Source organism: Centroberyx affinis, unplaced genomic scaffold, assembly GCF_046629955.1.
Source record: "Centroberyx affinis isolate AG114_WGS23_722 - 3 ecotype Tasmania unplaced genomic scaffold, CSIRO-AGI_Caff_v1 ptg003894l_1, whole genome shotgun sequence".
In the NCBI taxonomy this organism is placed as follows: Eukaryota; Metazoa; Chordata; class Actinopteri; order Beryciformes; family Berycidae; genus Centroberyx; species Centroberyx affinis.
Window position 1 is genome coordinate 276,529 of NW_027281733.1, and position 247,823 is coordinate 524,351.

Sequence of the window (247,823 nt, forward strand, 5' to 3'; positions counted from 1 at the left end):
AACTCTAACAAAATACAACAGATTTTTCATTATGTTTACTCTCCCCGTTTCTCTTTCTCACAGTGCATTTTGTGGGAGTGTGTGTGTGTGTGTGCATGTGAAAGTGGTCATTCAGTTGTGATTATGGGCAGTTATCTACACAATGACAATGGGAGAGTAATGCTGTTGACGCATAACTGAGATAAGGGAAACATCACAAAGAAGATGCCCTTCTTTTATCAGACCGTAATCTCATCAAGCTGTGATGAATAGAAAAGTGACTGGCATTTGACATTTCAAATACATCACTTAAATCTCACATTTCCTCAGCTGTGGCCGATCATTGCTTTTGGAGAACATAGCGAGATGTCAACTGCAACTGCAGTGCAAATGGCAAATTCACAGTGAGGTGACATCATGCTTTTAAAGTACCTGAACAAAATTGCAATGAGAGGACTCAAAATGTAAAAGTCTAAAAATCATCTTGCTATATTTCTCCATCCCAGGTATTGATGCTGTTGTATTTCATTGTTGTCTCTGCTGCACACTTACCATTGTTTACAAGTATTTAAATTCCTTTGCATGTCAATACTGCTATTGAATGCTACTGTGCAATGCTACCGATTTCTACAGTATCTCAGCTAACCAGCCAAAAGACACAAAGAAAGGGACAGAGCGACGCTATGTGCTTTCTCTTCCTCTATTCACACTCGGATCCCTGAGGCTCCTCGGTGGCCTCTATTGTCATCCTAGGCCGGTCGGATCGCGCATTTTATCCCCACAAGGACGAATAGGCCTCAGTTCTGACACAAGAAAGGATACAAAGAGTCCGAGGAGAACTGCAGATAGGAGCCAAGCTGTTACATCTCTATTGATTTGGTTCCCGGAGCAGCAGGGGACAAGTCGAGAACGCTGCTCGGCTGATGCATATTTAGCTAATTTTTCCCTTGAACAAGTCTTGACTCTCTCCCTGGATGTTTGAGGATCGGCTCGCGCCCTGCTGTGCTTCTGCGTCACACAGAGAAGAGGCTTTAAGATCTTCACGCCGTGCAGAGTCCTCACCTGGGATCCTAAAATATTCATTCTCCTGCTGTAAATGCAAACCTGCTGGCTTTATAGACATACGGAAACGAGGGGAATCGACAGTGGCTACGTTTACATGCACAGAGTAACCCAGCTATTTGTCATTCTCCGCTTGAGGTCTTATTCGGGTTAAGCTGTGCACATGAACCTTTGATACCTTTGCAATTGACTCTCCCTGTTGCCGTGAATAATCCAGTTAACAGAATATTCATATCCACATACAGAACGGTCCGCCAGCAAAAAAAGTATGAAAAGCTCCAGGCAGCAGCTTCCCTATTTGACTGAGCAGAAGGTTACAGAGGAAAGAAACAGTGACCCCAGTAGACCTTGTAAGTGGAGTCCTCATATATGACATCAGCCTTGCCCAAATATGGCGTTACGGTTCCAAAGCCATTTCTCTATGGGGAAAATGAATAGGTTTTTCACATAACTGTCCTTGTCACAATTTGGATGTTTTTACATACGTATATTTATCTCTCTGATGGCACTGGGTCCATTGATTTCTGTAACCGTTTTCAAGTCAAAGCAGTAATTTTGCTACCAACAAATCCATATTTGGACATGCTGATGTCAGACTTACCAGGTCTATAGTAACAGTAATACTTAGGGATGGGACGATATGCTTATCTCACGATACGATCCGTTACGCTATATGGGGTTCACGATTCAATACAACCACGATACGATGTAATAAATAAAAGTTCAGTGACAACAAAGTCTGACTGTGCAGAATTATGTTTATTTCTGAGCCACAAATCTTTCTATCAGTGGCTTGCTCGACTGTAAACAACAATTTTAAAATGTCAAAAGACAAAGTGCAAATAATATAATTTGGATGGAGAGCTTGTGAAATTGTGATGGGCAAGCCGTCTCATTTGTGATTACTACAGCAGAATAAAATGGAGCTAATATCGCGATTAATTTTTCTGCCCCACGATACGTATCGTCACATTTTTCTATTGCGATATATTGAATTTCAATATATTGTCCCATCCCTAGTAGGCTAATACTAAGTACTGCTCTCTGCCATGTTTTTTGTTGACACCATAATGCTGCGTGCATCTGAGTTTGCGCAGACAGTGAAAACCAAAAGCAGTACAGTAAGATGTTTCCATGCCACATTAACCTGTTTAATATGGGAGTTAACAAGGTTACTTGGGTTAAGAACGAACTTCTCCATGCATGTTAATGTAGCCGCTCAGGCCAGCCGTATTGGAAGTGGTGATGACAACAGCAGACCATTCTGTGGTGCACTGCTTCAACCTTAACCTGCCTAATTAAGCCGTGTTAGGATAAAATGAGGGTCCACACACACACACACACACACACACATACACACATACAGTCCAAACACAAGGGGTTCGTCTGCCCTTGGCTGATGTTATATATCTCTAATTGCTTTCTCCCTGCGGTGTGGGATAACACCTGAGGGTACAGTGCAAAACTGATGCTGTTATTCCATTAAGACGATGAGTAGTGTAAATTACATGCACTCCTATTAAAAAAAATCTGTTTGACCTCTCTGAGTTGCCGTCTGTGTCCTTGCTTGCGCGGATCAGTGTAGGTGTTAATCTCAGTAATTAATCACAGTAGTTAAGCGTAATTCCTATTTAATGATGCGCCAGGGAGGGAGGGAAACTTCCCAACGTCCCTAATGATGCGAACGAAGCGTTCCTCTGATGCGTCCTTCATTATCACCTATCCTGCTGAGATGCATCGAGCTCTGACTGGAGGGATGGAAGGGAGATCAGCAGAGAGAAAAACAGAAAATCACTCTTCCCCCTGACCCCCTGGAAGAGAGAGAGAGAGAGAAGGAGAGAGAGAGAGAGAGAGAGAATCTAGACTAGTCTAGTTTCCCCTCTCCTTTCCATTCGTCCTGCTGGTTTCTGCACCCAGTCAGCACAGTTGGAAATATCAGAGCTTGTTTTCCTCCCTTCAGAAGAAGCCATTTGCTGCCAGTCATTCTTGTACAGTATGAAAAACAGAGAGAATCCATCAGAGTAAACATGAAGCTTTAATTTGTTTTTCTCAAAGTTTCTGTTTTATCCTCATTTCGTTGTGTTTTCATATCAGTGAGTGTATTATGTAACGCTCTGCTCCCTGTCAATCACCTGACACCCACAGGAAGAAATGAAAGTGTCCTCCAGGAAAGAATCCCTCAAAAACATGTCGCCTTACACACTTTACTGTCACATCCATGTCTTTTTATTTAGGGCGTCTTTGTAAGCCGGGACAGCAGTTCATTTCAAGCTGGGTTTAACACTGTAAAGTTTGTATTTTGAAAACAGCAAAAATACAAAAAGGTCATATATGTGAAAAAATCTAATTACATATGGCATGTATTGCAAAATGATTTAATGAAATGTAAATTAGAAATGGACAGTGGTAAATGGGCTATAACTCAAAATGACACCTGTATTGTCCTTTAAATTAAATCCAGTCCCTTAACTGAGAGATAACAAAACCAAGTGCAGCTGAGATGGAGAGGGGAATGGTTGATGTAAAAAATAAAAGCTATTTTTTTATAGTTCACAATTTATGATTTAAAAATATCTTATAAGTACAAAACCCTCAGTCCTAATGTATTGTATGTCTGAACTCACAGACTATTGAAAGGCATTAGCTATCTGGAATTAGTATGAATTTATTCTGGATGTAGAGTATGATGAAGTGGGAAACTGAGAGCTCTGCTATATACGGTAGACAGTAAGAGAGCAGAGAAATTTACACCATGAATATGGAAAGCCATATGCTGCACAACTCCAGCTTCTTCCGCCTTATTATGAAAGCATTAGTAACACAGGCCTAATAGCTACAGTCACGTCATGCAGAGCGTACTCAACCTTATGGGACAAAGTGCTGAGTGCTCAAAAGCACCGTCTTAATTGGTGTCCCAGGGGAGCCGCTGCTGGTCAGCATTTCAGGACTATGGATGACTCTCCAGGCCACTTCAGAGGCGAGAGGCTACACAAATCGGGATCTTCTGATGAATCCCTGTGCAATTTACATTCATCTGACAAAACTTCAGCATTTGTTTTCCTGTTGAAAACCTATTGCCATCCCCAGTGGTCACATGGATAAAATATGTTCAGCTTCAGTCCCAGTGAGCTGCTTTTAATCCATAACAGTGACAGTAACACTTCCCCACTCTTCTGCTCATTTGGCCAAATACTGACAAGGCTTTTAGGCGTATCATCTAAGCACACACACACACACCTGTGTAAATATAGTACACATTCACATGTGTGCAGGCACATAGAGGTAAACTTGTAGGTACGCACACACACTCAATGCACTCACTTACACACACTCAGCTGTGAGTGTGTGTACCTGTATGAATGTGAAGCAGGATGTTGCTGGACGAAAGCATCAAACTCAGTCTTTATAAATAAAAGTAAAAAAGAAAATCCCATCAATAACGTCTGAGATTCCTCTGGCAGTGAATGAGACGCAGGACGGCATTCTGGCAGAGTCTATGAATGAAGTTCTCCCTGCTGCCGGGGCCGCATGGATACGGTTGCCTTGGCAACAAATGCACACTAATGGAAACAGGGGGAAGCCTCTCCATCATGGCCTGTTAAATGTAGGTACTCCAAACTCAACATGTAATAAAAAAACAGCCATCAGACCCAAAAGGAGGGATGAGAAGTCTATCAGAATAAATTTTCACTGAGGTGTAACGATAAATATTAGTCTACTGGGCTTAAATTTACTCATCTGTGCTCAAATGGTTTCCAATTGGCCAGGTGGAAAATAAAGAGGGACATTTATTCAACTTGGCAACAAGTTTTAGGACATCTGGAGTCATGGCGGAAACATTTGCAAAGCCATTTAGCGCTAAAAAAAAAGAAGAAATTCAAACAGCAAAATTAAAGTGCACATTGTCCTGCATCAGTTCCACTACAGCCAGTGATTTGTCTATACAAAGCATGGACAGCTGGATGATTGTGTATGATTAGATGTGCACACTTCATGATGTATACTGATTATCTGGTGAGTTGAAATAGGCTTTCCAGCATCGATAAATGAGAGAGTACTTATGTTAAAGCCTGAGTCAGACCCAGATTGGATGTGTTTTTCCACTCGTGGAGACTTCCATAGGTTAACAGGCACTTCTATTCTAATGAGGACTCAAAAGCCAATAGCTGATGAGGAGTCATCATCATCACGGCGAAGGGCTTTCAAAGGGGTTGTGATGAAGTAAAGAGAATTTGGTTCCACTTTGACATCCATGTAAAAAGTGAGTTATAAGGGCATTCTTTAGGATTATATTGCACTGAAAATGCCTTATGACCATGCTTATAAGAACACATAATGCCTCGTATTGAGCATAAGTAGAAGCATGTTATGAATGTGGTATTTATATTGCTTTTAATGTTGCAATGTTTTAGGACTCATCACTCAATATCATCACTTTACCTGAAGACGATGAAAACGTGATTCTTAATGGTTTATTTTAGATGTTTTTATTATTATGCGGTTATAATAACTTACGATGCAATAATAACTTACGATGCTGCATGGATCATTTTAGTACTATGAGCTCTTATCATACTTTGATGTGAGTTTGTAGCATGCTGTGACTCATATTGAAATGCAAGTTATTATAATACATTATAACCCTTAGCAGACAGCATGGTTTTAAGGGATTGTGAGCGCATAATAATTCCTTATGAATGCCCTTATAATGCACTATAGATGTGGTAACCAAGACTCTCTGTGTGTCTAACAGCATGAAGCAATGTGAAAACAGGTTATACTTTAGGGCCTTAGGTGGCCTGGCAAAAATGAAAATGTGTCACTAAGCACAGTGAGAATTTATGATGATTCTTTCTATCCCTGGATCTGTTTTAGATATGCCGGGTTCATAAATTGGACATGGTGGAGGTGTAATAAAGAACTGAAGGCATGGCAGATTGGCAGAGCGTTTATTTCTCTGCAATGTTCCTGGCTGAGAGTCGCTGACGCTGACGCAGACTGAGCGACTTACCAGAGCCGGTCCCTGTCCTAATGGTTCAGACCAAGTGCACACACACACACACACACACACACACACACACACACAGACCTTCACACATATTCATAAACACAAGCTCAGTGTACACATATTCAGATTTTCTGACAGGACTCATCACTCATCTTATCTTTTCTCTCTTTCACACACACTCACACAAACACACTCATTTGTATGCACATATTCATGCACACACACACACTCACACACACTTAAATGCATGCTCCAAAGTTCCCCAATAATGATGATTCATTGTGGCGTACCAAGGGTGATTCTGTCCCATAATCGTGACCTCATCAGACAGCGACCGTGACGGCTTCTTCTTCACTTTCCTTACCTTTCCATATAGGCATGACCTGCATTCTCAGTCCCGCACAACAGGGCTGCTGGGTAATTTGTTGTGACAAAGCAGCGGCTGTGAAACGTGACTCCCATGCCAGTCTACAAAGCTGTCATGGCAGGTCAGCGGGGTTTTTAAAAAAGCACAGAGCCGCCCGGGGAGATTTATGGGAGGAGAAGCAGTCAAGGTTGATTCTCTGTTGCTCCTGTCATCTTCTGTTGTATTTATCACCTGAACGGCAAACAGCGATTTACTGATCTCTGTTCAGGGAATTACATCCGTGTCTGAATGAACCGATTATTTCATCAACGTCGCGTTTGATTTAATGTGAAATAAAATATATAACCTCCTCTGGGGAAAGTTCCTTGTCATTTTCTCAGGCAGAAAACTTCTAAATTCAAAGAATGTTGGGTCTTAACAAAATAAAAGCCTCATGCCTTCGGCCGCCACTCTCTTGCGAATCCTGAACTTTACGTGACTGCGATGACTCTCTTTCTCTCCATTACAACTTCAAGGATCGTTTCTCCCACCTCGCCGATTTCCCGTTCCCCTCTCCGCACACTTCAACCAATCCGAAGGCTCCGTTCTGACTCATCGGGGGTCATGCTGCCATGACAGCCGGCTGCAGGGACTTCAGCCTCCCGTTAGTCATTAGCCATCGGAATTAAATCAGATATTACCACTTTTCGCTGTAATTGTCTGATAAGGAACCCCGCAGACCCTTTTCCCAGGGAAGTTTCAACTCTTCAGATGAACTTTAACGACCAAAACCAGGAACATTTTATAATGAGGTCATACAATTAAACATGGATAGAAAAAAAAAAAAAGTTATAAGCTGTTGTGGTTGGTTAGAGGAGTAAAGAAAAAAAGCCAGAGTTTTAAGTTAATGGGTACTAGACCTGCAGGTCATTAGAGATTAGTCTGCAATGAGCAACTGTGAGTGTGAGTGTGTGTGTACGTGTGTGTGTGTGTGTGTGTACTATTCCCTGAGGAGCTTAAAATTTGAATGACTTGCTTCAACAACAGAACCCCTAATCGCTCCCTGTTCTGCCAGCAATACAATTAGAAGTGAAAGGTTGAATGGTCACACACACACACACACACACACACGCGCAAAGACGTACTTTCAGAGCACCTGACAATATTCACCAACAGCTCAGAGGCTTCACATCGCCTCACACCCGGACAGTCCTGCGGGTCTGATATATTAGCCAGCAGTGCGCAGCAGACCACAGCAGCAAGACATTTCCTCAGGCAAGCCCAGAGCTCAATGGCACCTGGGAATTTTTGCAAAAGTTATGAGATTGCGGCGAGCTTGCCGAGCTTCATGAAATATCCACTCTTTCACCCGCTGAGCGCTCCTGCGGGAGTCTCATCACGCAGGGGGGGGACCTGCTTTCCAGAGAGGCCACATCACTTAATGAAGTTTTTTAAAGTGCCGAAGGTGGCTTTCACACCTACATCGTTTGGTGCGAACTTTACAAACCTTTTCCCATCATTTTGACAGGTGTGAGCGAGTCATGCGGACTCGGGTGCGGACCAAAAAATGTGTGTGTGTGTGTGTGTGTGTGTATGCATCTGTGTGTCCATCTGTATTAGTGCATGCATTCAGGCATGTACAGCAAATTTTCCAGTGCTAATAAGTGTTAATTGGACTCCTATAAACCCTGGCTGTTTAACACTTTCAGAGTTTAATTAATACTCGTCTGATTTGATTTGTCTATCAATCACAAAAATGTATAAGAGGATTTGGACTTAGAAATATCCGGGACATGTATTGCACATTCAGTCCCTTTCTTTAAAGAACTGCAATGCAATGTTACTATTTTGCCAGAGTAACATAGACAACCATTCCCCCAAAACCCAGCTCAATCGCTACTTCCTGGCCACTCCCCTTCAATGTGATTGGTTGATTTTTTTTTTCCTGGGTGGTAACTTCCTATAGCAGTTTAGTCAGTGGTTTCAGACAGGCTGGAGCACTGTTACAGCACAGACAGGGGAGACTGTCAAGAGCAATTAACACTGACAATTTTACTGTGTGCATATGTACGTCTTTGTCCCAAGTTCCAAAGACTCTTACAGCTTTAATTCTCCCTTGTGATCCTCCAATATTTGACTGATGGGATTTTAATGGTCGGTTGCCGGTGACAGACGCGGTGGGATCCTAAGGCTGGATTCCTAATGAGGGCCTCCCTGCCTCTCAACCACCGCCTTAACTAGCACCGCATCAACACAAGGGCCAGCCTGCTGACCCACAGGTAGCTATTAGACAGGTCATTACTGCGTGTCTGGCATTGTTCTCGCCACTACAGAAGGCGCAGGTGATTACATGGATGCTACTCCGCAGAGGGCGGGTTTGGACTCAGGTGTTTTCAGGTGATGAGCCACGTCAAGTTTGATTAGCGCGAATCCTGACTACGGTAAGCCAAAACATAATTAACTATTTAACAGCTTTCGGTGGGGCAATGAGGATAATAAACTCCATATAGAACTCGATCTGCATTATGCATGAGCAAGAGGTTAAGTTCTCTCGGGTTCTGGCCAATCAAAAGTGTAGCCGCGTTGCACCGAGAAACGAGTTCCGCAAACACGACAAAGCAAGACGAACATGTGAGCCGGCACTGTAATGATCGATACTTTGAAGGACATGCACTTACCAGAAAGTGGAAGGTACAGAGAACAAAGCAACAGTCTGACAGACAGTGATAAATCAATTCGGAAGGGAGGTTGTGGTGGAAAAAAGTAGGAATACATTATGTCCCCGTGCTCAGCATCTGCGGAAAACAGAAAGCACCGCATCAAAAATGTATAAGGTGTTTTGTTCCGTCCGGGAGGTTAAATAAAATCAGACTCCGAAAAACGGGAGTCAGGAATAATGCAATGCGTCATCTCTTCTCTCAGACCCATCTCCATTACTGCGGTGTTTATGAGAATACAATATCCTGAGCCTCCTGTTGAGTTGAGGAATAGCGCTTTCATCGGTATCATCAATAACAGATGGTACAAACAGATGAGGCACTTATTCACGTAAAGGGTATTTGCGATACCTGGGTATACAGCTCGACAATAGGTTTTGTTATTATTGCCCTTTAATAAAGGGTTCCACTTTGAAGTTAGGTGCTTTTCTATTTCGACATGCAACAACGTCATGAAGCCAAAAGAAGGCTGAATGGTTTATATAATGTAGTAATCTACTGGTACATGCATTTTTCCACACGCCTCACAAGTTTGGCCTGCATTCTCATTTTATCTTGAGTTTTTCTCTCTCAAAAAGCTGGTGAAGGGGAAAATCGATACAAGCTCATATATTAGATCTAAGAGCTACACCCCAAACTCATAAATCCATACGTAGGTGTTATATATCTGCTGCTGAAATACCAAGCAAAGGAACATATTTCACCAAAAGTCTACTTTAGGCACTCTCTCCTGTGTGAAATACCCAGCGTGTACAGAGTTATCTTGAGTGGGAGACCAGTAAATTGTTTAATTCCCGATGCAGTATTTAGTGTGGTTGGCTTGTGTATTAGATGAGAGATTTTAGATGCACTCTCCTCTCACTGGCTAAGTATCAGATTCAGAGAGCTGTCAGCAATCAGTCCCCTGGCAGAGTCATTGTCACAGATCAAACTGCTATCAAAATGACAGAAGCGCAGACACAATCAGTACACACCTGCATAGCGCCACATCATTTCTCCTCTCCCTGGACTAAGAAAGGGATGATGAAAAAGGTTAAGGAGCAATAGAGGAAGAATTGATCATCTAAATGGGGGGGAAGTGACACATCCGAATCTAAGCTCCGAGGGACACGGACACTTAGAAGATGAGTCAGAATGAAAGGAGAAAGAGGGAATGAAGAGGGTGAAGAGTGTGTGTGTGTGTGTGTGTGTGTGTGTGTGTGTGTGTGTGTGTGTGTGTGTGTGTAGGGAGAGGGAAGACAGGAAACTTGTAGATACACTGTCTGTCATCTCTGATTTACATCTGCAAAAAGTTTTAGTTTTCCTCTTCGCATTTTATTTCTATCCGATTCCCTCTGATGTCACTCCCATATTTTAACAAGGCCTGCCGAGGTGAGGAGGAATGCACTCTGGAGTTGTTCTCCGGGAGGTTTCACCTTTCAAAAAAATTCACCTCACATTCAAACTAGTATAAATCAAACTCCAAAGCTCCCGTGTGTGCGGGCCTTGCCTCGGCCGCCCCTCGATCCCTTACGTCCCGTCCTTGGAGCAAAAAGGCTAGCAGTTGTCGAGCCTAAACTCACAGGAAGGACATGGGTAGATTTTGCTGTTTCATGTTTGTCTTATCAGCTGCCTCCTTTGAATCGCAAGCAGCAGGCGCTATGCAATGGGGTATAACGTCTCATTAAGAACACACTGAGACTCCTTTCTTTCCTTTTTGCTCGCCGTCTGAAATTAGCATAACGCCCATTACAACTGGTCAGATGTAAAAGGGAAAAAAAACTTGGCTTGGTAGGGGAATACATTCTTTGGATCTCCCGTCATTGGCAGATTCTTATTGAGGATGGCATGGGCATGAGAGCACAGCTATGTAAATGGCGGTTGGTGAGGAAAGGCAGACTGGCTTTGAAACCTTTCCATGGTCTGTACTCGTGTTTGAATAGTTCAGTTTACCATTGCTGCTTTGACTGGAGAGACATGTTCAATTGTAACCCCAAAAAATTGTGATCGAATAACACAAGGCACTAAGTTACTGATGCCATTACATCGTTGACAATCCCTTCTCATACAGTCACCCATAAGCAACGCCAAGCTGCTTTCTTTTGATCTAACCCAAACTGACATTTTGCTTATTGGCCATCAAGGCTCGAGCCTGATGTTATTATATTTGGCTCAGAATGCGTGCCTTTTAAAAAAAATACTCGTAGTGTTACAGCACATTCCCTTAAAAGAGCAACCTTGTGTTTGTTACGAGAAGCTTTTGTTCTGTCTTAAGTGGAACTGACAGGGGCAATTTTATGGAGCAAAACATATGCGTTTTCATCACTCCCCATAAACTCGACACAGAACTCTGTTCCAGCAACACTTAACGGTTTAAAATGTGTAATCCTTGCTCACTCATATAGCAAGGATTACAGAAAAGTCATCCATGGTTTTTATGACTTATAATGAAAAACAATATTAAACACCACAACCTCACATATCAGGGCTGTGAATAATAAGCTACCAATAATAATACAGTGTTCAGGAGTGTTATTTGTCTTTTAAGAGGATTTTAACATTAGTATAGTTCATGTCTGCTACAATTAGGGCCTACAGTAATTAACTGGATCCCAAATTGATAGTGGGTTGCCATTACTTCTGTTGTTTTGTTGTTTTTCCAAAAATATGAAAAATCTAACATATTTAAAATCCGTAAGTTGCAAATACATAGGCAAACAGTAGACTTAAATGTAGTATGTTGAAAACCTAACATGATAATGCAAATGATCTAAAGCTGTCAAGTGAAAATCTTGTAACTTTTCAGAAACTAAGAAAAACTGCGTTTTGTTTTTAGATTAATGAAAATACACTTTTTTTTTTTTTAGAGGTTTGAAAGGGTTTCATAAGCCGTAACAGATATTGGACAATTGGAGATATGAGGTTTTCACCAGACAGCGACGATTTTTCTGTTATGAATGAAACAAAGCGTGAATGAAACATCCTCTAGTTAACCACTTCCTTCAGACAAATACACTTTATTGGATTTTTTTTTGTTTTTGTTTTTGTTTTTTAAACAGCCAGCCTATTACAGAGGTTCAGTCAGACCAAAACATTTAAAATTTTTTCAATTTCAAACATCTGTTGCGGTGGCACACACATCCATTGTCTTATTCTTAGGCAGGTACTAGACTGAGTAGCAAACAGCTAAAAGCATGAAGTAAAAACAAAGTCTGCACACTGATAGGCTCCCTTCAAACTTATTTCAGTCAGGAACACTTTAGTCACTAGATAAAACCATTAATTGCAACTAAAGGTAATACAGTTATGATTGGCGGATATGGCCCTGCTGTAGCAGCTCCCTGCTTACCCAGCAAGCATGCTGAAGGTATAGCAGGGGCGCCATGCAAATCCCCCCATGGAAGAATACAGAGCAGAGCCGGAGCAGCAACAATCAGCAGTGTTGATACTTAAGAGCCACCGTGGGCTCAACTGCATAGACTATAACAGGTGGAGGCTGGGGAGGTGGAGGTAAAGCTTTACCAAGCAGCAGAGTGTGCAGCAGGAATCAGTGTAGGAGGAGGCCATTTAAATAGACCGCCTTGTTATGAGAATGGATTATGATTGGTGTGCGTGGTAATCAGCTGGTAGATGACTAGCAACGCGTGACGTCCGTGTCCTGCATGAACTAACACAATGCTTCATTTCAGTCAGGAACACTTTAGTCACTAGATAAAACCATTAATTGCAACTAAAGGTAATACAGTTATGATTGGCGGATATGGCCCTGCTGTAGCAGCTCCCTGCTTACCCAGCAAGCATGCTGAAGGTATAGCAGGGGCGCCATGCAAATCCCCCAAACCACAGAACCATATGCCAAACATAACTGGTGCAGACGATTCTTAGTAAGTTACCAGCTGATCAATAATAGAAAGATCAATGTGTAGCAACAAGCTTGTTGCAGACCTCAAGCAGTGGCACCAGACGATGCTGTTGCTGACCTCTGCTAAGTTGTAAGTCAGATTTACAGAGAAGAGATACAAGCATGCATCCTGAAAGAGGCCATCCTACAGTTATGTGAAATATCTATGTGTAGCAGCAAGCCTGCTGCAGACCTCAGAAATTCATTATATTAAAGAACAAGGATGCAAGATACACCTTGAAAGAGGTCGTACTACGGTTATGTGAAATATCTAGCTATGTGAGCAGCAAGCCTGCTGCAGACCTCAGCTATCACCTACTGCTTCTTGGGAGGGATGCAAGCATGCATCCCGTGTGAGGTCATACTACCTAAATCAGAGCAGTGAAACCCAGCCAACCACCTTATGCAGCATCTCTTATGTCATATGCAATTTATTGATGACAGCAATAGTATCAATTAGGCTATATGCACTCATGCTTTGAGCTGAGACAATATCAAGAGTCCAGTCGAATATAAGGGAGAGATTCTTTAAGGAGCACAAAAAATCCCCCAAAACAAAATTGCTTCTCACTAAAATGAGCTGCATTGAACTATTTCTGACCCATGTAAAGCAACAAGCAATTGTAGTACAAGCTTACAATCCCAGCTAAGCAGCAGCATGTCAGCATTATGCTTAAATACACAGCAACACTGAATCGAAAATGGAGCTCAGCCAGCCAGCCATAATGATGCATGCTTGTACCATGATAAGAGCAAATATTCAATGCAAATACTCAGCTTAGGTGAAGTGGAGCAATGGGAACTACAACTCCCGGCATCCTTATCGGCGTCATGACGTCATTGCTTGCGATGAAATTCCATGGGAATGCCCTGGTCCGCGGTGGGGTCTAATGGCCGTTGACGCTGGCAGGAAAAGACCGGTTTCCAGGCTTGAAGCGGACATTCACGACGGAGTGAGAGCTGATATTATGACCGGCCGTCGGCTCGTAATCAGAGTTCGGACTCTCGCTCCTTTGCGAGAGTCGCGGCGGGATGAGTCGCGCAAACGCCATTCTTTCCTGGACAATGCCTTCTTGAAGCGGTATTACAAGACTGTATTTTGCGAGATAGGAGCTCCGACAGCGGGTTTGGAGGCCGATGGTGCTGCCTCCTGAGATTCTTCATCTGACGAAAATGAGACATCTTGAGCCCGAGAAATCAGCGCGACCAGCGGCAACTTTTAGCAGGTAGGAGCAGCAGCATGACCAGTAACAGCAGCAGTAGCATAAAGCTTTACCAAGCAGCAGAGTGTGCAGCAGGAATCAGTGTAGGAGGAGGCCATTTAAATAGACCGCCTTGTTATGAGAATGGATTATGATTGGTGTGCGTGGTAATCAGCTGGTAGATGACTAGCAACGCGTGACGTCCGTGTCCTGCATGAACTAACGCAATGCTTCATTTACTCCAATGATAAAAAAACAAGTGACGTTTCAAACTAAGAGGTCTAGTCTAACTTTTTAATCGTTGGTGCTTTAAAGAAGTACTGAAGGGAAACTATGAATGTGCAAAGGTTTTTTTTTTTAACTTTATGATGTCGAATATCACCTGAAATTACACCTCTACTACGTTTAGCTATGCACACACTCTTTAGATACGAGTCTTTAGATATAAATGCATGCTCAATGCAGGCACTGGCTCATCATAATGACAAAGTTACTCAATATAGATTGCAGCTAATAAATTATAGTGAAACCTACCTGTCCAAAAGAAAAAGAGCCACATCTGCATTGCTCATATTCATCCTTCTCATCTTGGAAAGACAATGCCGTTCATCGTAGTTTTGGCTCAGACGGACATTTTCCTTTTTAGCATGCTTTATCATGCTTTACCAGTGATTTATCGGTTTCTTTTTCCTTGAAGTTTCCTGTAGATGCCGCTCTTTTCTTTATCGCTGCTCATGCCAACTACTCGGTTCTTCTTCTGTTTATTCCAAACAAACTGCTGTTGCTGCTGCAGGAAAAAACCTACTGATCTCTGGGTGTTTCAAACAACAAGTGTAGCAACGATGAATCATGTTGAATCACTACTGTGTCATGTTAAGGGTCAAGTGGCGATAGAGTACTAAATCAGACCTTTATTTCTATGAAAATGTAATGGATTATTACTTTAAAGAGGCCTCATTCAGCCTGGAAGCTTAAATCACTGTCCATCTTCAACTGAACATGACAATGGCCTTGGTGTGAACTCCAATCTCATGTGAAGATGGAAGCCAAAAAAGCTTGTCTTCATTTCGCCAAGTGCTTCTCACTAAGCCCCCACACAGACACCAAGCTGAGCCGAGATCTCCGAGCAATCACACTCTAAAAATTGAAAGCTATCGAACGCATTGTCTGCTCTTTTCATGTGCGCTTATATGAGTCAAGGAACTATTTCAGATTCCCTCTGTCTAAGGACTTAAAGACGAGCAGACGAACCGCGGGGAAGGCTCATTGGAGAATCCCAAAAGAATCCCAAAACCCCAATAATTGGAAAAAACGTAGACCTCTGAAAGAGACAATCACTGAGCAAATTGAAAAAGCTGACACATACTCTGCGAACAGAGCGAGAGAAATTGAGTAAAAATCAAAAGTGGCAGTCCCAGACAAATTGAGTGATCTTATGGAACCATTTAATGTACATCCAGAGCGGTGTATTCTTTTCCCTCATGAAATCTTTCAGAGTGGTTTTCCTTATGATTGGTATTGTTGTATTGATGGAATGAGCTGAAGAGAAGCATCGCACTTTTGAGCAACTCAAAGAGCCAAATTTAGTTGATTTAATCCATTACATTCGGGTTGCTACGGTGATGCCTCTAGGGTATCCTGGGAATCTGATAAAAGAAAGGCAAGTGACATGGGTAGCACAGAGTGGGGGAGAGACAGCTGAGTGATTGCCCCTATCAGACTAATCTGACGTAACCTAAGATTTTTCTGGCAAGCTCTTTCACATGCATGCATCCCCAAGAGAACCAATGCGGGTGCAGTCTGTGCTAAATGTGGCCCCGCTCACTCCCTTGGCTCCTCTGAGCCCCTATACCTCCCATCCACTGATCTCAGACCAAGATCTTGAAGGCTCTCAGCCAGACAGACAAATAGGACTTGAAAAGAGAAACCGAGTGACAGATGGGGACAGACAAAGCCTGGCGTTTGTTCCCCGTCCCTCTGGACAGTGTTTGGAGGCTTTGGACCAAGCGATATGATTTCTTTCAACAACAAAATCTCCCTCTCCCTCCCCACGCCCACACTCCTCTTTCTCTCTGTAGTTTTGTTCCCATGGTTCTTTAGTTTGAATTTTTTTTTTTGGCACTAATTGTAGGAGGTCTATCCATGGGGCGGCTCTCCTGCTGAGCAGGTGACATGGGTGCGTGACAACCTTGGCAACCTGGCCCACTCCGCCAGTGACTCAGCTGTCAAACTGAAACACTAATGACACTCTTGGGTGGAGGGGTAGGGGGGGAAACAAAATGGTTGCGATAAAGAGATATGGAGGGAAGGAAAGCCGAGAAACGCAATCAGCTCAACTTCTATTCAAAAGGATGTGAAGTGGTTCTCTCATTGTCAGAAGGCTAATACTTGATAGCAGGAATTGGATCAGAATGAGTCACAGTCTGACATTGTGCTACCATGTAAATTAGACATTGCTAAAGTTTTTCTTAACCATGATCAAAGTCTTTCCCTAACCTTAACCAAGTTGTTTTAGTTGCCTAAACTTAACCATAACCATAACCAAGTTGTTTTAGTTGCCTAAACGTAACCATACCCTTAACCTAACCTTAACCAAGTTGTTTTAGTTGCTTAACCATAACCTTAACCAAACCTTAACCAAGTTGTTTTAGTTGCTTAACCATAACCTTAACCAAGTTGTTTTAGTTGCTTAACCATAACCTTAACCATAACCTTAACCAAGTTGTTTTAGTTGCTTAACCATAACCTTAACCTAACCTTAACCAAGTTGTTTTAGTTGCCTAAACTTAACCATAACCCTAACCTTAACCAAAGTTGTTTTAGTTGCCTAGACTTAACCGTTTCACCTTAAGGTCAAAACACCGTGTCCAATTTGCGTTATTGTCACAGAATCCAATTCATGGTAGAGGAATGTATTGTGTCATGTAATCTGTGTTTCAGACTTCATGCTCATTTCACAAACTTTTATGAGATCACATTGCGTCAAAATGTCCTTGAGCAAGACACTGAACCCTTACCTCCTCCCTTGTTGTAGGGAGATAAGAGGAAAACAGTGTCAGCTTAATGCCTAAAGTGTAAATGTAATAATTCAACAGGGGAGCCTAATTAGGTTGTCGACATTGCTGAAAACCTCTTACTTCCTCTGGCATTTATCCAGCTAAGAGCAACTTATTATTCATCATCTTTCCAGTCAGCAGGTGACTTCAGGGGATGGGATTTGTTGCCCAGAGTAAAATGTCTGGCCACACTGACCTGCTGTGCTCCCTCCATGCTTATACATTCCTTAGCTGCCAGTACCATCCATCTCTCTCTGTCTCAACATACCCAAATACTGCACATGTTCGTGTGTGTAGTGTTTATCCTTCATATGCCTCAGTCATAGGCTTGTAACTCTCGCTACTCCTTGGAACATCCAATTATCTGTGAAGTTATGGTGCCTTCCCCTTGAATTTCTCCTTGCGCTCTCTCTCTCCCTCTCTCTCCCTCTGAATCATCATACAAGGTATCTAGGGTTGTCTTAAAGGTCATCATAGTTGTGTGACGGCTACATGACCCATTCCCGACCCTCACAGCTGGACATAGACATAACACTGTCTGCTAAAAATACCCCTGTTAAGTTGTGATGAGTGTGTGAGTGTGTGTGTATGTCTGTGTGTGTGTGAGTGTGTGCCTGTGTATGTCAGAGGGGAGTTTATATATTCTTCTCCTTCCTGAACTTCCCTCCTACTTGGGACACCCTGAATCTATTTCCATCTTTCATCTCTCCTTTCTCTCTCCTTGTCTCCACTCCTCAGTTCATTATTGGCATTATCACTTTTAAACACTTCCCGATGTCCTAATCAATAGTAATAAGATAAGTCATAATAATAGAGTTATCTGTGATCTTAATCCATTGGCTCTAACTCAATAGAAGGTCACAAAGTTTGGTTTAGTATAGTTTAGTTTAAGGTTAGTTGCACAGTGATAAAACATCCAAAGAAAAGAGACCCAAAAAGAAGAACACTAAGTTTGAGCAGGTGAGATAAAAACAAAACTAGAGGCTTATAAATAAGAAAACAACAGAAAATCGATGAGAGCTGGCAACTGCCCCGGCAACCCAGCTCACCCACAGAGCATGGATCCATGTCTTTGCAAGGTCAATAGTACATGCCTGTGAAGTCGGGGAGTTGTATTTCAGAGGCGAGCAGGCGGTCCAAGTTTTTTTTTTTATTTCTTTAAATTTAGAGAGTTGCAGGGAAATGGTGAAAGGGAGAAACAAGCAGTAAGGTCATGCCAGTTTTCCACCCTGCATTTAAGAGCAAATTGGTTCTGGCGGCAGGTGTCTCAGCACCAAACTGTCTAAAACAATGATTTTGTGTGCAGGACCATCAGTTTGCTCAGGTTGATTTGAAAAGATTGTTGTACCGAGTTATGCAGCAAATGCTGCACAAGCCAAACAGTATTCATCCCTTCTCATATATTTCATGCTGACAACTTGTGGAAACTTCATGCACAAAAGAGTACTGTTTGTGTAGCCTAAGGAGGATTCAAAAATATTTTCATTGACAATCTACCAAGGTAATTATTTTCTTTCCTTCATTTTTTTTTTTTTAAATATGAGCTGTCTGTGTGAATGTCCTGTATAGAAGCATAATCATAGACCAATACACTGCGGAGTAAATCTGGCACACAGTGAAGTCAGCTGTGGGACTGAAGCTGTAGTTCTTGCTGCTTACTAAGCTCCCATGCTGGCTTTCTCTCGTCAATATAATAGACTGGGTAGATTCATTTAGAGGTATAAAAGCTCCTGGTGGGAGGAACAGAGCGATCAGAGCAATATGATTCTTTTCCTTCTGTTCTCTCAAGGGAGCTGAAGTAAGACAATTTGTTAATTAGGCAAGAAAATGACAGGCAGTGGCATATGGTACAAAATTGACAATATTGCACCGTAAGCCATTGCCTTAAAGTCATTATTGGCTTTATAAAACAGTTACCAACACCTATTCCCTTATGAAAAAGTAGCATACTTTAAGTTTACTTTATAAAGTATACTTAAGTAGAAAAAGTATTCCAACTTTGGGGAACACAAAGTTAGTATACTTACATAGTTACTTTACCCTAAGTATACTTATAATATCATTAAAAGTATTTTGCAAGATTTTAAGTATACTATTCTCAAGTGTACCTTTTCCAAGTACAACAAAAAGTATACAGTACTTACTCATTAAAAATAAATAAATAAATAAGTAGACTACTTTTTGCTAAGGGTTATTTTGATTTTAAAGGTTTACCTAAACACAGACTCAGCTCCCAGCTAATGGTTACCTAGCCCCTTTATTACACTGGTATTCAGGATAACATGCAGTTGCTACTCATAGGACTGCATTGTATCACAACACTATGTCACATTTTAAGAGCAAGTATGCACTACACACAGCCTGGCAGCCTACATATATTATTATTATTTCTTGAAACGTTGGTGGTACAAAGTAACTATTATTCATCCTGCTTGAGGTGTTTTTATAGTAATCTAACTGGGCATATTGATATGAGGACGTGCATAATTGCTTCTCGGTACCTCAAAAGCCATGTTTAGAGCCACCTGTTTCATACTGTATGCTATTAGAAGCGATGCTCATTGAACCATTACTAAACCATGTCTCTCAACATGACAGGGTTAAAGCGAGGCGAGAGCACACGTGAGGCTAAATGTGGAAAATCAAACTGAGTGCCACCCAAACAGCACATTTATGACTCAAGGGCAAAAGCCGCGGTGATTTGCTCTTAATTAGAAACTGTTTTAAGGAGCGACAGAGCAAGAAGAGTGAGGGTCTGTGAAAGGTCTACTATGAGCCAGGAGGTGAAACAGAGAATGGATGAAAGAGAGGAGAAGGTGGAGGCTAGGCAATGACCGTGAGGGATTAAGTGTAAAGTGTCAGAGGGACGTATTGACGGGAGGCCGGGAGACAAAAGAGAGATAAAGCGGAAAAGGAGAGAGGGGTGGGAGGATTAGAAGAGGCTCGCAATTCAATGTAGACCAACAGGGTTAAGCCCAGTGTCAACTACACACTGTATGTCATTGCCTGTCTTGTAGACTCTAAGATAAAGCAGTCATAACCAAAACCAAAGTGGGATATCAGACCTTTTGGCACATTCACTACATCTACCTTAAACATTATACTTGCAAATACCCATAAATCTGGTCTCCGAATGCACATACATTCACTCATACAGGCAAACACATTCTTTCTCAGCTTAGTATAAACCCTGAGATAACTAGAAGAGCTGGTGCACTTTGTAATAATAGCTGTTTTATTAACACGTTTTGAAATCCTGGCTTTCCTGAACTCTTCAGAAGCTTTCTCACCTTGAATGTTCTTTCTGTTTTGTTGTATTTCTCAGATGTTTGATTCAAAGTCAGACCTTTCATTGCAGTTTTCATTCTTAAAGGGGAAATATACTTTTTTGAAACTGTACAACTTTTTCATTTATCGTTACAGCCTATGAACACCCCCCACATGTCATCAAAGAGGGACAAACTCCGAGAAGTTTTTAGTCCAGATGAAGGGTTTCTTTTTTATGTCGAAGCCAGACTATATTTAACGTGATGTCCCCTGCTGCTGAAGGAGAGAAGCACCTTTAATTAAGGTTTTTGCTATCTTGGTTCCACAGACAGACCACCATTAGAGCAGCAGATTGCAGCACCAATCACCGCTAATGAGAGACGACCCGCCGGTAATTTTTCCATAACATTTCCTCAAATAAATTCTGGTCAAAACAAAATTACCAACACACTTCAATCACTCATCCCCCCGGGCTTGAATTTTGAACGACTCGTGGCCAGAAGTATGTTTATTATTAATTATGCATACATCACTTTCCGCATAATTGTCAATTAGATGTGCAAGCTAGTGCGGTTTATCTAGAAATCAATATGCAAAAAACACCCCGATCTCTGCTGCTGGTGTGCAATGCTGTTTACGGAGCTGCCGGGTTTTGCTCTTCCTGGCCTTGACTGTTCCTGCTGGCCCTCCAGAGCTGGGGTCAACTTTGAAAACTTGTGCTTACAAGCCACAACCGGCAAAATCCTACTCAGAATGCCTTGATATCCTTTCTACCCCTCTCCTGAGCTTATCTTCTTAACCTTTATTTATCCAGGGAAAGTCCACTGAGCATGCTTGCTGTTTTCCAGCGGTAACCTGTTCAAGTATTCTGTCATCACACAGCCATCTTGGTAGGAAAATAACAGGTGATTGTAAAAAATTAACAGGTGATTATAACCAAATGACAGCCACAGCCAATGAACTGTCTATATTGTAAGGCACCATATTGATAGGAAATGCATGTGACTCATGCCAGTTACACACATTCACACCTGGGAGCTGCCCAGTACAACCACAGTTTTCTACTGCTGGCCATTGAACAGCTTCACTGGAGCAGATGGGTTTTGGGAGTCTTGCTCAGGAGCACCATGACAGAGGATGTTGAAGGAGGAGAGAGTGTCACTCATTCACTTTCCACATTTTCCCAGCCGGTCCTGGCATTTGAACCGGGAACCTTACCTTCAAGCTTCAAGCCTGCTTTCCTAACCTCTGGGCTTCTTTTTTTATCCATGATCATTGCAGGGTCAAAGGAGTATTTGGCTTCATTTGTTGTAAGGCAATTGGCTCTGACACTCCTTAATATCAGTTGCTTATAATGCTGGTGATCTAGGGATTTAGGCTGATTCTACTGTTGCCCTCATTATAAATCACTCTGAATAGGAGTGTCAACTGAACGCCTAAAATGTAAATGTAAAAAGAAAAGCCTCTGCAGGTTGGGGAGGAGAGTTGTGTTTTGCTTCAGCTACAATGTGTTTAGATTTTCTTTCAACATTTCCCCAGTGAACCAAATCCACCCAGCGAGAGAGGAAGAAAGCCCATAGCAAGAGTGTAGATGAAGAAAAATGTTTATACCATCTAGCCGGTGCAGACTTTTAATATTTGATCTCCATCTACATAAACTCGTTATGTAGGCAGTAAGTGGTGTGCTAAACTCCTCTGCTTCCTCATTAGGAGCTGTTGCATATAGATGTGAAGACATGTCTGAAGGAGCATAATGTATGTACTTTGTCAGAGCCAAAATGCATGTGACAGAGACTGCCTCCAGTTATTTATGAAAAAAAAAATAGAATCAAACTTGACAAAAGAATACCATAATCTGCAAAACCAAAACAGTAGTTTAGAATTAGACTTTATAACAATGCTGAAAGATTTATCTGTCCTTGGTGTTCTCTCTCAAAAGTACTTGGGCTGTTTACACATGAGCTATACTCACATTAATTCTTTAAGAGTTTGAATTGTAGATGGAAAATAAGCTTTTGGCAACTTTAATAATTCATAGTATTCAAAAGTCTGTTTTACCTCAATTATTGGCTTTATTTCAAATAATACAAACGTGAATACACTTTTTATAGCCTAAAATTTATTTAAAACTCACACTTAGCTTCAATCAATTACAAAGACAGAATTGGAACCGCAGTGTTTCAATAGGAGGCAACATGCTGCAATTGCAATTTGGGTCAGTTTTGGTGTTGGTCTTGGCCTTGACTTGAACCTGTATATTCCCAGACTTGGTTTGTCTTCAACTCAACTCTTTCTGCGTCAGCACAATCAGTTTTCACTTTTCAACTTTTTGGCTTGGTCCAGCTTAAACATTTCTTGAACATTTCTTGTCGTATTTCTCTGACTTTTCATCACAAATTTAATTTTGAAGGGAATGGATTTTGTGCAAATCTTGAATTTATTAGTGATGCATAGTATGGGAACTCTCTGCCTCTCTGGTCTATTTTTCATTTTCTCCCTCTCTCTCTCTCTCTCTTGCAAGCTGCAGGTGTGGGAGCATAGCTGTAATTACTGATTGAAAGTCAGTTTGCTGAAACACTGCCCAAACAGCCATACTGCTCTCTGCCCTTTTCACGACAACCCCCCACTTCACCCGTCAGCTATCAGCGAATGATTCATCTCCCTAATGTATGATTCCACCCTTCCCACTTGGTATTTTCAAATCCTGGCTTAACATGACATTTCAAAGGAATTGTTATAGCTAATGTTGTATTTTTTGCAGTACACATTTTCTCATCTTTAACTCTGTTTCTACCATATGGATCATTCAAGGGAGAACCTTGGTTGCCACTTCATTATTATTCCTCAAATTATAGCTTTATTGTTTGGTGAAACTTTATGTAGAGTGTTCATTCTGATAAATGAGGGCAGCACATTTCTGAGAAATGACTTAATATTGAATGTCTCGCCTATTTGCTGAGTAGTAAATTAACAATGGTGTGGAAGTGTTAAAATACACTATTGTTTAATTCTGCTAGCTTTCACTCCATTAACTTTTAGTGATGTATTAGCCTTTATTGTCTATGTTCTGTCTGGGTTCTATTGTGCTACTGCCTGTTAAAAGTCCCATGGCAGTAAAACTTTCCATCCATAGAAGTGTTTCTTTTATGGTTCATCAGGATTAACAGTGTCAGACTGATGTGTGTTGTGACGCCCCCTGCATTAAAGTTTCCATGTCTGATGGAGTCATTCAGTATTTCAATATCATCTGTGTAAAATTTACCAACACTACATTCAAAATGCTTGTTCAAAATGATTACATATTTCCTTTAATAAAGCACAATATATATTTCCTAAGAGTACTGTGTTTATTATAACCACTTTTTTGATTGAAAATAAGCCATTTTGAGACATCCCTAAGTATGTTCATTCTACTTCTAATAGAAATAATACAGTTAAAATCTACAAATAACATAACACTTGAATAAATACTGTATTGCCTTAGTTGTCTCCTTTCTCTCATAATATAATTTATCATAATTAATGCATTTTTAATTATAATAAAGATTAAATACAATTGTGTCCCTAAATCTCATGATTTTCAGGAAGTGACAGGACACAGGATTTAGGTGCCATATTGAACCAATATGTTTTCCTGCAGGTCAAATGTATTATCTTTCTGATAGAATGTTAAACTGATGGAAAATGGATACTTGAAAAAATAGACACTTTGTCCAAAAGGTTCCCATTTGGAGGAATGACTCAGTGATATTAATTATGGTTAAACTAATGACCATGATTATGGTTTGAGAAACACCTCAACTGCCTACCCTTCACCCCTACCACTTTGTTCCTTTTAGTGGAAGACTGCCATTGCTCAACTGACCAATGAGTGATAATTGGTTCATTTTGTATACACTCTAAGAATTGTACCAACAGTTGGCTTTTAACCACAAGGGAACCACTATTAGGCCTATATAGAAGCTAATTTCAGGGTGTTATATGACCACCTTCATGTTTTACAGAGCACTCGTGGAACTAAATGGTTTATTCTTCCAGTTATTCGAAAAACATTGAACTATACGTGATAGTCACATCGTATAAACAACTATGCATTGCGCGTTCTTTTTGACTGCTAATGTGAAACCGGTGTAAGTTCAAGCGGTTCTCCAAAAAAGTGGTGACTCCACCATTTTATCCTCAAATAATACTTGACCCATCATTTGTAGTGTACTGAGTGTTGTCAGGAGGTGTTAGCGCAGATATTGAAAACTACTAGGTAGACACAATACACTTGACCTTTAATGACACTCATTATTCACAACAACTTGCAAATAAAGTTTATCTAATTCCACTTATTCATAAATTTATTTTACATTACCTTCTGTCTTTCTTTTGCAGTTTTCTCTTCCCACCACTTCAGTAGTGTCATTATTTAATTAATGTCCTTGCGAAGCGTGTCACTGTGTCTGTAATCCTGTATCCATTCCAGCACTAATTATCTTAATGGGCTTCTCCAGCCAGCGTCACCACATGTTTTTCAGAAAACATTTTCGAACACATCTGGCTTAGGGCCGCATGGCTGAGACTTGGTTAAGGGATGAAGAGAGGACACTGTGTGTGAGCTGTCTTGGATCGGCGCATCAGCTAAATCCTTCAAATGTATTAAAAGTGTTATTCCTTGTTATATTTACAGTTTGATTTTGAAGTAGCATGTAAATAGAATACGTATGACACCAGCTGAACAATTTTACCAGGGAAGTCAAGTTTTGAAAGCAGTTGCTGATCCTCCTGTGCCCGTATGAGTCATCAGGCACGGGGTGAATGGAATGTCAAATGAGCCACCAGGAGCCCTTAAAGTGAGATTCCACTCAATTTAACAATTCATATGCTTTTTCTTATGGCCTAGCACAAACCAGAATCATAATCTGACACACCCCGCTCTATAAGCAATGAATGGGAGTTTATGGTCTCATACAAAATACACTAAAACTTAATGATTCATTCCATTTGGTAGATTCTTACCTCCAAAGCACCTGAGTACATAGACTTTGAGTATTGGCTTCCCCAAAGAGAATCTCCTAGCAGGGTTAGTTCCTCTGTTCACCCACTGAGGGACATGTGACTGAATTTTTACATCCAAAGAGCGTCATAATACAGTAGTGCTATCATCTCTGAAGTATGAAAATGTACTTATCTTCAGAAAAATCACTTGGGACGCATTCACAGCCACTTTTATCATCTTTTTTCCAATGTATTCCCTATGGAGCTGCATTTCACTCTGACATATTCTGTCTCATTTCCAGCAACGGGAGACGGTCGCGAATGTTCCCATTTACAAGCCGTGCTGTCCCAAGGCAGAGCGCGCTTCAAGGAGTGATTTAGGCCGACAGGAGTGACCACAAGTAAACGAATGAGGTGACTGACAGACTTCAGGCTGTCTGCCTCGAGTCGAACACATGCAGACGCGGCGCACAAGTCCGCATCTGTGAGCGTCTGGCAGACACAGGTGAGGAACACATTCACTCACAGCGGTGTTTCTGGAACTATTCACATGTCCTGGAGGATTCCTCCATCCGTCACAGCAGGGGGGGAGCCAGGGAAGAGTCTGGCCTCCGCCGAGCTCTGGAAGGACATCTGCGTGCCATCATGATTAATTGGATCTTTCAAATGAAGAAAAAAACCAAGCAAAAAAACGCATTTAATCCCATTTTTGAATTCTTTGGAGCAACCCAAACACTTGCAGTTGCACAGTCAGGTCGCATCATTTTGTGGTGTGAATGGATTTTTACTATGAACGCAAATAGCACTCAAACTTATGCTCTTTATATCTGAATATTTAAAACAGACTTATATGGTTCAACTGTAGAGCTGCACTCACAGGCGATGGCTTTGCTCAGTAAAGGATATAATTTTATAATATTTAGTCATTTATTCATTCATGGATAGGGATTTGGTGGATATGTTGAGCTACAGCCACTGCTGAATACAGATTCTCTTCATTTTGCCTGTTTCTTGTATTTGGTGCATCTGCACTCTGAACTCAAGGGCCTGGGAATGTGACCGGGTCCCTCTGAAGGAAAAAGCGAGGGCTGTTTTTACACCGCCTGATAAACCCAAATAAACAAAGAAAACATATATATCAGCTTTTGTAGTACCGCAATATAATTTACCAGTGTCAGACACAAAGGAGAGGATGTGGATTTACTGCAGACATGGGGAAACGGAGGCTACTGCCAGCAGAACATTTTGCTCCAATAGACTTTGTGCGTGAGGCTGCGACATCTGGAGAAGGTTAGTGAAGATTACGGCCCGACTTGATTCACCCCTTTGCCGATAAGCAGTTGATTCAATCAGAGCGGAACGTAAAGAGGGAAGCAATATTTTTGTACATCAAAATACTCTACTGTCAAATTCAGATTTTGAACAGATTCACAGACAGATTCACAGACACCCGCCACCAGTCAGGTTCCTGACATTTTGATTGGAACTTCATTTTGATATAGTCGAAAGTCATTTTTTGGTTGGAACCTTTTTTATTTGCCATTTTGGTTGGTTTGATTTGGATGTCATTTTTGAGAGTTGGAGCTTTTATATTTTGCAGCCTGTCATTTTTGTTGGTTCTTTTTGATTGAAACCTAAAGTATCAGGTGCTGTAGGATGTCATTTTGTTTGGTACTTTTTTTTATAAGTACTGACATTTTTAAGCACAAACCATAACAAACTTGACATAGGAGCTCTGACATGACTGAAAAAGTGAAAATAAAGAACAAACTCAAGGAGGAATCTGCAGTAAATTAAAATTTACTCTTACTTCACTCTTAATGGTTTCCACTTATTTGAAACAATTTGCCAAATTTCCCATATAAACTGCTATTTTTGAAGCTAAACAAAATGTCAAAGAATGAAAGAATGCTGGAATTGGTGGTTTCTTCATTGCATTTTTTAATATTGTGAAAATACTAATTACATATATTTTAATTAATAACATTTTTTGACACCTGAATTTTGTAAATAATTTTGATGCATTTGACGACCAAGCATTTGTAATTTATAACAGATACATTACAGAAGTATTAAAATATTGGGAGACTCAACATTGAATCAATAGATCAACATAATACACCTCTAACCTCTTAACATTTCTATTTTCATGTTGATGTCTTTTCTTTCAAAAGAGCAACAGAATTCATCAAGGTTCCGGAATTTTCAAACCCAGACATTGAGGTTTCCAATAAAACTGCTTGCCTGCAAATAAAAATCATGACTCTATTTAGAGATATTAGAGGTGCACTCAGGACATCCATATTAGTGAAGAGAACAGCAGCGGTACAGAAAAATAACAAACTGGACGGCCCAATTCGAAGTGGGTCAAAAGACGCAAGAATGTGGGTTGGGTTGGACTCCAAACCTAACAGCCTAATCGTTACTGCACCAATAATCACAGTCAGTCTTTAACGGGGAGAGGCCAGTGCTCCAGTGGCAAAACTACCAATCATTCAGAAGGAATGCCCTAATTATTTTGGGGGAAAGCAAAAGGCCTCCAGTAATGAATTCCTGCTCCCTGCCTCCATAGAGCTGGCCCTTTGTTCCAGCTTCCCCATGGGCCAGTAAATGTCAGGTCTGTGATCCCGTGCTTCTATGTGACAACTGTTTAACTCACTAACAAGGACCAGTCCGGACGTTTTAATTGTTCTCTCGGCAAAGACTTGTCTCGTAAAGTAGTGGAAGTGGCCCTTCAGACACATACGCAGCCTCCGAACGGTGTACTTGTCTCTTGTAAATGTCAGCTAGGATAAAAAACTCCCCGTGTCTCGATGAACTTTGTGGAACATCTCCGTGGATGTCTCATTCGTTTACGTACCTTTTGCCGTCCCTGCTTCATCCTTCACCACCTTTCCAGGAAACATCACTCTCCTGTCCGTTGCACTCTCCTTCCCCTCTTTTTTCCCCTCTCGCACTTCCCATCCTTGTCTCTCACTCCTTATCTCTCCGTCCCGACATTTGCAGACATTTGTCTTTCATTCTCTGCTATGACAAGGGGAGGTAGAGCGATCGGAGCCATCTGACAGCAGGTGGTTTTCTCACTGTGTCTCGTTAGGTTTGGACCCACTTTGCTCGACAGGCAGCGAGTCCTCGGTGCATTGCTCACTTCAGACTCTCTGCTAGACTCTGACATTAAGTCCTAGACTGGAGTGTGTCTTCCATCGACTTTAGCTTTACCCAATTCTACTTGTCAGTGTAAATCATCATTCATTCATCATTCAACTGGAAAAAAAAGTCTTCATGCATCAGGACCCTTTAGTATTTTGTTGATTTTGAGCTGGAGTCTATCCCAGCACACATTGGACAGAAGGCAGTGAAACACCCTGGACAGGTGGCTGGTCCATCTCAGTTTTATTAGTAGTAATAGCACTACTAGTAATAGCAGCTGCATTAGTGCTATGTTGGTGGAAATGCATAAATGTATGGACTTTTCACCTTGGAACCAGAGTTGGCCATCTCTTGCCTCGAGGGTCAAATCTTTGACGATTGATGCTAATTCCTCTCGAAGCTCTATGATCTTTCCATTTCCCGCAGCTCCAGCTGGCTTTCCACATGCGGATCCATCACCGTTGCATCACCATCTCTAAACCCGCTGTCCTTTGGACGCCCAGGAGCATTCCACATGCAGAGCACACCTGGAACCAATGGCAAAATCCGCAGAGGAATTTGATTTGAATCTTGACTCGATTTTTGGCCACGGTTAGACAAGTGCCAGCCAGTCTCCAAGGAACACTGGTAAATGTTTTGTCCTTCAAGGGGACCGACTGTCCTTCATAGAGGGAAAAACACTGCTGTGCTGTCATAACAACATCGTCGTCGGCTGTATAACCTAGGTGACGACAGGACACACTCGGTCAACACCCATTTGTATTGCAGTGAAATGAACAGCAGTCACCAGTGTACCGTGCTCCTAGTCAATAACCTTTCATAAACACAGATAGATATGAATATGCTAGGAAGACTGCCGGGGCTGTGTGAGAAAGCTTCATAGTCAAGGTAAAAATTTCACAATAGAACTTTTACTTTGTTTTATTATTTAGATACTGCTCAATAAAACAGGGAATTTGTAGACAATCACAAATGATTGATGATGTGAATGACTGATTTGTAGAAAATGTTTTTTTCTAGTGCTATATAAGCCATAATGAAGTTTAATAGCACCCTGGTATCTCCTAGCAACCACATCTGCTGACATCATGGAGGTCACTGGAGAATTGGCTGTGCATAAATAATGGCTAAATATATAACAGCAAGGCTAAAAAGAGATACAGTATGTGAAAAAGATTGTTGTGGTGTGGGTGTAGGTAAGTTCAGCAAAGTCATAAGTAAAAGTGAATGGTCCAATAAGGTAGATTTGTTTCCAAAAGTGGGATACTGTAACACAGGAAACTTTCTTTAGCCCCCTTCCTGCCCCTCTGGTCCAAGTCTCTACTCCAAAACACAACAAGTTGTAGCTTGAGAAGAGTATGGGGAAAAATGGGGGAAAATGTTATTGTGTTGACTCCCAAAGCATTTGGTGATAAATCAGTACAGCTGATGCCCATTTGCATGACTTGCTTGTCTAATCCAAAGAGGTCTGATGATCACAGCTCTTCCCATGCACAGCATAGCCCCTCCCTCCACTAAGAGTGAGGGCTGTAGCAAATCTTCATATGCAAATTAGAGTATGACATAATTTTTGACAGATTTTTTGAGCTGCCAATACGTTCCTTGGAAAACAGTTGGCAACACTAGACACTGGATTTCTGGTATTGTTAGTTAGCTAAGTAGCCAGGAGGCAAAGCAATCGATGCTAACCTGCAATATTAACATGCAATTACTAGCCTCTACGAACACTAATGTAGCTAATCTATTACTACTATAGATATGTTAGCTAGTGTGCAAATCAGATCTGTTTACACAAGACAGTAACTGACTAGACACTACACTAGAGTAGCTATCTAACAAGCTGGCATTATCTAAACACAAAATCAGTCAGATCAGTGGGGAAATTATTAATTCAAATTCAAAAACAGCACAGAAATGAACCATGTCTATCCAATTTTGTTGAGACTGCCAATCAGCTGTTCACAGCCGCTGTTGCCCAATAGCTGAGGACCTCCAATATGGCTGCCAGAGGGTTTGTTACTTCACCTGGAAGCTTTCCATGTCTCACCTCTGACTGATCAACATGAATTTGCCTCCTGATGACCACAGCGCTGTGGTGATAAAGATTTGGGCCTATGCAGCTTGGAAATTTGAATTTGTTTTTCAATTTAGCGGGACTGTGGTTACTGTGACGGAGCCATATTACCATCGCCTTATTCTCAGTGACAGCCCAGGTGACACCCAGTGAAGATCATCATGTTAATTAAGCGTTACATATCTAGCTGCCACTCTGATTATCCAGGTGTGTGTGCAAATTCAATGAAATGCATATAAATCTGTCAGAACAGCAGAGAAAGCGTGGAAGTTCAGAGGCTGTTGTAAAATGCCGTACTTGAACTGCTAAAAATGGACAATAATTTCATTTTCCATCTTTTATCCTTGGGAACAGAAAGTAACAAAAAAACAAACAGGTTTTACTTTCCTACTGTGTTCCATCATCCACTTTGCCTAAGTGCCTCTACACAGTAGCCAGTAGATTAGATGTACTGCGCTTCCAGCATCAGGCTTTATCCTCCATACAGCCAGCACAGAATACCACTGAAGGGAAATAATTACATGTGGATGGGTGCTGTCATGCTTTCATGTATGATGGTCGATAATGTGCGCGCTTGTTTGCAGGACAATAAGTGGAACATAATGGTTCACTTCCATCTAGACATTAGTCAAAACAAAAGGGGTACAGGAGAGATCGGAGAAAGGAGAGAAGAATCCATCATATGTGCATCCGACGGCTGCCTCCTCAATCCATCATCCGTCAAGAATGATAACGTAGTGGGGTGAGTTCACTGTAGCGTCCTTAGATTCTTCTGGACTTCCACATAGTGTGTGTATGTGTGTGTGTGTGTGTGTGTGTGTGTGTGTGTGTCCAACCCTAGAACGAAAACACTACACTGAGAATGACCAGGAAATGTGTGAGAAATTAGATGTAGGGTCTATAATTTACCTATAATCATCTTCTCCATCATTGTCCTCTCGCAGCAGAATGTGTTCCTTCTCTGGGCGCAATAATTCATCGGCAATTCATTTCAAATTACATCTGAATTGATATTCACTAGCTGGAACATCTCTGCACTTTCTGGGAGGGAGGTGAACCTTAGTCCGCTGTAATTTCCTCTCATATTACTGAAATAGGATGAGATGGCATCAAGTCTCTCTCACTCCACTCTGTTCTGGGCGTCCAAGTTGAAGTTCCTTATTTGTCCCAGCTTTTGATGGAAATGACTTGGAATTTTGTCTGCTGTCAACTTGGAGAGGTTTAGTGACTCTAGGCTAAATTCAGATGATTGTTTATTCACCTCTTTAGACCACTGACTCGAGCAAAAAAATCACACCAAGCATGTTTGGAGTGGTTTAGTGCACCAAATAACCAAACCGAGACCATCTGAAAATGCTGATTTTGGTCCTCTTCCAAGCAAACTGTGGTGCGGTTCGTTAGAAGTGAGAATGCAATCCAAACTAACCCCTAAATGCAATGGATTATGGGTATAAGGAGGCAGACATCGACATCTGATGGCCAGCAGTTCCTCATGCTTGGAAAGCCTAGCATAACAAAAATGAACCAAGGGCAAACCGCAGTCTGGACAGATGCTCATATTTAGTTATTTCTTCATCTGTTCTTAACTGGTATGAACACCACAGAAGGTAAATTATGGCAAAGAGCCCAGACAAGTTGCAGGGAACGAAATCGGATTTGTTTTGACCGCAGTCTAGTGGATGGAATTTATTTTAGCTAGATAGAGAACAGACTTCTTTGTAAGTCTTTCTGAGGTTTTAGACCCTTATGAATTTCAGTGTCCATAAGATTATGTAACAGTCAGTGCTTCAGCCTCTCTCTTATTAGCTATGTACAGAAATGTGCTTCAGAGTAATCCAAATAATATCAATAATGTCAAACTGTGATTAAAACCAACTGTTGTCACCCGAAAATTCCTGACCGGGATTTCTGAAAAGGTTTAGTGTGTTTGAAAGTGGATCAGTCTCGAAACTGCAGTTGAGGAAAGGAAGGGTTTTATCCATTTTCAGAAAAATAGCTACTTGAAATTCATATAAAATATAGATGATTCTTTCTTCAAAAGTCTAAGTATTTGGATGGCTGTGTTCTGACTGTTCTGAGTTCAAAAATGTGTTTTTCTTTCATGTCTGCAGTCATTTTCTAAGGGTAGTTGGATAGTGGATTTCTCATTTTGGAATGAACCTCTTCAAATACAATAAACAGAAAAGTTTAGACAACATGCTGAGGTATGAAATCATGAAATTAAGTTCAAGTAGAAAATAAATGTTATAGTTGGATTGGCTACATTTCACTCTCAGGTTACAGGAGTTTTTTGGCAACAAATATTGATTTAGCGTGGAGAGGAATCAATGAACAGCTTAGGGAATCCCATAAAACACAAAACAAACAGTGATTTGTACCTTTTGGACATGAATCAAATAAATGGAGAGTTAAGCGTTTGGCTGAGCTGAGGGTTTGTCTTTACAGATGGTGGCTGGAGGATTTAACCATGGCTCAGTTTAGAGATGGGCAGCAGAACAGATGAGCTGGGCCATAATAAATCTATCATGAACATCTCTCTCTCTTCCAAAACTAAAGACATTGTTGCCACATGACCTCCAAGAAAAAAGAAATGGGAACATCAATCATACAGATTTCGCTAAAATAAAGAGACCATACAGTCAAAATAACCAATAACACGCCCATCAATCATAAGGTCCTGCTTTCATCTGCCAGAGAAACACTTAAGGCAAAAGAATGAACCTGTCATGAAATAATTGCTACAAGGCAAATGTATTAATCTACAACCTTCGAGCCATACTGCCAACAAATGAAAGATGAATGCATCAATTAATAGAATTTGTTCCGAATTTTCTGTTAGGCTACTCCAACTGCAAGAGAGCGGAGTTCTATTTCCAAGGACGTGACACAAGCTAGAGAGAAGTACACAGAATATGATGCAACTTAACTTGGAAACACTTTACTTGAATTGTTGGTTATAACACATTATGTCATCATACACACATTATAAGCACATTATACTAATTACATAAGAAAATCATCATAATGCATTGTCCATGTGTGAGCAAGTTATGAGTCATTGATGAGTTATAAGTAATAGGCTTGGGCAATATCCAAAATTTTATATTGCAGTGCTGTCCCTCCAAAATATCACGATATACGATATTATCGCAGTTTTTTTTTTTTTTTATTATTTCTTGTAAATTAAATCGAATTTATTAACAATAATAATTATTATTATTATGATTAATAGGCTAGAAATTTGATCTTACTGTTCAAGCATAAGCAATGGCCATTTGGTGTAATTTGTGAATTCCTGTCATTTCGATATTCGATACCACTGAAAATATCTCAATATTTGATATTAACGAATATCGGCCCAAGCCTAATAAGTAATGTATTTACCACTGGGGCCTATTTATTTATGTGTTTAGAATACATCATAGGCACAGTAGAATTACATCATAGAGGAATCAGAAATGCATTATGAATGTGGTAAACCCAGGCTGTTATAAGTAATGTATTTAGCACTGGAACTATTTATTTTGTTTACAAGACATTAAATGTAATATGAGCTGTGAAATTCTTGTCGGTGTGCCACAGTGTCTTATAAGTAATTCATGACATCAACGTTCAAAAGTTCAAAGTTTTTTTTCTCTCTGTTTCCTCTTGTGCATTATTGCTGTTTGGAAAAGGAACAAGGCAAGACATTCAGTCAGATTTCCCTCAGTACAAGTAGAAATGAAATACAGTATATTTACAGCATATTTGCTACCACTGTACAACATTTCCCTGTTGACTGCATTGAGTCACTACCTAGAAAACAATGAAATGTCAATGATCAAGCCAATTTGGCATTTTGCATTCAATGAAAAAAATTGCTAACTTTGACCTATCATTGGACGCATTCTTGAAAAGGTTTGTTCTCTCCGTAACTGTTTTGTTAAATTGCGATGAGTGCTGCCCAAAAGACTAGCTGATTGATTAGTGAGAGTGATTGTCATGGTGCTTGGCACTCTGGGCTGATTGGTTTCACTTGGTCAGAGTCTTGTTTGTTCTGACTCACAGAGGCTGCCGGTCCCAGATAAGACCCTTAGGACTTAGGACCATAGATTTCAGTTGCAATACTGCTTATTCCTCCGCATTCGCTATTGATCACAGTGGCTCCGCTGATTGAGAGATGGATAGAAACAAGGAGGGGAGGTGGTCGAGCTAAACGTTAGAGAAGATTGAGGGTTTAGGAGTGATTGGTGGCAGGGTGGCGGAGTAAGATAAAGACAGAAGAGCCGGGGAACATGAAAGTGGGTGCTGTAGAGGAAGAAGGGAAGGGAGAAAAGAGGGGAGAGCTGCCTCAATCTAAAGCCACTTCACCCCTAACATCTGCTGTCATCACAGCACCAAGATAATTACCCACAAGGCATGACCGGCTTCTCTAAAATTATATAGTATGCACCTTTAATTTTCAGCGCGGCTGTCCTTTGAGCGACCCGATTCTGACTGTGTTTATCAAACAGGCCGGTATGAAAGTCAAGCCCTCGTTCCACTTTGTGCCCTTTCGATCGAGATGAGGCCAGACAGCGTTGCCGTATCAAAGCACTTACGCGCAGACCGCCGGCGCTCATTTGGCCTCCGCTTTGATCAGCATGACCCAGGGATTTGACACTCATTAGCCTTACTGCTGAGTTGAGCCCACAGGACCGACACATTGTCGTTAGCCGACGTCCACATCTACAGATATTCTCTCTCGCACCGTCTCTCTCCCTCTCTCTCAATCGCCATGACATACGCTTCAGAGAATACACACGAGCGCACAGCGGCTGCTTCTCATCACGTACCATTACGCAGCTAATAGCAACGGCTGACTCAGAATGTCCCGCTGTGCTTTGTTGTGCTAATGATCAAGTCCAATTTCAGAGAATTTTCGGCCCAAATTGACGGCCGAGAGGAGAGGCTTGTGACATTTCAGGGGCTTGATCCTTACGCTGCTTGAAACTTGACTGGACGTGATGTTTGCCACAGCGAATCCCACCGGCCTGGTCATGATGTGGATGGATGATTAAAGAGCAGGTGGAGCCAAACTGCAGTTCAAATGGTTTCCTTTCTGCCTCTGTAGCCAAACACAGAGCTGAGCTGCTATAACAAAAATACAAGTAATAATGTCTTCATGCCTAGGAAAAGTGTTGCTACCTGAAATTCTATTTAAGCACTATTTTGAAAACAAAGATGATTATTATCTTTGAAAGCTATTTTGTAAGCAAGATTCTCAAGATGACCCTTAACTTTGATTGAAACCAGTAATGGGCTTTTACTTTCATGCCAGCAATCATTTTGAAAGAGCAGGTGTGTTTTTTTTAATGATGTGAATCTCAATTTGGAAAGAAAAACACTTTGAATTCTATGAGGAGAGAAGGTTAAGCGCTGTTTTTATTCTTTAATTAAATGAAGTTGTTGGGGTTTTGATTATAACATGCTAGCTGACTTGTTCCTCTGAGCGTCACACTGTTTCCATCTACAGCAACACATTCAGCCTCAGATCAGTCAGGTTTTCAGGACACCTGGTGATGCTTTTGTTCTGTAAATAGAGCTTCGAAGATATAGAAAACAAAGGCATCAAGAGGCCAGTTCAACTCAATTGAACTCCATAACACTTTACAGCACTTGAGAAAATAATTTCTGCTGTTTATTTTGAGCTGTATCTAATTATTAAATTATTAAAGACAATAGAAGTTTTATTATTGTGAAGATTTAACTTTAAGGAGTAACTAAACCCCAAACCCAAGTCTTTGGTGAAGCCTGACACCTAATGGCGAAAAGTAGGTTACTGAACTGGCCATCTGCTATTGGCTAGTCTTTGTGCCGGGTGATGTCACCCTATAGAGTCCAACAGGTGATGACTGGTGATCTCCTGGCACTAAAGACCAGCCAATAGCAGAAGGACAGTTCTTTTCCCCATTAGGTGTCAGGCTTCACCAAAGATTTGGGTTTGGGGTTCAGTTACTCTTTAAGGATGGATCTTCACACCTTAGCTGTGAATTTTCACATAACTCCCACAATCACTAAATGCATTGTTGTGCAACAACTCTAATAATTATACAGACTGACCATCTTTTAACAAGGTATTTTCTTTTTCTGCAAAGACAAAGTAAAAGTTTTTGTTTTGGTAAACTACTCACTATCCAGAGCTGCAGAAATGCTGCTCTTTTAGGGCAACTGCAGTTCAGATATGCATCTCACTTAACTGATCAATTAGACCAATCAGTGTCACAGAGTTTCCTATATCTCTCAATCCTGCTCATGGGATTTATTGTTCAGGCTGAATATTGTAAATACACTGAATAGCCTCAATCATGTACTGTAGCGATACCTGAAGTGTTACGCCTCATTGGCAGCCACAGCCAGTGTCAGAATGATCGCAGCAGATATCATCAGTGTCTATTCAACTTGTTAGCCTCTGTTAGAGTGTCAGCACCCTCTCTATCTGTCACCCTTGGGTCAGCTGACCTCAAGCACTGGTTGAGAAAACCCATTAATTTGACCTGGTGTCAAGCGACAAAGGCAGCTGCTACAAGCTACAAGCTAAATCACTGTCATGTGAAAACCTCATAACTCCAGTTTTGGTTATTTTCATGTCTTAACTTCAGTTGAAGGATTACATGGCTCTCTGTAGGTTCGAGAAATCCTACCATCCTTGGGCTGATGAAAACCTTTCAAACCCTGTTAAATATTAAAATCAAAAATGCATGGTGGTGAAGCTGAAATCAAGGCTGTTTTTCTTAGATCCTGAAAAGTTGATATTTCAATATACAAGGTCGTCACCCAACAGCGAGCATACAGCGAGGCTGAGGACACACTAGAGGATTATCGGGAAAAGGTTAGATTCATGATAATAATGCAAACTTTGTGAACTCCTGTCCTACAATGAAAGTAAGTTACTAGCCTATAGCTAACATTATATTTTTTTTCCGATAAAGCCTATTCACCTCCAACTCTCACTGCAAAGTGCACAGCCCACGCTGACTGGGTCTCTCATACCAAATTCTCTTTCTGTGTTTCTTCTTTGTTTTTTGTTTTTTCAGTGCATATTGACGCACGCTGCTTTAATGTGCATATTAATGCACACTGGATCACATGGGTTCCTGTGAGATTAAAGGTCCTGACTATGTTATATCAGGAGTCAGCAGGATAATCTCAGTTATAATGTTAAGTGTGTGATATGCCGTCTTTGCCTAATCATCTAGTGTGAATATACGTACAACTGAGAGCATAAAAAAACGCTATGTTTATAAAACATTAGGTGTGTGATGCAATACGTTTTCAAAATCGGTAAGGATTTTGAAAAGTCTTCTTCTCTGTACCCAGCCTACGGTCTTTAACAAGAGTCATTACTGCGTTCTGGTGCCCATATCCCTCCATTTGTGGTTTGTTACCCCTCATGAGCATCTTGTCATGTCTCATTATCCTAGCTGTAGGAAGGAGCTGCAGGTTTAACAACCCGCAGAGAACAACAGAGTGACAATTGGCCGTGATGGACGTGATGGAGACCGACAGGACGGACGTGGACAACAAGAGCGATGCGGGACAGCACAGTCAACGCTCCTTTGTCAGCGCTCGTTTCCAGCGCTCGCCCCCCCCCGCCTCCTGTGTAATTGCAGAGGTGTAATTGCTCAGGTCGTCACTCCCGCACCTGCATTTGTCAACCATGGTGAAGGAACCTGGCAATGACTCATCCAAATAGGGATGGAGGAGGAGGAGAGGAGAGGAGAGGAGATGAAGGGAAGAAAACAGATAATGAATTGGGTTTGGGGTGGAGAGAGGAAACGAGAGATAGCGATGTGGGCGGGTAAGAGGGAACACAAGGGACCCGGGAAGGAATGGAGGGGGCGCCGCCGCCGGAAGCCAAATTACGCCCCGACGCCGAGCCTGGAGACACGCGAGGGGGTCCATTAGCCGTAATCCCACGGCCCGGTCCAGATACACGCCGAAAAACAATCCCGCCGCTTTGATGATTGCAAAGAATGGGGAATAAAAAGGACATGAAAACAGAGTCTAATTGCGCTGCTATTTTCTGCTCCCTCTCATCCATCGACTGGAAGGGAATACTTCTATCGATCGGAGTGGACACTGGCACAGATAGGGAAGGAGCATCAAACTTTCATTTTAGAGGGCCTTTTCTGCATTTCTTTTCTACATACACAAGCTCTAGACAAGAGTAGCGCAAGTGGTACTTTGCCAAATTGGAGATTTACCTCCATCATTGTAGAGCAAAGGAATAATTGGCATTCCTATACACGATTAGAGACGGCACCCTCAATTGGTTTTCCCTCATCAGTGGGGGGGTTTGGCTGCTTTCAGTGCTATTTCAGTCTGATTATCTCTTCCCCCACCATTGCAGCCCGGCGAGGAAATCACTTTGGTTATGCTTGAGATATGCCGTTTATATAATTTCTACAATTTTCCCTTTCTTCCTTTTCCGACAGACATAACAAGTTCAGAAATTCTGCATGAAGCCATCAGTTGAAAAAAAAAACCCCAACCTTCCATTTTTAACTGCAAGCCGCTTGCTTCCCATCTGCTTGCCGTTTGTATCTTTGACAGTTTTGTTTTTTTTCTGTCTGCTTCGTGTCTTCTTTGTTTTTCTGCTCGTCACTACTCTCTATTCTCTGCCTTCTGAGACAGATGGTTGCTCTTCTTTCACAGCACACACACACAGACTAAGAGATATGTCAAAGCAAGCACATAAGCACAGATGAGCAATTGCATAACGTTCCTGCACAGTACATACAGTATATAAATAAACCCACACAGTTTGCAACAAAGCACGTACTTACACTAACCTTAGTTTACACCATAAAAGCTTCCTGCCATCTAGTGACTTTTCCCCAGTATGTAGACATCAGTCACCAATTACATGGCATTAATGTTTTTTGTTTGTTTTGTTAATTTTTTTGGATGAGAATGCTTCACCGACTATGTGTTAGCACTTTCAAAAGAAAACAAAAATCGGAAAAAAATAAAAGCTATTTTCTGCTTGAGCACTTATGCTAATTTACTTGATGACTTGGTGTTGACTTTAACTCAGTGCTATGAAACACAAGTCCCTCTAAGATTGGTTGTAAACGTAGAAGAACATAAATTAGGTGCTGAAACAAGCACAACATCCAAGTCCAAATGGCAAACAGTTTTCCCTCTGCAGTGAGAATCCACGGCTGGTTAGTTGGCACGCTGACAGCCACTCAGATACCAAGGAGCAGCTTTATTGCCTTTATTGCTAAGAAAACCACTATTGTGCTTTGTGTTAGTATTAGTTAGTGTGTGTGTGTGTGTATGTGTGTGTGTGTGTGTGTGTGTGTGTGTGTTCCAAAAGCAAACAATGGAACAATCTATGACAGAGTGACTTTAAATTCTTATCTTTTCTAAGCCATTTGAAGTCAGACTTCAAATGGCTTAGAAAAGATTAAGAATTTAAAGTCCACTCTGTCCATACGATTGATTCAATTGTCTCTGCTTTTGGAACACACACACACACACACACACACACAAAAACAGATACACAGATACATATACTTTCACATAGTAATGTGCCACTCTTTTAGCCCAGACATAATGGCCCTCATTCATCAAGCTACCAAGGAAAAGAGCACAGAATCTACCGTGGAAATGATCCTACGACACTTGCTACGTCTGATTCATGAAACTTTCTCACTCCAAAGTTATATCGTCGATTGATAAATCAGACACGACCGCTGACTGAGCATTAATGTCCTCTAGTAGCAGAGTAAATGGAGTGAAGTGCACAGCTTCCAAACATCCGATTATGCTCCGTGCCTCCATAAAGAAAACCCAAAAACCTTCTCAATAAACTGGACGTCATCTACCACACTGCCATCCGCTTTGTCACCGGTGCCCCTTTCAACACTCATCACTGTAACCTGTATTCTCTAGTCAACTGGCCATCACTCCATACCAGGCATCAAATCCACTGGTATCAGTTCATTTATAAAACTATCACTGGCAAAACCCCCCCATACCTCCGCTCACTACTCAGTATCTCCATCAGTAACAACAATTTACGTTCTGGCAAATTCATTATTATGGTCATTCCTACTCCGCACCTCCTTCGGCCGTCACTCATTCCAGTTTGCCGCTCCTAGTGACTGGAATAAGTTGCAAAAGATGCTAAAACTCTACACCTTCATTCCGTTACCCTCCTTTAATAACTCATTACAAGCGATAGTTTCTGATCACTGCACCTGCTTTTGAATTTGCTTCTTCTGGACCATAGTACATAGATTTTTGTTGTTGTAGATACTGTATATATTGTGATGTCTTAAATCTGACTAATGTTGTTATGTACTTGCTGTATTTATGTGTTAATGTCTTGCACCGACTTGCCTTCTGTTTCAGGTGGTCATTGTAAATGAGAAATGGATCTCAATTGACTTATCTGGTTAAATAAAGGTTAAAAAAAAAAAAAAAGAAGAGCCTATGCGTCTTCTGAAACTTGCAAAATATTCACCATACGAATTGAATATTATATTTCAAAATGTGGCAAGAACAATTAATATAACCCCTCTGCTTCTCTTTCTCTACATCTCCTCCTTTGTGATTGGTACAGATTTAATAAGGGAAATCAAGAAGGGATAATGGGTTTTACCTGGATTCACCCCATGAGTGTACTTAATGAAAAGAGTAAGCGTCCCTAATGTTTTGTACATTCATGAGATCTCAAACACAAGACAATTATGGAAGGACTGAGAGAGGAGGGGAGGGGGGGGGGGGGGGGGGGCTAGGAGAACAGAGTGAAGTCGTACATCACTGTGACCTGATTAGCGTTGATCAGCATTTAATGATCCTTTAAACAGACTTGTTTAGTGGAGGGATGAGAGGACAGCGGGGGGGGGGGGGGGAACAAAGGGAATATAAAAAAAAGAAAAAGAGCTGAGTGAGCCGGGAGAGAGATGGAGAAACAGACGAGGAAAAGAAATATAGAGAAAAAGAGGGGAACACACGCTGCTTGACGCGGAAACGAATGTAAATTTAATCGCGTTTGTCTTGCCTCAACATTAATTAGAGCCGCTGGTTTTAACGCTGCCATGCAACCTCTAATAGGCTAGGAATAGGGAGGTAAGTGAGGTAATGAGGGAGAAAGCGCACATAGCTAATAATCAACCAGAAGAAACGGTTATGGGTGTTTTATTGACCTGGTAAGTCATTCATAATAGTTGGCATAAACAGCAGTATGAGCCAGCTCAGTATAGGCACAACAAGTGGAAAAACACATACTTTTCTGCACCCACATAACGCTGTTTGTTTGTGCATCACTTCACGATGTATTTTATGATCTGTAAGTGTTTTCCTCCTATAGCCATGCCCACGTGTTTTTTTTTCAAGAACAGTCACCTTGCCATGGAGGCACAGAACAGAGAGAAAGGCACAAAGAACGGAGAGGTGGAAAATAAACAGCAGCACTGGATTGAATGCAGTGCAAGGAAAGCAGCAGTGCAGCAGCACATAGATTGGAGGTCATAAGAAGAGTGGTGGAATCCTGGTCAGATCCTAAGTAAAAGTTCTGCAGTTTACTTAAGTAAAAGTATAGAAGTATTAGCAGTAAAATGTACTTAAGTATCAAAAGTAAAAGTCCTCATTCTTTCAGAGTGTTAAATTATTTAAGCATTAACCTGTCAGAAGTATTTTAATGATGTCGGTCTAACTGCTCCATATACTGTTGGGGAGTTTAAACTCTAACAATGCATCATATTTTATGACTTTATTGTATGTTTATTGCATGTAAAACCTTATTCCTTATAGTAACCTTATAGTAAAGTGCCAGTACCTGAGTAAATGTGCTTGGTTACTTTCCACCTCTGCATAACAACTTCAACACCACAGCCAGTTGAATAAGATATGTTTCTCAATAGCAGCCTGCACACGCAGCACTCGTACCACTGTGTCCACATCAAGGAAAAGCTGTCGCTCAGCGACAGGCGACAGGAACAAAGCCAGCTGCTTTATTTTAAACCCATCCTTTGTTCAGAAGTCCTCCCTTTCCCTTTCATACTTGAGCAGGTTTTCGCCTGAGCGACATCCAATCGCATACATAAATGCAGGGTGGGAACGCCAGCGAAAGGGAGAAGCGCGAGGTGGAAACATTGAGCACGAGTCTCATTCTTCTCCTGGTCTTTCTGAGCCAGGAGCTCTGGACCGTTCCTGTCTGAATAGATGGTGATTGTTGGAGGGCGACCTCAGCTGAACTAACCATTGATTCAACGATGCTTACATGCCCTCTTCTGCTCTCGGTCCACACCTCGCTCAAGTGATACACTGCACACTTTGCTTTTTGTGGGGATAATGACATGTGCGGCAGCTTTGATTACCATGTAGTGAACGCACTGAGGATAATTCCTTGGCAGAAGGTACCTGTTATGCTTGATGACGGGTTATTAAATTCATATTTCTGTTTAGGAAAACAGGTAGGAGACTGGAATGATTCTTAGTTTCTAATATTAAAGGTCCCATATTATGAAAAACACGTTTTTCCTTGCCCATACACATATACTTTAGTCATCCCTCAACCTAACAACCCCCAGAATGTGAGAAGTGAATGCCTCTGCATTGTTGCTGTAGCCTCCTTCCTGGGAAAACATGTGCTTCTACAAGCCATTTTGATTTGGCTCCCCTTGTGACGTCCCAAGGGGAGCGATTTGCATACGCCGACCTCCAAGGTGGATAACCACTCCCACTCCTCTCTGCTCTCTGTGCGCTGTCGCCGCCATTGTTTTTCTTCGCTACTACAGCTTAGAAGATGTCAAAAGCAAGAGCAAAACATGCTAAATGTTGCGTTGTTGGCTTCAAGGCTGAACACAAAGCTCTACACTGCCTCCCAGCATCGGAAGATAAAAATCATTTTTTACAATAACGTTCTGACTACAGTAAACTAAGTCCAAATTTGCATGTTTGTGCTAACCGCTTTACCTCGGACTGCTTCTTAACGAGTGTCAATACAAAGCAGGATTTACATCAACACTGCTCCTGGAAGATGGAAGATGGATTTATCCCAACTGGATGTGGCCCAACAGCAAATGTGCAATCGGTAAGTGTCACCACTTTGTGATAATATTTACAGTTGGGTGCAGTCAGCTGGGCTTGAGAACATGTCGATGTTTGCTAACGTGTGTAAAGTTATGTTCCATTTGCTTGTTTGCGACATTGTTTTCATGTTTGTTTTTTAACACAGTCTATGGTGCTTTGTTGCTAAATCAGTTGCCTTCTCTGGAGAGATGTGTCCGCTAACGTAGCTTGAGAATGAGAAATGAATACGGTAGTTTATGGTGTTTCAGTTCGATTAGCATCGGGTAGCGAATTAGCTCCAGTCCCGATGGGACGGGGTTTGATGCGGGCCTGTGAATACGAGGAAGCCTGTTGGCCACAACGACAACAGTTAGCAATCGTCTAGTTAACCAGGTCCCGAAAGGACAAAGCTACTATGATCCAGGCTAGGGGCTAGTGCCATTAGCAGCGTGCTAATCTAGCGTTAGCGTTAGCATTAGCGTTAGCTAAGGTTAGCTCCTCTGGCTCACTTTGCGGACACATCTCCTTACTAGACAGCCGCACCTAACGTGGCAAAACTCGAACAGTACTTTGTTTATCGGGGACTCTGGTCACCGCAAACATTTCACTTCTAACGCCAAAAGAATGGAAGGGAGTTACTGGCTGATGACATGTAATATTTCACGTTCTGTCTTTGCACCTAGTCTGGTAACTCTAGTCTTGTAATCAGCTGGGTTGTGGCAAAAAATAACTAGAAAACCTGAACAACGAGACTACAATAAATGCTACCTTTCTCGAGGTTGTAATGTCCTATTTTTCTTGAGACTGTGTTTAGAATCAACTACATAGTAATTATTGAGGCTGTAGTTTGTGGTAATTGTGATTGCAGTATATTGTAAGGTGTAGGTATTACTCATGATGCAATATCCTAAAAGATATTTGAGATTTTGATTGCATTAAACATTGCTATTCCCTGCTATGGGACCAGCACATCTCAGACAGTCATTAAATAAATACACAAATGTTATAACAAAGTATAAATAATTTATGAATCAAAATTGCACATTTTGCTACTCGCCAGTGTCAGGCCACACTATGCAATGTATATTCTTTTGTAATGGAACAACTGATGACTTCTGTGTTTCTGTTACTCCACAGATTACGTCGATGAGTTGATGGACCTCATCTTTGATCAAGTCTTCCAGGACCCTGCACCTTATGTGAGCCAGTTTTTGAAGATCCCCGTCCCAGAAGACCCGTGCGCCCAGTCTGACAGGCCAGCCAAGGAGGACGTCATTGCAGCCACGTGTCTCGGTTCAATCAAGAGGCAGTCTGAACCCGACGCAGCTGGCAGCATCAGGGAGCTCACAACATTTGCACAGCACCACACACACTGGTATCAATACTCTGACCCTGCGACCTAGAAAGCCCCAGCACTAGCTGACAAAGGATCTGTAGGCTAGACACAGGGTACACACACTGTCAATATATTTCATTTGAATACTTAGTCTCTTCTTTTGTTGTTTTGGTTATCTGGCATGAGGTCAGGTTGTAGTTGAGTGTTTTCCACGAATACATAACAGATAACTAAAAACATCAAATTATAAATCAGTTTTGTGATTGATACACCCTGTGTACACTCACAGATGTAGATTTTGTAACATAACAGCAGCCCATTATGGTCCTGCATAAGCAGTATGTTATGTTTCTACATGTGCCTTTTTTATGCCTTTTCTATAATAAAATAATTTTATTCTGTATGAACAGTCAGTGTTGTGGTTACTTATTGGTTTCACATTTAATTGACATGGGTGTGTAAAGGGAAAAATGTATATAATCCCACACACAGTGTCTACACTTCCATGGTGTTTTATTACATTTCAATGACTGAAATGTAATAAAGCACCATGCGAGTGTAGACAGTGTGTGGGATTATATTACTTTTTCAGTAACTTTTGTCCTATGCCCCTGTCACTATAAGACTTTTAGGTGTGCTAAAGTTTTTTCTACATGGATGTGTAATAAAGTATAACAACACAGTTATTTTACTCAAATTTATTGTCATGTAAAGTATTATCCAAAGTCACATGTTCAAACCAATTCATGCACAGAATGCATAAAAGAAACTTACTGCTCTCTACCTCTAAGCTGTAAGGGCCCATAGTCTGCTTTATAAATGTTCATTGCATTCTGTAGTGAGAACACATTCAAACATACAGGCTCCAGACCAGGATGATCAACATGCATGTAGGTGGATCCTGAAGCTGCTTCATTCTTCTGGTAACCTAAGGAATGAGAAAGGGTAACTGTTATTGAATTTTGAAAGCTTTATATGAACATTACACTGACAATTACGTTTATCTATATTATATGTTTATTAGCACAGACAATTTAGAGTAGATGTGAGTACTGCACAAGCTAATGTACAGGATAAACAAAGGTGTCAACTCTAAAAGAGGTAAAATGTTATGTACAGGGGGAATGACCAGCAGGCCTCCATGAGATGCAATGTTTGAATATTTCAGCTATAGTTCTAAACCTGTTGAGCTAGCGTTATAGCTGAATAACACTGGCATAAATTACGACAGTCATATTTCCAAATGGTAGATAGCATGGGACATAACCATATGTTTGCCGGTGTCGTGACAATATTTGTATCCACAGCAGATGAGTACTTCTTTTGCGTCTTCACATCAATTTGATGTAATTGAACGTAATAACTACATAATGTCTGGTGTGGATTTGTTTCCTATCGCTAGCCAGTACAACGGCTATTGTAAGACATTTCATGGAATAACATTACAGCAGCTACCCAAGTAGCCAGCTAAAAGCTACCGACACCTACTGTGTTGACAAGCTTACTAGACAGCCTCAAACCACCAGCACCGGTGAATGTCAGGCTAAAAACGAATCAAACAAACCATACGGTATAGTTACAGTGCGAGACACTCCGGCAGGTAACGTTAGATATCGTTTTTATGGAACACAAATTTGTCCGCTACGGCTATCCAGAAACATAGCCGCCGCAACCACATACACAAGCACAGTGAGAAAGTACGAAAACAGTGAAATTTCAACCTACCGTTCAGAGACATCCTGCTGTAACCGTGTCTGTAAAACTTCGGTAGTTGCATCCTCTTGTTCGGTTGACAGATTCCGCCTCAAATATTTAGGTTTTACATGTCGAGTTTTCTTCTACAAGCAGCTGCCATGTTGGTCTTGGAGTTTTTCCGCGTCTGCACCCCCTCACCCAGCTGATGAGGCGGCCAATCAGAGCAGCGCCTCATTATCCTGGCATCCCCGCCACTCAGAACAGCGCATAGTTAATGAGGGGAGAAACAGAGAGGATGGAGAGGCCCCATAGAGCCTGGATTTGTGTGTTTTTTGCAACAGAATTCATAACCTTATTTTAAAGACCACTGAGAAATGTTTTAAACAGCTAAAAAGAGCATAATATGGGACCTTTAAAGATGGCGGGGGTGGGTGATTTTTGGATAAACAAAAGGGTCCTCGTGGAAAAAAGAGAGATCCAACATACTCCAAAACTCTGTTAAAAAGACTTTCTGGCTTTGACAGCAGTGGCGTGCACAGACTCTAGGGCCAGGGGTCAAATCCTGTGAAAGGACAATCTCTGAGCTGTCATGGCTCAATTGAGTAAGGTGCCAACTGTGTAAACTGCAACATTTTCAGTTTGAAAACTTGCCCCACTCCCAGTCTTTTTCACCGTAAACTAAGAAAGCAGAAATGCCATGAAAATTATCTTCAAGAGGGCACTTTTAAAAACTCATTTCTGGTGAGTTTTGTACAGTGGCAGGTAGACTTCTCATTGAGATTAATATGTACTCCAACCTAAAAATTATAGCTATAAAATAAAAATCCAATATGAAATGAAACAACTTTGAAATATGAAACAGGACTCTACCAAAGTAGTTTCTTTGTTTAGCAAGATAGTTTCATTTCCATTTTGCAGCAACTAAGAAAGTTTCCATACAAGATAAGAAAGCACTCGATCCATATTTATAATTCTGGATGATGTCACATTTATACATACAAAATAACTAGTGTTGGTATTCAGTAACTGAAATGTTGATCTTCATCCACAAGTTGCACTGTTCTATCAATAAGAGTCAATGCTCATCTGTTTTTGTCCTTAAGCTTTTGCCCTTAAGTGAAACTGCACTAGGCAATTTAAAAATGACTTTACTGACAGTTTTCCGTTTTAAAAATTTGGCCAATATTCAGCAGAAGCAATCATATAGTTAATGGTGTGAAAATGACACAAGTGAAATAGATGAAGGCCTAGGTTTAAAATGTAATGTTTGCTTCTCAAAGCAGTTCGGCATCTCTCACCGCTTTGGCAGTTTTTGCAGCCGAAGGAACTACAGACATTTTATCCGCACAGGTTGGATAAGAGAAGGTTTCCCACACATCAAAAGTCAGTATGTAGAACGTGATCTAAAGTGATGCGGCTTCACCGGTTGTGTTTTCTGTTCCGTGGAAACACTGGCATGATGTACTGAAAATAAGTCGAGATGCATTGTAAATCCGTACCTGTAACTCTGCGATATAAACATCGAACAAAAAGTTCGGAAATTTGTGTTTGGTAGATTATTTCTCTGTTGTAACAATGCTTCTTGGCAATACATTTTATACCGTTGGAAAGCCTGTTTATTTCCCTTTTAAATGGTGCCCCATTTGTAAGGAACATGCATTTGTGGGATGAGCAGCACAGCTGAGTATGTGGGTTGCGCTCATGAAAAATTTGCCAAATCTTCTCTGCCAATGCCAAACAGCTTATTATGCTGTTGCTATTGACTCTTGTTTTGAGCTTCCGGTACCCCCAGGTGCTGACAATCAGGTACCTGATTGGCACCTGATTGGCAGCACCTGTGAGCATGGGCCCTGCTACAGTGGTCAATTGGTGTCTGCTCCAAGAATCGGCATGCCACGTTTGTCTGATCTCGATAAGGCCTGTGCGATAGGGCAACTTTGAATTTGAATTTGTCTATTGAGTGAATGATACGCTGCTCGTTCACGCTGCTCGTTCACGCTGCTCGTGCTGGAGTGTGGTGGTTGCCACCTGTTGCCTCTCCTCTGGTGAAGCCCTGGTTGATTTGGGTGCCGGTCATTGTGGTTGCCTTCGTGAAACTCCGGTACCTACGTGATTCTGCCGGCTGGCCGGTCGCTAAACTCTCTGTAGCCGGCAGCTCAGGGGGGAAGTTTGCACTTTCCATCTGTGCTGCTGACTCTGGTTGTTGCCCGTGTCATCTTGCTGGCTAGCTGCTCCTCACCTGGTGGTCGACTACACTGGGGGTAAGTTTCCAATTGTCTCCTGTGTGGTCAACTTAGCTGCGGTAGCTGGTTGCAGTGGCTCCACAGATCGGTGTCCCATTTGCTATCCGGGTTAGCCGCTGGGAGGTTGGGTGCTCTACAGCAATTCCTTGCTTGTTGTGTGTGTGGACGTGTGTGTGGACGTGTGTGTGTGTGACGAGTCGGCCGTACTGGCGTGTGTGTAACGAGTCGGCCTTACATGCGCAGCTTGCTGTATTTTAAATAAAAACTTCCAATAACTAACTTGCAGTGGCAGCTATTTTTTATTTTAATTTTATTTTTTCCCTTACTATACTGCATTTCCTGATTTCTGGTTTTGTTTTTGCCGCCTGGCGCTGTGATTGGTCAACGTCAGCTGTTTACACCGGCTGCTCAGAATACCCGGGCCGGAGTAGTCTTCTTAGCTGGAACTGGATTACCTTATTAATTACTTAATTCTGGATTCTCTGCTTTTACCTGTTTTCACCTTGTCTCCTGTCACTTGTTACCTGGCACCTGTATTTTTCTGCAATACGCAAGTTTTGTTTTTTTTTTTTGTTTTTTTTGTCTACTGACTTCTCAAACAGAACAATACTGCAGTCCTACCTTTTTAGACATCTTAGTGGAGTGGCTACTGGATACTATCACTTAAACTACATTCAGCATGGCACAGTGTGTCTCCTGTGATCTTACCATCTCTAAGCTGAAAGCGGACATTTCTCGCCTGAGAGACGAACTTGAGGAGAAGGATAAGTTGATCCTGGGGTTTTCCACCGTTGCAGCAACCCAGTCAAAACATCTTTCCATCCTGGGCCCAGCTAGCAGCAATGCTCCGATAGAGTCCCGCCAGCCTCACTCTCCGGTCTGTGGGAATAATGATACAACTCTTCCGTGGTCAGGCTCAATGGCAGCTGGTGGTGACCTAGCCTCTGCATCCGTTCTACACCTGAGAGAGGACATCTGGCCAAGCCTCGGTGCAAAACCAAAGTTTCAATCCTGCTCCACTCCATCCATGCCTGGGCCTTGGAGCCTAGTGAAGGGCAGAGGGTCCCGTGGCTCTTTCGCTGCTCGTCCCCGCACCTCTGGAGTCTTGAGACTTGAAAACAAGTTCCAGGCTTTGGAAAACTTAGGCTGTCCACCTTCTCCGACTCCAAATGGATGCTCGTCCTCTGGCCCAGGTGCCACTCTGGATGTCCGCCCCTCACCGGCAGCTGCAGTGAGGGCTTCCCCGTCAACGGTATCCACCAAGCCCGCAACAAGTGTCCGCTCACACCGAAGGAAGCCGGGGCGACACCTAACCCCCACGGTTCCCCCCTCTGGACCCATACTGGCGCTTGCCCCTACGTCATCTGAACCGGACAGGCCTCCAAACAACACTCCCCGGAGACGCCGCCCCCCCGCTGTTCTGGTGGTCGGATCATCCATCGTTCGTCATGTATCGCTTTCTAAAGCAAAAACCCTCTGCTTCCCAGGAGCCAGAGTTCAGGACATCACCAATGCCATTCCAAAATGTACCCAAGATCATCCCTCCATCTCTACAGTCGTCGCACACGTCGGATTAAACGATATAAAATCACAACAATCCGAGAAACTCAAAGATGACTTCCTTCGCCTTATAGATGTGCTACAAGCGACAGGCAAACAATATGTCATCTCCGGCCCTTTCTCCCCCCCATGCTTTGGTGATGTTAAATTCAGCCGCCTACGCCAGCTCCATATCTGGCTGAAAGCTTACCGCAATGCCAAAAACGTAATTTATGTGGACAATTTCACTTCTTTTCATAATAGAACTGAGCTTTTTAAATCTGACCGCCTTCACCCAAATTACAGGGGGTCTTCTCTGCTTGCTATGAACATTGATCTTGCTGTACAATCTCTCAAGTGGGAACCAGCCACCTCTGTGCCTGATAACTCTGTGTCTCATCCCCCCTCTGATTGATATCAATTAAGTCCAAGCCTCCCAGTTTGTCAGGTTTTGGTACCCGCTCAGGCCTTCTCCCTCCAGTCTAGGCTTGGGCTGTCACTTATTTCTAATCTGATCCCTTTATTCCCCAAGGTTGAACAATATATTATTCCTTCGATCATTCCTACTCGAATCACTGTTAGAGACCCTATTCATTTTTCAAATCGTTCTGTTACTGCCTCTAATTTAATTACAATCCCCCTCCAACAGCCTTGTATTGCTACTTCTGATCCCACTCCAAACACTCCATTTAACCCACTTACCTTTAAGAACAGACACGGCCTAGGGATAATTCATTTAAATATTAGAAGTTTACTTCAGAAGTTAGATCATGTAAATATATTAGTTCTGCAGACTGATCCTGATATCTTGGTACTGAGTGAAACTTGGCTGAAAAAGAGTGTCAATGACCTGGATGTAGCTTTAAAGAACTACAATTTATATAGAATAGACAGAATTGGAAGGGGAGGTGGGGTGGTTATATATGTTAAATCAGGTTTCTCTGTAACAATTCTAAATGCTGTGACCATACCAAAATGTTTTGAATTTCTTGCTCTAAAGATTCAGTTAGGGCCTAATACAGTAATTGTGGTAGGGGTCTATAGACCCCCATCTGCTGATACAAACTCCATTGACAAAATAGCAGATCTACTCTCTCAGTATTCCGGTGTCGAATTCATTGTTGTGGGTGATTTTAATCTGAACTGGCTGAATAATACATCTGATTATCTCAAGGAGGTTAGTAGTAACCTCAACCTATCCCAGCTAATTACAGAACCCACTAGGCCAAATTTGAAAGATGACTCTAGGTCTACCCTAATTGACCTCATCTTTTCCAATAGGATTGATAAAATTATTGCCTGTGGTGTCTTTGAGCTAGGAATTAGTGATCATTGCCCTATAGCATGTATTAGAAATACTCGGCTAAAGAAAACAAAATCTCACACGGTTACAAAGAGAAATCTATGACATTTTAGTGACCAAGCCTTTTTAACTGATGTTTTCCATAGCGACATACATTATACATCTGAAATCCCAGATGTTGAAATGGCACTGGATTTTTTCACAAAAACCCTTATTTCAGTCATTAACAAACATGCACCATTCAAAAAGCTTAGAATAAAAGACAGATTAACCCCTTGGTTTTCACCCGAATTATCAGCTTTATTTAAGGAAAGGAACAGAGCCTGGTCACTTGCCAGACACTCTGGGGATCCATCCCATTGGTCATCATTTAGACAGCTTAGAAATAAATGCACATCATCTGTGAGAAATGCCAAATCTAATTATTACTTAGACTTAATTACTAGCTCCTATTCAAACCCTGCAAAATTTTGGAGAGCAGTAAACTCAAACAGAAATAAAACCACTATTTCCCTACCTGCACATATTAAATGTGGCGACTCTGTGATTTCAGAACAGAAAGAGGTCTGCCAAGCTCTAAATAGGCACTTTGCAGATGCTGGGCATTTATTTGAGAAGGATTACACAGGGCCCCCTCTCATTAATATTAATAACGATTGTGCATGTAGCATGAACCATGTCTCTCAGTTTAACTTTCAGCCGTTCTCTGCTAGTGATGTATTTGAAGCATTACAAGCCATTGATACCAGGAGTTCAACAGGAGAAGATAAATTGGATCCTTTTTTTCTAAGAGTGTCCGCTCCACTTATTACTGAGCAATTAACACATATATTTAATCTTTCTATCACAACAGGAATATTTCCTAGTGTTTGGAAATCAGCCCATGTAACTCCATTACATAAAGGAGGTGATAGAAATGATCTAGATAATTACAGACCAATCTCCAAATTATCTTGTCTAGCAAAAATCCTGGAATCTTTGGTAAATAACCAACTCAAGGCATTTCTTTCAAGTCACTCTGTATTAAGTACGCACCAATCTGGATTTAGAGCTAACCACAGCACTATTTCAGCTATTACATTAGTTACAAATAATATAGTTTCCGCTCTAGACAATAAGAAACACTGTGCTGCCCTTTTTATAGATCTGTCAAAAGCTTTTGATACAGTTGATCATCCTTTGCTCTTGCAAAGGTTATGCAGTATTGGCTTTGATGGAAAGGCTTGTGATTGGTTTCAGAGTTATTTGTTTGAGAGACTTCAGTGTGTAAAGTCGGGAAGTGTCCAGTCCGAGTTCTTGCCAGTAACAAAAGGTGTTCCACAAGGTTCAATTTTGGGTCCTGTCCTCTTCACCATTTATATAAATGATATTGTCTCTTCATTGAGTGGCTGTCAGGTCCATCTTTATGCTGATGACACCATTGTATATTGTATTGCTGATTCTGTACAACTAGCCATTGAGAACCTGCAGCTTTCCTTTAATGCTCTGCAAGATGCTCTTATCAATCTTAAACTGGTACTTAATGCAAATAAAACAAAATTCATGCTGTTTACTAGAGCCAGAAATATTGATCACAATTGTATGCATATATCCACTGTGAATGGATCTAACATTGCGAGAGTTACTGAATATAAATATCTTGGCATCTGGCTTGATGAGAAATTTACTTTTAAATACCATATAGACAATCTTGTCAGCAAACTGCGTCAAAAAATTGGCTTCTTTTACAGAAACAGAACCGGCTTCCCTATGAATAGCAGAAAGAGGATTGTTGAGGCAGTCTTCCTATCAGTGTTGGATTATGGGGATGTAATTTACAGAAATGCTGCTCTTTCCACCCTTAAACCCCTAGACACGGTTTATCATTCTGCCCTCAGATTTATTACTGGTGATAGCTATGGTACTCACCATTGTACTCTCTACAATAAGGTGGGTTGGTCTTCTCTGGCAGAGAGGCGTAATAAACATTGGTATTTGTTTATATATAAAGCCCTCGTTGGAAAGCTACCACCCTACATTTCAATGTTGTTGGACTGGAACCTTGGACCCTATCAAACTCGCTCAAATGACTTGCTTATGCTTAAGGTCCCCCAAGCACGGTCTAAATTTGGACAATCAGCCTTTTATTTTAGTGCTCCAAATTCCTGGAATGATCTTCAACACACACTAAAAACCAATACTCTACTAACCTATGGACAATTTAAAACCATGATCACAAACCTCCCTGCCTCAATGTGTAACTGTTTTAATTGATTTTCTTTATTGTCATCTATGTCTTGTCCTATTTATTTAATACTTTGAACTTGTTTGTAACTCGACATCATTGTAAATGAGGGCAACCTCAATGGTTATTCGAGTTTAAATAAAGGTTTGAAATGAAATGAAATGAAACTTCAAGCTGGTGTTCCACAAAAGCAAGTTGCGGCATTATTTGGAGTGAGCCATAGTACCATCTCCAAACTGAAGGCCAAGTTCCATGAAACGGGGGATGTCAGAGACAGACCGTGAAGTGGGCGTCCCAAGAAGACGACACCCCAAGAAGACCGGTTCCTCACCCTTTCAGCACTTAAGAACCGTAGGCTGTCTTCTACAGATTTGCAGTCAAGGTTTGCAGGACGATATGGCACACGGCTCTCGGCCCAGACGATCCGGAACAGACTGCACGCAGCCAATCTCCGGGCTCATGGGGCTGCCAGGAGGCCTGCCATGACTGCCCTTCACCGTCAGGCCCATTTGCGCTGGTGTCGGCAACACCTGCACTGGAACCTGAACATGTGGAGGAACGGTTATGTTCAGCGATGAGTCCAGATTCTGCCTACGGAAGTTGGATCGTAGGGTCAAAGTGTGGAGAAGACGGGAGAACGCTATGCTGATTGCTGCACCGATAGAGTAACACCTTTTGGTGGAGGCAGTGTGATGGTGTGGGACGGCATCTCCATCACTGGAAAAATTAGGCTTGTCATCATTGGAGGCAATCTCAATGCAGAGAGATATCGAGATGAGAATCTGCAACCAGTGGCGATCCCATATCTCCACAGTCTGGAACCGAACTCCATCCTCCAAGATGACAACGCTCGCCCCCACAGAGCGGGGTTTATCAGAGACTACCTCCAGAATTTGGGAGTAGAGAGAATGGAATGGCCTGCCAACAGTCCTGACCTCAACCCAATTGAACACTTATGGGATCAGCTTGGGCGTGCTGTTCGTGCTAGAGTGACCAACACAACCACGTTGGCTGACTTGCGACAAATCCTGGTTGAGGAGTGGAATGCCATCCCACAGCAGTGTGTGACCAGGCTGGTGACCAGCATGAGGAGGAGGTGCCGGGCTGTTGTGGCTGTGTATGGTTCTTCCACAAACTACTGAGGCTCCTGACTGTTTGTTAAATGTATAAATTGTAAAATTGCCAATATGTCTTGTTTCTTCCTTGTTACTGATAGACTTCAATCATCCAATCCACCAAACAACACCAAACAAGAGTCAATAGCAACAGCAGAATAAGCTGTTTGGCATTGGCAGAGAAGATTTGGCAAATTTTACATGAGCGCAACCCACATACTCAGCTGTGCTGCTCATCCCACAAATGCATGTTCCTTACAAATGAGGCACCATTTAAAAGGGAAATAAACAGGCTTTCCAACGGTATAAAATGTATTGCCAAGAAGCATTGTTACAACAGAGAAATAATCTACCAAACACAAATTTCCGAACTTTTTGTTCGATGTTTATATTGAAATAAACCCAGTGACTTTTTGAAAACAGAAACCAGAATAAGGACCCGCCATCTGCCTTCACACCACTTCACTGCGTTCACCAACAGTTTCTGACCCCTTCCTTACCTTCCTCTCTTTTTCTAACCAGACCCATAAGTAGGAGTGAGAGGAGAGAATGACTGGGGAAACTTTCTGGGATGAAGTTCAGCAGGTCACCACGGACGCCACATTCCTCTCCCCGTGTTTGATGTTAGAGGCTTACAACTCGCTGATGTTTGTCTGACAGTAAATCCCTCTGTGTGTGTGTGTGAGTGTGCAGGTATGGGAGTCTGCAGCAAGACAACGCTTTCCTCTGCAGTGATGGATGGGTATGTATGTGGGAGGGCAGGTCCTTTGAGCGGGGAAACAGGAGTTCCCAGAGAGGACAGCGGAGGGAAAAGCACACTGTACTCTCATAAACCAGTCAGTACATCTGACAGAGACAGAGAGAGAGAAAGAAAGGAAAGAAGATTCAAGACATGAATTTTTGATGGAGGAACGTATACGAGGAACGCATACAGCTCCGACTCTGTGGACGGACATGAGGAATTTGAAAGGTAAATGGGGACGAGAAAAAAGAAGAGACTGACGATGACTGACACAAAAAACACTGTCAAAATGTTAAAAGTACAAGTCATTAACGAGTCCGTTTTCAGCATGAATTGATCCGTCAGCCTGTCAAGCTAAATATCTCATCTCCGGCTTTTAATGCGGCAGTTAAACCGGAACCAATGGATGAATGGCTGCTAATTAACTTCCGCAGAGAAAAAATCTTTAGTCCGATTATCGCACATCAAAGCCTCGAACTTCGTGACGTCGCTTCACCTTTAAAACACAGCATCAGTATTTGGCCCTGAGCATTAGACACATTCACATTCTTCTCCCTCTCTCTCTCTCTCTGTCCACACACCCACACACACAAGCACACACATACACAGAGGCACACTGGTAATTAATGCCCAGCCTACGTTAGCAATTAGTGACATAATCCATGTTACTATGGTAATAGCTGTTATTAGCTGCGTGTCGGTGGGGTCACTGAGCTCCTCTCATCGGACAAGACTTGTATTAATTGTCATGAATCATATAATTGCATATTAATTCAGGGTTTTTTTTTTCTCCCCCGGGTCATTATACTTATTTCGAAAAAGATGAGTGTTGCTTTTTACAGGCCTGTGGGAGCTGCAGCAGAAATGAGGAGATCTCCTGGCCTCTCCAATGTGGAGGTCAGACATGGAAGAAGAAATAAAGCAAGCAGCGATGGGAAGGACCTTGGTTCAAGACCCCAATTTCTGCTGTTAGAGGAACGACCTTTAGGAGCTGACTGTCCGTTTTCTAGCTGCGAGTAAGCCAGAGTTACTTGTGCTGTGGGCTGGCGATATTTAAGGATATACAGTATATAAGGACATTTCCTTTTTCCTATTTTCTAATTGAAGTGAATTAAGTTATGTATGCACTCAAGAGCTGGAGAATATCATCTTTAGGCATTTTTCATAAAGAAAAGTGGGAGATTTTGCCTTAAGATGCCAGAAGAACCATTACTGCCTTATTAAAATGCCGTGGCAGCAACGACCCCAAATGACTCTCATACTTTGACTGTATGTTAAGCCAAAGAACAGTTTTTCTAATTTGAAATCAAAGAACACAAATATAAAATATCATGTTGGCACATTTGAATGGCTCCCTAATGTGTTAATCATGGCATGCTACAGGGGAATGAGTCATCATTTGCTTTTCATGTTGTGGCTGTGGAAATTGCTACATATTATTAGATTTGCCAATCATACAAATATTTTTTTCTTTCTTTACTCCAAGTGCAGAAATAAAGCTGATGAAGTGGCTTTCCCTGTTGGAGTGTTCTGTTGATCAAAGTGCAATAAGGCTTCAGCGCTGCTTTACCCCATACGTCAGAGGTGAAGTACTTTGATTAGCTCCATATAGACTAAAATAAAAGTTTTGCAAAATGTGTGAAACACTGAGGAAAACAAACATCCGTGGGTTGGAACTATTAGTGGCAAGGTGATAGTTAACGTTAATTAGTTCATTTTGTGTGTGTGTGTGTGTGTGATGATCAAAAGCCCCTACAAAAACATACTGACACAAATTTGGAGAAGGAATTTGAATTTGATAAGCCTTAAATCAAAGACAGCATTGCCCTCAATTTGTTTATTGACATCTCTCAATTTTCTTTTAAGTGATTTAATTTAATATGCCATCAAACGGTTGCCCAAAATTAAAATATTGCCCACATTCATTAAAATGTGTCCTCATTTGTTCTACTTTCTTCTCAGTCAACATGTTGCTCATCGGAAACGACGCAGTTTGAAACTTTCAGTGCCTTGTAGAAAACTTTTCTCTCAATACGATATGTTAATAATTGTTTTTGAAAAGTGGGCTATATTTGAAAACACTCTGCAAGAGCGGATGTAAGACAATAATGTGACAAGCTGTCGGCATTAACTCTCAACAGACTTCCTGGAAAGAGCTGAAGGTGTATTGTTGAAGTCGTGTTGTCAGGTTTATCAGAGAGACAGGTAGGCAGCAACCAGACAGTGTCATGTTTTCCTGCGGAATAAATACTACTTCAGAAAAAACAATCTTAAAGGAAATTATATTTAATAGGATGACTCATCTCAGGTCCATTCAATTTCTTGCAGTAGCAGGATGGTCTCAGATAATAATAGGAAGACTGGTTTCTGGCAGAATGGTGGCTTTGCATCCTGATGATCCTTTACATTACGGTTTACTAAATGCTTAGTTAACTAGTGAATAACCATTAACTAAAACAACATGTTAATTACTTATTAAGTATGCTTCAGTCATGGTCAACTGATATACTGGTTAAAATGTAAGTATTTCATAATAAACAGTGTTAATTAGCAGTTATATTAAATATTTGTTAACACTAGTTATTCATTGACTCTGCAGCAGCCATGGATAAGTATAATAAATAGGTAACAAGGGAACATAGTGGTGTTTATTGTGTCATCACTTGCATCATCTTGCTTCATCATTAATTACTAAAACGCTAATGACGAATTAAGTACTTGGCAAGTAGTTTATGAACAAACCAATCTTAAGTAATTAAGTTTTAGTCATACATAATTATGCATGTATTTATAATCTGCATATTAATTAAGCATACATTACTGAAGCCTCACCATTATGTACTACACTTTGTACCCCCCATAAGTATTGGAAAATCCTCCTGTCTTATTCATATTAATAACTTATCACATAACATGTTAACACATGGTTAGTTAATGCTTAATCACTGGTTAATTAAGCATTAATTGTTGTTAATTTACCCCGTTAAAAGGAGAAAACACTGCCGATGGTGTGTTAACCTGCCAAGTAGATCCATGTGTTTAGAAAATATTTAACAGTTATGAAAGTATATATGGAATCATTCTGAATTGATGCGGAAGTATAAAGGGGAGCCCACCCTGAAAAACTAGAACAGCCCAATGACAAGCCTCCTGACACAAAGTTGGAGCTGGTTCCTATTTTCTCTGTGCTATATCATTTCCTGCTGTCACAATTGATTCCGACTGAAGACCCATTCCACCATCACACACTTTGACTACCAATTACCTGCCTCCTCTCCCACTCAGATGCAACGGGGAACAGGAAATTGACAGAATGCGGAAGGAGAACGGCTCAGCTATTTTCAGCTATCGGCTTCCTGGTTCCCATGCCAGAACACAATGCCCATCAGGATTGGTTGAGAGTGTGAGGGAGTTTTGGGCTTTCAAATTGCATATACTTTACAGAGAGGTATCCTATATGACCCTATGTGACCTCATTCTCTCAGAGAGAGGTATCCTATATGACCCTATATGACCTCATTCTCTCAGACTGGATTGGGCTGGACATGCAGTAGCGCTAAAGTTTAGAAGGTCTGATTTCACATGTTGGAATTTCATAACACAGCATCTCAGGCATCTTGTTTTCTATTGGCTGACTCTCAACCTTGTATAGATATGAATATTTTCAAAAGAACATACAGCATAAAATAGTTAGAAATGGGGGAAGTATTTATTCAAATGTGCAAATCTTTGACCTTTGACCTGCTTTGCGATCCCATTGGCCTGTAGAGGATTACATTATAAGCACGCAGTAAGTTATTTCGAATATTCAGAATTCAAATGTGGTTTTATTTTTTTGAACAGTTTTTCCACAGCGCTGGCTCTATTGCTTTCCATTATTTAAAAATAAGGTATGAATCGATTTGCATAAAAAGTGTTCCCTTGTTTTCTAGTTAATGTGTCCACTGGCAGGACCGGCTACATTCTTTTAAAAATAGCTCCTCCAGTGATTGGTGGAGCCACAGTGTGCACAGGGGTTACAACTTAACAAGGGAGGGCATTTGAAAATTCATAAAATACTTGTGACATTTAATGAGAAAAACGAGGGGGCCAAAAACATTTTGGGCATTTCAGCCTTTTCCCATTTTATTTGTTGTCATATGTTCATGCATGAATGTGACTTCAGTCCCCTGTGGGCCACTGTAGGTGAACTGTGGGAGATCACTTGCCAACTTGGTGACTTTGTTGTTAGATTTACTGACTTTCCAGTCTCCCTGGTGACTTTATTTCTCATAAGTGACTAGCAATAAATCCAGTGGCTTTTTCAGACCAGGAGGAACATGTTAATGCGTTCTCTCATTTAGCAACAAATTGGTACGACTGATGCCGACTTGCGCTACTTGCTTGTCTAAGCCAATGAGGTGTGATGGTCACAGCACTTCCCATACACAGTGTAGCTCCCTCCCTCCCTATTAATATGCAAATCAGTTTGGGACGTCATCTAGCTACTTTTGAGATGCTAATTTCCTTGTAAAAGAGTTGGCAACACTGCAGGGATTCTTTCCAGGGTGTTCTGGGTGAGAAAAACGGAGCGGCATTTGATCAGAAAACTAAGATATCATAAAAAAACTTGACAATGGAGGGTTGGAAGATGGAACGGTTGGGAGGAAAACAGCACTATTCTCTTCTGTAAGGTCTGCTGCCAGTGTGGTATATTATGATTTAAAATAAAACACATCCTCATGGTACAAATTGACTTATTTACCAATATGCAATGTAAATGTATTATTTAGTAAGTTCAGTAAAATGGACCAAAGTGCCCAAAAAAATCAGTTCAAGATGGTAAAAAAAGCCTTCGGAAAAACAAAATCTATTAATAATATCTTACCCTGGTGTGCATGCAGGTGTGCAGCGTGTGTCAAGTATTACCGTCAATTAAAGTACACTTTATTTTTAAATTTTCCTCACAGTGAGTTCACCCTCTACCCACCAATCACAGTAAGGCCCCCTGATTCTTCTTCTTGAGCTGCGGGGTGTCAGCCTTTAAACCGCCCACCTCATTAGAGCCAGCTCTTCTCCAGCATCACACATGTACAGCTCTATGACGGCTCCGCAGGTGCACGTGGAGCACGGGTGTCCTTGGTGGATAATGACGACAATTCATCTCTAGCTGTTGCGGTGCAGCTGAGTACATCTGGGCTCTTCTGAGTTCTCAGGATGAGTGTGTGTAGGAAGGTCACATCCCTCAATGGGACATCCTCATCAGTCGGTTAATTGGCCCCAACCAATTAGAAAGCCTCCTGTGTGTCACGACCAGTGGGTCACCCTAATATAACAGCTCCAGGCAGGGATGGGTACAGTTGTGCTGGGAAAAGCCTACAAACAAAACACACACTTCACGCAGCTTCTACTGCCATCTCAGGCAGAAAAGATATTTGCATATTCACATAATTGCCCGCTTCTATATCTATAGGCTGGAAATCCAATCCAGTTATCGTCAGTTCAAGTCGTTAGAGAGCACAGAAATTGTTTAGAGCTTTGAGAATAAGTTGAAGCTATTGCCAAGTATAAAGACGTGACGGCAGAATGCTAATGAGGCCTTAATGTGTTTGGAGTCAGAGGAGAGTTACAGCAGCGTTTTTCAACCCAGTCCCCAAGGACCGCCTGTGCTGCAGCTTTTAGCTCCGACTCCGCTCCTGCACACCGGATTCAATTAAGGGCCACACATTCTCATGACACCTTAATTGAATCCGGTGTGCAAGAGTGGAGTTGGAGCTAAAAGTTGCAGGACGGTGGGGGTTCCTTGAGGACTGGGTTGAAAAAGGAGTTAAAGGACTTGAGACCTCCAAGCCCGTCCCACAGTGCAACACACACACAGCGTCTCCATGTCACTTAAACACACTAGATTGTGAACTGGCTGTGAATGTCAACACACTTGTGCCTGTGGATCATACATCAGAGGGAGTCTTAGTGATGACAATTCTAGTGATGAAAATGTTGTTGTAAGTAGCATTACTGAAATATTGGTAACACTTTACAATAAGGGTACATTAATTAAAGGTTAGTTAATGCTTATTAAGCATTAACTAACCCCACATTAACGTCTGCTAACATCATAGGTAATGATAGTGATGGGCGCAACATGTAGCTAGCTAACATTATCATAACGGTGATTGTTGTTATTAGACAGCTGTTCAGGCTGGAGTGTACCCAGAGCAGACAGTGTATTTGTCTCTTGTCAAGAGAGCCTCTTGTTAGATGCCAGTATAGGCACTGTCACTTTTTAACATTAACAACGGGATGGGTCTGAAGGATTCAAAGAAAACTAAACAGTCTTCATGAAGCTCTGCTATTGGCCGTGTTGGTCAATTTACCTTTTATATGAGAAGAGGATCGGCAGAAAAAAAACAACACCAACTGTGGATAACTAAAAGGTCTATCATCTTACATTAGACAATATGTGTGCTAAGCTAATATGTGTGCATGTGCATAGGACAGAGATATCTACAAGAGACACAACATAATTTTGGTGGTACTCCTAAGGTAAGGTAAGGTAAGTTGACCAATGAGCCAATTTCCCAAAAAGTTGGTGTAGTCCTTTAAGTCTGTGTGACATTCAGCCTGCGTTGTCGAGCAGTGTTCAAACTAGTACATTGCTGGGTTTCTGGGGGGTTAGGTCATTGCTGAGACAATATGAGTAGAGTATTATTCATAAACCAAGGATAAGGGCTTTCATATGCTGTAGATTTGAAAAATGAACAATAACATATAGGTGATCTCCCATTGTTTTGCTTTCGTATGCTGTAGATTTGAAAAATAAACAGTAATATATAGGTGATCTTCCATTGTTTTGTTCAGGGAAAGAGTGTGTAGTGTGTGAGAGTGTGCATCATATTCTGTTGCAGAGTTGGTCTGTCATGTCATGATATATATACAGTATATATACAGTATATATCTCACCAACTCTGATGAGGTGAATCTACTTCTGCACAAAACACTTACATGCTTGCAGCTACATGTATTGTGCTTTCATTGATTAGACACTTCCATAGCAGCGTTCTCTCTCTTTTTCTCACTCCTTCTCTCATGCGTGTGTCTGACACACACACACAAGCATACTGGTGCACTGATAGCAAGATGGAGCTTGTCAGTGTGGAAAATGACTAATTACAGCCAGCTATCTGAGGCTTTGATTATACTCACTTGAGCAGAGATGGTGCGCGTCAAACAAATGTGCATCATTCACTTTCACCAGCAATAGTCTTTTTTTCTCAAATTTTTAATCCAGGGGAAAGTAACAACTAAGCATTTTAATTGCATACACAGAATGCAGAGTGCAATGCCAGAGGCTGAAATTTTAGTGCCTGGGGAGTTCATCAGCATTGTGTTAAAATGTAAAATCTTTCTGAGATTAATTGAGAGTGATGGAGAGAGAGAGAGAAAGAAGGACAAGGGATGGTGCAGTACACTGACAATTTGTTGATGATATGCATCAGAGTATTACGTTCTCAAGTAGTGTGTCAGGATTTACATATACATACAGTATATTGCCACTTTGTATACACATGAATGTGCACCTACATACACATACAAAAACACAACCACTCACACCCATATGTAGTGAAACTCTTGGTAATACAAAAATACATTTTGGGGATTACATCTATAATTAGCATAAGCGCTCTCTTCTAAAGCCAGGGATACATTTAATCTTGTCGACAATCAGGAAAGCTTTCAAGTCAAACTGAAAGGTTGTGGGGAAAGCTTGTTGGAACACAATCAGCTCAGCTCCTTTCACCGTTAATTTCCTGAGAGCAGTCTCTCTCTCTCTCTGTCTCTGTCTCTCTCTCACTCTCTCTCTCTCTCTCTCTCTCTCTCTCTGTGTGTTTTTGGTTTGTGAATATCTTGTTTGTTTTGTTTTTTGTTTTTGCTGACCGAAGGGTTGGATGTTTGTACATTGTTTAATAAAGGTCTTGTTAAAACTCAAACTCTCTCTCTCTCTCTCTCTCTCTCTCTCTCTCTCTCTCTCTCTCTCTCTCTCTCTCTCTCTCTCTCTCTTTTCATTCATTTTGCACACAGGTGGTTTTTCTCACCTGGGCTCCTTTTGTATTTTGGTCACTCGTTGTGAACTTGACTGTGTCCAAAGTGGGAGGAAAGGCACAGTAGTTTTAGTCGTGGTTTATTCTACATGAAAGGCTTACTGATTGGCTTAGATTACCTACAAACCTGTAAGTGGGTCAGCCAATAAAATATTAGATAATAAGCAATTACACTTTCTCACCTGAAATGCCAATCTCTATCCCCCCAAAACCTTCCACACTTTTAGTGGAGATTGTGGAGGCGGCCGCATTCTCTATAGTTATCATGGTGATCACATATCATCATCATATCAAGGACATATCATAGTTATCATGGTGGATTCCCCCCTCCCGCAGCCAAACTGTCCCTGTGGTTCACTGCCAACTTCTGCCCTCAGTGGCTTATTTAAGATGCCGTACATTTGCTTGTGGCGATTCTTCACCTCCCGCACAAGGACATCAGTTTCCTCTTGGGAGAAGCTTTTGTGTCTCTTTTTGTCCATCACCAAATTGTCAGAGCACTGTGGCAGAGAGTGCACTGCCTTTAAAAGGAAGATAAAAAGGGGATTTGATTGGAGCCAGGCCCACCACACCTGCTGATAATGTATTCCTCCTACTCCAACCCCGTTTCTAACTGCGCTGATGGCCAGGTGCCCACTGCACATTTGGCCATGAAATTCCCAAAAATCAGTCGCCATGCCCTGTGCGCTCACACCGTGCGTCTTTGATTGATGAAAATAGAGCCCTATATTTCTAAAGATTGAGTCAAGAACATGCTGATACTACTACTTTCACTAGCCACTGTGGCCAGGTCTGGAAACATGACGAAAGTGTAGTCGTAGTACCAGTATGTTGTTGGATTGAATCTTTGCTCATTTGTTTTTCCTAAGTCCCGGGGACTTAGGAAAAGCAAATGTGTGTCTCAGAGATCTCAACCTGAACTGAGAGTGCTTAATTTGAAATTACAATTAAAAGTTAAATTCAATAAAAATCACATTCAATTTGAAGCAATTGCATTCCACTTCTAATTGTGCCTTTCAAATTCATTTTTGAATGAATTTCCTCAAAACTGAATGACACTGAATTCAACGATTCAATGTGAGTACGACAATTATGCAATTCAAATAGTCTATGTTGGCACTAATCTCATTCCATATTCTCTTATTCTCCCCCTCTCTCTCAATTTCTTTCTCCAAAAATATCTCCATCAGCTTCTCCTTGGCACAGCACAATTATATAAAGGTCCAAAGCCAATATCATCCAATCATTCATGTATTCAAGTGAAAGTGGAGGAGGAGGCTTTCCACAGTGGAGTGAATAATAATTATGAGTTAAGTTCCTGCTGACAGAGGGAACAGACTCTGACACCTTCCTGACTCTCTCTCCAAACAAAGCCATCATCCCAACTGCTCCGCTTTGATTAACACTGACAAGCCGGTTGTGCCGCACATCTTAACTCCGTGTAACGACAGGTATTTGGCTCTTCTTCAACACAAAGTCTCTTTTACTTGTCTATTCCATAAATTATCTACTGGAGACCTCTTTGACAGCTGGGTCAGTGGGGGGGGGGGGCATTTAAATAGATGGAGGTGCTCTTTTTAATACGGACCCTCGGCCTAGGAGATGACTATAGACTAAGTGGAAACACGGAGGGAATGGTAATGACGTGACACTCGATACAACATTGGCAGATGGGGAGAGAGACGGCGGCCCACGCACGCAAACAAACACAAACTTGTAGACATCAGCATGCGCAGAGTGACATTAAGTTAATCTTTGATTTTTAGCGCTTAGGGTGTGGAGCGGGTGTCAGCTCATGAATTTTTCCCAAGGAGAATTGGTTAAAAAAGTCCATTCACACAGTCACTCAAGGGCACTGTGACTCCTTACTCACTCGGACCCGGAATATCACAAACCTCAGTTACCACACCGTAATTGATTCCACATTTCAATCAAAAAAAAAAAAAAAAGTCATCACTCCCACTATTAACTCTCTGATCATCTGAGAAGGGAGACAAGCGCCGTGCATCCATCTCATTTGCATGGCTTTCAAGCTTCATGAGAGTTTATTCTTTTTAATGAGCTTTGATGCGTAAAAATTCAGACTCACGCATGTCAAAACAAGCCAAGAATCTGAGAATTATGTAAATCCCATATTATATTTTTTTGCCTTTAAACATATGGTGATTGCACAAGCTCCAACGACATAGATTAAGGATGATTTGTCATAATACATCAAGTTGTGTTTTCCTCACTGAGCAATGCAGAGATCATTGAAACTGTTGTGCCGCTGCAGATAAATGACATGGTCGGTTCAATGATTGACTAAATGTCAAGGTCATTAGCGAGCAAGCAGCCAATATCCATCCTCCATATCGATAATTGCATATCATCGTCATGCAACTGTAATTTGCAAGACTAATTACCCCTATTCTTACAAGTTAGCACTGATGAATGACTTTATTGAATGTGAAGCCTGGTGACAGCATATTGATGTGGCCCAGGCTTGACCCAGGCTTGTGTCAATCACTGAGCCAGTCATGTATCATATATTGAAATGGATGTAATGAGATGCAAAATTTGGTCTAAATGGAGTTCAGGTTCATGCCCCAAGTCATCAGCGGCACTGCTGTTGTGTTAGTTGAAAGGATGAAAAAGCTCTAATTTGAATGAAAATAATGTATCTGCATCCATATACAGTAATTGCTGCATACTTGGACTTATGGTCAAAAGTGATGGAAAACAGGGCAAGTCTAATAACCTCGCCATTATGCAAAAACATGAGTGGGAGTGTATTTTGCTAAATTCTCGGGCATTTGCTTCTGTTTGCCTATTGAGTGTTTTCTTCATGCAAACACAAGCCCTCACATTAGCGCTTGTGTGTGCAAATGCAAACACACGCACGCACACACACACACACACACACACACACACACGTACGTGCACTCTTCAACACCTAGGAAGGAGAATGTGCCAGAAGCAAATCGACGGACAAACCATTTCCCATCATATGCATGGAATCCATTTGGAATAAGAACAGAAGAACAAATAATGGAGTGAATGTAGCGGCAGTTTGTTTCTCTTGTCTGGCTTCGGTAAACATTAGTTAACGCGTCCACACAAACGCAGTACTGCACTAAGAGCTGTGCGTACGGCTCCTACACAAATTGCTGGTGTAGGAACTCGCATCACGTCGTCGAGAATCTGAACAATCTGTCTGATGTTCTCCGTAGACGATTCAGCTCATAACCACCGTTTGACCCCCCCATCACCGTGATACAGGCGAGATTTCACCGTGCGCACCTCCCCCTGCTTCCTCCCTACAGGGCAACACCCGCATACTAACCGCACCATTCCTGCAAGATTACACCACTGTATGCTTTTTTCTGATCACGCTTAACCGTCTGTATCCACCGCTGAATGGCTAATAAGCTGTCTGTGTAGATACATTACTTATTCCTATTACACGATTATACCGTCACTACCGCATGCCGTCCGCAGCACTGGCTTTTTTTCATACGGTCATGTTAAATTATGAGGCTCGATGAATATTTCTACATTTCCTCATGTTAATTCTGATCACCGGCGCTGTCAGCGGGGGAGGAAAAGGTGGCGCATAATTGTAACAGTGTGATGATAAACAGTAATATGTCTGCAGTATATGTCTTGTTTCTCTCCACATCGATCCTAAAAATAACTAGGATGCTATAATAGCAATAATATGAGTGATGAAGTAATTGGGAGATATGAGGAAAGAAGGATAGGGACGTAAACCAAACTCAAAGGAGGAGGCCAGTTTTCGCTATATTCTTGGTATAATATTATAAATCTCCTCCAAAAAAAATAATAATAACACTGCCTTCACACTGTTTTGTTCAGCAACTGGTTTCCTCAAACCCTCTGAAGATTTAATTTCCATTCATCCTGAACCTCCTCATCCTACCTACAAGAACAACTAAGTACTTTTGGGCTTTGAAGCTCCACAGTTATGGATGCATGCCAGAAGATGTGAATTCATTTTTCTCCCCATTATTGTTATTATTATTAGAATAACAGTATAAGAATCAGCGCTCCAGCACAAATGGTAATTAAATGATATGCTCAAGGTTTCTTCCTTGGCTTTTCACAAGAGACAGATGTACAATGGAAAGCTGAAAAGAAAACCCAGATGGTTTGGGCTTTTTGCTGTCAGATTCTGCTCAATGTGTAATTACTTGAAAGATGCCTGAATGGGTGAGATTATACATTTGGAACTTTTTGGTAAACAGCAGGGGGAAGAAAAAGCTACTTTGCAGTGGCAGCCTCACCTGCTTTAGCAAACACCTGTCAGCTAGGTGTTGGCATTCAAACATTCAACAGCTGCTTTTCCACCACAGGGCTTGCAGGTTTAGAGGCTTGTCCACATGTTAGGACAACATCAAGAGCACTTCTCATTTACTTGAGACTGTAACCTATCTGACTAATCACAGCTCTAGGCAACAAGATCAAACAGCATCACAGTAATGCTGCAAGGTGGCAAACTGAGAGACATAAATAATGCATACAGTAAGCCCAGGTTGAAACCAGGCCAATGTTTAGCCACTAATACTGACTGGCAGGGATGTTCTCTCAGTAGGAGGCCCAGGTCTTAGAGTGCAATCACACCTACACTTTGTTCCTCTGGTTTGAACCACAGCGGAAACATTTACTTTGCTGCATTTTTGTATTTGGCTCACTCAGGCTCACACTGCCTGATTACAAAGAAACCAGGAAACCAAATCTGACTCCAGTCCCTGTAACTTTAGCTCAGCACAGGGGCGGAGCTAGGAATTCTGAGCCCTATACACAGGAGGCGACTCTGGACCCCCGCCCCATTTTCCTCTGGCCCCCGCACTACCATTAGTCCATCTATGACAAAACCTGCCTACCCATCCACAAGTCAAACACACCTCCACACATTCATTTACTGTGAAATTATCAGACACATCCCTAATTGAAATGACAGGTTTTGGGCACTAGGGAGGACAATTTTGTTTTAGTCTGTATAGGAAGAGCTTTGTTTTGGATAACACAACAATTGCTGCATCATATTTACAGTCGGTAAATGGCATTGTTCTTATCTGCTCAAATGAACTGAACTACAGGAGTAAATGCTCCAGAGTTTGAATAACCCACTCCAAACATGCTTGGTGTAAATGAGCTCTTAGTCCCTCTCTGATAGGGAGTGAAGGATGGAAACCAACAGGGTGGGAAGATGTCAAAGTAGAAATCTGAATGCCACTCAACTCAATCCCTCCAGGATTTCATTGAGTTTTCCCTATTATTGCAGCCAAAAATACTTGACTGTGTTTTTCTGAGAAATAAGCAAATTGCTGTATAATCTGCAAATATTTGCAATAATATGTGAAAACTGCTGAAATTTGCAAGTCAAAGAGCAAAGCTATGCTTATTGTGGTCCTAATCATTATTGGAAAATCTGCAACTAAATGTTAATTATGCAAATAATCGTCCGATCATATAATTGCAAACTCACGGAGGAAGTGTCTAAGTATGCATTCACCAGAAAACTGAATATACATGGAGCAGTTATTAGTCATGGGCCAAACTTTTCTTCAGTGTTGAATTTCATTTGATTCTAAGGTGATACATTAACCACACAGCTGCTCCTCCCTTTTTTAGATATAAGTTATAATATGTTTTCTGATTAGAAATATTGATCTAACATCCAGTGGCCTGTTTTGGACCTGGACTGCTGGAATGGAGCCTGTCAGCGGATGTTATTAGTATTCATTACCACTTGTTCCATCTGAACCTGAATGAATGATTTAGTTGGAGAGAGAACAATGGAAACATCTGTGATTCCACACTGCTGAGGCTTACTTTATGTGTCTTGCATTTACATTTCATAGGTTTTGACAATTAGCAACATTAACCCTTGTTTTTGTATCCCAAAGAGTGGCTCATTGCAGCGGCGTACGCAGAAATATTTCTTTTGGGCCAGACCTGTGAACGAGGCCTAGGTAGTTTTCTGCAGAATACATTTGCCACATGCACTCAGTGCTCCTTAGCTATTATATGAGATTACTATTTCCCTGACAGCAATTCAGTCATCCTCCACTCTATTTAAACTCTTCTGCATTATGGTGGTACAAAAAACACAATCATGTTGTTTACGGAGAGCACAGGGTTCAGTTCACTTAAGGCCGAACCAACAATGTAACACCACAACGTGATCTCACACAAATACGTGAAATGAACACGATCTCTAAAACGGCGATTTACGTGCTGTGGACACATACTATCGAAAAATAACGTTTCTCCACCACGAAATGAATTACGTACCCCCGCAACGAATTGAAATACGTTCCCAAAGGTTGGTTAATGGTTACATTTAGGCAAGTAAAACGACTTTGGGTAAATTTTGGCAAGTAAAACAAGTTTGGTTAAGGTTATGGTAAAGTTTAGGCAAGTAAACCAACTTGGTTAAAGAGTAACTAAACCCCACCCAATTCTGTGGTGAAGCCTGACACCTAATGGTGAAAACTAGGGTACTGAACTGGCCATCTGCTATTGGCTGGTCTTTGTGCCAGGTGATATCACCACCTGTTGTACTCTATAGAAGGTGACCTCACCTGGCTCAAAGACCAGCCAATAGCAGATGGCCAAACTTGCCTCTCTTGTTGGGGTGGTGGCGTGTGGCAGTCAACTCGGTTTTCCGTTGTGTTAAGCTAGCCGTCCTCACTTGTTTCGCACCTAGTTGTAACATCTCAAACTATCGAATTCGGAATGCACTTCCCGAAACAGACAACCACGAAGGCGCAGGGTAGTGTAACCCAAGTTAACAACACGGAAGTGCCTTAGCCAATCAGAACGCAGGTCCGCAGCACCGTAGGCAGGCTAGACAGCATGCGCTAGTCAGACGCTGGGTGACACTGTAGGGAGCATGGGAGAGGACCTGCTGCTGAACGGTAGAGATGTAACTCAGATAAAACAGTAAAAACACAATATAACGTTGTCAAATCAGAACGGTAACATCCTGAAGTTTGTTGTAAGCTCGTAGATGTGTGTGTGTGTGTGTGTGTGTGTCAGAGGGAGAGAGAGAGAGAGAGAGAGAGAGGCCCTGCTCACTGAAACCTGCCGAGTGACACAGAGGAACTCCCGAATTGGTGAGTCGCGGTAAAAATAAATAAATAAATGCTGCGCCAGGAGGTGCTAGGTTAGATAGCGAATTCAAGTGAATAGGCCTAGAGCTAACAGAATTAGCATTAAGTGATGAACAGTGCAGTTAATACTGTTGTAGAGCTCAACTAAAGTAAAGCTGTTTGACAACTCAACTGGAAAGAATATAAAAACGTGACATATAGAGTGTTTAATTGCGCAATGTTTTCTCTGGCTGGTAAAGCTACTGAACTGTTTAATACTGAAGCAACATAGTCATGTTTTGTCAGGTATTTATTTCATTGGTATAGTGAATCTGATTGAAAAAGAACAGAAGACATAACAATATTGCAACAAGTTTACACTGCATAGTTAGTAATTAATGTAACATTGTTTTGCTTCAATATAAAAAATATATACAATGTTAAGTTAAAATAGAAATTTAGTTTCACTTTACTCAGGAATTCATTTACTGTAAAGGTTATTTAAAATATGTTAATTGTACAGTTTACATTATATGTACATATTTTGTTGAAGTTAAAGGAATTAACAATTCCTGACAAATCAGAAAGACATTTGAAAGGGAATTGATTAATGAACAATTCTGGCCATGTCAATGACTGCAGGTCAGGTTTTTTGAGTTGATTTGAAGTTGATGGCGAGCCAACCCAGACGAGACCTCTAGATCCCTGGATTGAAGGTTCCTGACTTGAAGAGCCCAGAGCCAAGAACTGCCGACCTTACCCCTCTCCTGCCATGGCGGTAGGGTAAACATCATAAACTGCACAAGGCCAGCACCACTCTTACACTCAACTTCCAGCACCACTTCCACAACCCCAAATCCCAGACTCTGACTTTACCCTTTTTTTTTACTTGACTTGGAAAAGACACTTACCTTCTTCATTCTTCTTCAAACACATTCCCTGTGCCTGCGGAAGGACTGAGTACAGTACAGTAGCGATTTTTTTTTTTTTTTGACCACACCAAAGGGAACAGCCCCCTACAGTGACATTCCAAAGTTTTAACTGGCTTCAATACAATAATGACACATACAGAAAACAAATCCAATTCATGATCTTAAACAAGCACGTCCTGTACAGGCCCACGGAGCATGTGTTCAGTTCAGTTCAATTCAATTAAATACATTTAAGCACTTCTACGCAGTTATCAGTTGAATTGGGATGCCAAATCTTAAATACCACAAGGTTATGACGTCACCCACCGTTAGAGTCTGTAGGGCAGCAGAAGACCAGTTACTGTTTACAAATCCTCGCCCACTAACAGGCCAAATCGTGGAATTTTAAGTTTCACTTTCGTTTTCACAACAGGAGACTGTTGGATAGGCTACAATGCTACTGGTCTACTGGTCTCTGCTTCGCCAAATGACTGACAGGATGCGATGTGCACATCAGGCGCATTAGAGATTAGTATTTCTATATGTAGCAGATTGAAAAGTATGTTTAATGTGAATATGCAATGTAATGCAGAAACAATGTGCAGTGATTGTTTTGGTTTAGTATGTTTATCTTTACTATCTAATATAGGCTACCTTAACTTCTTTCTCTTTATTGAGATTGGGTGCTGTACCTTGGAGCTCCACCAGGGAGAGCATGCTCCACTAGGAGATGCACGCTGCTCTTTTCCTTCATTCATTACACATGACTTGAAGAGATCCCGTGTCTGTGAATTTCTCAATACATCACAATATCTATCCCCTTTCATGTATGAAACCTTTCTTAAACATGTTCATAGTGATGTGGTTGGTGAAACACGTTACAAACGTATTCAGGAACTGTTTTTATTTAAATATGTTGATGATTTCACTGAGTTATTCGTTATTTTACTGACCAAGTTTACCGAACCTAGCTAACTTGAGAAATGCTAACGACACTAGCTTGCAATGTAGCAACAACGAAGGGAAAGAGAAATGTAGAACTTAGGTTGTTGTTATTGTGTATATGGACTGATTTTGTATTTGTTTATTGCTGGAAATCGATTCATTACACATGACTTGAAGAGAGCCTGTGTCTGTGAATTTCTTCACACAATATATCCCCAATATATCCCCTCTTCCTGGCTTTTACATATACACAACACAACAACATACACACCAACTTTTTATGTTGTGGCGGTGCTTTACTATGTATGGGAAACACTGCATCTCTTAGCCAAAGATGCCCTCTAGAGGCCATCTGACGAAGCTCTGATGACTGACTGCCTGACCTGAATAGGCTGCATGATGCCCTCGGCTGCACCTTGGGAAAAATATGAATAAAAAAATCCCCTCATTTGATTGGGTAGGCCTGGCATCAATCAGGATAGGCTAGGCCTATCTGTGGGTCACGGCTAAAAGGTATCCGCATTTTGTTGAGGAAACGTGTCTCTTGCTTGAGTTGGTCTGTGTCTCTGTAGTAGAGTAGCTGTCTGACGTTGATGTCGCTGTAGGCGATCGCACGGAAGATCATAATAAAAAGTATAGAGGCACTCTGATTAGGTGAAAAAAATTAAAAAGTCTTTCTTGACTTCATGGCTGAACAAAAAAATTAAAAAGGTAAAGTAAGCTTCTATCTTCGGATCTTAGATCTTCGGCGGGTCTTATTTTTGTTTATTGCCCATTCCGAAGAGCACCTGTCATACATGTTTGTCCATTGGAAACACAGAAGAACCCACGCAACGCACTTTCTCTTTTGTTGTGTTAATAATATAAATCACTTTACTAGCAAGGGTGGAAGTTGGTAGTCGTTTAAACTAAAATCATTGTCCATTAGGCTGCCTCCTCTGTCAATCAATTGCAGTCTACTTGAGGGAGAACTGCAAAAATCAAACCTAGGTTGATGGAGACTTTGTTTCAATTCAAGAAGGCAAAATTACCAATATTAACATAATCTTGAATCTACCGGACGTATAAATGGCGTTGTTTTGAAACAGTATCGCACAATAATCATCCACATAAAGTTTATTGCTGTAGTGGATCCAGTAATTCCCGCGGATCCCCTCCCACAGTGTAAATATATTGTACCTGGTAAAAGGTGGACAAAGAAGCTTATGGAAATTGATCGTGATTAATTCTATCCCTGCTGTGCTCCCGGTCAGCTTGTAAAAATGGCACAAGATGGTCAAATGTAGGATAAAAGTAATAAGACTGCACTGTTACTAAACCATGAGTTAGTTTCCATCAGTGATCTAAATGGTAAATGTTTTAATCAAAATTTAGATTAGCAGTGTTTGAGTATGTATAAATGTTTGTGTGTGCGTGAATAAACACAATGAAACAGATAATAATAATAATAATACAATTTATTTATAAAGCACTTTTCAAAACTAAAGTTACAAAGTGCTTCTCAACAAGGAACAAGTGCAAAGAAGAAAATATTAAAATTAAGCTGAAGGTACTGATAAAATAAGCATGGCAAAGAAATATAAAAACAAATAAATCACTGAAGGTACTGATAAAATAAGCATAGCAGAGAGATAAAAAAAAAAAAAGGCAAACAAATGATATTAAATAAAATAAATGACAAATGACAGTAAACAACACAAAATCTTAAAGGAAATTTTAAAAAAAAATGCAATAATGAACAAGGCAAATTTGGCTAAAATCAGACTACGATTAAAGGTAAGATTTCCAATAAAAGTATGTTTTTAGGAGTGATTTAAAAGATGATACTGATACAGATCTGAAGTTGCATCAGTTTGGCCTCTTATTTTTTTTTTGACTTGTCGGGTAGTCGGTTACATAACCTTCGTCTAACTAGCTAGTAGCGTACACCTTAAACAAACGAGATGTAATCCCACTTCCGCTCTAAAACGGAAAAGAGATTACAAAATGACCAACAGCCCAGCACCCTGGTTCCTGAGAAACATAAGGTGAATACTGGCAGAATTTCCATTTACAGCCATTATGGCGTCATAATCATGATGGAATGCCAGATAGCCAATATTGCTTCAGTTCCATTACTTCCCAGACAGAGAGAAACAGACAGAGGAGAGGATGGCGCATCGAGAGAAAAATAAGAATAGCTATGTCCTACAGTTTGATGAGGCCAAGATGAGACCTCAGGAAACTTCCATCAAGGAGTATGTGGAGTTGAGAGCAGCTGAAATTAATTTCTTTGTGCAGAAGATGCCAGAGCTGGAGTACTTACCTGCCACAGCTAAGCACCTTGAGAGAGAGAGACAGATGGAGGAGAGGATGGCACGGCAAAAGAAAAAGGAAAGACAGGTGCAGGAGATGACCCAGCTAAAGGAAGATGAAAGGCACCTTGATAGAGAGAGACAGATGGAGGAGAGGATGGCACAGCTAGAGAAAAAGCTGCTGGAGACAGACAGACAGGTGGTGGAGAAGATGCCACGGCTAGAGAAAAAGCTGCTGGAGACAGACAGACAGGTGGAGGAGAAAATGGCTCAGCTAGAGGAAGAGAAAAGGCTTCTGGACAGAGAAAGACAGGTGCAGAAGATGACCCAGCTAAAGAAAGATGAAAGGCACCTTAATAGAGAGAGACAGATGGAGGAGATGATGGCAGAGCTAGAGAAGAACCTGCTGGAGACAGACAGACAGGCGGTGGGGAAGATGCTACGGCTAGAGAAAAAGCTGCTGGAGACAGACAGACAGGTGGAGGAGAAGATGGCTCAGCTAGAGGAAGAGAAGGGGCTTCTGGACAGAGAAAGACAGGTGCAGAAGATGACCCAGCTAAAGAAAGATGAAAGGCACCGGAATAGAGAGAGACAGATGGAGGAGATGATGGCAGAGCTAGAGAAGAACCTGCTGGAGACAGAGAGACAGGTGGAGGAGAAGATGGCTCAGCTAGAGGAAGAGAAAAGGCTTCTGGACAGAGAGAGACAGATGCAGGAGATCACACAGCTAAAGGAAGATGAAAGGCACCTTAATAGACAGAGACAGATGGAGGAGAGGATGGCACAGCTAGAGAAGAAGCTGCTAGAGAGAGACACACAGACTCTGGAGGAGAAGATGGCTCAGCTAGAGGCAGAGAGAAGGCCTCTGGACAGAGAAAGACAGGTGCAGAAGATGACCCAGCTAAAGGAAGATGAAAGGCAGCTTAATAGAGAGAGACAGATGGAGGAGAAGATGGCTCAGCTGGAGAAAAGGCTGCTAGAGACAGACAGACAGGCGGAGGAGAAGATGGCTCAGCTAGAGAAAAGGCTGCTGGAGACAGACAGACAGGCGGAGGAGAAGATGGCTCAGCTAGAGAAAAGGCTGCTGGAGACAGACAGACAGGTGGAGGAGGAGAAGATGGCTCAGCTAGAGAAAAGGCTGCTGGAGACAGACAGACAGGCGGAGGAGAAGATGGCTCAGCTAGAGAAAAGGCTGCTGGAGACAGACAGACAGGTGGAGGAGAAGATGGCTCAGCTAGAGGAAGAGAAAATGCTTGTGGACAGAGAAAGACAGGTGCAGAAAATGACCCAGCTAAAGGAAGATGAAAGGCAGCTTAATAGAGAGAGACAGATGGAGGAGAAGATGGCTCAGCTAGAGAAAAGGCTGCTGGAGACAGACAGACAGGCGGAGGAGGAGAAGATGGCTCAGCTAGAGAAAAGGCTGCTGGAGACAGACAGACTGGCGGAGGAGAAGATGGCTCAGCTAGAGAAAAGGCTGCTGGAGACAGACAGACTGGCGGAGGAGAAGATGGCTCAGCTAGAGAAAAGGCTGCTGGAGACAGACAGACAGGCGGAGGAGGAGAAGATGGCTCAGCTAGAGAAAAGGCTGCTGGAGACAGACAGACAGGTGGAGGAGGAGAAGATGGCTCAGCTAGAGAAAAGGCTGCTGGAGACAGACAGACAGGCGGAGGAGAAGATGGCTCAGCTAGAGAAAAGGCTGCTGGAGACAGACAGACAGGCGGAGGAGAAGATGGCTCAGCTAGAGAAAAGGCTGCTGGAGACAGACAGACAGGTGGAGGAGGAGAAGATGGCTCAGCTAGAGAAGAACCTGCTGGAGACAGACAGACAGGCGGAGGAGGAGAAGATGGCTCAGCTAGAGAAAAGGCTGCTGGAGACAGACAGACAGGCGGAGGAGAAGATGGCTCAGCTAGAGAAAAGGCTGCTGGAGACAGACAGACAGGCGGAGGAGAAGATGGCTCAGCTAGAGAAAAGGCTGCTGGAGACAGACAGACAGGTGGAGGAGAAGATGGCTCAGCTAGAGGAAGAGAAAATGCTTGTGGACAGAGAAAGACAGGTGCAGAAAATGACCCAGCTAAAGGAAGATGAAAGGCAGCTTAATAGAGAGAGACAGATGGAGGAGAAGATGGCTCAGCTAGAGAAAAGGCTGCTGGAGACAGACAGACAGGCGGAGGAGGAGAAGATGGCTCAGCTAGAGAAAAGGCTGCTGGAGACAGACAGACTGGCGGAGGAGAAGATGGCTCAGCTAGAGAAAAGGCTGCTGGAGACAGACAGACTGGCGGAGGAGAAGATGGCTCAGCTAGAGAAAAGGCTGCTGGAGACAGACAGACAGGTGGAGGAGGAGAAGATGGCTCAGCTAGAGAAAAGGCTGCTGGAGACAGACAGACTGGCGGAGGAGAAGATGGCTCAGCTAGAGGAAGAGAAAAGGCTCCTGGAGAGAGAAAGACAGGTGGAGAAGTCGAGTCAGCTGAAGAAAGACAAAAAGCACCTTGAGAGAGAGAGACAGATGGAGGAGAAGATGGCTCAGCTAGAGCAAAGGTTGCTGGAGACAGACAGACAGGTAGAAGAGAAGATGGCACAGCTAGAGGAGGAGAAAAGGCTCCTGGAGAGAGAAAGACAGGTGGAGAAGTCGAGTCAGCTGAAGGAAGACAAAAAGCAGCTTGAGAGAGAGAGACAGATGGAGGAGAGGATGGCACAGCTTGAGAAAAAGCTGCTGGAGAGAGACAGACAGGTGGAAGAGAAGATGGCTCAGCTAGAGGAAGAGAAAAGGCATGTGAAGAGAGACAGGCAGATGGAAGAGAAGGCTGCACAGCTGGAGAAACAACTAGAGCTCCTGGAGAAAGAAAGACAGGTGGAGAAGATGGCACAGATCAAGGGCGAGAAAAAGCTTCTTGAGAGAGAAAGACAGGTTGAGGAGAAGACGGAACAGTCAAAGAAAAAGAGAAAACGGCTGTTTGGCTTCTTGAAAAAGTGGAGAGCAGGCACGGCAGGACAAACGGGTGAAGGAGCGTCTTGCCCTTCCAGTGCAGACTCTGACCTGTCCAGTGCAGACAGTGACCTGACTGATGAAGGAGCACCTGGCCCTCCCAGTGCAGACAGTGTCCTGAAAACTGGTGAAGGAGCGCCTGGCCCTCCCAGTCTAGACATAGACCTGAAAACTGATGAAGGAGCGCCTGGCCCTCCCAGTCTAGACATAGACCTGAAAACTGATGGAGCGCCTGGCCCTCCCAGTCTAGACATAGACCTGAAAACTGATGAAGGAGCGCCTGGCCCTCCCAGTGACGCGCAAGCTTATGACAGCCTGTGGGACTCTTACAGTGAAGACGACCTATCCAATGCAGACACTGGCCTGAAAACTGGTGAGGGAGCCCCTGGCCTTCCCAGTACACACACTGATGTGAAAACTGACGACAGCCCGGCGGAGGTACCCAGTGAAGACGATGACCTGGATGAACTGAAAACTGGTGATGGATCGTCTGGCCCTCCCAGCGCACACATTGATTTGAACTGGTGAAGGAGCGTCTGGCCCTCCCAGCGCACACATTGATTTGAACTGGTGAAGGAGCGTCTGGCCCTCCCAGGACACACATTGATTTGAACTGGTGAAGGAGCGTCTGGCCCTCCCAGCACACACCCTGATTTGAACTGGTGAAGGAGCGTCTGGCCCTCCCAGCACACACATTGATTTGAACTGGTGAAGGTGCGTCTGGCCCTCCCAGCACACACACTGATTTGAACTGGTGAAGGAGCGTCTGGCCCTCCCAGCATACACACTGACTTAAACTGGTGAAGGAGCGTCTGGCCCTCCCAGGACACACACTGACTTAAACTGGTGAAGGAGCGTCTGGCCCACCCAGCATACACACTGACTTAAACTGGTGAAGGAGCGTCTGGCCCAACAGTGCAAGTTAAGTACTTAAATAAAAGAAGCAAAATTTTGATGCTGTCAATAAATGTCAATGTCCATGGAGAGCTGTGTCTTTGTCTTTTAATGGACTAGAGATATATGCTAACTGAAAATCACACCACTGCCATTTGTCAGTGGCATGAAGTCATGGCACTTCATGTTCAATATTAATTAGCATAGATTCTACAGATAATAACCAAAATCGCTCAAATGCATTTCGACCACACAATGAACTGCATCTAGGAGTTAGTTGCAAACCAAACTGCTTACAAGCGAACATTTTTGATAGTTATGATTTTCATGTTTTAAAGCTACACTATTTACACGATTTTCCGACCACTAGAGGGCAACAGAAACCGCAACACATTTTGTAAACACACACAGCAAAGCCCTTAAGGAGGACAAACCGTGCATAAAGGCTAATGGCTAACATAAACCTACATACGGTCTCGCTTTGCCAGATTTTTCTCCCGCTGAAGGTTACATGTCCCACAGTGACAAGTGAAGAGGCAGGTAGCAGGTTTACTACTTGAACAAGTTTACTCGCTCGCTTCATCGATTCTGCCATTACCAGAATTTTTGGGGGGCTTTTTTACATGGCTGAACAAAGATTCAAAATTAAAAAGGTAAAGTAAGCCTCTACCTTCGGATCTTGGATCTTCGGAGGGATCTTATTTTTGTTGAGCACCTGTCATACATGTTTGCCCATTGGAACCACAGAAGAACTTACAACAGCTCTTTCTCTTTTGTTGTGTTAATAATACAAATCACTTACTAACCAGGGTGGAAGTAACTAATTACATTTACTCCCATTACTGCAATTGAGTAGCTTTTTTATGTACTTGTACTTTTAGAGTGGCCTATTTTTAAGTCGGTAATTTTACTTTTACTTAACTAAGTTTTTGCTGAAGTATTGTAGCTACATTTTTTGCAGCTGTCACCTCTTTGCAGTCAACAGAGCGTAGCATCATTACCCTACCTGTGGCTTCCCCCGGCTCATTGTAAAAACAATTATTTTGACAGCTGTTATTGTTAGATTTATACTGTGGTACACCATATGCATAGCTTTGGGAATATGCTGCATGGATAAATTAGATTAGTGCTGTGTTAATGTGATTTGAAGAATCACCTATTAAAGATGTACTGTCACAATTACATCAACTTTTCAGCACGTATCCAGAATATCAAATGAAAAAGTATGGGTACAGCAAGGTTTTTTTTTTTAATAAATGCCTGCACTTAAACTATAACATTTTATCATTGTTAGAAATAAAGTGCACATGCAAGCAGCTTACTGAGCCACTTGAGAACCCAGAATTCAAACACTTTCACTGCACCCACACTTGCAGATTCCCATGCAAACCACGCATGTCTCTACCATCAGGGAGCAAATCCTAAATATCTCATTTGCATTTTTGCTCTGTCCACTGTCAATAGAGGGCAGAGGAAATGTCTTTTCTGAACTGTTAAGCAAATGTCAGTTCCTGTATCTTTTAAATCATTTCCACCTGCAGACAGGAGAACACCATCGAGCAAAGAGACAGCCAGAGAGGCGGCAAGGGCAGAACAGGTGAATACATGCTATCAGTGATGAGTCATGAAACTGTCAGGCCAGCCAACACCTCTGTGGTTTGCCCGTAGTGTAACAGGAAATACTCTAATATGTATACATGAATAAAATATCACTTATTAAACATTCTGCTCAATTGATTATTACCCCCCACGCGATGAACTAGTGGTCTGATTTTGATGAAACTTGGAGGGATGAATGCCAGTTTGGCATTGTGTACAAACGCATGTTTCACAGCCAAGCTTTATTAAAACCCACACAACTTTATTTTAAATTCTAGTCAAGATCCCAAGGTTTCCAAAGATACCAAATATGTCATGATGAATTACAGGGACATGTGTATAGAATGATGCAGAAGACATCTAGATTTTTTCCATTTGTTGTAGTGGTGCAGCCATAAAAAAAAGGCATCATGGGTTTGAATATTTCACTTAATATAAGCAGCTACAGCTTCAATGAAGCGTTGGAACGAGCAGATGCAGAATATGGATGACACTGTCGTACAGTATGGAAAAACAGTTTTTTCTAACTTTGAAGCTACTTAAGAGGAAATTTAAGGGGAAACTTTGAAAGCTAGAAGTTACACAAGGCTACTGTACCCTATTTCATCACTTAGCCTACTGCAAAAAATGCACAGTATTTATGTGGGAAGTCTGAATAGAACTGATAATGCTTCAGTTTGAAAAGCTCTCAAGCCGAACATTATTTTGTTTTTGTTGCGCTTTGCGGCTGCTGGGCCCGGCTACTCACAGATGGTGTATGGACTTAAGCTGAAGGCTCTATCACTGTTCTGCCATTGATTTTCTGACAAGGCGGACATGTTTACCAAGCAGGGGGCTGTGGAGATGTCTGTTTGCTTGGTTTGTTCTCGCCGACACACAGAAGTTGGCAGGAAAAGCTAAACAAACTTCCACATTTCCTGTTCGGAGGGGGAAAATAGAAAAAGGAAATAGCCCCCAGCAGAAAAAATGGTTCCCTCAACTCAATATCAAAGCGGTGACCTTTTGAACAGAGCTAAGTTGAAAATTTTAGAAAATCTAAAGGAAGGTTACTAGTGAGCTATATTAGGAATGGGGGGGAAGTAGATCTTAGTAGGCCTGAGAGAGAGAGAGCGAGAGAGAGAGACGCTGATAGAATTTTTTCTGTGTTAAACCACTTCTGCCACCCAGCCATTAATTCAACCAGAAATAATTTGATGTGACAGGGAAATCTCTTTAATAAGGGAGCTATGTGAGGCAACATAGATTTGCTTCAGATTATGGCCATGAGCAGTAATAACCCTTCATCAGACAGAATAGAAGATCTGTACTATGGATTATTTATGCTTCACACATTACAACAATAGCGACGACACAAAGAAAAGGGTGTATGGGACATGATTTCTCATCGGGGGAAAGAAATAACACAGTTTTATATAAGTACATAATCAATGTCAATTTTGAAAATCACTTTCCTTCTTCCATTCAGCCAAGATAAATCAATATAGCTCCTGACAAACAAGACAGGAAACCTTTTTCTCGAAACACGCACAGATATTGGTAGTTTCAAAGGCCAGTCAGGGAGTAATAACAGACAAAGATAAAGTACACCAACTCTTTATCCCTTTACACCCAGCACAGCGGAAGCCTATTCCCTTCCAGTCAATACAAGTAATTGCTGTGGAGAATTATGTCCGGTAAAGTGAGACAGCTAACACATAAAGACGTGAGGAAAACCCCCCTGGAGGGGCTGAGGCAGACGCAGGTCCCGGCGGCCCGTCAGTCAGATCCACAGGCTGAGCGGAGGCCGGGACAGAAGAACATTCATCTGTTGGTGTCTTAACTACCGGGCAGACCGTTATCAATTTACAGGCCGCTAATTGACTGTCAATACGGCTCATTAACCTGAAACTAATCACTGATGTCACGTTAAGAACACATGTGCAATAAATAAAGCTCAGGAAAACAGATATTATGGTAAATAATGTGATCATTTACTAGTAATTTCTGATTTATTTACTTGTGAAAAAACTTAAAGGAGGCAATAGGAGGCAGTTGTAATTCTAAATTACTCAATAATTCATAAATTCTTACCAGTTTGTTATTCTGAAACCATACTCCAAAGAGACATAAAAGACAGATTATTTAGTGTCATAATATTGCAGCTTATTCAGATATTTCCAGGTCAGTATATTTGTCTATAAGCACAACAGTAAGGTGATAAAGTGTTGAATTATTAGTTAGATTAGTGCTAATTTTGTAAAACTTTCAGATAAATTTCCCAGATCTAGATCTGTAGTTGCAGTTTAGCGATAATTGATAAAGACATATATATATACCGATAAATGATTATGGAATTTACAGTATTGACGTTAGGGTGTATTTACTTTGTATTTTAAATTAGCTGCTTATGAAAGTGTAATTTATATGACCGCTGGGTGGACTTTTCACAAACTTGTAAGTAACCCACCTTAAGCTATATCAGATCATATGTGTGTGTAACACTGTAGGCTTCCTGTATTTTGAAGCATTTCCAGCCCCTTTAGTCATTGATCACTCAAACAATTCTTCTTTTAGAGTACAGTATAGGAAGCAGGCAGAACAGCACTGGAGGAAAAGAAGCTCCAGGTCTACAGGTGGAAGAAAGTAACTATTCTAAGAAGGCAAGAAGGAAGAAGTGCTTGACTAGGGGATTGCATATGTGTCTTTAGAAAGAATCCAAGTCAGTCAGATGAAGTCCAGGTCTAACAAGGTCTCCCTTTTAAAAGAGAACTTGGGTCTCAATAGGACCTCCTGAGAAAATAAAATAAAATAGCTGCAGGAAACCAACGTTCAGGGGGTATCAGTGCCCTGTCAGGAGGGAGGCAGGCGCACGCAGTGAAGTGTGTCAGGAGGGAGGTGAGTCAACAAGCTGACAAAGGATCAAGGGTTCAGCAGGGGGGAAAAAAGTGAAACTGAAGTAGTGAAATGAACTTCTGAAAAAGATCGGGATGGAAATAATGACAGAAAGGAACTGAGTATAGAAACTAAAGATGCCAGTACACTGTAACAACTGTCCTGTTATTTCTTTGGAGGCTAATGAAAATGACATGGGACTAGGATAAACAATGCCTGGATCATGACAGGATGAATTCTGATTCAAAAGGAGTTTAGAGATAAAGCCTTTCTGCCTCCTTAATGTCCAAGGCACGGTCTTCTTCAGTGAGGCACAAATGACTTCAGAAAGAGCAAGTTGATCGAAAAATCAACCGGTTCCCTGTTGCTTAGAAGACAGAAGCATTGATTGTGTTCAACTGCAATCAGCCAATGAGAGATGAGATGTTGTAATTCCGGACCTGGCAAATTCAGCTGGGTCCCGTCCCAACAGTGTGTGGGCAGCATATGATTTCTTTGATCACCCCCCACACCGCCTTTCCTCTCTCTCTCTCTCTGACAAGATGACTGCCTCTCAATCTTTGGTTAAGGTTTTTTTTTTAAGGATAAGCTGTTTCCTGTATACATGATTAAACAAAATCCTATGGAATCTCTATGGAAACTAAGCATGCAAAATCCACCTACACCACCAACAACAACTGTCCCAAGTGTGTTCTTTAGGCTTCTCATTATTGTCAGCAAGAGCCTATGGGATAACATAACATGGGTATTCCAAAATAGCAATGGGATATTGGTGTGTGAATGCATTCAATATCTTTATGTATTATTTGTTATGCTTCCCCCACACATACTGTGAATTACTTACTTACTATGTACAAATGTATCTCTTTGCACTCAAATTTCATCAGGAGCATCAGACATCTTCAGCCCACTGAATGCCCACAGCTCACTTCATGATATGGAATATAATGCAGTGTGTGGACTATACATACAGCACAAGTGGGAAAGCAATCACCAGCATAAAGTGAGTTCAGCGGGGGAAAAGCATCAATTCAACTAATGAGCCCGACCTTTTCCCGTCCATACCGCTGCATTATTACAGCAACATGCAAATAAAGCACTTCGTAAAATCACGTATCAAATAGCTCATCTCATTTCCATCAGTCGCTGTTTAACTCTATGATGGACGTGTTTGGCATGAGGAAACACCAGATGTGCTTTCCCACTCTCAGCAGCGGATACTACACACGAGGCCACTTTACCTTTCACTTTCAAAGACATTTCCATGCCAGTAGAGTAGTAGTTATTGTGAGGAGGAGAAACTTATTTTCATATTGTAAATGAATCTTACATAATGATACGAGCATGAATTATGAAACACCCCACCTCTTGGCGTTCAGAATGTAAAATGCCGAATGTTTTTTTTGCTTCTTGCATAAGACTACTCAAGCTTGGTGAGACGCCTAATAATAGACCTTGGCCTCCGCCGCATAATGCTGTCTTTGCATACCCAGAGAGACGGATAAATACACAGGAATCACTTTTTTTTTTTTCCTTCACACCCCTCACTCCTCCTCTTTTCTTCTTCTCCTCCAGAAAACCTTGTCTGCTTGTCTACTTGATGCTTCCTCCTCTCCCATGCTTTTCTCCTTCTCTCGTGTCCTCTCCTTTCTCCTCTTTTCCTTTTCCCTTAACTCTTTTCTCGTTCTTTTCTCCCCCTTTCAACCAATACCAAAGGCTCTTCTCACATTCAACCCTTTATCCCATGTTAGTTTCCAATTGATGTGGTTCATTCCACTCAAATTCTGTTTTCTTGATGCACATTCAGACTTTATATTAAGTTCATTGTATCCATAGATGGACAAATGTATATATATCATTATAAAGAACGAAAAACTCCAACAGCAAATGTATCAAATAGCAAACTAGATGGCAGCACATACTTCCACCAATGCTATGCAATTGTCAATATATGGCAGTTCCACATATCGGATTTTCACCAAAAGTTAATTTCTTCCATGCCCCATTACAGACTTGTTTCACATTGGGAGATGCACACATTTTCATGACCGAACCTGAAATGGGATATGAGATCTGCCTGTTCAAATTCTTGCCACCTTTAAGCATTTTAGCCAATTATCTCAACACCACATGGCCACTCAGATCTATATCTGTTCAGTGTCCATTAGTGCTGCCCTTCTACCACTGGACCAACTTTTGGAAAAATTGGCAGGGAAATAAGCTCTCCAGTGGCCCCATGTTGTGTAATTGGGCCAATAATGGAGGTTTGCCTCATCTTCTGTCTGCTGATAGGCCACAAAGTTTGATGGTGTTACATGAATCTGTTTGGAAGTTATATGTCTTTTTATGAAAAGCCACGCCCCCCTTTGGCCAATCGGTGTGAAAAGTTAATCAGTTCTTGCTCGCCCCATAACCAAACTTTCCACAAAATTTCATGCAAATCTGTTCATAACTTTTGGAGTTATCCTGCTAACAGATGGAACAGGGTGAAAACATAACCCCGTCCAACTCTGTTGGCAGAGCTACAGTAAATGTTAGTTACAAGAAATACATTCTGTAAAAAATAAGTGTACTGTGGTTATATCATATAATGTGGCCTACTTGTTCTATAATTATGAGGCTGAAGCCCAACTTGTAGGGCCTGTGGCTTGCTTTTATTATTCAATAATCTCATCAGCATTATAACAGCCCATAGCGGTTTACGTAGCACTACTTAAGAAAATGAATTTGGAATGTGCCAAAAAATAAATAAAATTAAAAAATCAAGTTAGTGGCAGAAATAACCATAACTTTTCCAAATATGAAAATACTGTCCACTTATTTTGTTGAAAATGATATGCTATATGCTTTTTGCACAAAATAAAATAAATACATAATAAATACACATTAGGCAACACCAGTCTGACACTTTTCTCTCGATCTCCTTTTAAAAGGCTGAAATGCATGGCTCTGATCCTTATATAAGGAGGATCACAGGATCAAAGAAAGTACAACTGTTCCTCAGACGCTCCTCTGTAACGGATCAGGGAGGGTGTTCAGTTTAATGTGGGAAAAACAGATCTTGTGACAGAGAAAGTGCCAGGTTCAATCACTTACATACAAATAGAGTAGAAAAGTCTTTAAGATGAGATGTCTGTACAGTATACTATGTGTGTGTGTGTGTGTGTGTGTGTGTGTGTGAGTGTGTGTGTGTCTTGTAACCGCGGGCATATATCTGACCTATTTGAGGCAGCAGACCACAGTGCAGCATTCATTATCTCAGAGCTCAGATCAATTGGAGTCTCTGTCTCAGCCGCTGGAATCAAACAGCTCTAATAACACATGGAGAGGATTTCAATACTGACTAAGTGGCCTACTGTGGAGAAAAGCCATTGAAAAAAGACACATTACATTACATAACTAATGCAGCAGATTTAAGTTTTAGTTCTACAAACATTTCTCGGAGGCAGAAATAATCTGATTGGTCAAGTTAAACCTCAGTGGGCCAAACATCCACAGTTTTTGGAGCGCAGGTTAACTAGCTGGTAGGAACTCTGCTCAAATATGACTTATTTTTTTCATTCATTCATGATCATTAGCTTACCTAGATAACTATAGGCTATTATGGCTAGTTTGAACCTAAAGGAGTTACATGAATTAACTAAAAATGCATTAACTAAAATAAAAAGACAAGATGAGTGACTAAAAGCATGTAATGTTACAAACCTTTGGAATTTGCAAATTTTGATTGAGATTTGATATTTCATAAGAATGCAGCTTTTTCATTGACTCAGGACTATCATGTGATGCATGTAGATTTCTGCCTGACAGGCCGTACTGAGGGAACAAAAGACCTCCAGGCCTACTTTGAACTTACTTGCTCACTTGTTAACTTTAATAACTTAGTATGGCTAGATTGCATTTTTCCAGTTAGTTGCAGAGAGCTAGGCTTCATAATATCAGCCTCCTTTTTTTTTCACTGAGCTTCAGTCTAACCTTACTGAACCAATGAAATGGCTTCAGCCTCCAGAGCGGCGCTGCCTCTGAGAAATGAAACCAAAACTCCAGTCTGTGACTAATGCACACTGTCCACAGTCCAGAGGGTTTTCTGTTTTTGGCTTTGAGGATTGATGCTACAGTATCCCGGCCTGTCGCAGGGATCAATTACCAACGGATGGATGAGTTAGAGGACACCTATAGCTGTCTCGAAAAGATTATTGGCTCAGATTACTGGCTCAGAACAGAGGCTGCTCATCAATTTAGGAAGAGAGAGGGGCAGCAAGAGAGCAAACTCCATCACTGGATAATCATTACAGTCACCGCAGCCCTTGAAATGAGGATACCAATGATACAGTTGATCACAAAATGATTTCCACACACTTTTATATGTGAGTAATATCAGTATGTGATATGTATGTGGGATGCCTGTTTGGAGAAGCTGGGAGAGAGTGAGAGAGAGAGAGAGACAGAGAGTGTTTAACCCTCCATGCTTTGCTCTCAGGTGTGTATCCTCCATCTCTTATTATGGGGGCAGTGATGCTTGATTTTCTGGAACAAATTCATCTAATAGCCAAGTGTTGCTTCATGCCCAGCCAGGCCAGCAGAGTTGTCCTTGAACATAAGAGACAACTGGGCTTTGCTGCAGTAATGAATGTGAAGAAGGAAAGTTTAATTGAACTGAACTTTTCTCAACTAACACTGCAGCTCAATATCTTTTCATTAAGCAAAACACACATCTCTATATCTGTAAACGAGCCAGAGAAATTGAACATTTTATTAAAATCAGATGTTCTCATAATAGTTTTATATAGTTCACTGACATTTCAAGATATCTGCAATAAGTTCCAATCATCAGCCTATTATTTTCAGGTATGAAGTGCAGACAGATCAAAAAGGGAATCCATTAAATTCTCCATTAAACAAGCAGCGAGAGAGTCCATTCATGTTAATTAATTTTCTTTTAAAGATACAGTTGAAGTACAGGGCAGCCTATTATTCATAACAGAGGACATTAATTTCATGTCTGGGACAGAATCAGCGGGTTATGTGATGCTGACACATTTTACGGCGCATGTGCGTGTGTGGTCAGGGCAAGGAAAGGGAAAGAAAAAAGAAAGAAAAAAACATTAATTATCCATGCTGGTTCAATACGTCGCTATCAGTCTCATTTGCAGCACCAACATGAGCAAAAGGAAAGATACAAAAACGATTTTTTTTTTTCAATGGTTAGTCCAGCATATCTGCATGCCTTTCCCCAATTAACTCCCTGACTGCTGATATTAGATCCATGGTCAGTACATACCAAACTTTTAATGAGTATTTTTAATTAGTCGTCTTTTAATCATTAGATCCCTCCGCGTGGCCCAGAAATGATTTCTCTCTCTTTTTTCTCGCTACATCTCCGCCAATATTTTCTCTCGCATTCATTTGAACAAACTTGCCAGTTAGGAAATATTTACAAACGCATCCGTTAGATATTTAAACATTTTGTTTTTTATATGTATTTTTTTTTTTATTCAAAGATCTTGAGTGGTGACGTCAGGAGCAAAGAGCAGCGGCGGGGAGCGGAGAGCCGGATAACCAAGACACAACCTGTGCCGGTGCGCATCTTTCCAAACTTCTCCATCATTACAAGACCAGGGGGGGAAAAAACACACGCGGAGATTTTCATCAGAAGGAGCGATGAATAACAAGTCTATCAATTTAAACACGAGTCCGCCCCGGGCCGGCAGCGGCTCCGGGACTGTGGATCATGAACTGGTGATCACCTCCACTTTCGGGACGCTGCTCTCCGTGGTCTATATAATCGGGGTGTCGGGGAACGTGTACACTCTGGTGGTGATGTGTCACTCCATCCGTTTCGCCACGTCCATGTACATCTCCATCATCAACCTGGCCCTGGCGGACCTGCTCTACCTCTCCACCATCCCGTTCGTGGTGTCCACTTACTTCCTAAAGGACTGGTACTTCGGGGACGTGGGCTGCCGCATCCTCCTCAGCCTGGACCTGCTCACCATGCACGCGAGCATCTTCACCCTCACCGTGATGTGCACGGAGCGCTACCTGGCCGTCACCAAGCCGCTGGACACGGTCAGGCGCTCCAAGAGTTACCGCAAAGCCCTGGCGTGGGGCGTCTGGCTGCTCTCCCTCTTCCTCACCGTGCCCATGATGGTCATGGTCGCCCAGACCACGAAGAGCACGCCGGACGGGGGCGTGAAGCGGATGTGCGCACCCACCTGGGCGCCGCTGGCTTACAAAGTCTACGTGACCGTCCTGTTCGGCACCAGCATCATGGCACCGGGGCTCATCATCGGCTACCTGTACGTCAAGTTAGCCCGCACTTACTTGGAGTCCCAGCGCAACTCCGTCATCAACAAGGGCGGCAAGCGCTCCCCGAAGCAGAAAGTGCTGATCATGATCTTCACCATCGTGCTGGTGTTCTGGGCGTGCTTCCTGCCCTTCTGGATCTGGCAGCTGCTGCCGCTGTACCACACCAAGCCGCTGAGCCTGGCCTCGCAGACGCACACCTGCATCAACTACCTGGTGGCGAGCCTCACCTACAGCAACAGCTGCATTAACCCGTTCCTCTACACGCTGCTCACCAAGAACTACCGGGAGTACCTGAAGAACCGGCACAGGAGCTTCTACCGCTACACGTCCTCGTTCAAGCAGCGGCCGCCCAGCCTGTACTCGTGGGGGAAGTCGGCGTCCTCCAGCAACCAGTTCGAGTTCAACTCGGAGACGCTGGCCATGGGGACGCTGAAGTGACAGTGAGCCGCGTGGAAGGGAAGAGAGAGCTTTAGGAACCGCAACAGGTAACCCGATAACCTCTCCATTACGCGCAGGACGCCTTAACAACGTGCGTAATTGTGTGCGTAAAAGTCATTGACATGTTAATATGTGATGAACGCGCATTATTGATTGGAATCCTTCTGTGCTCAGTATTGGCACAGATTCAGAGAATGTTTCCGCCCTTTTAAACCTGAATTCTTTCCCATTTTCCATCTTCCAATGTGATTCATCTGAGATTGAGCTTTCAGGCCTATCCAGCCGCTAAAAATCAAAAGAAACCCTACTGTAACCCCATCCATGTCTGGCCATTATCACCCTGAGCCCCACTGAGCTCTGTCACATCATCACCCTCACCTTGAATGTTGCTTATAGAGGAGAAACAAGGCCTCAGTGCTAAATAAAATATGTAATCATGTGGGTAAAATCCACAGATGTAGTGGAGGGCAAACCCAGTTTACCCACTTTTTGTTTGAAAAGTAGAGTTTACCCACAATCTAAGGCTGACATCAATCTTTATGATATAAATTCATAATGTACATCATGGTAAGTAGAAAACTGATGTAAGTTATATGAAGATATAGTCTTTTATAAGGGAAAAAAGGATACAATAATGCATTATTGAGAGTATAATTGAATAGTGTTTATATGGGTGGCTGTTTGCCTTATGATCACCAAGTGGAGTTGATAGTTTACCAACCTTTTTATTTTCCATGACATCACCGGTTAAAGTTCATATTACATACAGTACACTTGCACATTCGACACGCTGAGTAGAGCCAGTTTGATTTAGGAGCAGGCGGTGCAGCGCTTTGTGGAAAGTGTCTAAATTTAGCGCTGTGGAATTGATTTGAGCCCGTCTGTCCACAAGAGGTGTTCTCTGGCAGGAGCTGGCAAAAAAAAAAAAAATCCACCTGCATGTCCAATCATTTTCGCTGAATTTGCACGCACCCTCCCACTGAGGCAAACAAACTTCCTCCGCTGTGATAAACTCAGTGCCAACACCACCTACTGCTGAGCGGTTATAGCTGTAGGCTTGTGCGCTGGTCCTCCATTCACTAGACTAGACCACCAACCGTGGCCTACTTAGATACACTGTGTTACACTCATTGAGAAAAATGGACATGAAAAGAATATTTCTTTTCTGCATTTATCAAGTCCATGACCTGTGGGAGTGGGAATTCTCACTCTAAGACTTAGATTTTAGCCACATTCACTAAGCTGCTAGAACTATACCATACTTACACTTTATATCAATTTGTGTTTATGTGCTATTCATGGATTTTTTTTTGTTTAATAATTGATCACTTGGTTTGACCAGCATCCAATGAGGATTTAGAGATTATATCAGAAGAGAGGAGAGGACCGGCCCTCCCGTTCCTTTTGACAGGTATCTTTGAGTGATGCGTAAACGTGCCTCATGTTTTATGGAGCGTTCATAACTCTCTAATTAAGATGGCCCCTAGCGCTGAAAGGAAGCCCTTTTACTTTAATCTGATTTATCAGAGTCTATCAGCTCGGACCAGCATCTGCTCTCTTCAGAATCAGTTGCTCTTCAGATTCACCAGGCAGGGACACGAACACAAACTGGTGTTATATAGAGAGCTAGACAATAACATTCACACGCACATGCACACTATCACATAAATGCACCCTTAGTGTCAGATTTCTTCTCATTATGAATACTGTCTAAATGATATCCATAGCTGTGACATTTTCAAGCAACATTCACAGGTGGTAGCGTACTTTGGGTGTGTGTGTGTGTGTGTGTGTTTGTGTGCGTGTGCATCTGTCAGATGTCACAAACTCATGCATAAATTCATTGTGGCCAATCCCTTGGTACTGCTCAAGATCTGTCTCAAACATCGCCACAGCACAGATGTAGAAAATGGCCTCTCTCTCTCTCTCTCTCTTTTGGCTGACAACTCTTTGCAGAATTTCCACCATGCAAATCCTGGATATGATCTGGTCTCTGGGGGACTTAGCAGCTTATGACCGCACATACTTTCAGGCTTCCTGGGAAATCTAGGAGTGATTCATTTGTTTCTCTCCCCAGCAGAGGAAATCTCTTTAGGCCCCGAGCTGGAGGGAAGCACTTTTATGTTTCGCCACACTGTAATAGCCTACCGCGCTCCCTGAGGATAAATTACAGGTATGAAATAATTACTGTTCCGTGATGAAATAGCCAGCACTCTCCCAAAATTCATTATGTCTTTATTTAGCAGCCACGATGAACAGATTTTGGCTACGCAGCCCTCATCAGCATACCAAACAAACTGATCGAGCCAATATTTCTAACAGGTGGTGATTGAGTCAAGTCATAACCTCAAACTGAAAATTTAAGATCTGAAAACATCTAAACACTGCAAGAGCTTAACCAGTAAACCAAAACAAACAAGGCAACAGTAAACATGATGTCCCCCATGATTGGTCCCCCTTGGTCCAATCAGCAACAAGATCTATCCCTCCAAGTTTCATCAGAATTGGACCGGTGGTGTTGCGGTTATGGGCTTTCAAAGTTTGAAATTTTGACATTTAAGTATAGCATCCCCATCAGTATAATTTGTAAGGATAACTGGATGTGTGGAGCAAATTTGCTGTCAGTTGGACATAAATTGCAGGCATTAGGGCCTTTAATTCTGAGCTTTAACTGTCTTGTCCCCATCAGTCTAACCAGTGTAATTTTTTTAAATGCCAGAACACAGTGCCAAAATGCGTCATACCTCCAATTTTCTTCAAAGTCGGACTAGTGTTGTCTGAGAGATCACATTAGACGAACGGACAGACGGACACAGTCCAATCAGGAGCCCCAGAAGAAATCCACAAGAGTGTCTAGATATACAGAAAGGTACAGTTCGTGCTAGAATTCAAAATTCCACCAGAGTACCTAAAAGAAACACCGCTGGATGTCCAGATACATGTTTTACCTCAGTCAAATCCATCTCAACTGTGTCCAACACATTGATCTATTTAGTCTCAGCGCCTAATGAAAGGTTGGCTCTGGCACCTCTGTGGATGGGGCTTTTTACCAACAATGCTTTGAAATGTTCACATGTATACATCGTGTTTCATCGAACTGAAATGTCTGGCAGCTGGAGACTTTTCATCCTTACAGCAAATGGCACTATTGTACTCTGAGGTCCTGGTTTACCAACATAAACCAACCCACAACGTCATTTCGAGAGGCATGTAACGAACTTGGTGTTACTGGTGATCCTGCTCTTGACCTTTATAACAGCCTGTGTGAGAGTTTGAGGTTATGACTTGAACAGTCGGTTGTTCCATTGGATATCAAACCAAAGTCAATACTTGTGACTTTGTGGAGAAAGTTCTTTCCAAGTTGACTTGCAGAGAACAAACTTCTCAAGAATGCGAGCACAGAGAAGCGTCCTCCAGTTTGAGACGGGCTTTGTTCTTGAGGTTGCGCGCAATCAACAGAGACAGACAGCTGTTCATGTTCCCAGCTGTTGTTAGATATTAACGTCAAGAAGATATTACGACAAGAATGCATACTGAGAAAAAGTTAAGTGTTTGGTATGCTATTCCTTCATATTCCTACTATTAATTGAGGCTCAGCACTTCACTCCTTCTCTTTTTGCATTTTGAGTTGAGCGCCTCCAGGTTCTACTTATTTCTGAGACAACTGCAGTCTGTAAACCTCCATCCTAAGCCTCCCGCCCTTTACTTGGCCATCGGCGCTTCTGGGGAGAAAGGCAAAGCCGCACCAGGAGGGTTTGAGTCGGGGGAAGCTGCTGCAGCGACCGCTTTTCCTTCAACTCACCTAATCCTTTGAGATTAGTGAACACAGGAAGAGAGAGAGAGGAGCGTGGCAAAGGAGCCGAACAGAACGTCGGAATGGAACGGGGCCGACATCAAGCGGTCCGGTCCAGCGGTTTACAGTGGTCTGAGGGTTGTTTATAGTGGCAGACACTAACATGAGTTTCATTAAATGGGGATTAGTCAGTCGGCGGAATCTGTGGCACCACTGGGCCTAGAGGGCCATTTGGCGCAGACTAGTGACAATAGTGGCGGCAATTATTCACACAGTAAAAATTAATTACACAGGCCAGATCATGATGGAGCCTGTTGAAAGTCTCACATTGTCCTATCACTCCATCATTTGTTCAAATTACCCTAGGAAAGGCCTAATTGATATCCTTGTCTGTGTTTATTATGGCAGGCGAGGGCGCTGTAATAATACTGTGTAGCCTCTTTAAAGCAATTCGAGGCAAGCACACTGACTTGACTGTACACCCAGGACAGGATTTTACCAGCCAATGAAAGCTCAGATTACACCGGCTGCTCCAGAATGTCCTCCTGACGTACGTGTGGATGTGGAATCAGTGGCAGTAAGAGGTGCATGGTTTATGGATATTTTTAATAGGAGAGGTCATGTTAAAGCAATTAAGCAGAAACGGGTGCTGTCTCAACATTTCACTTTCCATTCACTTTAAAGAACTGCGAGAGTCCCTCATGAGATTGATTTCAGCAAGGAAATCCTTAACCGACACTATGTTAAATACAGCGTTCAGCAAAACAGATTCTATGAAAAGTTATGAGAGGAAAAATGATGAAAACTGTCTGTAGAGCTCGATCCATTAATGAAACAGAAATTATAATAATGTTGATTTGTATGGGTGGTGTAATGTGTGTGCTTTGAAGTTTAGACCTTTGAAGGATCCTCTTTCTTGATCGAAGCGTTTACTGAAGAGGGTTCAAAAAAAAAAAAAAAAGGGTCAACTTTCCCTCCTTTGCCATTGACTGAGATCACAGATATTACAAAAGGCTTTATGTTTCTTCTCCGTATCTCAACAGATGCAAAACTTTGAAATATGTGCCGCAACAAAACACGACAGGCGTGAAACACTTGATGAAGCCCTGACCTTATAAATCCTCCTGTGTTGCTGTTTTACCATTTCATCTCCACCTCCGTCTTCATTTCACACACTGCCACCCCTCCCACGCTGCCCTCCTCCACATGTAGGCCTACTGCTACCCCTGTCTTCACACTTAATGAAAATGATAATAGACCTCCTGGGAGCTGAGAAGAGCAATACTGTGCTGTCGAGGCACAGTAGCTGTCAGTGTGTTCATTTTCAGGAGTGACTAACCTTTATGCAGCCGCTTCGTTCGACCTCCTTGTCCAAGTCAGTAAGACTTAATAAGTGTAGGAAATACCACAAGTGCAACAGGAGGCTGTCCATCTTGACATATAAAACTCTCGGAATTAACTTATTTTTCAATTGCAACTTCACAGATTTTTGTAATGCGTCTTCCTGCAGAAACAATATTGGACGACACATCCGAGGCTCTAAATGAGAATCAAATCAAGTTCTGGGAGCCCGAGAGCCAAAGTGATTGAAGTCGAAATAAATAAAGCCTGAGTGCAGCTAACAAACTCATTGGGTTGGTGTGTGGCAGCTGATGAAAACCGACACAAACGGACAGCTGAACCTAATCACACATGCTGCTTGCTGCCTGTGACTCGGTGTAAGCAGTTCATCACGAGTTTCGTTATGAACGCTGGAAAAAGGGCTGCATGTCATGAAATCCTTCCCCCCCAAACGGAGTAAACAAAATGTTATTTTGATTGCCGGGACCCAAGCTGACGCCGACTTCTGTCATTTCTGTACATGTAGGACCCCGCCTCCCTCAAAAGAAAATGTGATAATGAGAAATTCCGCTGAGATAATCTAAACTGCCATGAATATTTAATCCTGTTGTGAGGTAAATGCCAAAAGACTGAGATGGGTTTTCTTAGCAGATACAATGCATAAAACATGATTGATTCTAGCCTCCAAAATCTATAAAGCGGAATTGAGAATGGAGACAGTGGGTTGTTCTGACAAGTTGTGCAGAAAATAAGAAAGGCTGGCACAATAACTTCTTGAAGAACTTATTGTGTCTGATCAATCGAGCAATTCCACAAGGGTCTGGATCACAAAAGACTATAGCAGCAATAAAAATTGGCGTGCACAGGTATAATATTGGTTGATTTAATGAAAATTCAATATGAATGCAGATATTGAAGTGTACTGTACTTTTTGCAAAACGGAGGACGCAACTATAACTTGGAGTTTAAGAAAAACGGTAACAGAACAGAAAACAGAACTCTTGAAGACAAGACGAGGCCTTTTCTGCTCTTCTCTGTATTTTATTTCAAACCGCTCACTGACCTCATTCGGGTAAATGGCAACATTCTGGAAAGATCAACCACTCTTGTACAAGGAGAGGGTTCTTCTCAGAAGAAAACACCTCCTGGGTCATGGGTGCTCATGCGGGCGCCAGTTTGAGTGGGGATTTGAGGATGAAGGGCTGATACAGTAGGTGATTCGGCAGATTTATATGTCTTCTTCAAGAGGGAATGGACAGCTCTCCTTAAAAAAAAAAAAAAAAGGAGACACACAATATAACTCATCTTACTTCAGCCTCCTGCCAGCCGTTTTTTTTTTTTTTTGTATCTAGAAGCAATTTCTGCTTCGTCATCCTCAAAAGATCAAGGAGAAAAAGCTTGTCGAAACCTGGGCAGACCCACACCGACCCGATGCTAGAGATTATGAAGGTGCAATAAAAAAGCTATTGGTGTACAAAAATGGGAGGAAAAAAATACATGGAATGCTGAAAAATAGGACAGAACCTCTACAAAAGAGAGGGTGTGAGTGTGTGGCACAATCAGTGAGAAGAGGCACCCGCAGAATGAAAAGAAAACCGAAAAGATATTGACCGTGCAGTGATACCATTGCTGCTCATAAAACCTATACATATAAAAACAAATCCATTCAGAATCAAGACCGTGAAGGAATGAGTTGGCCCTCACTTCAATTGCTCACAATCGTCTTCTCCTCCTCCTCCTCCTCCTTTCCACCTCCCCTCTCCTCCCCTCCCCCTCCCTCCCCCCCTCCGTCTCGCAGGGCTTGTCCGGGAACCGGCGGGCGGCGCCGTCACCCGTGGGCGCCCCCGGGCAGGGCGGGGTCGGAGATGCCGTGGGCCGGGTCGCAGGTGAAGGACACGGTGATGGCGTAGCGCGTCCCCCACGTCACCTGCTCCACGCGGTGCAGGTTCTCCGAGCCGGAGGAGAAGAAGGAGACCCGCCCTGGAGGAGGAGAGGGAGAAGCAGACTTTTTTTTAGGAAAGGAGAGAAGAGATGGCTATTAAAAAAAAAAAGGGAAGGAAAGAAGCTGGAAAGATCGACGGAGAGCGCTCTGATGTCAAGTGGAGAAGCGGCAATGAGGACAGGACTGAGAGAGATTGTGTTTCAGCAGCTAGTTTTGACTACCACTGAGATGCTTTGATTGTCTCGATTTAAACAAATGCTTTTTCTCGGAGACACAGTTTGGTGAGGTTCCTTAAGGGCAACTTCAGTTCATTTAACAGAGGCTTTGCTTGGCTGGACCAGCTAATGAGCTATCGCCTTTTACCAGCCAGTCTGGGTCTTTCTAAACACAACCTGCTCCGTCTCTGACAGACATTTGAATTACTGTTTACATAGCTACTCTGCAATCGTAACCCATAATGAAGAGATTTATATAAAAAAAAAAAAAAGTTTTGAGGCTCTTGTTTTGTTACCAAACTTATTTTCTTCTACTTTGAAGAGGTTATCTCATTATATGAATATGAATAAAAAGCTAGAATTATGTGTGCCCCAATTTGTTTGCTCTGCTTCCCTACGGCGAAAGCTGAAGCCTTATAGTTGTGCGTGCATCTGCGTATGTGTGTGTGTGTGTGTGTGTGTGAGGGTAAATCCCCCTGGCAGGGTATTAGCTGAGGATGTCAGGGGAAATCAGCACTAGCAGTTAAGTAACAGAATTTACACTCTGAATAAGCCAAAGAATGGGAAAATATAAGAGAGAGAATTACTAAATGCATAAACAAAAGAGTGAATGAGCGGCGACGCACAGTATGTGGTGTTCCGCTTTACTCATGTTAAAGAGAAGGAGGGCATTGTCAAGTGGCGGAATTGGTCACACAGCTTTAGATAACGGCACAATGAACTTTGAAAATAATCCCATGCAGTTGTCAATATAAACATTCCCAGTGTTCACTGTGAAGGATCCAGTAAATTCAGTACTTTCAGCAGAGCGGATTAGTGGCTACACAAAGGAGGGATATAGACCCAGAGCTATCCAACTGGGAATCAATAGACTTCCATGGAAGTTCTTAAGCAATCAACCCAGTGAGCCGGTCTGCAGCACCAACTTATTTTTGATTGTCGCCGCATGTATGTTTACACAGGGCTATTTCACCTTTGGCTAGGCTTCAATTTGCTCCATCTGCAATGTTGTGGCTTAAAGACCCCATGAAGTGAAACACGACAGGACAGGATGTGCCTAAACATAAGGGTTTTTTTTTAAAGGTAAGACAAGATGTAATCGACATGTGTAACAGAAAAGTAATATGAGTAAAGGAATCAATGCTACCAGTGAGTACTAGTAATGTAATTTTATTACTTTGGAAATGAGTTAACAAGTAATGAGTGATGCGTGACTTTTTTTGAGCAACAAACCAAACATGGCCTGTGAGAAATATGCATTCAAAACAGTCAAATGCAATTTCACTCCATTGTTCTTAGCATGAGCAGCGATAGCCACCATGCCTGAACAGACAAAGAAAAAGACATCACAGTACTGGACACACTGTTTGACTGACAGGTGATGTCTAGGAAGAGCGGTGCAGAAACACCACAGCAATGAGCGCTTAAAACCAAAGATGGAGACCACTTTAACTATCATTTTTGTCACCGCCTCTGTATTTATTGCCACCTCCTTAAATACTGTTGCTGCCGTTGAGCAGTTGGTTAGCACTGCAACTCAATGCCCACTCCTGCTGTTCAACTCACACAACTCCAGAGTGTATTTGTGTATTTATTAGATCATGATTTGCATTTAATGAGGTCTTTAACTTCAGAGGCCTCATAGGGCATAAGGGAGACGAGTGTTCAATGCAAACAAGATGCTGTATAATGTATGACTCATCCCGATGCCAATGCAACACAAGTCACAAGGCACACAACACATCAATACGGCTTCCTGTCGATGTATAGATTCCTCCCACAGAGTCATAATTAATTACAGGGAGATAAATCCCACAGAGCGTGTGATGGACCAAAGAGACTCATCCAAGGCTCCTTGGGGACTAAGGATGAGTCTCTTTGGTCCAGAAGAAAACCAATCGTCAGATGTTGGAAGTTCAAGGTAGACGGTGTGGGGTTGAATTACAAGGGGGGTTGAATACCTTGGATAGATCTGGAGGAACATAGACAGAAGCGTTGGGTCCTACACACACCACTCCTGAATCTTAAGCTAAAGAGGCTACTCTAGTGAACTATGGTGGTTCTGATATAACTACACAATAAAATATCTAGCCAAAGTTCATCAAGTCTCCAACTCAAAACCATTCTTCACATCACTTGCAAGAATGTCTATCTATCTCATCTATCTCACACCACTGATATTGTTAGTGCTACTGTTTCTCCAAATTAAGACCACATTTCCCATTATTTCCCAGCACCTTAAAAACGGGGGCCAGGCCTCCAAAGTGGGGCTGGCAAAAGTCCCCTCCTGTTCCGGCGCCAGTGCCAAGTATCAGATCCAGATCCCATCTGTATGTCTGCAGGAGAGCGGCTGCCAAGGTCAGGCCGGTGGTTTTAAGGCACCGGTGCAGCTGGAGGTCTGCTAATTCCCCTGCGGTCCTCTAAGCCGCCAAGGTTAACCCCCATTAGCTCTCCTGACTGGCAGACTGACTGTATCTCCCTCCGTCAGCTGCATGCGCCATCTCTCTATCGAACTGGCCATATCTGCTCTTTATCTATCTCCCAGCAATTTGCCATCTCTATGCCCATTGCTCTCTCCCTCCCTATCGCTCCCTCACTTTTTCATATCTCTCTCTCTCTCTCTCATGCACACCTCTTTCTCATCCTCCTTCCCCTCATCCTCCACTCATTTTCCTTGAACCGCGCTCCCTCCTTCTGCCTGCTGCTCACTGTGGATAGACTCTGAGTTTCGCTCTCCGGGAGAGCCGAGTCCTGATTGTCTTCCTGCCGTTATAATTACACCTCATTCATCACTGTCTGCCTCAAAGAGCCGTGATTATCTCTGTGAACTCAGCATCCGTCCAGATATGAGGGTCGCATTCTAACAGAGTCAAAACCTGTCAGTCAGTCGCCCAGTGTGCCGCTCCAAGAGTCGGTCAGTGAGGTGGGGTGCGTATTAAAGTAGATAAAAATAACAGATTCTAGCTATTGATGTATTATGCATGGCTGTTTGCTCCATCGCTTGCTTGATGTACCTCTTTAAACAATAGCACGGTGACACCAGTAATCACGGCGGTTCGGTTTCACCATCGGCTTTGACGAATCAGTCATATGTAGATTCTCTAACATGCCCCGACTCCGCTGAGGGACGGAAATCTATCAAGGTGGACGAGAAAGACCCAGCAGTTGTCCTACTTCTCCCTCGTCCCATCCCTGCCTTTGTCACTTTTCATTCTTCCTCTCTCTCTCTCTCCCTCTCTCTTCCCCTTCCTCGAGACACTTGGCTTTACTTGGCTGTCCCCATTCTATCTGTTGTGTGGCGGTGATTCTCACTTCAGTGATGCAGGCTTGGCTGGGGGATTCGCAAAAGCTCATCACAGGAGACCAGGCAGCAGGCGGGCTGGAGTCACTCCCCATTACCATATGTCCTTCAGCCGGCGTCCCTCACTGACTGGGTAGGAGGCTTGTCTACGACCGGCACGTCGGGAGTTAGAGGGAGCGGTGGCAAGATACGGGGGAGAAAAAAAGGTGAAAACTGAAAGAGAGGAAAGAGGAGGAGGGAGCAGGTCGCTGTTCAGGACGCTCAACCCGAGTCGATTAGAAGCAGCAGAAGAGTTCAGGTTAGCGGGCGGGAGATGATGGACTATCGGGGGAGATAAAGGGAAGTGAGGGAGCAAAGGAAGAGAGGGGGAGGAAAAAGAAAAAGAAGGGACAAGGTGAAGGAGAGGGTAGAGTGATGATGGGATAGCTGGAGGAGGATTGCTGTCAGGTATGACCGAGGGGAAGCGATGCTGTCAGGGAGAGGTAACAGGCAAAGAAGCAGTGTCCCATATTGAACAGATTTACAAAGCCTCATTCTGGAGCAACGCAGTCTGCAGAGGCCAAGCAGGGAGCAGAGCAGGGGAACACGATCTGAGACTTTATCAGTAGATAATACACATGGCCCTGATGTAAAATTCCCTGACTTTTCTATGACTTTTCCATAAGTAAGCCAGAGTGCGTCCATGACCTAGAAATTCTATTCCTTCCTGGTTTGTCAATGTTGTTTTTCAGCTCAGAAATTAAATCTAAAGGGGTAAACAGTCTGGTTTCCACTACAGCTGGCCTCGCAGTGGAAAAAAACGAAACCACCATCTAATGCAACAAATGTGTGAAACAAGGTGGAAAATACATTCTGGCATATTCCTGTAAAGTGACCCATTCGTAAAATTCCCCGACTTCCTCAGAGAATTGATCAAATTCCCTGACTTTCCCTGTGTGGAATTCACCTGTAAAATTCCACGAGATTCCAGAAATTCCATGTCCAGTGGGAACTCTGTATAGCTTTTTTTTACCTTATGGGTTTTGAAGACATATTTTGACATATGAAGATATAAACCATTTCCACAAAGCCTTACCAGTTACCAAGGCTTACCTTTATAATCTGTACAGCTACATACTGTATTAACCGGCACACTGTATAAGCAGAACTACCAGTGTTACCCAAGATATGAAAATGTTATTATATCTAACCCACAGGTACCACATGGGAGTGGAAGACTAATCCGCCTGCACCTTAAGTGTGCAGCCAGAAAGGTCTGTACTGGTGATTACCCACTTACAGTGGATTATGCCCACTTTGCTCCACATTAACAGCTCCGGGATTCCATAATACAGCTGAGTATAGCAATTGAAATTTTAAGTACAGCCGCATTAGTGAAAGCTCTTTATCTGTTTTACATCACTTACTTGAAGTCTCGGTTAATACGCTTATATAGACGAAGCCGCTGGTTGCCAGGTTTTACCGCTGATACTCTGGATTGATAATGTCCTGCCACACAGCAGGTCAAACATCATTATCCTTGATGTAGATGCTGGAAACTATACGCCCCTACGTTATGCAGCTTTAGGTGTGTAGTTGGTGGTTACCTGCTCGTGGTTCCACTGTCCGGTTGCCATTTTGGTCCATGAAGATGAATCTTCCTCCAGTGAAGTCAGATCCATAGTCCGATAGGTACAAGAGGGAGGTGTAGTCAAAAGAGCCATAAGTCACCTGAGAGAGAGAGGGGCAGAGACAGGGATAGAGTGAGAGAGAGAGAAGAAAAACTTGACGCCTTTACCTCCCTACCATTAATTCAACCACAAAGCCATAAATTGAGAGCGAAATCTGTAATTAGGGAGAGATTTCGTTCAGAATGGATGGTCTGTGCTGCTGGACTATTTATGCGGCACAAATTACAACAATACTGATGACTGACGCTCAGACCCAATCAATGAGCTCAGTCATGTGGATCGTAAGCAGCTTTAGAAGTGAAACGCCGAAGACGGCCCGATACATCAAGTCAAACACCAACGGACGAGCTGACAGGAAACCAGAATTGGCAGTCTTTTGACAAGGAGTCGAACAGTAATTTTCGAGTGAAGTCTATGAGAGCTAAAGTGCAGAGCGGGAGTGCTCTCGCTTGATCGTAATTCAAAGAGAGGAGGACAAAGATGAATTGATGAGAGGGAGGTGAATCGCTGAAAACAACTTCAAACCAATCAGGACTGGAGGACACTAGAAGTTTCCTCGGATTTATTTCTAGAGTTAAAGTTACAATATGCAACTTTTCCCCACATTAAAATAACAAAAAATACATCTGATGTGTATACAGTCTATGTCTTCCTGTATGCTCATGCATAAATCCCCTGTTTGCCTGAAATTGGCTTTTCAAAGATGTTTTGGACGTTTTGGAGCATATAAGTAGCTGGGTTGCGGCTATCAAAGGCCACAGCGCAGGGAACAATGGGGGAAAGCAGTAAGAAAAGAAAGTACAGAGAAGATAAACATGCTTCAGAAAAGACCGGTTCCAAAAACCGTTGCTGTTGGTTTTTCCATGCTGGTGGCATCTGAAAGAGACAACGCAGAGCTAGCTTGTATACTGCTACACAGGTAGGATGCTGGCTAGTTTGATACGTTTTTACGTGTTCGTCAGACAGTTCATCAAGATTAGTGACAAGTGTTAGGGTGTGAACTTGACCAATTGAGGGGGAGGAGGACAGGACTTCCAAAAAAAGTTGCATTCTGTAACTTTAATTTGTGTCTTAACAAAGTTTGAGCCGGTTATCTAGCTAGGCTAACAGACCAAAACCAGAAACTTGAACTTTCTTTCAGCCCCACTCAATATGATAACCTTCATGTGCTGCCAAATGGATTCTAATTCAGTCTAAGTCAGGCCTTTTTAAAACGTTCAGGTGCTCCAATAGGGGCGAAAACCCAAATCGACCAAGTCAAGAGGCTAGTTTCCAGCAAAGATTAACATAAAAGCAAGCAGGCTGCGCTGGGAACATTTCCAAAAATGGTGTGCCAAGGTCATGAATGAAAGTCCTGCAGTTGTACATTAGTCCCCACATCTAAAATTCAGCTTCATTATGTAGCCAAGATTATTTGCATGGTGTGAATGAAGGAAAAAGACACTTCTCTGATATTGCGCTGCGACTGTGCCAGGACACCGTATCAGCAATATGATCGATGGGAAGAAAATTAACCACCAAAGACGTCAGAGGCCATTTACATTTAAATGAGGGCCGGGTTAGCCAATTAGCCCCAAAATGGCGGCGCAGACAGATGGAGAGGAGAGTGGGTGCTTTTGGATTCAATTTTTTCCAGCTGTCGAGGGGCAGGAGGAGAGGACGAGGTGACGAAAATTAATATGGCCGAGGAATGAGATGACTGTGAACAGAAAGGACGAAGCAATCGCAAACAAGCAATGTTCCAAGAAATGCCAGAAGCAAAACAAATATGTACTGCTTGTCTCTCTCTCTGTCTCTATCTCTCTCTATCTCTCCCTCTGTCTCTCTCTCTCTCTCTCGCTCTCGTACACACAAGAAAGGAAAACAGATCAATATTGAGACAGATGCTTCAACAGTTTTATGTGTGATGCCCACCATGTACAAATAAAGCCTCCAGCTCTTATGTTTTGAAATTCTTTCAAAAAAGTTCAGAGGATCCACAAGAGAGACAGAACAGAGATGTCAATTTTAATTTGCGATGCATCAGAGTCAAACGCAATGATTCATTTTGTCTATCAGCCCGCTGGCAAGACAATAAGAAGAAACATCAAAGCAAGTCCCATTCAGTAGAATACCCTTTAGTTTTGGACTAACCCACCCTTGTGAATTCCTTTAGTTACTTTTTTACTGAATAGATGTAAAGTATTGAAGCTTTCTTTTCTTTTTCCCCAAACAGACACCCCGTCTGTTCGAAACTTGCCTCAAGATCTTGTTTCACATTCTTCCCGATCCCAAAACATCTTAAACGTCTTAGGATGATGAAGCGAAAGACCGAAGATTAAAGCGCCGACAAAGAAGCCGCGGCCGATGAATATTTATGGAGAGTGAACAACGCTGTGAGACGTGAACGGTTTATACAAGAGAACAGCGGCGTCTACGAACTCGCCTTGAAGGGGAATACCTCTCCACTGAAGAATTTATATACGCTGGTCCCAGGTTCAACAAGATGTACTGTAAAAGCTGCAGCGGCTCCATAGGAACTGGTAAGATGGTGAGATGGTAAAGGTGAATGTGAGAGAATCCAAGGGGGGATTTTCTGGGGATATGGGTATATTTTTGGAGTGAGAGTCATGACTTAAAATCTCCAGAACTGTGTGTGCTTTCCACTTTTTCAGAGATCTGGAATCTAGAAAACCATGAAAAATTGATTTCGGCGTAATAGCTTAAAGATGCGGAGATGATTCCTGCGGATGACGTCTTACCTATGGCATCCGAAGTAAGAGGAATCATAGCTCTGTGTGTGTTTTTTGAGTGTGTGTGTGTTACCTTATCTATGTGCGGGTGCCAGTACTCGTCGTGCTGGGTCTTGGCGGCGGTGCTGTTGATTCTGGAGAAGAAGGTGGGCTTGGTGAGGTACATCAGAGACCGGTCCAAACCAAACGTCTCGGCAATCAGCGCCTGGATACGGCTGCGCACGTCCCTGAGAGGTGGAAAACACACACAACCGCTCAGATTCAGAGACGAACACACACACACACACACACACATACCACAGCAGTGACTGAAATGTGCTTTCATGTGTTAAGGAACTAGGAATTGAGCTGATGATTTATGTTTTATTTACTGTGATGCATCAGGCAACTTTCGCCTAGAGGATGTCTCACCTATGGTTCGGCTAATATGGGTTTTTGAAGGTTGATGCCAATACAAATACTTTTGGACTGAAACTGCTATTCATTTATGTATTTATTTGGTTTTCAGTATCCCTAAATACAGCCATTTTCATGCCAAATAACTCCAAAAAATTATGGATGGATTCAGTGTTCCCCTGTAAAATTTGATTCTTGGCAGGGTGGAGAAGCCCATGGGACACTAAAACACTCATCATCATCATCATATTCATGCATACTTATGTGGAATCCAACAAAAATGTTGCATTAGAATAAACTCAGGTTAAGGTCTTCCCATAGACAACCATTGTAGTTTAATTCTACAATAAATATGTAATCAAACAAACCACATCATATCCATCATATCAGAGCTAGATTACACTAAATGGCTGATATATGATTTTCAGTAAAAGGTCAGTATCGCATTGCATCAGTTACATCTTCTTGTCATATATTATAATTTATCTGTGCATGTATAAATGGTTCGTTCCAGTTCCTGCTGGCAGGTTTGTTGCCTTTTCATGGTGCCATAAAGGTGTCAGATGGATCATAAGATTTACTGTAAAAGACCTTATGAGTAGAGTTATCCTTTATGTGCTGCTGTTACTTGTTATCTTTTTGAATCCGAGAGGTACCATCATTCATTCGGGGTATTTGTAAGAGTATGTGTCACTTTTTTTTCCAAATGGTGGGTATCTCATTTTGGAACCAAGCTATTCTGTACAGTAAATGCATGGGTGATTTTTAATGAAGGCTCCTTAGTCACCTGTAAAGCTGGAAATCCTCGTGGGTGAACACCTCGCCGATCTGATCCCCAAAGTACCTGGAGCCACACCGTCACAGACAATCACAGACAGCCAATCACAGGCACAGACGCAACACAGACACGGGCAAAAGCCAAGAGCAGAGGAGATCGGGGAGGGGAGAGAGCAGAGGAGATCGGATCTATTAGCATACGTTTGCATTCTGAGCACGGCACGGCGCCGCGATCACCCAGGTGGGCGTGTCCCCCCGCCACCCGAACACAGCAGATAGGGGAACGTCTGACTGCTTTGCATGAGGAAGCCCCGACGGAGGAGTGGGGGGAGAGAGAGAGAGAGAGGAGCAGACAATCCAGATACAACTGGGTTCCACTGACAGTGATGAATCAGGGTCATATGGGTGACTGGACCTGCAGATGACAGCTCGCAAGCACCGGCATCAGTAAGATTAATGAACAAACTGTATTCGAAGTTGAATATATTTCTGTATATTCTGTCTGTTACACTGCGTATAGAGGAAGCACACAAAGCAAAAGTGTGTGGGGACACAGAGAAGGACATAGAAAATGCACCTGCGCACCTGTAGATGTTAACAAACTGTTTTCCCATCGACAGCGCCCCGGAGTGCAGGTCCAGTATGGAAGCCTGAAGGGGTCAAATGACAAATCAGTTTGACAGTCAACTCAGCTCATAAATAAATGCTGTTGATGCCCTTTCCAAAACATTTCACTGGCTCTGTGCGTGTGAATAGCATCATTTCCTGGTTCAACTCTTGGTCTTGGTCTGCTTGCTCTGCCCTTTACTTGTTATTGCTCGTCCACCGCCCTGGGACACACTTCTGTCTTTCACAAGCCAGCAAATAAGTCATTTTCCCCTGTCACTTCCCCTCCCTTTGGTTAAGTGTCTTAACACTCCATAAAACTGTTTCTTTATTGGCTGTGGAGCAGGCCCACTGGGGCTAGAGAGCAGGGGGTAGGGCATGCCAGGGTCATGCAGACGCCCCTGGACAGGACTATCACACCCCGTTTTATCTGCTGGAGCGGGACGTCAAGTCAGTACTCCACTTATTGGACCAGCCTGCCCTCTAGTGCCAAGAAAAGGCAATTACAGTGGGGAGTCAGGATAACATTGAGCAAAGTGCATCTAGGGTTCAGTTGATATGGGTTTTTGAAGGCCAAAATCTTTGAATTTGACAATTTTCATGCCATAAAATCCCCAAAAAACTGGAAGTATTCAGTGTTTACCCCAGATGTGTATTCTTGGCAGGGTGGAAAACCCTCTGAAACAGCATTTAGATCATCATGGGACACTAAAACTCTCCACTGAAACCAAAGACAATATGCACAATTCCAATCCAATCAAAATTTCACATTAGTATCAATTCAGGTTAAGAGCTTCCCACAGACAACCAGTGGAGTATTGATCAATTTTACAAGAAATCTGTAATCATACAAATTAAATTATATTCATCATATCAAATGTGGACAATACTGACTTTCCAATTCTGAATAAAAGGTCAATATTGGCCCAGTATATTGGCAAACCCATATTGATCTTAGTATCGTATGTTTAGTATGCTGCCGAGGAAGAGCGGATCCACTCAAGACTCACTGCCTGAAGTGTGTGTGCATTGTACCATTATTCTAACAATATTTTAGGTTTTTTTTGAGGATATACTCACTCCTCCCTCTGAGCCGGCCAGCGCCAGCCCCCTCTCCGCCAACCTGTGTGCAACGGAGACAGAACGTATTCCAAGTCACTCATCAATACTGGAGAGAGGGAACACACGGAATGGAAAAAAAGGACTGGGAAGGGAGACAGAGAGTACTGAGAGTATGATGTTGTTTACCTCCTGAGGACCTGAGCTTCCTCCCTGCTCACCACACTGTCTGCAACTGCGCGGCCGCACTTCTGAGGAGTGCATCCTGGGAGAGAGAGAGAGAGAAAGAAGAGATGTACAGTATATATTGATGCAATATCCTCTACTGACTTTGGAGGCTTTTGTGGCCCCGAAGCAAGAGAGAAGAGAGTGAGAAAGTGGCAGAAGAAGTCCAACATAGGGAGTTTGTGGGACTCCTGCCCATCGCCGCTACAAACTCTCGGGCTTCCCTCCAACCTCCCAACCATCAGAATTTATTGCTCTAAACCTGAATCCCCACTGTGTTGACTTTAGACACTTGAGATGCACGGTCGGACCTCCAAGCAGCCCGCTTTTAATAAGACACGTTTGCTTTCTCAACTTCAGCTTCTGCCAAGTTTAGCCTCAAAGTTTTTGTTTTAAAATCTCTTCCGTCACAAGACGCCAGGCAGACATGAGAGATTTATCCAATATTCTTGGATGTTTCTGCAGTATAGGCCGACCAATAAGTTGGGTTTGGAGTTGAGAGAATCAGCGCACTTTGGTTCCAATATGATGCAACGTAAAAAAATGTCCAATTAACCACATTTACACTTGCTGAGAGTTCTTTAGCTTTATGACGCGAGTTGAGGTTTCATCCTGAAAGCCATGCAGAAAGCTGTGGAAACCAACGTCAATTTCATTTGAGTTTCTTCTGCTGCTTTTCACCACTAGAGAGCACACCATGCACAGGAATGACAGTCAGCTTTGTAGTTGACTACTAGTCAGATTGCCTGGATAAGCAGTGTTGCCGCTTCACAGTTTTCACCTTCAAGAAGTGACGTTTTTGGACTGGAGAGTTCTAATTTCATATGGAGCGACTCACTGCTATTGACAGGCTGAATCAGATCCAAGAGCAGGAGCGGTACGCCTGGATTAGAAGGTTATTTATCAAGTGGACCTTGGCTTTATCTCGTCTGAGTCATGTTTACACAGCAGAGGCGGCCTCACCCGGGTAGCGCTTGTAGTTCTCGTAGTCCTCGGAGCACCGGACGGTGTAGACCCGGGGCTGGGGGGAGACCAGCTCGCCCTGGCTGGCCAGTGTTTCTGTGATCTCGCTGTCCCGCGTGGTGACGTACAGCCAGGCAGCCGCCCCGCACAGCGCCACGGCGCCCAGCAGCACGACCAGGGGCCCTCGGGACCCCCTCCATGCGGAGGCCTGGCGCAGGGCGTTGCCCCTGAGGAGGACAGAACACAGGTCAGAGGGGTCAACTGTTGGGTGTTTGTGGTCTGGAGGTAAACAATGACCTCATCATAAGGCAAACAAGCACCAAGATAAACACATTTTCAATAAAACCTTCCATCCTCAAATAACTTCCATCAGTTTGATACCAATTACTAGGATGCATACCAGGAATTTAGGTCATAGTATAAACAAAACGGCGGGTAAACTCATATATTCTACAAATACAGTTTAGTTGGGTTTTCCCTCCACTACATCCCACTCTCCCCATTCACCCTGCCCAGCTTCACACAAGAGTCCAGCAGCATTTTATTCACTTACCTTTTGATTTTCTTCTCTATTCCGTTTGCATCCGAAACCTTCGTATTCCCTCGTCGCTGCACTGTCATTTCGACCCACGGGGCATTTAGAAAACACACACAAAAAAATGAATTAAAAAAGTGATTCCTGTCTACACACAACCATGTACCATCCCAGCAGCAGCTTGGTACCACTCTGGTGACTTCCTGGTGGACGCGTATCGGCGCGTCTGATTGGCTCTTCGGAAGAGAAGCCAGCGTTTTCATTGGGCCACGTCATCGCGTGCCAGAAAGCGCCTGGCTGCAGAAAATACACACAGAATTACAGAAATAATACAAGCGTCGGTAGGCCCTACTATACTATACTATACTATACTACACTATACTATACTATACTATACTGTTTGACAGTCTTCACTAGACTGCACAAAAAAAGAAAACGTTATAAAATGCGTACGCTCATCGATTGCTCTGTCAGCTGATACAGAACTAATCGATTGCCTACATCAGGGCGTTATGTTTTGAAACAAGTGAAAGCGACTGACACTCACATCGTCTCTTGTGCGGAATGTGATCCAACTCGCTATCTTCATTATAACATAAAAGTCATTTCCACTTTCTGGTAGTCTGGTGCGGTCTCTGCATTCCTGGTGAGTCCAACAGATGCTCCTGCACACATAAACACACACACATACACACCTGTGCAGCAGTAAATAGCCTACTTAATTAAACTGCATATGACCTCTTCCAAGATATTGTAAGATATCTACTTGCTGCCTGTAAAGGATTTGAGCCAGAATGAAGTTTCCCCCATGGCCCAAAGGAAAGAAACTAGTTCACCTGGATTTGAAAGGTGCCCCTCCAAGAATTGAATACCTTCACAAGGTAAGAAACTACTGCAGCACTCGTTTAAACATGTGTCAGTCTGTTTATACTGTTAATGACTCCTGTGTCTTGTATTTCCTCAGCTGATTGAGCTGTTCTCTCAACTGGGAGCTGATGGCCTGCTGGTGGAGTATGAGGACATGTTTCCTTATGGGGGCGAGCTGAACCTGCTGCAGGCCACAGCACACCCCGCCTACAGGTGGACACACACACACACACACGCACGCACAAACACCGGACATTGCTCATTCCCCTCCTTATCAGGGATATTGCCCACATTTATATGCTCATCTGATGGTTATTCCTGTTTGTGTGCGTGTGTGTGTGTGTGTGTATGTGCTTTTTATCAGATCCTGTAATAAAACTGTAAATCCTTGTCTCGACTGAACCTCCTGTGCGCTACAGAGATAACGCTTTATGCGCAAGCTTGTCCTGTCATAAAGACGCTTTGGAAAAATTACTAATCTTGGATATGGGGACTAAATTGTTTCCGGCTGTTTATTTATATACTCCTTTCAGCCGTGAGGAAGTCTTGTCCATCCAGGATGTTGCCAAATCCAAGGGGTTGGAGGTCATCCCGCTGGTGCAGACGTTCGGTCACATGGAGGTGAGGCAGCCACTCTTCTGATGTTTAGAACTGGTTGTAACTATCAACATGGTACTCCCATCTCTCTCTGTTGTAGTTTGTGATGAAGCATCAGTCGCTGGGGCGCCTGAGAGAGGTGGCCCACTGTCTGGGCACCCTGAATCCCCACAGAGAGGAAGGGGTGCGGCTGGTGATGGAGATGCTGAGGCAGGTGGTGGAGCTGCACCCGGGCCTACAGACACTGCACATTGGAGCAGATGAGGTGAGGACTAGTCTCTTGAACCCAAATCGGAGAGATAAACAGTGAAGAGAATGCCCATGTGCAGCCTAGGTCCACAGCGACTTCTCACGCCGTCTCCCTTCCTCAGGTGTATCTGCTAGGTGAGGGGGAGGAGTCAAAACTCTGGCTGGCCTCGCCTGGACACACAGTGGAGAAACTTTTCCTGAGTCATGTGACCAGGGTGGCCAAGGCCGCCAAGGAGGCGTGGCCTCACCTGAACGTCATCATGTGGGACGACATGCTGAGAGGGATGAGCCACGACACACTGAAAGGTGAGGGGGGAATAGAGTCACATTTAACCATGGACTTCATGTAATAAGAAGAAGGAACCCTAAAGAACCAATCTGAAAACCAGATATGAATTATATAACTGTCTATACTTTAGGTGGGCAGATAACAGTGGGGGGAGCGAAACCTATGATCACATACAGTCATCCTCATACATTCCCTTATTGACCTTATTCCTATGCCTTATGCACACAGCGGCCATTTTGAGCACTCAGGGTGGGAAAGTAAGAGCAAGTTCAGCTCTGTCCTACTGTTGTGTACTAAGATGCACATCATATACATTTATCATTTCACAGATACCAATTGAAAAACATTAAAATAAATGGATCTCAGGTTCACATTATTTGGACTATTATTGCTAGCTACCAGAGTCTAGCGTATTTAGCTAACTAGTACTAACTAGTAAACTAGCTAACTTCCCTGCTAGCTAATTTGATAACTGTTGAGTCTATCTGAAGTCCTCCATTATGTGTTGAAGTAACGCTAGTTTTACATACTGTATATATGCCACTGAGTATTCAAAATGGCCGCTGTGTGAATAAGGTCAATTGGGCTAACTTCTAGGGATGGAAGTAATAGCTAAATTAAACTATTCCTCATTTTGCTGGGGACCTGCAGGAAGCCTCTCAAGAACCCCTGCTGGTCCCTGAACCCCCCTTTTGGAACCACTGCGTTTGGTGGTATTAATGCACTAATACTCTTTCTATTGTTGTTCATGTGACAGCCAGTGGTCTAGTAGGACTAGTCCAGCCCATGTTGTGGGACTACAACCCTACACTGGATGTGGACAACACTGGTAAGAACTGCTTCATTTGGTCACTAATGCGTTATTAATTTTACGTAACCTTTGTACTTCAATGTCGTTGATAACATGGATAGTGATGTATATCAATCCTTCAACTGTGCTCTCCAGTGTCTCTGCTGGAGAAGTACCACAGTGCCGGTCTGTCAGAGCTGTGGGCAGCCAGCTCCTTTAAAGGCTCCACCAGCGTCCACAGCAGTGTGACCGGCACCCAGAGGCATGTGGACAACCACCTGCAGTGGCTGAAGGTGGCAGCCTCCGCCCCCGCTGCCATCAACCTGCAGGGCATCGCACTCACAGGCTGGCAAAGGTATGAACCAAAGGAGATGATCAGGGTTATAGTTATTAGCCAGGTTGATGGTAGCTTTTCAACGCATTATCAGTTTTTACGCAACTTTTTGTACTTTGTGAGTGCTAATATGGGGGAGGTGGAGGTCTAGAGACAGTCGATCTGTCTGTTTATAATATGTCCATTGTGTAATAAATGCCGTTTTTACCTGGTCCATTTTTTCCCCAATGCCAGGTACGACCATCTGTCTGTTCTGTGTGAGCTGATGCCGCTGGCTCTCCCGTCACTAGCAGCCTGTCTCCAGACCCTCATCCACGGCCAGTTCAGTGCTGAGGCTCAAAGCAAGGTGACCAAGAGCCTGGGCATATCCTCTGTGGAGGTGGAGGCCATGCAGAGGTGAGACCCAGCACCCTGACTGTTTCATTAACCGTACTGACATATTAGTGTTGAATTTGATATGAGTATCTGCAGCCTGACTGGATTTTGCTGGTGTCTCAGGGCTTCAGCGGGTGACTCGCTGTTTGCGGGAAGGCGGCTGGCTGAGTTGGTTGTGGAGCTCACATCACTGCTGAACTCGGAGGACATGCGCTATTTTGAAAGCAACATGTGAGTTATACGCAATGATCATAAAATCTTATTTTCATCTACCACAAACTTGTCACAAATAGCCAGAAATCATGCTTTAATGCAAACTTCTTCTGTGCTACTGTAGGTTTGTAAGAGGATGGTTCACTCCCTACCACCGACAGAGGAAGATGGTCAACCCTCTTATCACCATGCAGATTCAGAGTCAAGCGACAATGTGAGCCTGAATCTCTGTCTCCTTTTTCGAATTAAAAAGTCTTAAATTATTGCTCATTTCTAGTTTTAGAACTTTCATTAGTTTGTTAGTTTGTTTTGTTTAAATTCAATTCCAGGTAGCATTAAAAAAAAGTGTTTAAGTCTTAAATTTGGCTTTCTGAAACCTGCAGATAGCGTGCATTGTGTCCCACTCTCACGAGGTTCTACTCATACACCCATCCTTTCTTATTTGTATGACCTCTTCCCCTGTCCGTCTGTCCTCAGGCTGCTGACTGTGTTGGAGCAGAAGGTGGAGGCAGTGAGGGGGGAGATGGTGCTTCTGTACCCAGACTCTACGGCCCAGGAGTGGATAGAGCAGCACGTCGGCCCCGTCTCGGCTCCCCTGCGGAGGATCACAGAGGAGATCACAGCCTGTCTAGTGGAGATGGTGCCGTCTCTGGCTCCCCAATAAGAGAGACCCTGATGTCCGGGCTGGGAGGATGAATGGTACGGGGTCTGCAGAGGGACATTAGGGGGTAAAGGATAAAAGTTCAGGTGTCCCCTTAATTCTGCAACTAGTGCTGGAATGGGACACGGTTCACACTGGCCTTAAAAATACTTTAATTTGTGGATTTGAGATAAATAAGGCCTTAAACGTTTTTGAAAATGAAGGGCCTTTTAAGTAGTTGATTTTTTTTTTTATTAAAACACAGCACCCAAATTCATATGTATGCCTCAGCTGTCCCAGGATCAACACTTCAACTGGATCAATTTTCCATGATTTCTTGACTTGACAAGATCATGAGTTATAAATGAGGCCTCTATGATGTTAAATCCTTTAATTTTTCCAAACAAGACATTGAAAGCCATTGAAAAAACCCTTGAATTTGATGTCCAAGTGAGTGTGGGAATCATGATGGGAGACCGGGAGTGATTTTGTGCTTGTGCATGTCCAAATGGTGTATATGTGTGATATATGCAGCAAAGAAAACAAAGAATTATGATAAAAGGACTCAACCTTTACATACAAAACACTTTTATGTAATTCCTGCAAGTGTATCCAAGTAAAAAAAACACTCACACATGCCAGAGCCCTGATTCAGTACTCTTGTCGACAAAAAACAACCCAAAAAAAAAAAATAAGTGTTTGCCTGAGATTCACTCTTTGGTTTACAAAAACAGAAAAGAGTGTATAAATGTTAACACACAGACAGATGGACAAACAGCGACAGGCAAAAACATTATACCTTTCACATGTAATTCACTCTCTTGATTGAGCCGTGAAAATCCTTCACGCTTGATTATAGTTTACAGTCGCATGCGCGCATCTGGAGTGCGGGTTGGTATGAATAAACAAGCAAAAGGTGATTATCAACTGGGTGGTCCGGAAAACACCGGCGTTCCCTTTTTTACCGTGGGAAAACATGCACACTTCCATTGACTCCTCCACATAAACACTTATCACAGTTCAGTAGGAAGAAGGCACAGTGAGTCTGTCGTCTAGAGGAGGATTCTCAGATGGTCGTTAAATCCAAAACGCTTACACATGATATTCATTTACAGAGATCAACATTAACAGTAAAGTAATAGCAGCTGTGTTTGAATGGTCCTCAAAAACTCTATTTTCTTCACACTGATATATGAAACTTTGTATGACAAAATGTTAACAGATTTTCAATCCCAAATTTTGTATCCCAATTCTATAGACTGTTGTAACCTGCCATATTATAAAAAAAAGACATGGGAGGAAGGGAGTTTGTAAGGAAACAATAAGGAAATACTAAAAAAGAGGTAATATCCTTGCTGCTTCAATGCACATGCTTACAGTATTCCGTTTATATTGCAGGTGGACGTTACCCCCCCAGGTGGAATGACGGCATCACCCAAAACAACACCCTCTGTGAAGTGTCAGTGTTCGTCTGCTTCATCTTCCGAATCACTGCTGTGGTCCAGAAAATCCTCCTCCCCCTCCCCCCCGTCCTCCTCCTCCTCCTCCTCCTCCTCCTCCTCCTCCCCCTCCCCAAACTCGGCCTCCGCCTCCTGCTGCCAGCGTCGCTGCAGCTCCTCCAGCCCCAGGAAGCGCTTCAGCAACACCGCCACGGCCTCCACGTCGCTGACGGAGAAGACACGGAATGTGAAAATAATATATATATACAGAGACGGTTTCTTTAGATTTGATCGTTTTCATGCCAAAAGTGTTCACTGTTTACTCCAGGATTTTGTGGAAAAGCCTCTGTAACAGCATGGGACGCAAAAAATTCTCCAGTGAAACCCAGGAAAATAAGAAGAATAATCCAAATTTAAGAAAGCAGTTGAGACTAGTAGTAGCATCTGTATATACAAGTTGCAAGTAAATCCATGAATGTTGATAATCCATGCTCTTTCCCATACTTCCCACTCATACAGTCTACTTAACGTGTTGGAATTGTCGGCAGTATATGATTACATAACGCTACAATTGTTTATCGTCTGTTTTATTGTTTTATAATTTCTACTACTCTTATTGCATATTTTTCTATGCTATTTGTGCGCTTACACGGTTTTCTTTTTCACTGTTGTATGCAATTACTTTTGCTGCTATAGTGATCTAATCAATTAAGATTAATCTTGTCTTAATAATAATAATAATAATAAACATGTTCATGCTGCTTGTGTGGGATCCGATCAAAATGTTGCATTAGAATCAGCTCAGGTTAAGGACTTCCCATAGACAACCAGTGTAGCATTGATCAATTCTACAGTAAATATGTAATGAAATAAACTGCATTGTATCCAACATATCAGAGGTGGACGACACTGACTGGCTGGTATCTGATTTTTAATAAAAGGACAATATCTGCCCCATATATCAGCCTACTAGGCCCAGTGTCCTACCTGCGTCCCCCCAGGGTGGCGCTCTGGGTGAGGGGGTAGGAGAGGCCCGTAGCCAATCGCAGCACCAGCAGGTAGCCCCGCCCCAGATAGCGAACCTTCTCCTCCTGGACAGAGACGTCCCGCAGGTGTGTCAGGTCCAGCACCACTGACAGATCCACAGCAACAGAGAGAGATGGTTTGGAAAAACACTTGTACCACATGTGAAGTTATGAAATGTATTAGAGGTACTGAACCTGCTGAGCCGCTCTCTGATGCTACTGACCTTTCTCGTGCCCTCTCCTCCATAAGGTCAGGACTAAGGCGTACAGGCTAATGGTCTTGAGCTCAATCAGGTTCTTGGTTTTGTCGAACACGGCCTCCTCCCATTCCTCCATGTTCTGCATGGCCACAAACACACAGCCGGTCACGTAGAAAAGCTTCCACAGGACGCTGTCTGTCAGAAGGGAAACAGGAGTGAGACGCACTCAGCAAACGTGGATGGGGATATGGATGATAGGATGCAAATTGGTGAATAAATGGTGGTGAATCCAGTTTGTGTACCTGAGCTGTAGTATGCAGCCGCCAAGCCAACAGATGCTATACCTGAAAATCAAATGAGAAATTAAGTATTTTGGAAGCAATTCATAGTATTCCCATGATGCCACATGCATTTCCTACCAATATGGTGCTTTACTATAACCACAGCTCATTGGTTGTGGCTATCATTTGGTTATAATCACCTGTTAATTTATTACAATTACCTGTTACTTTCCTACCAAGATGGCCATGTGGTGATGTAACAGAATACTATCAATATAGGGACAAGGAGATAGAGCCGTTTTACATATTGGGAATGGTGGCTGGGTCAGTTTGGGACGTTTTAGGTCAATAGCTAGTATGAACAGTAGTGGTGTTTGCTGTTTGGCATTCAGTTGTAACAGTATGTAAGTCACACACACACACACACACACACACACACTCATACTGACCAACAAGGAGAGACCAGGAGCGAATCCCCGGGGATCTCTTCAGATGGAGCAGGGTGGAGCTTTGCTCCTCTACTGTCATGTATCCCATCTGAAAACACAGGCCAAAGATAGGAAATTAGCACTTCACACTCACTCAAGCTGACCAGTAGATTGTTGACCATGGACAGTAGATTTTTTATGCAGGTAAATAACTGCATTGGTTTAAAACTGATGGTTATTAGTAAAATGCACTAGCATGAATTTGCTTTTCAGATTACCACAAAACGTCACGTCACGCAACGTCATGCTAGATGGGTAAAAAATTCTGCTATTGCATGAGGATTTGAGTAGAAGATATTGCTCAATTCAAGTCAATTTACCCACATCTGGCCTATAACAAGTTTAATATTCAAGATATGTTTAATATTGTGAGGTTTGAGGTGATTACAGAGATAATAGCCCTAAATCTACCTTAATCATAGCAGAAAGCTCAACAAGATGAGAAGGATGATGATGATGATGATGGGATGTGATGGATGAGACTGATTACTCCCCACACACCACAGCTTCACCACGGCTGTACAAAGATATGAACAATGACACATTTTGTATCGCTTACCTTACACTCTTCAACTTTTTGCCAAGTCGACTCGCCAACAGAGCAATAGCACAAGGAAACATATGAGTTGAAATATAAGGAAGTTCAATTCATGTTACAGCAACCACTGTCCGGAGTGGGTGTTACTTCCTTCCTGGATACGACAACACTGATTGGATGAATGGCACGTTCACTTTCGATCTTGCCTTCAAAATAAAAGCACAAAATAAGTCATTTTGAGAAATAAAAAAAAACAATTATCTATTTGGTAGTAGAAAACGATAACTTTTTGAGAAAAAAATTTTCGTTTACTAAAGACACCTTCTTAAATATATTCTTTATTTTGTCTTTTGTATTTAGTAGGTTATTATTACTGAAAACTTATGTTTTGACAGGAAGTTATTTTTTTTTTCATATTTCTAATTTAAATTAACGTTTTCAGTCTCTTGCATAGACTGAAGCTGTTAATTTGTACTAGCATTAGTTTGTTAGCTATCGTTTTGTCTTTTCCACGTCCTCTACACGCTCTACATTTCGTTGAAACTCAAATACTGGATGGCAGGCTGAGTCGGAGGCAAGAGGTGATAGAAAGGTTTCTTCCTTGTAGGCAATGTTGCCTCACTTCAGGGCAGCGTCATCAATGTGTCGTCATCAAGCAGGCGTGGCAAAAAATGTTAATATCGAGAGTTCAACGATCATGCGCAGTGTAGTTGGAGTAACTGGAAGCCTCACTGTTTAAATGTTAGCTTAGCTTGCTACTTTTATGCAAAGAGGTTCTATATTCATTATATGTCTTTAGCATTATATTATACCTTTCTCACAGTGATTTCCCATAATTTTATGACCATATCACCTTTGAAAACAGAATACTGGTCGATAGCGTACAAGTCAAGTGCATTTGAGAGTGCATTTTAGCTGCATTATCTAACACCTGTCATCAGCCTCAGGCATATGATGTCAGTGTTCTCTATGTGTAATGATACAGAGGAATGAAATACCTGTCTGTGGCCCCAGGGGCTTCATGTCATAATGCTCTCTGTAATGTTAAACCACAATCAATAGTGAAACACCTGCTCTCAGTGATTCATATTAATTCTCTAACACCAAATACCTGTCTTTGGGCTTCGTGTCCAAATGTTTTTTATAATGTAAAACCACAATCAGTAGTGAAACACCTGTTCTCAGTGATTCATGTTAATTTTATTATACACCTGTCTTTGGCACCAGGGGCTTCATGTCATAATATTCTCTATAATGTAAAATCACAATCAGTAGTGAAAGACCTGCTCTCAGTGATTCATTGCTGTCAAGGCAAAGGGCCAATTCAACTAGGCCAACAAGTGTTAAAAAAGTTCTTTATCTGAAAAACTATAAAATGGTACAATTATGGTTCAAAGCTTCTTTAGAGCACCATATTGACAAAGCAGTCAGATTTCACAGAAATCCAGTATGTGATACCTATTTTCAACAACTAATGTACATAAAATGAAAAAAAAAAACATTAAAAACGGACAACTAAAATCAAGTTTTAGATTTTAAGATGTTATTTTGATATGTTTCTACGTAGACAGATATAGCAAAAAGCTCTTAGCACCCGTAGAAACACACTGAACCTGATGTAAATATATCCTACCAGGAGCTTGTCAATCCTGTCCTCTATCCTGTTTCCACCTCCTATGACGGGGACGTTGGGGTTGGATTTTAGGAGGCAAAAACTTTATACAATCATCAACTAGAACTATGTACATACATCAAGTAGAACTATATACATACAATCAACTAGGACTACAGTATATACATATATCAGCTAGAACTAAGGTGGACTCGGAGCTCTGCAGGCATGAAATCTAATGTCCACAAGTTTTCTTACATAAAATAAAAACAGGCCGCTGAATCAAATAGTCAAATTTATAGTACTCAAGTTCCAAATCACAAAAAGTAAACTGGCAGGGTCCAAAAAGGCTTGAAAAAAAAAAAGACCAAACACAATGTGGGGGGTGGGGTTGCTACTTCTGTGCCTTGTCTATGTGCCATTCTAGAAAGCAGTTCCGGTCCATGATCAGACAGAGCGATACATCGCACTTTGAGCATTTCCAAGGTGTTAGATTATGCTCACGCTGAGCAGTGCAGTGAACACACCGCCGCCTGTTTGCCGTCGCCTTCTGGGAGCGAGCTATTTTGCTAGGGTCGTTGATGGGGACTGGGAAGCAACCGAATCCAGCACTCGGACCCACAGCACCAGCTGCAGCAGCGGGAGGACCGGAGCTTGCGGCGGAAGCACCGGGAGCAGCAGCAGGAGGGGCAGAGACTGGGGCTCGAGACCCAGAGACAGAGGCGGGAGGAGCAGAGGGAGCAGCAGGCACAGCAGGACCAGAGGCAGCAGCGGACGTCCTGCCAGGTTGAAAGTCAACCAGCTGTTCGGCTAACAACTCCCGGAAGCGCTTGTGACTGAGCGGTCTCTGCTGCTTCTGTGCTGCGAGCTCCTTCTGCAGCAGGAAGCCGTTCACCACCGCAATATCGATAAAGTGTTGCAGCAGGGCCTTGTACCACTTGACGGTCTTCCGCCTGATGCTGTAGTACTTCAGCAGGGCGTCGGACAAGTCCACACCCCCGATGAACTTGTTGTAGTCCTTCACTGCAGTGGGAACTGGACGACGGGGGCTCCAAGTGCCATCGGTGTTTCGCATGTTTCTCACAATGGTGTCCCCCTGGAACGCGGTGTGGAATGAGGAGCGTATCTTGACCTCCCTTGAGTCCATCCATTTTAGATACAGCATCTGACCCTCCCGTATCCACTTCATTGTACCCTTCTCGGCATTCCTGGGCATGTCGTTCACCTTGGTAACGGGATAGCCTTTCCTCTTCTCCCTGTGGGTCCTGCATGCTTCAAACCGCATGTCATGCAGATCCTGGAAGAGAGTAGTGCTGGTGTACCGGTTGTCGACGTACACCTGGTACCCTGTTCCAAGGGACGGAGTCAGGAGTTTCATGACAGCATCGTAGCTCGCGCCCTTTCCAGTTGATGACTTCTGTTTCCCTGTGCAAATACTGAAGTCACATGTGTAGCCATTTGACAAATCGGACAGAACAAACAGTTTGAAGCCCCATTTTATAGGTTTTGCCTTCATGTACCGTTTCGATCCAATCCGAGCCTTGGTGGCTACCATCCGCTCATCGATAGACAGTTGCCGCCGCGGCTGGTAAAACGCCCCGCATGCGGCCACTACGTCATCAAGGAGCGGACGCAACCGGAAAAGGCGGTCGTACCCCTCTGTGCCCTTCAGAGCATCGTTCTGCTTGTCCGCATCAGGGTCACTGATGTGCAGAGCCCAGGAGATGGCCTCGAACCGGGTTCTGCTTAAGGCTGTGCGAGGGAAAGGAAAGTTGTAACACCTCACACGGCTCCAGTAGTCCTGAGTCTCTGGACACCTCACAAGGCCCATGCTAATCAGCAACCCAAAGAACCGGTACAGCTCATGTGGCTCCAGCAGGTCCCAAGGAAATTTCTTTCCCTGGTCTAGTCTCTGTTGAGCCTTCTTATTGGTGTTGATGCAAATTGTCTGCATCACACTCCGAGAGAATGTCAACTGGAATAGTTCCAAGGGAGAATACTGCTTGGAAAAATCCAGCTGTGGCCCAGGTGTTCTGGCCGGAGCGAACGGGTGGACTGATGGGCGAGTGTCCGGCTCGCTGTCATCCATCCACCTTTCTCCCCCTCTTGGTGGAGGGGAGCACTGAGGTACAGCAGCCTGCCAGCATCGCTTCTTCACAGGAGTAGATGCAGGAGAGAGCTGGGGCCATGGAGGAGGTTCCTGGTTCTCTGATGACAGAGGAGAGGGTGACCGAGAGTGCAAAGGAGACCTAAGAAACACAGGGTTGTTGAGGGGGAACAGAGAGATAAAAAATAAATGTTACCATTGTTGAATAAATACTTAATTGACCAATTAAAATGAGAATATATATTATGAAGGGAAGAGGCGTAGAAGAGTAGTGGCCATGTTTAAAACATGCAAATTAAAACAACTGGGATAGGCCACACAAATGTGAGATTTTATATTGTATTGCAAATATTTTCACACAATGTGTTTTGCTCGTGTAACAGAAAAGTGTTCAAGGATTTCAGAAAGCTTCATTCCAACTGCTAAACTATAATTCACAATCTACACACCTATTTGTTAGACCAGAATAGTACAGAATCATCCTTAGAAGCTTCGCGTAATAAACCAGATGATAGCTAACTGGAAGTGCGAAATTAGTGAATAAAATATAAAGCTGTAAAGTAACTTACTGCTCACCATCTTCTTCATCGTCGCTCGAGTCTTCACTAAGACAAGAGGAGTCTCCTTCGGAAAAACTCTGGTCAGGTTTATCCAGCTCCTCTGTATGGCTAGACATCATTTCCTACCTAAACAAAAACGCCCTGACTCATTGCGAGACCGTGTAAAGTAAAAACAATAACAATAAAAAAAACTTGGCGTCTGAAGCTATTATGTAATGCAAAAACCGAAGTCGAAGCTGCACTAATGCTACACTGTAAGTTGAACTACTATAGCAAGCTGCAGCATGTGCGTTACAAAAACAAAACAGTGGGGCTTCTAGCTACTCCAACTACACTGCGCGTGCTCGTTGACCTCTCTCGAAATTAACATTTTGCCACGCCTGCTTGATGACGACACACGGTACGGGATGTACGGTACTACTGAACCCCCTGAAATTTAGTCAGCAAGTCAGCCCCCTACTATAACCCCTGAAATTTAGTGAGCCCTTCTCTATCCAGGAGGGGGGGTTTTCTCTATCCGCTCGCTTCGCTTCCGGATTGGATATCCATTCCGTTTCCATTGGCTTATTTTTACGCAAGCGCTCTCGCCGAGCCGGGGGGACACAATGGAGTCGGACATACTGAGGCAAGACTACCCTGAATAGTGGGAAGCTCCGACTCGTTTAATAGCAGTAGTTTGTAGATTCTGAGTAATTGCCGAGTCAGGTGCAGGCAGTGACGGTGACACCGCCAACAGACGGGTTCATTTGAGATTCAGAGATTGCTGAGTAACTACTGAGTCACCTGCCTTGCTATATCCAGTGGTGCTGTCCTCCTTTAGCAGTGACTGTTCTTCTGTCTCTCCTCTGCATTTTTTTCATGCCTTTGTCTGAAAGAGCAGTGCAATAGAATTCATCCGGTGAGTTACTGTAAAATTCAACATTTTATCTCTGTAGTAGGTTTCTCCCATATCGTACAGTTTATAATAAGGCCAATTAAGGCCAAGATTGTGCCAGTGACTAAATCCCCTGCTGTCAGAAGAAAGGCCTGTAATGACAGCATATCTTTTCATTACATAACAGCATTTTTCACATAATTACACTTTACACAGTGTCTTAAATGTATGATGCATTTATGTTGGATTTGATTATTGATGTGTCTAGCTAGGCCAGGCTTTAATTATCACAGGCAATAATGAAATGTCATGGGAGACTGAGATAGTATTTGGCTTTTTACACCATGCTAGCTTCCAAGCCCATGCCTGTCTTGTTTGGACTCATACAACCATAATGTGATGTAATGGGCTTTGTGGCTCTTTTCTGCTGGCACTGTGTATGTAATTAGTGTGAGCCGTTTAATGTTGATGAGAGGAAGCTCGTTTCCCTTCATTGCCAATTTCCCACCATTATAAAGCTTGGCCGCCTGCTGTGGTCGTGATAAGCAGGCAGATTTTGATAGGACAGTGAGGCGGTCAGAGGAGGGGTGGAGTTAACAAAACAACACACACCAGCAGGCTGCAGACACAGTCGCCATGCCGGTCCTGCAGAGAGAACATGCAGGTGTGCTGTGAGGGAACGGTCAACGCTGGAACGCCGGTCGTGATGCTATCTGCCTGTCCTCTCCAATCCACAGATAACCGCCAAGAAGAATGTCGGAGGTCAACATAGCCAAGCGCAAGGAGAAGTGCGAGAATTGCACCAAACAGGTGAATTAGTGCAACTGTGTTGTCTAGTAAAGCCGTGTGTTTGTAGATGAACAGGTTTCTGGGACATGTTGGATTTGCAAAAACCGTTTCTCGCTGCCAGTGATGCATTTGCTTACTGATTCTTGCTTCCAGTGCAACAAGAAGCAGAGTGATGAAGGCCTCAGCTCCCACCAGGAGAAGGATGAAGCCAACGGAGAGGTAATGACTGTTTAATCTTGTACTCGGGGTGATAAGACCATTGTGATGTTGCTGTTTTTCCTTTGCCGTCTCGCACTTATTACAGTTTCCCTCCAGATTTGCTCGTGCATGGAATCAGGTTGACATTTGCCTGTGTTTTGCATGTCAAACTGGTCTCTCCACAACCGCTTTGCGTTCCCGCAGGTGAATGAAGGATCCCAGTTGTTGCTGAGCGCCTGTCTGTCCTGCGAGGGCTGTGTGTCGGAGGAGGAGAGCCTGAAAATCTCTCAGCAGAGCCTGGAGGAAGTGGACCGGGTTCTGGCCCTCAATAAGGTGCCCATGCAGGACCCCAGACACAGGAGTTGTTTCTCGCTGCACTTTCTACAATACCTTACAGCGTTGCTCATCCCTGTCGTGTCTCTGTCCTCGGCAGAAGTGCGACGCGTCCAAACACAAGGTGCTGGTGGTGTCGGTGTGTCCGCAGTCCCTGCCTTTCTTCGCGGTCAAGTTCGGCCTGGACATTGCTGAGGCCGCCCAAAAAATGTGCGGCTTCCTCAAGAGCCTGGGTGAGAATTTCTATATATGTGTGTATCTGTGTCAGGATATAATACAGGGAATCTGTGTGTCCCGAAAAAGTCTTAAAATATCCAAATTCAAGGCCTTAAAAAATATATACCGTAAATGTCTTAAATTTATAGAGGTCTTATATGTTTCACCATGCAATGACAGGTTTCTTTGCACTGCATGTCCACCCAGAGCAAGGTTAGTTGTATAATATGCAAATGTACTACATGTTTTACGAAATACAACTGAACTTCATGTCCCTTAACAATGAATTTCCTGGTGTCTGTTCAGTCAGAAATAGGCTGGTTTTGCCATGTTTTGTTTCTTTATTTTGGTTTTTAAATTGGTCTTCAATTCAATTCCAGATACCAATTTAAAAAGGTCTTAAAAAGTCTTAAATTTGGCCTTCTGAAACCTGCAGATTCCCTCCTGTATTATTTTATGTATGTGGAGAAACTGCCGCTTACTCATCGGTATCTCTCATGGACGCTCGACATTCTCCCCCGCTGCTCTCTCTCTCTCTCTCTCCCTCATTCCCTCTGCAGGAGTGCAGTACGTGTTCGACTCCACTCTGGCGGCAGGCTTCAGCATCTTGGAGAGCCAGAAGGAGTTTGTCCAGAGGTACCGCAGGAGGCACCATGACTCCCACGCCTTGCCCATGTTCACCTCCTCCTGCCCAGGTAAACCGCCTTCCTAACTCCCCCCACCTCCCTAGCCTCTCCTCCCTCTATTCTCCTCTCCCTCCTCTCTTTAATTCCCCACCTGCCAGATTGGCTTTCTGTCCAAATAAACAACCGCCTCCCTTCCCCCTCTACCTTGATATTCGCCTCCATTTTTATCTTCTTTGCTCGCCTGTTTTAGAAGTAGAGATAGCAGTGGAGTGCTGGTGGGGAAAGATAGGCAGCTCATCCCACACCACTCCCTCCATCAGAGATAGGAGCAGCAAGAGGAGAATGTTCTCGGCCTCTTGTTTTCTCGTTCAGTAATTCATGCATACACATCTACAGGTGTTCCTTCAATTTCTAGGCTTCCCATTGGTCATGGAATATGGTATTCCCAAACTTTCCCTGTATTCCTCACGGGGAAATTCAGGGAATTTGATAAATTCTCTGGGGAAGTCGGGGAATAACAGTGAATTTTACGAATGGGTCACTTTACAAGAATATACCAGAATGCATTTTCCATCTTTCATTCATTGCACTAGATGGTGGTTTTCAGCTGTTTTTCTCCACAGCAAACCCAACTTTAGCAGAAAACCAGACAGTTTACTCCTTTAGAAAAAAAACAACATTAACAAACCAGCAAGGAATAACATTTTTAGGTTGTGGAATCACTCCATTTTAGTTATGGATAGGCATGGGAAAGTCATGAAATGATGCATATTAGGGTTACAGCAGGAAACCTAGATTTCTGTCTCACTCCATCCGCCTTGAATGAAATGTATGGGAATGTAATGATCTGTCTTGTTTACTATCTTGTTTTATTTTGTCTACATTTTCCTACAAGAAACAAAAACTTGCAAACTTTTGAGGACCATAATCCGGACCTCACTAGGAAGAAACTGTGTGTGTGTGTTTGCAGGGTGGATCCGGTATGCGGAGCGGGTCCTGGGCAGCCTGGTCACCCCTCACATCTGCACGGCCCGGTCTCCCCAGCAGATCATGGGCTGTCTGGTTAAAGACTACTTCTCCAAGCAGCAGGTCAGCTGTGGATCATGTACCGTCGCTATCGGCACAATTCTGTCTTCCGGCCCAGCATCACATTTATCAGAGTGACTGCTATGCAAGAGAGGATCTGTGTCATTAGATCGTGAGTTCCTGATTCTGTGTCCTGTGTCCTAGCAGAAGCTGAGTCCAGAAAAGCTGTACCATGTGGTGGTGGCTCCCTGCTTTGATAAGAAGCTGGAGGCGGTCAGAGAGGAGTTCTACAGCAGCCTGCTGGAGAGCAGGGATGTGGACTGTGTCCTCACCTCAGGTTCAGCCCTCTCAAGCCAAATCGTATTTTGCAAATCATTCTCAGTGTTTGTTTTAACCTGCATAGATTACCAGATAGCTGTTTCAGATAGGGTCAGGTAGGTTGTCAGTCACAGAAAAGTCTGCTAAACTTTCAAATACCTTCCTGTGACTGCATGAACTTTCTGACTTATTGTCCTGTGTGGCAAACCCTTCTCATCTGGCACCTGAGAAGACTAAAACAAACCATGAAATGCATTTGTAAACGCTATTTGACCCAAGTCCAATATACTTTTAATTTGTCTTTTAGACTACATGTATCTCTCATGCTCTCCCCCAGTCATTAATCAATCAATCAATCAATCAATAAAACATTACTTATATAGCACCTTTCGTGCAAGATTGCAATACACAAAACACAAAACAAAACGAGAAGACATACAACACAATAATGAAAATCAGGATCATGTATTAATAGTAATAATAATAAAAGTAAAATAAGATAAGTAAAGTAAGAAAATAAAATTGCTAAAAATGTAATTAAAAGTAATGCATAGAATTGGGAGTATAGTGAAACTGAGACCGATACATCACAGTGAAAGAGAAGATAAAAACAAAATGGATTACTTAAAAGCTACAAAACAAAATCAAGGTCAGATTAGCTATTTTTGTAGTTAGTTTCACTCCTCTCACTTACTCTCCCATTCTCTTCCTCTGCCGACTCACATGTTTTACTTCTTACTTCATTTCCTCATTTCCTATGTCCCTCTTACACAGCATGAGCTTTCTTATTTTACTTCTCCTTCTGCTTTTTTTTTTTTTTTTTTGCCATCCTCCCATTGAGCTCTTGCACACCCTGCACAATGCAAAGTGGAAATAGCCGAGGGTGATATGGAGCTGTTAAAGCAACAGTGATGTTCTGTGTTTCAGGGGAGATCTATTACATGATGGAGCGGAGGAAGGTGTCAGTGGGGGAGCTGGACTCGGTTCCACTAGACCATGTGTGAGTGGGCTAACTAGTTTCAGCTTGGAGCTTCGGCATGTCTATGTGCCAGTGTGTATGTAACATATACTGGACATGCATTCAGTGCTGGGTGGTAACATGTTACTCAGTTATATTACTTTCCACTAACAAATGACTATTATAAAAGTTGTTACTTTTGTCATTGCCTCTTCTAAATATAAGATTGAAGTAGAATTATCCAAAAACGATGATTATCCAAATCCCTCGGTTTGTTTTCCACATAATTAGTTGTATCAGTTGACAGCTATCTTAGGTGAAAAATTACAGAAAATATTCCCACTACTGATATTTTGTATCAAGCAAAATGGCAAGAACATAAGACATCAACACTATTTGGTTTCCCTGATCATGCACACAGAAACGCACCGGAGGCATAATTGAGTTATCTCGATTTTTAAAGGGAAGACAAATAAATCATGTGTCAAAGTAGTATGCATTAATGCAGCTCACAGTTGTTGTTTTTTTTTATGGTGCACTGTCCTGTGTCCTGCAGGCTGGGAGAGGCTGGAGACGTGGGCGTGGTGAGACACGAGGGGCGCGGCTCCGAAGGCTTCCTGGAGCACGTGTTCAAACACGCCGCCAAAGAGCTCTTCGGTCTGGACGTCCACGAGATCACATACAAGACCCTCAGGTGAAACGCACAGGGGGAAAAAAAAACCCTTTCCACCTGACCGCATTCAGGTAGAGCAAGAAAACGCCTCGAAGATCTGATCGTCCAAACCGTCTTCCCTGTGTCATCCATGTCCGCATTCCCAATTCATTTGCATTCTTCCGGATTTGCGAGCATGTACTTTTGTCTGAAAGCTCTCCTCTGGTTCTGCAGGAACCGGGACTTCCAGGAGGTGACTCTGGAGCGGGACGGGGAGACGCTGCTGCAGTTTGCCGCCGTCTACGGCTTCAGGAACATCCAGACGCTGGTGCACCGCATGAGGAAAGGCCGCGTGCCTTACCAGCTGGTGGAGGTGCTGTCCTGCCCCGGAGGTAACACCGCCACTACCGGCAGTGACGCGGACGTGTTTAGATCCACACAGCCTCGAACTCCAGTGGTTCTCGATCTCTTTGGTCCGTAGACTCCTTAAAACAAAGCCACGCCTACTCACAAACCTGCCGTCACAGGCTGCATATGAGTTCGACCGACCAGTGATTTCCCCTTTCCAGGTTGTTTCATTGGATTCATGATCAGAGGAGACCGAGAGGCTGGAAACTATTCAGAATTTCACGTGGAAAAAAGAAAAAAATTGGAGGAAAAATCTGAAAGAAATACACATTCATTTCTATAGTAGATTTTTCGTTTTTTTCCCATAAATCACCTCGCGCCCCTCCAAAATTATCTCATAACCCGGGGGTTGCAAGATGATTTATGGGACAGGAAAAAAACATGTTTCTACTGTACAAATTCATTATCGTGTCTATTTTTGTGTGTTTTTTCTCAGATTTTTGTTCTTTTCTTAGAAATACTGAATAGTTTTCAGCCTCTCTGCCTCCTCCGATTACCGAATGAAATGACCTGAAAAGGGAAAATCAGTCTCTGGGTGAACTGTTTACAACTCTGCATATGCAGCCTAGGATGGGTGGGTGGGGGGTGGGGGGTCACAAGCCAAAAAGGAAGAACCACTGATTGAAATCACCATGTTTGTCCCACTGTTGTCAGAAGTGTGTTTTTTCTGCCTCTTCCTACTCCAAACTGTACTAACTGGCTGGCTGGGTGGCTTTTTGGAGTTCTGCTCTTCCACTGAAACTCTCCCACGTCTCCTCAGGGTGCCTGAGCGGTCGCGGTCAGGCGGAGGGCGAGCTGGCGGGCCGGGCGGATAGAACCCTGGTCCAGCAGATGGAGGAGGCCTACAGCAGCCTGCCGGTCCGCCTCCCGGAGCTCAACCCCGCCCTGCACACCCTCTACCAAGACTGGCTGCAGGGCCAGGACTCCCCGCAGGCCGGCGCGCTCCTACACACCCAGTACCGGCACCAGAGTCAGATACACACGCAGCCCCCGCACATCCAGTGGTGAGGATAAACACAGATGTGCCCGGGCGCGTTTGAGGTCGTCGCCTCCGGTCCCAGCGAGGGCCGGGTCTTCCTTCACGCTGGCGCCGGGAAGCACATCTAAAGACCGAGGACCAGGCTGCACTGCGGGGCCAGTGGAAAAGAACCGGAGGCTTGATAGCTGCCATTCTTCCTTTTTGCCACAGGGGGGTGATGTCTTGTAAAATCAAAAACTGATGGATCTCCTGTGCCAAATCGGAGCCTGGAGGGGGAATTCGGGTCCAGAGTCCAGAAAGCCACACACCTACCATTTTATGCAGAATGATACTGATGTCAATATCATATCTACCCGGCACAGGACAATAGCGCTGACAAGCTGTTTGTACAATGGGGACTTGACTAATGAAAAACTAGGTACAAGGTCACTAGACAGGTGTGAGGCATAAGTAGGTCGGTAGGAGGTTTGAACTATTTATGCCAATCTACAGAGCAATAAACCATTGAGAAAACATTTGAGAAGCTTATGAAACAAACTGTTGGACAGTGAATGTACATTCAGGAGCCTGTTGTATTCTACAAATGTCCCGTATGAAACCCGCTGTTTTAGTTGGAGGTGTTAGACGTGTCCCTGTTGTAAATGATTCTGAAAGAGAGGCCAAAGTCTCTTCCATGCAGCAGTCTTACCCTGACTGCTATTGCAACGCATGTACAACAATCTTACATCTTGTCTCAGTGATAGTCAAAAGAAGTACAGGTTAAAGGTCTCTACCACATGCACTAAAAACTGCTGACTTGATACAATGTAAGTCTTTGCCTATCTGCGTTTACCGACCCAGTGTTTTGTTCATCCGTCCCAAAGGAGAATCAAAATGAATTCTTCCAAACGGTACTGGACACTTTCATTTGCCTTTTTGTTCTTGTTCCGCAAGCAAAATAGCATTTTTAATGTGTTTTGTGTTTTTTCTTTGTTTTACAAGATCATACATGTCATACATGTTGAGCAGTAAAATATTCCAACAAGTGAAATGAAGGTGTGGTGTCATTTCGAAGGGGAATTACTGGACCCATTATTAGCTTTCATGTTTGACTCTGCCTGCCTTAGAATGGATGTGGCTCTTAATATGAACCCACTTAATGTCTAACTCCTGTTCAAGTGAAGTTGATGAGTTAATCCCATAGTGTTAACATGACATAAGTGACTGAGGGGTTTACAGGTCGTCATTGGCAACAATTGATCGTTGGTTTGCAGCAGTTTTTAATGGAAGTTATCCTTTTTGTGAAGGGTCAACATGTTCATAGAGCATATGCATGTACATGAGCATATACATGTTCACATGCTCTATGAACATACCGTATATGAAAGCACTTGACATAATCTTACAATAAAAGCCATTGCATTATATATTATTCTGATTGGAAGCGGTCTTAATGCAAATGACATTCCAATGTTTTGAGTCCTTGACAGTGAATTTGCAACAACATAATGCCATTTCCTTGTGTGTGTGTGTGGTGGTAGTCATTCCCTACTAGTCACGTCCCCACTTGAACAGGCACAGGATCGCATAGGTATGTTCTTTATTGACTGATGGTTGTTCCCACGACTGTAATGTGATTTTGCCTCTCCCTCTCTTTTTTTCTCTTTCTGCTGCTCTGTCTTTGAATTGTTGAAACTATGTTTTCATCTTCCCAAGCATGTGAATGGTTTCAAGATACCGGAGGAAATTCCCCTGGGGCAAAGTGTACGTGTGGGTTGAAAACCTGAGCTGCACTGTAGCGAGGAGAGGCAGCAGATTTATCCTCGGGGAAACATTCCCCAGTTCTCACATTTGACAGAAAGCACTCTCTCAGGCGGACTGTAAGTACCTGACTTTTTTCTTTCTCTGTTTACGTGTATGTGTGTGTGGGTTAGTTTAAGCTGTCCTTGTGGGAGATGAGTGAGTCACAAGGCTGATTCGGTATCAGGGAAAACGGGGCTGCCGGCCTGATCCATTCGCGTGAGCTGTTTGTAGTATTTTGCTGTAGAGTTATTCACTGATCTCAAGATTAGTAGGAATCCGAGTTTGATGGGTTAGTCATAACTACCAGTCTACAGATAATGAGACAACACAGAAGTTATGATAGATAGGAAATGGCATGCAGATTACTGACAACTTATCAGTCCTGTATTGTAGAAGAAATCTGATACTCAATGAAAGACATTCAATTTAATTGTAACAACCATAAAAAATGTAGTTCATCCAAATAACTCTGCTTTGAAAAAATTGAATGTGTCATTTATTACACAAAACACCTAAAAGGACTCAAAGCTTGGACTTAATGGTCTTGGAATAGATTTCAACCTGATGCTCATAAACAATACACATGTAAACAAACAAGATATAAACACAGTTCGGCTTCACTTAAATCACACATCATCACACAAACACCACAGGCTTGGTCTCAATGGGTTTTAATTCTAAACCTCACAAGTGGCCGTGGTGCTTAGGGGGAAACAGTTTCCTCCTCTGCAGCAGGATATCAACTAGCTGTGTGTCTACCAGCAGCGTGTTGGAGCTGGATGACATAAAGTACAACACCACTCACACTCATTTCCATGGGGACAGTCATGGACCTGGTTTTCAGCTGCGATCTTAATCTTTCATGCAGGTTAAATACTTAAAACAAGTATTATGCCATAACAGAGAGTGGAAAGTACCAGCCAACCCCCACTCTCCCTTAAACATATGTCATTATTCCCCCACACATGGTGAATTTGGAGTTGAAATACATGTTTGGTGAGACTCAGGTGGGGCAGCAGAAATGAAAAGTGGCCTAATTTATCTCTTTTGTTTGGTTTCTGTTCTTTCCCCTCTTCCATTTCCCCTAAGACAGAGGGACTTTCAGGATGCTCCAGCTGTGTTTGCTCTTTATTGCTGCCGTTTTGCCAGGCAGTGCCTCCTCAGCAGATCAAGGTAACCCAACAGTTAATCGTGACGCTTCTACAGGAATAAATATACTACAGCAAATACAGTATGAAGCGGAAACAAGTCACTATATCAATTAATGCCACTGTTTATCTTCCAGGAGTGCCGCTGAAGTGCAACAGTACAGTGGGGGCCACAGTTGGAGATGACATGACGCTATGCTGTGCCATGAATTTCTCAAATATTAACAGTGAATGCGAAGTTCTCCAGTTTATCTGGTATAAAGACAGTAAGGAAAGTGGCAGCGAAGTTTGCACCTACAAGATGAATAAAGACGCGCAAAAAGACACACAGAACAAAACCTGCACCTGCGGAGTGGACGACATTACGCACGTGCTGTATCTCAACATACCAAATGTCACAAAAGACATGGAGGGAATTTACTACATCTCAATGGAAGCAGACTGTGGTGCTGAATATTCTACTGCCACAGTACGAGTTAACATTATTGGTAACATTGGTAAGTGTCTTAAGGCTTTTTTTTTGCAAATGTCTTATCATGTTTATGTGATTATTTGTATGTGTGCGTGATTATTCTCCATGCCTATATACTGTCATTTTGAGTCCTGGAAGTATTGCTCAGACTCACAATGTGGGTTTAATGTGGGTTCATAAGAGAAATTCTTTATCTTGTCAGAGAAAATCATCACACACCCTGGGTCAACTAACGTGCCTGCTGCCCTGATTGGCACTGCTGTCACCCTCGCTGTTGTGGGTGTTGTGGTATGCCTGGCTCACACAGGCAGGAGAAAGGTCAGCCATGTCTGGAACAAAATGACGCAACGACACCCCTACAATGCTGACGCCGACCCGGAGAGCGAAGCTGCTTCAGAACACCTAACGCATGATGTGTGATTTTGCATAGGCCTATGTGTATGTACATAGTGTAGATAGAAATGTATATATCTGTTGTTCACAAAAGCAGACTCTACGTTACTACTGTCTGGAAACCCACCATGCCCTATTGTGTCAGAGTTTTGTCTTTTTAACAGCTTTGTTCAGTCCCATTTGTGTTGTATTTATTTGTTTACCTTCTATGCATTTCTGAGAGATTTTTTATACAAGTTTCTTCATAATTTACTAGGGTTTGATTTGTTTATTTCGTTTCAATTTCTCAGGAGAATCTGCATTAGCTTTGTTTGCACTTGGCAACACTACAAGTGGGCGGTGGATAGATCAGAAGCATAGCGTGGTATTGTTAACACTATAGTGTGAAAGCAGAGCAATGGTTGTAAAGTTCTGATTGATTGATTGGATTAATAAATGCACCTTGGGTAATGCTGTTGGGTATACAGTCACTGCAGGTTATGCCTTTTATAACCACTGTGTATATAATGTATATAAAAGTGTTATGCGTCATGGAACATCTGCTCCAATAAAGTTTTATGATTATCAAACGCTTCAGCATCAGTCATCTGATAGGTGTTACAGCACAGTCAGCCCGACGCACGCTCAGCTGACAACCACCGATGCCACAAATGGTAACAGAGAAAAACAATGTTCAAGTCACACTTCCTCTGCACGGTATAGGCTATATGTCACACCTCTTCTTTTAAAGCCCGATCTGGCAGGCGGCCAGCTCAGTCGGGTCGGGGTGAGTGTGTGAGAGTGTGCGAGAGTGTGTGTGTGTGTGTGAGAGAGAGAGAGTGTGCGCGAGAGGGAACCGACCTGCAGCCCAGCTCGCAGGATGAGAGGTCACTGGTGGAGCTGTCTGTTGGCATTACTGTGCATGCCCGCCGGGGCGCTGCTCGACCCCTGGACAGGTGAGTGCGCGAGAGAGCAGGGGTGGATTTGTCTTGGGTTAATGGAAGGGATGGAGGGAAGCTGTCTTCAGCAACAAGTCTGAGTCACTTTTTCCTGTTTGCAGCCTCAGTTTGTTTTTTGTCCTGAGAGCATCTCTTAGCTCTTCTCATGCGATTACCATATAGCACCTGCAGGAAGTTGAGGTTGTTGTTTTTTTTGTCTTTTTGTTATATATAATATACACTACCAGTCAAAAGTTTTGACACACCACATTTTTCTTTATTTTTTACTATTTTCCACATTTTAAAATAATAGTAAAGACATCAAAACTGTGAATGAACACAAATGTTGAGTTATGCAATGAACAAAAAGGTGTTAAACAAATCAAAACGATCTTATATTTTTAGATTCTTTAAAGTAGCCGCCCTTTGCCTTGATGAAAAGGCAAAGGAATATATTTGGAAAGAAATTCATACATAGGCATCAACTCCACTGTTGGCTTTAAGATAATGAAAAACAGTTCATTCAATCAGGTGTGTCCAAACTTTTGACTGGTAGTGTCATATATATATATATTGTGAATATAGATGAATATAGCTATAATTAGACAGTGGTGAAGTCCCTGCCCTCCCTCTTCCCCGAATAAGCAATAACAAAGGAGAGGAAGAAAGTGAAAAGGAAGAGACAGACAGACAGACAGACAGACAGACAGACAGATGCAAAGTGAAAAGGGGAAAGAATAAAAAAAAAGAAACAGCTGTTACTACATAGAATAATGATAAAAATAGCCATAACAATAACAGGTTAGGTTCTGAGAGTCTAGTGGTTTGCAGTACTGAGAAAGAGAGAGATAGTGTGTGTGTGTGTGTGTGTGTGGGTGTGTGTGTGTGTGTGTGTGTGCGTTCCTCATGTGTGGGCATTGGTTCACAGGCAGATCTGTTGGTAGGTTCAGTGCGTAAAGAAAGGGGTTCCAGGTTGCTTCAAAGCATGGGGTTTGATCTTGGAGAGAGGCTGTGAGCTTTTCCATCGAAATATGTTCTGTAAGAAGGTTTAACCATTGTGTTCTGTTTAGTTTGTGTCTAGTTTTCCAGTTCATGAGGACAGTTTTTTTGGCATTTTATTAGATATTATTCACGTTTCTCCAGAAGACATGGCCTGGAAATGCTTCATGCGTCTTCTCCACTGTGCTTTGCATGACTGCCTCGGGTGCAGGGGCGGACTTAGTGATTTGGGGGCCCTGGGCAAAGACAAATATGGGGCCCCCTGAGTCCCAACATTCACTGTTTTCAATCCATCCTTTCTATACATTACCTTAAGTTGGGGCTGAGCTTGGAGGCAGTGGTAATAGGTAGCGGCAAAATGGTGGCCATGACTCAAGATTGAAACAATTGGGGTGCTTTTCAATAAGGGGATTTCTTTTAAATTGATGAGAAACACAGTTATATTGGCTCTATTCTTGTCTTTTATGGGGCCTAAGGCAGTCGCCTACCCTTGCCTAATGGTAAGACCGCCCCCGTCAGTAACAATCCATCTCTCCCCGACAGTTTCTCAAAACCCGCCTGCCATCTCCCTGATGAGAGTCAACTCGTCCGCTGAGATCCTGTGCTCCACGTCGCTGTCCGACCCGATGGGGCTCTACCTGCTGGGCTATTTCCACGGCGACAGAAGCGTCGTGTACGTGTCCTTGGTGGAGGGCCGAGTCACCAAGAAGACCGTCCACTTGGGCTTCGCGGACCGAGTCGACGTGGTTCCAGACCCGGGGACCGGGCCGGGCTGCGGGTTCACCCTGCGGCTGTCTCCCTTGGGGCCGGAGGACACGGACGTGTACTACTGCAGGTGGAGTTACTTCAATACGCACACGTCGACGGAGGAAAGCCTTGAGAGCAATGGCACCGTGGTAATTGTCAGAGGTGAGAAGAATCAGTCACTCGAGTTTTAGAGAAGATGAAGGTTAAATAGTTACGTAACCCTTTGGAACATGATCAATTTACATTTCAAGCAAGTAGGGATGGGACGATATGCTTATCACGATACATTTTTCTGCCCCACAAAACGTATTGTCACAGTTTTGTATTGCAATATATTGAATTTCAGTACATCGTCCCATCCCTACAAGCAAGTAAATCAATTATTCAACTGACACCCCCTTCTATCCCTTTGCCTCACAGAGAGGGATCCTCAGGAACAATGTAACGGCCATGTTATGGATCTCATCGTGATTGTCCTGAGCATGACGACGTTCATCATCGTGTTGTTCGTCTTCACTGGAGCAATGATATTGAAATGCACAAGAGTGAGTACTACGCTAAAATAACTAACTGATTAAGCGATGGATCCGCTTTCTTAATTAGGTCAAGGCTTTAACGCTTTAAGTAGATGTCAAGGGATTTGTACTAAACGTGTTTTCTGTGTTCCTGCAGTTTAAAAAGCACTACAGACCCGCAAGAGCCGTAGCAAGATCCAGGCATCAGCATGTCTTCCCGCAGCATAGAGGTCAACAGCTGCCCAACTTCAGCAGATCTGCAAACAGCCTTGACTTCAGGGGCATTCTGTAATGCTGAGGGGGGAAATGGTGATTGATGATGGTGAAGATGACAAAAATGGATGAACATTCTTAGAATATACAGCTCTGGAAAAAAAAAAAAAAAAAGAGAAACCTCATATTTTGTGATGAAGAATCAGGGTTACTGGACATTTCTTAAGTGAAGACATTGTTATTTATACACTCTTAAAAACATTTACTTTGTTTAGTTTGCACCATTCAATGTACAATGAGATTGTGTATTTTTGGTATTTTGTAGCATTGAAGTTTGAAGTTTGAAATGACAATCAATCATGGTCAATAGTTCATAAGAGAATATCAAAAGTTAGATTTTACACAGACACATACCCATAAATGGTTTTTTTTTATGTGGTCTCTTAATTTTTTCCAGAGCTGTATGTGATTGTTCTCAGTGCAAATGTGTCACTAGCTTGATAGAAGGTTAGTAATCTATTAAACAAATGGCAATGAGTGGGATTTGAGTCAGTGGCTTTCCCTGAATTATAGAATGCAATTAACAAATGAAAGGTTTCTCGTGAAATGTCTGTTTTCTTATTCTGGGTGTCATTTCCTTTTGTGTATAAATTTGTCTTTTGTGAGCAGAAAACTGACTCATCTACCACATCCTGGCTGATCTGTGGTGTACAGGTCTGCATGTGAACAGTGTTAGTGAGGAAAAAATGCATATCAAGCAAATTGTAAAGGCCTTTGATGCTATATACAGTATATGTGCGTGACCTGCTTTATTTTGCAATGTGCTTATTCTAGTTATTGTCTCTGTGGGCTATTCATGAATTCATCTATCAATGCATGAAAGGATTCAAGGCAGTTAGAGATCCATTTAGACAGATGTCAACTAAAAGTGTCTCCCTGATTTTGTCATACATTAAAGTCATATCAACATCCAGGTCAGGCATCATGTCTACCCACAGCATTATGTAAATAATATGCTTTTTCCAATGTTGCCGTTCCATAACAAATGCTATAAACAGAGTCACTACTAAATTTACAATTAAATTACACATTTATCTACACACAAATCCAGGGCTTTCAGGATGGATACTCAAGGCTTGGGTGTCAGTTTATGTGGATGGTTTCTAAATCTGTTCAGTTCAATTTATTTATATAGCTATAGTTATAACAGAGCAGATCAAAGAGGTGACAGAACGAACAAAACAAACACCAACATAACACAGGGGCACGTGTCAAAAAATCAAGACACCTACAACCAATTCATATACAGTAGAATCAAAGCTACAGAGTAGAGATGGGTTTTGTGGTGAGATTTAAAGGTGTCAACAGTAGGGGAGAAATATGTTCTCTCTTTTTGGTGGCAGTACGAACCCTTGCAGCAGCATTTTGAACCAGCTGCAGAGGAGAGGACTGACTGATGCCTGTAGGAATTAAGGGCTTGATTTTGGATATTATTCTGAGATGGCAGAAATTGGATTTAACTACTGAATTTGATTTTAAATGTTAAGGTCTGAGTGCAAAAATACCCCAATATTCTTGGTGAAAGGCTTGACATGAGTGCACAGCTGGCTATGGTTGTTGGTAAAGGTTGTGATAGAGTCCAGAGGATATAACTAACTCACTAAGACTTACTCTCATTAAACTGGAGGAAATTACTTGCCATCCAACTTTTGATGTCCTCAAGACAACCCCTGAGGTTGTTTAAGGAGCACAGATCATTGGGTTTTAGAGGGAGGTATATCTGAGTGTTGTCAGTGTTGTACTTGTGAATGATTTGACCAAGGGGAAACATATAGACAGAGAAGAGGATAGGACCCAAAATGGAGCCTTGAGGGACGCCACAAGAGATGCCAGCTGAGGTGGATGAGGAAATGCCCAGTTTTACTGTAAAGTATGAAGTAAACCAGTCAAGGGCTGTGCCATGAACACCAACTGGAGTCGGTCAATCAGCATGACATGATCCACAGTGTCAAAGACCGCAGTAAGATCTACGAGCAGCAAAATGGCACAGTCACCTGAGTCTACAAGCAGCAGTAGGTCATTCAGCACCTTCAGTAGGGCAGATTCTGTGCAATGCAGAGCTCTGAAACCAGCATGGAAAATGTCAAGTATGTTATTATGGTTCAAGTGGGAGAGCAGCTGAGAGAGAATAACTTTTTCAAGGAATAAAAATGGACAGAGAATTGTTAATAATAATAAAAAATACTGGGGTCTAGACGGCATATAGACCATAGAGATAAAACAGTTTAATCTCTATGATATATAGACCATGCTCACGCGGAACACATGTACTAAATCCTCTGTTCTCTACGGACCGTTCTGGATGCAACACACGGTGCATCCTTGAAAGCAGTCTGTTTTGATAATGTCTAAAGTGTCGAGTACCTGTCAAAATGAAACAGTTGCCGCTAATCGTGTAGATATAACTAACTATTTGTGTTAGCTGGAGAGAGCATAAGCCGCTCATTGTTCCTGTCTGTGGAAACTATCCAAGAAAGATACAGGTTTTAACCTTGGCTTTTGCTCTCACGCCTGCTGACCGTCCAAAGCTCAAAGCAGGGACAGCTATGTGGAGCTGGTTACCAAACCAGAGGGGAACAACACAATTGACTAGGATTTTTCGTGATTTAAATATAGCTAGGCAACTAGGCTGTAGTCGGTGCTGTAACGCCTAAATATAAGATGAATGCCCATAAAGTGATATTTTGCAAGACTAATACGCTGAAGTTGTTGTGGACCTCAGGAAGAAGAAGCTGGATAAACCGACTTCACGATGGTGAGACACTGTGACAGGACATGTATGCTAACCTAGCTGTACTTACTATATGTAACGTTACCCCAGATGCGCTCGGTTCTCCTGTGTGGAGAGAACTCCATATAAAAATTGTCAATTTAATGTTGCCTTGCTTATAGGTAAATGTACATCCCTGGTAGAAGATAAGTTCAGACCTTTCACGAATCAATAGAGTCCACTCTTCAATTCGGCATATATCCGATACACCAAGCCGCACTTGTTTCAATAAAATGTCGTCTTGTAACATTGGCTTGCCTGTTACCCAATACTCGTCCCCCAAAACAAACCGAGGTGGCCAGTAGCAAGGAGTGTGAATCACTTCTAAAAGTTGACATCTTTTCGAAATACAGTGCTGCTACAGTGAATCACTTGTATGCAGAATTTTGCAGATGCCCTTAATGATTCGTAAAATGTATTAAGTCTTGTTCCCTGAGGTGTTTAGCTTTGTCGGTAAGCAAGGCAACATTGAACTGTGTTTTTTTCCATGGAGTTTGGCGTGACTTTCTCTCCATTCAGCAGTAGCATGGCTAGTAATGATACATAATCTTGCCTGAGGAATTACATTGCAGTGAGTAAACAATACGTTTTGGCACGAGCCTACACTGACTAGCTATCATATTTTCATTGAGTTTACTTTGAGGATTATGTGTTCCTTCTTTCTGCTGACTCTGCAGGTGTTTGTGGGCGTGTGCAGGCTTCTTTTTCCTCATGCAGCCCAAAGGTGTGTATTGTTGGAGGTGGTCCAGCAGGTTTCTACACGGCCCAGCATCTGATCAAGGTATTTCCACTTTTCATAATAAAGGGGCATAAAGGCTCGGGCTCAACACAGTACTAATGGAACAGAGCCATTCTTGTATCTGCATTGTGTACTGCTACATTGCGTTGTTATCTTGAACCTGTTATTATTGTTATGGTTATTACAGATGGCTGATGAGAGAAAACAGTCTAGTGGGGTGTGGAAGTAACCTCAGGGGTGTCAGTCTATAAAACCTGCAATGAAATTGTATTTATAGTTATTTCTATTGATTTTATTTACTAATTGAATTGTTCAATAATATTTATGATTAATTCATGCTTCATTTAAAGGCAGTAGTATATCCCAGAGTTTCCCCTATCATTGAATAGGTTGGTGGGTCACTCTGCCGTTAAGGAGCTGCCAACCCACCTAAAACAATTTCAGTATGCGTTTCAATGGAGAGTTTTAATGTCCCATGATGGTCTAAATGCTGTTTCAGAGCCTTTTCCACCCTGACAAGAATACAGTTCTTGGGGAAACACTGTGAATTTTTGAGGCATAAAATGTTCAAATTTAAAAGGTGTCAACTGTCAAATATTGGCACAAAAATATTGGCTATATGTAGTTTCAATGTGCCTCACAGGTTTTGGATGACAGGGAACACTTCAACAAATAAACAGTCTTCATGTCCCCTTCCAGGAAGTGATACCAATCTCCTTGAAACAAACAAAACAAACTCATACACGGCAGCTCACACAGACAAAGGAGATAGGAGAGGATTAATAGGGTTCCGCCTCCCTGCCAACGCTTCACCTTACCTCTGCTACACCCTCATTGACAGAACTTTCAGTGGATGCCTGAAAGGAGATGAAGGAGATGTATACCATTTAATCTCCAGAGGCCTGCTGCTAGCTAGACAGGAAATTGCTCCCAGACCTCAGCTCTCTGTGTATAGGAAAAGGTGGAATTTGTGAGTCACCAGGCTATGTCAGTACATTTGCATAGATAATCATTTTTGACTTGTGATTGCCCAACTGTGTTTTTGGAGATGTGTTGTCAAATTCAAGCATACAGTACCTAAATGTGCCAGGTTGGTCTCAGAAACAGGCTAGTTTCCAATGAATGCATATTTCCACCTACAGTCTAAAAGTGAACATTTTCCTCCTCCCAGGCCCGTCAAGATTTGGAAGTGGACATTTATGAGCGGCTGCCTGTCCCCTTCGGCCTGGTCAGGTTCGGGGTGGCCCCTGACCATCCTGAAGTCAAGGTCAGAGTCCTAGTTGAGTCTGCGGCTCACGCTGCGACGTAACTGTGACACAGAACAGGGTCCACAAGAGGTTTTAAAGCAAAAGTAGCCATCTTAGAAGGGTTTGACATGCTGGAGGCGTGCTGGGGTGCACTGTGGGCTATGGATAAAGTAAGAATGCAAGTGTAAATAACTGATGTAACAAAACAAATAAACATCAAACTGTTAATTGCATGTCTTACCATGACTCATATTTGCTTAGGCCTTGTACTTTATGTGAATGAGTTCAGGAGCAATAATCATTACTTTCACTCTTTTCCTTCCACCAGCCATCCCTTCAAAACCGGTTTATTTCTGTGGTGGATTACACATAGTTTGGTGCACACAATGTTCAGTGTAAACATAACCTGACTAACACCTCCAGTCATGAAATAGGAGACAAGCAGGACTTATTGGCATGCTGTTTACAATAGCGGGTGCATGGAAAGTGGGCGGGAATAAGAGGACACCAAGTCAGAAAAACCTGCTGTCTGAAAAACTGGCAGTGCAGGGTGAAAGGATTATAATACAAATGGACTATTTCCCTGGCAGTGTTATAATGATGAAACTGTGTAGCCCGCAAGGAAAGTCCCTGGCATCAACAGTGGAAAATAACAAATAGAAACTTAACTGTTGAAACCAATCAAATGGAAAATCAAGCAGTTGGACAAACAAGTCAAGTGAGGGTGACGACGTCGAAATCAAGTTTGACAGCAATGTGAAGTGGAGAGTTGCATCACATGAGGTCGTGTGGGTTGAGTTGTAAACATAAACTATGAAAAACGGAGTCTAATACAAAACACATTGGACTGTCTGTTCTGAAAACAGACTCCGGCAATTCCCCCAGAAACCATTTTCCTACGGCACACTCTCTCTAGTCCTTTCAATTTCCCCCTTTTTGTTCTTTATTTCCCCAGAACGTCATCAACACCTTTACGCAGACGGCCCAACATTCGCGTTGTTGTTTCTATGGTAATGTGAACGTGGGACAGGACCTGGGTGTAGAGGAGCTGCGGCGAGCCTACCATGCAGTCGTACTGGTAAGAACGTGAAAACACACTGCCTTGTGGGTCGTGTAGTGTAAAATCACATTTGAAAGGTGCTTTAAGAAATAAAATCACACTTTAACCTTAAACCCTTCTGTTCGCAAGCAGAGTGTGTGAGTGTGTTTGTGTGTAAGCACGCATGGGCATTCATTCTGTGTGTTTCCTGGTAGAGTTACGGAGCAGAAGGGAACAGGAGTATGGGGGTGCCAGGGGAACACTTGGCCGGTGTGCACTCGGCCAAAGACTTTGTGGGCTGGTACAACGGAGTGCCCAGTAACAGAGAGGTATTCTGTGCATTAGATTCTCTTCATCAAGCTCATGTTTCTTCTGATGGTTCTAGGAAGGTCAGCGCGGTTGCACAGCTCACTGTTCTTTATCATGAAGTCACAGTTTCTCTCCCCTGTCTGTCTGTGTTTCTGTCCAGTTGAACCCGGACCTGAGCTATGAAACAGCGGTGGTTTTAGGACAGGGGAATGTTGCTTTGGATGTAGCAAGAATACTGCTATCTCCCATTGACACTTTAAAGGTGAGAAACAGCCGTGTGTGTCCCTGAAAGTAATAATCCACAACGTTTTCATATAAATACATGTCTGTTACTCTTTATCACTTACTATTGTGCTACAACTTACAGTATATCCAGTTCATGAAAGCTAGTATGTTTGCTGTTCTAAACACCCGGTGTCTGGTAGAGCTTTCCCAGGAAAAATCCTCTGCCGCACAGTAAGTGATGTGTTAGAATAAATAGAAGAAGAACTGGGCAGTTAGCATGAGCAGCGATAGCCACCATGGCTGAACAGACAAAGAAAAGAGCGCCACCTACAGAAACTCAAACCGCATCAACAGAAAATCCAAAAGAAAAAGATCTTGGTGCTTTCCACACTGTTTGATTGACAGGTGACTTCTGGGTGTGCAGAGCGGGAACGCCACAGCAATGAGCGCTTAGTACTAAAAGATGACGTCAAATTAAACTGCAGGGGTTGATGGTAACATTTGTTCATAGGAGCACAAAAAAATAAATCTAGTTATTAATAAACACCGAACAGACATTTCACATTACATCACATTACATCTCATTTGTCAATTCTTGTAAATATTGAGTCAATATTGCCCTTTGCATATTTGCAAAGGGCAAGGGTTTGTGTGCATTTCCTCCCTTTTTTCGATTTTGTTGTGACTGATTTGTCACCTCAGCTCCATCCCCCACATTTTCCTCATTCTCACTTCTATGCTTACAGTAAAAAGAAAGTGGTTTTATAATGTTTGTTTTCTTTACAAATTCTACTCACAAATTCTTATAAAAGTGTCATTATCTGTCTCTGGTTGACTGAATTTTCCCAAGGCTCATTAGCCTATGCTAAGGGCTCTGCTTAGTGCCCACTTTCACCTCCCAATTGGGAATTATAGTTTTGAAAAGAATGACCCACACATTCATCACAGAGGCAGCATTTATATAAAAAATGACAGTATAGCCATAATGGTTAGAAGGTGAAATCTCTTGTCACACAGGTGCTCCTGTTTTGATTTCTCTCATTCACAAACGTCTATTTTTAGGAGCAAATGGGTCATGATTGTCAGTTGCCTATCTTCCCTAAATTTTGTAACAAAGGAATTGTTATTGCAGACTAATGGAAAGTTACTCTCTCCCGTGTCTGCAGAAGACTGACATCACCCAGGCAGCCCTGGAGGCCCTGGCAGAGAGCCAGGTGCGCAGGGTGCTGATCGTGGGCAGAAGAGGACCCATGCAAGTCGCTTGCACAATCAAGGTGCGTCATGAGACCTCAAAGAGGAAGTGAGATGTCAAAACAGTGGGAAACATTACCTGTTGCCATCACCTTGCATCAATAAAAGTGCTCTAACCCACCTATTTTATAATTTAACCTTTATTCCACCAGGTTAGTCCCATTGAGGCATCTCTTTTTCAAGGAAGACCTGGCCAGGGAAGACAAACAGTTGCAAAAAGTTACAAACAAACAATATTTAACGATGTACAAAAGCAAAATACATTCAAAGTCACACAGAAGAGAGCGTAAGGTAACATTTTCTGTACGTGCTGCAGCAGGCTCATAGTCCAAGCCAATTTAAATCAAAGCAAAGACAGCTCCTTACTGAGTCTGCCACAACATCCTCTCTTTAACAGTCTGAACTAGAGGCCAGCTCTTAACAGCTTTAAATCATTTTGCAGTCCAGCCCAGCCATCACTGCTATGTTCTCCTTATTTCTAGGAGGTTAGAGAAATGGTGAACCTGCCAGGCACCAGACCTGAGATGGTGGGTGCTGAGTTTGAGGGTGTTGCAGAGGCTCTGAAAGGTGAGAGATGACATCTCCTCTCAATATTTTACCCTTTCTGAGGGTCATTTTTCCTCTTTACTGTCTAATCAGCCTGCTGCATTCTTGAAGTACTAAAGTCTGGGGTTCTATTGACATTGGTGTTGTGGGAAAATTGTTGCTGCGCTGTTACAGTTAAAAAAGCGAACGTTAGAAACTGAATGAAATGCTTGACTTTTTAATTGACTCCAGGATATCTCACATTTAGAGTCGGGCTCATACAACACATTCAATATATGCAACACAATGGCGTTATGAACATATAATGCCTGTGTTTAAAGTATGAGTTCAGATGAAACGAGAGTCTAATGCAGAGACGGTGAAACATGTGAGAAGTAGGAAGGAAGAGATGTATGCTGTGGTTAAGAGCTGCAAGGTGTCGGTAACCTATTTGAACATATAGCCCATATAGGGTCATGTGAATGGAAATGTGTGCTGTGTTATTGCTAAATGTGTGAAACTGTTACCTAATGACGTTTTTAAATGCTGCAAAGTTCAAAACTTGAAATGCTTTTTCCTCAAGAATGCACTTAATCCCTTGTAGGTAATGGCTTTGAACTGCTGTGAGAAAACACATGGTTTAGAAAAGGCCTTGAGACTTATGCAATTTTGATCTTGTCCTTGTCCTTGATTGGGCTTGACGCTGCCCAGCATGTTTAGGCTTAGTGATAACGCTCTCCTTGCCACGGTCCATGGCTAATTATGAGAACTGTCCTATTAGTCTATCTGTTATCAGCACGATGGGAAGAGGGGAAAGGATTTTGTTAGTAGCAGCTAGCAGTTTGTGCCTGGCTTGTTGTCAGTGCTGCTATGGTTGCTTTGTCAATTACAGTATTATGTGCATTTCAGTGATGACCTGTTTATGGTTCTGGCAGCACATCATGTGTGCAGTCACAGGAAATTGGTGAAAACCACAGAATTTAAACATTTTCAAAACAAAACCATTAAAACCTTCAAGTATGTGGAGGGGAACGCAGATCACCGCTAGGGTTGCAAAATTCCGGGAATTTTCAAAGTTGGAAACTTTCCATGGGAATTAACGGGAATTTATGGGAATTAACGGGAATTTATGGGAATAAACGGGAATAAACCAGGAATTTACAAAATTGAAGGTATGCTCTTAATAGGGAACTTAAATATAGTTGGGGAAAATATATTTTAGCATAATCCTGACTAAAACAACCAGATATCATGCAAGTACAGTTGAATATCTATGCTATTCCTCAATCACATGCACACATAGCACACTGCTTACTGCAGGGCTATTGAGACCACGCCCCCTACACGCACTGTGCATTCCTGTGCATTTTTATTAATTTTTGAATGGGTTGGGTCAATATTTAATAATTAACTCAACATTCATGTTTTTGTTCTTCAATGAAATAATTGATTGTTCAATAAAATATTTAACACTTGATAAAGTTCTACTTACAAATAAATCTGTTTTAATTGTATTATTTTGGATGGATGTCTGCTTATAACAAAACAAATATTTATGCTTGGATATGATACCTTTCCATTAAATTACCCTCAATTCCCAGTTAATTCCCATAAATTCCCATTAATTCCCATTAATTCCCATAAATTCCCATAATTCCCATGGAAAGTTTCCAATTTGGAATATTTCCAAAATTCCCCAGCTTAACTTCCCATGGAAATTAACCGGAAACTTTCTGGAAATTTACCGGAAATTTTCCACCCCTTTGCAACCCTAATCACCGCTCTGTTTCACAACAGACTGGAACTCTGAGTGATTGCAGGCCTTGACTGTAGACCAGCTGCTTGCCTTGGACTCCCTTAGTTCCAGATTAGCTCAATGACATACTGTAGTGTTTTATTTTGAGTTTGTATGTGGGAAGGTGTAATGTTGGTGTATTTAACGCTCCTGTTCACTCACCTTTTTTTTTTCTCTATGGGGTCATTTTTGACCCCAATTGAATATTTCCATTGGATTTGCAGTGGGATAATAGTAATCTTGACATGTGTATGTATGTACATGTGCTTGTGATACCATGTACATGGCACATGCACACTTCTTTGCATATGCACACACCTGCACACACACACACACACACACACACTCACACACATACACATGTGCATATGATCACACACATGCATGTATATTCATACACACACTGTCACACATACACGCATAAACACACAAGCACACATACGCACATGTATACACAAACAAATATGCACGTAAACACACACACATATGTACATACACACACACAGTCATACAGTATGTAATATGCAAGTACTTTAAATATAATATACACCAATTGGGGTCAAAAATGACCCTGAAGTGGATATTTGTAACCTTTTCTTGTTACAATAATGCAAAAAAGAAGAGTTTTCACAGTCATCTCTGTGGGCTCATTAGGAAGGTTAAGTAAACATCCTCTATTGTCCATTATGTAAACCTAAAATGCCTTGTAGCAGTGCAAAAATATAAAATTGAAACCTCTATACCTACAAATAGTCTGTTCTTCATGATAGAAGGAAGTAGAGTTGTATCATTCTCAAAATGTAACTATGAATCTTCACAACTTGGCTGCAAATTTTCTCACAACTCTTACAATCCTGTTGTCGTATTCAGACAGAACTGCATGTCATCGCCACAAATGCTCCATGGGACCATACAGAATCTGTACTTGTTTATGTGTGTTTTGCACGTTCCCGAGCTCATCTGTGTCCACCTGCTCTGTGTCAGAGCTGCCGAGGCCCAGGAAGCGTCTGACGGAGCTGATGGTGAAGGCCGCCCTGGAGATCCCCGGAGAGAAGGAGCGCGCGAGACGGGGCGAGGTCTCCCGCAGCTGGGGGTTCCGCTTCTTCCGGAGCCCCGTCGAGGTCCTGGCCGCCCCCGACCAAACCAGAGTCACCGGCATCCGACTGGCAGTCAACAGGCTGGAGGTGAACAGGATTTTGCTACTCATTCTGTCTCTTTCCTTCTCTCTTTTTCTATTGCTTTTCCTAGCATTCGCTCTTACATGATCACTCTGTGGGCACAGGAATATAACATAACAGCATGAAGGCCTTGACCTTTGCACTCCTTATATTGATTGTTTGAATTTTTTGGTGATATAGGAAGTTGAAGCGTATTCTACTGTTGCACTCAGTGTAACTCAGTGTCGATCTATGTAAGAAGTGCATAAGCTAAATGGCAAAAATGTAATACCATCATCTCCTTTTTGCCAAATAGTACATTTACCCTGATGTTGTTGTGTTATTTCATACATAACACAGATATGGCATCAAATTGTAAGCTGAAAAGTATTAAATTCAAATCCAAATACCTGGAGAAAGAGTTCATAAAAAGGCATAAGTTCATAAAATCAGCCTGTTTAACTTTGGTCGTCTGTGTGTGACCAGGGGTCAGGTGAGGGAGCCCGGGCGGTCCCCACAGGAGAGGTGGAGGATGTGACCTGCGGCCTGCTCATCAGCAGTATCGGCTACAAGAGCCTCCCCATTGACCCGTCGGTGCCGTTTGACTCCCGCAGAGCTATCGTCCCAAACACCATGGGCCGTGTGCAGCAGGCTGCAGGTACTGCCCTGTATGTGTGTGAAGGTCTACATTTCACAAATTCAACACATCAAAATCACAGATTATCCATCCTCTTTCACCCGGAAACACATCAAATTACGGAAGCAAGAAATTCTCAAAATGCCGTTTAGCTGTGACTTTAAAAGGCACCGTAAGAAAGAAAGTCACAAACTAGAGTGAATTCCTCTCTCTTTCCAGGTCTATATTGTAGCGGCTGGTTGAAGACAGGCCCCACCGGGGTGATAGCCACCACTATGAACAACAGTTTTGACACTGCACGCACCCTACTGGAGGACATCGACTCGGGAACCTTGGATGTGTCTGCCGCCAAGCCTGGCTCACAGGGAGTCAGTGCTCTGCTGGAGGAGAGAGGTACGGTACTGTCTCTCTGGCTATCTTGCTCTCTCCTTTCTTGCTCTCTTCTTGTTATCTAGCCTGGGTTTTCCTCTGAGTTGAAGCAATCACTAGCCTCAGATAACTGGAGAACATCATTAGTTGTAAATCAGTTATGAGGTGCTTTGCTTGTGATGTGATTTTGACTGGATAACCCAATAGAGAAAGAGAGGCAAAGTGTCAACATATCAAGTGAGAGAGACTATTATTTAGCATTGACAGCTAACTCACCCACGCAACTCCACCACAGAGCGCTCCAGTACAGTATACTATAATTAAAGGTCAAAATTTCACATTTTCAAAGGCCATAACTGCTGCACTGTCGGTCCAATTTTGATGAAACTTGTTGCCGATTTGCCGAAAGGGTGCCTGCATCATTCGTGGGGCACGATGAATGACATGTTTACTTGTTATGAAAATTCCACTAACCTACCCCTGCCCCAATGTGGGCAAAATTTGACTGTTTGTAGGAGTGAAGCCTGTGACTTTCTCAGACTGGGAGAAGATAGACAATGAGGAGACCAGGAGGGGTGAGGCCATGGGAAAACCCAGAGAAAAACTGCTGGTTGTGGAGGAAATGCTGCAGGTGGCTCGGGCATGACTGAAAACAAGAAATTGTTTACAGATGAACACTGTAATATGTTGAGTATCTGTTGCAGTATACAATTATAGCACTTGTTAACATATTGCTGGAGACATCAATGATTTCTTTGGGACCATACTAGCGGAAGTGGGAATTTTTAGAGTAAGCTAAAAATCTGAGACTGTTGATGTTTCATGTGGCACTGGCCTTAAAAACTAGTAAAAAATTGTGTAGTGACTGAAATCTAACTTATACTTGTTAATATGGTATTCATATTATCCTGTTCGTAACTTTTATACAAAATAAAATGTAATTTCTATTGTTTTCTTCCTGTCTTGGAATAACATTTTCTGTTGCAACATTGAAAATATTTCACCCAATTCAATTTTTAGCATAGATGTAGGACTATGCACTATGTAAGTGTAAGCTACTAGCTCAGTTATTCCAACTGATACTTGTGTATTGCCACTCTTCAGCAAAATTGAGCATTATTCAGAATTCATGGCACATTTCTTAAAACTTTGGCTCAATGGGAATTTAAAATATACAACTTTAGATGTACACGAGCTACATTTCCTGGAGAAAATGTGCAGGCTAGCTGGAGAAGTAGCAGCAGCACTTCACTGTAATACTAAATGGATTAGGTTTGTAGGTGGTTACTAGGTGAATACTAGTGATTTTAACGCATTTGGCATGAAATGTGCTTTGAGGCCCTGTCTCAAGCTCCCCAAACAAATATCATACAGTTTAAATGTAAAAAATAATATTTTCCCCTGCATGGTGAGAGGAGATTGGCTCGTGGACAGTAAAGGAAGACTGTGGATTGGCTACATTCTCTGCCGCAGCACCACTATGGGTGCATTCCATTTGGCCAAAATGCGTCCTCTCCTCCGTCCTCGCGGCCTCGTCTCCTCGGTGCCGCCATCATGAAGGACATTCCAATTGGTCAAAAAACGCATGAAGGATCCTTCATGTCTCCTCGGGTGCATTGTCTTGTGTCTCCTCCTCCGTCCTCGCGACCTCGTCTCCTCGCTGACCCGGCATCCAAAAATGAGCCGCCATCATTAAGGATGTTCCAATTGGTTAAAAGACGCATGAAGGATCCTTCAAGTCTCCTCGCCTCCGTCCTCCACTAAGGCGTGGTCGGAGGATACTCAGGTGTATCCTCGATGCGGAAATAATGAGTGAAGGCAATTAACCATTGGCACGTGCGGATATAAGCCCGCCTCCATACCATCAGAAAACGTGCGGACATTGGCAGAAAAAAAATCCACAGGTGTAAGTAGCCCCAACTTGTTATATATTCTTCAAACAGAAATAGCAGAGGTTTTAAATGTTAGCCGAACATTTGTTAATGAAGGGTTATACGTTAAAGGTTCATATACTGACAGATCTGTTGTAGTTGTAGGATGTCAAACTTTTCCCAAATAGGCATCAGGAAATGATCTTAAGGCTTGAATGTGATATAGGGACAGAGGAGACGCGCCAGCTGATCCTCCAGCGCATAGAGAGGGTGAGTGGGGGGCAAGTAACGTGAATTTTATTTTATAGTTATTTATCATTAATATGAATGACATTCCATGATCTAATAAGCCTGAATGAAATCCGTTCATTAGGACATATAGAAATAGCCTATAAATGCACACATGCGACTCTTTTACCATGCGCGTCTCTTTCTAATAGGACCTCAAGTCAGCAGCACCGGGCTCTGGGTCTGAGGATGGGGAGCAAACGGCTGCAGCTGGCCCCGGTTTTCCCTCATGCATGAGACTACCGGCGGGAGGCCGTCGGCGCTCCCTCCCGCTTTAATAGACTCGTGTGGACCAGCAGCCGGAGTCAGCCGCTGTGCGCTCCCCATCCAGCCCCGATCCCAGTCCCCCTGATGAGCAACCGGAGCCATCAGATGCTGCTGCCCGCTCCCATGTGTGACCTCCGCGGCTTCCTCGGTTCCCCCGGCAGCCAAGAGGCGAAGAGGAGAGGGAGCGCTGCTGGGGTTTCTCCGGGAAGTGGCCGAGGACGCACGGGCTGAGCAGCAGACGGAGCGATTTTCAACTATATTAGAGACAGTTTTATTTTATTTTTTTAATGTAAAAAAAATAAATAAAAATTTCTCTGCCTTTTAGGCGTAGCCTACCTCTGTTTCCATTCTCACCATATTCATAACCTTGGCAATGACCGTTGCCATGACAGGACATATTTTCATCATAAAGGCCGGAATCACTGCTGGAATCACTTCTGTGTCTTCTCTGGATCACCAGCTGGTTTGCTGCGTTTGTTTGATGTGTCTCTCATTCAGTGTTCATCATGCTTATGAATTGTGTTTGTGTGTGTTGCCATGGAATTTCTCTTCTGGAGAATAAATTCTTACTAAACATTAACAGCATTTCCTTGTTTTAAATCGCACATTTTGCTCTTACAGCTAGATCTATGGTTATTTGGGAATTGTATTTATTTATTTAGGAATTAAAAGAAAGCACTTTGGTTCATTGCCAGTAAGTGTCAAACAGCCCACATGATCGTTGTCTAATCCAAGTCGCATAAAGGATAAAAGTTGGACAATTTGTATAGCACCTTCTTATCAGTGCTGCAAAGTGCTTCACAAAATTAAAATGTAGCATACAGCAGACAGAATAACACAAAAACTGAATAAAAACAGAAACAGAAACGCTTTTTAGGCATTAGGGATTTTTTTTGAAGTGTTCTACCTTCATGAGGTAGACAAGGCTCACTAGAGGCTGGCATAATTTAGATGAATTAAACATTAATCTGAACTTTGTTAAACGTTTTTATGTGGATAAAACATGAGCCTTAATTTAGACAGCTGTCATCCTGCGCGGGAGGAGCCTCAACGCAACGCTTCACACGTCAGTTCAATATGGCGGTGTGAGGATGTTCCAATTGACAAGCCAGGTTCACTCGCCTCCTCGCATCTTCTCCTCGTTTCCTCCGTGACCTTTGACCGAGGAGTCGAGGAAGAGACGCGAGGCGAGGAGACGAGGAGAAATCGTTACCAAATGGAATGCACCCAGAGACTTGTCCTGAAGCCTCTCAAGCGGTGCCATGGCTGTGTGCTTCAAGAGCTGAAAGGTGAATGTTCGCACCGGTCTGAGGTCGTGTGCGCTCTGGAGCAGGTTTTCTTCAAAGACCTCTCTGTATTTGGCTCTGGTCATCGTTCCCACAATCCTGAGAAGCATCCCCATTCCCCACAAGCATGATGCTGCCACCACCATGCTTCATCGTAGGGATGGTATTAGGTGATGAGCGGTAGTACCTGGTTTTTGCCAGACATGGCGCTTGCTATTCAGTCCAAAGAATTTAATTTTTCCCACGGCGCAGCCAAGGGCATCACGAGGCAAATTCAGGTCAGGCAGTCAGTCATCTGTTGCTTCGTGAGATGACCTCTACAGGGTGTCTATGACTGAGATGCAGTGTTTCCCATACAGAGGTACAAAATCAAAAGTTGGTCAATGTTTAGAAATGTATCTAAATCGATCTCTAATGCGCCTGATGTGCATATCATGTCACGTTTGTCATTTGGCGATGCACAGACCAGCAGGAATGTACTCGAATCAAACAGAGCCTCCGGGTGTGAAAACTAAAGTGAAACTTAACATTCCACAATTTTCTCCAAACTCTCTGTTAGTAACAGGAATTGTAAACAGTAACTTGATAACATCTTCTGCTGCCCTAAATCTTTAATGGTAACATATTTACCTTTTGTAATTAAGTGGAATTGTTTAACCGCTTCAGTGCATTGAATTGAAGTGAATTGAACACATGCCGCGGGTCTGTACATGGGCTGTGCTTGTCTCATCAGACCAGAGAATCTTTTCCTCATGCTCTGAGTCCCTGAAGTGCCATTTGGCAAACTTAATATGCCTTTTCCTCAAGAGTGGCTTTATACCTTCCCTAGATCTATGCCTTGACACAAATCTTAGGTCTACAGAGAATTCGTTGGACTTTATGGCTTGGTTTTTGCACCGACACCTAAATCATGTCCAGTCAATTGAATTTACCACAGGTGGACTATAATGAAGTCCTAGAGACATCAAGGATGACTAAAGGATGCATTGTATAATATTAGGTATGCTGGTTGTGTTACTTAGTTTTTGTTTTGTTTTGTTGCGATGCCATGTTGCGTCTGTACAGCATGGAGTCCAAGACAAATTTCCTTAGGGGACAGTAAAAGTATATCTTTGCTCAATTTAGAGTGTAATAGCAATGGCTCTGATACTTATGTAAAAGAGACATCAGCTTAATACATTTGAAAAAAAATAAAAAAAAATTCTAATTATGGTTTAACTTTGTCAAGTCTATAACAAAGAGAAAAGGGGTCTCAGTACTTTGAAGCCACTGTATACCATACTTGGCGCATAAAGGTTTGCATCGCTGCCTTTTCACTTACTGCTAGAAATTACAGTAGGATTAGCTGTAAATTCAGCTAAATCCTAAAATAGAGTTCTGTCAGGCTTGGTCCTATGGAGTAAAGCTGTCAGAAATTGAGAAGTTGTAGTGTGGCTTGTCAAATTGCCCCAACAAAATCAAAGCTAATCTGGGGGTTGGGGATAGAGAAATGACAACACAAATACAAGTAAAAAGTTTAATTGAGGTAGAGGCAGAGCAGGTACATGCAGAAACATTATGCCCACATCCTAGACCTGAAGACATGAACTCTTGCCTCCCTTCCTTCACAAAAAAAAAAAAAACTGTGATAGAGGGAGACTCCGAGGTGGGCACATTAAGGTCAATGGTCGGCTCTGGGGTTCTGAGAACAGCAGTGGTGGTAGTGATCATGTCTAGAACAACATGTTGGATGCTGGGATTGCTGCCTTTAGGTGCACTCTTTAAACTAAACGAATTTCTGGACGCAGCTCGCTCACTGTCACGTTGTCTGCCACTGTCACGTTGCGGCCCCCGCCCAGGCCCCCGCCCAGGCCCACGCCCATGTCACCATGACACCGTCACGGCCGCCGTCACGTTGTCTGCCACGGTCATGGCTGCCGTCACGTTGTCTGCCACGGTCATGGCCGCCGTCACGTTGTCTGCCACAGTCATGGCCGCCGTCACGTTGTCTGCAACGGTCATGGCCGCCGTCACGTTGTCTGCCACGGTCATGGCCGCCGTCACGTTGTCTGCCACGGTCATGGCCGCCGTCACGTTGTCTGCCACCGTCACGTTGTCTGCCACGGTCATGGCCGCCGTCACGTTGTCTGCCACGGTCATGGCCGCCGTCACGTTGTCTGCCACCGTCACGTTGTCTGCCACGGTCATGGCCGCCGTCACGTTGTCTGCCACGGTCATGGCCGCCGTCACGTTGTCTGCCACGGTCATGGCCGCCGTCACGTTGTCTGCCACGGTCATGGCCGCCGTCACGTTGTCTGCCACCGTCACGTTGTCTGCCACAGTCATGGCCGCCGTCACGTTGTCTGCCACCGTCACGTTGTCTGCAACGGTCATGGCCGCCGTCACGTTGTCTGCCACGGTCATGGCCGCCGTCACGTTGTCTGCCACGGTCATGGCCGCCGTCACGTTGTCTGCCACGGTCACGTTGTCTGCAACGGTCATGGCCGCCGTCACGTTGTCTGCCACGGTCATGGCCGCCGTCACGTTGTCTGCCACCGTCATGTTGTCTGCCACGGTCATGGCCGCCGTCACGTTGTCTGCCACGGTCATGGCCACGGTCATGGCCACCGTCACGTTGTCTGCCACCGTCACGTTGTCTGCCACGGTCATGGCCGCCGTCACGTTGTCTGCCACAGTCATGGCCGCCGTCACGTTGTCTGCCACCGTCACGTTGTCTGCCACGGTCATGGCCGCCGTCACGTTGTCTGCCACGGTCATGGCCGCCGTCACGTTGTCTGCCACGGTCATGGCCGCCGTCACGTTGTCTGCCACCGTCACGTTGTCTGCCACGGTCATGGCCGCCGTCACGTTGTCTGCCACGGTCATGGCCGCCGTCACGTTGTCTGCCACGGTCATGGCCACCGTCACGTTGTCTGCCACCGTCACGTTGTCTGCCACAGTCATGGCCGCCGTCACGTTGTCTGCCACGGTCATGGCCGCCGTCACGTTGTCTGCCACCGTCACGTTGTCTGCCACCATCATGGCCGCCGTCACGTTGTCTGCCACCGTCACGTTGTCTGCCACCGTCACGTTGTCTGCCACCGTCATGGCCGCCGTCACGTTGTCTGCCACGGTCATGGCCGCCGTCACGTTGTCTGCCACCGTCATGGCCGCCGTCACGTTGTCTGCCACCGTCATGGCCGCCGTCACGTTGTCTGCCACCGTCACGTTGTCTGCCACAGTCATGGCCGCCGTCACGTTGTCTGCCACCGTCACGTTGTCTGCCACCATCATGGCCGCCGTCACGTTGTCTGCCACCGTCATGGCAGTCATGTTGTCGGCCGCAGTCATCTTTACACTGATTGTTTCCATTGGAGTCAACTGGGTACCCCCACGGAAGGGCCCATGTTTGTTAGGGCGTCCTCGAATGGGCTGGCGGTGATGCACAGATGATGCCTCAGCTTCCACTTCATTGGTTTCCAATTGTACTGTTGAGTAAGAAAACACCAACATTAGATAATAAATGTATATTGAGAACTGAACACTCATGATTACCACATCAAAGGCTAAAAAGCCAAGGCTACACAAAATTGCTTTTTAGCTAGTGGATTTTCAGAGAACCTGCTTACCGTCTTCAGCACGTCGCTCATCAAATATGGACTCCATTGACTGAAGAAGTGTAAGGGCTTTCTTTATCGAGATCTCATTGGGTGAAATCTCTGCAGTACAAGGGAAATTGAGTTAGTAGTAGCTTTTTATTAGTGCTTCGCAGTCATTTATAGACTGAAATTACACACCAATTTACATACATATAGTATATCAAAACAGGGAGATTATCAATAATAGCAAGAAAGCAGTAGCATATACAATCTACAATGAAATGTCAACAGGGTAGTCAGGCCAGATCTAGTGCTAATCCTATGAAGAAGGGATTCTGGAATGCTGTAGTAATATCAGTAGTCTGGGGGAAAAGAAGGGGAAAGTGAGAAGAGTGAAAACGATGATGTACAGTTGTTGAGTCTTGTGAGGTAGGGGATGGGAGACTTGAACGACCTGTTCTTGCCAGCGGGTTGTTAAGTTTGTGACCATTGCGAGTGGTATGTCCAGATATTTGTTCTCTAGATGGGGGGAGCCAGTCAAAGCAGTGGGAAGATTGCAGTGAAAGAGCAAATTTCAGGCAGATCTGCTCCCTCCTCTTCTCAAGAGGGGGGATGCCTAGGGTGTTTAGGGCTTGCTGGTAGCTGATGTAAGATGCTTCCAGGATAATGCGACATGCCCTCTTTTGCACACGCTCCAACTGTCTTGGGTGAGACCAGGATGCCAAGCAGGGACTGCATACTCCAGCACTGGTCTAATGTAGCCGATATAAATGGCTCGTAGGTCAGCGTGAGTGACGGAGAAACGCTTGAGGAGGAAAAGCTTCCTGCTAGAGCTTGCCATCACGGTGTTTACCTGGTCACTCCACCTGAGGTTGTGCTGGATGGAGAGTCCCAGCACTTTGATTTTAGGCAGGACAGACAGGGGGATGTTGTTAATGGAAAGAGGTGGTGCTGGTGGTGGATTTTTACTGAATGGTATGTGCATAGCGACGCATTTCTTTTCATTAAGGAGCATGTTGTTTTGGGCAGACCAGATATTTAGCTCATTGAGCGGATTCTGCATGGAAGAGGGCTGCTGCCACTGTCTAGACTCCAGTAAATTGATGTCATCAATGTACTTCCACACTGGGTTGGGGGCACCAAGGGCAGCGTCATCAATCAGGGCAAGGAAGAGGATGGGTCCAAGGAGAGTTCCTTGGGCCACCCCACATGTGAGGTACTCCCATTCTGATAAGGCACCACGATAGCGTACCCTTTGTCTCCGATTGGAGATAAATTTACAAATCCAAGGACTAGTGCAGGCCTCACTCCCATGGTCAGGATCCTGTTGATTATAATGTTATGGTTAACCCGGTCAAAGGTCAACTAAAATCAGTAGCTACCAGTGAACAGACAGAGCCAGGTTTGTCTGTGTTTTTAAACAGACAGTCAACTAGGCTGACAAGGGCATGGGTGGTGGATTTGCCCTTCAAACTCCCGAACTGTCTGGGATCGAATGAGATGTCCTCGAGAACCCACTGGAGAGCAGTTTTCAGCAATTTTTGCAAACTGGGAGGTCAGGGAAATAGGTCTTAACTGCTCTAACAGTGCGGGGGAAGCTTTGGGGATGGAAATAACCACAGCCTCTTTCCAGTGTTTAGGGATGCAGCCCTCGTTAAAGGAGGAGTTTAGAACATGACAAAGAGGAACACTGATCTCACAAGCAAACTCCTTCAAGATTTTCTGGGGGATTAAGATTGGGGCCAGGTGCTTTGTTGACTTTGACAGCTTGGAGGCTTTTGTAGACATCCCATACTGGGATGGTGGGCAGCTGGTGAGGAGTGGGGAGAAAGGATGGTAGCTGGGTGGTATTGAGTACTGGCAAAGCACATGATATCTCAGCAAAGTTAGTCTGAAATTAGTTCCAAAAGTTATAGCTGCCATTGAACATGTGCTTACCTTTCAGTCTCCTCTTAAAACCATCCTCCTGTGTGCCACCTTCTGGTGAAGAAGATCCTGTAGATGGTGTACTTGCAGTTAGCACAGGTTAGTGCAGTTATTGATAACAGAAATACAGGGCAAAACCAGTCAAATGTAGCCTCAACATTTCTCTTGCCTAGAATGGTCCAGTACATGCCCTCATGTTCAGAACTAGAAATTCCAAGACCTAAGACTACTGTCATCATCAATATGGACAACCTGAAGCTGCAAGGCTGATTGTAGGAGCTCAGAATATTGTGAAATTGTGTGGCCTTAGTCTTAAATGTACTGTCCTCAATTTATTTACAATTTCATAAATACTGGTTTAAACAGCATTATAAAGACATACCTTTGTCAAGCCAAACACTCAGCACACAGAGAACCAAGGCCCAAAAAGTTCCCATTGCTTTGGTCACCAAGACAAAATAACTACCTGAGCCACAGCAGAGGTTTATAAAAGCACTTCCTACTGGTGCCACAGCTGTTGCTGATCAGCTCTAATGACTAATTGGCTCTCTCTTTATATGAAACAGTGTCAGTGCTGGTAGAGGTTCAGCATTTCATAGTATATGATATATGACAATTTCTCAATAACCATACAAATCTGCTTGAACATTTCTGGAAGATTCTTTTTAATATGTATGTGAAAGCATTTTTCACTTCATTCAGCATTTTTCACTTCATTCAGCATTTTTCACTTCAGTAAAAAAAAAAAAAATACAGGGCCCAAGATGGTCACACAGAATCATCTATGATTCCAGATCATTATGCTTTTAAGCTGATTGCACCAAAGCAATTTTTAAAAAAGCACCTCATTGCAGAGTCAAAGTTCCTCTAGAAGTCTTTTGACTTCACTACTTCTACTACACTACTTCTTAGTGTCTCCATTATGTTGTCCCAGTCTATTACATTTTCACACTGAGGCCCTAATTGACTGAAAAGCTATTGAGGAAGCAAATAGCTCAAGCAAGTTACTATTTATGCAAATCAAGTGATCGTGAAAAAAAACACCCACAATATATGTCATTGCGTTAAATTGCACAATTTCCAAACAGCTACATTTATATAATGTAACTAACCATTAAGGCCATAGTCTGATTAAGCTGTTTTACATGATCCCATTGTGCAACTAAAATGACTTTTTTTCAAAAGTTTGCGCTTTTCCTACAGGGGCGCATTTTGAGAGATGTTTTATGAATTGATCGTAAAGCCAAATTTACATGACCAAACCCACAAGTCATTAATATTTGCACAATAATTATATGCAAACTTTACATATTTATAAGGGGCACTAGCACAGTCAGCTCGCCTTTCACTGTGCTGCACGAAATGCTCATAGAGCACAGTTCATGAATAGCAAAGGCTCCTTTTTCTGTCATTGAGAATGTTTGCGTGTGCGCAAACGCTTAGCGAATCAGGGCCTCAGTATTCAATGGCTGGTGAGGCTCCTTGAAACTTGTATTGGGTAATACAAGTCTTAAATCTGCTATAGCCACAATGATGACTTTTATAACAGCCACAATTTCCCAAGTTATTTGGGTCTGACAGTAAAACATCTCTTTTAATATGATCCCAGGGATTATATTATAAATATTTGTTTTGTTGTAGTTTAAATCAGGGCTTTTTAAACTTTTTCATGTCATGGACTCGCAAATAGACCCACCGTAAACAGACCCCACTTCACCAGATTTAGTCCCAAGGAGCCAGGAGCAAGGAATTTTAGCTGTTGATTTAGTATTGAACTGAGGAACTGTGTACACTGTAGTGTGGTGGAGAGACAACCTATGAGAGTGAGCTGAGAGTGAAACCTATGATTAGTCATTCTTATGATCACTATTATAGGCCTACATCTTATATTTCATTGGGATAATTTCTAGTAAAGTTTAACTATTCCTCATTTTTTTGGGGAACCCCTGGAATCCTCTCAAGGACCCTTTGAGGTCCCCGGACCATACCACTGGTTTAAACTATGTAGAAATTAAAAAACAGACATGTTCCCAAACCACATTTGCTGGTACTTAAAATAAAATAGGGAATTAATATATATATATCACAGACACACTAATGTGGAGATAAAATTTGTAAATTAAATTATGTCTTGAAATTAAGATTATTTGTATTCACTTCCCTTATGGCAGCTCAGTAGTGAGAGTTAGATCAGAAGTAGTTTGTCTACAGGATGCAGATGTGCAGTTGTTTATTTTACAACTTTATAAATATACTGTATATATTAGTGTATGTTTCAGGTGAGGTAAAAAACAGCTGTCTCCAGATTTGGTCTTAGCACTCCATTGGTGCAAGGAGAAAGGTCTGGTAGAAACTTTGCCAGAGAGGCAAAATGGCAGAAAGAAAAAAAAAGTTGTAATTCTCCTAATGATGGAGGATGAGCATAAATGCATAATTATTCCATTCAAGACCTTGTATGGTGTTTGGGTCATTAACAACCATTTTTCGTTGTTACTGTCAACTTGTCTGAATGTTTAGAAGAGCAGGTACGTTGACCAAGACAGTTTTTATAGACGAAGATACTGAACTCTAGATACTCTTGACATGAATACAAAAAATGCTTTATTATATTAACACATACATATGTCAACCATAATTCCACATTTGTGAGAAGATGTGATGCAGAGGTTGTCAATCGTGTGTGTGTGTTTCATAATCAATATATTCCATAGGTATGCTCCTTTCCATCTCTGTATCTGTCCAGGTAGCGTAGAGGCTGTCTATGTGGGTACTTGACCTGTGGAGGGTGGTAGACTGGAGGCCAAACAAACTCGAACACCGGCTCCTTCATGTCTGTAGGGCGAAACAGAGTCAACGATCAGACTTCTAATTACTGAAAGACAAGCAATCCTCACACACGCTAAATTCAGTCTGCATCTCCTCTGAGACACTCCTGAATGTAGGTCTTGTACAAGTTTTTTGTCCAAATTGTGAATTTAGCATTTCTATCAACTACAGCAGTGATTCTCAACCTTTTTCATATCAAGGACCCCTAATTTAGTCCACATTAGAGCCACAGACCCCCATTTGATGAGATTTTGTCTCTCTGACCCAAATCTGAGAATATTTGTATGTTAGATATGATTTTGTCCAGAATTCCATGACTATCTGTATTGTAGGTAGAGAGATAACAGTGAAATTGTGACCAAAATACTAATTCTTCTACATTTTTAATTGTGTTAACTTCTTATAAATGAAATAATGGTGACTTTTAAAAATTCATCAATATGCTGGGGACCCCCTGGAACCCTCTCAAGGACCCCTGGTGGTCCCTGGACCCCCCGTTGAGAACCACTGAACTACAGGGTTTCTGCAGATTTCAGAAACTCAAATTTAAGACTTTAAGACATTTTTAAAGAGTAACTAAACCCCAAACCCAAATCTGTGGTGAAGCCTGACACCTAATGGTGAAAAGTAGGGTAATGAACTGGCCGTCTGCTATGGCTGGTCTTTGTGCCCGGTGATGTCACCACCTATTGTACTTTATAGAAGGTGACATCACCTGGCACAAAGACCAGCCAATAGCAGATGGCCAGTTCAGTACCTTACTTTTCACCATTCCTGTCCACTACTGCTGGTCCCGTTAACATTTTTTGCTGGAACTACACAATTCATAGCATTTGCCTTATTCTGTTTGCCTTCCTGTCCAACTCTACTTCGACTAGATATCTCTGTCAGTACCAGTGTCTGATTTCATATTTGCATTCAAATAAAAAAATAAACCTGCTATTACATTGTGAAAAATAAAGACCGTTAATGATTACATTTAAGGTATTTTAATACTTTTTAAAGGCCTTAAAGCTAACAGGCTGTGAAATCAGAAAGTACGTAACACTGAATGACAAACTTTAGCAGATTGCTAGTCTCTCTGTTGTACAGTTGCATAAACCTGTAGATAATCTAAGAATAGGGCTCACATTTGACGAGGAGCATCACATACAAGAATCGTCTGTGATGGGGTTTCCCAGCAGAACCCTACAACATTAGCTATGCTAACCATCGGCGCAGACTTCCCCTTAACTTGAAATCCCATCGGGATGGCAAAACTTGCACCTTAAATCATTGTGAAAGTCATATCGTGAAAACCCAGTGTAAAACTCAATGAGGTCCCAACTCAGCTAATAGTAACAGACTCCTTACTGATCTTTCAAAAATACTGACTGGATTTGCCAGAAGGCTAGAAAGTCCCCGTCTAATCACAACCACTTGTAGGCAATCGAAGATGTAGAGAGTAAGGATTTTATTGGAAGGGTCTTTTTTTTGGTGTTGGTGTTGCTGCAATGGCCTGGCCTGACTTTGAAGCAGGAGAAAGACCAAGCCTGCGCTGTATTTGTGTGTGTGAAAGTGTGTGTGTGTGTGTGTGTGTGTGTGTGTGTGTGTGGACTTACTGAGTGTGTTGTGAAAGGTGTTGGTGACGGATTCATCCCACTGGCACTGGAAGAAAGCCAGGCCTACCGGTGTCATGTTGTCCTGGTGCTTCCTGTAGAAATCCACCGTCTTAAATGTACGATCCGCCAGAGAGTGGCTGGGTAGGAGGGACAAAACATGCTCAGTGTGTTTCTATATGAAACGAGATACATACATAAACACACCAGTTTATATTATGCTTGTGAATACAATCCGCTGTCTTACATTCCTTAACCCCAGCCAACCCTAACTCTCACACTAACTAAGCCCCTAATGCTTAAAAAAAAAAACTTTTCCAAGTGAGGACTGAAAAAATGTCCTCTTTTTGAAAGATTTTTTGAAAGAATGCATCTTTAGGTAACGATTTGAAAACCTGCAACTTTAATACCCACAAACCACGTAACACATAACGCTTTTCTGTATTGCAGCCCCAACTGCATGATTTAGGCTGATAAGACGGGTTTATTCTGCAGTAACATGAATGATCTGGCTGTGATATTTAACAATATGAAAACGCGCTACGAGCAGAAACTTCACTCCTGTGCAGTGATGCCGTCCCTCACCACGGAGACTGCCTGACGTCTCCTTGGAAGTCGATGGGTCCGTCCTGCTTGAAGAGGACGTAAATGTAGCGGTGGAAGCCTGTTCCTTTGGCAGGGAAGGGAGCCAGGTAGTGACACAACTCGTCCCCGGACTGCACCGCGCCCCCCGGTATGTTCCCCCTGCAGAGACACAGGGGACACGGGTTCAGGATCAGTGACGTAGCGGCAGATAGAAACTGGGTAAAGAGCGAGCTCCCGTGATCACCATGAGGCAAACGGCAACAAATATGGACAAACAAAATGAGTCTTAGAGAAAACTGTCTTCTAATCACATATATTTTATATTCTTGAAAAGAACTTGTTACTAGAAGCTATACAATGGATTTATATCAAAGATTTACATTAGCTGACAAAGGTGAGTAAGCTGAGTTTAGGTGGGTTTCTCCTCCACTACATCCTTTGTGAAATTATCACAATGTGCAATCACTATGATGGGCCTTTCTCAAGAGGCATTCAGAAAAAAGTTGATGTGGAAGACTGCATTACTTAAGTCACATTAGGGCTGGTCGATATGGTTGAAATCAATATCATGATAATCATAAGGATTTTTCTCAATATCAATATATATCACGATATGGTTCATGTATGCAAAATCACGTTAAATAATCAAATTAATGTTCATATCATTGAACCAAATGGTAATGTTAGGTGTGATGTCAAACAAAACAGAAATATTCAAATAATATTCCTACCATACCTCATTTTATGAGAGTTTTTAAGTAAAATTTGCTTGTCATCATCCATTCATACAGCAGAAATGTGTGTCACGATATCAAAATATCTTCATATCATCACGATATGATTCCACTGAAAGACGATAAACGATAATATTGAATTATCGCCCAGCCCTAAGTCACATCACTAAACCAAGCACATATTGTTGTCTGGGAAATGATCTTTGAGTCGACTGACCCTTCACTGAACTGCCTGGTTAAGTAAAGCTTTTGAAAATGTCATAATTTTTATGAGATGACAAAAGTGATCCAAGTCCATGTCATGTTAATAAGTTATTTGAGAATATTGTAAAAAAAAAAAAAAAAAAAAAAGGGGCTGTAATACTTACACTAGCCAGTGCACATACTCCCCCTCACTGTCAAGGAGATGCTCATCTGAAAAAGACACAAGCCATAAAATGTTAATAATTTGTCTGTTGTGACGGTTGATCCCTACAGACAAAGACACTAACCGCATATTCAATATCTATACACTGTCATACAGTGCCTCCATGTGGATTTTCATTAGAATAACAAAATATGATGGGGAATGCAGTAAAAGGCAGTTGTGTTCAGTTCACAAAAATCATCCTGATTTTAGGAAAAAGAAGGAATTTTTCACAGACATTAACTAGCTCCTGTGTTTTTCAGCCACAGCTGATGTTATTTCCAAAAAGACACTGACCTGGACAGGTGAGCAGCAGCGTCCACAGAGAGCCCTCCTCTGCCTCAAAGCTGACCTGAGGACCAGATGCCGCCTACAAGATAGAGCATGGAGCACAGCCAGGGAATACACATAAAGTTGGATAGAGGGCAAAAAAGTGAAAAGACAAGTGAAGAAAATGAAATAAGGATGCAGGATGTCGGGACGGAATGAGGGGTGAGAAAAGGCAGCAAGTACTTTAAGGGGTGTCATCCCTCAAAACGTCAGTCGGAGAACAAGATTAGGATTAAACTCCCATTCCTTTAACCTACTTCAGTAGGTGTCAGCCGATTCCCATAATGCACTTGGCCGCTGTTGTCCTGGCCATAGCGGACCCGGAGTGAGACGTGAGGTAGAAAATAGGCCATGGGGAAGAGGTCTCTGAAGACTCCGTAGTGCTCTGCCAGTCTCCGTACATGAAACGGACCGCTGCTCTTCTCCCAGGTTTCCTGCACTCGATCCAGAGGGATCTTGACTGTGGGGACAGAAGACTGAACGTTTAATACACGACAAGTGGGGGCGACATGCAGGGCTGCAAGCTGAATATGAACTAAGCACGATTCCAAACTGTAACTGTAAGGAAGATTAAATCTATCCATTAGAGAAGCTCAAGGATTCAGTTTCTGGTCGGTCTGGGCAGGCTTACGTGTGCGCAGACGGGACGCCCTCTCCAGCTCCACGTTCTTCTTGTTCTCCTTCACCACCTGCTTCCTCTCCCTCGCGTCTTTCATCCCGTGGGGTCGGCTTTGCGGCAGTCCGATGTTCACCCGCTCTGCACCTGCGCCACAGCAACACACCCTAAGACTCTGAAGCGGTGATCGATCTAATGACCGCAAAATGAGATACTTACCATGCTCGGGGTCTCTTTTCTCCACGTGCTTCCTGTAGGTGTTCCACCAGACCGCCTTGTTGTTTTCCTCCTCGGCCTGTCTGAAGTAACGAGTGTAGCTGCGATACTTCTCTAACGATTCCAGGTGTTCATGGTCAATATCCTCATTCGGCATGGGACCCAATGGAGGGGTCCATCGGCAGAAGAATGCTGTTGTATGTAAACATCCCAAAAGTCTTGTTAGATGATGGTATTTTTCGTGTGTACCCCATTTCCCCAAGGGATTACTAGGTCTCATGTGATCTAATTTACCCGCAACTGCTGAGTAGAAAGCACCTCATGATATTGTCCACTTTTTCCAAGCTGTCATGCACAATTTTGGAGGTAGGTAGCACCCCACATGAGTCTGTCCATTCAGGGAAGTGATGCTGGGGTGGCTAGTACTCACCCTCCAATGTTACTCATTGACAGCTGGCTTAGGTAGCTACAAGCTACCCGTTACATGCCAAACTCAATTCAAAAATCTGGTAGTTTTATGTGGCCTTGCTTATCGCCCAAGGTACCTGGCAGAGCATGACTTTTTTTTAATTGTTAGGATACTTCAATATAACGTTTATCCGGTAACAGTATAACGTCACATCCAATACATCAAGTAACGCTTTCAGTAATATTTCAGCTTTTATGTTTGGTTCGCCTATTGTACCCCAATCTTCTTGCACCAAAATAACCTTGTTGGGCGGTAGCGAGCATTGTGTACGAATTCGTAAAGGTTGAAGTGCTGCTTGGTGGATCCGATGGATGCCGACTTGGTGAGTGGCTCCTAACGATTGGCAAAAATATATTAACTTTGTTCTACTATATATGAACCTTTGACGACGAGCATGGTCACATTAAATTGTCATATATGTATGGAGTATGGCATCAGGGCTCGCTTCAAGCCAGGGCTACTTAACCTAATAACTAAACATGCACAATACAAACGCGTGGTACACAGTAAATGACCCGGGCACGCCACCCCTCAATTTGAACCCAATATAACACAATACTACCGTTATCATACCTGTTGTACCAAATGTCCTGGCATTATTGACCCCTAAATCTGTCCCAGTCTTTAAAGCAGCGGTGCACACCATGCGCAACGCCATCTTGGATAGAGTGACGTTGATCGCTGCTTTGCTGCTTTGTCGTAAATGCGACTTGTCGAGCTGTCAAGTGCTTTTAGTTGCAAATAATAAGAAAATGGACGAGGTAACAAAGGTTGTTTTGTAGTAGGTGTTGTTTTATTTTAGAATCACGTGATATAGAGTTACTCTGTGCTGTGGTGGCAGAATGTAGAGAAGAAAATCCACGTCGGTCATATGATTGATCTTTTGACAAAAATGGTTGTATGCTTCACTTTTACCATTAATTGGTGACACAGCTTCTATTCTGTCCGCTCCCGAAACGTCAACTGCCAGCACACCGGCAACTCGGGTACCATACAAACACTCCTACATTGACCGTCCTATTTATTGATTACTTTGTTGGGTCGTTCGTGTGTGTTCATCCCTTCACCCGTATTTCCCGGCAGGACCTGAAGGCAGCAATTTTTGCGTATATCGTCATCAGTGAAGCTTCAACTGACGACCCTCTGTGTTCACACAATCAGATGCTCTGCATGGATGTATTGAACTGGTAAGAATCAGTTATAGTATTATCATTGTGAGATGTCGATGGGAGGGTTACAAAATGGGGCAATAATCTAGACTCTAAATCGCTAAACTGGACTATATTCACTAGTTTATGCCGCCCAGAGTCCTAGCTAACGTAAACTGACTTGAATCGAGGCTAGCTAACGTTAGCTCTTCCTTCCAGTTGGCTAAGTTAATGTGTGTTAGCTAACGTTACCACCTGTACTGATCTGCTATATTGCTGCTTGACCATGGCTATGACTGCTGCACAGCCTGTTATCTGATAGTATCAGTAATGAGGGCAAGCATTTAAGACAAAGTTTGCTGCCCTCCCCTCAATCAATACTCATGTAATAGGTTTAAAATTGTGATAGTAGCCACTAATACACAAAGGTGAGACAGGCCAGGTACTTTCACCACACTATTGAACTGTATGACATCATGACCAACCTGTTCTCCCTCCACAGAGACAAGGTGTGTGCTCATTCTTCCGAGATGGACTGTCAGAATCAAAATTTGACCTGCGCCATTTGCCTGGACCGGTTCCGAGTCCCTGTCACCATCCCCTGCGGTCACACCTTCTGCCACAAGTGCATCACGGTTCACTGGGACACACAGAGCAAGGCAGATGTCGGACCTCAGTGCCCCTTCTGCAACGAGAAATTCGCCACCAGGCCCGTTCTCAAGCGCAACGTGTCCCTCTCCGTCTTGACCGAGGCCGCGAACAGCACCAACCCCTCCTGCAGAGAGTCGCTGATGAGGGGGAGCGAAGCGGCGAGGGCCATGGTGCTGTGCGATCGCCATAAGAAGCCGCTGGTGTATTACTGCAAGCAGGACAAAATGTCTGTGTGCTGCGAGTGTGCCGTCTCCGAATGCGCGAACCATCAGATGGTGTTGTTGGAGGCAGAAAGGGAAAATCAAGAGGTATACAAACACACATTTTCAAGTTTAAAACAGCAGAGACCAGCAGAGGACACTGCCAGTCATAAACTGAACTGGTGCAAGTTGTCTTCATTGAGCCTACTGTCTAATTCTGATGCATTTGTCTCCAGCTGCTACTGCAAAGGAAGAGTATGGAGGCGGGAAAACTCCTGGAAGAGACGGAGAAAAGTATTGGCGAGCTTACTGAGAACATCAGCAAAGCCAAGGTAAGTTCCCGATTTAAGCCTTCTTCCATTCCTCCGAGTCCTCCAAGCAGGTACATAATTCAGCCTTTTCCATCAATAGGTGACTCTACAGCAGACTTCAGCCTGGGTGAACACCAAGTTCTCCACACTGATGAAGGTGCTGGCCGAGAAGCAGGAGGCCACGGAGCACTTCATAGAGGAGGAGAAAGAGGATGCCCTCTCTCAGGCGGAGGCCAGGCTAGCCGAACTTCAGGAGCGGGCCCAGAAGCTCCGAGAGAGCCAAGTCCAGATAGCGGCCCTGCACAACCTCTCCGACACTCAGCTCATCAAGGTTTGCGTCGCTGCCTCTTCTCTCTGTCGCCGCTAGAAATGACAGCGGGTCCTGTGACCTGTTTCCCCGCAATGCCCTGTCTCTTCACAGGAATCGCTGCTGGTGGAGGTTCCGCATTTCCAGGACATCCCGGTGGAGGTAACGCCTAACCTGCAGGATCGGCTAAACGGCGTCACGGACGTCCTGTCCCGGGTGTCCAAGCTGGTGTCGGAGGACCTGGAGAAAGCTGTGTGCACCGCTGTGGGTCAGGACAAGCAAGGTGACCCGGCTTCTGGCCCAATGTCTCATCAGTTCAGCTTAACTTGAGCTGCCAGCAGTTCAGTTTGGAGTTATTGTCGGGCATGCATTTATTTTGTAATACTTTAGTAGTATTTGTTGACCTGTTAATGTGTATATAAGATGTGAATTCACATATGTATCTCATTCATATTCTGAAAAACAGCCTTATTTCTGGCTTGATGACCATGCATTTTTGAGTTTATGTAATTGGTTTTGAAATGGTTTCATAAACACAACAGTTGTAGAAACTTCTCAACCCATAGAGGACTATGGAATCCCTCAGTTGCAGATAAAACATAAAGTTGTGAGGCTTTTATCCGACAACGATGATATGTGTAATTTTTTCTCTGTATAATTGTACTTTTTTCCATCAGTTCTGTATTGGAATATGTATTCTGCTGTTTTTTGTTTTTTGCACACCAATCATAATGCTTGAATTGATATTTTCCTACGTTTCATTCATACATTTCTACTTGTCTACTTTCTAAATATGTGCTGGAAGTTCCAGTTGTTGTTTTATAGCCCCATTTACCCGATCCTCATTTGTTTTTCTTTGCTGTATCGTATTACTCTTTGGCCGCTGAAACGACCCAGTTTCCCTATGTGGATCATTAAAGTTTCATCTTGGAATTAGTTAGTGGGGTTAGGAACAACAAAGTGGTAAAAGAAGAGTAAAGTAATAGTATAAAAAACTCTCTTTATTGCTTTTCTACCCTTTCTTTTCCCTTCATCTCTGACATTTTACTTCCTGTTCTCATGCTGGTCATGTGGTCTCCAGGTTCTCCTCAGGATAAGCGTCCAGTCCTAGCTGTGGTTCCCAGTCCCGCTGCTCCGTGCCACCCTACTGGGAAGGAGGGCCTCAGCGCTTGTAAGTCCCATCACACATTTTACATTACATTCACATTTTAGATATTTAGCTGATGCTCTTATCCAGAGCAGCTTACGAGGAGTGCAGCGGTAGACGGCAGCAGGATATCCCATCCCACTACTATAATTGGAGAGCGGTTTGTGTGTTTGTGTCCCGCCATGGAGGAGAGGAGAGGAGAGGAGAGGAGGAGACAAGGAGACAAGGACAGGACAGGAGAGGAGAGGAGAGAGGAGAAGAGACAAGGAGAGGAGGAGAGGAGACAAGAAGAGGAGAGAGGAGAGGAGACAAGGAGAGGAGAGGGAAGAGGAGACAAGGAGAGGGGAGAGGAGGCAAGGAGAGGAGAGGGGAGAGGAGACGAGGAGAGGAGACAAGGAGAGGAGAGAGGAGACAAGGAGAGAAGAAAGGAGAGGAGAGGAGGAGGTTATAAATTCTAGTCTGAAAAACCTGTGATTTCCAGGAAATGTGGTGGACAGATAGGCATTGGGCCATGGTGCAACTGATTAGATTTTGGTGGTGATCTGGATTTCCATGACGAGACAATTATCGTTTTTTTTAGCCAGAACTGTGAATCTAACAGAGAAAGACTTGATTCCAGATCCTAAGGGTATTTTTGTAGGGTCAAGAAGTCAATTTGGGGAGTCCTGGTGGCTCAGTTGGTTAAGTCACAAACCATGTAACTGTGACTTCCGGAGTTCAGATCTGGCATGGGACCTTTGTCACATGTCATCACTCTCTGTCTCTCTGTCTCTCTGTCTCTCTCTTTCTCTCTCTCTCTCTCTCAAATAAAGAAGTCATGTTCACTTAAAATTTAAGGAATGATGTCCTTGGGTGTACCAGGTTGGATATTTGTTCAGCGTTGGCGGAGGTTCTGCTGTCCGAGTGTGTTCTAGTTTAGATTTCATATGTAATGGCTAGGACTGCAAACTGTATTAGACATTGATTAATATTGCCTTGGCCAATTTAGCACCAGGGCTTTGGAAGAAGATGTGACGATTCAGTGTAGCCATTGCGTCAGAGCGTGTATATCAGCCCCTCCTTGAATCTGTGGATGATTCCATTCTTCATTATTACAGACAGATGCTCTCTGACCTTTGACCCTCGCACGGCCAACGGGCATCTACTTCTGTCCCTGGAAAACCGGAGGGCGGAGCACCTGACCTCCGGGCCCCGGCCCGTCCCCGCCCACGAGGCCCGCTTCGACCACACCTGGCAGGTGCTCTGCTTTCAGGGCTTCACCCACGGGCAGCACTACTGGGAGCTGGAGGTGTCCAAGCCATGGGCCTATCTCGGGGTAAAGAGGCCCTGCATGTCGCGATTACACATTGTAGTTCATGTCAAAGAGGATCGTAACATTTTTGATATAATGAGTGCAAGATTTGATTAGTCAGGCTGCTATGAACAGGATTCAGGCATCTAAACGTTTGGACACTCCTGATTGAATGTACTGTTCCTCATTATCTTAAAGTCATTTTGATGTAAAGGCTTATTCTTAAATGCTTGAAATGTGTTTCTTAGACAAATATAAATAGTGAAGTTGATGCCTATGTATGAATTTATTTCCAAAACCTTTGCCTTTCCATCAAGGCAAAGGGCGGCTACTTTAAAGAATCTAAAATATAAGATAGTTTATTTGTTTAACACTTTTTTGGTCGCTCTATTTGTGTTATTCTATAGTTTTGATGTCTTTACTATTATTCTAAAATGTAGAAAATGGCAAATGTGTCCAAACTTTTGACTGGTAATGTATGTGTATATTTTAATAACTTTTTGGCAGGACAAGTAAACTTAAAAACATTATCTGCTAATAATAATCTTCCTGGCCAAATTAAGTAAAATGTATTTTTCATAGAAATATGTCAAAGTTTACAGATGTTTAGGCTCCACTGCTTTGTGTAGAGCCAGTGTGAGAGGCAGCCAATCAGGAGCCTGTTTGATACAGAGCCGCTGGTTTGCTTAGGGTCCGCTACAGGACAGCGTGGAACGTGATGCTTAGGACATACAGTAAGTATTATGAAGGACTTTCTTTGTGCCACTCACGCCGAGCCGCTCTCTCGCCAGGTGACCTACGACACCATCCCCAGGAAGGAGAAGGGCAAGCGGTGCATGGTGGGGATGAACGAGCTGTCCTGGAGCCTGCAGCTGGACGAGCGGCAGCTGAGCGCCTGGCACAACGGCCGGCGGGAGACGGTGGTCGGCCACTCCCACCACAGCCGCATCGGCATGCTGCTGGACTACGAGGCGGGGACGCTGACCTACTACGGGGACGGGCAGACCAGGCTCCACGCTTTCCACTGTGCCTTCACCCAGGAGCTGTTCCCCGCCTGCTGGATAGGGGAGGGCGTCAGCATCACCCTCTGCTCCACATGAGCCGACCCGCGCGAGAGGTGAAGAAAGGAGTTCGGTGATCAGCGACGACCTGAGAAGAAGCACTATCAAATACGGGCCCTAGCTGGCTCAAGGTAGAAGAAGATGCCCTTAACCATTTAGGAGATTTTTTTTTATCTCTCTTTTTTCCCCCTTTATAATGGCTCTCATCTTAACATGTTTTAGCTACAAGAAGAACTGACTGTATGAAAAGTTAGGGGCATCCTCTCCCAACAACTGGCTAATTGGCCCTGGCTAATTAGTGTTCTTATTCACCATATGGCAGTGACATACCTGAGGCAGTGGTCACAAACTCTGGACCTAAACGGCTTTAGGGTGTGAAGGTTCTAGTTCAAGGCCAGCACTTTTGTTTTTTCTAAGTATGAATGAAATAATCTTGAACTTTAGATAGATTAGATGTGCTTTTTCAGGGCTAAGTCAGCTTAGCCTACTTAAGTCTACACAATATTATTTTGAGTTTTCTTGGTCTACTGCAAAGCAATAAGTATTCATTACTGGTGGGTGGGCTTACAGGTATGTGTCACAATTGGGAAGTGGCTCAAATTATAAAATCATACATCATTGATTTGTAAAATCCATGTCTAGGACTTCCAATCAACAGAATTGGACAACAAGCATTCCTAAGATTCATAATGTGTTCACTCTTTGTGAAACTCGTGTTTTTTTCTTCAGGCTTACATGAATATATGAATGCTTGTTGGCCAATTAGAAACCATGAGCTTCTGATGGAGTTTACTCATTGTGTTGCTTTGCCAGTGGTGGGCTAGAACTAAAACTGGTCAACCCTGTATTTCTTTTCCTCATTGGACAAAGGAGAAGACCATATTGTCATGGACACAGATTTTGGAACGTGGCACATATACAATATGGTTGTTTTTGCAAATGCACAACCTTTCTAGGGTGATAGTGTATGTTGCCAACTTGTATTGCACATATGCCAAATTCTTAATATCCATGATACTATAGTCTCTTCTTTGTTCTGACTCATTGGATCCAAGCTTGTCACTGACCACTGTCTTTGTCCAGTCCGACCGCTCCGCTCTGGAGGTAGAATTCAATCCACAGAAGGAGGCGAGCCGCTTGATCACATGGCCTGTGTAGGACAATAAGCCACTCCAAGGTGTAGTGGGCCCACTCATGGGATGTGAGACTTTGTCCTGTTAAATCTGCAACTCCTTTCTTTCTCCCATAAGCGATGTAGGTGACGCCCGAATCACCGTGAGGTTGTGCATTGCTACTGAGGATACATAGCCGAAAACGGACCACTTCTTAAACCTTGGGATCTTAACAGGATTGCACAAACCAGTCGCCCTGACGTTACAATCCCGAACCTGTGATGCTGACGGTGTTGTGATGGAATCTGCTGTACTGTACAGATGTTTTTAATGGGCTTTTGGCCTTTTTGACTTTACCATGAGCACTCAGAAAGCATAGCTGTGACCTTGGAATGTTGAAGAACTGGAGGCTCAGGACATCAGACACCAGTCTTTGGGAAAACGGTTGTGGATTTGCACAAGTTGTCCGGAAGCACAGACCAGGACTACTGACTGAGTGAGAAGGGAAAAGCACATTTCAAGGCTGCTAAAGCCGGATGACATTTCACCTTAACCCCCTGCTGACTATGGAATAGATGTTTATGCTAATGCACTATGCTGTTTTGAAAGTGGACATTCAGTAAACCCACCCATCAACGTGTGATATAGCAATATTTAGCGTAGAAATGAACACAAAAACACTCACATTTCACATGAATCAAGAATCCATTTAATAAAATCCAATCCAATGCATACATGCATTAGTTGCTGTTGAGATCATGCTTTGTTTTGTCCACATTACTTTTTTTTTTGCCGTTTAAAATAAATTACTCAATAAATTAGTTTGAAATAAATACAGAGCTTTATTAATATACACACAGCCATGACAGAGCAAACAGGGGCCCGATGCATAGCGTTCTGAAAGTGCAAAGAATCAGCCACGGATGTGCCACAGATACAGTATATAGATTAGTGACAATAGAGGAAGGAAGAGTAGAGGCCAGACGCTAAGGTGCTCGGATCAGATTTAAAGATCGACCTCAAACATGTCAGTTAAGATCACAACCACGAAAAGTAGAAACATAGAGAAGATCCTCCGACGAGCCCGCGTGTGTTTTTTGTTTTTTTTATCGTTAGGTTCGAGAGTGAAATGTACATTAGAACAGTGGAGGGTGAAGCGGGCCGGCGGCGAGAGACTGACCGCGCGCGCATGTGTGTGTGTGTGTGTGTGTGTGTGTGTTCTCGAATGTTCAGAGGCGTGACAAAACAGGACGTGACATCACTGGGCGACCGCACAGTGTAACGATAATCCCTCCTGGCAGCGTGTCCCTCCGGGGGCCCGGGCCGCGCTCGCTCTCTAGTCTAATCCGGGATCAGGGATTCACTGCCGGGGCTCTGCGCCGCTCTAATCTTTGTGGTCCTCTCATCCGCTAGAACACGTCGAAGCAGACCGGCCCACCCCGCGACCAGCTATCTTTACAAAAGCATCTCATTTCATAGGTTAGTGTTACCGAGAAAAATATCTCCTTTTTTTTTTTTTTTTTTTTTTAAAGTCGACATATTAAAAGCCTGTACACACAAAGAAATTATAGAAAAATAAAACACTGCGTTCAGCTCGCCTCTGGATTGGTTAGCAAAGGAATTTCGTCATTCCATACAGTCTAGTTTGATAGACAAACAGTCGTAGAAAGTTCTAAGTGAGCTTCACAGCGTAGCTAAATCTAGTGTGGGGTGGCAGTTTGTTTCTTTAGCCAACTTGCAAGGCAACAAATACTAAAACAGCCAGCTAGTCAGGCTACAAAACTTCAGTGAACTATATTGAAAATAGCCCCTATATCCTGACAAACTTTGGCCCAAACAATCACATCCCTTTCCAGGACTGCTATTAATACTTTTTTTTTTTTTAATTTATGTCAGGTCTGGGGTCTTAGCGAGGAGAATGGAGCTGAACTAACAGCTGATTACATTATGAATCATTAAAAGGAATGTGAGAGAGGGATGAGCGGAGGTGGAAAGCAACGGAGGGTGAGAAGAAGGTGAGAACCACAGGGACGAGTTAAGAGGAGGGGACGGAGAGAGAGAGGAAAAACAAAGGGGAAAAGTTTACTTCGGCCTTGGGGGGGAGGAGAGGAGAGGTGAGCCAGCGGGATGGAGGATGCGGATGGAAGAAAGGAACGAGGGCGAGATGAAGCCGGTCTACTGGTTCTTCTTGTCTTCGGGAGGGGAGTAGGGAGGAGGCTTGTCCTAGGAAAGACGGGAAAGAGTTATTTGACACGGCAGATTTCAAGGTCTGTGCAATGATCCATTCTGATTAAAACAATATTCCACTTAGTTTTAACATGGGGGTTATTCGGCACTTGACCACAATGAAAACCAGGATATAAACTACACCAAGATCAGATGCAGCTGGACGAGTTTGTAGAGTTCGGATTTTTACTTCCCATTCACTTGAATGAGGCCACGAAAATAGACTGAAAACTGACATTTATCATGTTCATGAACAGACTCAACATCAGATCTCGCTTTTAAGACAATAAAGCAGTCATTGCTTTGTCATCATTTCACATTTTTTTTACTCTTGCTTTACACTAAAATCAGTATTCAAAAATAAAAGTAGATCCGGTCTCCCAAACAGGAACTATCTCTCCTTTGCTATGTTCTCTTCTCTCAATAAAAATGCTATTTGGCGAAATTATGTTCTAAAACGTTGGCCCCACAGTCAGTTGAAAATCACAGTAGCAGGGTCTGTTGTTGAATCTGTTCACCAACGTGTTAAATGTCAGTTTTCAGGCAATTTTCAAAAATCTGAATGCTACAAACTCGTCCAGCTGCATCCAATCTTGGTGATTAGTTTATATTCTGGTTTTCATACCAGCAAAGAGCCGAGTAACCCCCAAGTTAAAACTAGTTGGAATATTGCTTGAAGTTGACTTCTTGCTGGGTTCGCTGTGGTCTGGAGCGCCCCGCTTCACTGCTACTGACCTGCAGTGGCTCACTGCTATTTCCTAGGCAGGAGTCACTGGCCGTGCTTTGCCCTGTTCTGACCTGTCCTGCATGACGCTGGGCCGGGAAGCAGACACCAAAGAGCTGATATTTTATGCAATTAAACTATATCAGCTATCGTTTCTGATATTTCTTTAGTTCTATTTAGGGTTTGACCAATATTTGATTCTGTAGGCTGGTGCATATGCTGATATTTTGTGCTGATACTCGATATCCTTAAATTTGACCATTTTCGTGCCAAAAAAGCACTCAATGTTTCACCCAGAATTTTATTTCTGGGCTTGGAAACAGTATTAATAATAATAATATTAATAGTGACATATTCCTGAATGCTTGTGCGCAATCAGATCAAAATGTCACATTTGAATTAATGTTAAGTGTTTCGCATAGACAACCAGTGTAGTACTGATCAATTCTACAATAAATATATCATCAAACAAGCTGCATCATATCCATCATACCAGAGGTGGACCACACTGGACTAGCTGCTACCTGATGTTTAATAAAAAGAACCATATCAGCCCGATGCATCAGTAAATTCATAGCTGGATCAGTTTAACCCCGGTTGTGCTGCAGTGTGAGGGAGCCACACTGCAGCAGGCGTCTTACCTGTGGTAGGTAGACATGTGTGGGAGGCAGCGTGGCACAGCTGGCACTAGCTGCTGCCTCGGCTGCTTTGGCCTCCGCTGGGAGAGAGGGAGACAGACAGAGAGACGGGGGCGGGGGGGGGGGGAGCTCACATTAATTAAACATGGTCTTACGATTAATCCCTGGGCTACACGAGATGACTGGAGCTAATCAAGCCTGAGCTACAATGGCCGGGATAATGATGATGGGGGGGGGGGGAGAAGACAAAATGAGAAATGGGAGCGAGGCAGCCGGTAGAGGAGGCAGAGGGAGAAGCGAAGTGAGAGGCGGCGATAGATTTGAACAAGCAACAAAGGCATCATTCAGCGGCCCGGGCTGCTGCAAAATGTTTCACTGAGGAGCGAAGGAGCGTTTCTGCTGAGATTCTTTCAACCAACACCTTTTAGCTGATTTTTGAAACGGGTAAATCAGCTAATACTCATCAATACCACATTTGTTAATTTGTTTGTTTGAATAGTAGCAATGCAGCATGTGATTGGTGGCTTTTTTTTTAAGTTTATAAAGTGCTTTGACAATCAACAACTCATGAAATAAATTAAAACAAGGAAAAATAAGAAGGCATCACGAATAAAAGGAAAGAAGGGAGGGTAAAACTAATAGTAAAAGACAATATAATAAAAGACATAATATAAAACAAGTCTACAAGGCTTTAAGAAATGATTTTAAAGATGATAGCCATTCTGTTAGCCTAAGCTCCTCAGGCAGGTAATCAGTTCACATTGTATTTCTGCCTGACAAAAAGAGATTGGAATATTGAAATATAGTCCAATCACCAGCAGGCTGATCACTCTGGTTACACAGAGTGAACACACCAGTAGATCCCAACTGGTTGCCTACCAGCGCCTCACATAATCTCACCTGCTGATGTGGAGGGCAGGTCTGGGTCATGTGGGGGCTGCTGGCCCAGAGGAGCAGAGTACGGAGGGGGGGGCATGTACGCCGCGGGGCCGTCAAACGCTGGAGGGTTCGGGTAGAATCCACCTGGACAGTGGGAACACGCACCGTTGCGGATTAGGTTTGACCTAGCCGTGAATTTATTTCTCTTCAGTGGATATCTCCATTGTAAAAATCAACAGTGAAACGTATGGCAGTGTGTACCTGGAGGAGGAGGGTTAGGGTAGGTGTAGCCGGGCGGGGGTCCGGCGGGGTACATCCCATTGGCAGGGGGAGGAGGGCAAGCATAGGCCCCGTTAGCCATGTAGGGGCATCCACCAAACCCAGCAGTCACTGGCTGACCTCTGGACGCTGCAAGGCACAAGGCGGGAAAAAGATGGAAGATGAAAAGACAAGATGGAGGAAAATCACCCCAAGTGTCAGTTATCATACAGTCCTTGATGTAGCACTGTGTCTGTGGGTCTGTAACCGTACCCTGAGCTGCCACCTGCAGCATGTACTGGCCAAACTCTATGGCTCCTCCAGCAGCAAACACCAGTTTAAAAGAGGCAGAGCCCTCCCAGCCACCTGGAAGAGAAAACAAGAAGAGGAATCCACTGTGCACTTTCTTTCATGCACTGACAAACTAACTGCATGAAGACACACACACACACACACCTACCTCCAGGCTCAGCGGTAATCGTGCCTTTGATGTAATTGGCCCCCAGCACAGGCTGTTTGACCTCACAGCCCTTCATCAGGTAGAAGGGCATCATGAAGGACTGCAGAGCATCCCGCCCCTTAGCCAGGAAGATCACCTGGCAGAAAACATCAGCAACTATCATCATCTCAGCAGTCAAATGAGTTCTAAACTCAGCCTCAACTTTCCCATTGTCTTGTAAGACCTGGCGATATTAAAGCAAGGCTAAATCTAATACTCCTAAGTAGAATCATTTTGTTGTTTACTTACTGTCAATAGTCTCAGCGTTATGTCACCATGAGGCTTGTGCTAAATATAGATTAAGACCTCTGGGTCTCGTCTCTTACCCTGTAGGGAGTTAGGTAGATGCTCCCCTTCTTGCTCTTCCTGAAGGCTTCGGGGAGACTGTCCGCATCACAGAAAACCAGCTCCACGTTATCATAGTTCATCAACACGCTGGCGACAGAAATGGAGACAGATGAACACAATCAATTAATTGAACATAGTAAATTTGAACAGGGTGTTCGAGCCCCTGTATCAGCAAACATGCAGCCTGCTGAAGTGTCCTTGAGCAGGACACTGGATCCCTACCAGCCCCAGACCCTGACCTCTGACAATGTATAAAGTTATTATGTTAGATGTTATGGTTCAGTCTATATTGTAAAAAAAAAAATACAAAAATGTTGTATTATTATGAGTTTTTGTTTTGTTAATGATATGACTCAACCCTAAATTTCATAATCTCTGAGTAAACTGCTTGTGGATTATGGGCCATTGTGCAACTGTCCAGTTACCAAACATGGCCCATCGCTTACTTTCCGTAAATAGTAAAGGGATTACACTTACATGCCACCTAGTGACACTGGCCTACTACTGGCCGTGGGTTAGCAGTAATAATGGGTTTAGCATGAGGCTCCCGCACGTTCGAGAAACATCCGCCACTGGTGTTACTTCATGTAAAATGTAGTGAGTTGTATCTAGACTATAAATCCTTATAATTGAGCTAGCCAGTGTGCAGACAGTGGAGACAGCCGTGCTGACGATGACAGCAAGCAATGCAGCAGCCCAGCACCGCAATGACTGGACCCTGACCGCTGACTAAGTTATTGTCACGGCATGATGGCACTAAGCGTTTCACCCTCGAAAAAACATGAATGTACGTGTGCTACAACCTTGAAAACAATGCATGAGCAGCAAAGCTGAATGTGATCAGATCTCAAGCCTGCTAGGTGACTACAACGATGATATAACAGGTTGATGGCCATGATGACTACGGATAACGTAGCCGCGATACGCTCCGTTCTCTTGCACAGAGAGAACGTGATGCATACAATCTGACATTTTAATGTGGCCTTGCCCATCGGCAAAGGTGCATACCTGGTTGAACAGGTTTGAAGTGCTATTATAAATCGTTAGGAGCCGCTCCTCAATTCGGCATACGCCTGATCCACCAAGATGCACTTTATTGAAACAAAAGGTCAACTTTTACAACTGGTTCACGCTGCTCGCAACCGCCCACCATGATGTATTTTGGTTTTAGATGCATGTAGGAATAACAGGCTAACCGATTCTAAAGGTTGAAAATTTTATTGAAATAAATGCTGCTTGGTGTATTGGATGTATGCCGAAAGGAAGAGTGGCTCCTAACGGTTCAGATAAGGTCTTAAGTTGGTTCTGCCTGGCATGTACTTCTGCCAATAAGCAAGGCCACATTAAATTGTCAGATTTTTGACTGGAGTTTGGCGTACCGTTCTCTCCACACAAGAGAGACCTGAACCTATCGGGGCTGGGGTAACGGTAACTACCCTAACACACAGCTAACCTAGCTAGTTACCCAAGCTACCTTTCACTGTTGTTGATGATGACACCGCCGGATTCCGAGTTGTTCTGGTTCAGAGCCATTTCGACGTCCCTCTAGACGCGTCGACAAGAAAAAAATTAAAGATTATCTTGTGTTCTGCTATCAGGAATGGAACTGTATCCCCAGCCTCCGAAACCTTTCCCACTTGGTCTGCGTTGTAATAACTGTTGTTATGATGCTGGTGATGCACCTGCACTTCCGCCATACGTGCGTAACGCCCACAAAGTGACGTCATGCTGCCTTCAAGTGCTCCGCATGAAGCTTTTACTTCCAAGTTTAGAAGTGGTAAGAGCAACCGGGGGCATTAAACGTAACGCAAATGACAATTACAGTACTAGCAGGTATTAAGTGGATATGTGAATGAAAAGGATGAAACTATATGAATTACAGCATGTATTAGGGTGTGCAAAATAACACATGTACAATATGAAAATATACCAAAAATCCTACATATATGCTGCATTAAAATGACAATTAGTACAAAAAAATCAAGGTATAGATAATATATAACAAATAAGAAAATGAAGAAAATATTTTAATTTACAGCATATATACAGGATGTGCTAAATATGCATTGTATTCACATTAACAGGTCTACAGAAGGCCATACAAATGTACAAAAAGTGTTTGTGCAGACGTGCACAGAGGCTATTCATCTTATCAGTATATTCAGTTTCAAGAATAACAGTAAGCTAGAACTCACTGTTGAGCCTTCTAGAATATTTGTGGGCCTAATTCAACGAAACATTTGTCTGATAACGATCCATGCTTGCACACTCAACCCTGCAACATTTAGATTTAGATTACATTCACTGGAAAGTTTGTCTCACGTACGGCTGAGTTACGTGTGTGTGTGTGTGTGTGTGTCTGTGCGTGTGTGTGTGTGTGTGTGAGAGACCTCCACTGTTGCTCACCAACCCACACAATGAATTTGCATCTTTAACAGGGAAACGGGTACTTTTGCAATAAGACCGCTTACCTTTCTTTGACTCATTCTGTGAAACACTGCTCCTTACAGTAAGTGGCACTGGCAGAGAGGAGGCAGCTGTGGCCTAATACTGAACGAGGACAAGAAATCAATCAGATTCTCATACATTACATTAGAATTACTGTTATGAATTTGCCCTGTTCCCAATGCGAAGCAACAATGCAGACAGTATTTCCATGGACTGCTGTCCCTCATAATGATGTCAGGTTGGCCTGTGCTATGGAACAGCCATTAAATAGATGGGAATACTAAATGACCCTGACTACAGAGAGTTGCCACCACACCTAAAAGAATCTATCAATACATATAGATTAAGATACAGATATAGATAACCTACATATAAATACAAATATAGTTACAGATATACTGTAGATATATTGATACAGTTGCAGATGCAGATATAGATACAGTTAAAGATATAGTTACAGGTAGATTTAGATACAGATACATTTACATATAGATATAAATAAATATAAATACAAAGCAGTTACAGATATAGACACAGTTACAGATGCAGTTACAGATATAGACACAGTTACAGATGCAGTTACAGATATAGACACAGTTACAGATACAGTTACAGATATAGATACAGTTAAAGGTATAGTTACAGATATTGATACAGATGCAGATATAGATATAGATACAGATATAGATATAGATACAGATACAGTAACAGATCTCGATATCGATATAGTTACAGTTATAGTAACAGATACAGTTACATATATATAGATATAGATATAGATAGATATCATCAACAACCATACATCATAGTTTTTACTCCTCTCACTTTCCCCTGCTTTTCCCCCAGACTACTGATATTACTACAGCATTCCAGAATCCCTTCTTCATAGGATTTGAACTAGATCTGGCCTGACTACCCTGTTTAGATTTCATTGTAGATTGTATATGCTACTACTTTCACAATTATTGAAAATGTATTTTCATCTCCCTGCTGTTTTGATATACTATATGTAAATTGGTGTGTAATTTCAGTCTGTAAATGACTGCGAAGCACTAATAAAAGCTACTATACTACAGATATAGATAGTTACAGAGATATATAGTGTTACAGATATAGTTACACATATTAATATACTGTAAAGTTACAGTTATGGATATAGATACAATTACAGTCACAGATATAGATATATCTATATCAATAACTGTATGTATATGTATTCAGTCATTGATATAGATATACATAGATGTAGTTGTAGATAGATATTGGGATATTGGCAGGCATTAACACTCAGTACAATGACCATAATTGATGAACAGAGTATATTAACCTGCCTCTATCTGTCACAGCTTGGAACACAGGCAGAGCTAACAGCAGACAAAGCCCCCATGCCCTGCTGCGGACCGTCTCATATTACATGCAATTGACATTGCATTATCTCATCCGGTCTCAATTGTTCGTGTGTCATGTGAGATTTGCCCATGGATTTAGATTTACAATGGGAACCATAATAACATTGTTGTGCCTTGGTGTTAACATGGTATGCAAACTCCTAACCATGTTTACAGGCAAGCAGGAGCCAGGGAGGTGATAAAGAGTCAGGGTTTGTGCTTTGTGAATGACTGTGTGCATTCAGGTTTGTGTGTGCAAACAAATGAATGGCATGGGCGTGTGAGGTCTGTTTGGAGAGAGATGATGATATTTTGCATTTAGTCACAATCCACGGCCCTAGATGAAGAAACAGTTATAAGTCACAGTTACTGAAGTTACCACCTTCTACAGGAAGTGATGACTTCCTGCTGCTGTGTGATATTTCATAGATACACACACACACACACACACACACAGCTTCCCTATCACAAACACTGAGCACACCAGCTCACCAGTCGGGGCTCTGGTTATCAAATAATAGCATCATCATGTCAGGCCAAAGTGAGCTTGCCAACACGGGAGACAATCTACTTCAAGCACCTGATCAGGTATGGACCGGACTGTGGAGGATGTTCAGTTGATTTCTTCATTGTTGGTTTTATTTTGGCACTTTGCCAGTGGCCCAACTAGGTTATATGGCTCTGTAGCGATGGCCACACTAATGATGCAGTCAAATGTCTCTGAATGTAACTGCATTTGATTGGAAAGTGTTTGTTTGTCAAGCTTTTGTAACATTCCCAGAAGAAGTGTCGGGTTTTTTGTTAGGGGAAAATGTCATTTTCATCGTGAAACCTCAAAACTCATAACCTCCAGAGTAAGATCAGTGTCAACTAATAGCATCAGGAAATCGAGTCACACTGTCCAAACAGCTATTTTAAGCTGCTGTGACTATGATTCATAACTTTTTTTTTGTTTTGTTAGATCAGACGATGCAGCATGGAGCATCTTTCTCATAGAGAACCGCAGCCCAGTATATCTATCTATCTCTGTGTGTATGTATGTGTGTGTGCGTGTGTGTGTGTGTGTATGTGTGTGTGTGTGTGTGCGTGTGTGTGTGCATGCGTACTTCTAGGATGGTGCTTCTCTTTCATGTGATTTTCCCTGGTTTATGTCTGAAGGTTGGGTGGGAGTGTGCCTCACTGCTCTCAGTCAGTTTCCTTATCAGCCACATAGAGGAAGTCTCTTACAGAAGCAGGTCCTGTGTGTCTCACAGTCTGCCCCCCCCCCCTCTTATTTGGGATTGTTCCGCTGTAAAACCCCAGTGTTTCTTAAGCTTATCAACACTATCTTTTGCAATTTGTGGTATGTGGGATTTGAATTGAAAGTTGAAAAGAGGATGAGACAGTCGAACGCTGAATTATTTTGCACCAAGTTGTATCATGTCATCTTTAAATATCTGTGACATTGATGCTATATGAGCTCTGTTATTACTATTAGCTTGCATTTTGCCATAAGCATGCTCTGTAATTGCTCTTCTGCAGGAGAATGGCTCCGCGAGGCCCAGACACAGACAGGTAAAAACAAATCACTTGATGACAGCATCCCCTCATTCTCAGGTGTTATTTAAATATCTGAAGTATTTTGGATGAATTTTCATGTGTGACGTTTTCTCTCTCCCCTTGCTCCCGGCAGTGTTCGCCCGGCCACGCGCGCAAACTGGGGATGACGAGGAGGATTAGAGACAGGAGGGTAAGCTCGTCAAATCTGACCTCAGAATATCTTCATTTAGCGCGTGCATCAGTCTCATCGCTGCTTGTCTCCTCAGGATCTCAAGGAAGATGAGAACCCAGAAGAGAAAGCCAGAAGACATAAGGAGCAGGTATCATCATTCATGAGCTATAGGCTTGATCTGAACTGGCTTTTCCCCTTGCCATGCTCTCACTCTCAATCTGTCTGTTTCCCTCTGCTCGAAGCTGAAGCCTCTGTATAAGGAGCTGCTGTACACCATCGCTCATAAGCTGGGGAGACCGGCATCAGCTGAGGTCTTCACAGACAGCCAGCTCCACCATTACCTCAAGGAGGTAAACACCCACACACACACACAATGCAACCCTGAAATCCTGCAGTGTATTTGTGTATGGTTGGTACAACAGTAGATACTCCTGAGAGATTGTTGTCCATCACTTCATGCTCTCTCTCTCTCTCTCTCTCTCTCTCTCTCTCTCTCTCTCTGCCAGGCATTCACCATGACAGAGTCAGAGCACAGCGGGCTGATGGAGAAAGTACAGAGCACAGAGGTGAGAAAAGAGAGTCAACCTTTTCTTTCCAACGCCTTTCATTTAGCATAACATTGGAACTGATAGTCATCTTGATGCTTGAGGCAGAGGGATTATAAGAAGCAAAGTATCTAAATGACTGTCTGACCCTCATAGCCCCCTGTATACTGCCTGATGGCCACTGTCAAGGAAGCCAAGGGGATTCTGGGAAAAGACATCAGTGGTAAGTTCTTGCCTCACCTCCGAAATGAACCGAACCAGTCAAAGTATTTTCCTTGCTCGTGCCCTTGATATACCCTTTTCCCTGTGTCTTCCCTGCATATTATCTCTCTTAGACATCCTACATTGAAAGAAAATGCTTAGGGGAGTGGACTGCCCATTCTTCTTTATGGAAAAGATAAGAGTTTATTCCCCAGAACAAAGATGCTGTCTCGTTTTATGAAGCCAAACGTTTTTGGTATCGATGAGTTGTGATGGTATTTTGATAGTGAATTGATACTTAAGATGGTACTTTAGTATTTAGTTGGTACTTCAGGTGGTATTTTGATAGTTAATTGGTACTTGAAATGGTATTTTGGCAGTGAATTGATATTTAAGATGATATTTTAGTGTTTAGTTGGTACTTCAGGTGGTATTTTGATAGTGAATTGATACTTAAGATGGTACTTTAGTATTTAATTGGTACTTCAGGTGGTATTTTGATAGTCAATTGATACTTCAGATGATATTTTAGTGTTTAGTTGGTACTCCAGGTGGTATTTTGATAGTTATTTGATACTTAAGATGGTATTTTAGTATTTAGTGGTACTTCAGGTGGTATTTTGATAGTTAATTAGTACTTAAGATGGTATTTTGATAGTGAATTGGTACTTGAGAGAAATAACATTGCATTGCATGACACTATTCTGTGGTCTTTGATATTTTTTAAGAATTACTGTGCCTGACAGATTGTGTCTACTGCTCATGTAGCTCTCTTTGAATGATTAAATGAGGTCATGTTACATATCACAGCTATGCATGAGCTTCTGGTGTGTTTTCACACAGGTTTCAGCGACCCATACTGCCTGCTGACCATCCTGGAGGATGAGAAGGAGAGTCGGACACGGCGATCCAGAGCCAAACCCCGTAAATCTGTAGTGAAGGACGCTGTGTCAGACGAGAAAATCTACCAAACAGAAATAAAGAAGCAGACTCTGAACCCCATCTGGAACCAAACCTTCGTACTGTGAGTCTAGATACTGTGTGTGTGTGTGTGTGTGTGTGTGTGTGTGTGTGTGTGTGTGTGTGTGTGTGTGTGTGTGTGTGTATTTGTGTATGATGAATCAGGTTTGAACTTGTATTTCTAATCATTTCTTCTTTTATCTATAGAGAGTTTGAAGACACAGCCGGTGCCAGCTTCCACCTGGAGATGTGGTGAGGAAAACGTTTAGAACTCCACTTTGCCTGCATTCCCATTCCCTGAATTCCTGTTTATTATACTGTTGCTGTTTTTAGGGATAAGGACGAGGAGGTGTCACTCACTCAGAAACTAGAGGAGTTCAAAACCAACTTCCATGGTTTAAGAAGGTATGACACTCTCTCTGTGATTCATATATAAAGAGGCAACCACACAGGGCAGGATGACCATCAAATGTTTGTAACTTTTTTTGAACTGTACCCACTTAGGATGATCAAGGATGCCAAAAAGGAGAAAGGAGAGGATGATTTTTTGGGAAAGGTTGTCCTAAAACTACAGGTAGTTTATTTTCTGGTTCATTTCTATTTTGTTATTCTTCACTGTCTTCACTGAGCCCCGAGTGTTTGTTTTAAAGTGTTTTGTCTACCAGAGGTGGGGACCTGTTTTCTGAATTTGAATGGAATGATTGAATTTATTGAAGTTGAAACTGATTATAGAAATCAAACTCATGATGCTCTTACCAAAGTTTTTATCCAATTAAAACCATATTGCATTGAAAAGTCCTAGATATTTAGTTTTCTTTAAGATGTTAAATTGATACTGGACTCTATTTGTTCTGACTTGACTTGCTGTTCTACATTTAGACTTGAGACTTGACTTGAGACTTGTGCCTCAAGACTTGAGACTGACTTGGGACTCGAGCAAAGTTGACACCTCTGGATACTACTCGCCCCAGGTCTGTAGTGACTGTTTCTACCTGTCTCCCTTTAGGATCTGCACTGTACAGAAGATAACTGGTACGACCTGGAGCCAAGAACAGAGACGTATCCTGACCGGGGCCAGTGCCACCTGAACCTCAAGTTTATCCACAAAGAGGTCAGAACATCCATCCTATAACATTCCCCTGGCTTTGTATACATAGGAGCTATTAATTTATACATGAGGAAGTGTGTCCGCTTAAATGAAGGATGTGCACACTCTTGACTGATTTATAGTCATCAAAGAAGAAGTGTTTTTGGTGACAACACTGATGAAATATCTGATGGAGTTTTTTTCTTATTGTACTTTGACTGTGCAACTGCCTCCACACATCTAAAGTCACACTAAGGACACCAGTGCTGAAGTAGAGAAATAGAATATAAGGTTATATAATATGAATCCATTCATTTGTATTCACTACTGGGTTTGCTTGTACAGTATATGAGGTAGTTTGTCACAATTTTTGTATGGTGTGATCGACAGAGAGACGGGACGCTGAGTGCGGGCCGGAGCGCTTACGTCAACTACTGTGGAATTCTACAGCAGTTCGTTCAGTCCTACATCTCCAAGCAGCAGGTAACGGGGAAGCGCTCAGTCTCAGTGCTTGTTATGATGTTTATACTCATTCACACCCATTCCAACGTCTTACCGTCCCTTCATTTCTTCTCTCTCAGGGCGGCGCTCCGTGGAAAGGGGAGCTGTGTGGCGAGGGCCAGACCCTGCTGGAGCTCTACGCTACACAGAACAACCTCTCTCCTTTCCTGCAGGACCTGGCGTAAGCACCGTGTTCACATGGGATGTTATACAGGATTTTGTGTGCTTGGTTTTGGACAAGGATAGGGAGTTAAAGAATATTGAATAGTCTGAATATGGATAGGGAATAGTCTGAATATGGAATAGTCTGAATATGGATATGGAATAGTCTGAATATGGATAGGGAATAGTCTGAATATGGAATAGTCTGAAAATTGATAGGGAATAGTCTGAATAGGGAATAGTCTGAATATGGATATGGAGTAGTCTGAATATGGATAGGGAATAGTCTTAATATGGAATAGTCTGAATATGGAATAGCTGAATATGGATAGGGAATCGTCTGAATATGGAATAGTCTGAATATGGATAGGGAATAGTCTGAATATGAGGTAGTCTGAATATGGATATGGAATAGTCTGAATATGGAATAGTCTGAAAATTGATAGGGAATAGTCTGAATAGGGAATAGTCTGAATATGGAATAGTCTGAATATGGATATGGAGTAGTCTGAATATGAATATGGAATAGTCTGAATATGGAATAGTCTGAATATGGATATGGAATAGTCTGAATATGGAATAGTCTGAATATGGATAGGGAATAGTCTGACTATGAGGTAGTCTGAATATGGATATGGAATAGTCTGAATATGGAATAGTCTGAAAATTGATAGGGAATAGTCTGAATAGGGAATAGTCTGAATATGGAATAGTCTGAATATGGATATGGAGTAGTCTGAATATGAATATGGAATAGTCTGAATAGGGAATAGTCTGAATATGGAATAGTCTGAATATGGATATGGAGTAGTCTGAATATGAATATGGAATAGTCTGAATATGGAATAGTCTGAATATGGATATGGAATAGTCTGAATATGGATAGGGAATAGTCTGAATATGGAATAGTCTGAATATGGATAGGGAATAGTCTGACTATGAGGTAGTCTGAATATGGATATGGAATAGTCTGAATATGGAATAGTCTGAAAATTGATAGGGGAATAGTCTGAATATGGAGTAGTCTGAATATGGATAGGGAATAGTCTGAATATGGAGTAGTCTGAATATGGATAGGGAGTAGTCTGAATATGGATAGGGAATTAAAGAATGTGGAATAGTCAAAATATGGCTAGGGAATTAAAGAATGTGGAATAGTCAAAATATGGATAGGGAATTCAAAATTATTTGAGAGCACAACAACTTCTAAGTGGGGAACATAAGACAGAACATAAGACAGGAACAATTCTGCAGCCCAATGCAAGGAGCAAGGAACTAATGCAGCACATTCGAAAGCATTGAATCTAATCAGGAAAAGATGCCAAACAAGCCACATAATGCACTTCACATTGTCATGCTGTGCCGTTTTCTACTTCCGTCACACATCTGAGTTGGTGTGTGGATGTGTGTGTGCCCCTGACAGGAAGTGGGTGGCTTACAGTAAGCTGTACCAGAGTTTAGAGGTGGACCCGTCGGTGCTGCTGCAGCAGCTCACCAGTATAGAGTACCACTGGCACCAGCAGGAGCTGCCTTACCAACAGGTACGGCCACTGAGATCTACTGCCACCTCCTAGCATGTGAGACAGAATCAGTCCTGGCTGAGATGTTAGGGAACCAAGGTGTTTGGTACCTTTGTTTTTACTTTTGCTTTACTTATTTCACAAGATAATTCTTCTTTAGAGAGTTTTTCTTTGTCTGTAGACTGTCTAGTCTAGGTTTGGTTCTCTGTAAACTGATATGTAGCAACTGCCCCTGCTAAATGAAGGAAGTCTTAATTAAAATTGTGAAATGCTTCAGTTCAGCATCATACTTGTTGATTCCAGTTGATTTGAACTGGCCTCATCTAATTCCGTCATCAACCCACGTCATGTTTGTCCTAATGACTCCCATTCATTCCGCTATAACAGGAACCACATTTACATATATTGGTGTTCACATTCACCAGAAAACCAAACTTTCCAGTCAGTCGTTGCATCCCAGGTTTAACAGGATCCTATAAAAATTCAAGAATTGTCCTTGAAGTACATGAGTGGTTGATGGAAGTGTTTCCATTTGTGAGTAGAAACAGGAACTCGGGGACTCTCTTCATGGTTTCCTGCAATACGGACTCTGTCTGGTGTCCAAATACAGAGACATCTTCCCCGCAACTCAGACCGCTACTCCTAAACTACACACGCTGCTCAGGTACACATTATTTGTGTATGCAGAATTGCTGGCCCAGTGTTTGTATGTTCAGGATACAGATTTAGCAATACATGACTGTGACTGTGCTTTTTTTTTCTCAGAATCTTGGTCCAGATCTGTAAGACTCAGGCATTTCAGAAGCTGAACCCAGCTCACTTTGAGCTGCAGGATGAGGTCAGCGATGCTATACAGGTCAGGAATCATCCTAATAACATCATTGATCGCATTAGTCATTATCCTAGTCATATGATTTTCGGTGTAAATGTATTAAATGACCTTTAATTACTTATGATATAACTTTTCATGTCTTCCTCAGTTAGGAACACAGGAGTGGTTCACCATCAAAAAGGGTTTGCATCAGCCAATGACTAAGGTAAAGACGTCATGAAAGCCTCCATACCGTATATGGAATAACAGTTTATATGTTTTTCCCCATTTTATTTCTCCTTTTCACAACAGTCATCTCTTGATTCTTGATCTACTTTTTCTCTCATGCTGTCATGCAGGACGTGTCAGAGATTGTGAGCGCCCTCTCCAGGTTGATCGGGGAGGTGCAGGAAGACATCAAGCACAGCAAGGACGTCTGGAACAGGGTGTTTGTCAGGTGAGGCGGGGCAAAGCCACATGGGAGTTTTCACTGATTCAAAGATGGGAAGATAGACAGTGATTCTACTGGGTTTTCAATCATATATCTATTTCTCTCTCCTCACTACAGTGCTGTGCAATTGGATGTGTTCACTGTAGTCTATCACAGGCTTGACTCCTTGGTAAGTGGCAAAAGGAAATGTTTGAGTTCCTTTAGGCTAAATACCCTCCCATTGGTTTTATTAGCTGAACCCTAGCAGGCTTCCTTTTCTCATGCCTCAATCTCTCCTCTCCTCTCCTCTCGTCCTCTGTAGCTAGCCACGGAGGTGAGGGACACCATATCCCTGACAGAGGGACAGATGGAGCAGCCTCTCGCCAACAGCCTGTTCCCCCTTTACCTGAGCCTGCAGGCCATCCACAAAGACAAGGCCTTCTTACAGAAGAGGTTAGACATCCAGAAGTCACTCACACATACTCACACCACATAGTACGAGACAGAGCTGCATTCAGGAACATGTGATGTGATGTCAGGAGCTTGTTGCTGTTGTTTCAGAGGGCTGCTAGAGCTGACGAACTTCCACGAGGGCTTCAGAGAGGCTCTGCCTTACTGGCTGAACCAGGCGTTCAGCACCACCCAGGACAGAGTGGAGAGAGCTGTGCAGGTCGACCAGGTGACACACTTTACTCTGTGCATTTGCCCTTTAGTGTTTTATTCATTTACTGTTCATGTTTGTATCCATTGCTCGCATTTTTATTCATGTAAAGCACTTTGCAAGGTATTATTATTATTCCTTCATAGTCATCACATCTTAAAACTGTTTTTTTTTCATTGAAAAGTCCTTCTTATAATTTGTTGTGTTGCTCTCAGTTTTCTTGAATATATGATATTGATGTTACTCTATTTTTTGTAACATGTTTTTTTTGTTTTGTTTTGTTTAGTTTTTCTCAGTGTGAAGCACTTTGTAAATTTGTTATGAAAACTGCTATATAATAACAATAATAATAACTTCATCCATCCATTATTTCAAAGGCACATTCATCTCCTCCCTAGTCATTATTCAAATATATTCTTTAATCCCCATCTCCTCTCTTCTCCATGTTGGGCCCAGCTCCAGCCCCTGCAGTCTGGTGGGGCGCCCATAAAGCACAGCTCATCAGCAGTGGACCTGGTGGCTTGTGTCCAGCCCATCTGCCACCTGTGGGAGCAGCTGTCCTGGCCCGACCCCGAGGAGGCCTTCATGCTCATGGTCAAGCTCACCGAGGTACGCCAGGGTTCCAGTTCACATGGTACATCGCTCAGGTTATGTGCCCCTCTACTGTATCTGTTAACGGCTTGTTGTGTGTGTTTTCAGGATGTGTGTAAGATTGTGGTGACCTACTGTAGTATCCTGAAGGAGAGGGTCAGGGTGCTGTCTAAGGACTCCGACCACGGCAGTGGCATCAACATGGTGAGGAGAGAAGGAGAAGACACTTAATATCTCCATTCAAACCTTTCTAGCCCTACATAACCACAAATCTCAAATTGCCACTCTCCCTGTTTCTCTCCATAGCTGTGTGTGGTGGTGAATGACCTGGAGCACCTACGGTCCGTCCTGACCCGTCTCCCCACCCAGCTGAACTGGGCGGGGCTTCGCGAGCGGACCCGTCACGTGATCGGGGAGAGCCAGTTCCACAACACGCTGCCCTCGCAGCTCCAGCAGGCCCAGAGTGTCCTGAGCCGGGAGATCCGCTCCGCTCTGGACACCCTTGGGAAACAGGTGCGTGAATGTGGGTTTGGGAGGAGAGAGGAGGCAAGGTATCAAGGATGAAAGGGGATGATGATCCTCCTGTCTTTCTCTCCAGCTGAACACGGACATTGAGACTCATGTGAGAAGCATGTCGACCAGGCGCAGGATTCCCTCCAAGTCCACAGAGGATGTGAGTGACCCAGCGTTGCCAGTTTGTTAACACAGAAACCGACACAAGATGCCTGTTGTGTTCATTTATACCCAGCTTCTCTGCCTCCTTTCTGTTTTAGGCTGTGATTCCTCTGATGCGCTATCTGGAGAAAGAGCTGAAGTATATGAACGAAAACCTGGTTCAAGAGAACTTCAATAGGTACTGGGCCTGCTTATCACCTTTGTACAAACTAACTGGTAGTAGCTGAGACTGCCATTTGTCCGCCAAGAGTGACGTTTCCAGGCAATGTAGATGGACAAGTCTTCCTTCTTTCCTGGTCAAATCTCTGCTAAAGGCAATGTTGCCAATCTCCATCACCTCATAAGACTGTATCATCATTTTCTCCCCCATCTCCAGTCTGCTGACCCCTCTGTGGATTAACTCACTGAAGATCCTCTACCAGGTGGCTACTCACCATCCGCAGCATGAGGGGCTCATGGTGTTCTGCCAGAGATTGCTGTACACGCTCCAGGTCAGTCCAGAAGCATGTGGATAACGTCAGTACTAGGGTAGAAGGATGCAGCTGAGTCAGAAGTATGTACTTGAGAACTGCATTTACACTTCAGGCATTTAGCCAATGTTATTGACCTTATCCAGAGTGAGCATGTGCTTGAAGCCTGTGGCCTTCTGGTAATGGGATAGCCTCTATAACCACTAGGCCACTTTGTCATGGTGCCGATTTGTCGAACTACACTCAAAGTTGGATCATTTCTTAGTACGCATGCGACAGATGGTGTGCGCAGACTGGACTTCATGTCTCATTTTCTTCCCTGGAGAAGGAGACACCCTTCAGTTTAGACTCAGTGACTGTGTTGTGTGTTTCAGTGCCTGGAGCAGTGCTTCCATGCCGAGGGAAACGGACTCCCGCTGGACACGCTCCACACCGATGAGTATAAAGTGAGTCACTAGAGGCCAGTTCAGTTCTTTTTTTTCCATTTCATTGAGTCGTACCTGTGTCTTGAACACACATGCCCTTAGACCAAAGTGCAACAGTTTAGACTCCTTTTATATTACGACATCTTTCTCGTTTCTCTCCAGACTCTGAAGGCTCACCTGACCCACAACGCTCTCAGCAGTCGGCAGCTCGTGGAGAAATTCCTCGAGAGGAAAGTATGGGAGCAGGTGAGACTGACCGCCGAACCCAAACTCATGTGAACATGTGCACGTTTTGCTTAAGTTTGCTCACACTCGCTTTCCGTTTCCCTCTCCCTCTAACCATGTGCGCACAACAGAAAGTGTACAGCGGAGAGAAATACGGCGCCGTCACCCTCCTCACATCCTACAGGAGATCTGACCACAGACTGCGGATTGAGGTGTTGAATGCTGCCAACCTTCTACCAATGGACTCTAATGGTGAGAGCGAACACAGAACAAACACAAACACGTGGATACATACATTGGATACTAGTGTTTTGATGATTTGGTCTTGTCCAGGTTTCAGTGATCCATTTGTGCAGCTGTGTCTGGAGCCTCGCCACATCTTCTCCGAGGTGGAGCCTCGCAGTACTCAGATCAAGAGCTGCAATCTCAACCCCCTTTTTGATGAGGCCTTTGAATTGTAAGTCACCATTGTTGTCCATCTCATATCTGTCTCTATTCTTCCTGGATCGCATTTTGATTCTCCTGTGTACTCTATTCTAATTCATTCTCCTTTTACCTCCCCTTATCGTCACCTTCCACTCTGTCCTTGGTCACATATTCCCATATTTCCCCCTCCACCATCCCTCCACATCGCAGCCTGGTGTCATTGGAGCAGTGCCAGGCTCCAGGGGCTTGCCTGGTGGTGACGGTGCTGGACCATGACACCCTGAGGACGGATGACTTTGAGGGCGAGGCCTTCCTGGCCCTGAAGGCTGTGCCAGGGGTCGGCGGTGCAAAGGAGGAAGCTGTGGACGGAGTCGCCCTCCAGCCGGACGCCTCCCCTGCTCAGATGCGCTTGCCTCTGTTGCATCCCAAACCCAATGGTATGAGCTGGCATTTGTTTGAGACTGGCTGCCAGTAGGTGAAGCAAATTTGGATTTTCATTTTACAGACAGAAAACAAACAGTAATCTTTGTTTTCAGTGTGTGCTTCTGTATTGAGACATTTTAAGATGTTGAATATTGGTGGCAAATATCAGCTAATGGCAGCATAATTTAAGAGATATATCAGTTTTGGTCGTAGCCAGGTTTTAACTGTCCAGCCAAGTTTTTCTTTGTTATACCCTTGTTGTCTTTCAAATTATCTTGGCATCACCAAACACCAATTTAAATGCAACTTCAGGAATCAACCCAACTGAACCATTCTGGAAATTCAAGCTTAGTTGATGCAATCAATAATTTGTTTCTATGTGTCTGTTTTCCAGATGACGGCATTCTGAAGTTACTGGAGTCCAGGAAAGGAGAGAGGGACGCGCAGGCCTTTGTGAAGAAGCGCCGACAGAGAGAGAAACAGTCCCAGGAGGGGATTCAGCCTTAAGAAACACACACAGACGTCGTCTTCCTCCAAAAATATACAATTTGTTTTAATGATCTATACCAAAAATCCACTCCGAATGAAACACTGGTGTTGGATGAGTTGTGTGGGTGGTGTGGACGGTATGCTGAGCATGGGTTTACCAGACCATCACAGTGATCATGAACACTCACACACACCCCCTTATAGCTCCATCTGCTTCCTGATAACCTTGTCTAATCAGTGCAAGAGAAAAATATGACATCACTTAACTATGTATATATAATATATATATTAGACTACATTTGACACGCTGTGAAATGTCAAAGATTACTACAAATGTAAAAATTTTGGCAGAGAAACCTGTGATACATTGATTTATAGAGTAGAAAAAGGGCTGGTTTTGACAAAAACAAATTTGTATGTCTGAGTTAACATGAAAAGCGTTAAACTAAAAATGAAAAAATATAATATGTAATTTCAAAGACTACACTAGTTGACTGAGTACATTTGTCTTGATTGTGTTAACATGCTCCTCTCTTCCAGTTAACATAGAAGAATATTACAGAGAAAACCTGAGTGCTTTAACAGAGGCCATCTGTTGTAAATTCCAAAAACAAATATTACTATATTTTTTAAATATTTTTTGTTATTATTATCAAACATTAATCACCGATTTTTACATTTGTTTTGCTAAAAAAAACAAAAACTATGAAAAATAGAAAATGAAAATTCAACAGTAAAGGCATAGTCTAGACATGCGCTACCAGCGGACTGGTATTATGGCCCCCATTGGCTGTAGCATTATGGGATAGTCTGTCTGGATGAAGCTGAATATGCCCTTTACTTTTTATTCTGAGTCAGACCTGTTTGTTTTGTTAAAATGGATCAACATAAAATAGGAGTTAGTATTGTGCATTTGAATGCTTCATGGTTTGGGTTAAAGAAGAAATAACTGCAGGTCTTTGGGTTATTTTCACTAGTCCAGAACAGGGCTAAAGAACAGTGTGGCTGGTCAAGAGTCTCAATAGATAAATCCTAAATTACATGATGAAGAGCTTTTACCCCTTGACCAGCACACTAAGCTGGCCATTCATCAGTATACCTCGTCTTACAAGTACAAAACCTGATCAGTGCTTGTGTTGTAGCCAAATTTTAAAAAGGACTTCGACATAATTGTGATTAGCGATTATTAAGATACTAGGCTGGTCTCTGTGGAATCAGGACTGACTGGTCTGGAATCAGCGTTGTGGCGGGCTGGGCTGTGATCAGGTCAAGAGAGCTGGTCCAGGGTCTGTTCGGGGCAGAGGGGGCACTCTGTAGAGGTGGAGCAGCTGTCGCACTGTAGTCCGTGGCCACAGGGCAGAGACACTGAGCCCTGCTCCCCACACGTCACACAGCACTGCCTCTGCTTCCTGTACACCACCTTGGGAAAGACAGACAGAACTTACAGCTAAGTTGAAATTGGCAACTGACCGTCTAAAAAGATAATGTTAGTGGTAATGATGTGTAACCCAGGACTGTCGGACTCTACATCTACTGATCCTCCACCTAAGACTAAGAAACGGCACATGGAAAAGTTGTGCATAACCGTTCCCGGCACCGAATCAATATTAGCTCAGCATTTATCCTTAGTGTAGTAGAGACCAAAGAAAATAATATAAAATACCTATTCAGAGCACATAGCTCAAATTAAATTAATGAAGCGGCGGAAATAAGCTGTCAGTGCCCAGACACAGTAAAAGAAGGGGAGAGGCTGCAAAGCCGACGGAAAGCAGTTGCCTTGGAAAAAGTGCATCACCTGGCTTATTTTTGCAGTGGGAAGCTTTATAAAGTTGAGAAAAAAACAGCAACAACCAAAATGAAGAACAGAGAAAAGTATGAAGTATAATGGTTGGTAGTAGTTATTCTGATCATCAAGAGTCAGTATGGGAGCACGTTAGCTGTGTTATGGGAGTTTCTACTAAGTTTCAGAGTTGGACACAAGTGAAGTTTGCCGACAGTGGCAGCTAAATATCGCTGCTGTCAGGTGAAAACCTTGCGTCTCCAAAATATCAACTTTCAGGAAATAAGAAAAATAGCCTTGTTTTTAGCTTGACCACCATGCATTTTTTAGTTTACCCAATTGCTTTTGAATGGGTTTCATCATCCATGGTTTCATCAGCAGTGGGGTGGTAGAATTTGCTCATCCTGTAGAAGACCATGTGATCCTTCAATTGAAGTTAACATGAAAATCACCAAAATTCTGAGTTACAAAGCTTTCACCTGCAGTGGCAATATCACAGATTTCATATTTTGTTATATGCATATGTTTATATAACCCCACTTGTTTATATTCTATTTTATGTTTATATTCTATTTTGTGTTTATATTATATAGTGCTGCTGTGTTGTACTTTTACTCCTGTAATGACCCAACTTCTTTGTGGGGAGCAATAAACTTTGATCTTATCAGAACATACCATGTAGGGTCTTCAGGTTGACTGCAGTAAGGTAGGAGTGTGTTATTACCTGTTCCACGGCGTGTAAACAGCTACAGAGCTGGGCCTGCAGGCTGAGGACCGACTCCAGCGGCAGTCTGTGCAGTAGCTGGAGTTGGTGCAGTGCTAGATGGGGGTTGTCTCCACTCCTCAGGCTCTCCAGCGCCTCCTGCAGGAGGGAGGCCTGCCTCTGCGCCTCCTCCTCAGCCTGCCTGGCTCTCTCCGCCTCCATGGCTAACCGTGCTGCGTGGGCGCGAGACTCCTCCGCGTCTGCTTTCAGTGCTGCCCACGACTACAGGAGAAGGTATAACCAAATCCGTAACGAAAGCAAATGAATCACACCAATCAATATCGGTATACTCCAACATGCTGGTGATTGCACTAACTCAAACACACGCAGCCATATCAGACACATGCACACACACCACTACCTACCTACCTGTGCAGTGTGCCTCCAGCTGTGATCCCACTGCTTCAGTGTCCTGTGAGCTTCCTCCAGCTCCTGTTTGAGCCTGGCGGTCTCTGCGCTGGGGCCGGAGGGCAGCAGGGTGGGGGGGGTGCCTGGGGAGCCCTGGCCTGAGGGGAAGTGCTCCCAGATACTACTGCTCATACCATTCAGACCTGCAGAGGAGAGAATAAGAGATAAATATTAGCCATTTCCTAACACAGTGGACACAACTTCACCGATTCCTTCAATCAAGCTCCACAAACCTAAAGAACTATGAGCCGGTCCCAGGAAGCTGCTCTCCGATTGGCCGGGTTGCGGCAGGTGGGTGGAGAAGAATGGGGACGCGTGCGGTCTGATTGGGGGAGAGGGCGAAGGCGAGCTGAAAGGGGCGGAGCTGCTGAGGGATCCTGGGATATTGACTGGGGCAGAACTCTGAAGCTGGTTTCCTCCTGCAAGGACAAGGGAAATAGTTATCAGGTGTGTGTGAGTGTTGTGTGTGACCAGGTGTGTTGCAGTGTATGTACACGTGTTGAAAAATATATGTAGTTCTGTGTGTTCATGCTTGTGTCTGTTCAATACCTAGCATGACTCCCACACTAGGCAGAGCAGAGCCGCCCTCCAAGCTCCTCTCCAAGGCCGACACACCGAAATCATTCAGGTCAAGATCATCCAAGGCTGACTCTACAACAGATACATACAACACCAACACACCGTTTGAGATTTACAATTACTTTTAGCACTGTTCATTATTCCAACTTGCACGTTCATTAAATGAGGATTTGAGAATTTGTGTATCTCGACTCACCGACAACTGACTCCACGGTCTCGCTGGTGGGGTAGAAGGGCAGGGCGTTGGCGTTCATGCCTGAGGTGATGCCTGGTCCCGAGGGTCCGGGAGGGGCGGGGCTGGGCGGGGTGGCAGCCAGGCTGGAGGGGATGCTGGAGGACAGACTCAAAGGGCTGCCCACCGGCAGAAACACCAGCAAGTCCTGAAGGAGACAGGATACGTGGCATTTGGGGAGAAAAAGGCGTGGGCCCTGTGTCCCTGCAGCAGGATTACAGTAATAACCAGAAAAGTATGTTTCCTGGAGAAAATGTGTGGACTAGCTGAAAGCAGCTGGAAGTGTGTTGAAAGGCAGTTAAATTCATTAGATTAGAGTTAAAAGACTGTTTACAGTTTTACCAACACAAATCACTATTCACTCTCAGTCATTCATTTCTATGGGGAAAAATAAATAAAAAGTATAAAGAGTATCAAAAGGTTGAATACACACATCTCCTAGTACCCTGATATTTTGTTAGTATTAGTTGGAGCAGAGTCTCTGGCTGAAAGTATGGAGAAGCAGTTTTAGAGTTTTAAACAGAATAATAAAAAAACAGTGGACAATAGCTTGAGTATGCTAGGGTTCAGCTAGCCCACTAAATACCCATGTGTAGATGCGAGTGCTGATTATTGTCATGCAAACCAGTAATTCTACCTGTTTGCTGTGAGCCGATGCCATTTCTCTGCTGCGCTGCTCCAGAGCAAAACTCCTTTGCTTGGCCTGAAACAACAAACAAGATGCTGATGACGTGGACATAAAAACAAGCAGGACAAGCAAATGCAACAAACGTGTAGTTGCATCCGCAACTTTTGAACAGTCCCTCCCCACGATATGTCCCGCCCCAACATCATGCTTCAACTGGAAATCAACCTATGGAAGCCAGACACCATCGAAATGCCTTTACCTTGAGACTTCAGTGTTATTAAAGAAATTATTTTCCTGACTTTTTTTCATCTGTTAGCGTCCCATATGCCCCATATCCCAGATTTCATGTATTAGTCCTTCTCACCTGATCCTCCCTCTCGAATCCCGGTGCCCTGCCGTACCCTCCCTCTCCAGCCCAAGGAGACAGAGGCTCTCCTCCTCCGCCCACGTCCTCACACAGAGACAAAACCCGGCCCAGCAGACCCTGCTCCGCCACACATGACCCTGCAGAAGGGGAGAAGGGGTCCCCGATAGAACCGGACCCGGGCCCCGGCACCATGTTGTGCCCGCTTGGATTCGAGGAGGCGTCCTGGGCGGGAAGTGGGTCTGGAGGTCTGGGGGGTGGAGGGGAGCTGGGTATGGGGAACGACGGCTCCTCAGTGACAAACGGCTCTGGAAGAGAGCAAGAATAATCTGTGAGAGATTTGGAGGACATGCTAAGAAAAAATATGTTCCTACCAAAAGTAGAAGACATATGCAATATGTAATTAGAATATGAATCATCAGATGGTTGTTGAGTAGTGTTTTGAGCCTTACTTTCTACATGTGCAAAGGCACAGAAGGGCCCTCTGGGACAGCTGCCACACTGCTGCATGTCATTACACTTGGTGGATTTATAGATCTGTGGCAAAATAACAAAATAAGAGACATTTATATGAATGTCTTTGATTTGTGCTGATGCTGTCCAGTTTGTGTAAACACTGTTGAAACAGACAAACCTCAGGGTGGAACTGTTGTTCTGTGCGTGTGTGGCAATACTGGCATCCCTCCGCTCCCTCACATTTACTGGGGTCTCCCCATTCCTCGCTGTGCTTCACTGCTGGACATGGCAACGCTCTGCGGCGGCAAGAACATACAGCATGATATTCACACTCTTTGACCATCAAGCTGAAACTATATGTACTTTAGGGCTCTTTATTTTACATGATGTGATGGAATACCTGTATTTGTGTTTGTGCGGACTGCGCCTCCTGTCTTTGCTGTTATGATAGTACGGGCAGGCATAACCTTGACGGCACAGGCGAGGTGGTTTTTTGCAGAGCTCCGTCTTGTAATGGGACAGCACATAGGTGTTATCTAAAGAGCGAGAACACAGACACACAGGAGGAGACCATGAAGCAGGCAGAAGACCAGGGCTGGTCAAGAAACATCAGATTAAGAAATTTGACAGTAAAAGTTCAAACTGAGCTGATTGGGGTTTACTATAGCAATAACACCAGAGGAGCTGTTGTTCACTGTGTTTATGGGTATGACGGTGATGCAATAGGTATGAGGCATGGATGAGCATCAAAGTACCCACACTCACAATAAAGAACACCCGCAAGGGTATTCCAGCTTTTATACGACAGTTACTGAAGTGTGTGTGCTGTCTGAAAAGTTTTCTTCAAACTGGTGTACATACATAGGAATACAAAAACATAAGAAAACAAGACAGAACACTAACTTTTTAAAGTTTTTTTTTTTTAAGTTTTATGGGAATTATCAGCACAGTCAGAAACATGTCTTGGACCAGCCAGAGCACTTGGATGAAACTATCTCTTTGAATTAACCTATCATGTAACAATCTTCTTCCCCTTCTACTCTTCAAAAAAAAAAAAAAACTCTGATTCTACAAATGCTTCTTATTCCTATTAAAGCCTGAGCTGATGAAGACTGTGATATACAGTGGGTTTGACTACTGTTGACAAAATGCCCTTATTATAAGTCGCTTTGGACAAAAGCGTCTGCTAAATGACGTAATGTAATGTAATGTAAAGCGACATCATAGTTTTACCTTGCCAGCGTGGCTCCTCACTCAGGATCTTCTCTATAAGGGCAGTGCTGGCCGCCTGTCCCGACTGCCCGTCTCCTCCGCCTCCCTCTGCCGCCCCCGAGCCTCCCTGAGACTCCATCACCTGCACCTCCCTGGAAAATTCACAAGGCAAACATGCAAACACCTAGGACACAATTACAGATAAACTCATACAAAGGCAAAAGACGGCGAGCTTCATTGTAAAGTCATGTTCCCCGGCGTACCTGATGTCGTAAACGGGGCTGCGCAGGTCATGTGATCCGTGAGCAAAGGCGCAGTGGGAGCCGTTCTTGCTGCAGTGGCCTTTTGCGTCCGTTTCATGGATACACGAGCCCGTCTTGTAGTAGCGGAGGTGGTATCTGCGCTCTGTGTCCCCCGCTGTCCGATGCAGGAATGGACATCTGGAATACACACATAAAATCATATGCAAAACGTGGCTACATACAGACATACAGGTGTGTTACAGCATATAAATCATTACTGTACACTACACAATTTACAGCCCAATAAAAGTGAAATACGCTCGTTTATGTATTTAGTTTTTACTGCCACAATGACTTCAATAAGTTTTATTTGTATACATACACTACCAGTCAAAAGTTTGGACACACCTGATTGAATGTACTATATTTTTCATTATCTTAAAGCCATTTTGATCTAAAGGCTTATGCTTAAATGCTTGAAATTTGTTTTTTAGACAAATATAAATAGTGAAGTTGATGCCTATGTATGAATTTCTTTACAAAGCCTTTGCCTTTCCATGAAGGCAAAGGGCGGCTACTTTAATGAATCTAAAATATATAGTTTTGATTTCTTTAACACTTTTTTGGTCACTGAATAATTCCATTTGTGTTATTTCAAAGTTTTGGTGTCTTTACTTTGTCTTTATTCTAAAACGTGAAAAATGCATGTGTCCAAACTTTTGACTGGTAGCGTAAATATTTCAGTGCTCTTTCCACCTCTGTGTAAGGGTGTATTTTCTCTTTCTCTGTGCTAAAAGCCATAATCAGCGCTGAGAGCTAGAACAGGAATAGTCTGAATAGTTCACTGTGCACTCTAACAACTGATGAGCCATCAGCATGTGTCAAAGACATCACAGTCTAACCCTGTATCAACATACATCTTCTACATTTGCATTTGTGTTTAAATGCCAACCGATGGTTGTCGTCGAGGTCACAATGGCTCAGCACATTTCTAAATGAGACCCATGGGTGGGAGAACAGCCATGTTCAACTGCTAATGTCCACGGTGAATAGTGTGCATCAGAGACTATTCATCTGAGGTGTTCGACCTGACTGACAATCGTCAATAGGGCGTATCCTCGCTCAGTAACTTCACTGGCTTCCCCTCCCATCTGAAAAGGGGCTTTTATAGCAACTGCTTTGTCATGCAATCAGCTGTATATTCAGCTGTATCACATGAACAATTCAAGATTCAAATGTAGGAAGCTTCCTTATGTCAGAGATGAAATAGTGGTGATGTACTGGATACCAGCAAACTTTAACCATTTATAGTAAAAACAACTTAAACTAGGATTTATACCGGTGTTTTGTTTTTCTTTCTTCCATAACTGCTCATAATTCCTAGTTTTCTGACCCTGTGGTTCTCAAAGTGTTCTTTGAGAACCACAGGGTCAGGGTGTTCTCTAAGACCTCCAGGAGACCTTCAGAGGGTTCCAGGGTGTTCCCAGCAAAATCCAAATAGTTATTTTCAATAAAATTCAATTCAGTACAAATTATACCAATTATAAAATGTATAAGAATCACTATTGTAAGCATATGTTCACTCTGACAACTATAATCTCCCTAGATACAGCGTAGACAGCTATAGAATTCAATACTAAACCAACAACAAAAATTGCCTGGGATAATATCTTGTCAAATAGGGGGGTCTGTGGCCTTACGCAGAGTGCAGTGAAACTCTGTGATCTTAGGTGCACTCACTCATCTCCATCGGGGCAGGTGCCTGTTCCCTCATCATATTTGGTACAGTAGACGTCTGGGCTGTAGTTGAAAGTCCCGTCCCGTCTGCGGATGGGCCTGCGGCGCCGCTGGTTCAGGAAGTGCCAGTGGAAACAGGCAAAAGGCCGGTGCTGTGTACATTTATGCTGCACAAACAGAGGGCACTGCTCAGTTCTGAACTCCTTCAGATATCTGGGAGAGAGGGAAACAAGGAGGGAGAAGGGAATACGTTGACAAACTTATTGCCTTTTACAGCAAACCTGCACTTCTACATCCACTTCCACCTGTAAAGATGTAAATGAAGAGGCTGCATCTTTATTTGCTGTATTATTTTCAACGTGTTTGCTTGTTGTAATAATTTCTTCCATACTCTCTGCTTGTCTTCTTATCTATACCCTCTTCTCTGCTGCTACGACCCAATTTCCCTACGGGGATAATCGAAGATTCATCTAGTATAATCTAATACAAGTCTGTGTAGCAACGATACATATTCAGACCCACAGAACTTGATTTATGTAATGCCACAAAGCTTGTAACAAGTAATAGTGAGTAACGTTAGGCCTCCTTAACGAGACCTGCCAAACTTTCTATGCACATTAGCACTGAATAGGATTGGTTAGGCAATGTATAACAATAGCAAATTTGCCATTCACTTATTTTTTCTTCATACAAGTTAGCTGTAGTTTGGTATATGCAAGTGCACGTGAGGTTGTGTACACTTTAGCTAGCTAATCCAGCTATCTAGCTACGTACGTGTAATGTTGAGGTTTCTCGGGCTGTACGTTCAACACGGTAGCGGGAGATGTCGAGCCCCCTGCGGGCGAAGATGAGGAAGACGAGGATGGCCCCCCGGTAGTCGTCCCTCCCGAAGATGACGGGGGCTGTGTGTGTGTTTTGGACATTGTCCCCGTTTGAAGCCTATCAACAAGAACCTTGTTTTTAGCTTACTGGCTAGCTATTCTTGTTAGCTTCGAAATCCGCATTCTACAATGATGTGAGCTTGCGCAAGGCAGGAGGAAGTAGAAGCAAAGTGACAACACGGAACTATGGGGGGTGAAGTCAAATTATAACTGAACTACACACTGACTTTGTAATGCTTGTGACGATCAAGAAAGACACATTACACACAGCAATGAATTACAGTGCTATACACCTGGCTTTTCTTACTACAAATCAAGACACGAGAATATGGAGAACATGGCAGAGTTTACGTTTATGTTTTTTATTCAAAATATCGCATTGGCTATGTAACCAAAATAAATCACCAATGGATGGCCATTTTGGCAACTGAAAGGAAGACGGACCAATGAGAGTGTAGTTGTCTACATGCATGACGTCACGGTGAAGTATTAATAGTTGGTCACAACCCCCACCATACACACACCGTCGTCGTGTTCTGTGGTCGTGACAGAGAAGCAGTCACCTGAGGGTTTTTTTAAATTCATAACAACCGCCTACCTGAAGGTAAATATATTCTCTACGGTATACAGAGAACGTATGTTAACTTATTGTCACCACTGCTAGTTTGTACTGTCGAATCGGGGTTTCTGTTTTCATGTATTGTTTATGTAGCTTGCTAATATGTTGGCTAGCTAACGTTAGCATTAGCTAAAAATAGAACAATGGAATCTCTTACCGTTAACGTCTCTGGCTGGACGTCAACGATTGCTCGCTAAATTTAAATCAAAACTCGAAACTCGGCTTTAGTTCTGGGGGCAAATATTGACGAGTATATTCCAATGTAGCTATCGCTAGTTAGCCAGTGAGTAAACGTTTGTTTAGCTAATGTTACTGAAGCTGAATCGAAGCAATGTCGCCTGGGGGTGAATTGACCGAATGTGAAAATGGCGAAGTCGAAAAACGAATGTTGGCAGGCCAGTCAGCTGCTGGCGCCGGGTGTTTGAAATTTTTGTCGCTGGTCTCGCTGGTTGTGTGTGGTTGCTGTTGGCTTACTGACTCGGTAACTCGCTCCGTGTAAAGATCATGGCGCGATTTATCCTTTCTAACGTGTGAATATTAATGTCGTTCTTGCCCGCCTCAGTATAGGTTGCTGTTCAATTTATTTAGGCCTTGCTGGTAGAAGGCGGGGTGTGTTAGCTAGTGGAGCGCACTGGAACAAACCAGACGCCTCCCAGTGGTAAATGTTTGTTACGGTCGGGGGAGGGGTATTGGAAGGCTAATGGCTTAGCCTAGCAAGCTATTTTGCCGGGATCTGCACGGCTTCAATTATCCACAGGCTCTGTTAGATTTGGATCTCTAGCGCACTTTCTTTGCGTGGCTGATGTTTAGGTCTTGGGTATGGTTATGCATATTTCATGTTTTCTGTTTTCAGCTAGTGAGAGATGGCCCGTACCAAGCAGACCGCCCGTAAATCTACCGGAGGAAAGGCGCCAAGGAAGCAGCTCGCCACCAAGGCTGCCAGGAAGAGCGCACCCTCCACGGGAGGAGTGAAGAAGCCCCATCGTTACAGGTACGCAGTAGTTTTTGAGTTGGAAGTTTGTAAACTATTTGGCATTACATCAAGAGACTTGAATGAAATGACTGGTGGCACTGGTGTACGATTGGAATGTATCTCTGACAACTCGTGTTCCATTGGCTACTTGATCCAGAGCATTAACTGTATTTACTGTCTCCTATTGCTTAGGCCCGGAACTGTGGCTCTGAGGGAGATCCGTCGTTACCAGAAGTCCACAGAGTTGCTCATCCGCAAGCTGCCCTTCCAGCGTCTGGTGAGAGAAATCGCCCAGGACTTCAAGACTGACCTGCGCTTCCAGAGTGCTGCCATTGGAGCTCTTCAGGTAATTACATGAAATGGAATATCTCTTTAGGGTTCACTACAATTTAACATTGGTTGTAGTTTCTGTTCACTTACACAATGTCTATTCCCCCCCTAACAGGAGGCCAGTGAGGCGTACCTGGTGGGTCTGTTTGAGGACACCAACCTGTGCGCCATCCACGCCAAGCGTGTCACCATCATGCCCAAAGACATCCAGCTGGCCCGTAGGATAAGGGGAGAGAGGGCCTAAGCGGCTTGTGGCGGCACCAGCAAGACAAATGATCCTATTTATCGTACTTAACCATTTTTGTGGACATTTTATTTCTTGGGTATTTTTAAAGTTTTCTTTTTGATTTTTGTATTGTATTTTAGAACGAGACAAATACATCAGTCATTCCGCAAACCTGAATTCAGATTGAGGTAATTGGGGAGATGGTGTGCAGTAGAAAGTAGGAATATCTACTTGGCTCCACAATGGGTCATTTTACATGTAAACAGTGGTTGGTGGGATGTCCTACCACCTGTGAAAAGTCCTTTTTTGGTTCCTTGTGGGTATCGGAGCTCCAGGTGAGGCTGGAGTTTTCTTTGAGGAGAGGCTGAATTCTTCACATCTTCCATGGGGGTCCAGGGTTCCTTCATCCATCTACCCTTTTTCCACAGTATGCCAGCATGTCTTGCACAACAGGTCTCTGTACTGTAGTGTCAGGGTATTGTGTTTATACAGTCACACTGTACACTCAACAGCGAGGAGCATGGCAGGACCCCCCTGTATTTTTCTGGACTGCTTTTTACATGTTGTTTTTCCAACATAAAAAATCTTGGCAGCTACATTTAATACTATTTATGAAGTGTTGTCACATGTCTTTCTATTAAAGGTCTTTACGAGTAAAAAGTCTTGTGTTTTGTAGTGTAAAAATGAAGTGTGCAGTTGCAGTACTCAAAGACATCGACATGGTGTACATGATTGATCTTTATATACATATTTTACAACAATTCACAACCACATCGCACACAAGTAAACTAGTGATTTGTCATACAAACCACTCGGTATGCTTGAAACCAGTAGCTGTAAGGAAGGCAAATAAACAGAATTAATGAGCTTGCCAACATTTCTGTCATCTAGATGGTTAAATACTAAAATCACTAAAAAACAACCATAAAAGTAAGCCTCACCAATACGGCAGACGATTTCCTCACACTCCTTGACTGTACTGGCTCTCAGCGCCACACAGCAGAAGCCTGTCGACTGAGGAGTTTCTGGGGAGTCTCTGTGAACAGAGCCAATCATGTGCTTAGATGACATCTGGGTCCAGCCAATGACAACAGACCTGTAATGGCTTGGGTATTGCGTCACCACCACCATGTCTCTATGGAGGGGTGCGACAATTGTGCAGAGCGTCCGGATAACCCCCATCCATGAATTATTATGCAACAGAGAAATATTCTAGGCCAGTTGTGGTATGTGCCTGCATGATGTGCACAGAGTAAAAGGATGCTTCATTGCTTTTTTGCTATTCGTGAAAAAAAGCTGTACATGCTATATATTTCAGACTAAATGTAAGGTTCAGTATAGAAATTACATCAAAATACTTACGCCACACAGAATGCAAATACTGTGTAGTCCAGCTGACCGAACCTCCCTACACATGAGATTTCTGGGTAGTGATGCTGGAAAAGCTCCTGAAGAAAAACAAATCAGACACACAAGAAGACATAATCGGCATGTTATGACAGGATCATTTTATTGCCGTCATAGACAAATGATTAATCCTGGTCAAAATCAGACAGCATGTACGTAAATAAATCATGAACACAGCCATTTGCTTCTACTCACCAGCTTGCTGTTTTTCTCTGTGCATATCAAATGCGTCTCCTTCATGTCTAAGAGCACCTCCTGCGGGACAAACGACACCGATTAAGGATCAGGTGTGTCCCGGAATAAGACAACAGTGCCTAACATCCATCAAGGGCCAGTGTGCCCTCAGGCGGGGAATGGCTCTACTACCTTGCTAGGCAGGTTTTTCTGCAACACTTGTGGGATCGCGTGCTGCAGCACCTCCTTGCCTCCAAACTAGGAAGAGAGTAGAGCGGCTGTCAGTGTGGGATAGTTCTGGGAGACATGAGGACGGCGTTTGATTTGACACAAAACCACAAAGTACGCTACAAATACACAGTAATCGACGTTACTGAGAACACGTGTACACATCAAATTAGAATGCACAAACAAATATCTACCATTCCAATGTTTGCCTTTCCCAAGAACTGCACAATGTACACAATCCTGCTGAGGAGAGGTGGTTCAGTGTCTCAATGGATGGTCAAAATCAGCATATATAGATATCATACTAAAACTGATTGCTCAATATCCCCAACAGACGGGTCAGATTAGGTAGAACAAGTACATGAGTGACTTGCCTGCCCTCCTTGAGGCACTGCGAAGGGGACGGCCGCCGCTCCTCGCCGCCCGGCTGCTGGTCCGAGGCGGGGCCGAGCCGCAGCGTGGGGTTCTCCACCCTCAGGGCCCGCAGCAGCTTGATGAGGGGCCGGTACACCGCGCCGTCCCGGTCCCGCCACCGTAGGACGCGCATGGACAGGGGGCGGCCCTTCAGCCGGGACAGAACCACACCGGCCTGGGGGAGATCGGAGGAAGTTTTCAAATCGAAAACCAGGGGATGCAAACATAATTATGAGAGGAGTAGTTTCATGGATTTCTCAATTATACAAACGCATGTGGGGTTTATCAAGGGTGTGGCTGTATATGAGTGTGTCACTACAGTACTAACAGGGTTGCAATGAAACCTCAAACACCATCTTAATACAACATGCTACTGTTGGTCTTGGCTTAGTCTCAGATATAGTTCTGAAAACTCAAAAATGACAAAGCAAGTGATTTACTTGAGGCACTGTTGCTGTTTTCTTTCAGCATCAGGCTATATTGTTACAATTTAATAACATTAAATCAAACCGGGTGTTTAGAACAGCAAATGTAAAAGCTTTCATAAACTAGTCATACGTGAAGGTCATGCCACTATGTCTTTATTGTGTATATTGTGACCTCCATCCTCTATTATTGAAAATCCAAATAAAAACAGTTCAAATAAAAGCTTTCATAAACTAGATACAGGTTGACTCACTATTGTGTTACCTCACTTAGTGATAGAGTAATACTCCAGTCTCGTGAGGGTTTTCTTACCTGCCCATTCTTGGAATTCCTCAGGGAGATTCCGTTGATCTCATCAATGACGTCACCGGGGCAGACAAACTTGTCGACCTGAGCCTGACTGCCAGGCAGCAGGTCGAGGACAAAGACCCGCCCACTGAGATACCTGAGAGAGAGAGAGAGAGAGAGAGAGAGAGAATTCTGATGATCCAGGGGGAAGTATAGAGGTATATATTGGCAAACACATTCAGTGGAAAGATATTATTTGCAAAGGATACAAACCTTAGCACCATCCCCACCTCCCGACACGGTACAGCTTCATATATCTCACACACCTGGGAACAACAATATAGAAAAGATCAGCAGACTCTGTCACATTGTATATTGCTGGGATTTCATTATCAATCTGCAACTAGTCATGTGTCTTACTGGTAGGAGCCAGCTCTCATCCAGAAAACTGCAGTTCTGTGTTGAGAGAGCAGAGGTGTTGTCAGCAAAGTATAAAGGATATCAATGTAGGTCGATACACCACTTCTCATGTTTCTGCAGCCTCAATGACATGAAGAGTTTAATTCCAAAGTGAGATATCCACCATTTGAAAGAATTAGCACCTACTCTTATGATTGCTGGCATGAAAGTAAATCACATTTTGGGTTACTATTTGTTTTTGAGGAAGGAATCATCTGCAGTTTTTCCAAAATGGATATACAGCAGAGTGAACTCCTGCATGTATGGAGTTATACGTCTATCTATATGTAGGTTTTCTTGGTATACACAAGGCTTTGCTCTGACCTCCATGTCCAGTTTGAACTCCATCTGAGAGAGGACCAGCAGCAGGGACATGAAAGGCTCTGGAGGAGGAAAGGACATGTCGATATCAGGACTGTTGTTGATGTTGGACTCTGCCAGCGGCAATGTGATGACAACAATTTCCTTCGAGCGGCATAAGCTGCTGCCAAGTATTCGGTGAAAACAATCAGATCGTGTAAAAAGCCTCACCCACATATTCCTCATTCCTGAGGATTGAGGTAGCCGGGCTGTACCACTGTAAAAGAGCCAGTATGAAGCTTCAGCAATATTTGGAGCAGTGGGACACTTGAGTATACTTGAGTATTTCCATTTTGTGAGACTTTATACTTTTCCTCCACTACATTTCAGAGGGAAATATTGTACCTTTTACTCCACTACATTTATGTGTCAGGCGGCTGTAGTTACTTTGCAGAATAATGTTTTACATGCAAAACATATGATAAGCTCATAAAATATGTTAGAGTTTAAACTCCCCAACAGTATATGGAGCAGTTAGATCGACAACATTAAAATACTTCTTACAGGTTAATGCTTCAATAATTTTACTTTTTCTTTTAATACTTAAGTACATTTTTACTGCTAATACTTCTATACTTTCACTAAAGTAAAAGTTTGAATACAGGACTTTTATTATAATTTCAATGAAGTATTTTTCCATTATGGTATTGCTACTTTTACTTAAGTAAAAGATTTGACTACTTTTTCCACCACTGGAAACAAGCCTCTACTCTTGGCTGTGTCAGTGCTTTAGAATTGCAGAACTGTATATTGCACATATAAAGGAGAGATAAAAAAGGACCTCCAGGATCCGGGGCGTGTGCAGCAGGTGTGTGATGAACTGCGGCAGGGCCTTGCGGCCGAGGGCCAGTCGGAGCAGGTAGCGGCCGCGGCCCTGAGCCGTCAGCAGCTTCCTGCACGCTCTCGCCCGCTCCAGAGCCAAAGACACAGCGCACAGCCTGCACACAACACCGGCAACACAACAGGGGTTAATTCTATTGAAATTGCTGTTTTTTTTTTTGTTGTCTCAGCAGCACTTCAACATGTCCCAGATATCTAGGCTTGCTGTCACTGCGTGTGTCTAACAACCTGCCACAGGCGTCTTGGTGGGGAAGCTGCTCAAAACACTGCCAGTAGTCTCTGTGTACCAGACTCAGAACCGGTTCTGAGGGAGAGAGCACACACACACACACACACACACACACACCACATAAACAAAAACCATGAGCTTCAGAAGATGTTAAGATACAAAAATTGGCTGAAAAATGTAGATGACATTCATTCGAAACAGAATTCTGAAATACATATATGAAATATTTATCCAGAGCAATTCACCACATGAACAAAATGTGTGTTGTGCATGCAAACACTACTAGGATGACTCACGCTGGAGCCCCTTCCTGAGGATGAGCTCCAGCAGCTCGCAGCAGGAGGAGAGGTGAGGGCTGGAGTCTGTCACCAGCTCCCCATCCGCCTGCAGGTTCAGCAGACACACTGGGAGGGAAGAAACACTGTCAGTCTGTGTGACAGTGAGCATCACCTTTGATATGTTGTGATATGACATGTTTTATGTTAGGTATGATGAGCCCATCACACCTCAACACTGGCCTGCGCGTGACAGAGAACAGGCAATGCAAAAGGTATGAGAGATGCTGCTGTTTAGGGTAAAATGTGTTTTTCAGGATGCTTGTAGAAGGAAAAATGAAAACTATTAATCCCAATGGTATGAATCACAAGTCTGATCAAACAAGCCGTAAGACTGAGCGATGCTTCAACTGCCTATGCAATTCCGAACCGCAGATTATGAACCAATAGCAGCATACGAGTATGGATTTTTACCTTTGAGAGTCCCGAGCAGAGGGTCTTTGGGTGCCATGTTGTGAGCGCAGCTGTGATCAGAAGCCTCCTGTCACTTAACCGCGGCGACACGCACTACACCCACTTCCGTGTATCAATAACAGCATACCGAGACACTTTCCCGTTCCCTGCTACCTGCCACACAGCAGGAGCGGTCAGCTGGGTGGGTGTGTTTCACTTCTCCTGCCTTTGAACCTACGAAACAGCTAAAATGATCAAAGTTGGTTCATCTGTTGGGGCGAGGGGGCGGGGGGCTATCGACGCTCTCTGCGCCGGTTAACGCGCTTCCATAATTTTATTAGACAATCTAGAAATTAAATACATCGAGATATGAACTGCATATGGGCTCTAGTGACCTCTGGTGGTTTGTTCCTAGATTGCAGTTCAGCGGAAACACCCGAACCGTTATGCTGCCTTCAGGGGCTCCGCGGAAAGTTCGGAAGTCGCGCATTGAGGCCAAAACCTAACAAGAAGTATATTTTGGTGGCGTTTGTTTCATTTTAGAAATCACAGTACATGGCTACGTTGTGCTGCAGTAAGTTTTCTTTTATTTAATTTACTAGCCAAAAGTTGTTGTATAAGAAGTATATAAAAGTTACACAACGATTGAAAATGGAAATATACAGCAAGTAATTATTTACAGAGAATGTCAAACCATAACATACAATAATAAACTACATCACTTTTAACATTAGTTGCTAACATTGGCTTCCATGCTGCCCGCCCCCCGAACGTCACATCTGGGCAACTCAGGTTTACTCGAACATTCACACTTTACCAGTTAATTTTACCACTTTGCTGGGTCGTTCATATGCGCTCAACTCGTAATAACAATATTTCCGACAGCACATGAAGGCAGCGTAACTGTCAACTATCAGCTATTTTACATTTTACAGCCAATGTAAACTTTACCACTCTGTGTTCGTTAGAATATTAACATATAGTTAGCTAACGTTAACTGGATAGCCCAGTGATGAATACTGAAATTAGCCTATTGAAAATACACTGAATATTCATTACTGACCTCAGACCACACTACTCTACATGGAACAGAAGCTCCTGCTAAACAAAATAGTCTATCGGCGCTTCAAGTAGCTTACCTTACCTTACCTAGCTTACCTTAAACATGACGATGTTCTAAACCCAACAGAAAAAAACAAGATATTGGACAGAATGTGAGTGAAAAACAGGTATATTCTGCTCAATTCACACGAAACGGAAGATGTCAGAAATGCTCTGACGACCTCTAGCGGCCGGTTTCCAAACTGCAGCTCAGCGGAAACACCCGACCCGTCCCTAGATAAGAGCGCGCTCTGCCGCCCTGCCGCAGTTGGAGTGGATGAGGCTGCGCATCTCTGAGGGATGGACGAGTAGTAAATCAGTCGAACCTGGGAAAAAGACACAGAGAGGAACAACGCGAAGTTCTGTGCGGAAAGGATAACTGTCTCATTACAAGGTAAGACTTAAATCTTTAAGAAACTTTTCTTCTCTGTAATGGCATTCCTCATGTAAATATAGGCTACACTGAATTGAAACAGCGTCCAGGGGCGACATTAATGAAATGATAGCGTCTGCCTTATTATTTCTGCATCATGAAAAAGTATAAGTGCACAAGGGAACTTTGTGTTTGGCCGACAGAATGAACTGGACGTCAATTTGTTGTATATTGTAGCACTAAAATTTCACCCTGAAGCATTTTGGCAGCGATAAACTGTAATGACTGCAAAGAAAAACACCCACATTGTGTAGATCTAATTTAATGCTCTCTTAGTCTCTATGAAATAACCTATCTCTGATGAATAATATGCGCTAGTGGCCTTGCACGACCCATTAGTCTCTTTGTTTTGATGCTGAATTGCAGACAGAGGTTGGTTAGCCCTAATATAGGAAGTCACTACCTGAGATTGTGTACAGCAAATGCACGGGTGGTAATCCTGGATTTCCGCTAATCTCCAAGCGACACTCCGCCACCCAGCTCGTGCCATCCGCAGCCCTCTGGAGCCACAAACAAGCCCTCTATGTCTAGATTGGAGCTAATATGTAGACACACAACTCTCCTGTTAGTTTTGCATTAGGGCTATTCAGTGTATGTTTCCCCCTCTAAACACTATCTGTGGTGAAATTTGACCCATATCTACTTAATTCGTTTACAGGCTCAGTGGCAAAGCGTGTCCCTTTCTTTTCCAACACGTGCCATGGGCCGTGTGGGCTGAAGTTAATCCCGTACTCGTTTTTTATTTCTCACTTATGTCCCATATGTTGTTGACACCATAGGGTTTAATTACAGTCAGGGAAATTAAAAGGTGATTGAACTATGACCTCAGTGATCATCATAAGGGCAAACAACCAACAATATGAAGAAAAAAATCAATTATATTTTCAGGAAAGCATTCATTTATGCTTTCCCTCCTATCCTCATATACATAATTTACATCAGTCTGATACTACTTGCTATGAATTTAGGTCAAACAGATTCACATCAGCATAAAAAGCAGAGTAAACTGAGTTTAGGTGGGTTTACCCTCACTATAAGACAGGTTATTGTGTCCACTTTAACAGTATAAATTAAGGCATTTGATGATGAAGTGTGAACCTTTGAGTCCATGATTTGATTTGCATGTACTCTTAAGTGAGTGATGTTTTTCAGTGAAGTCCCTCCAGGCATTATGATGGTTTAAAGGCAATGTGACACCATTAAAACTGATTTTTTAAAAAGGCAGACTAGGACACCTTTCAGCCCTGATTGCGAGCCCTTCACCTGGAGGCCCCGCTTTCTGTGCCAAAGCCCTCCAGCTCCCCCCCCCCCCCCCCCACACACACACACACATCCCTCTCGAGTCCTTGGAAAGCCAATCGCATCATCCTTTTGGCTCTGCTGCCACCGCTACATCACAGAAAGAACAGCAAATCCCCCCCTCTGCACATCAAACTATAGGGTGCAGGGGCGGGCTGCTGAATCAACAGCAATGGGTCCAACGATTTCTCTCCCCCACACACACACACGCACATACACACACACACACACACACACACACGCAATGCTGTGAAATGGCTCCAAGCTGCTGTCTCAGATCTCCGCGGAATACATTTCCAATTTCAAGGCCGCGATCAAGACGCATCGACCCACGCACACATCAGGACAAAAAAAAATCACGTCGCTGTGCTGCTTCTGTCTCTGGATTTGTTTCTCTCGGTTTTCACTCTTTCCCATCAAGGTTCCTCTTCTCCTCTCCTCCTCTCCCCCCTCCTCCCGCCAACCCAGAGGCAGTTTAGGACGCCTAATGAGGCCTCTGTGGACTTTTCGTTGCAGAGCTGCGATAAAAGTTCTGCAGTGCTTTCTCTCTCTCTCTCTCTCTCTCTCTCTCTCGTACACACACATTTTGCCACCTCTCATAAATTAACCGTTTTCTGCTCGCTCATCGATTTGTGAAGGCGATAGTAGCCCAGTCAGCTGCGGTTCAGGTCCAGCTCTGACAGAGTGAGTGCCAGCGTACTAAAGCTTTTTATTATTGTACCACAGGGCATCGGCCTCGCTCTCCTGCTGCCAACATGATGAAGGACTGCCTGCAGTTCCTTATCGAGCCGGCCAAGAAGCTCAAGATCCGGCTCAAGGTACGAGCAAACGGTTCCAATCACTGCCTTATTTGTGTGTGTGTGTTATAATGTGTGGGTCCTTCTCATCTGCCTTTCTACCTCTCTTCAATATGATCTAGAGTTCTAAGTCATATTTCGTTCTCTTTCTTTGCTGCAGGAGTCTCGTAAGCGAGTGAGACACGAGAAGAAAGAGCCACTGGTGGAGAGTCAGTTATTTATTATGGAACTGGCCCGAGAACTCAACAGAGTTTGCCAGGTAAACCCTCTCTCCCTCTCTCTCTCTCTCTCTCTGTCTCTCTCTCTTTCTCTCTCTGTCACACACACCTAGACAAAGACACTCATCTAGAACTCTTTTTACCCCAGAGGTCGAACGTTCTCGGCCACATCTGGACCAGCGAGGATACCTGGCCTCCCAGCGTGTGTCGCGACTTCATAGTGGAATGGGCCGCTGTGCTAGAGAAGAGAGTACAGGTACGAAACACCAAAGCTGCCTTATCAAAGTCAACCAACAGTACCTCACAGTACCTTTTAGTTTCTAGCTACAGTACCAGGTGGGCTACTACGCATTCTCTCTCCCTGTGTCCCGTCTCTGCAGCCGAGGATCATCCCGACCGAGTACGAGAAGCCGGAGAAGCGGGACTGGAAGGGTCACCTCCTCTGCATGCTGGAGTCGGGGGGCGAGTGCGACATGGGACCCCACAAACGAGTCATCATGGAGTGGACGCGGGACGTCAAGAGCAGGCCCGAGGTGCGTTATCGGGCGGTTCGTAAGGGGTGCCATAGGTGCTGCCATAGGTGCTGCCTTAGGGGACATCTTGGTGATTAAAGGCTGACCCAGTTCACTCCTCGCATCTGACAGAGAGGATTAAGCCAAGCCCCGCCCCCTTCATGAACATGCTGTCATATTCATTCTGCAGTTATGATAATAATAAGAAGGAATAGACACTTGGAAAAGACGTTTTACTCAATGTGACAGATTGCAATCGATGAATTCTCATAAACGATAAAGGTTGGACGTAGTTTCCCATGTCCCAGGTGTTTAATTCCCCCCCTCTCTGCCTCATTCCTCTGAATCGTCCTTCTGCTTGCCTTCTCTTCCCCGTCAGCCCACTGTTTGGCCAGGAGAGCCTGTGCTGATGATGCTGGACGACCTGGAGTTCCAGTGGAAGAGGGGCCGCCTGCCCAACCTGCTCCCAGCCATGGAGCTCGTCATGCTGGCTGTGCTGAACTCCGACGGCCCCGACAAGGTCTGGAATCCATCTCCGTCGCAATGTTTCAATATTTTAAATCACGTTGGATCAACTTGCAGCTTCACTTGAATGAGTATAAACCGGGTATTGAGGGTGGGTCTGGTTCCAGGGTCTAAGGAGAAACTGGTTTGGCTCCATTGCTTGAATTCATCATCAATCATAGGATAAGCACTGAGAGGATTAACTTTCTATGATTGATTCAACTTAGATAAAAGGTTGAAAGAGTTGAAAAGGAGAACTTGGATACATACAGTTCAAGGAATCATGCTGTATACACACAGCACACAGGCATGTTGTTTTGGCTAATCTCTTTATCTCACCTTGGCCTGCTTTCTGTTTATGTTTTCATTCTGTGTGTGTGTGTGTGTGTCTGCTATCCTTGTGAGAAGCAGTTTGACATTTACGCCTTTGGAGTGACTTATTTGCAAAGTGAGAACATTTCGGTCAGTTCTCACATCTTCAAGGAGCTGTTATAGGGTTAAATCTTGAGTTTAGGTTCAAGATTAAATTTGGATTAGGTTATGATTAGAGTAAAGGTTAAGATTACTCCTGACAAGTATAGTAATGCAAATGTGTGTTTGTAGGAGGATGTGACCAAACAATGGCTGGTGAGGAAGCAGAGGAGCCAGAGGATTGGTGAGTGATTGTTTGAATGGCCTTTGATTAATTGGGGAAAGTGTTACTAGTTTTCAGCGACAAAACAAATCTCATGAAAGTAAAGTCACACAGTCAGTGTGAAAAAGACACTGAACAGGCCTGTAAATGTGTGAATTGGCATTGATTGTAACAGGATATGTTCATAGCAGTACAGGGCGATCGTTGGTTTAAGCAATCAATCAGCTGACAAATTAATCAGTCGATCTCTTAGTGAAAACTTGATGAGTCACATGAATCGCAGCTAATTGGTGCTGATAAGTGATGATAGGAGAGTGCATACAAGCAGGCTGGGAAAGGGCCATGTGAGAGGATCTGTGTGATGAATGAAACACCTCAGGCCCGTTGTAACCACAGTGTTCACTTGTTCTTCCAGATGCAATCCGCTACATCCCCCACAGTGGTAGGTGGAAATACTGACTACTGATTGATTGGATTATCTGGAAAAGGAATTTAATACATTTTGATCATTTTTTGATGTTTACAACTGTTTCTCCTTTCTTTCTTCTTACTTATTACTTTCTTCTTTTCTTTATAGTGTGGAATTGGATTTGCGATGCTGCGGGTATGAAAACCAATCGCCTCTCAATCATCTAAATCCTTTTACATCTGTTATCCTCATACTTCTGTCATCTGATGTTGTCATCTTCAATTATAGTCTACATGAAGTGTTCATTAACTAATGTTAACTAATGCATTTACTGCATTTACCACAATAAACAACTGCATTAATGAATGTTGTTTGTTAATAATGTTAACTAATGTGTTTATTAACATTAAGCATCAACAGTTACATTAACAAAGATGAGTTCATATTAAATGTTTAAGTAATACATGAAGAGTTTCAATTTAGACAATACACTAGCATTAACAAACATGTATAACAACATTACATAATGCAGTTGTTTATTGTGGATTTAATATGAACTCATCTTTGTTAATGTCACTGTTCATGCTTAATTCATGTTAGTAAACACATTAGTTAACAATATTAACAAACATGTATAACAACATTATTGCAGTTGTTCATGTGCCTTTAACATTAACTAATCTTTGTTTAGGTTATTATTCATGTTTAATTCATGTTTAGTAAATGCATTAGTTAACATTAGTTAGTGAACTCTTCATGTAAAGTGTTTAATCTCTCCTTTCTGTTCTGTCACCCCACAGAGGACGTCACCCTGGACTCGGACACAGCCAACGCTGACCTGATCATCTCCACCGACGAGAAGCGCGTGCGCTGCGGCGTGGAGCGCCGGGACGCCCCGCGGTGCCCGCGCCGCTTTGACGGCTGGTGGTGCGCCCTGGGCCACGACAGCTACGCCTCCGGACGCCACTACTGGGAGGTGGAGGTGGGCGAGCGGGACTGGCGGCTGGGCGTGGCCAAGGCGTCCGCGCAGAGGAAGGGCTTCCGCTCCCTCAACACAGACACGGGCTACCTCACCCTCCGTCTGGAGAGGGGCGTGGATCTGAAGGCCCTGACGGTGCCCGCCACCCCGCTGGCCCAGAACCTGGCGCCCAGGAAAGTGGGGGTGTACCTGGACTATGAGCAGGGCCAGCTGTCCTTCTACGACGTGGAGAAGCGCTCGCACCTGTACACCTACAACGAGAAGTTCACAGAGGAACTGTACCCGGTGTTCGGGACCGTGGAGGTGGTGAAAGACCTGGTGATCAGGCCGGCAGCGGCCCGGCAGCCCTGCCTCTGCCCCGGGCCCTGCCTCTGGAACTGAACCGGCCTCCCCGCTCCATGTACATAGCTCTTCGACCCTGAATCCCCAGCAACCCAGCGAGGCCCTGCTTTGACTCTGGTCCATTGCTGGCACAATGACTAGTTTGAATTTTGTGTGTTAGTTCTGGGCTTAGAAGTCTAACTCTCCTGGTGGGTTGCCTTGTGAGACTAGGAATAAGAACAGCCATCGTTCTGCATTACACTTTCTGCTACTCTGCCTTCATGGGGATGTGTGTGACTATTTGTACTGGGTGTAAAGATGAATATCGTCGCTGTCAGGTAGGAACTAAGAGAAACAGCCTTGTTTTCAGCGGGATGACAATGCATTTTTGATATTATCTAATGGGTTTTAAAGGGTTTCATAAGCCCAAAGAGTTGTAGAGTTTTCTCAACCCATAGAGGAGCGTGTAATCCTTCAGTTGACGTGAAAACATGAAAACCACCAAAACTGATAGGGATTTACGAGGTTTTCACGTGACATGGGAATCTATTTTTTGATTGTATTTTGTTTGTTACTTTTCAGATCACTTGCAAATGTAAATGTCTCAATTGTGATAAAAGTGTGAAGGCACTGTGAAAGAAGGCCGACCAGCTGCTCAAGGCCTGTGTACATTTAAACAGTGTAGAGGATGAGGGCCTGCTAACATGCACAGGCAGAAGATCACAGACTGGGCAGACAGCATGTGAACAGTTAATTCTCCATCTGTTCTCTTTGTCTCAAGCTTGCTGCAAACAGTTCTGTCATGTACTAGCTTGATTTTTGCAGTTGTGTTTATGTTCCTATTGATATGTGTGCAATATTGGGATGGCAATGCTTTTTTTTTCCAAACATCAATAAATGAACGGTAAATGGTCAGTCTTGTCTTCGGTGACAAATTCACACATGCAACACAAATCGATTTATTTCAAATCTTTATTAAGTGCAATAAAATTGACATACCAGATAAAAAATAAGACAATGCAAAAAGGTATTGCGCAACTGTTAAAAAGAGTAACTGATACATGTTGATCGAAAGTACAGAAATACTTTGCTGCATCTGTTTTTGGTGTTTTTGCGAAAAGTTCATCCAGTTATCCACTATAGGTTTTTCCCACAAAAAATATGTCCTCTCACCATGTTTGACAAAATGTTAAGCATTTTTACAAAGGACAGCATTTTGAGTCAAAATACAGTAGGAGTTGACCATATACACGAATAGAACAGAATACAATCTTTCTGTCTCAACATACCATTATGAGGACCTTATCGGTCAAAAGCTAATCTACACAAAGAGCACAATACTCCGGCCTTACAGACTAAAGAAATACATCTGACAAGTATCACAATGTGAGATTGTTGAAGCAGTATACCACATTTTGAGTATAAAATATGGTGATATGAAATGTAAAAACATCATATTTTACATCTAATAATAATTTGTGTATTCTAAAATCATGCCCCGTGTTTGTCAGTAGGAAACGCGCATATAATATAAATGAGTTACACAAGCACAAACTTGTGTGCAAATATATTTGGCATCAAATTCAATGTCAGTCTGCTTAGGTAAAAAAGCAGCAAAATCTTAAGTATTAAATACACCAGTCGATGTTTGGAAAGACTTTATCACACTTTATAATACAAATCTATGAACAGAAATCCCCAAATAAAATATATCACTTGTATACCTCTTGATCGCTTAGGAAAAAAATCAATGCTGAAACATGATAATCAAACCATCATCTTTAAGTGAGTGAGTCATAGCACTGGTATTGGAAAGTTACAATGTGATGCTGCCCTCTGTGGGTCCCAAACAATCTCTAGCCAATGCACACAGCTAATCTATGAAGGGAGATCTGATTGGTCCAGCTCTCTTACGGGTGCATCTTCCAAACTCTGAGACATCTTACTCCCCTTCCTCATCTCCTCTTCTTCATCCACACACTCATACACTCAAACACACATTACATCTCTCTCTCTCTCATATATACAGGAGGAAAGGAGAAGAGGGGGGGGGGGAGGTCACTTTGGATTACTGAACCAGTCAGATTACGGCACTGGCCTGATTTAAAGCCTCAGCATGTGTGAGCAGATATTAACCAGCAGAGGCAGTGGAGTGTAACGCTGAATGATTTGGGTAGTGGGGGGTTGAATGCAGTAAAACAGAAGTAACAAATACCAATAACAGAGAAAAACAATGCATGTTTGAAATGAGCCTCATGTAAGGAGGCAGGACAGGGGCCACCGTTTGTAACAGACTTGACTTAACAGCCTTCTCTCCACTCTTTTGTTGCGGAATCTCCCACCCACAAGCACCCACAGTTTTAGCCGAGACTCCGGGAAACGGCCCCTCGCCGCGTCGGACCCTCGGATGTTTTCATTAGAGAGAGTTAGATCTTAGGATTCGTAAAACCGCTCCATCTTCTTGGTGACGGTGGTTCCTCCCACGACGCTCCTCTGCACCACCTCCTTGGTGACCTGGCGCGTCACCATGCCGCTGGTCTCCGTGTGCTGCGTGGTCATCATCATCCCGTCTGTCACAGGGGGGGGGAGAGAGGTGGGTTTGAGTGCCTGATTTTGTCCAGGTGTGTGTGGGTGAGGAGTCGAAGCATCTGGGATTCGATAAAACTTTGCAAATACCAAGTTTATGTAATGTAGATTATGTGAAATACCTGAGAAGTAGGGGTCGTTGAACATGGTGTGGGAGACATTGGTTCGCGTGTTGACCTCTGTCGGCATGTGGAAAACGTCTCTCCTCGTCATCGATTGGTTGCTGTACTGAGACAAAGCACCTAATGGGAGAAGGAGGAAAGGAAAACGAGATTTTAGCATATTGCTGTGTGCTTGATGATAAGAGGTTCTGGATATGAGATGATGCTAAGTGTGTTTTCCTCAGTGGAATTCATCTTACTTCCGTCCTGGGACTCGATGGTGATGATGCCCTCCCTCTCCGGGCCGAAGCCCTGCGTGGTTCTGGCCTGAACTTTGAACTTGTAGGGCACGTTCTCGGTCAGGTTGGGGACCGTCAGGCTGGTCTCAGCGCTGTCGCCGTTCACCTGGAAGGAGCGCACGTCTCCTGGGAGGGAACGGGGAAGAAAAATGCATTTTCACAACTGACAAGCTCGTGGGACATAGAAAATTTAGCTGTCTGTTGAAATATGTCCATGTCTCACCTCCACCATGCAGCTGTTCGCAGGTGACCACGTAGCCCAGGATGTCTCCATTGGGTTTGCGGGGTTTCTCCCAGCTGAGCTGCAGGGCGTCGGGGCTCAGGGCGGTGAAGACCAGCGGGCCCGGAGCGCTGGGGGTGCTCAGAGTGAACGGAGAGCCTGCGTGAAAGAAGAAAAGGGGGAAAGTAGGGAGAATACAGGGGTGGGACGGGAGAGACGGAAAGGAAGTAGGGTCATTGTATGTAGATATTAAAAAAGAATATGGTGAATTTTTAAACTGATTATATATTATGCTATTTGGTGGCTGTTTTTATCCAAAGTGATAAACTGTATTTTCCCATTTGTTATAAATTGCATATATCTACACTCTCATTTATATATATTTTTACTGCATGCATCTTCATACTTTTCATATTTTCATATCGCACATATTTTTTCATACTGTCTTTGACTGTATATTCCACTGATGTCATTTTGCATACTCCACACATATGCTGTAAAATACATATATATTTCAGAGTTGTTCATTCATATATTTTTCCTACAATATCTTTCCTTTTCTTACTATTCTTACTATTATATTTAGCACACCCAACTTGATAAATCCCTATTTATCTTTGCTTTATCCTATTATTTGCTGCTGCATTGACATAATTTCCTTACAGGGATTATTAAAGTTCCATCTAATCCAATCTACAGAACCACATATTGTTTCTATAGGTTAAAAAAACAAATTACTAAGAGAATGAAAAAGCTGTGAAAGGCTATAGACAATCAGCCTGAGTACCTGGCATGGGGCTGAGGGGACTCTTGGGGTCGACGGCGGACTCGATGGTGATGACTCCCTCCCTCTCCGGGCCCCAGCCCTCCTGGCTCTGGGCCTTCACCTTGAACAGGTAGGAGTGGTTGGGCAGCAGGTCCTGGACGATCACCGAGTTCTCCGCCGGGTTGCCCACGTTGATGCGCTTCACGTCGCCTAGGGGAGAGGACACACGGGACGTTCCACATCAAGCACACAGACAGAGGGAGTTCCGAGGCACTTTACGGAATAGGTGGAAACAAATCTAAAGATGCGGTAGTAATTCAGGTTCGTTTACCTCCGTTGAGCAGCTGGTAGAGGACGCTGTAGCCCAGGATGTCCCTCTCACAGTGGGGCTCCTGCCAGCTCACCTTGAGGGCAGTGGGGCCCAGGGCGGAAAACACCAGCCTGGTGGGGGTGTCTGGGATGCCTGGGGAGAGCCTTGTATCTGGGGTGTCGGGGCATAGAGAGGAGAGAGGTGAAGAGGCTGAGGGATATGGTCAGTATAAAGATGTGGTGCATCTCTGGCTAGACTCAGAAGTGGGACAGAGAAATACAGATTCAGTCTCCTTCTGTCGAGAGCAAGGACAAGACAGACAGACGGATGGAGAGGCAGAGAGGTAGAGGACTGAAGGGCTAAGCGTTATCGCATCACGCCGGCAAGCCCCTCCAGTGCCTCCGTGCCTGGCCGTGTGTGTGCCTGTGTACTGCCGACTCACCCTGCAGCACCCTGTCCAGGTTGAGCAGGGCATCGTTGACGTCCGACGACTGGGTCCTGGCCCTCGGCCCCTGAGCCAGGCTGTAGCTGAACTGGCTCTGAGAGCTGCTCTCAGTCCCGCTGTAGCCAAACCCACCTGAGGGCGCATCGAGCAGAGGGGGGCGAAGGAGGAGGAGGAGGAGGAGGAGGAAAAGATGGGTAGAAGTAGTGCAGAGAAAAGGAGAGGTAGGGCAGGTAGGGGAGGGGGTCCAAAGATGGAGGAGGAGGGGAAAATGAAGAGTGGAGGAAGGTTGAGAGGAGGGGAGAGGAGGAGAAAAGAGCGACAGTCAGCATAGCGTCCGCAAAGTCTGTGTGGATAAGCCTGCTGTGCAGCCAACAGCCCCGTCCCCGCTAACAGATGTCCAAGCCATCGGCCTCTCAAATAGCTCTCCCCCAAAGCGAAATCTCTCTCTGGCCAGAAAAGATACGGCTGATTCCTTTTTGCATTTACTTTCGGAACGAACGAAACCGGTCTAAGCCTTACCGAGATCCGGGAACTTGCCGGACACGTCGCCTATGACGATGGAGTCCCGGATGTTCTCGTCTGTGTAACCCCTGTTCTCCGAGCGCTTCCTCATCACGACTTCCTTCGTGTGCACGCCGCCGCCGCCGATCATGCCGCCCTCCATCATACCGCCGCCTCCGATCGTCATGTCCTGTCTGCGAGAGAGTGAGTTCCCTACAAGGGGGGGAGGAAGAGAAGGAGAGAGGATGAAGATTAGGGATGGGACGATATGCCATATGACAGTGTGACCGTGCAGAATTATGTTTATTTCTGAGACAAATCTTTCTAGAGTGTAAATTGTATTTAAAAATGTCATTACAAAGTGTAAATAATATAATTTAGATGGAGAGTTTGTGAAATTGTGATGGGCAAGTGTCTCATTTGTGATTACTTAATTCATTTTTCTGCCCCACGATACATTTTGTCACATTTTTGTATTGCAGTATATTGAATTTTGATATATCCATCCCAAATAAAGATAGATAATGCCTGGATTTTCCACTGGCCAATTCCCGGCAACCATCTTACCTTGTCCCGACATGTAGGTGGTGGTAGTTGTCTCCATGGTGCTCATGGAGCCTCCCGCCCCTCTGTAGTTTGAGCTCAGGGTGGACATGGGAGAGGACGACGTGGACAAGTTGCGCGACGCCGAACCCCCTGGGAAAAGGAAATTCTGGTCCCACTTCCCGTTCATGATGTGATCTGCAAAAACACCACAGCAGGAGCCGCAATCGTCAGCGGAGAAAATCAGAAAAACGGGCAGTTAGGGCCTAAATCAAGCATTCTGAAATGATTCAGAGGCTAAAACCAAATGCAGCCGCAAGAAAAAAAAACAACCAATTCACAGCTGCAAGAAAAGGTGTCATCACTCAACCTGCCCTGCAGAGACGGGGATGTATGTATATATAAAGTAGATATACCCACTATTTCAACAGCCGCATAGTACATAAGCCTTTACACACCCCCGACAAGCCCTCCAGATCGCTACCTCCCGAGTGGGACGAGGAGAGGACAGACAGAGACGGGCACCTGGGAAAGCCTGCCCATGATCATCAACTGGAGGCGGGGCAGTTGATGCCAGTGTGCCCCCTCTCTGGGCGGGTTGGTGGGAGGAGGGCAAAGGCTCAGGGTTAGACGGGATAGGGGCAAGGGGACAGGGACCGAAGCCCGACATTGCATGAGCGATTAGCCAGCTGACGATACTTCCCCACAGGATCAAATCGCGGAGGCAGAGAGAAACGGCGGCCGCCTCCCCGGGGCGTGCACAGCAGCTGGCATGCCTGTCTATCTGCTGGTCGGACAGGGGGGGGGGTAGGTCTTCACCTGGCTGGGGTGTTTGGGCGCGGCCGGGGCGGGGGGCTTCGTCCGAGCTCGCCTCTGTGTCTGTGCTGTGCCGGCTGTGGGGGATGACGTCCACGGCCTTTTTCCAGGACACCGAGCGGAGATCCAGGTTGGACCCCACCAACTTGACATGTTTCCAGCCTTGTTATCGGGGTAGGAAGGGGGGGGGAGAAGCAAGCAGGCGTAGGCAAGATGGATCAATGGCGCGGTGCAAGGTTCTTTGATAAGAAATGACTTGAGAAGGAAGCTACGATACACTAGATGTGTCAGATGCCGAACTAGCGGAGGTGGCGATTTTTCAGTTCTAACAGGGATAAGAAAGGGGTATCAAGCCAAAATCCTCTTGTGAGCGAGGCACAAAGTCAGCAGCCTCATCCTGAGAACAGTGTAACTGACTGAGAGCATAAAAAAAAGGTGCAGAAAGCAGGAGAGTGAAGGCAGATTTAATGAGGGTGGGCTGTGCGGTTTGTGATTGTAAACCACAACTACTGCAGATATCTGGAGATGCGTTGGAAGCAGATTTTGCTGCAGTCTGTCCTGCAGGAAAAAGGCCCGACAGATGGTAGTGATGAAGAACACAGAGCGGTGATAAAGACAAGGGACAGAGACAGAGAATTCCTGAGCTTACGCAACTCTTCCTTACTGTCACTCTTGTGAAAAGACAATTAATCTCAGCCTCTTCAGGCATTTCAGAGAGAAAAGCAGGAATATGAAAAAGAAACAGAGGAGAGGAGAGGTGGCTTTCTCATCCCCCCACGTTTTCACTGTGACCTGTTGGATGGTTACAGCCTCTGTGCCTTCACAGCACAGAACTGACCAACACTGAACGGTCTTGTCCACTCTCTTTTTGACACATACTGTACAAAACACTTTCTCCACGAGCGCAAAGCAAAATCCCTCGGAGCACTGTAGATATGAACTGGAATAATTAGATCCACATTGACAGTGATGGCTCACACTCCAACTGAATCCGTCAGACAGACAGAGGCCTGGCAGTCGCATGCATACAATATATACAGAGCCAAAAGAAGGGTCAGAATATTGCACTGAGCATAATGAGTTTATACTATCAGCTTGTGGTATTGGCAGTGTACCCACCATCCCCAGAGACGCTGGGCGTCTTGGAGCCTGCGGGAGATTTCAGCACCTCGCTGCTGTACATCAGATAGCTGTCGTACTCGTCTCCTGCCTCCGCATCCACAATAGGGATGTCTGGAATGATGGGGACTAGGGACAGAAATAGGAGAAATAAATCAGCATAGATTAAGTTAAATACAGAAAGAATGTGTGGTGAAAATAAGATAATGGAACTATGACCTATGGGTGATTCAAATCCTTACTACCCAGCAAGCATTTAATGGAAGGCGTCGTGCATTAACCCAAACAAGCAATATGATATTATGGCACAGTAAAAAATTATATTAAAACAGCTTTGCAAACTGTTTTGAACCGATATCACAAAGATATTTAGGTCCCGATTTCACAGAACGATTCAGGTAGCAGCTCTGCTCCGACGGCGGATGCTGTCTCAACTTTCATTTCGGCGCTATATTTACACAGGTTTTCAATGTTGGTGCAGGCTGTCGCATCGACATCTATTCAAATGTAAATGTTTGCTGGGTACTCAACAAATCCACTGGATGTTTGCCCCCGCACTTACTAGACAGAGGCCTGGCAGGCTGCGAGGCCAGGTTGATGGTGGCGTCTCTGAAGGGGCCCCAGCCCACGCTGTTCTTGGCCCGGACCTTGTACTGGTAGGTCTGGGCGCTCTGCAGGTTCTCGATCAGCAGCATTCGCTTCTTGGGGTTGTCGATCTTCACTTTCTTAGCTGCTCCCACGGGTTCTGTGCAGGGAGGAGAGACACCAAGGGGCCGAGTTTGGATGTAATGCAGATTACATGATGCTACAGAAGACCATAATAACTTGAAACTCGACACGGCTTCTGAAATTGATGATGCCTACAGGGTGATGATTAAGAGGCATGAGATGATGTGAAAGAAAACGATTTCAGCACACAGCTGCGTAACATTCATTCATATATAACTCAGTCACTTACTCATGTCATCATCAATGGGCGTGTAGATGACCTCATAGGCTGTGATGTTGCCATTGGTCTCCGCAGGCTCCGCCCAGCTGAGCTGAGTGACGGTTGGGCTGATGACGTTGAAGGCCAGGCGACCAGGCTCCCCAGGCACTGGAGGAGGACAGAAGACGGGGTTAAGTCAAACCTGTTTTCTCTATGGGATCATCAAGTGCATACACTTCTGACTCGGACTGCCTTGTGTGAACCACAGACATCTAAGTGAACTGAATCCACAATAATTACCGTCTTCCAGAGTCTGACAGGGGATGATGTCGCTGTCGTAGCCATCTCCCACAGCGTTGTAGGCACAGACGCGCATCTCATAATCACAATAGGGGTACAGGTTGGTCAGTTCAGCCTGAGGGGTCTTCACATCTACAACCTGGGCATCTTTCTCTGGGTCACCATAGATCCAGTACTTCACCTAGGAGGCACAAGCAGACAGAAGATATGTGAGCAAATACAAGGCCTATTTCAAAAAACAGGCACCAACTCAACTTGAAGCTTATATAAAAATGCCTGACCAACACTGATTTGATGTTTCCTGTCTGCAAACTCAGTGGGTAACACACATGAATAACCATTTCCCTCAGTCAACAAACCCTGTTTTGAGTTTACACAAACACACCTTGTACCCCATGGGGTTCCCAGAGGGTGGGTCCCAGTTGAGGCGGATGTTTCTGGGGCCGGTGGCGGTGGCCTTAGTGTTAGCTGGGGAGAAGAGATGACCCCCGGGGGAGGTGGCTTTCTGGTTGATGTAGCCCATACCCATCTGCTGCATCTGGGCCATCTCTGGAGACTTGGGACCTGCAGGAGGTGGTGGTGGTGGTGTTTGGGTGGGGTGGGGGTGGGGGTGCGAAGGAGGAATCAAGAAGATCAGGGGATTGAGAAAAAAACAGATACATCATTAGAAAATAAAATTGTGAGAAAAGTGGCCGTACGACATCAAGAAATATAGATGTGTAGTTGTATACCACCGCTGAGTGGAGAAATGATAAACCTATGTGCAGGACACTGTATTTGTGACTACTGCATATGCATAAATATGAATATTCAAAAACAATATGATGTGAAAATGACTTTTTCCCCTTGTTAGCTACTTTTCCATGTCATAATATATACCTATATTTGACAAAAATGCACAAAACCTTAATTTTCTCATATTTTTACATCAAAACCCCATTCATTTTCGACATATCTTCAGTGGCTGCTGCATCGCATTGCCAGTAGGTATACATCAAAATTCCAACCAATAATATCATCATCACCCTCTCTCCCATCAAATAAAACCTTTAACTTCACAACTCTAGACACGCCATTGGACGTTGTCTTTAAATCTAGGTTTCTGCTTTTATGACACATCATAGTCTCTCCATCCTCTCTTACCTCCATCGGTGACATTGACCAGGGTGGTCTTCCTCTCCCCGACCGTAGTGTTGCTACTTGGGTCAAACAGCTCCAGCTGGAAGGTCTCCGGCTGGATGGGTCCGGGGTGGGTCCGTGGGTCGATCACGATGTTCTTCTCTGACTCTCCGGGAGCGAACTTCAGAGGACCGGAGAGCTCGAAGCGCTGGGCCTTCTTGGTGCGCCACTTCACCGTGGCCGGGACGTCCTTGTTGCGAGTGCGGACCACTGGGATGGTGTAGGTGGGGTCGGACGTGGTGAAGTTCTGCGTGCCCTTCTTGAACATCATCACACTGGGCTCTGGAGAAAGAAAGACGATCCAGAGAAAGAGAGGGAACCTTAGAAATCATTGCTCTGGCTGGACGCATGGGTCTAAAACACACTGGTAAGCCCTCTTGCATCCTTTCACCTGGCTGGTCTGCGATGGTGACAGTAGTTCTGGGGTAGCGTCCCAGCTTGGCACCCTGCCGTGGGTTACTGAGGTCCATGACGAACTGCTTGACCTGCTTGTCCTCCAGGAGGCCATCTTTCTCCCCCAGCTCCAGCAGACGAACAGGCACTGTCTTCTGGGTCTCACCGGGACCGTAAGTGAGGTCTCCTTCCACAGTCACGTAGTCCTATAACACATCGAGCCAGATTAGGGTTGCTGCTGACCTGTATTTTACCAACTAGTCAAGGCAAACTAGCCTCTAAAGAATCATTCGCACCAAGCATATTTGGAGCGGTTTATTCAAATTCTGGAGCATTTACTCCTTTAGTTTGCTTCATTTGAGTATGTTAGAACAAAGCCATTTGAACTGTGGTGTGGTTCATTAGGAGTGAGAACTACAGAAAACGACTCTAAAACGCAAGGTTTTATGGGTATAAGGAGACAGATGCTTGGGCAGCCTCGCCTAACAAAATGAACCAAGGGCAAACCACAGTCTGGACTGATGCTCATATTCAGCTATTTCCTCATGTGTTCTTAACTGGTATGAACACCAGAGCAGGGCAAAGACCACAGACGAGCCCATCATGTTTAGTTAAAGTTACAGGGAGTCCATGTGGCTTTTGTTTACAAGACCTGCTTCTAATTGGGCATTGTAAACTGAAACAAACCAAAATTGCAACAAAGTACACTTTTCCATTATGGTTCGGACCAAAGAAAACAAACCGTAGGTGTGGTCGCACAAGTACACGTGTGTGAGGGAGTTAAAGTGCTGTGTTTATACATGTGGATTGTAGCTCACCTTCTTGTCCTTGGCTGTGAGGTCCCGTGTGCGGTAGGTGACCTGTGTGCGTCCATCCTCTATGATCTCTCTGGCGATGGGGATGTTGGCCACCCCGTCCTGCCTGCTGTAGGTGTAGGCCGGCTGGAGGAAGGAGAACACGTTCGTGGCTGGGGAGGAGGAAGGAGAGAATCCATGAGAGCCATCCATAGCAGATATCACACATATCACACATCTCCACATGAAAGCTGAGATTTCTCACCATGCTCTTTGATGATGGTGATGTTGACAAAGCGTTTTCCAATCTCAGCGATGCCCAGCGGCACGTCCACGGCCTCCACCTGCAGCTGCTTCTTGTCGTCGTCTTCGTCCTTGGCGAAGAGCGGCACGTGGACGTCCACCGACTCCACGCCTTCCTGGAACTCCACCGCCCCCGCAGCCTCTGCAGAGAGGGAGCAGACATATATCAAGACTACACACACACACACTAAGGATGGGTCAGAAAAGAAAGAAAGAGGGGAACTGACTATGTAGATCTCAAACAGCCGAGTGAGAGCTGTAGACCAGTCGCTGGAGAGCATCTACACCCACAAACATACAGCCACACACACACACACACACACCTCTGTCAGTGGCCACAGTGTAGTAGCCCGGCACCACTTTGAGGTCTTGGAAGTTTCCGGACTGGACATTTTTCTCAGTCAGCTTGACAATATCAGGGTAGCTGGATCGAGGAGCGGACAGGACGGTGTCCACGATGGTGTGCTCCTGCCTGGGGGGCAGAGAAGAGGAAGACCTGTAACTTTAGCGGACCAGAGAAGGACCATAAACGCCGCTGCTGTCTTGGTGTTGCATTAATCAGAATGTTACCTTTTGCCGGCATTTCTTTGCATTCTGCAAAAACAAAAACATGATTTTGGATGAGAGAAAGAATGGACATGTCATTCCTATTCTTGTGTTGATTAGTGAATGAGAATTCTGCAATAACTTCAATAAGATAAGATGAGAGAAGGTGAAACTTAAAATTATGCCTGTGGGCAAATTAGGCTGTTGCAGCTGCAAATAGAAATAGGATACAGCAAATCAATAGAATATAAATAATAATAGAGCAAATCAGGGTTATATAAATATTTGCAACCGACAATTAACCAATACTACAGCATGAACTGTTGGACTTAAAGTATTAAAGAAGTATGGATTACAGCATTAAAAGGGTGTGAAATAGAAGCAGTAGTAGCAGCAGAACGTACTGACATAAAATTAAAAAGAAACAAAAATATGAATACATATGCAATATATAACGAATGAATGTGAGAATATAAAGATCTGCATTATGTGAAAATTACAGCATGTGTACAGGATGTGCAAAAATGTGCTCATATCCACATGAGGAAGTCTATAGAGGGTCATACATATGTTCATACACATATGTAACTTGCATGTAACTCCTCACCTGAATGCGGTCTTCTGAACTTTCTGGGCTCCGGGAATCTGCTTGTACACCTCATTTAGCTGGATAGAAGAACACAAACACAATATTCAGTGATACTGTCATCAGTTTTGAAGTAGCAGAGCATTTAAAAACCGACCTACCACACCCTCTTCCACCCACCCACCCAACCACCATCACAGACACACTCACGTTATCGGACACTTCTTTGCGGAGTATTTCGGTGTCTCTGGATTCGGGGCGGGTCAGGTTTTCTGAGAACTGCCTGTTCAGACGGAGGGAGACGGGGAACTGGACTGGAATAAATGAACACAAGAAGCAAAGGAAACAGAGAGGTTAGAGTTCATCATTCAAAGTCCTCTAATAATTACTAATGGGAGAACTGGAATTCAAATATCTGTATCACTCACTGGTCTCTTTGGGGTTGGGCAGGATCTGAGCCTGGGGGTGATTGGGTCCTCGGTGCACGTTGTCGGTGACCTTCCAGCGAACCACGTCGGTGCCTTTGGGCGGGCCCGTCCTCACCATGGGCGTGTCCAGGTGGTCCGAGGTGAGCAGGGACTGGCGGAGCAGGTACTCGTCCTCCTTGAAGCCAACCATGCGTCCTAAAGACAATGAATCATGCAGTTAACACAGGGCTAGAAGGGCTAGAGCAGATTTTCTTCATTGCATGTGCTATATGGGCTTGGTGCAACAACATAATACTCTAGGAACAATAGTGCAAAAATAGGAATATATATGGATGTTCATATTGAGTGTAGCATGTCTTACCTCTCCCACAGCAAGGCAGCAGGGCAAGGCAGGCCTGTGACAAGAAAGACAGAAGTCATTACTTCCATCATGACATAAAAATATCAATCATTTGTATGTGTGTGTGTGTTAGTGATGGGACGATACTCGAAAAAGTCTGACTGTGCAGAATTATGTTTACTTCTGAGCCACAAATCTTTCTAGCGATGCAATTGGCTTGCTAGAATGTAAACAACAATTTAAAAATGTCATTACAAAGCGCAAATAATATAATTTGGATGGAGAGATTACTACAGCAGAATAAAATGATTCATTTTTCTGCCCCACAATACATATCGTCACATTTTTGTATTGCGATATATTGAATTTCGATATATCGTCCCATCCTGTGTGTGTGTGTGTGTGTGTGTGTGTGTGTGTACCTTGCAGCAGGCGCAGTATTTCCAGCAGCAGAGCAGCAGGAGACCCAGCAGCAACATGAGGAACATGATGAGCGGGATCAGCCACAGGAAGCCACCGGGGGGACAGTCTAAAGGGACAGACCACCAAAACACTACTGTCAGGACACTACATCACACCCCGACAACAACACACACACACCAGCTATTTCAAAGAATATATCAATTTTCATGAGAATATAGAAAATAAAACCCGTGTTGCCCCTCACCTTTCTTCTTGAGCACTTGAACCTCCAGTTCTTTGGCGGTTGGGTCCTCAGGATAGTCGACAGTGTAGTAGTATGTGCAGTCATCATCCTCGTCACGGAAACTGCATGAGTCAATCACCTTCTCCGCTGCAAAGACACACACAGAACAGACATTAACAAGTGTTTTTAGGCATTATGGCACAAGCGTTTATCGTATAAGTGTCATCAAAGCCCAAAGTAAGTCTAGGTTTGTCATCACCGCCTATTGTAAAGGAGGACAAGGTGTATGTGGAGCATCTAAGAGTCATGTTCCCCCTCCTGTCTGTGCTTACATTCTTTCAGTTCGTCCACCTCGACGATTTTGAAGGTGCACTCATCGCACTTTTCTTTCTCCTTCCTCTCTCCCGTCTTCCAGGCCTGACACTGGACACAGCTCCTCTTGGCCTCGCATATGCCTATCTGGGCCTGGAACGGACACACACACACACAAACACACACACACACACACCGATCAAGAGAGGGTCAATCAGGACCATGGAGGAACTCTAACCAAGCCTTATAAATATACAATTAGAGTTGTCATGCAAACACACAAATATAAATCATCTTTGGGTTTAGAATGTACACAGATACACACCCAGAGGCATCATCAAGGCATAAACACACATGCATACATACACACGCAGGCATACACACACCTGGAAATTGGCCTCGCAGGTGGCAGTGAGCCCCATACTGGAGTCCTGACACTCACAGCGGCCACACTCGCACCGACCTCGCCCGTTGCAGATGCCCTTGTGCAGATAAAGAGACACAGTCAGGCATCGATTGGAGACATAATGACATTTGAGACATAATGACTGAATCCGGTGCGACCTGCTCCACTCACCCCCTTGCTGTCCAGACAGGTCTGGTTGCTCTTGGGACACTCACAAGACAGGCCTTCCCAGCCCTCGGCACAGGAACACTGGCCCATGAGGCAGGAGCCGCGGTCTAATGAGATCAAATGAAGGGAATAAGATGAGATGAAGAAAGAAAGAAAGAAAGAAAAATGCTGCAAATAAGGGTTGTACAAACATAAGCGATGCAACCCCACAATTGCAGTTGAGTTGTTTGAGTGAATGAAAAAAAGCATGGATTGCAGCATTATGCGGGTGTGCAAAATAGTAGTAGTATCAGCAGAACATACTGAGACGAAGAAAAAAAATGAATAAAAAATATGAAAACAAAATATGAAATATGTACAGTAAGACATAAGTGAAAATTGTCAAAAATATCTATGTATATACTGTCACTTTCTGGTAAAAACCTTGAAACTCTAATTTGGGCATTTTCATGTTTTAACTTCAGTTGAAGGATCATATGTTCCTCCTTGGATTTAGAAAAACCTCTCAAAACCAATTGGATGAACTCATGGTGAAAAGTTGACATATTGGAGATATGAGTCTTCCACCCAAAAACAGCAACATGCAATATATGAGCAGATTATGAGAATATAAAGAAAAACAGCATGTGAAATTACAGCATGTATACAAGGACGTGCAAAAACGTGCTTGCATTCACAATACACACAGGTGGAGATGGTTAGGTCATGCACACACACACACACACACACACACTCTCAAACTCTGTCTCACCGTTGCAGAGAAAGCCTCCGAATCTCTGGCACTGGGTCCTGTCATACTGGCAGTAGGGCCCTTCGAACTGCTCGGGGTCGTAGCACACGCAGGCCCCGCACTGGCAGTCTCCGCGGCCCGAACACGGCTCCGTCATGCCGGGGCCCAGACACAGGCCCGAGTCCCTGTTCGACACGCTGGCCGAGCAGTTACAGAATGTGCTCAGCCTGCAGGAGAGACGCATGGAGACGGTATTCATTAGCCCCGGAGGCTTCAGTGCGGTCCGTCGCTATTTCGAAAATCGTAGTCTTAGAATCCAGATAAGAGGAATCGATAATCGTGGTCTCACCAGCCTTCGTAGCACTGACACTTTCCGCACACCAGGTCTCCGTTGCCGTTGCATCTGCTTGCTTTAGGAGTGGGGTTCTGGAGGACAGACATTAGAGAGAAGAGGGTGAATCCATCAGAAAGGAGTGTGCATGTGTGTGTGTGTGTGTGCATCCAAATGAAAAGTAGTCATCGAAAACTACCACTTCCAGCGCATGACACTTGATTGTCAGACTATTTCAACTGAACTCTTCTACTTGTGTGCTTGTGTGTGTGTGTGTGTGTGTGTGTGTGTGTGTGCGTGCGTGCGTCTACCTGCTCACAGGTGCAGGTGGGACACAGGACTTCAGCCTTAATGTTTAGGGCGGTGCTGAAGGTGGAAGGCTTGACTCTCATTGTCCCCTCTTTATCGTCACGCTCCATCTGACAGACAGGCTCCTCGTTCACCATCCGCTGGGCCTTGAACCGCACCTTGAACTTGCTCTGGAGGACACACACACACAAAATGTTCAAGCATGTGCGTGTGTGTGTGTGTGTGTGTGTGTGTGCGTGCTAATGTGACTGTGTGTATGAGTCTTTCTGTAGTCGTGAGTAGGGTTAGACCGATATTGGCGAGTCGGTGGAGGTTCCTCCCTGACTACAGCTACATAAAAACAGGCTGTAAAACCTGCAATGACATTTTATTGTCTTTGAACGTTTTATTTTATTCATTTAATTGTCCAACAATGTCTGTAAACTGATTGTACATTCAAAGGCCTAATGTATCCCAGAGTTTCCCTACCATTGAATAGGTGCAGTGGGCCACCCTGTCTTAAAAAGCTGCTAACACTAAAAGAATTTCATTAGTATGGGTTTCAATGGAGAGCTTTAGTCTCCCATGATGGTCTAAAGAGTTTTTTTCCCCCCTGATAAGATTTAAAATCTGGGGCAAACACTGAATCCTTGTCATTTTTGGCATAAAAGAGGTCAAATTTAAGGTTATTGAATATTGGCATATTGGCAGCTTCAGCTTTCAGAAACCCTACTCACGAGTCTTCTGAATTCGACGTGCGTGTTTGTGACTGTATAAACAGTCGTTCTGCATCTTACTATTTCTCCAGGCGTGATGTTGAAGGCTCCGTACTCCTTAACCTGACCGCTGCTGGACAGGAATTGAGCGTCGATGGCCTTGGGCCTGTCCTCCGCACGCATGCTCATCTTAGATCGGATATTCTGGAAAAGGACACATGGGGACGTCGGCCACGGAAGTCGCATTTTTCAGGGTTTGATCGCAGCAATCTGGCTGAATTCTCTCATCTCTCGGTCATGCAGCTGAATAAAGGTGGCATTTTACCTTGAAGGCACTCTCCATGACGTGCAGGATATTAGAAGAGTCTTCTTGCAGCAGACCGACCTCAGCAATGGGGAAATACCGATGGAGTTTCTAGGCCACGTAACAGAACAATAATACAACAGAATTAAAGTGGAGAATAACGCGGATCCAGGATCTAAACACTCAAGCGAACTTCTGACACCATGTTACAGTGGTAAAACCTCGAATAACTAAACCCCGCTGACCTCGTAGAACGTATAGGAGTGGTTGGTGATGGCAAAGATGGGGATGATGTTGTGCTTGCCCAGCAGGCGGACCAGCGTGGGCACGGAGGGGTAGTCCTGCTTGGTGTCCTCGGTGTATTTGCCCTTGGCGTCCAGGTGGCAGCGCTCGTCGTTGCGCGGCAGGATGCCCGACAGCACGTTGGCGCCGTCCGCCTCGTAGTGGAACGCCGACTCGGTGGAGAAGACCAGGAGGTGCGTGCTGTGGTTGCGCCAGCCGATCTTGTCCTGGGAGAGAAGAGCGGGGAAGAGGAAAAGGAAAGAGCGAGGAGGAGATACAGCGGTAAAGAAGAGGGAGAGAGAAAACTTTCAGTATTTATTTTAACCAACCCGGTTCTGGGATTTGAACCGGCAAGCCTGCTTCTGCCACCCAATTTAGAGGCAGAGCGAGGTTTACATTCAGTCGGGGATACACACACACACATACACACACCACTAAAGGTCCTACTAACCCCACACACTCCAGCCTGCAGTATGGCATCAAATCCCCCTTCGGGAGCGTCCAGGTTGCCGGAGATCCTCTCCTTCTGAAGCTCGCTGTTGAAGAAATCCAAATCGTTGGTCAGCCTGATGACATTTTGGAAGGAGAAGGGAGGGTCGCTGTTGGGCCACGGCTGGGCGAGCCTGAGAGAACGGGAGGAGGAGGAGGAGGAGGGACAAAAAGGGAAGAGAGGAAGAGAAAATGAATGGGAGCAACATGCTGGACGTCTGCGCTTCCAAACAATATTTTCGAGGCGTTTGCATCGGGTTTTCCTTCTTACTTCTCGGGTCTCATGTCAGTCTGGGGCTCGATCACTTTGTCCACGAACTTTCCGAAGCCAATGGTGTAGTCATCTGACAGCTTCTCCACCAACACAGCTACGGGGGAAACACATCCACCATCAGCGTCACAGCATCAATATGTAGGACTATAAGGAAAAAAAATCAATCCTCGACAGTCATCAGAACCTCGTCCCGCCTCTCACCCAGCTCCTTGCCCATCCGCTTGAGGTTGTCCAAATCGTCCTCCATGGAGTTGGAGAAGTCCATGAGGATGTAGAGGTCCAGGGGGCCCTTGGTCGGAGCGAACACCTCCATCTCGACCACCTTCTCCTCCCCCGGCAGGAAGGACATTCTCATCTGCTGCGGCGCCATCTGGGACTGCTGGAGGTTAATGTTGATCTGCCTCGCCTGAGACGCAGGGAGAGGAAGCGTGAGGGTGAGACGGAGGGGAAGGGTGTGGGAAAGGATGAGTGGAAGGGGTGTGAGAGAGGTAGGGAAGGACGGGAGCGTTAAGTCAAGTTAAGACTTGATACTTGATAGAAAACTAACAGACACTAAAATACACTCAAAAGCTTGGACACACCTTATTGGATGCACTATGTTTTCTAAAGGCTTCTGCTTAAATGCTTGAAATGAGTTTCTTAGACAAATATAAATAGTGAAGTTGATCCTATGTATGAATTTCTTTCCAAAGCCTTTGCCTTTTCATCAAGGCAAAGGGCGGCTACTTTAAAGAATCTAAAATATAAGATAGTTTTGATTTGTTTAACACTTTTTTGGTCACTGCATAATTCTATTTGTGTGATTTCATAGTTTTTGATGTCTTTACTCTTATTAAAACAGTAAAAAATAAAGAAAAATGCATGTGTCCAAACTTTTGACTGGTAGTGTAAGTGCGAAACTGTAAAGAATGGAAGGGTGAATGATAAATGCAAAACCATATAGGGTGGAATGATGGAAGGACTTACGCTCTCTATGTTCAAAGTGCTTTCAGATGTGATCACTGCGCCAGCACTGCAGCCATGGGCCAGTATATTCTCATACAGGTCACAGCGGGGGCCACTGAAGGTCTGGGGAGACAGGACATTTCATCAGCCACTTCTTCCTTCTTTCTCAACAAGACTTTGCAGGAAAAATACTTTACACAACAGTTTTGGGGGTAAAATCGCTTTTATTTCAGTCTGTAAGCGAGTTTTCTTGTTTTTTTTAATCCTATGTATGTATACTAGTTTGAAGAAAACTTTTGTGTAAAAGCCTTAATACCCTTAAGGACATTCTTGTCTCTGATTATGCAATAGGTCTGAGGTGCAACACACCCATTATCACAGTGAAGAACGCCCTCTTATTAAATAATAAGACGAGGACCTACAGCTGTAAGGGAAGCACACTGGAGAGGGTTTTATCACTATTGCTTATGTTTATTTTTGTTAAGCTATTACTATAATGCTTCTTGTGTGTGTGTGTGTGTGTGTGTGTGTGTGTGTGTGTGAGAGAGAGAGAGAGAGAGAGCGTAGCAGCTGCCACGCACATGTGGGTGTGTGTTTGGTTTATGTGATGAATACGCGGGTAACTATGGGAATGTGAGCCAAGCTGTTCAATATATATAATGATGAAGAATGTATGACCACCTGCATAATCATGTAATGGGAGTAATATGCAGATGAAATGCCTTACATTTTTTTGTGGTTTTATTTGGTATTGTGTGTGCTTGACACACTGCTTCACTGTTTATATATACATAAAAAAAAAGAACGCCCTCTTGGCTGTTATCCTATACTCAGCAACTCTCTATTTTAATATCATAATATATTTTACATAGATATGAGAACATATTTATGATTTTCAGTTCTTGACTTTGGAAGAAAATCCATTTCCTTGACTAAATGAATTCATAGTGAATTGGCCCCTACATTCACTATGTAATTCACAGATTAGTGCATATATACCACACTAGACTCTAAATACATAACACAGGTATGCAGCATGTTCCAAATGGCAGCATTTCCACCACGGCCCTCATCTTGGTATTTAAAGATCTGAAGCGAGTTCTTCCATTTTCTATTTTCTGGCTGTGTCCTGCTCTCACCTCATCAGGGCAGTAGGCGCAGCCTTTCCCGGACTGGAGGCACGCTGAGCAGGTGCCGGCCCTGGCTGCCAGGCAGTGGTTGGCTGCCGGGGGGAAGGGAGGGGAGATGGGAGGGCAGAGCGTCAGCAAGAGTCAGAGTCACAGAGGCAGGAGAGCGAGAATCAAACCCATGATACATAGCTGGAATACCTGTGGTAGCACCGAACATCTTATTCTCACTCCCCTGATTTGTCATTTACAGTTAAGTCTGGTCTGATCTTACCCTAAACTACATGTCTGGTTCCTAATAACAATGACTCACTCTCAACATTTCTTTAAGGTGTAAACAAGCCTGCTGAGCTTGGAGAGAAGACTGTAAAACTAAAAAGTATATTAACAAATTGCCAAATCTCTCTCTACCTATTGCATGCACCGGAAAACATCAAATGAATGAACTGTAATGAGAAAAGGTTAGTGATGATTCCTTCTCACCATTGTCAGCATAACAGCTGGTCAGTAGGACGGCTAGAAGCCCGAGCCCCACTGAGAGATGTAATGTCCATCTCCCCATCGCCTTCCTGCAAGAGAAACACACACACACACACACAAATACATACTTACATTATCAAGTAGCAATTGCCAGAAAAGAAAGTTTAAAGCATAAGTTCAAATCTACTTCTGCACTGTTGCAGAGAGAGAGAGACAGAGCAAGAGAGAGAGAGAGAGAGAGAGAGAGAGAGAGAGAGGGAGGGAGGGGAAGGGGGAGAGAGAGAGACTATTATTCCCCAGTGACCTCAAACCCAGCGTGTCTCCTCAGACTAAGGTGTAACATGAACCACCTGTACTTTCCCTTGGTCAAAGGCCCAGAGAAAGTGAACAGAAACAGTCACTCCCCTTTCCTTCATCTCATTCTGCGACCAGAACTAAGAGTATTTTCATAATTAGAGTGAACTGCTGCGTTTAAAACATCAGAAAATCAAGGAATTTGCTGCTTTGAAAGTTATCACCCACGCAAAAAATAATTGGATCCCATTCTCAAGGTATGTGATAACAGAAGCATCCTCTTTCTACCTGCAAGTAGCCTCATAAAGTCCTATAATATCCTCCACATGGCAACTAAAGAGCTATACTATCTCCCATACTCCCATAGTGAATCTTCAGAGAGAGCTATTCCCCTCCATTTCACAGACAGACAGAGAGAGAGATATACTGTAAAGCAGTGATTCTCAACCCTTTTTCATATCAAGGACCCCTAATTTAGTCCACATTAGAACCACGGACCTCCATTTGATGAGATTTTTTCTCTCTGACCCAAATCTGAGAATATTTTTATTGCTAGATATTATTTTGTCCAGAATTCCATGACTATCTGTATTGTAGGTAGAGAGATAACAGTGAAACTATGATCAAAACAGTCATTCCCCTACATTCTCTAATTGTGTTAACTTCTTATAAATGAAATAATGCTGAAGTTTAACAATTCATCAGTTTGCTGGGGACCCCCTGGAACCCCCTCAGGGACCCCTGGTGGTCCCTGGACCCCACGTTGAGAACCACTGCTGTAAAGAGCCTGTTGAGGCATGATAACATGACATGGGTGAAGCGGGACAGGAAGAGAGATATACAGGGTGGGAACTGGAAATATTTTGGGTGTAGAGTCTTTACTTTATGCTGGAATTTTGGATGAAGAACAGTCTGATTGACATCCAACGGGAAGCCGCAGACAAACTATCTCCACCAAACACACAGGAGGCCTGGGAGTGAACAAAGGCCACTACAGTATGCGGCATGAAATGTCTCAGTAATTGTCTCTGTGGGCAGATAATGGAATATGCGCCATCATGTGGAAAATGTGGCGTTTTGTGCTCTGAAGACCTATAACTCCGAGATGGAATTTCTCCTTGAGGCGAGAGAGTGACCTCCCCTTCAAAGCACCAAAAACACATGGGAACGGCAACGTAGCACCTCGCCGTGAACTTGAGCAGGTGTGTTTGCGTGTGTGTGTGTATGTGTGTGTTCATACCATAAGCTGTCACATAAATCACTGGCCAGGTTGGGTCAGTGAAGAAAACAACAGCTCAGACTCGCTCCGTATCTTCCTAACTTGACCTTAAGTGGCGGAATGTGAGCCGAGTTGAGAAAAGACCAGATCCAAGAGCAGATCCAAGAGCAGATCCAAGAGCGGATCCAAGGCGTGGAGGCTTCGACTACACTGACATTAAACTGGGAGGGACGGAACTGTAACGCGGCACAGGGCAAAAAATAGAATTGAGTGATTCATGCTGCTTTTACTCTGGATGGATCTGAGGCGGAGGACGACAAAGTTCAAAAGAGCTGTTTCTCTGTGGATAACAACAAGCCGAGTCTGCCAGGTGAACATACCACGACTGGGCGTGGGGCTGACCCTGCGGTGACATCATCAGGTTAGGGGGGGATCAGTAAGAGGTTTAGGGCCATGCTCATAGTCCTGCCTTTGACAGCAATGTAAATCACAGCGGTGCAACACACCTGGATCATCCCAGCGTTTAAATCAATCAAGCCCTTCCTCCTCCAACACCGACATAAAGGTCTATGGGTTCAACATTATGTCCAGGTAGCAAATGGTGCTTGTATAAACATGGGGGGAATTCTCTCTCTCATTGTGAATACTCTTTCCGATCTAGTTTCTTTCACCTTACATTCTTTTCTTTGCTTTGATGTGGGTAATCATGCAGAAACAAAAAAGAGAAAATGAACATCAAGTTACAACCAAAGCTGTCCAAAACTCCATTTTCAGCCTCGCATGCAACTCTAAACCACAAGGTGAGGTGTAATGTTAGACAACACGCACCTTAAAGCCTCTCAACTCGCTCTCTGAGGCCATACACACTCAAACCAGCACTATGTTAAGCACATTTTGCAGCCCACAACAAACACGCCAACGTCCCAGGCTGAGAAGAACAGGTTTAAGGCGGGAGGGCAGCGAAAACAATGGAGCAATTAAGAGATTTATGGCTAGGTGCAAAGAGATTATTACTGATCAAACAAACCTCTTGCTGCTTTCTTGCCCAATCCAAGTCCAAAAGTCCAACAAGGAAATAAGGAAACCACTTAATCCTTCCCTCTCTCTTTTTTGCACCACGGGTCTCTGAAAAGTTTGTATCCACCTGCGTCGAGAAATGAGAGCCACTTCTTCCAAGTCCGTCCTCGAGTCCAAGTTCCAAGTTCCCAAGGCAGAAGGAAGAGACGCACTGCTGGTTTTTCTGTCTCTCTTTTTCTATCTTTATGTCTTCCTTCCCCTTACAGTCCAGTCCGGTCAAATATTGACTTATTTCCCCTTGAACTCAGCCGAGCTGTGTGTGTGTCTGCGTCCTTGTGTGCGTGTCCGCCTGCAAGTGTTTTTAAGTGTGTGCGGGAGGGAGATATGAGAGCGGGAGGGAGATATGAGAGCGAGTGAGAGTCAGCAAGCGAGTGAATGTGATTGTGTGAGCTGTGACTTGATCCCTCCTTTAGCTTCCACACACACACACACACACACACACACACTCTCCCTTCCCTACCCAGGTGAGTTAGCCGTGACGAAGAGGGTTAACTCCCTTCCTGTACCTCTATCTCTTCCCCACCCTGTAAAAAAGTTAAAAAGCTCCACACCTCTGTGTGTCAGGGCCCCCCCCCCTCCCTGCTGCATTCCATCCCCGGCAGGAGTTCACCTGTGTGGGCTTGAGGCTGGCGAGCCAGGCCCCTCCCTCCATGGCCCTCTACCAACAAACCCAATGGGAGTGGCACACAGAGCAGAACACTGCCTGCAGGCTATGGGAAACGCTTTGTGATTTTAGTGTTTACACAAATGCGTGCTCATACGTATGGGGAAATTTTCGACTTGTCAAACATTGGATATTGCCACATCTCTTGTAGAGCATTACTGGTGGCACAGACGCTTCCCTAAGCTCTGCTTGCAGCTGTAGAAGAAGAGGTGTATCAGTAGGCAGGGAATGTGCATTCCTGGGCAGAGGGACCACAAAGCAGCAGACCCAGGCAACATGGCACGGTGCCCTCTGCCTGGCACTCACCTCTAATGCACAGCGGGTCTGCTTGTGTTTGTGTGTGCATTTACAAAGGCACTCACAACGCTCTGTAGACGTGTTACCAAGGGGCAGCAGAGTGGCCCAGCGATTAGAGAGAGAGAAACCAAAAGTCCACAGGTTTGATTCCTTCAATGGCCGTCCCGTCAGTGCAATGAGTCAGGTTCCAAGAAACATGTGCATACATTTCTATTACATACTACTTATACTGTACTTATTTACTGCTTTCTTTAATATACTAGTCCTAAAAGAAACCTATTTTCTAAACCTTAATTTCTACTGTATTTCTTTTATATACACTACCAGTCAAGTTCGGACACACCTGATTGAATGTACTATGTTTTTCATTATCTTAAAGCCATTTTGATCTGAAGGCTTATGCTTAAATGCTTGAACTTAGTTTCTTTTCTTTTTTTTTTATTGATGTTTTTGCATAAATCTTAGAATATAGTACAGTCCTTTCATGGTATAAACCATCACCACCATACATATTTACATTACTTTTCTCAAAGAAAACAACATAAAAAACAAACCAAAACAAAACATTCATGCTGCAAGTAAAAACAAAAATTGAACTTAGTTTCTTAGACAAATATAAATAGTGAAGTTGATGCCTATGTATGAATTTCTTTCCAAAGCCTTTTGCCTTTCCATCAAGGCAAGACTGAGAGACAAATGTTTGGTGTGTCCAAACATTTGACTGGTATTGTGCTATCATGTACAGTGTGCCTCAGAAAATATTCAGCAGATTTCCAGACAGGGCCGGTGTGACTATTAGTCTGTACATGCCCCATCATGTTCACTTCACTGGAAAGATACCTTCCTCTCGGCCCGGGCAGACCGCAAGCCAGGTGTTAGATGCTGGTCTCAGTCACTGTCACACACCTTACAATGGAACCCGATTACACTAATAATGCTGTAGTCAGGCTCTGTGCACGTGCGGTACAGCCGTGCACGCTCCCACGCACAGACCCAGACATTGGAGCTCAAGCCTGGAATAGGAGTTAACGTGACTCAGAGGTGAGAGGAGCCCTTTTCCTCTCCACTGTACATATCACACTGGGCAATCTGAATGGGGACATACCCAGACATGCTCCTAGCAACCGAATCTGGCTTGACACAATGGTTTAATTCTCTCAAGGGGAATAAAATTGTTGCAAAAACAACTCCCCCCCCCACACACACACACACCCCACACCCCCCTCTCCCTCCTCCCTTCTTGGCTGACACTTTGGCAGTGATGCCAGTCCAAACAGCCCTTTCCCATTCTGAAGGAGGGGCTGGAAGGGTGTGGCCCACCTATCATTTTTCTCACTTGTGCACAGGGTACCAGAGTGCAAGAAAAGCACTTTCACTGTTGAGTTTGAGGTTTCAGTCAGCGCTAGTAACATTTTTTTGTGTCTAATAGGTAACACGAGAAGCCTCGCAAACAGTTGTAGGGGTTTGGTTTGTGCCAGATGGTGGAAATGAGAATTACTCATCCTGTAAATCATAATCCTATAACATGTATCCTATAGAGCAGGGGATCCCACACTTTTTCATGTCAAGGACCCCACAATAGATATGCATTAGACCACAGACCATCATTTGATTGTCCTCCAATGAGATTTTGTCCCATCTGAGAAGATTTTTGTTGTTGGTTATGATTTTATACTTACAAAATTGAGTCTATACTATAGGTGGGGAGGTAACAGTGGGCTGATACATTCTCCCATTGTATAGTGAGTGTAATAATAGTGAAAGTATACTATTGATCATTTTACTGATGGATCACCTGGAACCCTCCTCAAAGAGGAGGGTTCCAGGTACTACCCCCCCCCAGCACCCACCCCCCACAACACACACCACATACACACACATACTATAGAACTACATTTTACACTTAAATAATAATCCTAGCAGCCCCTGTCACTTTGCTCTCATCAGCTAGCTGTCCTAGTCAAACTTTTTCACCATGCAAACTATATGGTAATCAAGACTACTTACTATGAACCAGATGGTCGCGTGGGTCAACCGGATTCATCAGCGACTCAAATGACAGAGCTGCACTTTCCAAACGGGCTACTAGTACAAACAAACAATAAAATAAAAAAAAACAGTTGAAAAGCAGAAGTTTTCGGTGTGAGTGGGCAATGCCCGACACAGATCCCTCCACTTCCAGCTCCCCTGTGCGCACTTCAGCCAGTCCAGTGTGTGCCAAACTCCTCGCCTATTTACATGACAAAAGCTGCGCTCTTGGATCAGTGCGTTCATTCACTGCTTATAATGGCGTCCCTCTCTTTTTTTTTTGTCACCAATAAATCTGCTTCTGAGATGTAGGCTAGAAGTGCACGGGGCACCGCCGAGAGGTTCAGTGTAAAAAGTGAAACTCTTGACGTGGGAATTCACAGAGAGATTTACGTATAAAAATGGGAGACCATCCCCTATGAAAAAGAGGTACGGTAACCCTATGATAAATGTTAAAACGATACAAATATCACAGCAAAACTATTATCTACTTATAACAATATTAGGCCTACAGGAATATCATAGTGATGCCAAAAAAAAAAGAAGAAGAAAGATGTCATACATGTACAGACACACTATAAGTGCATATAGACACAATAATACCATAAGGGATAAAAAATACCATAATGTGTGATATGGTCACTATAAACTTACTATCGTGTAGTGACTACAGATATGGAATATTATAGTGACACATATAGAGGATGAAGTGCAATAAAATCACAATAAACTCACTAGTGAATAGGCTACTACAGACACATTATAAATATCTATATGAATATAAGCGATTTTTCCTCTTTAGAATATCCTTATTTGAACCATATGAATACTTGTCATTTCCATTGCCTAAACACCTATGGGTGAGTCAAATCTGTGTGATGACAGCGGATGGGGTGCAGGGTTTGTTGAGGGAAAAGTTTCAGCCTGTTCAGCACAAGTTGAACATTAGGTGTGTCTCCTGGCTCACGTGTAACTTTTTCCTTGGTGTTCAAAACACCCAGAAGCCATCCAGTGCAATATTCTCTACATCTGTACATGTTTCTCTTTTTATATATGTTTCTATTACTGACTTTCATAGCTTCCTATCAGTGCAACCAGTCAGGCTCTAACGGAGACCATGTGCATATCGTATTGAAAAGACACCAATTTCCTACATTTCTATTTTAATTTTTATTTACTGCTTTTTTTTTTACATGATGACTGAAATGAATCTACACAGACATACTACTTTTGTGTTGTGTTATGTTTAATATGACATTGGTCAAGTGAGCAAACTCACTTGACCAATAAAACTGATTCTGATTCAGTTCAGGTTGTGCCAGGTAAGTTATCAATCACAGGAAATAACATTAAATTGACTGTGCAGTTGTAACTTTCTGGCAGGCATTGCATTGTCCAAACTGGGTAAAACAAAGCATTGTGCAAGTAAAGCTCTGAAGTTTAATATTCTCCTAGTCTGATGGGAGCTGCTGGTATTTCCCATCTGAATGGGCATGGTGGAATGGCAGTTTCATAACGTGTCAGCCAGATGTGTTTCAGAGGGCCTGACGTGCTTGTCAGCGCAGTATTTGCATTCCGAGCTCTGCAAATACTTACATGTTGAAACACAAAGAGAAGAACATGGAAAACTGCTCACCTGGCAAATACATGGCTGCTGTAATGACCGAATGTGGATGTGATTAGACTGAATGTCAAAGAGATACATTCTGTATTCCAGGCATGAGAGAAAACCTCATACTCAGCTCATACATTAAAAAAACAAAACAAAAAACAAACAAACAGGACTATAGAAAAGAGTTTAATACATTTCTGTTTATTTTGAAAGACTAGATACTTACTCAAGTATGATGTCAAATTCCCCTCTGTCAAGACT

General features: G+C 43.4%; 17 protein-coding genes across 27 annotated transcripts; 9 read left to right on the plus strand and 8 right to left on the minus strand.

Annotated features, from left to right (window-relative positions):
* Positions 1 to 89,157: 89,157 nt before the first annotated feature.
* LOC139662795 (urotensin-2 receptor) lies at positions 89,158 to 90,390 on the plus strand. Its single transcript, XM_071541513.1, has one exon. It carries the CDS (start codon positions 89,305 to 89,307, stop codon positions 90,388 to 90,390), a length of 1,086 nt encoding a protein of 361 aa, XP_071397614.1. The 5' UTR covers positions 89,158 to 89,304.
* Positions 90,391 to 97,316: 6,926 nt separating this feature from the next.
* ogfod3 (2-oxoglutarate and iron dependent oxygenase domain containing 3) lies at positions 97,317 to 110,113 on the minus strand. The gene is made up of 9 exons (XM_071541514.1): positions 109,964 to 110,113; positions 109,411 to 109,637; positions 108,412 to 108,487; positions 108,244 to 108,286; positions 107,143 to 107,207; positions 106,568 to 106,624; positions 105,458 to 105,611; positions 102,569 to 102,692; positions 97,317 to 97,504 (listed from the first exon to the last, which is right to left on the minus strand). The coding sequence occupies exons 1-9, from the start codon at positions 110,029 to 110,031 to the stop codon at positions 97,353 to 97,355; spliced, it is 966 nt and encodes a 321-aa protein (XP_071397615.1). The 5' UTR covers positions 110,032 to 110,113; the 3' UTR covers positions 97,317 to 97,352.
* Positions 110,114 to 110,259: 146 nt separating this feature from the next.
* Positions 110,260 to 115,836, plus strand: hexd (hexosaminidase d). 2 transcript variants are annotated; one of them, XM_071541503.1, is made up of 13 exons: positions 110,260 to 110,591; positions 110,694 to 110,826; positions 110,910 to 111,025; positions 111,346 to 111,433; positions 111,510 to 111,674; positions 111,781 to 111,964; positions 112,705 to 112,776; positions 112,894 to 113,092; positions 113,306 to 113,467; positions 113,570 to 113,677; positions 113,784 to 113,873; positions 114,137 to 114,358; positions 115,698 to 115,836. In XM_071541503.1, the coding sequence occupies exons 2-12, from the start codon at positions 110,740 to 110,742 to the stop codon at positions 114,321 to 114,323; spliced, it is 1,458 nt and encodes a 485-aa protein (XP_071397604.1). In that variant the 5' UTR covers positions 110,260 to 110,591; positions 110,694 to 110,739; the 3' UTR covers positions 114,324 to 114,358; positions 115,698 to 115,836. The 2 variants fall into 2 exon arrangements, with proteins under 2 accessions (XP_071397604.1, XP_071397605.1); XM_071541504.1 differs by having other exon boundaries at positions 110,727 to 110,826.
* cybc1 (cytochrome b-245 chaperone 1) lies at positions 114,549 to 118,449 on the minus strand. The gene is made up of 6 exons (XM_071541517.1): positions 118,292 to 118,449; positions 117,694 to 117,781; positions 117,266 to 117,307; positions 116,988 to 117,158; positions 116,726 to 116,870; positions 114,549 to 115,964 (listed from the first exon to the last, which is right to left on the minus strand). Exons 2-6 carry the CDS (start codon positions 117,779 to 117,781, stop codon positions 115,760 to 115,762), a joined length of 651 nt encoding a protein of 216 aa, XP_071397618.1. The 5' UTR covers positions 118,292 to 118,449; the 3' UTR covers positions 114,549 to 115,759.
* A 1,827-nt stretch (positions 118,450 to 120,276) lies between these two features.
* LOC139662781 (piggyBac transposable element-derived protein 4-like) lies at positions 120,277 to 122,774 on the minus strand. Its single transcript, XM_071541490.1, has 2 exons — positions 122,559 to 122,774; positions 120,277 to 122,131 (listed from the first exon to the last, which is right to left on the minus strand). Exons 1-2 carry the CDS (start codon positions 122,666 to 122,668, stop codon positions 120,277 to 120,279), a joined length of 1,965 nt encoding a protein of 654 aa, XP_071397591.1. The 5' UTR covers positions 122,669 to 122,774.
* A 200-nt stretch (positions 122,775 to 122,974) lies between these two features.
* narf (nuclear prelamin A recognition factor) lies at positions 122,975 to 134,277 on the plus strand. Of its 4 annotated transcripts, XM_071541508.1 has the most exons (16): positions 122,975 to 123,447; positions 124,161 to 124,233; positions 124,366 to 124,431; positions 124,615 to 124,743; positions 124,844 to 124,976; positions 125,520 to 125,654; positions 126,556 to 126,674; positions 126,819 to 126,948; positions 127,857 to 127,929; positions 128,444 to 128,581; positions 128,774 to 128,931; positions 129,708 to 131,496; positions 131,622 to 131,785; positions 132,802 to 132,881; positions 132,994 to 133,353; positions 133,531 to 134,277. In XM_071541508.1, exons 2-12 carry the CDS (start codon positions 124,177 to 124,179, stop codon positions 129,953 to 129,955), a joined length of 1,386 nt encoding a protein of 461 aa, XP_071397609.1. In that variant the 5' UTR covers positions 122,975 to 123,447; positions 124,161 to 124,176; the 3' UTR covers positions 129,956 to 131,496; positions 131,622 to 131,785; positions 132,802 to 132,881; positions 132,994 to 133,353; positions 133,531 to 134,277. The 4 variants fall into 4 exon arrangements, with proteins under 4 accessions (XP_071397609.1, XP_071397607.1, XP_071397606.1 ...); XM_071541506.1 differs by lacking the exon at positions 122,975 to 123,447 and having other exon boundaries at positions 123,982 to 124,233; positions 132,798 to 132,881; XM_071541505.1 differs by lacking the exon at positions 122,975 to 123,447 and having other exon boundaries at positions 123,982 to 124,233.
* Positions 134,278 to 134,490: 213 nt separating this feature from the next.
* Positions 134,491 to 138,173, plus strand: LOC139662798 (uncharacterized). The gene is made up of 4 exons (XM_071541516.1): positions 134,491 to 134,656; positions 136,181 to 136,546; positions 136,805 to 136,929; positions 137,057 to 138,173. Exons 1-4 carry the CDS (start codon positions 134,581 to 134,583, stop codon positions 137,189 to 137,191), a joined length of 702 nt encoding a protein of 233 aa, XP_071397617.1. The 5' UTR covers positions 134,491 to 134,580; the 3' UTR covers positions 137,192 to 138,173.
* Positions 138,174 to 139,498: 1,325 nt separating this feature from the next.
* fdxr (ferredoxin reductase) lies at positions 139,499 to 150,148 on the plus strand. Of its 2 annotated transcripts, none has more exons than XM_071541501.1 (12): positions 139,499 to 139,927; positions 140,620 to 140,723; positions 141,853 to 141,948; positions 142,884 to 143,006; positions 143,183 to 143,296; positions 143,437 to 143,538; positions 144,668 to 144,775; positions 145,235 to 145,319; positions 148,057 to 148,256; positions 148,716 to 148,887; positions 149,086 to 149,259; positions 149,751 to 150,148. In XM_071541501.1, the coding sequence occupies exons 1-12, from the start codon at positions 139,834 to 139,836 to the stop codon at positions 149,879 to 149,881; spliced, it is 1,503 nt and encodes a 500-aa protein (XP_071397602.1). In that variant the 5' UTR covers positions 139,499 to 139,833; the 3' UTR covers positions 149,882 to 150,148. The 2 variants fall into 2 exon arrangements, with proteins under 2 accessions (XP_071397602.1, XP_071397603.1); XM_071541502.1 differs by having other exon boundaries at positions 144,671 to 144,775.
* Positions 150,149 to 161,037: 10,889 nt separating this feature from the next.
* Positions 161,038 to 166,903, minus strand: mrpl38 (mitochondrial ribosomal protein L38). Of its 2 annotated transcripts, none has more exons than XM_071541510.1 (9): positions 166,805 to 166,903; positions 165,766 to 165,954; positions 165,562 to 165,687; positions 165,188 to 165,390; positions 164,898 to 164,970; positions 164,563 to 164,608; positions 163,461 to 163,619; positions 162,879 to 163,015; positions 161,038 to 161,283 (listed from the first exon to the last, which is right to left on the minus strand). In XM_071541510.1, exons 1-9 carry the CDS (start codon positions 166,887 to 166,889, stop codon positions 161,147 to 161,149), a joined length of 1,155 nt encoding a protein of 384 aa, XP_071397611.1. In that variant the 5' UTR covers positions 166,890 to 166,903; the 3' UTR covers positions 161,038 to 161,146. The 2 variants fall into 2 exon arrangements, with proteins under 2 accessions (XP_071397611.1, XP_071397610.1); XM_071541509.1 differs by having other exon boundaries at positions 165,562 to 165,693.
* Positions 166,904 to 167,381: 478 nt separating this feature from the next.
* trim65 (tripartite motif containing 65) lies at positions 167,382 to 172,394 on the plus strand. The gene is made up of 8 exons (XM_071541500.1): positions 167,382 to 167,418; positions 167,882 to 168,338; positions 168,467 to 168,562; positions 168,642 to 168,872; positions 168,963 to 169,131; positions 169,930 to 170,019; positions 171,093 to 171,310; positions 172,078 to 172,394. The coding sequence occupies exons 2-8, from the start codon at positions 167,910 to 167,912 to the stop codon at positions 172,384 to 172,386; spliced, it is 1,542 nt and encodes a 513-aa protein (XP_071397601.1). The 5' UTR covers positions 167,382 to 167,418; positions 167,882 to 167,909; the 3' UTR covers positions 172,387 to 172,394.
* Positions 172,395 to 175,544: 3,150 nt separating this feature from the next.
* On the minus strand, positions 175,545 to 180,670 carry wbp2 (WW domain binding protein 2). Its single transcript, XM_071541515.1, has 8 exons — positions 180,506 to 180,670; positions 179,010 to 179,118; positions 178,645 to 178,780; positions 178,458 to 178,550; positions 178,188 to 178,334; positions 177,948 to 178,070; positions 177,051 to 177,127; positions 175,545 to 175,682 (listed from the first exon to the last, which is right to left on the minus strand). The coding sequence occupies exons 1-8, from the start codon at positions 180,562 to 180,564 to the stop codon at positions 175,635 to 175,637; spliced, it is 792 nt and encodes a 263-aa protein (XP_071397616.1). The 5' UTR covers positions 180,565 to 180,670; the 3' UTR covers positions 175,545 to 175,634.
* Positions 180,671 to 183,337: 2,667 nt separating this feature from the next.
* unc13d (unc-13 homolog D (C. elegans)) lies at positions 183,338 to 195,224 on the plus strand. Its single transcript, XM_071541492.1, has 34 exons — positions 183,338 to 183,455; positions 184,389 to 184,421; positions 184,540 to 184,596; positions 184,673 to 184,726; positions 184,821 to 184,928; positions 185,085 to 185,144; positions 185,280 to 185,346; positions 186,168 to 186,348; positions 186,492 to 186,536; positions 186,618 to 186,689; positions 186,789 to 186,858; positions 187,291 to 187,395; positions 187,762 to 187,854; positions 187,953 to 188,053; positions 189,458 to 189,575; positions 190,097 to 190,218; positions 190,320 to 190,410; positions 190,535 to 190,591; positions 190,725 to 190,822; positions 190,934 to 190,985; positions 191,118 to 191,248; positions 191,357 to 191,474; positions 191,913 to 192,065; positions 192,156 to 192,251; positions 192,354 to 192,560; positions 192,646 to 192,720; positions 192,821 to 192,900; positions 193,099 to 193,213; positions 193,567 to 193,638; positions 193,780 to 193,863; positions 193,974 to 194,094; positions 194,176 to 194,299; positions 194,479 to 194,705; positions 195,086 to 195,224. Exons 1-34 carry the CDS (start codon positions 183,396 to 183,398, stop codon positions 195,196 to 195,198), a joined length of 3,360 nt encoding a protein of 1,119 aa, XP_071397593.1. The 5' UTR covers positions 183,338 to 183,395; the 3' UTR covers positions 195,199 to 195,224.
* A 28-nt stretch (positions 195,225 to 195,252) lies between these two features.
* unk (unk zinc finger) lies at positions 195,253 to 204,567 on the minus strand. Of its 2 annotated transcripts, none has more exons than XM_071541493.1 (16): positions 204,356 to 204,567; positions 203,585 to 203,794; positions 201,866 to 202,042; positions 201,624 to 201,754; positions 200,791 to 200,926; positions 200,569 to 200,686; positions 200,387 to 200,471; positions 199,935 to 200,242; positions 199,580 to 199,645; positions 198,907 to 199,090; positions 198,681 to 198,782; positions 198,365 to 198,550; positions 198,093 to 198,274; positions 197,685 to 197,945; positions 196,470 to 196,600; positions 195,253 to 195,337 (listed from the first exon to the last, which is right to left on the minus strand). In XM_071541493.1, the coding sequence occupies exons 1-16, from the start codon at positions 204,502 to 204,504 to the stop codon at positions 195,253 to 195,255; spliced, it is 2,511 nt and encodes an 836-aa protein (XP_071397594.1). In that variant the 5' UTR covers positions 204,505 to 204,567. The 2 variants fall into 2 exon arrangements, with proteins under 2 accessions (XP_071397594.1, XP_071397595.1); XM_071541494.1 differs by lacking the exon at positions 195,253 to 195,337 and adding an exon at positions 197,296 to 197,384 and having other exon boundaries at positions 196,429 to 196,600.
* A 414-nt stretch (positions 204,568 to 204,981) lies between these two features.
* On the plus strand, positions 204,982 to 206,781 carry LOC139662800 (histone H3.3A). The gene is made up of 4 exons (XM_071541518.1): positions 204,982 to 205,066; positions 205,935 to 206,072; positions 206,247 to 206,400; positions 206,500 to 206,781. Exons 2-4 carry the CDS (start codon positions 205,945 to 205,947, stop codon positions 206,626 to 206,628), a joined length of 411 nt encoding a protein of 136 aa, XP_071397619.1. The 5' UTR covers positions 204,982 to 205,066; positions 205,935 to 205,944; the 3' UTR covers positions 206,629 to 206,781.
* Positions 206,782 to 206,968: 187 nt separating this feature from the next.
* Positions 206,969 to 212,287, minus strand: LOC139662786 (uncharacterized). Of its 4 annotated transcripts, none has more exons than XM_071541499.1 (16): positions 212,185 to 212,287; positions 211,732 to 211,839; positions 211,435 to 211,510; positions 211,148 to 211,304; positions 210,538 to 210,583; positions 210,331 to 210,389; positions 209,968 to 210,003; positions 209,821 to 209,873; positions 209,572 to 209,704; positions 208,794 to 209,008; positions 208,614 to 208,659; positions 208,384 to 208,449; positions 208,213 to 208,272; positions 207,973 to 208,058; positions 207,552 to 207,646; positions 206,969 to 207,444 (listed from the first exon to the last, which is right to left on the minus strand). In XM_071541499.1, the coding sequence occupies exons 1-16, from the start codon at positions 212,219 to 212,221 to the stop codon at positions 207,410 to 207,412; spliced, it is 1,308 nt and encodes a 435-aa protein (XP_071397600.1). In that variant the 5' UTR covers positions 212,222 to 212,287; the 3' UTR covers positions 206,969 to 207,409. The 4 variants fall into 4 exon arrangements, with proteins under 4 accessions (XP_071397600.1, XP_071397599.1, XP_071397597.1 ...); XM_071541498.1 differs by having other exon boundaries at positions 207,552 to 207,745; XM_071541496.1 differs by having other exon boundaries at positions 206,969 to 207,646.
* Positions 212,288 to 213,531: 1,244 nt separating this feature from the next.
* On the plus strand, positions 213,532 to 220,253 carry LOC139662794 (erythroid membrane-associated protein). Its single transcript, XM_071541512.1, has 10 exons — positions 213,532 to 213,658; positions 215,723 to 215,814; positions 215,954 to 216,052; positions 216,160 to 216,267; positions 216,392 to 216,544; positions 216,903 to 217,043; positions 217,631 to 217,682; positions 218,077 to 218,103; positions 218,239 to 218,265; positions 218,871 to 220,253. Exons 2-10 carry the CDS (start codon positions 215,752 to 215,754, stop codon positions 219,428 to 219,430), a joined length of 1,230 nt encoding a protein of 409 aa, XP_071397613.1. The 5' UTR covers positions 213,532 to 213,658; positions 215,723 to 215,751; the 3' UTR covers positions 219,431 to 220,253.
* Positions 220,254 to 220,332: 79 nt separating this feature from the next.
* On the minus strand, positions 220,333 to 243,351 carry itgb4 (integrin, beta 4). Its single transcript, XM_071541491.1, has 42 exons — positions 242,912 to 243,351; positions 240,375 to 240,460; positions 239,904 to 239,986; positions 238,786 to 238,887; positions 238,021 to 238,225; positions 237,817 to 237,913; positions 237,508 to 237,679; positions 237,020 to 237,283; positions 236,796 to 236,885; positions 236,552 to 236,674; positions 235,778 to 235,945; positions 235,485 to 235,561; positions 235,157 to 235,362; positions 234,409 to 234,512; positions 234,218 to 234,313; positions 233,852 to 233,984; positions 233,541 to 233,666; positions 233,296 to 233,402; positions 232,895 to 232,928; positions 232,534 to 232,728; positions 232,316 to 232,419; positions 232,127 to 232,185; positions 231,544 to 231,567; positions 231,297 to 231,445; positions 230,936 to 231,115; positions 230,695 to 230,843; positions 229,875 to 230,082; positions 229,448 to 229,765; positions 228,690 to 228,868; positions 228,305 to 228,485; positions 228,035 to 228,172; positions 227,639 to 227,821; positions 227,077 to 227,205; positions 225,166 to 225,339; positions 224,617 to 224,811; positions 224,095 to 224,229; positions 223,674 to 223,823; positions 223,364 to 223,552; positions 222,580 to 222,735; positions 222,318 to 222,482; positions 222,079 to 222,198; positions 220,333 to 221,940 (listed from the first exon to the last, which is right to left on the minus strand). The coding sequence occupies exons 2-42, from the start codon at positions 240,451 to 240,453 to the stop codon at positions 221,804 to 221,806; spliced, it is 5,883 nt and encodes a 1,960-aa protein (XP_071397592.1). The 5' UTR covers positions 240,454 to 240,460; positions 242,912 to 243,351; the 3' UTR covers positions 220,333 to 221,803.
* Positions 243,352 to 247,823: the final 4,472 nt, after the last annotated feature.

What these genes read in the sequence shown, in the direction of transcription:
- LOC139662795 (XM_071541513.1), top strand. Translation starts at nt 89,305, where the DNA reads ATGAATAACAAGTCTATCAATTTAAACACGAGTCCGCCCCGGGCCGGC.
- ogfod3 (XM_071541514.1), bottom strand. Translation starts at nt 110,031, where the DNA reads ATGACAGTGCAGCGACGAGGGAATACGAAGGTTTCGGATGCAAACGGA. An exon ending in ATAGAGAAGAAAATCAAAAG is followed by an intron (nt 109,638 to 109,963) that starts GTAAGTGAATAA and finishes TGTCCTCCTCAG; the next exon opens with GGGCAACGCCCTGCGCCAGG. An exon ending in GAAGCTCAGGTCCTCAGGAG is followed by an intron (nt 108,287 to 108,411) that starts GTAAACAACATC and finishes CGTTGCACACAG; the next exon opens with GTTGGCGGAGAGGGGGCTGG.
- hexd (XM_071541503.1), top strand. Translation starts at nt 110,740, where the DNA reads ATGAAGTTTCCCCCATGGCCCAAAGGAAAGAAACTAGTTCACCTGGAT. An exon ending in TGCACATTGGAGCAGATGAG is followed by an intron (nt 111,675 to 111,780) that starts GTGAGGACTAGT and finishes TCCCTTCCTCAG; the next exon opens with GTGTATCTGCTAGGTGAGGG. An exon ending in GAGGTGGAGGCCATGCAGAG is followed by an intron (nt 113,468 to 113,569) that starts GTGAGACCCAGC and finishes CTGGTGTCTCAG; the next exon opens with GGCTTCAGCGGGTGACTCGC.
- cybc1 (XM_071541517.1), bottom strand. Translation starts at nt 117,781, where the DNA reads ATGGGATACATGACAGTAGAGGAGCAAAGCTCCACCCTGCTCCATCTG. An exon ending in GGCTGCATACTACAGCTCAG is followed by an intron (nt 117,159 to 117,265) that starts GTACACAAACTG and finishes CCCTTCTGACAG; the next exon opens with ACAGCGTCCTGTGGAAGCTT. An exon ending in GCCACCCTGGGGGGACGCAG is followed by an intron (nt 115,965 to 116,725) that starts GTAGGACACTGG and finishes CTTCTCCGTCAG; the next exon opens with CGACGTGGAGGCCGTGGCGG.
- LOC139662781 (XM_071541490.1), bottom strand. Translation starts at nt 122,668, where the DNA reads ATGATGTCTAGCCATACAGAGGAGCTGGATAAACCTGACCAGAGTTTT. An exon ending in GATGAAGAAGATGGTGAGCA is followed by an intron (nt 122,132 to 122,558) that starts GTAAGTTACTTT and finishes TGTGTTTCTTAG; the next exon opens with GTCTCCTTTGCACTCTCGGT.
- narf (XM_071541508.1), top strand. Translation starts at nt 124,177, where the DNA reads ATGTCGGAGGTCAACATAGCCAAGCGCAAGGAGAAGTGCGAGAATTGC. An exon ending in TCGGTTCCACTAGACCATGT is followed by an intron (nt 127,930 to 128,443) that starts GTGAGTGGGCTA and finishes TGTGTCCTGCAG; the next exon opens with GCTGGGAGAGGCTGGAGACG. An exon ending in GGTGCTGTCCTGCCCCGGAG is followed by an intron (nt 128,932 to 129,707) that starts GTAACACCGCCA and finishes ACGTCTCCTCAG; the next exon opens with GGTGCCTGAGCGGTCGCGGT.
- LOC139662798 (XM_071541516.1), top strand. Translation starts at nt 134,581, where the DNA reads ATGAGAGGTCACTGGTGGAGCTGTCTGTTGGCATTACTGTGCATGCCC. An exon ending in CACCGTGGTAATTGTCAGAG is followed by an intron (nt 136,547 to 136,804) that starts GTGAGAAGAATC and finishes TTTGCCTCACAG; the next exon opens with AGAGGGATCCTCAGGAACAA. An exon ending in TGATATTGAAATGCACAAGA is followed by an intron (nt 136,930 to 137,056) that starts GTGAGTACTACG and finishes GTGTTCCTGCAG; the next exon opens with TTTAAAAAGCACTACAGACC.
- fdxr (XM_071541501.1), top strand. Translation starts at nt 139,834, where the DNA reads ATGAATGCCCATAAAGTGATATTTTGCAAGACTAATACGCTGAAGTTG. An exon ending in CGGCCCAGCATCTGATCAAG is followed by an intron (nt 140,724 to 141,852) that starts GTATTTCCACTT and finishes TCCTCCTCCCAG; the next exon opens with GCCCGTCAAGATTTGGAAGT. An exon ending in CTCCCATTGACACTTTAAAG is followed by an intron (nt 143,539 to 144,667) that starts GTGAGAAACAGC and finishes CCGTGTCTGCAG; the next exon opens with AAGACTGACATCACCCAGGC.
- mrpl38 (XM_071541509.1), bottom strand. Translation starts at nt 166,889, where the DNA reads ATGGCGTTGCGCATGGTGTGCACCGCTGCTTTAAAGACTGGGACAGAT. An exon ending in CAGGACATTTGGTACAACAG is followed by an intron (nt 165,955 to 166,804) that starts GTATGATAACGG and finishes TACATACAACAG; the next exon opens with CATTCTTCTGCCGATGGACC. An exon ending in ATCGGCTGACACCTACTGAA is followed by an intron (nt 164,971 to 165,187) that starts GTAGGTTAAAGG and finishes TCTATCTTGTAG; the next exon opens with GCGGCATCTGGTCCTCAGGT.
- trim65 (XM_071541500.1), top strand. Translation starts at nt 167,910, where the DNA reads ATGGACTGTCAGAATCAAAATTTGACCTGCGCCATTTGCCTGGACCGG. An exon ending in TGTGGGTCAGGACAAGCAAG is followed by an intron (nt 169,132 to 169,929) that starts GTGACCCGGCTT and finishes TGTGGTCTCCAG; the next exon opens with GTTCTCCTCAGGATAAGCGT. An exon ending in GAAGGAGGGCCTCAGCGCTT is followed by an intron (nt 170,020 to 171,092) that starts GTAAGTCCCATC and finishes TCATTATTACAG; the next exon opens with ACAGATGCTCTCTGACCTTT.
- wbp2 (XM_071541515.1), bottom strand. Translation starts at nt 180,564, where the DNA reads ATGGCTCTGAACCAGAACAACTCGGAATCCGGCGGTGTCATCATCAAC. An exon ending in GATTACCGCTGAGCCTGGAG is followed by an intron (nt 178,551 to 178,644) that starts GTAGGTGTGTGT and finishes TTTCTCTTCCAG; the next exon opens with GTGGCTGGGAGGGCTCTGCC. An exon ending in CCTGCCCTCCACATCAGCAG is followed by an intron (nt 177,128 to 177,947) that starts GTGAGATTATGT and finishes CCTCTCTCCCAG; the next exon opens with CGGAGGCCAAAGCAGCCGAG.
- unc13d (XM_071541492.1), top strand. Translation starts at nt 183,396, where the DNA reads ATGTCAGGCCAAAGTGAGCTTGCCAACACGGGAGACAATCTACTTCAA. An exon ending in CGAGGCCCAGACACAGACAG is followed by an intron (nt 184,422 to 184,539) that starts GTAAAAACAAAT and finishes TGCTCCCGGCAG; the next exon opens with TGTTCGCCCGGCCACGCGCG. An exon ending in TCTGGGAAAAGACATCAGTG is followed by an intron (nt 185,347 to 186,167) that starts GTAAGTTCTTGC and finishes GTTTTCACACAG; the next exon opens with GTTTCAGCGACCCATACTGC.
- unk (XM_071541493.1), bottom strand. Translation starts at nt 204,504, where the DNA reads ATGTCCAAAACACACACACAGCCCCCGTCATCTTCGGGAGGGACGACT. An exon ending in GAGAAACCTCAACATTACAC is followed by an intron (nt 203,795 to 204,355) that starts GTACGTAGCTAG and finishes CCTCTCTCCCAG; the next exon opens with ATATCTGAAGGAGTTCAGAA. An exon ending in GTTTACACGCCGTGGAACAG is followed by an intron (nt 196,601 to 197,684) that starts GTAATAACACAC and finishes GTCTTTCCCAAG; the next exon opens with GTGGTGTACAGGAAGCAGAG.
- LOC139662800 (XM_071541518.1), top strand. Translation starts at nt 205,945, where the DNA reads ATGGCCCGTACCAAGCAGACCGCCCGTAAATCTACCGGAGGAAAGGCG. An exon ending in AAGAAGCCCCATCGTTACAG is followed by an intron (nt 206,073 to 206,246) that starts GTACGCAGTAGT and finishes CCTATTGCTTAG; the next exon opens with GCCCGGAACTGTGGCTCTGA. An exon ending in CTGCCATTGGAGCTCTTCAG is followed by an intron (nt 206,401 to 206,499) that starts GTAATTACATGA and finishes CCCCCCTAACAG; the next exon opens with GAGGCCAGTGAGGCGTACCT.
- LOC139662786 (XM_071541495.1), bottom strand. Translation starts at nt 212,221, where the DNA reads ATGGCACCCAAAGACCCTCTGCTCGGGACTCTCAAAG. An exon ending in AGAAAAACCTGCCTAGCAAG is followed by an intron (nt 208,273 to 208,383) that starts GTAGTAGAGCCA and finishes TTTGTCCCGCAG; the next exon opens with GAGGTGCTCTTAGACATGAA. An exon ending in CAGAGAAAAACAGCAAGCTG is followed by an intron (nt 208,059 to 208,212) that starts GTGAGTAGAAGC and finishes GTTTTTCTTCAG; the next exon opens with GAGCTTTTCCAGCATCACTA.
- LOC139662794 (XM_071541512.1), top strand. Translation starts at nt 215,752, where the DNA reads ATGATGAAGGACTGCCTGCAGTTCCTTATCGAGCCGGCCAAGAAGCTC. An exon ending in CCGCTACATCCCCCACAGTG is followed by an intron (nt 218,104 to 218,238) that starts GTAGGTGGAAAT and finishes TTTTCTTTATAG; the next exon opens with TGTGGAATTGGATTTGCGAT. An exon ending in TTGGATTTGCGATGCTGCGG is followed by an intron (nt 218,266 to 218,870) that starts GTATGAAAACCA and finishes GTCACCCCACAG; the next exon opens with AGGACGTCACCCTGGACTCG.
- itgb4 (XM_071541491.1), bottom strand. Translation starts at nt 240,453, where the DNA reads ATGGGGAGATGGACATTACATCTCTCAGTGGGGCTCGGGCTTCTAGCC. An exon ending in CTGTCAGACTCTGGAAGACG is followed by an intron (nt 228,173 to 228,304) that starts GTAATTATTGTG and finishes GTCCTCCTCCAG; the next exon opens with TGCCTGGGGAGCCTGGTCGC. An exon ending in GCCCATTGATGATGACATGA is followed by an intron (nt 227,822 to 228,034) that starts GTAAGTGACTGA and finishes CTCCCTGCACAG; the next exon opens with AACCCGTGGGAGCAGCTAAG.